Source organism: Panicum virgatum, chromosome 2N (assembly GCF_016808335.1).
Source record: "Panicum virgatum strain AP13 chromosome 2N, P.virgatum_v5, whole genome shotgun sequence".
In the NCBI taxonomy this organism is placed as follows: domain Eukaryota; kingdom Viridiplantae; phylum Streptophyta; class Magnoliopsida; order Poales; family Poaceae; genus Panicum; species Panicum virgatum.
In genome coordinates, this window is record NC_053146.1 from 11,454,456 (window position 1) to 11,675,175 (window position 220,720).

Consider the following 220,720-nt stretch of genomic DNA (forward strand, 5'->3'; position numbering starts at 1 on the left):
ATCCTTAGTAGGAACCCATCAAAATTAATGCAAGCAATAAATAAACAATGTAATTAAAATGCATGTTATATAGGTAAAGTGGGTATGCATCAAGGACACTTGCCTTCCACAGAGTTCGGAAGCTGCTCAGAGTCTTCAATGCCTTCGCCCTCAGCAAACTCCTCGAACTACGCATCACACAACGTGTATACAGGCATACAAATAATACAATAAGAAAACAGTACACCAATCAATATAAATAGTACAAAAAGACACTATAGAACTGTTGTACGTGTTACAACGATCGCGTGAGCGCAAGAATCGCTAAAAACGGTGTTAAGACGAGCAAGTTATGGCCAAAACAGTGTTCTAGGGGTTTATTTGCAAAGAAAATTAAAAGAACAGGGGCTCTGGTAAAGAAACCGAGGGTTTAAACATAAATAAATCTAATTCGCAGGGGCTAGCAAGCAAAAAGGCAAGCTATGGACGGCGGCTTCTATTTTCAAAGACTCTAGGGGGTTTTCTGCAAAATTTAGGGCTACAACAGAATTATTTTTGAATGGAAGTGGACTGCGGGTTGATTAGAGAAAACCAAAGGGGCCTAAGTGAAAAATGGCCAAGGTTGACCGAAGGTGGCTTCTGTTGACTCGGATGAGATCAATTTCAAGCCATCGGATCCCGATCCGACGGTCATGGGCGCCTAAGGGTGGCCGGGCGGCGGACAACGCTGGCGAGCGGCAAAGCTGCTTTGTTCGCGGCGGGCCTTCGCCGGAGCAACGCCGATTTGGCGTTGTATCACACCAAAAATTGTGCGGCTAAGCCTAAAAGCACGAATGAGGCGAGGGGAAGCCAATTCCGGGGTCCGGGGCGATGGTCGGGCGGACGAGCAGCTCTCCGCGAATCTCCTGGAGGCAGCGCCTTGGACAAAGGGGTCGCAACAGAGGAGATCGACGGCGGCGAGGCAGAACAAAGCAAAGCGGCGGTGCACGTGTGCGAGGACAGAGAGAAAGCAAAAGGCGGCTAGGGTTCGAGGTTACCGGAAACACGAGGGGGAAAAAGGCAACGCGGGCAGCTGGGCTAGGCCGGGTCGGCCTCGGCATGCGGGTCCACGGCCTAGATGCAGAGCAGAGTCCCGTCCGAACCCGGCGTGAGGAGGAACGAGGGGCTGACGGGTGGGGTTACCCGGTCGGTGAGAGAAACGGGAAAGAGGGAGGAAAAAGAAAAACGGGCCGACTTGGGCCGGAAGCGGAGAAGGTGGGGAAAAAGAGATGGGACGGCGGGGAAGGGAAAAAGAAAGAAGGCCGGCGCGGGAAGGAACGGGCCAGCGGCCCAGGAAGAGAAAGAAAAGCAAAAAAGAAAAAGAAAAAGAAAAAGGGTAAAAGAAATGGAAAAAGGTTTTTCCAGTGATCGGAAAACATGATAAAATCATAGAAAATAGATAGAAACCCCAGAAAATTATGGAAAAATTCTGGGAGCTTTAGAAACTCGCACACAATCATACAAAAATAGAATATGCACCAGCATGAATGCAACAAATCAAATTAGAGCCTAATGTGAGTTTTAAATATTGCTAAATTAATTCTTTTTTACTCCAAAAATCAAATAGCTACTGTGAACAGTTTCAGAAGTAAATTTAAGGGTGTTACAAACCTACCCCCTTGAGAAGAATCTCGTCCTCGAGATTCGGATGGATCAGCAAAGAGATGTGGATAATCCTCCTTCAATTCATCCTCTCTTTCCCATGTTGCCTCATCCTCTGTATGATTACTCCACTGAACCTTGCACATCTTAATTACTCGATTTCTTGTAACCCGTGCTAGAGTATCCAAGATCTTGATGGGACGTTCAGTATAAGTAAGATCCTCCTTAACATCCAATCCATCCATGGGTAACGGCTCCTTATCATGAGGTTTGAGACACTTTTTCAACTGAGAGATATGGAATACATCATGGGCATCTGAGAGCTGATTTGGCAACTCCAATCTATAAGCTACTTCTCCCACTCTTTCTGAGATCTTAAAGGGTCCAATAAAGTGAGGTGACAACTTTCCCTTAACCTTGAACCTGCGCAAGCCTCTAATCGGTGACACCTTTAGATACACATAGTCGCCTTCCTGAAAAGTTACATCTCTCCTCTTTTTATTTGCATAACTTTTCTGTCTGGATTGAGTGGTCCTCAAGTTCTCCCTTATGATCTGAACTTGTCTCTCTGCTTCTTTAATGATATCAGCTCCAAACAACTGACTCTCTCCCGTTTGACTCCAATACAAAGGAGTTCTACACTTCCTTCCATACAATGCCTCGAAAGGTGCCATCTTAAGACTAGCCTGATAGCTGTTGTTGTAAGAGAACTCAGCATATGGCAAACTCTTATCCCAACTTCTCCCATGCGAGCACAAGCTCTCAACATGTCCTCCAAAATCTGGTTGGTCCTCTCAGTCTGTCCATCTGTCTGTGGGTGATAGGCTAAGCTGAAGTTCAACTTCGTATCCATAGAGTCATGAAGCTTCTCCCAGAAACCAGATGTAAACTGACTACCTCTGTCTGACACTATCTTCTTGGGTACACCATGCAAAGACACAATCCTGTTCATGTATAGCTATGCTATTCTAGCACCAGAATAAGTAGTCTTCACAGGAATAAAATGAGCTACTTTGGTCAAACGATCCACTATTACCCATATGGAGTCATACCCAGCTTGTGTCCATGGCAATCCCACTATGAAATCCATACTAATCTCTTCCCACTTCCATTCAGGCACCTTTAATGGCTGAAGCAATCCAGCAGGCCTCTGATGTTCTGCTTTAACTCTCTGACAAGTGTCACATATAGCCACGTGTGCAGCCACATCTCTCTTCATCCCATACCACCAACATCTCTGCTTGAGATCCTGATACATCTTAGTACTGCCTGGGTGAATCGAATAAGCTGAATCATGAGCCTCTCTCAAGATAGTCTCCCTAAGATCTCCCACATCTAGCACACAAATCTTGTTCCTGAACCATATAGTTCCCTGATCATCCTCTGTGAAATCCGGAGCTTTACCCCTCTCCATAGTTTCCTTGATTTCCTCTATCTCTAGATCCTCCAACTGTACTTTGCGTATCTCTTGCTCCAAGGTAGATTCTACCTCCAAAGTAACTCCCTCAGTATGAGCAACCTCCCCCAAGTTGAGCTTCTCAAACTCCTTCATCAACTCCTCAGGCAACTGGAATCCTAATGCCATGTTGGCTTGTCCCTTCCGACTCAAAGCATCTGCAACTAGGTTCGCCTTCCCAGGATGATAGTGTGTCTCCAGATCATAATCCTTGATCAGCTCCAACCATCAACACTATCTCAGATTTAAGTCCTTCTGAGTGAAGATGTACTTCAAACTCTTATGATCCATGTAAATATGACACTTGGTCCCCATAATGTAATGCCTCCAAATCATCAAAGCATGAACCATTGCTGCCAACTCTAGATCATGTGTAGGATAATTCAGCTCATGCTTCCTCAACTGTCTCGATGCATAGGCTATAACATGTCCCTCCTGCATGAGAACACAACCAAGACCCTGTCGAGAGGCATCACAATAGATATCAACACTCTTCTGCAGATTAGGCATCACTAGCACTGGGGCTGTAGTCAACCTCTTCTTCAATTCCTCAAAGCTAGCCTGGCATGCATCAGTCCACCTAAATTCTCTATCTTTCTCCAATAGTGACGTGAGAGGCTTCGCTATCTTAAAAAATCCCTCAATGAACTGACGATAATACCCTGCAAGGCCAAGGAAACTCCTAATCTCCTTAACTGTCTGTGGCGGTTCCCACTTCAATACATCATTAACCTTTCCTGGATCAACCGAAATACCTCCATCAGTGATGACATGCCCAAGGAAAGAGACCTCCTTCAACCAAAAATTACACTTGCTGAATTTAGCATACAACTGATGCTCTCTAAGCTTCTGCAACACAAGCCTCAAGTGCTCCTCATGCTCCTCCTCATTCTTGCAGTAAATCAAGATATCATTGATGAACACCACAACAAACTTATCCAAATACTCCATAAACATCTTGTTCATCAGGTACATAAAGTAGGCAGGTGCATTAGTCAATCCAAAAGACATGAATGTATACTCATAAAGTCCATACCTAGTGGTGAATGCAGTCTTAGGAATATCTGATAGTCTAATCTTCATCTGATGATAACCAGAACGCAAATCAATCTTGGAGAACACCTTAGCGCCTCTCATCTGATCAAAAAAATCCTCAATATGGGGCAATGGGTACTTATTCTTGATAGTAACATCATTAAGCAATCTATAATCGACACACATCCTCTGAGTACCATCCTTCTTCTCCACAAAGATAACCGGTGCCCCCAAGGTGATGAACTAGGATGAATGAATCCCTTTTTCAATAAATCCTTAATTTGCTTTTTAAGCTCAAGTAATTGATCACTAGACATTCTATATGGACGCTTAGAAAAAGGAGCAGTGTCAGGTAATAGATCAATAACAAACTTAACATCTCGGTCAGGTGGCATACCTAGTAACTCATCTGGGAATACATCTGAATAATCACAAACCACCTTGATATCCTCCAAAGATTTATCATCCAACTGATGCACTGAGCCCTCTGCTGCTGATGGGAGAGTACACACCAACTCAATCTTTTCCCCACTGGAACTAGTAAGAAGAATTGTCCTCTTGGCACACTGAATGGTCGCATCATGCCTTCCCAACCATTTCATACCCAGAATAACATCAAGGTCCTTTGAATCCAAAACTATCGGTCTTGCCCAAATGTCTACTCCCATGATCTTAATATTAACACTAGGACACATGCATAAAGCCTTCATCTCCCCCCTGGTGAGTTAACTAGCATGTGTTGTTTCATGGGTTGCATGGGCATGTTGTGTTTAGCCACAAATTGAGCAGAAATAAAAGAACGAGACGCTCCAGAATCAAATAAAACTGATGTGGGGACTGAGTCGACGAGGAACATACCGAGCACTATTTGTGGGTTCTCCTGAGCGGTCTCAATGCTCACGTGGTTCACCTTGCCACGTGCATAGCTCTGTTGTCCCTTATTGCCTTGTGGAGTCTGGTTCCCATTCCTCATCTGTTGCATCTGCTGACTCTGCACTGGGGTGTTTGGAGCATTCCTCTTGGGACAGGCATTTGCATAATGCCCATTCTCTCCACACTTGAAGCAAACGGTACCTCCTGGGGTGCCAACAGGGGCTGTAGGGCGTGGAGTCTGCTGCACTAGGCGCTGAAACTGCTGGCTGGGGCGCTGGAACTCCTGAGCGGAACGCTGAAACTGCTGCTGCTGCCCAACACTCCCACTCGGGCCTCCAGGACGAAGTGGTGTCCCCTGCGGTGGAGTAAAGCGGGAGTGAGTGTTACTCCCAGACTGTCCAGGAGTGGTAGCCTTCCTCTTCAACTCTCCCAACTCTCTACGCTTATGCTCCAAACCAATGGCCTTATCTAGCAACTTCTGGAATGATGGGAAAGTGTGAGACATAAGCTGGTACTGAAGTGGTCCAACTAATCCATCCATGAATAGCTCTTGCTTCTTATCATCATCAGCAACCTCATCAGGAGCATAACGAGACAACTCAATGAACTTGTCCCTGTACTCTGTCACAGACATCCCTCCTTGCTTGAGACCAAGGAACACCTTCTTCAGCTTCATGAGACCGGCAGGTATGTGATGAGTCCTGAAGCTGGTGGTGAACTCCTGCCAAGTGATAGCATCAGGAGTAGCATGGGCAGCGACATAAGCATCCCACCAAGCTGACGCTGTCCCCTGAAGTCATCCTGAAGCATACATAACCTTCTCCCTGTCAGTGCACTGGGTGACGGTAAGCATCTTCTCTACAGCCTTCAGCCAATCCTCTGCCTCCAACGGATCTGCTGCATGGGTGAACACCGGTGGGCGATGGCTCATGAACTCCCGGTGCTTATCCCTGGGCGGCTGCTGCTGCGGTGCCTGCTGCTGGTTCTTGTTAATCTGAGCCTGCATGGCCGCCATGTTGTTGGCCATATTCTGAAGAAGCTGTGTCTGTGCCTCTAGAAACTACTGCATGGCTGGATCCATCTGTCTCTGCTGTTGGGCACTGCCTGAACTGCCACTTCTCCTCTGGCGGGGCACTGCGGGCTGATCAACTCCTGATCCGGACCTGGTGTTCACTATCTGAGTGTTAGGAACATTGATTTAGATGATTGCACCAAGAGAAAATCTTAAAAAGATAAAGCAATACAGATTTCTAGATTAAGACAGATTCTGTTGGTCTCAATAATTCAGATATAGCTCGCAGTGTGAATATCCTAAAATTATGAATTTTTTCTGAGACATTCTCTACCAAATTACAGAACTAGTACAACTGGAATCACCTCAAACGGAGTTCTACAGCTCGAGATATAAAATAAACAAGAAAACTGTGTCAGCAGAATTTACAGATTCTGATAGCTCCAAAGTTTCGTGCATATCTCCCAGAATATAAATCCTGTAGTGCTCAATTGTTTTATAGAAAATCATCCATAAAATTTCTGAGCTAACCCAACTGGATTTGCATTAATCGGAGTTCTGTAGCTCGAGATAAAAATAAAACACTACTGCTGTATCAGAGAACTGCGCGAACAAATTTTGTGCTAACAAGATTTGTAGAATAGATTGGTAGATAAACTTGGATAAAACTTAAGATTAAGCAAGATTAAAGATGGTGGAGATAGAAATAAACCCAACTAATCCACTTTATTACTAGAACCAATGTCGTTGTGGGCATCACTCCACAACACATCGCACTCATAAAAAAAACAATCCAACTCAAACATTTGTCACAAGCACAAGCATCCAAGCACCCTACTAGACTAAGCACACACCTAAACGACGCTCGAAACTAACTATTACAAAGAATTTAAATCTAAAAGCTTCTATGATGATGATAAAGCTCCAGGTGCGTCTCTATGTAGCGGTACAGGTGCAGGTGTAACAAGATAAAATAAGATAGAATAGAATAAAAAAAGGATGGGTGGAAGCAAGAATAAGCATATTAGAATAGATTTCTTTTTAAGCAAGAATTAAGTGTGTGGCTTCTAAAAAAATCCTTAGTTTCGACAATTTCTAACTAGGCTAACGTCCTATAGTCAACACGGGTCTGGTACCACTTTGTCACACCCGGTTTCAAAAATAAAACCAGATGCATATATTACATGTGCGTTAGGATCAAAGTTTACACACATGTAACGACTCAATTTATACCAAAAGACAGTGCCAAAACGTAAAGAGAGTATTATAATTATTACATGACCGAAAGTCTCAAAACTAAACAAATAAGCGAGTACTAGCAGCGGAAATAACACGGATGTCTCCACAGGCAGTCGAATGGAAGCACGCTCGCCTAGAACTCGTCGAAGTCTCCTGGAAGATCCTCAAATCTCTCATCTGAGTAGCAGTCCGGATATTGTAGATGCAGATAAATAAACACAAGCGTGAGCACATATCATAATGAGCAAGAGAAAAATAGTATAATAAACATGCAAAGCTTTATAAGTGGAAAGGCCGATGGGTTTAAGCAGTTAGTATTTTAGTTGGTCAAATTTTTATTTAGCAATTTAATTACTTGCAAGTATAAGTGTATACCATCCCACAATTAATATAAAACATCCTCAACATAATTAAATGCATAATTTAAGTCCATCTTCCATAGTTTACACTCTGCAGATGTGGCACATCTTTACCCACAAGTCTTGTCTCCCATGTCGCCCAAGGTAGCTAGCCTCTTTACCCACATCTCTCTTCATCCCATACCACCAATTTCTCTGCTTGAGATCCTAATACATCTTAGTACTGCCTGGGTGAATCGAATAAGCTGAATCATGAGCCTCTCTCAAGATAGTCTCCCTAATGAAACGAACATGGCACCATTTATGCCATTTCGAGTGATTTTGGTGATCGAATGACAACACAATCAATGGGACTAATATGATTGTTAAGATGACCATTCTCAGCCGTTTAGGTTCAAGTGATGACAAAGACAAGAGAAGATAGGCGTAGCTAGGCCCGAAGGGCCACCCCTGAGCATCGGTGCATCCGACGCTTGTCGGAAAAACCGACGCTATGATGTTTGGTGCAGGAGGGAATCGAAGCCAAGTCAGCCTATAGGCACCGGTTGAACCGACGGTCCAAGAAAGGGCATCGGTGCATTGGGTGTATTGTGTACCAGAGACGATGTCAAGTGCCCAGGAGAAGTTTCTTCAGCACCGGTTCAACCGACGGTGCATCGGAGTATTGCGTCGGTGCATTGATGTCAGCAGAAGAGAAGAAGGCTGTGAGTGACCGGTTTAACCGACGGGCAAGCATCGGTTCAACCGGTGGTCACTGTGTCAGCAGTCAGAAGTTCAATAGCTACTTCGTGTCTTAGAGTGACTGGATGAACCGACGCTACCCCTGCCAGAGGCATCGGTTCATCCGATGATACACAGATTTTCTGCTGACCGTTGGAGCAACGGCTACAAGACTTGGTGGCATATATATATGCCTCACCCCGGCCATTTGAAGCTTGTTGGAGTTGCTGAACATCCCACACACACCCAAGAACATCTCCAAGCCATACAAGAGCATCAAGATCATATCCTTAGCTTTTAGCACTAGCTTGTAAAGTGTGAGTGCTAGAATAGCTCTTAGTGAGTGAGATTGCAAGGCCTTGAGCCTTTGTGCTGTGGTTCTCTAGTGAACCAAACAAGAGCTTGGTGCGCCGCCACCTTGGAGCGTGAAGCTCGCCGGCAACGTCATCGACCCTCCGACTTGATGTGGAGTGGCGACGACATCTTTGTGTGGGGGACGTGGAGACCCCCATCCTTTGTGGAGAAGCTCCTTAGTGGAATCCGGGGCCAAGGTGACCGTGATTGTGTTCACGGAAGAGACTTGGTGGCCGAGTAGCAATACTCTTAGTGAGTGCTACAACAACGTGGATGTAGGTGTGCCTTTGTGGCTAACCGAACCACGGGATAAACACCCGCATCAAGAGTTTGCTATCTCATATCCCGCTCATTAAGCTTCCGCATTTCATACTAGCAATTTGTGTGACTTTACTTTCATAGAATAGTTTCTTGATAGGAAAGACTATAGGTTGCTAAACTCTTTTGGGATAGGGGTTTCACACTAGAACAACCTAGTTGCACATCTAGATAGCATGTTTTAGTTTAAGTTTTGTGCAAACTAGTTGGAGCCATAGGTCAAAGTTTTTATTAGAGCCTAATTCACCCCCTCCCCCTCTTAGGCTAGAGCACCCGATCCTTTCACCTAAGATCTCCCACATCTGGCACACAAATCCTGTTCCTGAACCATATAGTTCCCTGATAATCCTCTGTGAAATCCGGAGGTTTACCCCTCTCCATAGTTTCCTTGATTTCCTCTATCTCTAGATCCTCCAACTGTCCTTTGCGTATCTCTTGCTCCAAGGTAGATTTGTCACACCTTGAAATTTTTGAATTTCAGGATGTGATTAAAATTAAAAATAAAACAACATTTTTCTCATAATTCTAAATTTTTTCCAACATTTATTTTCTTCACAGGGAAATTATTATAAAAGAAAATAGATTGGTTGATTTTTCTAAATTAAATGAGGTTGTTTGTTGGTTATGCATTCATGCTGTCCTTGCATAGTTTTATTGTTTGTTGTTCAGTTTGAATTTGAATTCCTGAATTTGAATTTGAATTGAATGTGTTTGAATTATTTCAAAAATGGAAAAGCCTTTCCTTTACCCCCTTCCTCTTTTCAGCCCAGCCGACCCATCCCTCCTTTCTCCCTCTCCCTTCTTTTTTTCTTCTTTCCCCGCGGCCCAAAAGTCCCACCGCCGGCCCAGTTCCCCTTCCCCGACCCAGCTCGCGCCCCACTCTCCCCCTCCTTCTTTCTCTGCCAGCGGGCCCCGCCTGTAGGATGCTTCTTCCTCCCGTGCGCGAGTAGAACTCTAGCCAAGCCCGAGTCCGGCCCGGCTACGAGCTCCCCTGCCTTGGCCCTCATGCCGAGACGGCCGGCCGCCCCTATAAAAAGGACCGCACGGACCCTCCCTAGACCCTGAACCGAAGCCGCCGCCTCCCCGCTTGCCAAAACCCTAGTTCGAGCCGCCATTGTCAGAATCGAGCTCGGTTGCCGCCTTTGCGTCACCGCTCCATTACTCACCTCGACGCCCAAGCCGCCGCCGAAGTTTCCCAGCAAGGTAGGGCTTGACACCGACCTAGTTTCCCCTCCCTCTTGCTTCCCTTCGCGCGAGATAGCTCACCGGCGTAGTCCGAGCCGCCACTCGCCATGGAGCGCCCTTGCCTGGCCTCCAACTCGCGTACCCGACCCTCTAGATCATTTTGCCGTGTTGCGCGCATGCTCCCTGACCCGAGCCCGGTTCGAATCAAGCGCCGGAAGGCCGTTTCGACCTACGCCGGCGATGCGCCGCCGCCCTAGCTCGCCCCCGGCAGCTCTGCGCCGCCGCATCGCGTCCCCACCCTCAGATCTAGATCCGACGGCCGAGATTAGATCTAAACCTGAGTCAACAGCCTACATACCGGTCAACACCCGATAACTTTGCAAAAGAGCCCCTCAGTTTATAGGAAATCAACCCGCAGTCCTAACTAGTTCAAAAGTATTCACAAATCAGCCCGGTTTCTTCTGTTTTAAACCTTGTGCTTTTACAAATTAGAACCCGCCGTCCAGGACCCTTTATTTTGCAAGCTAGCCCTTGAAGTTTAGGTTTAATTTCATTTTAGTCCCTGTTTTCTTCAGATCTAAATCTTGGAAGTCTAAATCTTTTTCAAATAAGCCCCTAGAACCTTGTTTTAGCCATAACTTCTTCGTTTCAACTCCGTTTTCATCGATTCTTGCGCTCATGTGATCCTTGTGACGCGTGCAATAGCTTTATCACCTTGTTATCCTCTGTGACCACACTTTGTTGTGTCTCACAAATCTTTTCTGTTAGACCTTAACCTTTTAGTTAATCGCGATTAGATCCCTGAGTCACCGTTTATCTCATAGAATCGCCGTTTTAGTTCCGTTTTCCGCGTTTCTTGCGCTCTCGTAACCGTAGCAGTGAGCCCTGTCCTTTAGTACGCTCTTTTAAAAGACTTTCTTTTTTGGTGTATTGTTCTTAGATATATCTTCTTGTTTGCTTCGTATGTTTGCCCGATGATTGTTCCGAGTAGAAGGATTGCTGTTTGAAGATTGAAGATCAAGAGTTCCAAGTGAGCAAAAGCTGAAGAGCAGTGTTGACGCTCCTTAAGTATCCATTTTATCCCCTGTTTAACTTTGATAATGGTATGAATTTAATATCAAAATCACTAACCATCCTAACGACGCCAAGGAGCAGAGAAGATAGAGGGACACCTCTCGTAGAGCCGAGGGTCGTGCTAGTTGTCTAGGGTTCTCCCTAGCCGACGTGGGAACCTTGCAAGGAAGACCACGTCAGAGTTCTGGAGCTAGGATCATCAAGATCAAGGTAGGGCCCCGGTTGTGATCTTGTGATGTACTATCATCAAAATTTAATTTGGATTTAATTTTGAGCTAACCTTGTCAATGATACCTTTTGCAATTGCTCTACCCTTCTACAAGCCTAAATGATATATCATAACAAACCGTAGAGCAAGAATTATTTTCAGGTGAATTAATTCAGGATTTATCTTCTTTGGTACGAGACTAAGAAGCTGACCATTCCGTATTTTTGCGTACCTCTCTTTTGCTAGCCATTCTATCCATGCATTGTGAGTTTCTATACCGGGAACATCGCAAACCTCGCTGGATATCCACCCATAACCAAAAACATCTTTTTGTGAAACACCTCCTTGACCACAACCTATATATTGAGTATATATTTATTTCGACGGAAAAATAGTGGCATCAAGAGCAAAATTCAGTAAAACATAAGCTTGGGAAGCATCAAAGAGTTCGCAGAAGAAAAATCCGAAGAAGTGGAGGCCTACAGGCAGTAGGCCGGCCGGCTCAACACCCCTAGGCTGGCCGGCCTGCCCCTTTTCCTCCTCTATTGGCTTCAATCTTTCACGAGGAGATGCTCCCTTGAATTCCAAAGTTGAGTCCAAAGAATTGATAAAGGTTTTGTGCACTCACTCCATCAAGTTATCATCACTTCATTGCTTGAGGACAAGCAAACGTTCAAGCATGGGGGGGGGGAGGTGGAGTAAGTGCATTGTGTTGCCAATGGTTCTGAGGAGCAAAAAGAAAGAAAGAAAGAAAAAAGAGGAAGAAAGAAAGAAAAAAATGAATGATGATGAAAAGCTCCTCGGTTCCTTTAGCTTCATTAAACTCCAGGTACTTTGAAGATTATTCTATACTCAATTATTCCAACCATGTGCAATCCGATAACAAGGACTTCAGTCGTGCCTTGGGATCAACCATTGCCATTTGCACATGTCCACCATCTAAAGTGTGTGTTCCATTCTCTCCCTCTCCATAAAGAAATTATTTTCCAATGGTCTTTTTGACGAGTCTCGGTAAATCCATAAGAAGTATTTCTTGTTTTGATAATATCTTGATTATAATAGCTTTTGTTAGGACTAACCTTTCCAGAGCTCCAGATAAAGCCTCACACATACATATGAGAGAAAGAAAGGAGAGAGTTCTAGCAAGATTGAGAGACAAGATGAGCTGAGAGTTTCCATGAGCAAATTGCAATGATGTTTGAATTATTGATCTTGGTTTAGCATTACTTATGGAACTTACTTTCTTAATTCTGAGACTTGTTTAATTTTGAGAGCATGTGCTTAATAATTGTGGGGAAGCATTTAACTTGTATCTACCTTCCACATTGAAAAAGCTGGTTACAACTTGAATTATTAATTGCAAAATATTTTGGGAGCATTGTGTTTTCTCGTGTATGATCAAGTGCAGGGATTGGACACTGAAAGTCAGCGCTGATTTTTATCAAAGACTTACTAGAGGACGAGCAAGGTTTAAGCATGGGGGGAATGTTGGCGCTCCTTAAGTATCCATTTTATCCCCTGTTTAACTTTGATAATGGCATGAATTTAATATCAAAATCACTAACCATCCTAACCTCGGCCCAATTATTGGTCGTTTTCGCGTTTGCACATATATTTTGGAGGTACTTCATTTTTGCAGGTTTTTGACCAATTCTGGAGCATGAAATGGCGAGGCCCACGATCACGCGATGACACGAAGAAAGACGAAGGCCAAAGCCCGAACAAAGGATCGAAGGCCATGATGATTAGAGGCCCGTTCATGCACATCCACCCTCCAATGAGGCCCAAAAGACAAAGCCCACAAGATAAGATCGAGATACTTTGGGGCTAAGCAAAGCAAAGAGATATTTAAGGAAGGATTTTCCATCCTATCCTTCTCCTCGAAGAAATCTCGAAGATAACGACGTCTAAAGGAATTTCTATGCTAGTGGATTGTTTCTTGTCTCTTTGGTTCCGTGGATTGATAAACCTTGGGGGAATACTCTAAGGGAAAAGCTACACGAAACCGTGCGCTTGCGGTATATAAATCGGGGGCGCTAAGGAGCGTCAACAAGCTTTTCTGGCGCCGTTGCCGGGGAACCATCGATTTAAGATCCAATCTTACTTGCATTCGTAAATATTTTTTTGATTTTACTTTTTGACCTTTTTAGATCTCTTATTTTTCTGAGCTAACTAAAAAAACGGATCTATTCCATGAAAATCAATCTAATCTAGAGTTTTCTTTATTTTGCTTTATTTTTCTTTTATGTCTTAGATCTTGTATATTCATCTTTTAGATCTCGTATATATTTTTCTTTTTCACTAACCCCTAACAGGAGATGGACGGGAGCCTCTCCAACAAACCCGAAAATTTTGTGGATGATCCAAAAAAAATTTACAGGCAAAGGAGATGAGAAGCACGATCAAGGAAGTCGGAACTAGTAGATCCAAAAGTTGAAGCCGACGATTCATCGTCTTCACCTCAAGCAACTCCACCAACAAGTCCAAAGGAGGCGCCACTTCACCAAGGGATGGCGCTACCGGAGCCGGAGCATACGATCGGAGAGATATGCACTCCGGACGTTCGGGACTTGCCGATCCAAAATCTCGACAACATCAGAGTTCCGTTCGAGATCAAGACTTCAATCATAAGGATGGTGCAAAGCTCGCCCTTCACTGGAAAATAAGACGCTAATCTACATCTTCAAGTGTTCCTCCAACTATGCCGCACCTTCGACATGCAAGGGATGACTCAAGATCAAATAAGAGCGAGGCTCTTTCCGTTCTCTCTACTTGGGAGAGCGCTGCAATGGTTTCATTCTCTACCACCGCACACGGTGCATAATTGGGAGTCCTTGATGAAAGAGTTCATGACGGAGTTCTACTCGCCGGGCAAGACCCAGATTCTGCGCAACAAGATTGCAACATTCGCGCAAGCCCCGACGGAGACTATTGCGGAAGCCTATGAGCGCTTCAACGACTACATCCGCGCCGTACCTCATCACAAGTTCTCGAGGGAAGATGTGGTCCAGAAGTTCTATCAAGGCCTCACAACTATATCAAGGGGGATCATTGACGCATCGGCCGGAGGATCTATCATTGAGCTCACGCCTACTCAAGTTTTCAAGCTATTCAAGAAGGTGGCGGACAATGACGTATGGGCATCATCGGAGCGCCTACAACCACTCCAAGCCGTGGGCGCCGCGAAGAGTGTATTACAAGTGGAACGTGAAGAAGTACTAGAAGGGAAGATCGACTCGCTCATGAGAAGGTTGGAGAAGATGGAAGTGGAAAAGAGAGAAGCCCAAGCTATTGATTTGAAGGCGGCCGAAGCAAGGTCTACATGTGAAGAATGTGGAGAGTACGGCCATGTGCAAAAGAATTGCCCGGAGGAAGCCAAGATGCTCGACTTCATGAAGAAGGGAGAATGGATTCCGCCGACCAACTTCCGCTACGGGCAAGGTAGACCCCAATTTAATGCAAGCTCTTCCATTCAAAACTCGGTGCCGCTTCGTATACAATTGAAGGAGTTCATGGAGGAGCAAGGCAAGATAAACAAGGACACCGTCACCAAGTTCAAGGCTATGGACAAGATCTTGGAGAACATTGATGGCAAGGTGACGGAGGTCGGGAGCTCTAACCTTCAAGTACTCAACATGATGAAGATGCTAGAAACCAAAGTAGCCCAGCTCACCGGACGCCTATCTAGCAACGAAGGAAAATTGCCCGGGCAACCTCAAAGTCCGGAGAAGGCAAAGGCAATTCAAACTCGCTCAGGAAAGGAGACCGAAGAACCCGAACATGCAGCGGGAGCAAGGAAGCCTAAGCCAAGAGTTGAAGTGGAGACCATCATCAAGGAGAAGGCACCTACTCCTATGCCAGAGATAGTCACCGAAGAGCCGGAGTTTGAGCTAGATGATATAGACACCAAGATTCTACCGCCAAGGCCACGATATCGCAAAGGTAAACATGAAGATGAGCAATTCAACAAATTTGTTGACATGGTACGCAGGTTGAGCATCAATATGCCACTCTTGGGTGCTCTACAAGTTCCGACGTATTCTCGCTACTTCAAAGACATCATGGGAAACAAGCACGAGATATCGCCAAGCACTGTCAAGCTAACCGAGGAATGTAGCACGGCAATCGCTAATGAAGCTCCTGAAAAGAAGAGGGACCCCAGATGTCCTACCATCCCGTGTTCCATTGGATCTCTTATGTTCGAAAGAGCACTTTGTGATCTCAGTGCAAGTGTGAGCGTCATGCCCAAGAATGTGTTCGAGAAGCTACGCTTACCGGAGCCGGAGCCCACCGCCATGTGCCTAGAGTTAGCAGACAATTCCATTCGCTATCCTTTGGGAATCGCTGAAGGCGTGCCCGTGAAGATTGGAGAAAACTTAGTCCCCGTTGACTTTGTGATTCTCGATATGGGAGAAGGGAGCAAGGCGCCTCTCATACTTGGGAGGCCTTTCCTCAAGACCACAAGGGCAAACATCGACGTTGGCAAGGGGGAGATAAAGTTCGACATCAATGGCACCACAAGTGAATTCAAGTTTCATCCACGCCTCGAGGTATGCAACATGATCAATGTCAAATATGTTCCACCTCACCGCCGTGTCATAGAGGAGAAGCCAAAGAAAGAAGAGGAGCTGAACAAGAAGGAAGCGAAGAAGGAGATAGAAGTCGTCGCGTCCATCGCGACAAAGAAGATCGTTGCACCTGTCAAGAAGAAAGCTAAAAGCCCGCCTGTGAAGACCAAAAAGAAGACTAACGTAGAAGACAAACCCGCACCAAGGATTGTGCGGAAGTGGGTACCCAAGACTGCAGCACCATCACCGAGCGTTGGTCCGAAGTGAAGAATAAGAAAGTCTAGCTATAGACTATAAACGAAGTGCTTTGCGGGAGGCAACCCGTTCGTCGAGTCAAGAATATGCTGCCGGGAGGACAACCCGCGAAAAGTTTAGGTAAGTGAGTCGAGAATTTTGCTACGCAAGAACATGATATACTTTTGAACAATTGGTAGTTCGGTCAAACAATTTGATTTGGATTTTATTCGCTCGATCATTTCAATGATGTTTCATATTTTAAACCAATGACATGAGCCATCCTATGATTTATTTGCCTCTTCTTGAGAAAGCCACATCCAAAATTCCATACCTATTTTTGGCGACCGTCCTATCCATGAAGGCCGGACCAAGTTGAGATAAAACACACGAGTAGAGCCGCGCTATGTTTATATTACTTAAATTCTTGATGCGTAGGTTCACACAAACATAGAGAGAATTTTCAGTTTCATCACCATAGGACTAAAATTTTCCTAACCTTAATTATTCTCTTTTTCAAAATTCTCTCTCTCATTTTGGCAAAAATTAGAACCTAAACCCAAGACCCACGGTTGAATTCGAGATTGTTCGCTATCAATTCATGAAAGTGAACGGTTCCGGTGCAACCAAAATTAATGTAGTCGGGAAATATTTTTCGACTTACAAATGTAAAGATGTTTCAATTCCCCTCTAATTATTCATTTAAACTCATTGCATGCTTTGAGTCAATTATGAAATTTCTAAGTTAGAGGAGGATTAAACATATAAGCATGATTTGGAAAGGGTTTATATGCTTGATTAACATCCATTGATCAAAGTGAGTTCACGAGAAAGAGTTGTGCTCTCTACCTACCTCCACATGCAAATAATTCAAAGGAGGGAGCAGCCATGCATGGGAAGGACATGTGATTTTCAGCAAAGATGGCACCATGTGATGAATGATTAAGCATGGGACAAGGTGAATGACACAAAGTGGAGAAATAATGTTGCAAGTGGACATCAAAGGCAAAGAAGGAGTGGTTCACATGATTTGGGCGGTGCAAAGCATACAAGATGTACTGGACAGAAGCAAATAATTGCACCAGGAAGCCACCAGAGAAAATTGAAGTGGAGAGGAGCCAGAAATGCCTAGGCCGGCCGGCCCCAAGGCCCTAGGCCGGCCGGCCTGGCCCCTATTTATGCCCTCTGGTGCTCCCCTTTGGCAGGTATACTCCTCACTCAATTCCTTGCTTATGTTCTTCAAGTTCTTTGCCCAGAAACATCAGTTAGAGCCCTGAAAAATTCGTCCACCAAAATCTACTCCAAAAATCTCAGAAAATTCACCACAATTCCTGTTCTGTTCCACTCTTCGATATATTGTTCTCCCGCCGGCAAGAAATCCCCGGTGTGTTTGTTTTTGAGTGTGTGCAGCAAGGAGTCACCATGAGTGGCCTCATGAAGTTCATCGCCGGGAGGAGAAGGACGCGTTCATCAAGATCCGACGCATCGGCAAGTTCTTCGCGGAGGCACTCGGTCTTCGAGTCTCCGCGGAGCATGGAGGAAGACAACCCCGCACCGAGGAGCGACATGTTGCTCCTTGGTGGGATGAGAGACCCGAGAAGCTCCTCCATGAGATTCACCGAAGGTATGCCACCTCCTCCACGGCGTTCGACAAGGTCATCCGCACCACCACCATACAAGCCCAAGAATTCAGAATATGGGTTTATTATCTTGTCGAAGGAAGAAGAAGAAAGTCTCAAGTTCATGAAGGGAAGACTACGAGCAAATTATGATTTTGATGATGAAGCATTGGTGAAGCTGGGATTTCATCATGACATCTATGAGCTATTGGAGAACATCGGTTGGGAGTTATTTTCCGACGGTGTCACAGTTGATATGCAAGAAGAAGTGGCTCTTGAGATGTTCATGACATTAGAAAAATCAACGGAAGTGGTGGATGACGAAGAAGTTCCATGTCTGAAATTTCGGCTCAAGAATGAAGAATAAGTAATCACCTATGGAGAAATAGGAAGCTTGCTCGGATTCAAAAGTAATGCATATGAAATGGTGCAAGTTGAAGATGGAGAGCTTGATGAATTTTGGACAAAAATAGCAAAAGATGTCAACCGCCAAAGGAAAAATATAAGTAATGTGACCCTCCAAATATTCCACTCTTGGTTGAGCAAGAGAATTCTTGGGAGGATGAGAGAATCGAAGGTCACCGACCAAGAAGTAAATTGGATGTATGCTGCATTGGTGAAGAAGCAAGTAATTGATCCCACCAACATCACGGTTGAAAGGTGGCTTTGTGAAGCATCATCTGGCACGGGAGAAGTTGGTTCGGGATGTTATCTCACAATGATAGCCCGAGCCATGAATCCAAGGTTACGAGTGATCCAAAAATTTTATGTCCCGGGAAGAGATATTGGGATTGATCATTTGAGGCAAGGCCATTATATCGGAGGGGATGAAAAGAAGGGATTTACTATTTCTGAGATGGATATTTCTCTCCCCGATCAAAGGCTAAAATTATTTGCAAGAGGGAGGACTGATTGGTGAGTTGAAAATATTGGAAAAAAGGTGAAGAAATCAAAAAGAGGATGGTTAATTGAAGGGACATCGGCATCGGCACAACAAGAAGACTTGGAAGTAAACCTTCCACCGCCAAGTTCTGCTTATTGGAGGGATGAATTTCAAGGTGCATCAAGTGGACAGGGATACCCGCAAGGATAGACGAGTCAATGGGAAGGAGGCCAAGAACAAGCATGGGGGCACGCTGCGGCGGCACCCCCACTATTTAGCAACTACGGCTACCCACCCTCGTCATATCAAGGAGAGATGCCCGACCCGTCATTTGGAGCACAATATTTTGACCTCCCTCAACCAGAACAAGAAATGAGAATTATGGGTGCTTATGCGAGAAGAAACATGGAAGATATAGATGCCATCCGGAGGCATACAACCCAACTAGAAGATGGAACTGCGGGAATCGCATATCAAATGAGACTTCTAGGCCTGGCGCCACCGGAACAATTTAATGGAGGAGCATTTCAGCAGTATTATGATCAAGGATACAACGCAAGAGCCAATCAAGGAGATTGATCGACGGCATGACCATGAATAAAATGCTCGCACGTGTGGTTTGGATTTTCTATTTCTTTTCATTTATTTTTAGCATGTGTGCAAGCTTGTGTGTGCGTAGCAATTTTCTATTTTATTTATTTCAACATGTGTGCAATTTATTTTCTTTTGTCTTCATCACCATGATAAATAAATGCATCACCTACGCTTTAATGTTATGGTTAGTAATAATGATAGAAAGTTTGTGCCACGTTAAAATATGATGATCGTTGCCGCTTTGTCTACTTTCTTGTGCTTGGTTTATGCATGATTAAACTAATGCTCTCTCTAACATGATCTGAAAATTAATTAAATGCCGGCTAATTCAATTGTGGAGGTTATGATAAATTAAGACCCATATCTTTTATTCTTGCTCTCTTACTTAAGATTGTCAAGGAAAATTTAATTTGGATTTAATTTTGAGCTAACCTTGTCAATGATACCTTTTGCAATTGCTCTACCCTTCTACAAGCCTAAATGATATATCATAACAAACCATAGAGCAAGAATTATTTTCAGGTGAATTAATTCAGGATTTATCTTCTTTGGTACGAGACTAAGAAGCTGACCATTCCATATTTTTGCGTACCTCTCTTTTGCTAGCCATTCTATCCATGCATTGTGAGTTTCTATACCGGGAACATCGCAAACCTCGCTGGATATCCACCCATAACCAAAAACATCTTTTTGTGAAACACCTCCTTGACCACAACCTATATATTGAGTATATATTTATTTCGATGGAAAAACAGTGGCATCAAGAGCAAAATTCAGTAAAACATAAGCTTGGGAAGCATCAAAGAGTTCGCAGAAGAAAAATCCGAAGAAGTGGAGGCCTACAGGCAGTAGGCCGGCCGGTTCAACACCCCTAGGCTGGCCGGCCTGCCCCTTTTCCTCCTCTATTGGCTTCAATCTTTCACGAGGAGATGCTCCCTTGAATTCCAAAGTTGAGTCCAAAGAATTGATAAAGGTTTTGTGCACTCACTCCATCAAGTTATCATCACTTCATTGCTTGAGGACAAGCAAACGTTCAAGCATGGGGGGGAGGTGGAGTAAGTGCATTGTGTTGCCAATGGTTCTGAGGAGCAAAAAGAAAGAAAGAAAGAAAAAAGAGGAAGAAAGAAAGAAAAAAATGAATGATGATGAAAAGCTCCTCGGTTCCTTTAGCTTCATTAAACTCCAGGTACTTTGAAGATTATTCTATACTCAATTATTCCAACCATGTGCAATCCGATAACAAGGACTTCAGTCGTGCCTTGGGATCAACCATTGCCATTTGCACATGTCCACCATCTAAAGTGTGTGTTCCATTCTCTCCCTCTCCATAAAGAAATTATTTTCCAATGGTCTTTTTGACGAGTCTCGGTAAATCCATAAGAAGTATTTCTTGTTTTGATAATATCTTGATTATAATAGGTTTTGTTAGGACTAACCTTTCCAGAGCTCCAGATAAAGCCTCACACATACATATGAGAGAAAGAAAGGAGAGAGTTCTAGCAAGATTGAGAGACAAGATGAGCTGAGAGTTTCCATGAGCAAATTACAATGAGGTTTGAATTATTGATCTTGGTTTAGCATTACTTATGGAACTTACTTTCTTAATTCTGAGACTTGTTTAATTTTGAGAGCATGTGCTTAATAATTGTGGGGAAGCATTTAACTTGTATCTACCTTCCACATTGAAAAAGCTGGTTACAACTTGAATTATTAATTGCAAAATATTTTGGGAGCATTGTGTTTTCTCGTGTATGATCAAGTGCAGGGATTGGACACTGAAAGTCAGCGCTGATTTTTATCAAAGACTTACTCGAGGACGAGCAAGGTTTAAGCATGGGGGGAATGTTGGCGCTCCTTAAGTATCCATTTTATCCCCTGTTTAACTTTGATAATGGCATGAATTTAATATCAAAATCACTAACCATCCTAACCTCGGCCCAATTATTGGTCGTTTTCGCGTTTGCACATTTATTTTGGAGGTACTTCATTTTTGCAAGTTTTTGACCAATTCTATAGCATGAAATGGCGAGGCCCACGATCACGCGATGACACGAAGAAAGACGAAGGCCAAAGCCCGAACAAAGGATCGAAGGCCATGATGATTAGAGGCGCGTTCATGCACATCCACCGTCCAATGAGGCCCAAAAGACAAAGCCCACAAGATAAGATCGAGATACTTTGGGGCTAAGCAAAGCAAAGAGATATTTAAGGAAGGATTTTCCATCCTATCCTTCTCCTCGAAGAAATCTCGAAGATAACGACGTCTAAAGGGGTGCAATCGTGAAAGACATAAACTCTAGAAGATTCCAGGAGACTTGGGGAGAAAGTTGAGCACAAGCCGGCGAAGGAAAGTGCTAGGCCGGCCGGCCTAGGCTCATTGGGCTAGCCGGCCCAGACCTTTTTTAGGTCGGTTCGACCTCCCCTTTGACCGAGGGTTCCCTGAGGCTATTTAAAGACCCCTCCCCAAGGTTCACGCAGAGATCAATTCGAGAGACGACGCCAAGGAGCAGAGAAGATAGAGGGACACCTCTCGGAGAGCCGAGGGTCGTGCTAATTGTCTAGGGTTCGCCCTAGCCGACGTGGGAACCTTTCAAGGAAGACCACGTTGGAGTTCTGGAGCTAGGATCATCAAGATCAAGGTAGGGCCCCGGTTGTGATCTTGTGATGTACTATCATTCATGGTGAAGTTATTTGTGTTTCCGAATGTTTAGCGACCATGTTCTCCTCTTTCGATTTCGTTCTTTTCTTTGGGTTCGCTTCATCCTAGATCTATTATCGAGATAGATCACTTAGCATGATCTTGTAGTCATGGTGCCTAGAGGTTCATGGCGGAACTACCAAAGGGGGTTCGACTTGCTTCAGGGTATCTCGTTGAAAGGGGTGGCGTCGTGATAGGCCGTTGCCACTTAGTAGGTTGGGTATCGAGGGATCGTATTGGAGATTTTGGGTTTAAAGAGGCTTTTCATTGAGATTCACATCTACCTTACTTCACTTTATCTAGCTGGAACTACAACATATGCATGATCTAGGTGATCTAGATTGGTTATCTCTAACTTTCTCTTGCTACCTTCGGTGTTTGTCGTGTTTTCAATAGATTAGATTCGTTTTCACCATCTCACACAAAGGAATTTCTATGCTAGTAGATTGTTTCTTGTCTCTTTGGTTCTGTGGATTGATAAACCTTGGGGGAATACTCTAAGGGAAAAGCTACACGAAACCGTACGCTTGCGGTATATAAATCGGGGGCACTAAGGAGCGTCAACAAGCAGTAAGAGTACCTTTTTCGTTGGAAAAAGGCAAGTGACCCTAACCATCTTTCTGTCTATGCTTATTTACAAGAGTATTATTATGATTTAATTGGAACATGGAGAACCACCCAAGAAAACAGTACAACCACAATACTATGTGGCTCTGGTCTTGGCTAATTAATTAGAGACTCTAGCTTGTGGCAATCTTACCGAAAGGGCAAGAGGGGATGCATCGACGGGGTATAGCTCGGTCCTCTTGGGGCAATTGGTATTGTTTAATGGTCCTTTGGCAAGGTATCACCTCATTAGGACAGTGTTATGACCGCTTTGACTTGAAATCTTAGTAGATTGTCATAGGTTAGGGAATCTTTGTAAAGGCCTCGTAGCGTCCCTATGCAATCACACCTCGGAAGTGTGGTATTGTGCCTAGCTAGCACATTGCGTGGTTGGGTTCAAAGTTCTTCGGAACTTTTACGCGAATTGTGGTGAAAGTGTACAACCTCTGCAGAGTTAAAACTAACCGGTTAGCCATGCTCACGGTCAAGAGCAGCTTGGACCCTCACTTGATTAATAAACTTAAAGATGGATATAAATCACATTCTGGTTATTTCTTGTGGCCTTGCTGAGTACCAACCATAAGTGTACTCACCCTTGCTTACTGCTGCTCAGAAGGAGAAGGTGTGAGAAGTATTTTGAAGATGATGCTGAGCTCTAGGCATGCGCAACCCCTAGTCGATTGCCTATGAAGTTTGGAGCCTTCGTTTCCAGGATAAGCTGTATAACTCTGATAATCTTCTATTTGTTGTAATTCTCTTTTATGTGATACTGTTACTGATTATTCACTTATGATGTCTCTATATGTATGAAACTTGATCCAGGCATACATATAGATATGCATTCAGTTTTGTCCTTAAAATCGGGTGTGACAAGATTGTACCTCCAAAGTAATTCCCTCAGTATGAGCAACCACCCCCAAGTTGAGATTCTCAAACTCCTTCATCAGCTCCTCAGGCAACTGGAATGCTAATGCCATGTTGGCTTGTCCCTTCCGACTCAAAGCATCTGCAACTAGGTTCGCCTTCCCAGGATGATAGTGTATCTCCAGATCATAATCCTTGATCAGCTCCAACCATCAACGTTGTCTCAGATTTTAGTCCTATTGAGTGAAGATGTACTTCAAACTCTTATGATCCATGTAAATATGACACTTGGTCCCCATAATGTAATGCCTCCAAATCTTCAAAGCATGAACCACTGCTGCCAACTCTAGATCATGTGTAGGATAATTCAGCTCATGCTTCCTCAACTATCTCGATGCATAGGCTATAGCATGTCCCTCCTGCATAAGAACACAACCAAGACCTTGTCGAGAGGCATCACGATAGATATCAAAACTCTTCTGCAGATCAGGCATCACTAGCACTGGGGTTGTAGTCAACCTCTTCTTCAATTCCTCAAAGCTAGCCTGGCATGCATTAGTCCACCTGAATTCTCTATCCTTCTCCAATAGTGACGTGAGAGGCTTCGCTATCTTAGAAAATCCCTCAATAAACTGAAGATAATACCCTGCAAGGCCAAGGAAACTCCTAATCTCCTTAACTGTCTGTGGTGGTTCCCACTTCAATACATCATTAACCTTCCCCGGATCAACCGAAATACCTCCATCAGTGATGACATGCCCAAGGAAAGAGACCTCATTCCACTAAAAATTACACTTGCTGAATTTAGCATACAACTGATGCTCTCTAAGCTTCTGCAACACAAGCCTCAAGTGCTCCTCATGCTCCTCCTCATTCTTGCAATAAATCAAGATATCATCGATGAACACCACAACAAACTTATTCAAATACTCCATAAACACCTTGTTCATTAGGTACATAAAGTAGGCAGGTGCATTAGTCAATCCAAACGACATGAATGTATACTCATAAAGTCCATACCTAGTGGTGAATGCAGTCTTAGGAATATCTGATAGTCTAATCTTCATCTAATGATAACCAGAACGCAAATCAATCTTGGAGAACACCTTAGCGCCTCTCATCTGATCAAACAAATCCTCAATATGGGGCAATGGGTACTTATTCTTGATAGTAACATCATTAAGCAATCTATAATCGACACACATCCACTGAGTACCATCCTTCTTCTCCACAAAGATAACTGGTGCCCCAAGGTGATGAACTAGGATGAATGAATCACTTTTCCAATAAATCCTTAATTTGCTTTTTAAGCTCAAGTAATTGATCACTAGACATTCTATATGGACGCTTAGAAATAGGAGCAGTGCCAGGTAATAGATCAATAACAAACTCAACATCTCGGTCAGGTGGCATACCTAGTAACTCATCTGGGAATACATCTGAATAATCACAAACCACCTTGATATCCTCCAAAGATTTATCATCCAACTGATGAACTGAGCCCTCTGCTGCTGATGGGAGAGTGCACACCAACTCAATCTTTTCCCTACTGGAACTAGTAAGAAGAATTGTCCTCTTGGCACACTGAATGGTCGCATCATGCCTTCCCAACCAGTTCATACCCAGAATAACATCAAGGTCCTTTGAATCCAAAACTATCAGTCTTGCCCAAATGTCTACTCCCATGATCTTAATATTAAAACTAGGACACATGTATAAAGCCTTCATCTCCCCCCTGGTGAGTTAACTAGCATGTGTTGTTTCATGGGTTGCATGGGCATGTTGTGTTTAGCCAAAAATTGAGCAGAAATAAAAGAATGAGACGCTCCAGAATCAAATAAAACTGATGTGGGGACTGAGTCGACGAGGAACATACCGAGCACGACTTGTGGGTTCTCCTGAGCGGTCTCAATGCTCACGTGGTTCACCTTGCCACGTGCATAGCTCTGCTGTCCCTTATTGCCTTGTGGAGTTTGGTTCCCATTCCTCATCTGTTGCATCTGCTGACTCTGCACTGGGGTGTTTGGCATTCCTCTTGGGACAGGCATTTGCATAATGCCCATTCTCTCCACACTTGAAGCAAACGGTACCTCCTGGGGTGCTAGTCCTCACTGGGGTGCCAATTGGGGCTGTAGGGCGTGGAGTCTGCTGCACTAGGCACTGAAACTGCTGGCTGGGGCACTGGAACTGCTGAGCGGAACGCTGAAACTGCTGCTGCTGCCCAACACTCCCACTCGGGCCTCCAGGACGAAGTGGTGTCCCATGCGGTGGAGTAAAGCGGGAGCGAGTGTTACTCCCAGACTGTCCAGGAGTGGTGGCCTTCCTCTTCAACTCTCCCAACTCTCTGCGCTTATGCTCCAAACCAATGGCCTTATCTAGCAACTTCTGGAATGATGGGAAAGTGTGAGACATAAGCTGGTACTGAAGTGGTCCAACTAATGCATCCATGAATAGCTCTTGCTTCTTATCATCATCAGCAACCTCATCAGGAGCATAACGAGACAACTCAATGAACTTGTCCCTGTACTCTGTCACAGACATCCCTCCCTGCTTGAGACCAAGGAACTCCTTCTTCTCCAGCTTCATGAGACCGGCAGGTATGTGATGAGTCCTGAAGCTGGTGGTGAACTCCTGCCAAGTGATAGCATCAGGAGTAGCATGGACAGTGACATAAGCATCCCACCAAGATGACGCTGTCCCCTGAAGTCGTCCTGAAGCATATAGAACCTTCTCCCTGTCAGTGCACTAGGTGACGGTAAGCATCTTCTCTACAGCCTTCAGCCAATCCTCTGCCTCCAACGGATCTGCTGCATGGGTGAACACCGGTGGGCGATGGCTCATGAACTCCTGGTGCTTATCCCTGGGCGGCTGCTGCTGCGGTGCCTGCTGCTGGTTCTTGTTAATCTGAGTCTGCATGGCCGCCATGTTTTGGCCATATTCTAAAGAAGATGTGTCTGTGCCTCTAGAAATTGCTGCATGGCTGGATCCATCTGTCTCTGCTGTTGGGCGCTGTCTGAACTGCCGCTTCTCCTCTGGCGGGGCACTGCGGGCTGATCAACTCCTGATCCGGACCTGGTGTTCACTATCTGAGTGTTAGGAACATTGATTTAGATGATTGCACCAAGAGAAAATCTTAAAAAGATAAAGCAATACAGATTTCTAGATTAAGACAGATTCTGTTGGTCTCAATAATTCAGATATAGCTTGCAGTGTGAATATCCGAAAATTATGAAATTTTTCTGAGACATTCTGTACCAAATTACAGAACTAGTCCAACTGGAATCACCTCAAACGGAGTTCAACAGCTCGAGATATAAAATAAACAAGGCAACTGTGTCAGCAGAATTTACTGATTCTGATAGCTCCAAAGTTTCGTGCATATCTCCCAGAATATAAATCCTATGGTGCTGAATTTTTAATAGAAAATCATCCATAAAATTTCTGAACAACCCAACTGGATTTGCATTAATCGGAGTTCTGTAGCTCGAGATAAAAATAAAACACTACTGCTGTATCAGAGAACTGCGCGAATAGATTTTGTGCTAACAAGATTTGTAGAATAGATAGGTAGATAAACTTGGATAAAACTTAAGATTAAGCAAGATTAAAGATAGTGGAGATAGAAATAAACCCAACTAATCCACTTTACTACTAGAACCAATGTCGTTGTGGGCATCACTCCACAACACATCGCACTCATAAAAAAAACAATCCAACTCAAACATTTGTCACAAGCACAAGCATCCAAGCACCCTACTAGACTAAGCACACACCTAAACGACACTCGAAACTAACTATTACAAAGAATTTAAACCTAAAAGCTCCTATGATGATGATAAAGCTCCAGGTGCGTCTCCATGTACCGGTGCAGGTGCGGTGTAATAAGATAAAATAAGATAGAATAGAATAAAACAAGGATGGGTGGAAGCAAGAATAAGCATATTAGAATAGATTTCTTTTTAAGCAAGAATTAAGTGTGTAGCTTCTAAAAAAATCCTTAGTTTCGATAATTTCTAACTAGGCTAACGTCCTACAGTCAACATGGCTCTGGTACCACTTTGTCACACCTGGTTTCAAAAGCAAAACCAGATGCATATATTATATGTGCGTCAGGATCAAAGTTTACACACATGTAACGACTCAGTGTAAACCAAAAGACAGTGCCAAAACGTAAAGAGAGTATTATAATTATTACATGACCGAAAGTCTCATAACTAAACAAATATGCGAGTACTAGCAGCGGAAATAACACGGATGTCTCCACAGGCAGTCGACTGGAAGCACGCTCGCCTAGAACTCGTCGAAGTCTCCAGGAAGATCCTCAAATCTCTCATCTGAGTAGCAGTCCGGATAGTGTAGATGCAGATAAATAAACACAAGTGTGAGCACATGTCATACTCCGCAAGAGAAGAATAATATAATAAACATGGAAAGCTTTATAAGTGGAAAGGCCGATGGGTTTAAGCAGTTAGTATTTTAGTTGGTCAAATTTTTATTTAGCAATTTAATTACTTGCAAGTATAAGTGTATACCATCCCACAATTAATATAAAACATCCCCAACATAATTAAATGCACAATTTAAGTCCGTCTTCCATAGTTTAATCATGTGAGGGTCCAGACCGCTCTTGACCATGAGCACGGCTAACTGGTTAGTTTTACACTCTGCAGAGGTGGCACATCTTTACCCACAAGTCGTGTCTCCCATGTCGCCCGAGGTAGCTAGCCTCTTAAACACTTCCTTTGGTGAGTGGCTAGGGATTCACTACGAGGTCTTTACAAAGATTCCCTAGTGCGGACTGCTCGCTAGGTTACATGAACAGCGCAGTGTATAAAGCTCCCTTAAGAGTAACATGTCTTAGCTAAGCAAACAACCCAAACGAGCAGGTCTATACACCAACTACCGACACCCCCAGCCCTTTTCAGGTAAAGCATATCACACACTAAGGTTTCTAATTAATTGACCAAGTCAGAGCCATACAGCCTTGTGGTTGCACTGTTGTCCTGGGTGGTCGCTCCATGTTCTGATTAATATTTATAGTCTTGTAATTGAGTCATCACAGTTGAACATAGAGCATAAATAAGTATTCATATTGTTTAATACCATCCCAGTTAAGCAAACTAAGCAGCATCTGCCATCAAAATTAATTAAGTAACCCGGTTACAAGGCAAGGGTAAAAGAATCTAGTCATTCTTAGTAGGAACCCATCAAAATTAATGCAAGCAATAAATAAACAATGTAATTAAAATGCATGTTATATAGGTAAAGCGGGTATGCACCAAGGAAACTTGCCTTCCACAAAGTTCGGAAGCTGCTCAGAGTCTTCAAAGCCTTCACCTTCAGCAAACTCCTCGAACTGCTCGTTGTCTACGCATCACACAACGGTACATACAAGCATACAAAGAATAAAATAAGAAAACTGTAAACAAATCAATATAAATAGTTCAAAGAGACACTACAGAACTGTTGTACGCATTACAATGATCGCGTGAACGCAAGAATTACTAAAAACGGAGTTAAAACGAGAAAGTTATGGCCAAAACAGTGTTCTAGGGGTTTATTTGCAAAGAAAATTAAAAGAACAGGGGCTATGGTAAAGAAACCGAGGGTTTAAACATAAATAAATCTAATTCACAGGGGCTAGCAAGTGAAAAGTCAAGCTATGGACGGCGGCTTCTATTTTCAAAGACTCCAGGGGGTTTTCTACAAAATTCAGGGCTACAACAGAATTATTTTTGAACGGAATTGGACTGCGGGTTGATTAGAGAAAACCAAAGGGGCCTAAGTGAAAAATGGCCAAGGTTGACCAGAGGTGGCTTCTGTTGACTCGGATGAGATCGATTTCGAGCCATCGGATCCCGATCCGATGGTCATGGGCGCCTAAGGGTGGCCGGGCGGCGGACAACGCCGGCGAACGGCGGAGCTGCTAAGCCTAAAAGCACGAACGAGGCGAGGGGAGGCCGATTCTGGGGTCCGGAGCGACGGTCGGGCAGCGACTGCGGCCAACGGCAAAGCAAGGCGGCGGCGGGGGTCCTGCGAAGCGGCGCGGGGGCTCTGGCGTGCGGTGAGACGCCAAGAGGGAGGGGGATCGGACGAGAAGCTCACCGCGAATATCCTGGAGGCAGCGGCTCGGACAAAGGGGTCACGGCGGAGGAGATCGACGGCGGCGAGAAGGAACAGAGCAAAGCGGTGGCGCACGTGTGCGAGGACAGAGCGAAAGCAAAAAGCGGCTAGGGTTCGGGGTGGCCAGAAACACGAGGGGGAAAAAGGCAACGCGGGCAGCTGGGCTAGGCCGGGTCGGCCTCGGCATGCGGGTCCACGGCCCAGGCGCAGAGCAGAGTCCCGTCCGAACCCGGCGGGAGGAGGAAGGAGGGGCTGACGGGTGGTGTTACCCGGTCAGTGAGAGAAACGGGAAAGAGGGAGGAAAAAGAAAAACAGGCCGACTTGGGCTGGAAACGGAGAAGGAGGGGAAAAAGAGATGGGCCGGCGGGGAAGGGAAAAAGAAAGAAGGCCGGCGCAGGAAGGAACGGGCCGGCGGCCCAGGAAGAGAAAGAAAAGCAAAAAAGAAAAAGAAAAAGGGTAAAAGAAATGGAAAAAGTTTTTTCCAGTGACCAGAAAACAAGATAAAATCATATAAAATAGATACAAACCCCAGAAAATTATGGAAAAATTCCGGGAGCTTTATAAACTCTCAAACAATCATACAAAAATATAATATGCACCAGCATGAATGCAACAAATCAAATTAGAGTCTAATGTGAGTTTTAAATATTGCTAAATTAATTCCTTTTGGCTCCAAAAATTAAATAGCTACTGTGAACAGTTTCAGAAGTAAATTTTCTTTTAGTAAACATATAACACTTGTTTGACCATATAAGTACCTAGCCTGAAACTCTAGGAGAAGTTCCTCCGTAGTCAACTTCACGGTGATTTTGTCACCGACATATGGACCCCGGCGCCATCAAACCCACATGTCAGTGGCAAATTCACGGCCTCCGTGACTGTAGAGGATCTCAAACCGAAAATCAAATCTCCAAGTACCTATTCAAATTAGTTAATATCTACTCAAACTAGTTAATGTATATAACCATCTTCAGGGATTCCCAAAATATACAGTTCCTTGAAAATTTCCTAATAGCCAACGTTAATAGTAACACAAACATATACCAGTAGGTTCCAAATATATGCTTATGGTTACAGGCAAGAGGCAAGACAAAAATATTTGTAAATCTCAGCAACCAAACTTGCGAATAAATTGCGAAGAGCATATATATAGCTTTCATAGAGAAAGGTCAAAGCACCCCCCCCCCCTTTATGTCGGTCTCTGCTCTGTTTTTTCCTTTTCATTAACAAAAGCCATCCTTTTCATTAACAAAAGCCAACATCAGCATACTCACAAGATCATTTTTCCAAGTGAATGTAAAAACATCTTTTGCAGAAAGTCAATTTGACATTAAAATTCAACTTAATAATTTCTACTTTCTTGTGCATTTTGGATATAAGTAGATCTTTGAAAAACACAAATATGTACTATTAATTTTCTATAATGTACATATATAGACGCACACAACACAAGACAGCAATCATGCAGGCCCAATGATTCGTACTCCAAACAACCAAACACTGTAAGATGTCTATGCAAAGCTGAGCAAAGGAAAAAGGAAAAGAGTCCAACCTAAAAATTTAAAAATCCAACACGTACGAACACCAACCAGATCCTGGCACTGTAATATCTAACAGAACTCCATTAACACCTCACATAGGACAACTGGACAAGACAGCTAAATCACCAATCAATTGAGACCAGCTCAGAAGCACAAGGTAGAACGCCATGACCGCCGCTCGTCGCCGGCGCCATGGTCCCGGGCAAGCCAACGTTGCTGGTGATCTGTTGGCGATGACGGTGGTGACCGCCTCCTGATGTTCAGGATCAGCCAGCTGATCCAACCTCCGGCAGGCCAAGAAGCTGACCTCCTCCTGCAATTTCTGGCCTTGGATTGAGACATGGATTGGTACGACGGTGGCGGTGAGATCGGCGGCATGGCGGTGGCGGCCGAGGCCGGTGTGACGGAGCTCTTGGGCGTGCCGGGCTTGGACTCCCACGAGAAGGGCACGGTCCCGGCGCCGAGGCTGTAGTACACCCTGAAGGACGCGTTGGCCACGCTTGCACGATCCCTTGAGAGGATCCTCGAGCTGAACAGCTTGGGCCCTTCTTGCTTACCGGTGCTCATCTTCTCATATGAACGCGCGCGCGCGCGAGAGAGAGAGAGAGATGCTTGCTCTCTGCGAAGATGCTTACAAGTTGCAGCGAGCAAAGGATCCGTACACATTCAATTGGTTGAGAATTGGGATTCCTCATGCGTGGGAGGGTTTATTTATATAAGGGTCCGTTGTTTCGATTGGGATGGCTTTTTTGGTTGGCTTGATGCTGAAGACAGTACGTACTGGGACAAAAAGTTATTTGTTGTGGTGCCTAGCAAAAGGAAAATGTGTTGAGGCAGGGGTCGCAATTATTAGGTGATAATAATGACCATGATTAATGGTGCATTATTGTTAGGCCAAAAATGGTGTATAGTTTTTATGGGTGTCTAATGAATATGGTGGACAAAGTACCATGTTGGGTCCAAAAGGAAATTAGGGGGAGATTAAAAGTTGAAGAGGTGACCTCACGATGTGCAAAAGAAAAACCCTTCACAAGTGCGCTACCTTGTCTATTGAGACACATCTTATTCACAAAGAATTGGTTGAGCTGATGCTGTAATCGTTATTATTATTTACTTGACATACCAGAGTGCATGCCAACTTCTAAAAATTGTTTGATACCATTAGCATATATATATATAATTGTTTTTGTTTTCCACATGGAAAATGGTAATAGTACATTTGCCATTGAAAAGTGGTATTTAAATACTATGCTGACATATAATTAGGAATGTAATTTAAGATCATATGGTGAAACTCCTTCAGGACTCCAAACCGACCCGCGAAAAAGAAAAACAGAGTAAGTATGAGGGAGCAATAAAAGGACTGTACTTACATCAACTATCCTAACCAATCCCTACATGATGGTGTCATATTACCTATCTATTCTGCAAATTAGCGCACTAAAGCATCAAAAAACTGGAGGGTTAGTGACAGATGTCCACCTAAAGGTCCAATGTTCATATAAACTTATTCGCCCGATGTTTCCCCGCGAAGAAAAGAATTTTGGAATAATCTTTCAAAGATCAGAAAAGGTACATACGCGAATTGAGCCTGCAACTACTTACCCTCTCAACATGCACCCATTGAGTACTAGGACTGGGTACTTCAATTTTTGTTCTTAAAGACCTTTTACAAAAGCAGGTCTTTTGCAGCAGGATTACAATACCTTTGTTTTGCTTTATTGCTTTGTTGTCTGATTCCATGGTTTTTGCTTCTGCTTCACCAGAAACAGGAGTGGAGATAGAGTAGTTAAACCAAGTGGCTTCTAGCGGCTTGTCCATATATAACCGGGAGACTTTGAACTAATGGTTGTCAAAGATTGTGAACCGGTGATATGCAATGACGTAAGGTGCTATGGTCGGTACAAGTTCAACTTCTTCCTTTTTGATCTCTCTTCTAGCGGATTGAAATCTTCTACAAAAATTGGAAAAAGGTTACACATATTTAAGCATCATTGAAACCGGCGAATCAGAAGAGTGTAAAAATCAATAAATAGGTTGAGATCTGTAGATCATCACGATGGAAGATGTAACATCCCGTAATTTTTACGGAATGTTATATTCTCCAAAAATATGAATTTTCAAAAACTTTTTGTGTGCAAGTGTAAATAGGTAGAAATAATGTAAGGATTTAATTCTCTCCTATCTCAAATCCTAGTAAATTAAAACAAATCAAAGATAAGGATGATATTTTTGCTAGTGTGAATTATTTGGAGTTTGGAGTTTATTGAATCTACCTTGTTTCAAGAATTCTTTGAAATTTTTTTGTTTGAAATTGGTTGGGAATTAATTTGAAATGAGCCATTCAAATTAATTCCAAAAGCTAACAAAACCCTAACTCTCTAACAGGCCGAAACCCCGGACCGACCCAACCCACCTGACCCTTTCGGCCCAACCCACGAGTGCCGACCCCAGCCTGCTCCCGCGCGCGTGCCTCGCCTGCGCATGGCCCAACACCGGCCCACGACCACCGCCGCACCTTCCCCCTTCCCAGCCAAGCTCGCCCCGCCCGTTCGCCGCCGAGACCCACTGACATGCGGGTCCCGTATGTCAGCCCCTCCACTGTTTCCCTTTCTTCCACACGAAGCCTTCCACGCCGATGCCACATCTGCTCCGCAACAAAGGACCGCGGCTGCCGCCGCGTTCAGCGCTGCCCCGCTGATGCTAGCCTGCCCCGCTGTCGGTCACCACCCGCTCGCGCGACCCCGAACCTGGGGCAGAGAGGATTCGGATGCGTGCCACGTGCACCCGCGCCGCTCCCATGCCATCCGCGCCGCCCCTCGACGTCTGGGCCCAGCCGGAGCCGGAGCCTCGTCGCCTATAAAACCCCTAGCCGCCGCTCCTAAACCCTAGAGCCAGGGGAATTTCTCCTTCCACCGCCGCCAATCGAACCCATAGCAGAGGAAGAAGAGAAGAGAAGGGGAGAAGGAGGAGCCGCCGCTGGAGCCCTTCACCGAGCCGGCGACCCGTACAATGACCTCGGCATAAAGGTTCTGCCTGCACCGCACCACCTCACCACGGCATCAACTCGCCTCTGCTTCGCCCCCTTCTTCTCCAAGCCATGCCGGTAGGACCTCGCCGCCGTTCCTTGCCTCCCACTCTCCTACTGCCGGCGTCGCCTCTAGCAGCTGATGAGACCACCGTAACGCAGCCCTAGGACCCCTGTCCCTCTTGTGTGCGCGTTGCAGGAGCCCGTTGCCCACGACGCCGCCGTTCACCACACAGCCCGCTATAGCCCCTATCCTCGCCGCCGTGTCGTGCCGCGAACCCGGGATGCCGGTGCACCGCGCACGGCACGACCACGCCATGGGCCTGGCAGACCAGCGCCCGCGCGCTTGCGTCCCTCGCCCTCACGCGGCTCCGCCATCCCACAACCACACCTGCACCTCGCCAGTGCCACGCCGTGCCGCCGCTCGGTGAGCTCACGCACGCGCACCAGGACAAGGCCGAGCCTTTTGGCTCACGCTCACGCAGACCGCCACACCCACCGACCGCTACCATCATGGCGTCGCCGCCACGAACCTGTTTGCTCGCTGCCTCGCCGCACCGTGGCCACGCCACAATGCGCGCATGTGCTCGCGCAGGCCAAGGCCCGTCTTTCTGGCTGGCCGCACGCGCATGGCCTCGCCCACGCTCTGCTCTGCCTCGTCGTGGTCGCGTCGCGTCGTGGCCGCGTCGCGTCGCGCCACGGGCGCACGTACACGTCACACCCGGATGCCACACACGCACACACACACACACACACCCTAGTGCACACGCCGGATCGGAGCCTTGCCACACTATATCCGCTGTCCCACTAACGGGCGGGCCCCGCTTGTTAGTGGTGGAAGAGAAAACCTGCCGCAGGACCATACGTCAGAGAGAGAGATGAGAGAGGGAGGGAGCCGAGTGGTCCGTCGCCCATCCCTTTTTCGGCTCGGCAAGCCGAAGGCCCTTGGGCCGAGCCAAGATCCCAAGCCGACCCGACGAGTCGTGGCTCGAACCGAGCCTACCAAGCTAAGTCGCCCCGTCTGTGTTCCAGCCCGTTAAGCCGAGTTGTTCCCCTTCCCGAGCCGGCCCTTTTTCCTTGAGCCGGCTTGTGAGCCGATCGCTGAACCGAGTCCAAGCCAGGCCTGTATAGCCGAGCCGCCCGTGTTGGGTTCGGCCGAGCCGACCTCGTCGCTTCCGGCCCAGTACCCTTTAAAGCCTTTTTCGTTTCCTTTTTCTTTTTAACCCAAGCTGACACGTGAGCCCCGCTTGTCAGTGTCACTGTTTCACTGACACGTGGACTCAGCTGATCCGCTGACATGTGGACCCTGTTGATCCGTTGACTTGGTCAATGTTGACCAAGTCAACACTGATGTCCTGATGACATCAGCAGAGGCTGACCTAGTGCTGACGTCATGCTGACATCAGCATGACACGTGGCATGCCCATAGGCTGCCACGTGTCACGCTGGGTATTTTTCTTTTTCCAAAAATGATTTATTAATTTTAGAAATAGATTTAAGCTTTAAAAATTCATAATAAATCAACCGGAGCTCCAAAAATTATGAAACCAGTTTCATAATTCTTCTAAAATCATGATCTACACGTTAGAGTAGGTTTTTTGTATGTTTAGACCTTATTTGAGCAATTTTATACACTTTTACACTTTGGTCCCTATAGTTATACGTATTCACGATTAGGTCTCTGCGAGAAGAAGCTGACCAACGCCCCGGACGATCAGAGGATCCATAAGGATGTACCCGGAGGCCAGAAGCCCCAGGAGACTCAGGAGTACTACGAAGAGATACCTGGTTCACGCCCATCTACGACTTGAAATCCTATTAGACATTGCTTGCTAGAATCGCTATTGCTTTGTGTGTGCTAGATGAACCTGCATGGCCTATTTATTTACCGTATTCCTTGCATACCTATGTTACCTTGATTGATTCTTGAATGCTTTGGCTACCATGAGAATGAATGGGTATGGGAATCCGTGGTATGATAGTCCTGGCATGTATGAAGATCCACCATGTGAGGAGCCGGAGAATAGTGCTTTTTAGCGGGGGCAAGCGACTGGCCGGGGATGTGTAGTAGGCACATCCTAAGGAGCACCTGTGGCGGGTGCGGGACGAGGAGGGGCATACCTGCTATGGTTGCCCAAGGAGAGGCGATACCTGTTATGGATGCCTTTGGCGGACCACTGTGGAGGACTGCGTGAGAAGATGCTTGCCCCGGCTCTTATAGATATATGCGGTAACTATGATTTGTGGGACTTTATCGTACGTACCACTTATCCCCGAATGGGCGGGGGTTTCAGCCATTCCTAGCTGTGCGGTACTAGGACTATAGGAGCTGTGTGTCAGGAGAGGGTAGGCCACGCACACCCATGGGAATTCGGGGTGCATTGGGCCCGGTCAGGTTCTCCGACCCTAGTCTCCGAGACTCTCGAAGCCAGTTGGCCAGGTTAGAGATTCATAGTCCCGAGACATTCGTTGCGGCGAATGTGTCCCACCCCGAGAAAGCAGGATGGTACCATCATAGCTAGGGAGTCATGGTTGTGGGTTGTGTCTCAGTCGGTTAGCTCCCGGCTTGCAGCCCGAGTGGGTACAGGTGTACAACCCCTGCAGGGTGAAAACTATACGTATAACTGCGTACTTGGTCATGTACATTCCTACTCTTCTGTTACTTCATCTAGTTTAGTGTTCTTTGATATTTCTATCTCCCTCTAGTCCACTTTCCCCTGTGGAGTCAGATGAGGTGCAGGGAGAGGGAGTTCCTGCACCGACCTGGGAAGGGTGTGTGTGTGTTTGTGCTTTAATAGAAAACCCCAGCCTATCCATTGGCTACTTTTATATCTTATTGCATTCACTTAAAGCTTGCATACGGATGGTGACATGAACCTATCCCGTCCTTGGGGATAGACTGGTAGATGCATGATTCGACTCGCGGATCAAGCCCAAAGACGAAAGATGAAGCTAAGGATAGTTCGTGCTACGCTCGAGTGCTGCCTTGGAGATGAGACATCAAGACGAAGGATGCCCAGAAGACTAGCTACCGCTTCTGATTTCTGTTTGCTTTCCTTTAGCCCAAGGGGCTTGTACTCTGATTCTCGTACTACAATCCTCTGGATTATATATTAATTAAATCCATGTAATGATTTTAAATGTTGTATGTCTGTGATATCTAATTGAAATGAGTTATGTATATGATAGCTACTGATCCAGTGACTATCACGACGATACAGGGATTCGGGTTCTCCTTTCGAAAACCCGGGTCGTTTCAGAAGAGTTGCGGCTAGGTCAAGAATCTAGCCACTTTTTTGTCCGCTGTCTGTCAATGATTATCTCCCTGTGGTACAGAGGTCTACGGACAGTCGTAGGATTTCAAAGTTATTCCCCCACTCTAATTAACCCATCGCATTATTTAGTCGAATAGGAGACTCCATTTAAAAAAAAAAGAATCATTGATATTTTATCTATGAGTTCATCAGTTGTCCTCGTACACACATCAAATTGCAATGATGAATTTCAGATATTATATAGTATATGCTGACGCTGGTGTCAGTCGGAACTAATAAGTGAAAGGGAAAACAATATTGATTTTCAGTAATTCACTACGGTGCATGATTCCTCTACATCTAAGAAGAAATTTATTGTGTGTTACTAATTATTATATATTTTTGTTACATTTATTTGGTTAATAACAAATTCTCTTGCAACTTTAATCGCTACTTCAACTAATATATAATGATAATTTTCTAAAGAGTATTATATTATGGAAGACCAAGTTTGTGGGAGGTCGGTAGACGCCCACATGCTGTTCTAATCAAGCTAGTGGAATAGTGCCGAAAGCTGCCTAGAACAATAATAATAGTGGCGAAAAACACTCCCTACCAGAACCGTGGAAAGACTGTTTTCACGAAAGGGATAAGCTGCAACTCCAAGCGAATTCATATACAGTTTACGGTTTCAAATGACCAGCTTTTCATAAGTCTGCTGGGTCACACCACACCAAATCTATCAAGAAATCTGAGCGTACAAAACCAACAAGATCAAACTAGTCCAAATGTATGGTTCACTTCTACGAGCAGGTCCGTTCATAAAGGCGATAGATGCTAGCTTGCATTGACAGGCCTATGTACGCTGCAAGTGCAGTGTCATGCATTTCGTCAGACTCTTTCAGACAGTGAGGTCATTGATTAGCTTTAATTTGTCCAGATCAACCTACTATCAAGAATACACGTAACACGTTAACGACTAGCATGTATGGTTTGTCTCTACGTGCTGTGGCAGCATTGCACACTTAGCTCTGATCTTCTACAAGATCTTACCAAGGGATCGGAAGAGACAGTGTCGTCGTTGCACAAAAGATGACGAGAGCACTGTAAGCATTTGATTGACCAGATCATGTTGTCAGTCAACAGGCCCGAAATTGTCGTGGATTAGTTCAGCTAACTTTACAGCTTGTTGCTTCCAAGTTGCTGGCCTTGGATAAGCTTAGTGCAAGTTAACTACTGCAGTTGGTATGGCCCTCCTTCCACCATGCTAAATCCTTTCCTATCTCAATGCAGCTTCTGTTAGAATGTCCCTGGAACTCTTTCCGTAACTTGTTTTTTTTTTGGCGAAACTTAGCTTCCAAACTTCAACACTGCAAGATTTTGTAGAGATTTGGCTGAATTTTTTTTCTTCTTTTGTTCAGTTTCGCTCCAGCTCATCAACTCTGATGATCTACACTCACCGCGTGTAAACCTCAAATCGACCAGCAGTGTGTTCACGGAAAGGAAAACCAGTTGAGCCAGCAAATTGGCGATTCTCTTACAGAGACGATAGCGCAAGACTCAATCAAGTGTGTGTGGGTTGTTAGCGCGTCGGCGTCGTGGCTGTCGTCGCGGGGAACAAACGTGATGCCAACAGGCAACGGGCCGCAGCTGCAGAAAGCAGGGGCGGCCGCCACCACCGGCGGCGTCGCTGTGCCGTAGAACACGTACGCGGTGCTGGACGCGACGCATGACATGCCTTCCGGTTCAATTCTGAAGACGTGGATATGCGTAGCAACGCATGTAGCTTGACACATGTAGCGTGTAGTAGACACATGCATACATGAGTGGACCGAGTGGTGTCGTCGGTGTGTGTTAAGACCTTTGCATCTCCAAAATGTTCTGGTAAAAAGTCTTGTTTATAGTTTCTCCGTTTCTAGTCTAATGAAAACAGTGAGCTTGCCCAAAACAATTAAAAAAGGGGGCCTTCAAAAGTTTCATGTCAACGGCAAACATAACTTATGTAGAGTTTCAATTTTAAGCCATCTAAGAAAATAAATCTTCAGACGACTCATTTTTTTTTTTGGAACGTTCAGACAACTGAAAATTGGGGAAGAAGCAGGCATTTTTTTCCTTTTCTATTTCACTGTTGGGGGGTACTGATCGTCAGCGTCTCCAGCATCGTCCAACTATTATAGTTTTGGTGGGGGAAAGCGCCGTTTGCCTCCATTCCTCTGGGCAAACCGTGGTAGGTAGGTTGGATCCGATCTCGTCGTTCGCCATGCCAAGTCACTCGCTGCTTTAACTTGTTGCCGGAATCTAGATTGTTGTGCAGCTGTTGGAAATGCAGATAGATATGGACAGATGGTACGTCGTCCATGCAAGAAGCAATCGGTTGCAATGGGCACCAGGAGAACCGGCTCAACGTTGAGACCTTTTTACGTGCGAATATTGGTCGACTGTCTTCATCCTTCGTCTCAAATAAACGATAAATAACGGCCTAGAATAGAGTTCATCTGTCAGATACTTTTTAAATATATAACACCCTACATCCAAAATTATAAGTAATATTTTTTTGTTTTTCTAGGTAGTTTTGCTATGCACCTAAATATGTTATACGGGTATAAAAAACGACCTATAGTTTGAAACAAAAGGAGTCAATCACTCATCAGCATCTTTCAATTCGACTACTAATATATAAGTAACTATATATATTGGCAATATAAGATAGGTACCAACACATCCTCAGGAGAAAAGTACACGTAGCCGACACGTGTTGGCTCAGAGACTCGGATGGATGCGTCCCAACAACTAACGTAACAGTGTGCGACACGTGCATGAAGCATCTCTGTCAGTCGTTTGCTAGCTCGATCAACCCCTGGCATGAGCCGTCAATTATCGATGATCCTAGCTAGAGCTAGCCTAGAGGAAAAGCTAGCTAGCCGTTGCCGAGTGGTCTGCATCGGAATCTAGCTTGCTACCTAGAATGGGCGGCAGGTGCTTCATCAGATCGGGGTGGCGCCACTATGGCATTGGCAAGGACCAAGCAGGAGCAAGGAGAGATCGAGCGCACCAACGGACTCGTGCTAGCTCGTCGATCCATGCAGGCTGGATCTCCTGCAGGCGAGATTATGCATCGCTTGGGTTCCTGCAGTAATTTTTATTATGCGAATATTAGTTTTGGCCGATCCCTGTATTATTTAACTGCTGTGTATGTTGACAATTAAATAGGAGATAGTCTATGTATTCATGCATAAGTAGATAAAAATAATAATCTCTCCCACATACATATAAATCCAAAACTAAAAAACTATAATTATTAAGCTGACCATCTAGATTAAATTTGAATTGCACCATTATCTTTTTTAGAACAAGATATATATTTAAAACAAGATCAGGTTTGTCTATGTTTGCACGATATTTTTTAATACTAAATAATTAGTTTTGGATCCTTGGATAAATATTTTAAGAACACGAACAAATAACTATTTTCTATGAACAAAAACTTAAACATAACAAACAAATAATAATGTGCAATGAATAAAATATTAAACATCGCAAACATTTAATTGTATAGAATAAATAATAATAATAAAATAAATATTGCGGACAAATGGATCAACATCATAAAACAATTTAATCTACAAAGTTAACAAATAATATAGCATTGCAAAAAAAGGTTAGTTACATGCAGATAAATAATTTTACATAAAGATAAATACTCATGCTAAATAAATTAGCATATAAAAGGAAATAAGTCATTTCACACACCAATTTATGAATCTATAATACAAATAAATTAGTATACATTGAGTACAACTCGCTCTTAAATGTGAATAAAAGAGTATGTAGCCTTATTTATACAATGAAATAAATTTGTATCTGCAGGCTTAGAATAAAAAACAGAAAAAAGAAGAAGAATGAAGAAAAGAAGAAAAGAAATAAAAAGAATAAGAGAAAGAAAAACACATTGTACACATAAAAGGAAAAAGAATATCATCATGAGGTTACTAAAAAATAAAGATAGAGAATCACATAGAATCACATGGAAGAGTGGAAAAATAAAAATTATGAGGAAAAAATATAAAACAAGAGAAAGAAACAGGAGAAAGAAAAGTAAAAAATACTATGCCAACGAGTAGCGCGATCATCGGACAGAAAGAACAAAATAAAATGTAAATTGTAAGAAAAAATAGAATTAAATAGAAGAAGAAATAAAAATCATAGAAAAGAGAAGACAATAAATAAAATAAAATAAAATACAATGAAATAAAGAGGAAAAAGAAAAGTTATAATTACAAAAATAAATAAAATATAAAATAATTAAAAGGAAATAAATAAGAACAAAATAATTAAAAATACAAATCAAATACTCAAAAAAAGTATCTACAAGCGGACTATAAATAAAAATAAGAAAAATAGTAACAGAATGAATAGAAAAGATAATTAAATAAAAGAGAATAATAAAAAATATGGCCTACTCCTCCCTTAACTTGCGCGACCAGCAGCCCAGCACCTAACGCGGCAGGAAGCTTCTGTTGGACCAATAGGCTTTCACGCTTCTTTGGCTGAAATCATCCCCACGATCTGCTTAATTTATTTTAGATAACGAATCTATATTTTTGCAGCATATGGGTACATAGTCCTGCTCCCTTGTCGTCGTCGCCCGTCCTACCCAATCCAGACTAGCTAGCACCAAACAATTATTTAAGTTTAGCTAGACGACGACAAAACAAATAGAAAAAAGAAGAAGCAAAAGACGATGAAGCTAGGTACTGGGCCGATTTCTTGCTGGGCAACCCCGCTCCGTGTTTCCGTTGAACCTTTCTTGTTTCCTCCCCCTTTGGCAAAACTAGTTTGGTTGGCGCATATAGCGCGCTTATTTAAAAAAAGACTTAGCTAACGTACGGCCGGCCGTAATTTTGTTCGGTCGTACGGCCGCCCTTAAGTAGAAAAGTTAGTCAGTATGACCGGCACACTTTCCTATCATAGTAAATTTGTTTTGTTTTATATTTTTTCTTCCCTGCAGCGAGCCGCGTCCTTTCTCCAATGCTATCAGCAGCCAAGACAAAAAGAACATCATTTAATTCACTGACTAGCAAATTCGTTCTTTCTCCCAAGCAGTTCAGAAAATCATTAGGTACATGGTTTAGACAAATAATAAGCAGCAACATCAAGGATCATAGAAAAACAAATATCAGGCGACAGACAGATTGTCGGGCACTTCATCAGCTCCTCATGGAAATAAAAGAATGTATAAATGTCATGCAACATCATACATCTCAGAACATAAGTTCCAGACCTACAAAGTTACATATGTGAATCAAAATTGCAAAATGTACTCAATATGTGCTCCCAACTACTAAATGTATTTGCTTATAATTACTCAAAATGCCTACCGATTTGCATTCTTGTTCAATACTTTGGTGACCTGCAAAATATAATGGAACAAAACAAGAAAATCAGAGAGGATATGCAACTATGTAATAGAGGTCAAAAAGACATTTCCAAATTAGTAGGCTGCAAAATGATTGCTGGTAGTTGTATGTTAACTATTTCCCGAAGGCAATCGATAAAAAATGAATTGTGACATACTCAAATAAAATTTCTTAATGAAATGTACTCTTATACCTAAACAGAGTAATATTATTGCTTATTGGGAACAATGGAACTAGCAAAAAAACTATTGCTACAGGACAGATATTAGCACCTGCAGCGAACACCAGCATGAATGCTATATTGCTTTGATGCATATATATTGCTGCTATCTAGAAAATAAGATTTGTTGTGGTGCAGTTTGAAAAGATAGAAAAAGAAGCAAAAAGCAAGATAGAATGGATCTAAACGAGCTACCACCAGAATTTGATTATGATTTCCTAGATGATCAAGATGCAAATCCTTCATATTGCGCTCAGGCAGTTGTTGGCGAATAGGGGCTAGTACATGGCATTGTACCTATTAATACCTTATATTTTGCCTAATGAAATATATAAATTTGCCAAATTAAAACCATGTTATTGCCTAGGGAGATTTTAGTACTAAGTGGGAGCCAAGAGTGCTTAAAAAGCATGAATGCAGTGCTTATAGCCTTATATAACTATTTTATTTACATACTCATACAATTAAAAAGAGTGAAGAAAAAAGAACACATATATAGTGTACTTAACGATAGATTGGTGCTTAAAGATGAGGTGCTTGTTATGCTACAGATTTGCTGAAGAAAAAAACACTGCATAGAGAATGTGCCCCCTCCCCCATCACAGCTTGAAAAAATCGTACTACCCACTAATTCCGAACTAGCATAGAGCTACCGTAAGTAAAACTACTATCAGTCATTTCTTTTCGAGCTATGAATAAAAAATACTAACAGTAAACTAGTGGAGCAGAGCTAGAATCAGTCATCAGTTATAACCTTCTAAGGCTAGTTCTACCAATCAGTAAATTGCAAAAATTCATGAAAAGCAGGACTATTTCCTTATTTACAACAGTCAGACACAGCACGAGCTAGATTAAAAAATAATGGATATGTTTGACTCACCTTTCTACTGCATTTAGAAAATCCAAATCCTCAACTTGGGGTCGCCCATCTTTAAAATCTGTCAACTTGGGCTACGCGTGAGGCATGAACTCGCCTGGGTCTCCTCCGCTCTCAAGCCCATCTCCCCTACATACTGAAAATTAAGAAGCACATAATGAATGTTGTTGTCTCCATATGACATTTAAAATTACATGATCAATAACATTGTCCAGTGAAGTAAACTATATTACCTTTTTACTGCCATATTATTGCCTAATTAAGAACCACATAAATACCTAAATTAGCCTATATTATAGCCTAATGAATTTTGAATATGCACTCTCAAGATGACTGTGCACGTATCACTTACTCCTGTGCGGTCAGATCAGGCTAAAGAACTAGGTTATGTGTTCAATACCAGAGCTGATAGTTATATATTATCTGGTACTTTTGGCTTCCAATGAAAAATAAATTATAAAAATTCTAATGAAACATTGCCTAATCAAGTAAACTATTTTGCATGGTTTAGAACCATATTATTGCCTAATCAGAACCATGTAATTTCCTAATGAAGTATATTATTTTAGATAATACAGAACCATTTTTAATTGTTTCCTAAACTACCGACTCAATTCTATTGCCAACGTGAATACGAAACAGACTGAGGCAGGCACTTCCTGCACATGCAAAAAATTCTACAAACATCACGGATCAATTTTACAGATTTAACTGTGCAGAGATATTTGTCCTCAATTGAAGATATGTGACTGAGCGTTTGGTGCTCTAAGCAATTTCAAGGATTAATCACGCTCATGGACAAACATCAGGACCAAAGGTCGTATGTGTAGACAAAGACATCAAATATGTTTTAGCCACTACAATAATATGATCATAACATGCTGGTGTATTCAAGCTACTAAACACTAATGGACAGGGAGTTGAGCAAATGAGCACACACAAAGGTCAACAATGCGTATACAAGTTTGAAATGTTAGGGAGCAAAGGTTAGTATTTACCGACAATATTTGCAACCCAGTTCATCATCTTGTTGTTTTCTGCCATCAAAAACACACATTATTAACTAATGCAGTCATTACTACAAGATGTGAAGAGAAGGATATCATACCATCATGTGACTCGTTAGAGCGGCTTGGAAAATGCAGCCTGCAAAATAGATAAGGAGAACATGTTTATGTGAATGTAATAGGAGTCAAATAGAAGAAACACTCTGTAACATCCCAAAATTCACTAAATTAAATCGTACGCTAAATATTTTCAAAATCATTTTTCATCGTTGAGCTCAATTAACCCTAAACCCTAATCCCCTCAAAGTTTTTCCGCTGTCCTGTCATCCGGTTTCAAACGCCAACCGAACCCTCCCTCTTTTTCCTCGCCGACGTCGCATCCCGCGCCGCTCGGCGCCCTATCGCCACGCGCGACCGCTCGCCGCGATCGGCGCCGGCAATCTCCCTACCTTTTTCTCCCTCTCTTTCCCTTTTTCTTTTTCCTTTCTCCATTTCTTTTTCCTTTTCCCTTTTCCTTCTTCCTTTTTCTCTTTTCTTTTCTCTCTTTTCTTTTTCCCTCCTTCTCCCTTCCCTCTCCTTCTCCCTCCTCCTGCTCTGTCCTGCACGCGCGACACCGCCGTCTCCCCTGCCCGCCCATGCGCCAAGCGCGCTCGACCCGGCCGCTCAGCCGCGCGCACGCCGCCCGGCCCGGCCCCCGACCTCGACCCCACGCTGCAGAGCAGCGTGCCGCCGACCCCACGCGCGCACACGCGGGCGGTACGCGCCCGCCGGGGCCCGAATGCCACTCGGCCACCGCTTGCCCCCGCGCGCCTCCCCAGGCCGTGCACCCCGACCCGCCTCGCACGCCCCCGCGTGCGCACGCACGTGCACGCCACGCCGCGGCGCCCCGAGCCGTGCGCGCGCCCACGCCACGGCCGCCTGGCCACGCTCGCGCGCGCCCGCACCGGCCGCACCACGCCGCTCGGCCCCGCTCGCCCTGCGCCGCTCGCTGCTGCCCGCTGAGCCGACGACGCGTCACATCGCCTGGCCGCGTCGCCGCGCCACCCGCCGAGCCGCACGCACGCTGCACGCCGCCGGTGCCCCTGATTCCCCCTTCCCTGCTCTGTTCGGGAGAAAGGAGGAAGAGGAAGGGCTATTATGCCCAAAACCCCGTAGCCTTCCCTGTTTTTGTGAAAGAAACCAAGAAACCCCCACCCTTTTAACCTTTTTCCCAAGAAGCCCTTGCTGATTTCTTATTTTGCAAACAAGCCCTCCAACTTATTAACCCAATAATAAATAAACCCCTACACCTTCCTAATAGGCCCAAATATTTCTAGAAATTACAAACCAAGCCCCTGCCTTCTCAAATATATTTACAAACAAGTCCCTGGACCCATATTTAACCCCTAAACCTTTATATAACGTATCATTTCATGCACCAAACAACCTCGGATCTACCTAAAACTTTACCACGCTTCTCATGACATAGTTTTGTCCATACCATTAGGAAACCGCCCGAAAATGTTACTTCAAACTCCGTATCTTAATTATTTCCGATTCGAGCTCAACGATAAAACTTTTATTTCTTTTTCTTGATTGTGTGTTTGTTTGTTTGCATCGTAGACCACGGTGTGAACGAAGGAGAGCCCGTTGATGAGCAGTACTGCGAGCTAGTGAACGAGGACCAGTTCCGCGACCCCGAGCCCGAAGGACAGTGCTTCGACCAGGACCTCCCCGAAGGCTTTGAAGACGGCAAGTTCAATCCCATCCTTTGATGCATGCTTTTGTCCTAGTTTTTATAAACACAACCTATTGGCCTGTTTTACAAAATTGCATATGTTTTGCTTGCTGAAAACACGGTTGGATAGCCACCCCTTGATTTGTTATGATCATTCCTTGACCACCTAGATTAATGTCTGAATGTGTTGTTTGGACGTTAATCATTGCTAGAACGCTGCGCTTAGGACCTCATACTCAATACAACTTGTTTTATAAAGAAAATGTGTGTGTGTGTGGGAAGGGATAAAAGTGGAAATTTTCGAAAGATGAGTCTAGACGGGATGGATGGCATTTATGTGTGATTTGCCGTTTGGTGTGCTTGTGCCTGTGTGGCAGAGCAAGGAAGGGAGATATCCATCTTGTCACCCCTAAGGACCGAGTTGGTTTGTCATCTCACCTAACTCCACTATCGTGCAAACCACTCGATCGTTGTATGGGCAACGGCTTAGCATAAACCCCACTAGTTAGTCTGATAGCCATCAGGAGAGCTGAGAGCAACGGGTGATCAAGGAGAAGGGATTAGCTCTGTATGACTTATACACCGGTTAGAACCTCTATGATAGGTCGATAACCCCTTGGTGCATCCCGTGATGGCTAGTCAGGTCTAGCTAAGGTGGGTAATGGCTTTGTTGGGATCTGCACCGACACTAAGGTGATCGTGTTGCGGTACCCCGCTTGTGGGTAAAATTGCACACCTCTGCAGAGTTAAGAATCTATTCGAATAGCCGTGCCCACGGTACTGGGTGAGTTACGGTGTGGTCACATAACTAGAGTTTACTATGGTATGGGTTGGCGTGAGTTGTTTTGGAAATGTGTCCAGCAGTTGTACCGTGTGCTACGGCGGATGAGGAGTCCGGTAGCAGTTTAAAACTTGGATCCTGTGTGGATCAACCCTTCGTGTTACTTGGTACAAGAAAACTGGTTTCGGAAAATGCTTTCTTTCAAATGAACCCCTGCATAAAATAATGCTTTCCGCAAAACAAACCCTAGCCTTATCCTTGAATTACCCTGTGCATTATACTCTGTTTATTTCCCCTCCGTGGGTGTGGTTGGACTTGCTGAGTACGTTTGTACTCACCCCATTCTTTATTTTTACAGAGGAAGACCCAGACTTTGTACCTGATGACGTTGAGTAGGGGTACCGTCCTGCACCCAACCTTGCCTGTGGATTAGGGTCACCCGTAAGAGATACCGCATGACGCAAGACTCTGATGGCTTTCTTTTTGTATTTAATATTGTTGCGTGTGTGTGGATTGTAATCCTCGCGATAGTGGTGCTCCTCTGCTCACTACCGCGTAGAGTTGTACGGTAATGAACTATCTGATGTAATAAATGTGTCATCAGCCTCCTGGGACTGATGTTTGTAACACATTTAAGTCTTCTCTCATGAGGGGACGCTTCAGGTGGTATCAAAGCCATAGGTTGGCAGTAGGACGTGACCCTAGGAGCGAGACCCCTTTTTCCAAGCCTTTCCCATTAGGTCCAACCCTGTTTAACCTCACAGACCGTTTTTATGCAAAACAGATTCACCTAATCTTTGTTTTTCAGATGGCTGAGGAAGGATGGACCCAGGGCAATTGCCAAGCTGCACCTGGCTTCCCCATCCTGTTGATCCACGCCCAGGAAAGCCTTGGCATTACGGAACGCCCAAGGTACTACAGCAGAGAGTACAAGCACCATGGTACCCTCCACTGCAGGGTGATCCTGGTCATCGCCAGGAGTGATCGCTACCCCGATATCCAGCCGTGGCGAGTGATCGCTACGGGGTTTAGGCACCAAGACACCTACCCCTTGGCCATTAGAAAGGCGCTCCGTTACCTGTGCCAGATTTTCGAAGAACACCTAGCCCCCACGCCAATGAGGTTCTTCCCACCGGCCATCAGAACCCCAGTTTGGGAAGCACGCATGAGAAGTCTGGAACGGCGCCGCCATGAAGAGGACCCTCGGTACCAAGTGGCTACCTACCTAGCCGCCTTAGATCAGCTCTTTGACGAGCAAGCCAACATTCTAAGGGAGCAGACCCATCGAGCCGAGCAAGCAGAGCTCGCGGTGAGACTGCAACAGGTACGAGCTGCCCAAGCCGAAGCAAGAGCCGCAGCCGCGGTCAGCAGTGAAGCAGTTGCTCAGGAGAGCCTCAAGCAAGCCCGAGACCGGCGTATGCAAGAATGGACCAGAAGTGGAACCCTAGTCCCGGCAATTGGGGAAGACCATGTTCTACTCGGGACACCCGTCATAGGATGGGGACCACTTGTGATAACCCCACAAGCCCTATCCGAGAACCCTGAAAGGTCTACTGCCACCGATGAAGGAGAAACTGCTACGCAACCCTTGGCAAATGGAAACCTAGAGGACAGTGGACAAGGACTACTCGCACACTCTGACCCGGAAGAAGGCTCGCCCCGCGAGTAGAATGCTCGACGCCATCCTAAGTGTTGTACCCTCCCAGTTTCCCTGGCTTAAGTTGTACCCTTAAGTATGAACCTGTACCCGGTCGTGTAGTACGTGTTTTAGTCTTGTCGTCGTGTTGTACCCTCCCTTGCAGTAATGAAGTTGTTTGTGCTTGTTGTTTGCCATGTTTGTGTGCTTGTTAGTTGTGTGCTTATCGGCAGAAGTTAGATTCTGCCTTTTCAAAATTTCGAAATAACTTAAACATCACTTAATCCCAATCTCACAAAAACTCTACCCAATTTACAGATGGCCTCCCGAAGTGCTACGAGGGCCTCTCGCATTCGGAACCCTGCAGTCACTGGCACGGGAGTGCAGCCTAATGGACAGAACCCTCCCCAGGATGAACAGGAAGTGAGTCAGAACCGAGGAGAGAATAAAGGAGAAGTGCCACTGCCACCACTTCCACCCCTTGGAGATCTGGCCCAAATAATCCACAACCAGACCCTCATACTGGAAACACTGGCCAATGCTCTCGTAAACAAGCGGCCCCGAGAGCAAACCATGAATGACAAGCTGACGGCTTTTCTGAGGACCAAGCCACCCACCTTTGCCAGATCCAGCAGCCCCTTGGATGCAGACGACTGGCTTCGCGTGATCCAGAGGAAACTCGAGCCATTTGAAAGCCAAGATCGGGACAAAGTTCTTCTGGCAGCACACCAACTCACCGGGACTGCCTTAGCCTGGTTGGAGAATTACTGTGCCGCCGCCGAAGATGCCTCCACCATCACCTGGAAGGAATTTGTGAAGGAATTCCGCCGATATCATATCCCCTCGGCCACCATGAAGCATAAGGCGGATGAGTTTCGTGCATTACAGCAAGGAAGCATGTCGGTGGAAGAGTACACCCATCAGTTCATGGAGCTAGCCCGATATGCACCGGAGGAGGTGAATGACGATCAGAAGAAGCAGGATATGTTCAAGAAAGGATTAAACCCAGAACCCCGGACCTTGCTTACTCCACAGATCTACCCGGATTTCAACACCCTAATGAACAAGGCTATTCTTACAGGGAGGGCCAAAATTGATGAAAGGAAAGATAACAAGCGCAAATTTCTGGAAAGCAAGTCCCGCCAGCAGGATTGCTTCCAGAAACCAAGAAGCTTCAACTATACTGCACCAAGGTATCTGGCTCCAATGCAGTATAGGACTCAATCTCAAGTGACAGGCCCACAAGCCTCTAACACGCAGTTCCGGAGCCATAACACCATGAAGGCCCCGCAGAGCAATGCCAGTCAAGTCACCACCAACAACAGAATGCTAGGGTCTGTTTCAACTGCCGTGAGACAGGACACTTCATTGCTAACTGCCCCTATGCCAAGAATAAGCCTGCCACATCAGCCTTCTCCAACACGGTGAATGGACCAAGGCCAGTTCTGTCAGGTGCCAACCGAGTGCCCATCCGCAACAACAGCAATGCCAACAACAACAGTCAGCAGATGAGGCAGCTCCAGAGTCATTTGGACGAGCCCGCGTCAACCATATCAACGCACTGGAGCCTCAAGGAGCTCAGGGCATAGTGCTCGGTGAATACCTAGTCAGCTCAGCTCTTGCAACAGTGTTATTTGATTCTGGAGCATCACACTCATTCATATCCTCGAGTTTTGTGGAAAAGCACAAAATACCTACAGTACTACTAAAAACACCCCTAATAACCCGGACGCTTGGAGGTGACATCAAGTGTCAACTAGGTTCTCTACGGGTAAGGATCAATTTAAGTGGGGTAGAATTTTTAGCAGACTTAGTAGTACTAAAGTCCAAGGGAATAGACGTGATCCTTGGAATAGACTGGTTAAGCCGACACAATGGCCTCATAGGTTGTACGGACAAGGTGGTACACCTGACAAACCCGGAAGGAGTACGAGTAACCTGCCATACCCGGGTAAGAGGATCAGAAATGATGGTGTTTAGCATGGAAGCCAAGTCCTTAGAAGAAGTCCCAGTGGTAAATGAGTACCCAGATGTTTTCCCGGAAGAACTCCCTTGGATGCCACCAGATAGGGATATAGAGTTTGTCATCGACCTTGTCCCTGGAACCGCCCCTATAGCTAAGAGACCCTATAGGATGGCAGCCTCCGAATTAGCAGAACTAAAGAAGCAGTTAGAAGAATTACAACGAATTGGCTTCCTCAGACAAAGCTCATCGCCTTGGGGAGCCCCAGTCCTATTTGTCAAGAAGAAAGACGGGAGTATGAGGTTGTGTGTAGATTATCGGGCGCTGAACGAAGTAACCATCTAGAATAAATATCCCCTCCCCAAGATCGATGACCTTTTTGATCAGTTAAAAGGGGCCAAGTACTTCTCCAAGATCGATCTGAGGTCATGATATTTTCAGCTCAAGATCAGAGAGAGTGACATCCCAAAGACAGACTTTGTCACCCGATACGGGCAATTTGAGTTCACTGTGATGTCCATTGGACTCACAAATGCCCCTGCCTATTTCATGAACCTCATGAACAAGATATTTATGGATGAGTTAGATAAGTTTGTCGTAGTCTTCATCGACGACATACTTATTTACTCGAAGAGTGTCAAGGAGCACGAGCAACACCTGAGATTAGTTCTGGAAAAATTAAGAGTACACAGGCTATATGCCATATTCAGCAAATGTGAATTCTGGCTGGAGAAAGTAGCTTTCCTTGGTTATATTCTGACCGCGGAAGAAGTAGCAGTGGACCCCGAGAAGGTCGAAGCAGTCTCCAACTGGCAGCAAACGACCAACGTCAGTGAGATCAGAAGTTTTCTCGGATTAGCTGGGTATTATCGGAGATTCATTGAAGGATTTTCCAAGACAGCCCGGCCCATGACAGAGCTGCTCAAGAAGGAAAAGAAATTCACATGGACGGAGTCATGTGAGAGGAGTTTTCAAGAATTGAAGAATAGGTTGACAACCGCCCCAGTGCTGACCCTACCGGACATTCATCGGGATTTTGTCATCTATTGTGATGCATCCCGACAAGGATTGGGTTGTGTACTCATGCAAGACGGGAGAGTCGTTGCATATGCTTCCCGCCAGCTCAGGCCTCATGAGCAGAATTATCCAACCCATGATCTGGAACTTGCAGCCGTAGTGCATGCACTTAAAATTTGGAGGCATTATTTGATTGGAAATAAGTGAGAGATTTATACTGACCATAAGAGCCTGAAGTATGTCTTCACCCAGCCGGATTTGAACTTAAGGCAAAGAAGATGGCTGGAATTGGTTAAGGATTATAATTTGGAAATCCATTACCACCCCGGAAAAGCAAACGTGGTAGCTGATGCCCTCAGCCGGAAATCCTATGGGCCCAAGAATGATCATCTGCGAGAGGAAATGGCATGATTGAATGTGCACATTGTTCCTCAAGGTTCCAGCCAAGTGCTGAACGTCCAATCCACACTAGAGGATATAATCAGAAAGGCACAGAGTTCGGACAAGGGGCTGAAGGAAATCCAGAGGCAGACTGGAGAAAATAAGACACCAGATTTTAGGGTGGATAATAGGGGAACCTTATGGTATAAAGATAGAATTTGTGTGCCCCAGAAAGGAGACTTCAGGCAAATAATCATGGATGAAGCTCACAACTCGGCATATTCCATTCACCCAAGATCCACCAAATTGTATATGGACTTAAAACAAAAATATTGGTGGAACGGGATGAAGGCGGACATTGCACGGTTTGTCGCCCATTCTGATACTTGTCAAAGGATCAAGGCCGAACATCAGAAGCCAGCAGGGCTGTTGCAACCCCTACCCATCCCAGTTTGGAAATGGGATGAGATAGGAATGGATTTTGTAGTAGGTTTGCCCAGAACCCAAAAAGGACATGACTCCAAATGGGTAATAGTGGGCCAACTCACTAAATCGGCTCATTTCATACCCGTACGGATAAATTACGGTGGAGAAAAGCTAGCCAAGCTCTATGTGGAAAATATAGTAAAGTTACATGGTGTGCCTAGCAGAATTGTTTCAGATAGAGGAACTTAGTTCACCTCTAGGTTTTGGAAGAGTTTGCATAAAGCCATGGGCACAAAATTGGATTTCAGTTCCGCTTATCACCCACAGATGGATGGCCAGACAGAAAGGGTGAATCAGATCATGGAGGATATGTTGAGAGCATATGTCCTTACCTATGACAAGGATTGGGAATAGAGTTTGCCCTATGCGGAGTTTTCATACAACAACAGTTACCAAGCAAGATTGGGCATGTCACCGTTCGAAGCTCTTTACGGGAGAAAGTGCAGAACTCCCCTAATATGGTCAGAAGTTGGAGAACGGGCCCTAGTCGGACCCGCACACATAAAGGAAGCAGAATAAAGAGTTGCCGAGATTAGAGAAAAGCTGAAAGCGGCCCAGTCTCGACAGAAGAGCTACGCGGACAAGAAAAGACGGAAAATAAGCTTCAACCCAGGAGATTTCACGTATCTCAAGGTTTCACCAATTCGAGGAACCCGAAGGTTTCAGGTACAAGGAAAGCTGGCCCCTCGATACATTGGACCATACCAAGTTCTGAAGAAAGTTGGAGCAGTAGCATACCGTCTGGAGCTACCAGAGGAGATGTCGGATATACACCCAGTATTCCATGTCTCGCAATTAAGAAGGTGTTTGAGGGTACCTGAGGCCGAGCACGTGCCAGTAGAAATGTTAGATCTACAGCCAGACTTGTGATACCAAGAGGTACCGGTCAAGATTCTAGACACTGTCACCAGGAAGACCAGAAACTCCGAAGTGCGGATCTGCAGAGTCCAGTGGAACAGACACGGAGTAGAAGAAGCGACGTGGGAACGCGAAGACGCTCTGAAGAAGGAGTTTCCCCACCTGTTTAGAAACTAGCCGAATCTCGAGGACGAGATTCATTTTAAGTGGGGTAGGTTTTGTAACATCCCAAAATTCACTAAATTAAATCGTACGCTAAATATTTTCAAAATCGTTTTTCATCGTCGAGCTCAATTAACCCTAAACCCTAATCCCCTCCCAGTTTTTCCGCTGTCCTGTCATCCGGTTTCAAACGCCGACCGAACACTCCCTCTTTTTCCTCGCCGACGTCGCATCCCACGCCGCTCAGCGGCCTGTCGCCACGCGCGACCGCTCGCCGCGATCGGCGCCGGCAATCTCCCTACCTTTTTCTCCCTCTCTTTCCCTTTTTCTTTTTCCTTTCTCCATTTCTTTTTCCTTTTGCCTTTTTCCTTCTTCCTTTTTCTCTTTTCTTTTCTCTCTTTTCTTTTTCCCTCCTTGTCCCTTCCTTCTCCTTCTCCCTCCTCCTGCTCTGTCCCGCACGCACGACACCGCCGTCTCCCCTACCCGACCACGCGCCAAGCGCGCTCGACCCGGCCGCTTGGCCGCGCGCACGCCGCCCGGCCCGGCCCCCGACCTCGCCCCCACGCGCGCTCACGCGCCCGGTACGCGCCCGCCGGCCCCCGAACGCTGCTCGGCCACCGCTTGCCCCTGCGCGCCTCCCCTGGCCGTGCACCCCGACCTGCCTCGCACGCCCACACGTGCGCATGCACGCGCACGCCGCGCCGCGGCGCCCCGAGCCGTGCGCGCGCCCACACCACGCCACGGCCGCCTGGCCACGCTCGCGCGCGCCTGCGCCAGCCGCACCATGCCGCCCAGTCCAGCTCGCCCTGTGCCCCACGTGCATCGCCGCGCCGCTCGCCGCTGCCGGCTGAGCCGACGATGCGTCACGTCGCCTGGCCGCATCACCGCGCCACCCGCTGAGCCGCACGCATGCCGCACGCCACCGTCCGCGCACAGCGAGCTCGCCCTGTGCCGCGGCCTCGCCGCTCGCACCACTCCGCGATGCGCGAGACCGGCAGAGCACCATTAATGGCCGCCTGCAGACCTCGCTAAGCCGGCCACCTACCCCCGCACCGCTCCACCGACCTACTCGGGCTATAAAAGGCCCCCCCACGTCACCCTTTGCCACCACGAGTGACCACGCCGCCATAGCCCTTCTCTGCTCCCCGAGTGCCGCCACCGGAGCCGCATGCTCCTGCTGCCCCGCTTCATCACCGCGCCCCAGGCCAAGTTGAGTGGGGGAATTGAATCCCCGCACCCCGCTAACCCTTTCCCCCTCCACTCCGGCCGCCGTTGCGCCCCCAGGCCGCGGGCCAATGGCCGCCGGCACCCCTGATTCCCCCTCCCCTGCTCTGTTCGGGAGAAAGGAGGAAGAGGAAGGGCTATTATGCCCAAAATCCCGTAGCCTTCCCTGTTTTTGTGAAAGAAACCCCCACCCTTTTAACCTTTTTCCCAAGAAGCCCTTCCTGTTTTCTTATTTTGCAAACAAGCCCTCCAACTTATAAACCCAATAATAAATAAACCCCTACACCCTTCTAATAGGCCCAAATATTTCTAGAAATTACAAACCAAGCCCCTGCCTTCTCAAATATATTTACAAACAAGTCCCTAGACCCATATTTAACCCCTAAACCTTTATATAACGTATCATTTCATGCACCAAACGACCTCGGATCTACCTAAAAATTTACCACGCTTCTCAAGACATAGTTTTGTCCATACCATTAGGAAACCGCCTGAAAATGTTACTCCAAACTCCGTATCTTAATTATTTCCGATTCGAGCTCAACGATAAAACTTTTATTTCTTTTTTTTGATTGTGTGTTTGTTTGTTTGTGTCGTAGACCACGGTGTGAACGAAGGAGAGCCTGTTGACGAGCAGTACTGCGAGCCAGCGAACGAGGACTAGTTCTGCGTCCCCGAGCCCGAAGGACAGTGCTTCGACCAGGACCTCCCCGAAGGCTTTGAAGACGGCAAGTTCAATCCTTTGATGCATGCTTTTGTCCTAGTTTTTATAAACACAACCTATTGGCCTGTTTTACAAAATTGCATATGTTTTGCTTGCTGAAAACACGGTTGGATAACCACTCCTTGATTTGTTATGATCATTCCTTGACCACCTAGATTAATGTCTGAATGTGTTGTTTGGACGTTAATCATTGCTAGAACGCTGCGCTTAGGACCTCATACTCAATACAACTTGTTTTATAAAGAAAATGTGTGTGTGTGGGAAGGGATAAAAGTGGAAATTTTTGAAAGATGAGTCTAGACGGGTTGGATGGCATTTCTGTGTGATTTGTCGTTTGGTGTGCTTGTGCCTGTGTGGCAGAGCAAGGAAGGGAGATATCCGTCTTGTCACTCCTAAGGACCAAGTTGGTGTGTCATCTCACCTAACTCCACTATCGTGCAAACCACTCGACCGTTGTATGGGCAACGGCTTAGCATAAACCCCACTAGTTAGTCTGATAGCCATCAGGAGAGCTGAGAGCAACGGGTGATCAAGGAGAAGGGATTAGCTCTGTGTGACTTATGCCCCGGTTAGAACCTCTGTGATAGGTCGATAACCCCTTGGTGCATCCCGTGATGGCTAGTCAGGTCTAGCTAAGGTGGGTAATGGCTTTGTTGGGATCTGCACCGACACTAAGGTGATCGAGTTGCGGTACCCCACTTGTGGGTAAAGTTGCACACCTCGGCAGAGTTAAGAATCTATTCGAATAGCCGTGCCCACGGTACTGGGTGAGTTACGGTGTGTTCACATAACTAGAGTTTACTATGGGATGGGTTGGCGTGAGTTGTTTTGGAAATGTGTCCGGCAGTTGTGCCGTGTGCTACGGCGGATGAGGAGTCCGGTAGCAGTTTAAAAATTGGATCCTGTGTGGATCAACCCCTCATGTTACTTGGTACAAGAAAACTGGTTTTGGAAAATGCTTTCTTTCAAATGAACCCCTGCATAAAATAATGCTTTCCGCAAAACAAGCCCTAGCCTTATCCTTGAATTACCCTGTGCATTATACTCTATTTATTTCCCCTCCGTGGGTGTGATTGGACTTGCTGAGTACGTTTGTACTCACCCCATTCTTTATTTTTACAGAGGAAGACCCAGACTTTGTACCTGACGACGTTGAGTAGGGGTACCGTCCTGCACCCAGCCTTGCCTGTGGATTAGGGTCACCCGCAGGAGATACCACATGGCACAAGACTCTGATGGCTTTCTTTTTGTATTTAATATCGTTGCGTGTGTGTGGATTGTAATCCTTGCGATAGTGGTGCTCCTCTGCTCACTACCGCGTAGAGTTGTACGGTAATGAACCATCTGATGTAATAAATGTGTTATCAGCCTCCTGGGACTGATGTTTGTAACACATTTAAGTCTTCTCTCATGAGGGGACGCTTCAGACTCGGAATAAGAAAAACACATTGTATAGTACCTCCCCTTTTTCAGAACACATAGCGATCGAGTAAAACAGATGCTTCTGTTTGGCGGCAACACTGCTGCTGCTTCTAGTGAGACCTCTGGCCAGTACTGTGACAAGTCACTAACAAATAAGTGGAGCATCACTCAAAGACAAGCTAACGGAAAGAAAACACAGTGAACAATTATTTTTCCATCCAGTTTATCATACCAGGAGTGGATCGGAAGTACATTGTGCGGCTTCAATGAGCCGGACAGTATTATCACTGTGCATTTCAGCTGTGGGGTCATGTGAACCAATTTATCGATGATCTTGGCGGCTGCTTGCCAAACAAATTCCCAATTCAAGGAGACCCTATTGCAAGTGGTATTTGTTAAGATTCAGGGAAAGGGGTCACATAAATACTTTGATCCAAGGAACAAGAATATGAAATGCATACTGAAATTGCAAACATGTGACAGGCGAACAGATCAAATGAGATACTATGTACGCACCTGAGTTGCTGCTTTGTGTGGAGTGTGGTGAGCATGATGTAGCGAATCCTGAGGGAGCCGCAGCTGATGGTTGCAGAAGTAGGCCGCAAGCGTGGATGAAACAACCCGGGTTTTCGAAAGAAGAACCTGAATCCCTGTATCGTCGTGATAGTCCCTGGATCAGTAGCTATCACATACAGAACTCATTTCAGGTAGTAAATCAGTTCATACTCACTTAAAATAGGTTCAAACATGGATTTAATTATTACAAGATCTGTAGGATCTGCAGTACGAATTTATTACAAGCCCATTGGGCTAAATGGAACAAACAGAAAATGGAAACGGTAGCTGGTCTTCAGGCCATCCTTCATCTCGAACTTCAACTCCACAGGCAGCACTTGAGCGTAGCACGGACTTCTAAGCTTCAATCGTACCATCCGTCGGTGTTGGCGTCGAACTCCTGATCGGTTCTTGCATCTTGCCAAACTATCCCCAAGGACGGGATAGGTTCACATCACCATCCGTATGCAAGCTTTAAGTGGATGCAAAGGTATGAAAAGTAGCCAAGGATAGGATGAGGTTTCCTATGCAAGCACAAGTATTTATATATCTACACATATCCATAAACATGTCTCTCACCCATTCCAGGTCGGTGCAGGAACTCCCTCTCCCTGCACCTCAGCTGACTCCACAGGGGAAAGTGGACTAGAGAGAGGTAGAAAGCTGGGTTTACTACTCTAAATGAAGTAACAGAAGTGTAGGAGAATGTACATGTCCGAGTGCGCGGCTATACGTATAGATTTCACCCTGTAGGGGTTGTACACCTGTACCCACTCGCCCCGAATCCAGCCGGCAAGCTACTCCAACTGTCTCCGAAGCACCGAAACAAGACTAACCGCTACGGCACCAATCCTGTCCCCCCAGGTTGGGATGCAACCCCTTCATGGTAGGGGCACCCTAGAGTTGTGTGGCTCTCCCCCTGCCATCTGAAGTTCCACCAAGTGCCCATGCTCCCCCAGCATCGGGCCTCCCCCGCACTACCCTACTCCTGATAGGTCTGGTGACGCGCATAGCTAGCTCAAACCGGATCCACCATCACAGTGGGTAAGTGGAGTGTACGAAAAGTCCTACAAATCTCAGATACCACATATGTCCATAAGAAGCCGGGGCAAGCACATCTCGCAGTTCTCCGCAGTGGTCCGCCAAAGGCACCCATAACAGGTCTAGCCTCTCCTTGGGCACCCATAACAGGTATCGTCCCTCCTTCTCTTCCCACACCCACCACAGGTGCTCCCTAGAATGTGCCCAATACACATTCCCAGCCAGTAGCTTGCCCCCGCTAAAAGCCCTATCTCTGGCTCCTCACAAAGTGGGTCCTCAAGCATGCAAGACTATCATATCATGGCATTCCCATACCCAATCTCTCACATAGTAGCCAAAGCATTCAAGAATCCATCAAGGAGTCACAGGGTACAAGGAATAGGATAAGTAAGTAGGACGTCCAGGCTTATATCACATACACACAAGTAGAGCACTAGCATTTCTAGCAAGCAATGCCTAAATAGGAATTCAAATCATAGATGAACGTGAACCTGAGTGCTCCTCGTAGAACTCCTGGGCCTCCTGGTAGTCCTGGTCGTCGGTCTTCTCTTCAGCAGCAGGACCTAATCGTAATTACGAATACTATAGGGCCAAAGTGCAAAAATGCACAAAACTACTCAAATAAGATCCAACTCACAACAAAACCTACTCTAACACGTAGATCATGATTTTAGAATAATTATGAAACTGGTTTCATAATTTTCGAAGCTCCGGTTGATTTATTATAAATTTCTAAAGCTTAAAACAATTTCTAAAATTATTAAAGGTTTTTCGGAAAAAGAAAAACACACAGCGTGACACGTGGCAGCACCAGAGATTGCCACGTATCCTGCTGACGTCAGCACGGGGTCAGGCTCTGCTGACGTCATCATGACGTCAGTGTTGACTTGGTCAACATTGACTAAGTCAACGGTCAATGGGTCCACGTCCAGGTTAGCGGGGTCCGCGGTCAGTGGGTCCCGCCGGTCAGTCTCACAGGAGACACTAACATGTCGGGCCCGCGTGTCAGGTCCGGTAAAAGGAAAAAGAAAAGAGAAGCTGAAGCGGTACTGGGCTCAAAGAGAAGAGGGCCGGCTCGGTTTAGCCCAAGAAACGGCAGCTCGGCTTGGCGGGCTGGTAGGTCGGCTCGGGCCGCGGCTTCGTGGGTCTGCTCGGCTCAGCTTAAGGAAATGGCCACGACTTGGGAGGGCGGCTCGCGGACTGGGCTGGCTCGGGTTTGCAGCTTAACGGGCTGGTTTACTGGCAGCCCAGAAACTCAGCTCGGCGACTTGGGCTATCCCGACGACGGGAGCAGGCGAGACTCCAGGCGGCAACGGCGCGGAGCGAAACCAGGTCTGGGCGTCTTTGGTTCGGGAGATGGTGGGGCTCTAGCGGTCAAGAAGCATGCAGCGGCGGCTCGACGGCGGGGCTCGGCGGCGCAGGCAACACAAGCTTGGCCTTTCCCCGCCTCGGGCAAAGCTAGGCCATGGCAGGGCTGGGTTGTGCGCGTGCGTGTACAGGTGCAGGGCGTGTGCACGTGTGTGGACAAAGCGCCCATGGCGTGGCATGTGCGTGCGCACGCGGCGCAACGCGACGCAGCCACAGCGAGGCGGCAAGGCTGGGCATAGTCAAGCGTGCGGGACTCCAGTGTTCTGGGCCCGTGGTGGCGACGGCGAGACGTCACACGGGAGCGTGGGCGACCGTGGCGGAGCAAGGCGTGGCCAGGCCGCGCGGCGGCGAGCTAACGGTGGCGAGGTCGACGTGGTGCATGGACGAGGCAAGGCCACGGAACGCGGGTGCGCGTGTACGGCCGAGGCGACGTCGTGCGATGTGCGCGTGAATGAGGCCGCGGCGGCGGCAATGGGCAACAGCAGCAGGACTGGCAAAGGGCTCCTGCAGACGAGGCACACAAAAGGGGTAGGAGGGCCCTATGGCGGCTATGGCTCATCGGTGGCGAGGTGGAAGACGGACGGTGGCCTACCGACGGGTCGGGGAAGAACAGGGCGAGGCGACGTCGTGCGATGTGCGCGCAGCCATGGCGAAGTGTGGCGCGTGGCCAAGGCCGGTGGAACGGCGGCCAGGCAGGCTGGGCAGGCTCCAGTGCTAAAGAGGGGCGAAGGCATGAGCAAGGCTCGGCCTTGCCCTGGGCTCGTGGGGGTGCGCACACGCGCACGGGTCCTTGGCCTTCTGAGGCCGCGCGCGGCTGTGCGACCAAGTGGCCACGGTGGCGCTGGGTAAAGGAGGCGGCGGTTTACGTGGTTCCTTGGCGGCGTGTCGACGGGCTCCTGCACAAGACGGGCATGGGTGGTCCTAGGGGGTTTGCTACGAGGTTCCTCGATGGCAGAGGCACAACGGGAACACACAAGGGGATGGCGAAGAGCGGCGGACTTTGGCCTACCTCTCGGATTGGGGAAGAACACGGCGACGCAGAGGTGAGGTGAGGCCGTGGCGATTCGAGGCTGTGCAGGGAGCGCGGCAACGTCGATGTCGTCGATCGGGGGTGCTAGCATGGTGAAGAGCTCCGGCAGCGTCGGCTTCTCCTTCCTTCCTTCCTCCTTCTTCTCTCCTTCCTCTTCTGCTTTCCTTCTTCTTGGCGGCAGCGGCTGGGAAGGGGAAAATTCCCCAAGCTAGGGTTCCCGTGGCGGCCAAGGCTGGCTTTATAGGCGGTGCGGCTAGGGTGGAGAGCTCGCGGTGGGCCCGGATGCCGAGGAGAGGCACGGATGGAACGGGCTCGGTGTGGGCGACGTGGAGCGCATCCAGGCGGTCCGCGATGGGGCTTGGTGCACAAGCAAAAAGGGGACAGGGCAGCGCGATTCGCGGCGAGCGTCGCGGGTGGTTGCGGAGCTTTGTCGCGAGGCGAGGACAGGCGCGCGCCCGGGTGCGGGAGCAGGTGAGTCCGCGGCGGCGTCTGCGCGGGGTGAGGCGAGGCGGAGGGGAAAGGGGAACAGGGAGGCAGCTGGTGCGTGGGGCCAAGGTGGCAGCGGCACGGGGGCTGTGCAGGCCGCGCGCGCCGAGCACGTGGGTTAGCACGGGCACGGGTTGGGCCACGGTTCGGGCCATCGGGATGGCGAAGCAGGCCGTACCGGCGGATTGGGCCGGCGGGATGTTAAGTGGGTTTGGGCTGATGTTGACGCTCTTTAGCGCCCCAATTTATATACCGCAAGCGCACGGGATCGTGTAGCTTTTCCCTTAGAGTATTCCCCCAAGGCTTATCAATCCACGGAACCAAAGATACAAGAAACAATCTACTAACATAGAGAATCCTTTGTGTTAAGGTGGTGTAAAACAAATCTAATCTACTAAAAACAGCAAACACCGAAGGTAGCAAGAGAAAGTTAGAGATAACCAATCTAGATCACCTAGATCATGCATATGTTTTAGTTCAAGCCAGATGTAGTGAAGCATCTTTAAGCCCAAAATCTCCAATCCGATCCTTCGATACCCCCATCTACTAAAGCAACGCCCTATCACGATGCCCCCTTTTGGACAAAAGTACCCTGAAGCAAGTCGAACTCCCTTTGGTAATTCCGCCTTGAACCTCTAACACCATGACTACAAGATCATGCTAAGCGATCTATCTCGATAATAGATCTAGGATAAAGCAAACCCAAAGAAAAGAATGAAATCGAAAGAGAGAACATGGCCGCTAAAAATTCGGAATCACAAGTAACTTCACCATGAATGATTGTACATCACAAGAACACAACCGGGGCCCTACCTTGATCTTGATGATTCTAGCTCCAGAACTCCGACGTGGTCTTCCTTGCAAGGTTCCCACGTCGGCTAGGGAAGCCCCTAGACAACTAGCACGACCCTCAGCTCTCCGAGAGGTGTCCCTCTATCTTCTCTTCTCCTTGGCGTCGTCTCCCGAATGATCCTCCCCGTGAGCCTGGGGGAGGGGTCTTTAAATAGCCTCAGGAAACCCTAGGTCGAAGGGAAGGGCGAGACTCCCCGAAAAGGGCCTGGGCCGGCCGGCTCAATGGACCCAGGCCGGCCGGCCTGGCCCATTTTCTTGCCGCCTCGCGTCCTCCTTTCTCCCCAAGTCTTCTGGAGTCTTCTGGAGTTTATACCTTTCACGATTGCACCCCGTTGGACGTCGTTATCTTCGAGATTTCTTTGAGGGAAAGGAAAGGACGGAGAATCCTTCCTTACATCTCTATTTGCTTTGCTTAGCCCCGAAGTATCTCGATCTCATCTTGTGGGCTTTGTCCTTTGGGCTTCATTGGAGGGTGGATGTGCATGAACGGGCTTCTAGTCGTCATGGCCTTTGGTCCTTTGTTTGGGCTTTGGCCTTCATCTTTCTTCGTGTTATTGTGTGATCATGGGCCTTGTCATTTCATTATCCGAAATTGGCCAAAAACCTGCAAAAACTTAGTTCCTCCAAAATATATGTGCACATGCGAAAACGACCAATAATCGGGCCGAGGTTAGGATGGTTAGTGATTCTGATATTAAATTCATGCCATTATCAAAGTTAAACAGGGGATAAAATGGATACTTAAGGAGCGCCAACAGCTGTGATCAAAGGTTAGGCCTGGTCAGGAGATAGGTTGGGCTGGTTTGAGGTTAGGGTGGTTAGTGGGTTTAGAAGTTAGTTGGGTACTGGCCCAAGTTAGTTGTTAGCATTTGGATTTCATTTGAATGGCCTAATTCAAATGAAATCCCACACAATTTCAAACAAGAGAAAATAAACTTACTTGAATTCAAATAAACATGGTAGATCCAAAAACTCCAAACAAAATCCAAAGAAATCACACTAGCATTAGAGTCCTTATAATTTGTTTTTAATTTACTAGGAATTTAGATGGAATTTAGAAGGCAACCTTATATTATCCTAACTATTTTCACATTCACACAATTTTTTTTGAAAACTCGCATTTTTGGGAATTACATTCCGTAAAAATTATGGGATGTTACTGTGGCCAGGTCCATGAGGACGACGAGGAAGCGGTGCAGACCTTGGCCTCGACGCTCATTAGGTGCCCCTCGTTGTCGGGAGGCAGGAAGCACGATAGGTAGCGATGGCGTCGTGCCACTAGCCTAGGGCGACTAGGTCCCTCAGGCGCACCACGGAGGTGGAGGCGCCCGTCTCGCCGGCCATCCTGCAATCACCGGATCGGCGATCGATAAGGAACCTATTAGCAGATTTGGCTGTGAGTGAAAGAACGAAGGATATCTAGAGCACATAAGTATGATTCGAAGGTGGGGTCGAGGCCTTGGATCCAGAGGATGCGCCCGTGCTAGATCTGCCGTAGGGGGGTGCTCCACCACGCTGGCGAGGTCGTCGCCGCCGCGACGCATGACGGAATGGGGATTTAGTGTGTACGCGGCGAGAGGAGAGGGGAGAGGATGCTCAACTTGACTTGATCTGCAATTCCTAGATAGGGGATCCCTCTCCACCCCCACAGCTCATCGGTGCATCGATGAGAAATCCAGCAAAAGTAGACCGCATCAGAATAAAATCGCTGGGGTGAACACGACGGATGGAGTTTGGGGATTTGGGTGTTGAGAAATCACTCACCTCGTCGGGGGTATACCGTAGGTGATGACTGGATTTAGCTGGGCGCCATGCACGGATGATGCTGACAGGTGCAGTGGACGGCGGTGAAGGGCAGTCGGGACCGGAGCTCAGGCCGGGCGGCAGCTGTGGCGTCCACTCCTGGATCGAAGGCGCAAGCGGCGACGGAAGGCGGGTTTCTTGGTTTGCGCCACAAAACCAAGCAGGCGGACGGCGGTTGAAGACGCCAAGTTGTGGAGGCACGGGCGTCAGTCTCGGGACTGATGGAGGCGAAGGGCGTCGACGGCATCTAGGGCTTCGCTACGGGCGAGGAGGTGACGGGCGTCGGGCGGCGTCTAGGGCCGTCAGAAGGCCGAGGCGGGAACGGCGTCTAGGGCCACGACGTGGAGGCGGGAATCTTCCCGCGCACGGAGTTTTGACAGTTTTCTCAAAACCGGCCATCTACCCGGGTTTCACGGGCCTTCCAAAACCGTGGACCAGATCTTCATCAAGATGGCGGCATCGCGGAGAAGACTTCGTTTCGAAGAAAGAACCTCAGCCGTCAGATGAGATCGTGTATAGGGGATGCCGCAGACCAACCGGTCTGACCGGTCCCTGGCACTGGTCTGATCGGTCCATGGAACTGGTCTGACCGGTCTCCGCGAGTATAAATACCCCTTCACTTGTATTAGGTTTCGTGTGGCTTTTGTATTCCGTCCGTGGATTGTTTTGCTCCTCCCAGGCTGCTGCCCCTGTGTCTCTCCCCCCGTTCTTCTCTTTAGAGTAGGATTTGATTATGGATTTGTGAGACTTTGTATTGGATTTGATTGGGAAAGGAGGCCCCATCCTCCTTGTGCCCTCTGGGCTTTTGAATCAATCCAATCCTGTCCCTCTTGTGCTCTTTTGTGATGGATTTTTGTTTTGTTTTTTATGCACATGATCGCGACGGTTCGTAGAGCTCTCTGTAGTGTTTCCCGTGCCCCTAGCCTCGTGCCAAACCCTCTGGATTCACGAGTTCCTATGAATTGAAGTTTTTGAGTTCTTGAGAAAACCCCAATCCTTCTTGATCTTCCCTCAAATTCTCAAGTTTCATTGATCTTTTGGGAAAGATCTCTTGGGGATATGTTCGCAGGTTAGTTGCGGAGGTGTCCTCCAATTTTCGCTGGATTTGGACTTCGTTTTCTCGAGATTCTTCTTTTGAAGTCTTGTTCACGGGTTTTTCTGGGTGGCACTGGTCAGACCGGACGGCAAGACCGGTCAGACCGGTCAAGACCTGTTCAGGCCACGACCGGTCAGACCGGTCTGTTGCACCGGTCAGACCGGTCCAGGCAGACAGTTCTACGATTTGTCTCGTTTTGCTTCCGCGAAGTTTCCTAGGCTGTGCTGCTGTGAGATAGCTAGTCCATAGCTATTCTCACATACCTTAGGTTGAGGTCTTGCGGTGATTTTTGGGATTTAGGCCAATGGATCGATTTCGGAAGAAATTTTGATCGCCTCCCATTCACCCCCCTCTGGTCGCCGGCTTCGGTCCCTCAATTGGTATCAGAGCTTGGTTGAGGTTTTTAGTACCTTAACCGGTTCGAAAACCACTTGGCGACCATGGCGAGTATTGGGAAGATCCCGGTGTTTTCCGGCGAGGACTATGCCTACGGGAAGGTTCGCATGAGAGCCTTCTTGCAGAGCATGGGAGCCGAGGTTTGGGATATTACTAGGAACCAGGCTTACGAGGTGCTTGCCGTTCGGACCACACCTCTTCAGGTGTCCGAGCACGAGGCTAATGCCAAGGCTGTCAATGCCTTATTCGCTGGCATTTCTCGTGCGGAGTTCTCACGCGTGTGGACGTGCCTTGAGAACTACCACGAGGGTACACCTCAGGTGAAGGCCAGACTGTTCGAGACTCATCGGTGTGAATACGAGAACTTCACACAGGGGCCGAGTGAGAGCATTGGCGATATATTCAGTCGGTTTCAATCGATTGTGAACAAAGTCACTGCGAACAGATATGTTGATGCCCTTGAGTACACAGAGTATGATAAGGCCCTCAAGCTGCCCTACGCACTTGACTGCTCTGTGTGGGATCTCAAGGTGAACACGATCATTGAGTCTGCTGGCTATGAGACTCTGACCGTGAACGAGCTTTTCAGCAAGCTCAAGGCCACGGAGGTGGATAACCAGACACGAGCCAAGCTCAATGGTGCCCCTCCTTCCAAGAGCATCGCTCTTGTGACTGGCCCAGGTGGATCGAGCTCTAATGCTAACTCTGCTCTTGGCTTTTCTCTTGCCTCTTTGCCTTCTGTTACAGATGAGCAGCTGGAGACGCTGGGCGACGACGACTTGTGCCTCCTTATCAGCAAGTTCCAGTGCATCTACCACAACAGGCAGAGGAAGAAGAACCCCAGGTGCTACAACTGCGGCGATTTGAACCACTTCATCGCCGATTGCCCCAAGAAGTCCGGCGGTGGCCAGAACAACCACTTTGACTACTACCGCCACTGCGACCACGACGAGGGAGGCTCCAACAAGGAGCGTCGGCGCCACAAGCACCGCAGTCGTGACCAGAGAGGACGCTTCGACAATGAGTCGCTCAAGAAGCGCTTCCAGTACAATGCTAAGAAGCGGGAGAAGGCCTTCCTGGTGCAACTCAGCGACCTCGACAAGAGCTCCGACACCGACCGCTCTTCTTCACCGACCTCCGACGACGACGACAAGAAGAAGACGTGGGACAAGAAAGCCACCGGCTTCATCGGCCTGTGCTTGGCGGCCGGTCGGCGCAAGGGTTTCTGCACCATGGCGGGCGAAGCTGATGGTGCTCGTGCGTCTTCGGGTGGACATGCTACACCGACGCACGTCGACTCTTCTCCTGGATCCGAGAGCGATTCAGAGATAAACTCCACAATCGACCTACTTGATACGGAGGTTAGGGAGTTGTACGCCGCTCTCGACAACCAGAAGAGGCTGCTTAAGGAAGCAGCTAGAGAGCGTAGAAAGCTTAGGGCTGAGCTGGCTTGTGCTAGGGAGAAATCTGGTGAGGATGAGTGCGCTGGCTGCATATCTCACATGAACGATCTTGTTGCTCTTCGTGCCAGGCATGATGAGAACGTTGTGAACTTAAATGTTGCTAAGACTTCGCTGGCTGACGTGTCTCGTGAGCTCGCTAAGGCCTAGCATGAACTTGAACTGGTTAAGGATGCTCCCATTGTTAGTGGTGTGCTTGAATGTGATGAGTGTCCTATCTTTAAGACTGATCTAGCTTCTTTACAGTCAAAGTTTGCTACTGTTGTGTGTGAACTAGAGGAGCTTAGGTCTAGGCCTGTTCTACTTGGTGCTTGTAAGCTTTGTCCCATGCTAAGGTCGGAGCTAGATGAGAAGAACGCCTTGGTTAAGTCTTTAGGGAAGACTAAGGTCATGGAATCTAGCCCGCCTATTGACTGCTGTTGGCGCTCCTTAAGTACCCACTTTATCCCTTGTTTATCCTTTGATAATGGCATGAATTTAATATCAAAATCACTAACCGTCCTAACCCCGGCCTAATTATTGGTCATTTTCACACTTGCACATATATTTTGGAGGAACTTCGTTTTTGCAGGTTTTTGGCCTATTTTGGAGCATGAAATGACGAGGCCCGTGATCGAGCGCTAACATGGAGAAAGACGAAGGCCAAAGCCCAAAGGAAGGACCAAAGCCCATGTTGATTCGAAGCCCATTCAAGCACATCCATCCTCCAAGAGAGCCCAAAGGACCAAGCCCGCGAAGATGAGATCAAGATACTTCGGGATTAAGCAAAGCAAACGAAGATTTAAGGAAGGATTCCCTATCCTATCCTTTCCTCGAAGATATCTCCAAGATAACGACGTCCAAAGGGGTGCAATCGTGAAGGACATAAACTCTAGAAGATGCGAGGAGTCTACACGCAAAAGATGAGATCGAGGCGAGCCCGAAACAGGGTAGGCCGGCCGGCCTAGCCCATTTATGAGGCGGTTCGGCCTCCCCTTCGACCGGTGGCTTCCTCGGCTTATAAATAGCTCGCACCTTATTCAACTCGGGACATCCATCCACCCAGAACTCGACGAAAACCTAGGGTCAAGACTGGAGGGAGACGACGGCCGCCACAAGTCTTCGAAGTTGTCTAGGAGATGGCTTAGGCCGCCTCTAGCCGCCATGGCCTCCCTGCGTGGTTGTGCAATGGTGGAGTTCATGAGCTAGTTGGAGTCGTCAATGGTATGTACTCGGTGGTGACGATCCAAATGAATCTATTATGTGAGTAATGATAATCATGTCTTCCGAATCTATTAGCGATCATGTTCTCTCTTTCGATTTCGTTCTTTTCTTTGGGTTTGCTTCATCTTAGATCTATTATCGAGATAGATCTCTTAGCGTGATTTTGTAGTCATGGTGGCTAGAGGTTCATGGCGGAACTACCAAAGGGGGTTCGACTTGCTTCAGGGTATTTCATTCAAAGGGGGGGGGCATCGTGATAGGCCGTTCCCACTGAGTAGGCGGAGTATAGAGGGATCGGATTGGAGATTTTGAGTTTAAAGATGCTTTTGATTGAGATGCATGATTTATTTGCTCGTTAGTTTGAACTACAACTAGATGACGATAGGCCTAGTCATGTCTTTGGTTTTGCTATGATTAAGCCTATGTTCATGGATGAGATCAACCTTTATACATCACTCATATCTGTCAAAGGTTTACCCTTTATATGCAATCAATGCTTCATGTTAGGATAGATCCGTTAGATTAGATGGAAAACCTTAGGTAGTTCTTTGTCGATCCACAGATTGATAGACCTTGGGGGAATACTCTAAGGGAAAAGCTACACGAACCATGCGCTTGCGGTATACAAATCGGGGCGCTAAGGAGCGTCAACAAGCTTTTCTAGCGCCGTTGCCGGGGATCGGCAACACAAACCCTAGGGCGATCTATCTAGTTTTTGGACTAACCCTAATTTTATTATTGCATATATCCTGTGTTTCTTGTTTGTGTCCATGAATGCAGGTAAAACCCTAGACACAAAGCGATTGAGAAGTTCTCAACGTCCGTACTTTGACAAGTCCGATCTCACTCAAGCATGTTAATGGCTACGTGAAGACCCGCTCTTTAGTGGTAGGTGCTAACTTTTGTTAGTGGCCCAGCATCCGCTATCGAGTCCCCACTCCCCAAAGCAAAAGATGATAAATAAGGTACGCTGCTGTGTCAATTGATTTTAAAGACTAATGTTTTTGGGAAAATTGTTTGTTCAAGCAATAGGTATGAAGCATGCCCGCGAAGAAAATCGTGCGATCGGATCATCATCATCTCCAAAGTGTTACTGTTGTAATGAGTTTTTCAGCCAAGATCAGAGAAGTACCATGAGCAAATAATAGATTATTTTGAATCTCCATCAAGTCTACTTTCCAACGCATCAAGAATCATAAATTTTGGAGATCGGTGTGATGAGTTATGGTAAAATCTTTCAACACTGCGCGTTCTGAAATGTCTCGGGACAGAGCGTAGTGCCGGAGTAAAACGACCATAACTTCTTCATACGGAGCCCGTTTGGGATCAACGACCACTCGTTGAAAAGGTAATTTCATAAGGCTTTCCATGGAGTAGAATTTTGGTACATGTTCTGTGCATGATGATCAAGGAATTCAACGAAGAAAAGGCAGCAACAAACAATGGAGAAAGTGATGACGATGTCGCAAGATGTTTGGAGAACCTTGTGTACAAAAGTTGATGATTTGAAGTTGACCAATGCTAGAGGAAACAAGATTAGAGGAACCATGATTCCACCCATCTTCTTCATGGGATGCTCAAGAAGCTTCTAGTCGAGTGCAATCAAAGAAAGAGACCGCTCTGATCATCGACACAAAGCACGGGAGCCTCCTTCGATCCCGACACCTTAGGCAAAGCAAGAACCATGAAGACAGACCATTGGAGCCATGCTACTTGCTGGTGAATCAATGGTGATGACCTTGAAGCCAAGAATGCACAACAAGACGCTCCGAAGACCACAAGATCAAGATCATCGACATCTTCGGATCGATTCGTAAGAAGTCATTGTTATCATCAATATTCTGCTCAACCTCAGAAGCATATAGCAGCATATTTTTGGATATTCAAAAGCTCCATGAAGTTCCCGTCCCAACAAATTAAGAACCAAGTCAATCGGAGATTCCTACAAGCGGGTATGGCCAAAACATTGAAGGTTGTGCACTCTGAAAATTTCTGGATAGCACGCAGCGCCAAAAGTGAAATGGGCATAACTCCCTCGTTTGGACTCCGTTTAAAGCGAATGACCACTCGTTGGAAAGGTAATTTCATAAACAGTTCAATAGATCTATATTTTGGTATATGTTCTGTTGAGTATACAGGAGAGATTCCACGAAGAAGAGGCAGGAGCAACGCGATGAGAACAAGATAGAAAAGATGACGATGACAACAATGAAGAGGAGCTTGGGCAATGTTTTCATCAAGCGTACATGATAAAATTCAGAGGCTTGGAGCAGAGGAAGAACCCCAATGACATTGGCAAATGAAGGCACAAGCGGTCGACCTTCGACAAACGAGGATGTTGCAAACAAACCACGATGGATTACAAGAGCGCAACATTCAACACATGGAGACGTGAGAAGCAAATCATGACGGACCACGAGGAGTGCATCAAGATGACATCTCGCACAAAGCACCACGACTCCAATGAGTATGAAAAAGCTCCGAGGCTAAGGTATACAGTGAATTCTCAAGCTTCTATTGGTTTTGTTGATAATTGTTAAAAATCTCATGCTCGAACCGATAGTTGGAATGAAAGTTTAAATTCTATGCCTTGTTCTTTTCATGATGATAGGCTAGAGTTTCTTGAGAATGCTGATTTCATGCTTAAAGAACCTTTGCCTAATAATGAGCTCCGCGCTATGCAAGAAACACATGCTGCATTTAATTACACCATGCCTTGTTGATGAAATTTAATTGAGGATGTGATTACGTTGCATATGTTTACAAATAATTGCAAATCTCGATCTTGCTTTGCGCTTGGTCAAGCTCATGACCCTAAAAGAGCACATGCGGGAGAAGCCCCGAATTTCACTAACCATGCAGGACATGAAACTCAAATGATGAGGAGGGAAACTGTGCCCAAAATTTTAAACAACATCATCAACATCTTCAAGTTTCAAGAACGGCCGTCGCTAAGCCTCATCAATTTTGTGCACAAGTCCAGAGATTTACAATGCAAGAAAGTTGAATATTCAGGATCTCCATCAAGTTCTCGGTTCAACGCATCCATGATCGATACAATTGAAGACCCACGGGAGGAGCTATGTCTCAAACATCGGAGATGCACGTGCTGAAATCAGCACGGGACAGATTGCAGTGACGGGAAAAAAGGGCATAACTCCCTCAATTGGAATGCGTTTTGGGAAAATGAAGACTTGTTGGAAAGAAGATTTCGTGCACCTTGCATTGGATCAATTGTTTGGCACAATTCCCAATCTATACAGAGAGAAAAATCCATGAAAAGAAAGGTAGCGACGAAAGACAACAAAGAAGGAGGTGACCATGATGTGAGAGACGATTGGGCAAGTTTTCCATTAAGCGTGATTGATCATGTCCAACATGGGAAGTGGAATAAGAGCTGCATGGAACACCTTCACCTCTTGCATGAAGGACCATGGCTTCGCATCAATGAGAAGGTATGTAAGAAAGTCGAGCTCTATGACTCTAAATGAAGCGCTTTGCGGGAGGCAACCCGTTCATTTTATTTATATATATTAATATGACCATCTACATTGCACTCTTTAATCGGAATATCAAGTAACATTGTACCATTGCTCTAACAAAAACCACAACTTCATGTTGTTCATTCTTAATGTTATTGAGGGAGCACTTTGTTATTTGATATTGGGAAACTTGTAGACCTTTTTGTGTGCCTATTAGCGTTTTGAGTCTTTTTCTTTGTGTCTTTTTAGAGAGATTTATGAAGCATTGCACCACCCTTTGATTCTAAACTTGTGGCTAGTTAACTTAGGCTAACTTTTTGTTTTGTTTTAGACCACCTCATCATGTCATATCATTTTGTTCACCCACCCCGTGTTGCATTGCATACCATGTTGTTCGTCTCACCCTTGCATTGCATTGCATGTTGCATTTAAAAAACCTTTTCTAAAAACATTGACTAGCCTCGCTTTTGAGATCCTAAAACCCTTAGAAAAACCACTCATAGAGCAATCCTAAAAACCATAGGTTATGTTTTTCTTTCAAAAAAAATCTAACTTTTGTTTCTCTCTAGTTTTTTTTTTAAAAAAAAACCACCTTAGATAGAATTTCTATACAAAACACTATCTCTTGAAAATTTTAGTTTTAAGCCAAAAAATATAGAAAACCCATAAACCTACTTCTAAAACCTTGTTAGCTCGGTTGTTTGGTCCTTTTCGATAAATAACCTTTTCATTGACAAAAGCCTCACTTCTTATGAAGTGTCGCGAATGCTTTTTGTCACTCTTAGCAATTGTTTTTGGATAAGCTAGTTGCGGAACAACATCGAAAGGTCCTTTCAACCTTGCTAACACTTGTTTTTGCTAACTTTGCATTTGCACTTTGCATCCATTCCATTGTTCATGCACTCATTTTGCTAGCTTGGTCTCAACTTTATTGATGAAAGCTTTCATATCCATGTTAATGCTTCACGTGGGCATTTTCCTTTTTACAATCTTGTGTAAACATGGTGTTTAGACATGATTGAAGACCATCATCATTTAGTTACCAAGCTATGAGGTTGCATTTGGTTGGTTTATAAGCTTTGCAATGCGCTTTATTTTTTCTTGTGCTATTAAGGCCTATTGATCTTGGGATAGACATGGTGTTTTGACCTTGGTTAAATAAGTCTTTTTGGCTATGGAGAAGTTTGGCAACATAGTTGTAAACACGGTGTTTAGAACTAGGTGTAAACATTGTCTTTGTTTATATAGTTTCCTCTCATTTGCATTTACACTAGCACACACGTACCCTCACTAGTTTCGCCAAGCTAACTTTGCCACAAATTAAGATCTTAGGAATGGTAGGTTCGTTGGCATTTGTTTCTACTCCCGACCGTCACCCCGGGGTTAGTGTGTGTTTAAAATATTTTGCAGGCATGAAGAAGCGTTCCCATGAATTCGTGATCAAAGAAGAAATCAAATTCGTCAACATCTCCAAAGTTCGAAAGCAAGCCCCGCTATTTTCATCAAATTTTGCACATGGACAGAGATGTACAAGGAAGAAAAGTTGATATTCAGAAGCTCCATGAAATTCCCGTTCCAACGCATCCAAGATCAATGAATTTGAAGACCCGTACAAGGAGATATGGCAAGAACATTGGACGTTGCGCGTTCTGAAATTCGGAGCAGATTGCAGCGCTGGGATAAAATGGACATAACTCTCTTGTTCGGAATCAGTTTTGGGAGAATGAGGACTCGTTGGAAAGGAAATTTCGTGCACTTCGCAATGGAGCAATGTTTCAGTACAGGTTCAGTTTTGGAAATTGAAAAAAAAATTCGTGAAGATGAGGCAGCAATGGGACAACGAGAAATTGAAGGAGGCGACGACGATGAGAAGCAAGGATTGGGACCATGACTTAGTACAAGAAGAAGTTGAAAGAAATTGAGGCAACAAAGGTGAAGACACATTGAAGATGATATTCATACACATGAGGGAAGTACTTCAAGAATTGCAAGATGATCCATCTTCTCCTTCTACGCCTAGCATCATGCTAAGCATGGGGGAGGATTTCATGGACAAGGAAGAAAGATCTCATGGAGTAAGATAATCACGGTTGCCACAAGATGCTCATGATTCTTCTTCCATGCTTAGCACAATGCTTAAGTATGGGGGAGGCCATGCTACACTTCATTACGAGCATCGAGAAGGACTGTAATTCTTTCTTAACTCTCTCTTTTTCTAAATGCTTGTACATATATGCCTTCAACCATAGATGCAACCTTTGTATATACCTCTCGACCTATCACATGACTTCTAGGAGGACAACCTAGTTTTGTTTTTGTTTTCAATAAGTGTAGGATCACCATCACTTTGTGCTCACCACATTGATACATTTTGGCAATGCCTTATGCTTATGGAAAAATGATGAAAGTTGCTGCTTTGTTTTACCTACGCTATGTTGTATATGACTTGACCATTTGCTCTCAATTAAATGGAATTAAAATGATTAAATACCGGCTCTTTTATTTGTGGAGGTTAAATGACTAAATTCTAAACCCACATATTCTATGTTGCTCTTTGATTTAAGTCTACCGATGACCTTACACCTTGTGATTGTTTAATTTAAAAACTTAATTCCTATGCTATCTACATTTGTGAATCTCTTGCAAAGTTCTACCTACCAAAGCCTATACATACATATTCTTTCATGATGAAACCTTTAGATTGCAAACTTATATTTTGATGAGTTGGATTAAGATTGATTTCTTTGGTATGAGACTAAGAAGCTGGTCATTCCGTTTTTTTTCTTATGTGTAACCTTCTTTTTGCTAGCCTATTTATCCATGCATTGTGAGTTTCTACTTCGGGAATTTTGCAAACCTCGCTGGATATCCACCCTAAACCAAAAATATCTTTTTGTGATTACCTCCTTGACCACAACCCAATTTGAGTATGGATTATCATTTCGACGGAATTAAAAGAATCAAGGGCACCATATAAAGAAAAGTTTTGGGAGACAAGGCTCCCCGGAGATTCAAGCGGTTCTACGAAGAAGAAGGTGAATTTGAGATACTTACCCTAGCTAGTTGGTTCTCCCACTATTCATACTCGAGGACGAGCATTCGTTCAAGCATGGGGGGATGGGCTGGGTAAGTATTCTATGTTATCAAAAGTTCTAAGGAGCGAAAAGAAAAAAAGAAAGAGAAAAATAGAAAAATGAAAAAAAGGAGAAAAGAAAAGAAAAATGAAAGAAAAAAAGAGAAGAATAAAATGCTCCTTAGCTCTTTTTGGCTTCATTAATTTTCCAAGTTACTTTGAAGAATTATTCCATACTCAAATCTTCCAACCATGTGCAATCCGATAACGAGAACTTCATTTGTGTCTCGGGATCATCCATTTGCCACTTGCACATGTCCACCTATCTAAATGTGTGTGTTTCATCTTTCTCCCTCTCCAACATTATTTTCCAATGGCCTTTTTGATTAGTCTCAGTAAATCCAATAGATCTCTCTCTTAGTTTGACAATATTTCAGATATAATGTTTTGCTAGGATTATTTTTACCTACCAAGCTCCACATAAGCCTTCCACTTTTATATATGAGTAGAATAGGTTGAAGACAATCTAATGTAGGCTTGAGAGACTTGATGAGATGAGTATTTCCATGATCTTTTGCAAGAGAACCTCACTTATGTTTGATATGCATTCTTTTGAAAACTCTTCACGATGAAACAAGGTAAAGGTTTGAAGTTCGCTTAAGTTTGAGAGCATTGCATTTATTTATTATTGTGGCTTGTTCTTTAATTGCTAGTCTATCTTCCATAATGAAAAAGTAGCCGATCACAACATGAACTTAAATGCTAAATACTTGAGAGAGCAATATATCTTGTTATGTATGACTAAGTGCAGAGAGGACATTGAGGGGCAACGCTGATTTCTTTATAACCAAAGCTCTTGGACTTACTCAAGGACGAGCAAGGTTTAAGCATGGGGGGAATGTTGGCGCTCCTTAAGTACCCACTTTATCCCTTGTTTATCCTTGATAATGGCATGAATTTAATATCAAAATCACTAACCGTCCTAACCCCGGCCTAATTATTGGTCATTTTCACACTTGCACATATATTTTGGAGGAACTTCGTTTTTGCAGGTTTTTTGCCTATTTTGGAGCATGAAATGACGAGGCCCGTGATCGAGCGCTAACACGGAGAAAGACGAAGGCCAAAGCCCAAAGGAAGGACCAAAGCCCATGTTGATTCGAAGCCCATTCAAGCACATCCATCCTCCAAGAGAGCCCAAAGGACCAAGCCCGCGAAGATGAGATCAAGATACTTCGGGATTAAGCAAAGCAAACGAAGATTTAAGGAAGGATTCCCTATCCTATCCTTTCCTCGAAGATATCTCCAAGATAACTACGTCCAAAGGGGTGCAATCGTGAAGGACATAAACTCTAAAAGATGCGAGGAGTCTGCACGCAAAAGATGAGATCGAGGCGAGCCCGAAACAAGGTAGGCCGGCCAGCCTAGGCCCATGGGGCCGGCCGACCTAGCCCGTTTCTGAGGCGGTTCGGCCTCCCCTTCGACCGGTGGCTTCCTCGGCTTATAAATAGCTCACACCTTATTCAACTCGGGGCATCCATCCACCCAGAACTCGACAAAAACCTAGGGTCAAGACCGGAGGGAGACGACGGCCGCTGCAAGTCTTCAAAGTTGTCTAGGAGATGGCTTAGGCCGCCCCTAGCCGCCATGGCCTCCCTGCGTGGTTGTGCAATGGTGGAGTTCATGAGCTAGTTGGAGTCGTCAATGGTATGTACTCGGTGGTGATGATCCAAACGAATCTATTATGTGAGTAATGATAATCATGTCTTCCGAATCTATTAGCGATCATGTTCTCTGTTTCAATTTCGTTCTTTTCTTTGGGTTTGCTTCATGTTAGATCTATTATCGAGATAGATCTCTTAGCGTGATCTTGTAGTCATGGTGGCTAGAGGTTCATGGCGGAACTACCAAAGGGGGTTCGACTTGCTTCAGGGTTTTTCGTTCAAAGGGGGGTGTCGTGACAGGCCGTTCCCACTGAGTAGGCGGAGTATCGAGGGATCGGATTGGAGATTTTGAGTTTAAAGATGCTTTTGATTGAGATGCATGATTTATTTGCTCGTTAGCTTGAACTACAACTAGATGACGATAGGCCTAGTCATGTCTTTGGTTTTGCTATGATTAAGCCTATGTTCATGGATGAGATCAACCTTTACACATCACTCATATCTGTCAAAGGTTTACCCTTTATATGCAATCAATGCTTCATGTTAGGATAGATCCGTTAGATTAGATGGAAAACCTTAGGTAGTTCTTTGTCGATCCATGGATTGATAAACCTTGGGGGAATACTCTAAGGGAAAAGCTACACGAACCGTGCGCTTGCGGTATACAAATCGGGGCGCTAAGGAGTGTCAACAACTGCTCTGTTTGCCCTGGTTTGATCTCTGATTTGGATAATCTTGCGGTAGAGAAAGCCAACTTGGAGAATGAGAATACTTATCTTAGGGTGATTCTTAGTTGGGTTTCTGCTAGTGAGCCGCAGTTGGGCAAGATGATCAAGCAATTCAAGCGTGGTGATGGGTTTGGGGTCGGTTACACATACACGAAGTCAGACTTTGACAAGTTGTATGGTAAGATCGGCAAGGCTGCTGGAGCTCCAAGTGCTCTGAACACTGCTAGCACGAGCACACAGCCTTCGCTTGTTGACCATGTGGATGGTGTGCTTAAAGAACCATCGAAAGCACCTCCACAGAAGTAGGTTTGGGTTCCAAAGCCCAATGGGCTGAGGAATCTCCTCGATACGCTCCCTGCTGCCACAGCCCAGGTTACCCAGAAGAAGGGGGCTGCTCCTCCCCGTCCGCAGACTAGGCCTCCACCTCTCAAGAGAGAGGTGAGGTACCACTGCGAGTACTGTGACAAAGAGGGTCACCTGGAGGAGTTTTGCTTCAGGAGGAAGCGGGCCGTGAGGCGTGAGCAGGAGGGACTCAACTCGGACATGTACTCTGCTCGGGTGCATGGTCTTCCTCGGCGTGGTGGTAGACAAGATGCTAGAGCGCGCCGTGTAGGTGGAGGTCAGGGAGACGGTGGTGCCGGTCGTGCTCCTAGTCGTCCGCAGTACGGCTATGGACCACGGGACCGAGGCTTTGGAGGAGGTTTCGAGGCACCACGCTTTCCTCGCGGTGGTGTTCGTCAGTCACGCGGTAGACGGGACGGGGGATACACTTTGCCTGGTTTTGCTAACCCTTCTGTAGAGCAAATTGCTCGACACTGGTTTGCTTCTCACTTTGCTAACCCCAGTGTTGAGACATTTGCTCACCCTTTGTCTCACTACTGATGTGCAGGTTGGAGGCTTGGAGAATAGGTGGATCATGGACTCCGGTTGTTCGTGCCACATGACTGGAAATGACAAATGGTTCTCTAGCCTCACCCCGATGCGCTCAAAGGAGTACATTGTGTTCGGGGATAATGGAAGAGGAAAGGTACGTGGACTTGGCGCTATACGAGTTTCTGATCGCTTTACCCTGAGAGAAGTTGCTTTAGTTTCGAACCTTGGGTTCAATTTGCTTTCTGTTTCGCAACTTATCGATGAGGGATTTGAGGTTCGCTTCAAGGAGGGCTGTTCGCGTGTTTTGGATTCCAGAGGAGATTTGGTTTGCCGGATTACACATCGCGATCGGGTTTTCTTGGTTGACTTTTCTGGAACTCCTCTTGGCCCTTCTCGTTGCTTGTTGGCTGGTCCTTCTTCTGATCTGTGGAAGTGGCATAGGAGACTTGGACATTTGAGCTTTGATCTGTTGTCGAGACTGAGCTCATTTGGCCTGATCCGAGGATTGCCCAAATTGAAGTTTGAAAAGGATCTTGTTTGCCATCTGTGTTGCCACGGGAAGATGATTGCCGCTTCTCATCCACCTATTAATCAGGTGATGACCGCTCACCCTGGAGAGTTGCTACACATGGACACAGTAGGTCCTTCTCGGGTGATGTCAGTTGGTGGGAAGTGGTACATTCTTGTGATCGTGGACCATTTTTCTCGCTATTCTTGGGTCTTTTTCATGAGAACCAAGGATGAGGCTTTCGAGTTTGTTCGAGACTTGATCTTGAGGTTGAAAAATGAGCTACCCTAGGCCATGCGAGCGATTCGTAGTGATAATGGCACATAATTCAAAAACACTCGTTTTGACGCCTTTTGCAATGATCAAGGGCTTGAACACCAGTATTCTTCTCCCTACACTCCACAACAGAATGGAGTTGTAGAGCGGAAGAATCGGACGTTGGTTGAGATGGCGAGGACGATGCTCGATGAGCATAGGACTCCTCGCAAATACTGGGCTGAGGCGGTTAACACCGCTTGTTATGTGTCCAACCGTATTTTCTTGCATGCTCTCATGCACAGGACTTCTTATGAGTTGCGATTTGGACGCCAGCCCCGTGTTGACCATCTCAGAGTTTTCAGTTGCCGGTGTTTTGTACTGAAAGAAGGAAATCCTGATAAGTTTGAGTCTCGCTCGTCTGACGGCATTTTTCTCAGTTATGCTTCTCACTCTAGAGCTTACCATGTGCTGATTATTGATACTAACATCGTCAGAGAGACTTGTGAAGTCACTTTCGACGAGACTGCACCGTGCAATTCTTCTGTCTTTGAAGTTGCAGGAGATGATGAGCTCGGCACCTCCATCTTTGAAGATGATGAGGAAGAAGCTATGGAGGGCGACGCTGAGGCTACCACGCGTGCTGTGGACCCAGCCGTCTCTGTCACGAGCTCGGACGATGACGACGGCCCCGACCCGACTACGTCTACTTCCCGGGGGCTGATCGAGCAGGTGACTCAGGCTTCACCAGTTGCACATGAGGAGACACAAGATTTGGTTGAGGAGGAGGTGACTTCGATGCGGGAAGCACCTCGACACATTCAGCGTCGTCATCCACCTCAACAGATGCTAGGTGATCTCAACGAGCGAGTCACCAGGTCCAAGGTAACAAGTATCGCTGGCTTTGCTCATTCAGCATTTTTTGCCTCTTTTGAGCCCAAGGATATTGGACACGCTCTTTCTGATTCTAATTGGGTCAATGCCATGCATGAGGAACTTGAAAATTTTGAAAGAAACCAAGTTTGGGTTTTAGTCGAGCCTCCACCTGCTTGTAATCCCATCGGAACGAAGTGGGTTTTCAAAAACAAGTAGGGTGAGGATGGGTTGGTTGTTCGAAACAAGGCTCGCCTTGTTGTCCAGGGGTTTTGCCAAAAAGAGGGTATTGATTTTGAGGAGACTTTTGCTCCTGTTGCTCGTTTGGAAGCTATTCGAATCTTTCTTGCATTTGCTGCTTCCAATGGTTTTAAAGTTTTCCAAATGGATGTGAAATCTGCTTCTTAAATGGTTTTATTGAAGAAGAGGTTTATATGAAACAACCCCCTGGTTTCGAAAATCCCAAGTTTCCAAACCGTGTTTATAAACTTCAGAAAGCACTTTATGATTTGAAACAGACACCTAGAGCTTGGTATGATAGACTGAAAACATTTTTGCTGACTCAGGGTTTAAAAATGGGATGTGTGGATAAAACTTTGTTCCTCATGCGGTCTGGCACTGATTTTCTATTAGTTCAGATATACGTGGATGATATTATCTTTGGTGACTCTTCTCACGCTCTTGTCTCCAAGTTTTCTGAGCAGATGTCCAGGGAGTTTGAGATGAGCATGATGGGTGAGCTGCAGTTCTTCCTCGGGCTGCAGATCAAGCAAACTTCCCAGGGCACGTTCGTCCATCAAGCCAAGTACACCAGGGACTTGCTGCTGAAGTTCGACATGAGTGACTTGTCTCCTCAGCCGACTCCGATCAGCACATCGACGGCGCTTGATGAGGACTTGGACGGCGAGGCGGTGGACCAGAAGGAGTACAGGAGCATGATCGGCTCTCTCCTGTACCTGACGGCGACACGGCCGGACATTCAGTTCAGCGTCTGCCGCTGTGCGCGGTATCAGGCTTCTCCGCGCACCTCCCACAGGCAGGTGCTGAAACGCATCTTCAGATATCTGAAATTCACCCCTGAATTTGGTCTTTGGTACTCTGCGGATTCTTCTCTGGTTTTGGTGGGCTTTTCTGATGCCGATTTTGGTAGGTGTCGGTTGGATCGCAAGTCGACATCCGGCACTTGTCAATTTCTCAGTACATCTTTGGTGTCTTGGTCCTCTCGCAAGCAGGCTAGCGTAGCGCTTTCTTCCATAGAAGCTGAGTATGTTGCCGCTGCTAGCTACTGCTCCCAGATACTTTGGATGAAACAAACCTTGCAGGATTATGGTTTGAGTTTCGGTAGGGTTCCCATCTTTGTAGACAACATGTCAGCCATTAGCATTGCAAAGAACCCTATCCTACACTCCAGAACCAAACACATAGATATCAGATTCCATTTCCTGCGAGATAACCATGAGAGAGGACACATAGACTTGATCCATGTCCCTTCAGAGAGGCAAACCGCAGATATCCTCACCAAACCGCTAGAGCAGGACACCTTTGCTCGCCTGCGAGGGGAGCTTGGGGTTTGTTACCCCTTTTGATAGCTGACTTTTCTTTGGTTAGCTTTGTAGGTTTTATTTGCTTCTCTTTGTTTTCTAGGTTTGGTAGTTGCATTGTGCATATGCATTGTACATGTTTGCATTTTGCATTGCCTCACTTGCACTAGCATTCTTGTATACATTGCTATGATCTTCTAGTGCCTGCTAGTGTGAGTTGACAAATTTGATCATGTATAGCTTGCTCCACTGTGTATATGACATCATCTGAGTTAAGCTATTTTGATTTGAAAATATGAAAACATGATCACCCTGTCTTGGCTACTATCATGTTAGGGTGTGTTGATATGCTTTGCTATCTTATTCATGCTAGTATAGCCTTTCGTTCAGCAATTCATACTTGAAATGATCTAAATTTGATAAAATTGCTTGAACTGTTCTTGAAATGGATTGAAAAGATCCAGGTGGGATTGCTTGTGCCCTCTGGGCTTTTGAATCAATCCAATCCCATCCCTCTTGTGCTCTTTTGTGATGGATTTTCGTTTTGTTTTTTATGCACATGATCGCGACGGTTCGTAGAGCTCTCTGTAGTGTTTCCCGTGCCCCTAGCCTCGTGCCAAACCCTCTGGATTCACGAGTTCCTACGAATTGAAGTTTTTGAGTTCTCGAGAAAACCCTAATCCTTCTTGATCTTCCCTCAAATTTTCAAGTTTCATTGATCTTTTGGGAAAGATCTCTTGGGGATATGTTCGCAGGTTAGTTGCGGAGGTGTCCTCCAAGTTTCGCTGGATTTGGACTTCGTTTTCTCGAGATTCTTCTTTTGAAGTCTTGTTCACGGGTTTTCTGGGTGGCACCGGTCAGCCCGGACGGCAAGACCGGTCAAGACCTGTTCAGGCCATGACCGGTCAGACCGGTCCGTTGCACCGGTCCAGGCAGACAGTTCTGCGATTTGTCTCGTTTTGCTTCCGCGAAGTTTCCCAGGGTGTGCTGCTGTGAGATAGCTAGTCCATAGCTATTCTCGCATACCTTAGGTTGAGGGCTTGCGGTGATTTTTGGGATTTAGGCCAACGGATCGATTTCGGAAGAAATTTTGATCGGCTCCCATTCACCCCCCCCTCTGGTCGCCGGCTTCGGTCCCTCAAAAGCTGATTTCAACGGTGGTTAAATTGATCAGGAAAGTCAATTAATGAACGCTAAAAATAAATCTAAAAATGCAACTACTCTGGATGAATGGCATCATTTATTCTTTTCTTTTCTTTGCTCTCAAATTTCAATTTATCTCACCTCTTTATGCAGTTTGTGGAACAAGAAGAAACTACAAAAGTATGCCATATCAAAGCAGCCGGTGAGCAAGCACAATTGGTTAGGCAGATTTTCATTCTGTACTTCTCTTTTACCATATTAATTTCTGTTTTTCTTTTGCTGTGAAAAGCTAAATAGCTAGACTATTTTTTATGTTTACTGCAGTGCAGTCACTCAATTGTGTGTTACAATTTTTGATATAGTCATGTCCATGCTGAAACTGTTTCCTCCAACTTGAGAGGTGGTAAATCATTCTCTCATTAGAAACAGCTGTAGAACTTGTAATCTAAATTTAATACCTTTGGAAAGTTATTTGGTGATGTGCATCTTTCTGGTATGCTCTAGCATAAACACAAGTGTTATTTAGGTGTTTGTTGATGCGGAGCAACAATTATGATTTGTGTTATCCCAAATCTTAGACATGTTTTTTTTTCAGCCACACTGCATCATGGATATGCCAACATGTTTTTTAATCCGCTGGTAACATGCTTCTCACAATTCTGAGATCCTTAATTTACAGATAGTTCTTAGCATTATATTGCTTTTTACTGATGTGATGTATACACGAAATTAATGCTCTATATTGATTTATGATGTATACATTTACAGATGTGTTGTATATTGCTCTATACACGAAATTATTTTATACACCTGCATCAATTATCTGATGATTATGGTCAAATAGGATGTGTGTACGGCTGAATTTAATTTGCCTCCCTTTTTTTTGGATTTGATGAATCAGATACCTCTGGACTCTGGTGGTGATACATCTATACTTGCATCACTTCATTTAGGATCAGCTTGTGAGAAAGCCACCTCGGGATGCCTTCCTTGATGATAAGTCTTGGAGAAGCTCTAGATAGGGTCACTGTCGAGCGTTTTGGGAAGAAAGTGACAGATTTAATCGAAAAATTCATTGTAGTTCTTTTTTGGTGCCCGTCTTTGATAGGTTTTTTGGGTGGTCATTTGCTGGCTCAATATTGGAATTCAGGTTTTGTTGATATCACTATGGTCATGCTGTTCTTGGAAGTTTATTTGGGCAACTACCATAACATGTCTTTTTTTTTCTTGGATTGATTGGTATGGATCATGTGTTTTTTTAAATATCTCAAATTTATTCGTGGCGTTAGCACGGGCATGCTTACTAGTAGGTATAGTTGGTGGATTGGTTTACATTGATTGTTAGTTTTGGTAGAGAAAAAAAATAAGATTAGCGATGAATGAATATTTCCATTATATTTTTTGAGCTTATGAAGTGAAAGCAAAGTTCAAAAAATAGTAGGGCTACCGCATGCGAACGTAGTATACAAAGTCTAACAATTATGTTTATATATAGGGAGTAATTAAATATATTTTGTATTTTCAAATAATCGAAGAAACATATTTTTTTTAATAAAGGGGCCCACGGTACCATTCTAGTTCATTCATCCAGAGAGAATACAATCTCTTGTTACAACCATATAATTTTACCCAACATTTAACTGGACAGTACCATCAAGTTGCATAGAATTATAGCTTGATCCATGGACCAAGTGACTAAGAAAGTAAGAAATGGATACGAAGAGGATGGTAGTTCAAGTCACTCATCACATTAGGAAATAGACCATCTTCTTTTCTACCAGCCAAGACAAGTCCTAGCCAAAAAGAAAAAGAAAAGGAAATTCTGTACAAGCTGCTACTGGACCAACAGAACAGAATGCCACTTACGATTCGCAACAAGTCTGAATCATCGATCTGGCTCTGCATTCTAAGCTGGCTACCACCAAGGAATACCTACAGTACAAAATGCAATGCCCTTCCCTAACTCTAGTACTCTACCACAACCAATCCCCAAATCCATCCACCCCGTTCCCTCCGACTCTCAATTCGCTGTGCTCTCATCAGGAGTTAGGACTGAAACCTCGCAGACAGTCCTGACTCTCTTCGATCACTGCTTATCTCGAACTCGCTTGAGCTTGCCTTGGACTCACTGTCTGCGTTGCTGCTGTGGCCCCTCCGGCTCCAACGGTCCTTCACAGAATGAAAACACAAGATTCAGACTTATTGCACAAAAGTGGTTGTATCAGGAGGGTCAAAGGAGAAGTACAACCTCCCGTGAAGGGACACCTGCCTCAAGCATCCGGACAACCTGACCCATAGTGGGTCTTTTCTCAGCATCTGGGTCAACACACCGCAATGCAACTAGAAGAGCACGCTTCAGAGCACGAGTGGCTGGTTTCAACTCCATGTCAGGATCCACTACTTCCTCAGCTCTTCTTCTGCCAACCATCATTTTGAGCCACTCCACCAGATGCACCTGCCATCCATGTTATAGCTGATTAAGATTCAGAGGTGACAAGACTTTGTTGCTTAAGAAATAAAAAAATAAACTAGCCATAGAAGGGCTACTAGGCATAAATGCAATATATCAGTACACCTGAACAAACGGTTACTAGTATGGGCAGCTTTACCACGCATGATATGATAGTAGATGCTCACCTCATTAGCAGGCCGACCATAGTCAACTGGATCCCTCCCAGTCACTGCTTCCAGTAGTAGCACCCCGAAACTATAGACATCGCTCCTCTCATTTAACAGACCTGTGTTGGCATATTCAGGGGCCACATACCTGAAACAGTTAATTATAAAATAGAAGATGAGTAGTTGTTGCCATGTCAAGCTCCACAAACCTAATTGCTCCTAACACATGAAAAATAAAGTTCTCAACAAGTCAACACGTAAAATTTCCTACTGAAAAAGAGAATACCATATGTTCCAGATCATAAAGCAAAGTACTACAAAATGAAAGAAAAACAACATACCCGAAAGTTCCCATAACTCGAGTTGTGATATGGCTCTTCCCTGCACCCAGGAGCTTGGCCAGTCCAAAATCAGAAAGCTTGCCATTGAATTCTTCATCAATTAGGATATTACTTGATTTGATATCACGGTGCACAACCTTTGGTTCTATGGCTTCATGTAAATAAGCAAGCCTGCATATCGTTAATTATAAAAAAAATGTCATACATAACTAAGCATATGCATCAAAGAAGAAGCAAAATGATAAGTCATTCATTTCTTACGCCTTAGCAATTCCAAGAACAACTTTCATCCGGGCTTCCCAAGTAAGAACACCATGTTGACGCATGGCACCATGAAGCCACTGTTCTAAGTTCCCATTATTCACACACTCATACACAAGCATCCTGGAACAAGAGGATACAAAACCAGAAATGATGTACGAAACAGATAGATTTGGTTCTAGGATCATTCTGTTAGTTTGTTGGCTACCCTTTGTTAGCAGGTTGCTCAAATTGATTTGTTAGGACTGGCTTTATAAGAGGAATCTAGTAGATCATTTGGATTAAGCAGGAATTGATCAAAGAAAGGAACTCAGAGTCACAGAGCCTCCTGCATGAGGGTGAGTTAGCTGATCTATCCTGCTATCCAACCAAATACATATCAGCTATTCAGCTAGCGAAGCTAAACTAAAATAGTAAAAATGTTGCCAAATAAGGATTTCTTTAAAAGAACAAAAATCAGGATAACATAAGTTTAGTTATAAAAAATCCATGTAGCATGTGGCATCAAGTAGTACTGTACAATGCAGAAATACGTATGATTAACTGGGCAGCCTGGGTCGTGTGGATTTGACACTACCAATACGCCTAACCCCTATCACCCACACAAGGCAGAGTTCAGCTCATCTATCCAATGCCTTCAATTGTGTAACACCAACAGTGGCCGGCGAACAAAATCGTCAGTGCTGGATGCATCAATGAAGCAGATGATCCATGTCCTATTAATTGGCTGGCTTGTGTAGATAGTGCCTAGAACAGCAGTACAGACAAGATGTTGTGGGTTACCATCTTACATCTGAAATGACTGACAGCAAGTTATATATGGCATCACTCCACCTCTCCTTTAGATTTTCTACTTTTCTTATGTACCATATTAGATTCCTTGGAGCAAGTTCTCATGGATTTGCTTTTAGGTTCATCGAGTTTTGTGTCCAAGAGCAGATTACTATAAAAAGCATATGTGGTTCAATTTAAACTTCTATTTCAAAATATTTGGATAGCACAAAAGCATCAGCAGGCACGAACAATTCAGTCAAGGATACAGCTGTTGGTACTTTGTATGTCTGTGCATGCTTTTCTATGGTGTAATTAGAGCTAATCTTCTGAACGAAGCCCTGTCATACTTAGAGCCGGTACGATTAATGATGGGAAATGAACAGAGTGTACGAAGAAGGCACATAACACGACAGTATTACAAGCACTGAGTTGTTGACAGGGAGGTATGACAGAGCAAAAGGGGGAGAGTAGGCAGTGCTAAACTATTAATCAGGACCCCCATAGTCGTATATTTGCAAACAGTTTGCCAGTAGTGCTATAGAGGCAATATTATTTACCTAATGATTATGATCTGATGGATAAAAGTCTCAAGAGTTGAACGAATTTACTAGAGCACATGCAGTCTCAAAATTGATGAAGTGTTAGATTTTCTAAAGGTTTAAAAAGATTTTACCATGAACATAATGTGCAGTTATATATGTACCGGCAGTCATCCTATTCAAGTACATCTATATAGTAACTGAGACGAAAGTTAGCCATAAGTCAGTGCAACTAATCAGAAATTAGTTTCACCTGTGAATTCCCTCAACGCAATATCCTAGAAGGCGGACAAGATTCTTATGCCTGACATGTCCAATTGCCTCAACTTCAACCCTGAATTCCTTTTCTGCTTGACCTCTGCAGTGACACATCAATATGAATAGGCTGAGCCCATGAAAAGAGGGCAGAGCAATATTTCAAGTTCTATATGGAAGGTGTCCTTTTTAGGCAAAAATAAGATTCAGAGGTCCTTACATGTTATTAAGAAGCTTTTTTATTGCAACGTCAGTTCCATTTATGAGTCGGCCACGGTAAACTACTCCATATCCACCTTCTCCGATGACATTCTCCTTAGAAAACCGATTGGTCGCATGCTCCAAATCCCTCAAAGTAAACCAATGACCCCAACCCAGATGTGAAAACTCCGGGAGGCCAACCAGCGGAGATGCAGTGACAGTTGCATACTGAGAGTACTGCCTCCTAGCATTGCCTGAGGTAGCCTCGTCGCCAGAATACGAACTACCAGCTCTTTCGCACTGGTACGCGGAGCTGCATTGGCTCAGATTATCAGCATCGCTCGACTTGCTCCTAACCAAGTGCGCCAACGTTTTCCCCGAATCCTTTTCATAGTGCTTCTCCTGCACGGCCAGCGCTTGGCTTTCTTGCACTTGGAAGTTTTGAACAACAGCATGCTCGGCTTCCTCCGGTATACGGCCCAGAAGCACATGAGGCCTAGGATAAACAAGATTACCACCCAGATACAGATGCCAATCACAATCCATAGCCTCAGGCCGAAAGGCGGCGTCCTGGAAGATAGCTCTGCCCTCAGGACTTCGCCAGTGGACATCTTTATTCCTCAGCAACCTGCACGCCAGCATCAGTAACAGCGAGGACCCAGCATAGGACATGGGTGTACACATGTACACCCGATAATTTTTGCATACGAAATCGAAGTTAGTAGGCAATATATCGTAACTGGATTCGAATACGAATACAGACAGTTTTGTTAGGGTTTGGGGTGCTCCGTCTCACACAGCAGAAGGGAAGAGAAGGGGAGGGCATACCTGGAGGATGCTCGTCGCCGGCAAAGGGCTTGGCGAAGATGTGACAAATGGCGCCGCCGTTCGCCCAGTCGTCGGCGCCGCCAGGGAAGGAAGAGCAAGGGAGAGTGAGAGTCCGACAGAAGGGAGAAACAGAGGGAGATGTGAACCTGAGGTCCTGAGCCGAGCTCGAGCGAGCCTGCCACCTCAAGCTGCGAGTGAGCTGAGCTCGAGTGAGCCTGCCACCTCAAACCGGAGCATCCCGAGCGGAGGTCGATTGACCCTGAGATGTTCTCAACTTTTTTTTTCTCCGACTCCATCGCAGCATCATTGGATGAGGCGATGCACATTTGGATAGATTTTAATATGATAAACACGTACTCCCTCCGTTTCCAAATTAAGATTGTTTGATTTTTTCATCTAATTTGACAACTCATCATATTAAAAAAAATGTGTGCAAATATAGTTAAATTTAAATTATTTTGAAGAACTTGTATTGATAAATAAGTCGCAACAAAATAGTGATATTTTACACAAATTTTAAATAAGATGAATGGTCAAATTTGAGATAAAAAAAATCAAACGATCTATAATTTAGAACGGATAGAGTAGAAAGGAAGCACATCAATTTTTTATTATTTTGTTTCTATTTTAACTTGTACGATAGAGTTTGCTGGCTAACGGAAGCTCCAGCTTCCAATTATAATATTTTAAGTTCGTGTGACTGGAAATTTAATAAAGAAAAAAAATTCTTTTTGTCTTTCTTAACATTGGGTCGAATCTGCTTTTCCTCCCTGGACAATGAGACCGTCTGTCCAGCCTACTCAGACTAATGAAACCATTCACATAACCTCCTTGTGCGGTTTGAGTCTGAGGTGGTAGCGGTTTTTCTCCTTATCTTTTATGTTTATTATGACTGAATCTTTGAAAAATCATAGTAAATTGCAAAGTTATAAAATAAAAAATTCAATTTTATTGGACTCCACATCTGCCCAATGAACATATTATATAGTACATTTGATACAATTTTTTTGCTATAGTTTTAGATATATGCTTTTCTGTATTTAATTTATAACTACAGTTTATGTTGTCTAATTATTGTGAAATTTTTATATGTGAGCTAATCATTACATGATTGAGCTATATTAAAAATTTTATAATTATTGAATCATGTTTGACTGAGCTATAGATTTATCTATATAAACCTAGATAAATCTAGACGAAACTATAAACAAATCAATAAATCAGTCATACATGATCTAATAATCATAAAATTTTTTGTTACATATCAATTATATAATGATTGGCCTACCGTAAAAATATCATCATAATTGGACGATGGAGACTATAGATATAAATTGATTACAGTATAGAAAATATATATCTAAAGTTACGGAAAAACATTTGTATTAAAATATATAATATTATATGTTCACTACGTAAATCTACTTATATTGAGTTCAACATAATTTAGTTTTCATTTTATGATTTTTTTGTTATTTAATGTGATTTTTTGAAAATCTAGTCAAAATAAAAATAAAAAAATCGCTACCATCTTAACTTCAAACCGCTCAGAAAGGTTATGTGAACGGTTTGTTGAGTCTGAAGAAGCTGGACAGACGATTTTATTATCCAAGTAGGGAAAACAGATTCGGCTAAATATTGAGAAAAAAAAGACTTTTTCCAATGAGAAATCGTGAAAGCCTGGCCCAATAACACCAACAGTCCTAATTGTCAAGGAAAAAGTATGTTTTACCTCTTACAACTATCACGAAAGTATGGTTTTCCTCCTGCAACTACGAAACCGGGTACTTCACCTCCCTCAACTTTTCAAACTGTGCATTTTACCTCCCTCGAGTGGTTTTGAAGACTGTTCGCTACAGTAACTGCGGTTTTGCAACAGTAACCATAGTTTTGTCTTTTTTCTTTTTTAAAAAAATTTTTGTTGAATCTTTGAAAAATTATTGTAAATCATAGAAAAATCATAAAATGAAAAATTCAATTTTGTTGGACTCCACATTAGAATATCTACACATTGAACATATAATATGATATGCTTTAGTATAAAGTTTTTTCTTGGAAGGTTTTGTCTTTGTCTTTTTTATTTATTTGGCTGAATCTATGAAAAATCATTGTAAATCATAGAAAAATCATAAAATAGAAAATCTAATTTTCTTAGACTCTACATGAAATTTAATTTACAAAATTTAAATTTTTTAGTTTTAATTTCATGTGGAATCTAATTTTGTAAATCATTGTAAATTCAATTTCATGTGGAGTCCAACAAAATTAGATTTCTATTTTATAATTTTTCTATAAACTTTATACTAAATCATATCATATTATATATTCAATGTGTAGATTTTTTTCATGTGGAGTCTAACAAAATTAAGTTTTTCATTTTATGATTTTTTTATGATTTATAATAATTTTTCAAAGATTCAATAGAAAATTTTGAAAAAAGGGAAAAACAAAACTATGGTTACTGCAACAAAACAGTCTTCAAAACCACTCGAGGGAAGTAAAATGCACGATTTGAAAAATTGAGGGATTTGAGGTACCCAGTTTCGTAATTACGAGAAAAAAACCAAACTTTCGTAATAATTGAAGGAGGTAAAACGGATTTTTTCCAATTTTCAAAACTAGGGAGCCTTCGGCCCACCCAGAAGGGCCCACGCGAAGCCCGCATGTGCGTCTTCGTTAAAACCGGAACACGTGTCCCCCCACTCCCCTCCGCAACGTCTCTTTCTCTCTCTTCCGCAGACACTCCAACGGTCAAATCATCCCCCACAAATCTCCCCCTTTCTCTCTCTAAAAAAATCCGCGGAGTCACCGGCGCCGGAGGCCCAGGCAGGAGAGGAGAGAGGAGCCATGGCTAGGAGGGGGGGAGCGTGGAGGCCGAGGAGGCGGAAAGCCCCGCCCCCGCCTCCGGCGGCGGAAGGTGGCCGCGACGGAGACGCCGGCGGCGCGGCGGAAGGCGGGCGCCCGCCGCCGAAGAGGCAGGGCCCCGCCGCGTCGGTCGCCGGCGGCGGGTTCTTCTGCTGCTACCTGCTCCGGTCCCTGTGCCCGCGAAGCAAGAGCCGCACCTACATCGGCTTCACGGTGAACCCGCGGCGGCGGATCCGCCAGCACAACGGCGAGATCGCCAGCGGCGCGTGGCGGACCCGCCGCGGCCGGCCGTGGGAGATGGTGCTCTGCATCTACGGCTTCCCCTCCAACGTCGCCGCGCTCCAGGTACTACGCGACAGCGCCCCGCCTTGTTCCGATCCCTGCTTGCAATTCCTCGAGTTCTTTCATAGCAGTACTCCGCCGATTGAGATTTGAGATCTCGAAAGATTTATATTTTTTTTATGAGGTCGCTCTGTTCTTGCTGATCTGACCGAAATTGATGTTTTTCAATTGTGCAGTTTGAGTGGGCGTGGCAGCACCCCATAGAGTCCCTCGCCGTGCGCAAGGCCGCCGCCGAGTTCAAGTCGCTCGGCGGCATCGGCAACAAGGTCAAGCTCGCCTACACCATGCTCAACCTCCCCTCATGGCAGAAGTAAGAAAAGACACTTCCTTTATTTCCCCACTCCTTGAACAATGAACATCCGTCTTGTCTATACATTTCCTGCTTGTTCTAGTCTGATGTGGAGTGCGATGTTTCTGTGTCATCAGCTTAAACCTGACGGTGAATTTCTTCTCCTCGAAGAACATCAAGTTCACTGCTGGCTGCCCGTCGCTGCCGAGCCAGATGAAGACAGTCGTCTGCGCGATGGAGGATCTGCAGTGCAACACTGATGGCCCCTCGTCTGAGGAGGACAACTTCAGCCCTGAGCCTCAAGAAAGGCAAGAGGAGGACAGCTTCATCCATTCGCCTCAAGACCGGCAAAAACTGTCTGATTCGCCTCAAGACCGGCAAGAACTGTCTGATTCGCCTCAAGACCGGCAAGAACTGTCTGATTCGTCTCTCCAAGACGAACGCTCTGAACATTATTGGCAGCAAATGACCACTGATCAAGATGAACACACTGCATACTGTTGGCAGCAACCATTCCCTGATCTAGATGAACACTCTGGACATTGTTGGCAGCAACTGCCCTCTGATCAAGATGAACACTCTGGACACTATTGGCAGGAACCATCCTTTGATCAAGCACAGCCAATGGGTGCGCAAGCGGGGATTGCAGGACATGATGCTGAAGACTCCATTGATGAGTTTGCTCCGATGGAATGGAGCGAAATCCCTGACACAAGAAGAGAATTTGATGGACCAAGAACATCGCCTCGATGTTCCTTGAGCCTGAGCGATGATGATCGCAAAACAGCCATGGAAGATGAGCCAGGAGACTTGTCCCCATTGTTTATGTCCAATGCTGCTGGTTCAGATGATAGCGATGGCCATATCATAGATGGAAGTGATGTGATAGACCTGGTTACCCCAACCCCTGTAGGCAGGCTGCGGAGAAGGGGTTGCATCGACAGCATTTGCCCAAAGATCATTGATCTGACATCATCGCCTGTTGTCATTCAGTTGTAGCGCCGTGCTGCATTCCATTCTGCCTGATGTCATTCAGTTGTAGCGCTGTGCTGCATTCCATTGTTCTGAATCTATCGTGTAATAGTTACTCTTGTATCATCATGTGATGAAATAAGTTAAGAGTGTACGATACATAAACATAGGAGAAAGGACATTCTTTTATGAGACTCTTACAAAAGAATGTTTTACTCAGCTAGATATATAAATGGAAGTATATGGCAGATGTATAATTTTCTTGAAAGAATTGGACCTAATAAACCCACTTGAATAGATTAGGGACCTCCAAGTGCTTGTATGTGTTATGGGGACTTGGATGAGAATCATCTAATAATTTAAGGACCAGTCACAAAATTTACCCTTTTCATTTTTTTAATCATGTTCTCATACATGATTGTTGTTTCACAGAATTGCAACAAAAGGTCACTACTCACAGCGGAGGACCTTCTCAAAACAATCCCTAATCAAATTGGAGTTACATGAAAGAATAGGACTTAAACCAGGTCTCCCCAACCTGAAATTGAAGGCAGTATGGTCAGCTGGTATGAAATAAATAATACATTACATGATGAGATCCAAAAATCTTTATTCTTCTGAAAGTTCCTTTTTCTTTCTTCTTTGTGCAACATTCCTCCCAAGTAGAACATTTTGTTCTATAACAATTTTTTCATTTAACATGATTTAGGCTTGGAGAACCTCCACTCTCTCCGACATAGTGCCATTGGATGCTACAACTTTGGGCCTATGTACCATCAGGAAGCAAAAAAGGCTGCTGTCAAGGAGCCACTTAAGGATAATCCTAATCTTCAGTATATTGTTCAGAACAAATCCAGTGTGACCGTGCTTGTGCTTTTCATTAGTGATTATTTTTATTCTATATATTTGGATTATCTAACTGGTTAAAGTTGCATATGTGGCTCCATGTTGGAAAAAAATATCAGAATGGTTCTAAACACAAGTGTGGGTGGGTTGTTTTTCTTTTGCAACGAAACTAAGTGGTGGATGAGAATTATTTGTAGTGCAACATCTTATGAGTAGAATCTCAAAATCAAGTGGCATATTAAGCAGTTTTAATAAAAATATGGCAAAACAATGACTGGATCTTGTCCTGTCTAGTGTCTAGAACCGTAAATGTACAGGCTTTGAAATATGGCATGATAACAAAGACTGGGAAGTCTCCTTTTTTTACTTACCCAGTGGTTGCTTGGCCACAGCGTGCTCTACTGCTCTAGGATCCTGTCATCCGCAAAAGACCCATCCTTTCCTCAACAATTGTTTATCGCTCATCCCTGCCCTCTTGACTTGCATTGAGATCTTCGTCAACGTCAACCGCAGCGCCTTATCTAGACGCTCTCCACCGCTCCTCCGGTCCAGGGGAAAGAACACTGCGAGGAGGCAGCAAAAGCAAGGCCAGGCATCAGATCCAACGCACGCCACCGGCATCTGGTCGCAACACGGCCAGCGATCCACCGGCGAGATGGCTCCACAGGACGGCAGCTACAGTTAGACCTCAAAGTTCAAAGTAGAAGGTGCTGACATGGCGACAGGTATGCTCGACGAGAAATTCAGTGTTTGCTCACCCTCCCTGTTCAGTATTTTGACATTCTGTGTGCTTTCTTTTAAAGATTAAGACCTTGTTTAGTTGGTTCGTGTAAAATTTTTGAAAGAGAATATTTTCACATTTGAAGTATTAAACATAGATCAATCACAAAACTAATTACAAAACTCGTTTGTAAACTACGAGACAAATTTATTAAGACTAATTAATTTTTCAGTAGCACATGGTTACTGTAGCTCCACTGTAGCAATTTGGTGTCTAACAAGGAAAAATTTCTCGGCGAGAATTTTCCGAGAAAACCGAAAATCCTGTTTCTCGGCGGGGTCCGGTTTTTTTACTTATCGCCCGAAATTTTCGGCCCTTTTAAATATCCGCCCAAACCAAATTGGTGCAGTCAAATATCAGGCCACCCCGCTGCCTCCTAACACTAAATCTTATTCATATTCCATTCCCCATCTCTCTCGGTCCCTCCACGACTTCATAGGAAGCCATGGCGATAGCGATAGCCATATTAAACAGACTGTTTGTTGTGGCAAGAAAGTCATATTTATATGCATTGTTGTATCTTGTTTATACTATTAGATTGTTTGGAAATAATCTAGGTTACTTCTTGCATAAATTGAGATTTTTTTTCTAAATTTCATCCGAAATCAAAATGGCAAATCCGATAATTTTCCGAGAAATCCGATAAACACGTTTCTCGCTGACCTCCGGTTTTTTTCCCTTACCGGTAAGGAAAACCCTGGTGTCTAATCATAGCATAATTAGGCTTATTAGATTCGCCTCGTAATTTACAAGCAAACTATGCAATTAGTTTTCCATTTCATGTAGATTTAATATTCAATGCATGTGTCACACATGTTCGATGTGATAGTTTTGTAATTTTGAATTTTACATCTAAACAAGACTATGTTTCCTCGTTCAGGTCTCTTGTGACTGCGTTGGGTATTGTTCGGGTGGATACTTAATTGGATGGTCGACCATTCTTGGCTGTCTGCTTAAGCAGAACCGATACCTGCTGCAAAACACACACAAGCAAGTGCTGCCTCCAAGGTCAGCTAAGATGGACATCGCCACTGGGGCGATGAACACCGTCCTCCCTAAGCTTGCTGAGCTGGTGGTGGGCGAATACAAGCTGCAGAAGGGTGCCAAGGGAGAGATACAGGAACTTCTCAGAAGGAGCTGAGAAGCATGACCGCAGCCCTCCGCAAGGTGGCTGAGGTGCCGGCGGACCAGCTCGACGAGCTGGTCAAGATCTGAGCCCGTGATGTGAGGGAACTATCCTATGACATTGAAGATGCCGTCGACACCATCATGTTGCAGGGAACCAAGCATGAACCTACCATGCCGTTCAGCCTCAGGGGATTCATTGATAGGACCATCAATTTGTTCAAGATGGCGGTGACCAACCATCAGATCCACAATGTTGTCGAAGACATCATGGAGCAGGTCAAGATGGTCAATGAGCGTCGTAAGAGGTACAAGGTTGATGAGGTGTCTAATAGTCCAGTTGTGGAGACTATTGATCCAAAGAATGAGCTGCCTAAGCGACTGTTGGAACAAGAGAGCTTATCGAGAAAGCAATCAAATATAATTCCTATAGTTGGGTTGGGAGGCTTGGGAAAGACAACCCTTGCCAATTCATTGCTGCAGGACTTTAAGGCACAATTTGATTGCCACTTTTTTGTCTCCGTATCCTTTAGTCCTGATATAAAGAAGATTTTTAAGAATATTCTTGTCCAACTTGATGAGAATAAGTATGGCCACATAGATGAATCATGGGAAATAAAGTTACTCATTGACAAAATTATAGAATTCCTCAAGAATAGAAGGTACAATTCTATGCTATACTGACTATTGATTGTCACAAGTAAACTCTTTTTTCCTTTTGATTGAGTGACAAATTATGCAACAACAGTCTTTTCAACTTTAATGTAGTTAACTCTAGCCTACAGTAATACTTCCGTCTTTCCAAACTACGGGTCATTTTTGTATTTATAGATACATAGATTTTGCTATGTATTTAGCTATACAATTTATTTATGTAGATACATAGTAAAGATTAATACATCTAGAAATGAGGGACCGAAGCCGGCGACCAGAAGGGGGTGAATGGGAGCCGATCAAAATTTCTTCGAAATTCGAACCATCGGCCTAAGTCCCGAAAATCACCCAAGCCCTCAAGCGTTCTGATCAGAGTTTGGAATAGCTATGGAAAAACTAAACCAACACAAAAGGCCTCGAACGAGCGAGCAAAACCACGAAGCAGATCGGAAGCGAATCGGGAAAACTGCAGAATTGATCTGTCAGGACCGGTCTGACCGGTCGCGGCTGTTCAAAAACTAGCAGACCGGTCTGACCGGTCTTGCCTACCGGTCTGACCGGTGGCACCTAGAAAACCCTCCGAAAACTTGGATTCAAACGATGAATCTCAACCAAACGACCACGAAAATCGATGAAACTTGGGGGATAGCTTCGCCTCTACCCCGTGAACATATCCCTAAGAGATCTCGTCCTAAAGATCAACAAATCTTGAGAATTCGAGGAGAGATCAAGAAGGATTGGGGTTTTCTCAAAAACTCAATTAATCCAATTCAAAAGAGCTCGTGATTCCAGAGGGTTTGGGATAGGATTAGAAGCACGAGAATCACAACAAAGAGCTCGTGGAATCCTCGCAATCATGTGCACCAAAAACGAAATCGAAATCCATCACTCAAGGGCACAAAACTAGGGGATTGGATTGATTCAAAAATCCCAGAGGGCACAAGGAGGATGGGGCCTCCTTTCCCAATCAAATCCAATACAAAGTCTCACAATTCCATAACAAATCTACTCTAAAGAGAAGAACAGAGGGAGGGAGACGCAGGGGCGGCGGCCTGGAGAATTAATGAGTCCACGAACAGAATACAAAAGCCGCAATTAACCTAACACAAGTGAAGGGGTATTTATACCCGCGGGACCGGTCAGACCGGTACGCTGGACCGGTCAGACCGGTTGGTTAGACCGGTCAGACCGGTGCCAGGGACCGGTCAGACCGGTTTGCCTGCAGCACCCCCTGAACACGATCTCATCCGACGGCCGAGGTTCTTTCTTCGGAACGAAGTCTTCTCCACGATGCCGCCGTCTTGATGAAGATCCAGTCCGCGGTTTTGGAGGGTCCGCGAAACCCGGGTAGGTGGCCGGTTTTGAGAAAACCGCCAAAACCTCACGCACGGGAAAATTCCCGCCTCCACGCCGTGGCCCTAGACGCCGTTCCCGCCTCGGCCTTCTGACGGCCCTAGATGCCGCCCGACGCCCGTCACCTCCTCGCCCGTAGCGAGGCCCTAGACGACGTCGACGCCCGTCGCCTCCGTCAGTCCCGAGACCGACGCCCGTGCCTCCACGACTTGGCGTCTTCAACCGCCGTCCGCCTCCTTGGTTTTGTGGCGCAAACCAAGAAACCCGCCTTCCATCGCCGCTTGCGCCCTCGATCCAGGAGTGGACGCCACAGCTGCCGCCCGGTCCGAGCTCCGGTCCCGGCTGCCCTTCACCGCCGTCCACCGCACGGTCCATCGGCCACAGCACCTCCACGGCAGCTCCCCGTCGACACTCGACGCCCGTGTACCTGCAATCCAAAGACCAAGCGCACGATCACACCGCACGGTTGACAATTCACTCATTATAGCCAGGATAGAGTACTCACATTCCTCAATCTCTCCCTTGATGAGTGCATTGTCAACACACCACAAACGAACCAAGAGAAGTGAAACCAGAAAAGAACAAAGAAGCACAAGCAAGTGACGAAAAGCTTAGAAGGGCAAGAACAGTCACTTACTCAAGCAAAATCGATCCCCTAAGACAAGGGCAAAGGCTCGACGCAATCGATCAAAAGCCAAAACATGACTCCTCAAAGACAGAGGTAACGCTCGACGCAGTCATGCAAGAAGTAGAAAGAAAATGAGAAAAACCAGGAGCCAAAACCAAAACAGAAACTCCCCAAGCAAAGTTTTTCCCTCTCACAAGTGCAACTCTCCCAAAATGATGCACTCTCAAAGCCTTGTGCACAACAAGTTTTTCAAAAATCAAACAAATCTCCCCCTTGTTTGATCACTTCTCTCAAAATTCTCCCCCTTGTTGGCACATGCACACATCAAGCCTAAAAAGATCTAAAGCTCCCCCTGAAGCTGAGACTCCCCCCGAACAGATGCTATGCAAAGAATGCAATGCAGGAGGTGTAAGTGAAAGCATTCAGGAATATAAGGATATGAGCAACATCTAGTCACAAGCATGTGTGCATCCATAAACAAGACCTGCATCTAGCTCAACAGGGTATATCAAATCAGTCTAGAGCTAGGCAAGTTCAGTTTAGGAGAAATAAAAGCATCACCCATGATCTAGCACTAACAAGTAGGGAATAGAAAGCAGTGCTACTCAAACTCATACAGGTGAGCCAAACCAGCCAAAACAAGTTGCCAACATTTATTTTTTAGCAATCAAATTTTTAGCAATCAATTCTTAATGCCAGGGGTTGAAAGCTTGTCATGCTTTACTTAGCAAAAGGCCAAGCCTATGCCAGAAGACAATCAGAAGCTTAAAGCACTCGTTTCAGTCATGCACAGCCTTGCCTGGGTTCTCACAAGTGCAAAGTGAGCCGTCCCGAAAGGTCGATCAGTGCGACAAGCAATCCCACCTGGATCTTTTCAATCCATTTCAAGAACAGTTCAAGCAATTTTATCAGATTTAGATCATTTCAAGTATGAATTGCTGAACAAAAAGTCACACTAGCTTGAATAAGATAGCAAAGCATATCAACACGCCCTAACATACTAGTAGCCAAGACAGGGTGATCATGTTTTCAGATTTTCAAATCAAAATAGCTTAACTCAGATGATGTCATATACACAGTGGAACAAGCTATACATGATCAAGTTTATCAACTCACACTAGAAGGCACTAGAAGATCATAGCAATGTATACAAGAATGCTAGTGCAAGTGAGACAATGCAAAATGCAGACATGTACAATGCTTATGCACAAATGCAACTACCAAACCTAGAAAACAAAAGGAAGAGCAAACAAGACCTACAAAGCTAACCAAAGAAAAGTCAGCGATTAAAAGGGGTAACAAACCCCAAGCGAGCAAAGGTGTCCTGCTCTAGCGGGTTGGTTAGGATATCTACAGTTTGCCTCTCTGAAGGGACATGGATCAAGTCTATGTGTCTTCTCTCATGGTTATCTCGCAGGAAATAGAATTGGATATCTATGTGTTTGGTTCTGGAGTGTAGGACAGGGTTCTTTGCAATGCTAATAGCGGACATGTTGTCTACAAAGATGGGAACCCTACCAAAACTCAATCCATAATCCTGCAAGGTTTGTTTCATCCAAAGTATCTGGGAGCAGCAGCTAGCAGCGGCAACATACTCAGCTTCTGTGGAAGAAAGTGCTACGCTAGCCTGCTTGCGAGAGGACCAAGACACCAAAGATGTACCGAGAAATTGACAAGTGCCGGATGTCGACTTGCGATCCAACCGACACCCACCGAAATCAGCATGAGAGAAGCCCACCAAAACCAGAGAAGAATTCGCAGAATACCAAAGACCAAATTCAGGGGTGAATTTCAGATACCTGAAGATGCGTTTCACCACCTGCCTGTGGGAAGTGCGCGGCGAAGCCTGATACCGCGCGTAGAGGCAGACGCCGAACTGGATGTCCGGTCGCGTCGCCGTCAGGTACAGGAGAGAGCCGATCATGCTCCTGTACTCCTTCTGGTCCACCGCCTCGCCGTCCAAGTCCTCATCAAGCGTCATAGATGTGCTGATCGGAGTCGGCTGAGGAGACAAGTCACTCATGTCGAACTTCCGCAACAAGTCTCTAGTGTACTTGGCTTGATGGACAAAAGTGCCCTGAGGAGTTTGCTTGATCTGCAGCCCGAGGAAAAACTGCAACTCACCCATCATGCTCATCTCGAACTCCCTGGACATCTGCTCAGAAAACTTGGAGACAAGAGCGTGAGAAGAGCCACCAAAGATAATATCAGCCACGTATATCTGAACTAAAAGAAAATCAGTGCCAGATCGCATGAGGAACAAAGTTTTATCAACACATCCCATTTTGAAACCCTGAGCCAGCAAAAATATTTTAAATCTATCATACCAAGCTCTAGGTGCCTGTTTCAAACCGTAAAGAGCTTTCGGAAGTTTATAAACACGGTTTGGAAACTTGGGATTTTCGAAACCAGGGGGTTGCTTCACATAAACCTCTTCTTCAATAAAACTATTCAAGAAGGCAGATTTAACATCCATTTGGAAAACCTTAAATCCCTTGGAAGCAGCAAATGCAAGAAAGATTCGAATAGCTTCCAAACGAGCAACAGGGGCAAAAGTTTCCTCAAAATCAATACCCTCTTTTTGGCAAAACCCCTGGGCAACAAGACGAGCCTTGTTCCGAACAACCAAACCATCCTCACCCTGCTTGTTTTTGAAAACCCACTTCGTTCCGATGGGATTACAAGCAGGTGGAGGCTCGACTAAAACCCAAACTTGGTTTCTTTCAAAATTTTCAAGTTTCTCATGCATGGCATTGACCCAATTAGAATCAGAAAGAGCGTGCCCAATATCCTTGGGCTCAAAAGAGGCAACAAATGCTGAATGAGCAAAGCCAGCGATACTTGTTACCTTGGACCTGGTGACTCGCTCGTTGAGATCACCTAGCATCTGTTGAGGTGGATGGCGACGCTGAATGTGTCGCGGTGCTTCCCGTGTCGAAGTGGCCTCCTCCTCGACCAAAGCTGGTGTCTCCTCAGGTGCAGCTGGTGAAGCCTGAGTCACCTACTCGAACAGCCCCCGGGAAGTAGACGTAGTCAGGTCGGGGCCGTCGTCATCGTCCGAGCTTGTGGCAGAGATAGCTGGGTCCACTGCACGCGTGGTAGCCTCAGCGTCGCCATCTGCAGCTTCTTCCTCCTCATCTTCAAAGATGGCGGTGCCGAGCTCATCATCTCCTGCAACTTCAAAGACAGAAGAATTGCACGGTGCAGTCTCGTCGAAAGTGACTTCACAAGTCTCTCTGACGATGTTAGTATCAATAATCAGCACACGGTACGCTCTAGAGTGAGAAGCATAACCGAGAAAAATACCGTCAGACGAGCGAGACTCAAACTTATCAAGATTTCCATCTTTCAGCACAAAGCACCGGCAACCGAAAACTCTGAGATAGTCAACACGGGGCTGGCGTCCAAACCGCAACTCATAAGAAGTCCTGTGCATGAAAGCACGCAAGAAAATGCGGTTGGACACGTAACCAGCGGTGTTAACTGCCTCAGCCCAGTATTTGCGAGGTGTCCTATGCTCATCGAGCATCGTCCTCGCCATCTCAACTAGCATCCGATTCTTCCGCTCTATAACTCCATTCTGCTGTGGAGTGTAGGGAGAAGAATACTGGTGTTCAAGCCCTTGATCACTGCAAAAGGCGTCAAAACGAGCGTTTTTGAATTATGTGCCATTGTCACTGCGGATCGCTCTCATGGCCTGGGGTAACTCATTTTTCAACCTCAAGATCAAGTCTCGAACAAACTCGAAAGCCTCTTCCTTGGTTCTCATGAAAAGACCCAAGAATAGCGAGAAAAGTCGTCCACAATCACAAGAACGTACCACTTCCCACCAACAGACATCACCCGAAAAGGACCGACAGTGTCCATGTGTAGCAACTCTCCAGGGTGAGAGGTCATCACCTGATTAACAGGCGGATGTGAAGTGGCAATCATCTTCCCGTGGCGACACGGATGGCAAACAAGGTCCTTTTCAAACTTCAATTTGGGTAATCCTCGGATCAGGCCAAGTGAGCTCAGTCTCGACAACAAGTCAAAGCTCAAATGTGCAAGTCTCCTATGCCACTTCCACATATCAAAAGAAGGACCAGCCAACAAGCAACGAGAAGTGCCAAGAGGAGTTCCAGAGAAGTCAACCAAGAAAACCCGATCGCGAGGTGTAATCCGACAAACCAAATCTCCTCTGGAATCAAGAACACGCGAACAACCCTCCTTGAAGCGAATCTCAAACCCCTCATCAGGAAGTTGCGAAACAGAGAGCAAATTAAAGCCAAGATTCAAAACCAAAGCAACTTCTATCAGGGTAAAGCGATCAGAAACTCGAACAGCGCCAAGTCCACGTACCTTTCCTCTTCCATTATCCCCGAACACAATGTACTCCTTTGAGCGCATCGGGGTGAGGCTGGAGAACCATTTGTTATTTTTGGTCATGTGGCACGAACAACCGGAGTCCATGATCCACCTGTTCTCCAAGCCTCCGACCTGCACATCAGTAGTGAGACAAAGGGTGAGCAAATGTCTCAACACTGGGGTTAGCAAAGTGAGAAGCAAACCAGTGTCGAGCCATTTGCTCTACAGAAGGGTTAGCAAAACCAGACAAAGCGTATCCCCCGTCCCGTCTACCGCGTGACTGACGAACACCACCATGAGGAAAGCGTGGAGCCTCAAAACCTCCTCCAAAGCCTTGGTCCCGTGGTCCATAGCCGTACTGAAAATGACTAGGAGCACGGCCGGCAAAGCGACCACCCGCTGGAGCACGGTAACCACCACCGTCTCCCTGACCTCCACCTACACGGCGCGCCCTAGCATCTCGCGTATCACCTCGCCGAGGAGGACCATGCACCCGAGCAGAGTACATGTCCGCGTTCCGTCTCTCCTGCTCTCGCCTCACAGTCCGCTTCCTCCTGAAGCAAAACTCCTCCAGGTGACCTTTCCTGTCACAGAACTCGCAGTGGTACCTCACCTCACGCTTGGGAGGTGGAGGCCTTGCCTGCGGACGGGGAGGAGCAGCCCTCTTCTTCTGGGCAACCTGGGCTGTGGCAGCAGGGAGCGTGTCGAGGGGATTCCTCAGCGCATTGGGCTTTGGAAGCCAAACCTGCTTCTGCGGAGGTGCTTTCGGTGGTTCTTTAAGCACACCATCCGCGGGATCAACAAGGGAAGGCTGCGTGCTCGTGCTAGCAGTGTTTCCAGCAGCCTTGCCAGTCTTACCATACAACCTGTCAAAGTCTAACTTCGTGTATGTGTAACCGACCCCAAACCCATCACCACGCTTGAACTGCTTAATCATCATTCCCAACTGCGGCTCACTGCTAGAAACCCAACTTAGAATCGCCCTAAGGTATGTGTTCTCATTCTCCAAGTTGGCTTTCTCTACCGCAAGATTATCCAAATCAGAGATCAAACCAGGGCAAACAGAGCAGTCAATAGGTGGGCTAGACTCTACGACCTTAGTCTTTCCAAAAGACTTGATCAAAGCATTCTTCTCCTCTAGCTCCAACCTAAGCGTGGGACAAAGCTTACAAGCGCCAAACAAAGCAGGTCTAGATCTAAGCTCCTCTAGTTCACAAACAACAGTAGCAAACTTGGACTACAAAGAAGCTAGATCAGACTTGAAGATAGGACACTCATCGCATTCAAGCACATCACTAATAATGGGAGCGTCCTTGACAAGTTCAAGCTCATGTTTGGCCTTGGCTAGCTCGTGAGACACATAAGAAAGCGAAGTCTTAGCAACATCTAAGTTTGCGACATTCTCATCATGCTTGGCATGGAGAGCAACAAGATCATTCATGTGAGATATGCAGCCAGCGCACTCATCCTCACTAGATTTCTCCCTAGCACAAGCTAGCTCAGCCCTAAGCTTTCTACGCTCTCTAGCTGCTTCCTTAAGCAGCCTCTTCTGGTTGTCGAGAGCGGCGTACAACTCCCTAACCTCTGTATCAAGCAGGTCGATTGTGGAGTTTACCTCTGAATCGCTCTCAGATCCAGGAGAAGAGCCGGAGTGCATCGGTGTAGCATGTCCACCCGAAGACGCACGAGCACCATCGACTTCGCCCGCCATGGTGCAGAAGCTCTTGCGCCGACCTGCCGCCAAGCAAAGGCCGATGAAGCCGGTGGCTTCCTTGTCCCGCTTCTTCTTCTTCTTATCGTCGTCGTCAGAGGTTGGTGAAGAAGAGCGGTCGGTGTCGGAGCTCTTGTCGAGGTCGCTGAGCTGCGCCAGGAAGGCCTTCTCCCACTTCTTGGCCTTGTACTGGAAGCGCTTCTTGAGCGACTCATTGTCGAAGCATCCTCCCCGGTCATGACTGCGGTGCTTGTGGCGCCAACGCTCCTTGTTGGAGCCTCCCTCGTCGCGGTCGTGGTGGCGGTAGTAGTCGAAAGAGTTGTTCTGGCCACCGCCGGACTTCTTGGGGCAATCGGCGATGAAGTGGTTCAGATCGCCGCAGTTGTAGCACCCGGCGTTCTTCTTCCTCTGCCTGTTGTGGTAGACGCGCTGGAACTTGCTGATGAGGAGGCACAAGTCGTCGTCACCTAGCGTTTCCAGCTGCTCATCTGAAACAGAAGGCAAAGAGGTAAGAGAAAAGCCAAGAGCAGAGCTAGCGTTAGAGCTCGATCCACCTGGGCCAGTCACAAGAGTGACGCTCTTGGAAGGAGGGGCACCATTGAGCTTGGCTCGTGTCTGGTTATCCACCTCTGTGGCCTTGAGCTTACTGAAAAGCTCGTTCACCGTCAGAGTCTCATAGCCAGCAGACTCAATGATGGTGTTCACCTTGAGATCCCACACAGAGCGATCAAGTGCGTAAAGCAACTTGAGGGCCTTCTCGTGCTCTGTGTACTCAAGGGCACCAGCAGATCTGTTCGCATTGACTTTGTTTATAATCGACTGAAAACGACTGAACATCAAGTCAATGCTCTCACCCGGCTCCTGTGTGAAGTTCTCGTACTCACGCCGGTGAGTCTCGAACAGTCTGGCCTTCACCTGAGGTGTACCCTCGTGGTAGTTCTCAAGGCACGTCCAAATTTTGTGGGCTTCCTGAAAACCCTGGACGCGTGAGAACTCCGCACAAGAAACGCCAGCGAACAAGGCATTGACGGCCTTGGCGTTAGCCTCGTGCTGGGTCACCTGGAGAGGTGTGGTCTGAACAGCAAGCACCTCGTAAAGCTGGTTTGTGGAGGCATAGTCCTCGCCGGAAAACATCAGGATCTTACCAAGACTCGCCATGGTCGCCGAGTGGTTTTCGAACCGGTTAAGGTACTGAAAACCTCAACCGAGCTCTGATACCAATTGAGGGACCGAAGCCGGCGACCAAAGGGGGGGTGAATGGGAGCCGATCAAAATTTCTTCGAAATTCGAACCGTCGGCCTAAGTCCCGAAAATAACCCAAACCCTCAAGCGTTCTGACCAGAGTTTGGAATAGCTATGGAAAAGCTAAACCAACACAAAAGGCCTCGAACGAGCGAGCAAAACCACGAAGCAGATCGGAAGCGAATCGGGAAAACTGCAGAATTGATCTGTCAGGACCGGTCTGACCGGTGCACTGGACTGGTCTGACCGGTCGCGGCTGTTCAAAAACTAGCAGACCGGTCTGACCGGTCTTGCCTACCGGTCTGACCGGTGGCACCCAGAAAACCCCCCGAAAACATGGATTCAAACGATGAATCTCAACCAAACGACCACAAAAATCGATGAAACTTGGGGGATAGCTTCGCCTCTACCTCGTGAACATATCCCTAAGAGATCTCGTCCTAAAGATCAACAAATCTTGAGAATTCGAGGAGAGATCAAGAAGGATTGGGGTTTTCTCAAAAACTCAATAAATCCAATTCAAAAGAGCTCATGATTCCAGAGGGTTTGGGACAGGATTAGAAGTACGAGAATCACAACAAAGAGCTCGTGGAATCCTCGCAATCATGTGCACCAAAAACGAAATCGAAATCCATCACTCAAGGGCACAAAACGAGGGGATTGGATTGATTCAAAAAGCCCATAGGGCACAAGGAGGATGGGGCCTCCTTTCCCAATCAAATCCAATACAAAGTCTCACAATTCCATAACAAATCTACTCTAAAGAGAAGAACAGAGGGAGAGAGACGCAGGGGCGGCGGCCTGGAGAATTAATGAGTCCACGAACAGAATACAAAAGCCGCAATTAACCTAACACAAGTGAAGGAGTATTTATACCCGCGGGACCGGTCAGACCGGTATGCTGGACCGGTCAGACCGGTTGGTTAGACCGGTCAGACCGGTGCTAGGGACCGGTCAGACCGGTTTGCCTGCAGCACCCCCTGAACACGATCTCATCCGACGGCCGAGGTTCTTTCTTCGGAACGAAGTCTTCTCCACGATGCCGCCGTCTTGATGAAGATCCAGTCCGCGGTTTTGGAGGGTCCGCGAAACCCGAGTAGGTGGTCGGTTTTGAGAAAACCGCCAAAACCTCAAGCGCGGGAAGATTCCCGCCTCCACGCCGTGGCCCTAGACGCCGTTCCCGCCTCGGCCTTCTAACGGCCCTAGACGCCGCCCGACGCCGGTCACCTCATCGCCCGCAGCGAGGCCCTAGACGCCGTCGACGCCTGTCGCCTCCGTCAGTCCCGAGACCGACGCCCGTGCCTCCACGACTTGGCGTCTTCAACCGCTGTCTGCCTCCTTGGTTTTGTGGCGCAAACCAAGAAACCCGCCTTCCGTCGCCGCTTGCGCCCTCGATCCAGGAGTGGACGCCACAGCTGCCGCCCGGTCCGAGCTCCGGTCCCGGCTGCCCTTCACCGCCGTCCACCGCACGGTCCATCGGCCACATCACCTCCACGGCAGCTCCCCGTCGACACTCGACGCCCGTGTATCTGCAATCCAAAGACCAAGCGCACGATCACACCGCACGGCTGACAATTCACTCATCACAGCCAGGATAGAGTACTCACATTCCTCAAGAAACATTGAAGTGATTTATAATTTGGACCGGATGGAGTGCGTGCTTATATTTCTTTATAAGAAAGTAAACCACAACTATTTGAAACTGTTCGAACGGTGGGAGCTCGCCCCTGCGCCCCATGCCAGCAGCCACAGGGCGGTCGACACCGTGGCCGAGCTCTTACTCAGGCAGGTCGATCGCGTCGCACTCCTCGCATCTAGCTACATCGCCGCTCGTCCCACCACGGCTTGCCCGACGCCGGCAGCTGATGCTTACTCGTCCTGCATAGCACGCGCGGTAACGGTGCCGAGGATGAGCTCTGCCCATCCGGCCCAGCTTCGTAATTGAATCGATGGGACCTGCGCGTGGTATGCAGATATAGGGTAACTCCAATATAATCTTGGCTAAGGTGCAAACATGTGACACCTCATGAGGTGCTTTGCTAGAAAAAAGTCTGCTATGTATAAATTTCTTAGCACACACTAAGTTGGACCCCACACCATATAAAAATTGTATGAATGGATGGACATCCAGTGTATGGGTTGTCAGAGAAGGAGAGGGGTGAGTGGATGAGAGAGAAGACAAAATGTTTTATATTGCTGGTATCAGGATAACTAGATAAGCAACAGGTACAAGGTGGTGCTAGGTTAGCACCTCCTCTCAAATGTATTGCACCTCTTTTATTTTCTTCTCTCTCCTCTTAGCTTTGCACCGGTTTAGAGCATACATTTCAGCTCCCCCATGAAAGTGGACCCGTTAGTTGTGCGCCTCGGAACTAGAGTATCTCCTAGCGGTGCCTTCAACCAAAACGATCTCATTTTGCATGTCCTGCAGCAAATTTACATTATATTTTTAAAATCCTATATAACTTCCTTCAATTTAGGTGCTGGCAACTTTTAAAATGCCCAACTTAATGCAATAACTTGGCAAATAGGTGCATTCGCAGACCAAACATTACACGGCAATGTAACTAACATAAAGTCTCAATAAAGAGTATATTCATGTTATGACAAATTATTAAGTATTATTTGACCATTGATTTTTGTGTAGCACCTGCGTGGCAATGTATTTGGCCAGGATAAAACTCTCACTGTTTAGAAATTAATGTTATGTCTTTACATTATTGTATAGTGATTTAATTTTAATTAAAACTATTTAATTTGATATTCAATATTGAAAAATTCACCCTCACTGTTTCTGATATGTTTGATTATATGCACGGCTAAACTATAAAGACCAATACGTTTATACAAACTATTGATACCTTTTAGGAGCTTGGTACATATATTTTTAAAGCCATGCGTTAGAAAGGAATAATGAGCTAAATAAACAGAGACAAACATGAGCATTGTTGAATACATGAGCAGAAGCACTGAAGAAACCTAAGGTTTCAGGGTCTCTCTTATCGACTTCAGTGTTTGAGTGATGCTAATGGTGTAATTCTAAAATTTATTTGCATTTGAACTAATAAAAAATTGACATAGTTGAAAAGTAACAACCGGATCACCATCAATAATTTCCATTTATAAAATTTAAGAATTATTGACGTTCATCTACTTTGATTAATATGTTACTATTGTAATGGTGGTTAAATAATATATTATATTTAATAAAACCATAATTAATTTATTCTGAGAATAAAATTATTGGTGTCCATTGCGACACAAAAATCTACGCTCAAATAATACGTTTCAACATGAATATACTCTTTATTGTGACTTGACGTTAGTAAATATATTGTCTTTTAATGTTTGGACTTTGAATGCATTAATTTACCAAGTTATTGTACTAAATTAAGCATTTTCTAAGTTGTTGGATCAATCTGCACTCAGCTATCAAGTTATTGTACTAAATTGAGCACTTTACTAATTGTTGGATCAATTTGCACCCCACCTACCAAGTTGTTATATGATTGGTGCAATTTACTCATTCTCTAATGAGAGGAGGACCTGGTTTGTGGTTTGGGCTAGGTATATTCACTACGTTCGCTTGTTTTGTAGTAAATATCAAATCTTCCACCCTTCCGAGTCTGAGGATTTATTCATGCATCTTGCAGCCCCCTGCTTATTCCATCACAAGTTTTTCAATACTTTACGTGTAAGATTTATTTTGTCAATATTTTTCAGTTTAGGCTTTGACATAATTACATCTTGGTTTACTAACATGCTCGTGCATGCTATTACTTTAGCAGGTGCTTGTGCGTGATTGATGATTTATGGAAAGAATTGCCATGTGATACAATCAAACTTGCTTTGCAGGATGGTAATCATGGAAGCAAGATAATCATAACCACTCGCAATAAAGCTGTCGCGGAACATGTTGGTGGTGGTATTTATGAAATAAAGCCTCTTTCCAATGATAACTCCAGAGAGCTGTTCTACAAACGAATATTTGAATCTGCAGATGATTGTCCTCCTGATTTGAGCAAAGTCACTGGAAAAATCTTAAAGAAATGTGGTGGTGTACCATTAGCCATTATTACTACAGCAAGCTTACTAGCTACTAAACCAAGATGTTCAGTGGAATGGGAGAAGGTGAATAATTCAATTGGTTCGGGATCTGAAAATAGCCCCCATGTGGATAAGATGAACACAATATTAAGCCTCAGTTACAATGATCTGCCTTTCCATTTGAAGACTTGTTTGTTGTATCTGAACAAATATCCCGAGGACCAGGTGATTAGAAAGGATGTTTTGGTATGGAGCTGGATTGCAGAGGGTTTCATTACACGTGCAGGGTCAAGCTTGCAGGAGACAGGGGATGGTTACTTCAATTAGCTTATTAATAGAAGCTTAATACATCCCGTCAACAGTAAGGATCCATTTTACGCACTTGGAGGGACGGAGGTGTATTATTGCCAATTACATGACATGGTGCTTGAGCTTATTATCAAGTTGTCAGCTGAAGAAGGCTTTGTTACCGCTTCGTTGTCAGATGGTGAACAAGCAGTGCATCTTCATTGCATCAGAGGGAGATCATCCGACGGCTATCCCTCCACAACAGTAGCAACACCAATGCCTCAATAAATGAAAGAAAAGAACTGTTCAAAGTGAGGTCACTTGATGTCTTTGGCCGTGCTGATTTAATGATGCCATCCCTATCAAGATTTCATGTTCTACGTGTATTGCAGCTAGCGAACTGTTCTGGACTGGATAACAATCATTTTAAGGATATATGCAAGTTGTACCTCCTTAAGTTTCTACGGCTACAGGGTTTGAAAGTCACTAAGCTCCCCGAGAGTATTGGCAAGCTGGAGTCTCTGGAAACATTGGAAATCAGAAGCGTCGATGATGAGTCAGTGATAATGTTACCACTGTCTTTTGGTAAACTCGGAAAACTGGTCTGGTTTCATGCTGAAAGAGTGGAGCTACCAGAAGGTGTGAGTCTGGAGAATATGAAATCTCTACGAGAGCTTGTAGGCATACGCCCTACCTTGCACGCTGTGACAGAGATTGGTAAACTGGGAGAGCTAAAGGCTCTTGAAATTGCCATCAAGGAAGAACCAGAGAGCAGAACTGGCAATTGGAAGGAATTGCTTCACACGTGCCTTCAAATGTGCTCCAGTACGTTACAAGTTTTGGTGCTGAGAATTCCACTACATAGTTTGTATTCCCTGAATTTTATGGCACATGTTCCTTCTGGTCTGTGGACCTACATGTGTAGTGGCTACTTTGATGAACTCCCAAGGTGGATGGATCCGTCGCTCTCCTGTCTCACGGTCTTGTCCATCAGGCTGCTCAATGTGCATGTACAGCCTGAGCATCTTGACAAGCTTGCTGAGCTGCCATCTCTTCGCTTTCTCAGGATACAAGTACTAGGTTTACCACTGCAGCAGGAAAAGCTCGTTATTCACAGCAGTCCATCTGCATTCCCGTGTCTAACAGATCTTCAGATTTTGTGCCAGTTGATGTTCCTTAAGTTTCAACCTGGGGCTATGCCAAAGCTTGGAAGACTCTACCTTTGCTTTGACGCTAGAAGGACCAATGAGCATTTTCGGACTAATAACTTCAATTATGGATACGAGAACCTCCCTTCTCTCCGACATGTCGTTATTGTGTTAAACATCATTGCATTAAATTGGGCGGAGCACACCGAAGCCCAAAATGCTATTAGGAAGACAATTAACGATCATCCCAACCATCCTTCGCTCAATTTTTCCTACTAGTAAGAATTAAAGGTAAGAGTTAACTCATCAGCATTTAAGATAGTGTAGTCTTATGTGGCCTGTCTATCAATCCGGTGCGAAATGGTTGTTTTGCCACTTCTATTTTGCGCTAAGAAAACATCCTGTCGAGCCAACTGCCAATCTTTTCTTTTGTGCTACCCTTGTTTAACATAGTGGAAGTTTGAAACTATTACTACATTATTAAGGCTTCATTCTGATTCTTGTTTCTTTATTTGTAGGATGGAAGCAGCTCATGAGATTTGTTGCTCGTAATGTTCTTGTTATGGGGTTAGAGACTAAGTATGTTACATTTTCCATGAAATCTATTGTCACATTCATGTCAAACTCAAATACTTTTATGACTATTCATGACGTGTTTCCAATAATTACATCATGTACGTTTTTTTTGTAATTGATGATGGATTATGGGTGTGACATATTTTGAACATTTCATCCATATACTGTATCTTAAGTTATCAAGTTTGGAGGATGGAGTCTGAGTCAATCTTTTTTTTTGTAAGGAATTAATGTTCGATACATAACTACCGAGTGAACCAATATATGTTTTTTTAGCAAAAGTGATCGAATACACGTGCCCAACGCGTTTTAACTTGAGGTAGTAGCTCGGATAATGCAAGGAACAAAATTTATCCTAGTTTCCGTTTCCTAGATTCCACGACTTGGGCTGCGAGGGGTGGGCCTTTTGCTGATATGATGGGCCACGCCCACACCTAGGGCCAGTCCAATGAAAACACTCACGGCGCCCCTAGCGCGTCTTTTTTATTTTTATATTTTTCAAAAATATTTTTTACGGAAATATATTTTCAATTTCACAATTTACAGTTAGAAATATATTTTCAATTTCACAATTTACAGTTTTATACCCCTACCGCCCGGCAGGGTGACGGCAAGGGACCTGCCGCCCGGCAGGGGGCGGCAGGGACTGATATGTAAATAAAAAAAATTATTTGCGCGGAGGCCCTTGGCAGGAGCCTGCCGCCCCCCTGCCGCCTGCCACCCGGCAGGGGGGCGGCAGGCTCCCCCTCCCCGCAAAATGGGCCATTAGATGTGGTTTTAGATATTTTGCATACAAATAAAAAACATTAGTAAAGTATATGAATATGAAAAGTATAAGTTAGCAATTCATACACATACGCAAATGAGAACGAAATAGGTGATGCATGAGAACGAAATAAGTATAACATGACGACATGTCCATAACAAAAATACGGAAACAGCTAGAAGCACCTCCTAACCACCCGGCCACCCCGGCCATGTCGATCTCTTTTACGCTGAGCGTGGACGTGGTCTGTAGAGTAGGTGTGCCGCTCTGGAGGCCCTACGTCTCTACCTGGACGTCCGGTGGCCATAGGTGTCTAGAAGGTAGGATCGGCCTGCTGGTTAGGTGTAGAAAATAACCGACTCCAATCTTCGAAGTTCGCCTCAAAGGTATCATGTGTGGGCCCTATACAGTAGCAATTAAGATATCTTAATTATCGTCTTATAAGTCATATATTTGGGTACATATTCATCATACGTACCTGGTGGTGGTGGATACGAAGAATGACCCATATCAGGAAGCTGGTGGTGCGATCCTGTAAACCGTTCAAATTATTTAAAATATTCATAGAAATAAGAAGCACATGATAAATTCGGGCTACAGATTAGGTATTTACCTTGCGTTCCTTCTGCTGTCGCCGTAGGGTAATACGAAGAAGGTCTAGCATCATATAATTGTTGTGATCCTATATGTAAATACAAAAGGAATTAGACTTCATACCACAATTAATTGAAATTAAGATATTGACTATATGTCTACCGAAAGGTTGTGGTGGTGCCTGTGTTGGTTGAAATGACATCCCTGCAGCTGGTGCCATGGTACTAAACTGAGTCCCTCCGTGAGGTTGATAAGGTGGGTGTGCATCACCTGTATGGACTGAGAATTAATTGTTGGCTTCAAAATAGGAAGTTAGTAAGTATCCTCACGTACCTGGATAATGCTGCTGAGACCAATAAGGTGCTTGGGAAGACTGCTGCTGTGTGGGACCACAAGGAAATGATGTCGAGGCTTGAGACGAACCGTACGAGTCATCGTACGATGTCCGGCTACCAAAGGCTTCAAGCATGGAATGGGCTCGTTGTGAAACTCGATCTAGGCCGACTCTTGTTCATTCCTATCCATCATAGATCCCGCTCGAATCCTCATCAAATTCGCCCTGGCATCTACGTCCATCAACCTGCACATTTCATACTGCAAGCAAAAAAAAAGAAAGCATTAACACTATAATCCAAAGTATTTGAAAAGCGATGATAACTTTGACTCACCGCCCCAGCTAATGCCTCATCCCTATGTCGTGCGTAGCCATCCTGTGATGTCGCAACATGCGGCTGTGGTTGCATGTCGGCATATATCAAGCGACAACAAGTCTGAGGCTGGTACCAGCTCAGGTACGCCCTGTACGAAGCCTCCGTGTGTGCAGGGGTCGCAAGCGCCACGTTCTCCTCTGCCTGGTCCCAGCCATCGACCCAAGGTTGCACCCTTGTCACCCACATGTTGGAGAAGGGTTGCCCAGTCCTCGATAAACTAAATATTGAAAACAATTTAGTCAAATATGATTAGTTAACTATACAATGCATAGTCACTGAAATAGTATATGAATTGTTACCTGTGGTCATGGCGTTCGACCCGATCCAATGCTGACGGCACAGGATACAACTGCCTTTGACCGAACTGTCTCCTGACTCTGTCCGGGCAGTGAGCCTCAATGTAAACGTCGTACACCAACGCTGTAGTTGTCATCCAAAAGGCCTGGTCCTGAAAGCAAACCGAAGATATCCCGATCGGTGCACGAGTGTTTATAGCCAACTCGGAGTAGGGCTCCCACACGACGTCTTCAGGTGTCAACCGATCAAACTCAGCCACAAATTCAGGATAGGCCCGACGAGACTGTACGTGGGCCCAATTCTTCTGCACAAAATTAATAATAATATGTACAAATAAGAAATACAAAGAGGGTGAAATAAAGCAACAGAATTGCCAACAGAATAGTACGAGTAGCAGTCATTTCCGTACCTGACGAGCGTACCAGAGAGTCCCCATGGTGGGCCTATCGTCCTCGGTGTCACCGTACATATCCAGCTCATACGGTGAGTGGTCGACAAGTGGGCGACCAATTGCTATCCTCACGTACGACCAAAGCTGTAGCAGAATCGGACATCCTGTAAGAATTGCATTGTGCTTATTTTGCACCGATGCCTTGCAGAGGCCACGGTACGTGGCTGCAAGTACCGCTGAACCCCAACTGTATTGAGGCATTTCCTCCACAGCTGTCTCTACGATCTCCTGTGCGTAAGGCACAAGCACCCTATCCACATAGTCCCCGTGAGTTGTTGAACATTATGTATCCAAACAACCACAACAGGTATGCCTCAAGGGATCGAGTGACGCTATCCTCATCAGCATCATATGCCAAATTGTCGGGCTGCATAGAAAAGATGAACATTTATGAGTACGAGATCAATTATAAAATAAAACCATAACTGCACTAGTCAAAAGCATAACTCTAACATTAATCATAACAAAACAAGGTATGTACCTGGAACTGCAGGATGCATGCCTTGGCAGGCCCTGTTGCTTTTTGGTGTTCTTCTACATCAATCGCGATGTCAATATTTGCAAAACGCTCTTCTAGATCGTCCAACCACGTAGGCGGGACGACACGAGGCCCTACGGCATCCCCACTAATAGAAAGACCCAGCAGCATCGCAACGTCCTGTAGGGTCGGTGTCATCTCCCCACAAGGGAGGTGGAAGGTGTTTGTCTTAGGCCTCTATCTATCAACCAGAGCCGTCAGTAGGGACCTGTCCAGCTTTACTGAACCACTCTCAGCAAGATGACCTATAGTAAGAAGACCAGCCTCACTCAACCTGAAAAATAGAATGATCAAAGGTAAGTACATTATGTACGAAACGTATATGAAACAAACGTATTCTTAGAAACATAATCCGACGACATATCACCTGGGCACCCATCGTGGGTCAACAGGAATAAACTCCGCTGGTGGACGTGGACGCAGCACGTTAAGTTTCACGCGCTGAACCACTGCAAGGAAGGACCGGTGCGACGAGTCTATGACTCCGTCAAGTAGAGCTGGCGTATTTTCGGCCATACCTAACACAAAAAATATAAGTTTTCTGCATTTTCTACAATTTTTCTACATTTTTCTACAATTTATCTTAAATTTTCATAAACTTTTCTAACATTTCTTGCATTTCCTACAATTTTTGTACAATATATTTTTATAAATATATTTTTCTAATATTTTCTAAATTTTTCTAATATTTTCTACAATTTATCTTAAATTTTCATAAACTTTTCTAACATTTTCTTGCATTTCCTACAATTTTTACAATATATTTTTATAAATATATTTTTCTAATATTTTCTAATTTTTTTTGCATTTTCTACAATTTATCTGAATGTTCATATACTTTTCTAACATTTTCTACAATTTCTGACTATTCCTCGAATTTTTTTCTCGTATTAAACAACTAATTAATACCACAAAATTGGTTGGTAAACCTAATTGGTTTTTCTAAAAACTAATCTTAATTCTACCTAAATTATATTAAAAACATTACCTAAATCGCTAAAATATCATTACTGCTGCATACACTAATTATAGAATTAAACATAAAAAAATTTAGATCGAGAAAGTTGAGAAATATTTATTACCTGCGGTTAGGATCCAAAATCCGGCAGGGCTTCGCCGTTACAACTCCCTCCCTCACCCCTCCTCTCTCCCTCCCGCTCTCTGGATGTCGTGGGAAGCAAATGAGGGGGGAGGGGGGAGAGAAGCCTTTTTATACAGTGTGGGGGAGCCTGCCGCCCCCCTGCCGGGCGGCAGGCCCCTGCCGCCCAGTGGAGTGGCGGCATTTTATACAGTGTGGGGGAGCCAGCCGCCCCCCTGCCGCCCAGCGGAGTGGCGGTAGGGGGCCTGCCGCCCGGCAGGGGGCGGCAGGCTCCCGCCAAGGACCTCCGCGCAAATAAATTTTTTTTATTTACATATCAGTCCATGCCGCCCTCCTGCCGGGCGGTAGGGGTATAAAACTGTAAATTGTGAAATTGAAAATATATTTCTGTAAAAAATGTTTTTAAAAAATATAAAAATAAAAAAGACGCCGCCCCTAGCTGCTGTGCAGCTTGTGATGAAGAAGTCGAAGTGCTCGTGACGGGGCTGCGAAGGGTTTTCGTGCTCTTGGCTCTGCGGCCAGTCACCTCCGCGGTGGCGCTGCTGCGAGTCGTCTGCTATACAGTCGCCATCCGCAGTGCCCCTTGCCCTTGGTCACTGGCTTTTCCTCCGTGAACACCGCACCGCTCTAGCTAGTTCGCCTCTCGCCGGCCCGGCGCCCCAGCCCGCATCGCTGCCCCCCTCCGAAGACTCCCGACTTGCTAAAATGTAAAGTAGTGTCGATATGAAAAATATAACACCCTCCAATATTATAGGGATGTAACAGTTAAGTAGGAAAAATATGTAGTTGCATTCGACGTTGGTTTCCCTTTCTTCACTACTAAATACTAATCCATTTGCTCTTAGGTTCGACCTATTTTACCTATCTAAAATTATACGATGCGAGCTGATATCAATGATAAGACTTAGAGCAATTCGAAGAGAATAGCTATCTTCCTAGCTAAACTTAAAAGTTGGAATCCAAGTCTTAAAAAAAGCCTTCTAAATGGTAGGGAAACCAACAGACTATCCATTTCCATTCTCCAAATCCCAACTGCACCTTCAATTGTCCCCTTCCACACACACTGACTTGTGGGTCCCACGCGTCATCTCCTTCCTTCCCTTTCCCTTCCGCTGCCATGCTCGCACCTCGTACAATCGGACGGTGAGGGTGCACCCTGGCACTGCGGCGAGGTCGTCGAGGTCACCACCGTGCTACTGCTGCCGGTGGTGTGGGAGACGGACGATGTCGCCACCATGGAGTCTGCACCCAGGCGGACCAAGATGGACGTGGACCTCAGCATCATCAAGGTGGACAAGGCGTGGCCACGGTGGGCGTGGTCGAGCTGGCAGACAGGTGCAGGCTGCTGTGGCGGACGATGGAGGAGGAGCTAGAGTGGGGGCGCGAGGCTGGGCCGGCAGGAGGAGGCGGAGAGGGCAAGGTCGCGGGGCCGGCAGCAGTGGGAGGAGGCGGGGCAGGGGAGCGGGGCGGGCGAGAGGACGGCGGGAGGGCGGAAAGGGCAGGGATGGCGAGTGGTGCAGCTCGGGATAAATGCCGAGCGCGGGGTTCGGGATGGCAAGCGGGATAGCGAGGGAGGCAACATAGAGAGTCTGTTGGATGTTGATTTTAAGGAAGTTTAGCTATTTTTAGCTATTCTATCTAATTTACAGAGTCTAAAGTCCACAACCAATCAAACAATGTGTCTTGAGCCAAACTCCATCTACTAGACTAGAATTGATGGATGAGAGTTGTCTCCACCTTAACTTACATCATCTCCAGCAGCATTCCCTAACTCAACTGTCACATTGCAATAATTTGTGTAAATATATTGCTCCATACTATAGATCTCTTTTATTTTAGCTTTTTCTAATAATTACGGGGACAAACCAATAAGATAAAATTGACTACCGGACACCGTTCGAAGGTGATTTTTGCTCTAGACCATAAAAAAACATAGCTTTGCCAAAGAACATAGCTTTGCCGAAGGTGATAGGAGGGGTCATCACCGCCGGTTTCAAAACCAGCGGTGATGAGAGGGGTCATCACCGCCGGTTCATAAACTGTTGGTGATGAGTGCACCCACCGTTGGTGATGAGTGCTCACCACCGCCGGTTTGTGGATGGAACCGGCGGTGAATGCCATTTTTCCATAAAAAAATATTCATATAATAATATTACACCGTTTGTACAACATATATAATATATCATTATAGCAGCAGAATTCAATCACATGAGCTCATACATCGAGATTAAACGAAAGGGTTCATACATCAAGATTAAAACAAAGAGTTCATACATCAAGCCTAGTTTTTGAGCCTCTCTCTGTAGCAAACTTAACAAGCTGCCCATTACTCTCTGGCTGGGCACTTGATATGATCCTAGATATTAACAATGTGACTTATTACATGGAAATTGGACAGAACATACATGACTTCAAAATTCAGAAGATCATGCAAAATGTCAACAAGACATGAGACAATCAGATTTGTAAAAAGATGAAAATACATGCACAACATCCTTAGCCGAAGAATAAAATGCAAGTCTGAGAGAACTGCAACTATTTTACCGTGAAGGGATCATGTTGGAGGATTTCCAGAGCCACATCATCCCTGTTAATTGTAACTGAAACACCATTAGCATGATACCGTTTATAACATAAGTAGAAGAATTCACATCATGTGCTATCTGTCAGGTTGTGAAACCAAATCAAAACAATGCCAGATTGTTAAATTAGCTGAGAAATGTGCAGATAAACTTATGGAAGAAAGGTAGATGGGGCAAGAAAATAGAAAACAAGTTTTTAGGTTATAATAGTACTCAAAATTACTGACCATAGAAAAAAAATTGTTTTAAAAATCAACAGGTCATGTCTTGCAAACAAGGGATCATTAAAAAGAATGACTCTAACATACACAAAGACAACTTAAAAAAAAGACAGCAGTACAACCCAATAAATTTCAAAAAAGATAACTAGAACAAATAGTCTTTATTATTACATTACTCCAAGGTTCTTCAAATTGGCCACCACATAATAGAATGTAACACTTTATTGGTCAAGCATAATAGAATGTAACAGTTTAATTAAAAATAGATTTGGCCTAACTTTACTAATAAATCAAACTAGATGAAGGAATGATGGCATGAGAAAGGAAAGTACCTGAAGCTAAGGAGATGGGATTCCGTAGTAAGTGTATTCCTGTGGAATATCTTGATTTCTTGCTAGCCTCTCCAGTATTAATTCTTACACATTCTGGAAGGCAATTCCAATATGCTTCCGCATTGTTGGATACTAATGAAACAAAAAGGGTCATGAGTCATGACAGATGTCAGCACACCTAGGTAGCGCTCATCTAGAAGTTGTGCCATTCGATCAGCCCTGATATGCAGAATCCAATTAGCATATTATATTTGGTAGAGTATTATGTAGTACTTCTATATTCTATAATATTACTACCAGACATCAATATTCACAACATCAGGATTCTTCCTATAAAGCTGCAGAAGGCATAGAGCAGCCTTCTTTCTGACAACAGGACGGCCACTACTTGAAATCTGTGACAACATAAGATGTTTCATTAATAGAATCATTCACAAAACAATGAAAGGGAAACATAAGCAATAGAACATTCACTCACAAGAAGTTTCTGGACATCTGGGGCTAGTGACTCAGAAAATTCTTTCCCACCAATGTTACCTACCTGAAAAATATTTTAGTAAAAGATATAACACATAATGGACACTAAATGGTGCTAATTGTGCAGGAAAGTAAAGTAAAAGCCTTGAAAGCTGCGGCAGTCTGCATGAGCTGATGAGATTGATACCCCTAAATCATTCAAAATGGTAGGTCTCATTGGCAGACTGTTGCAATCAGTCACAGTTGAGACAATAGACAGCAATGCCCACGCGACCAAAAGATGTAGCTGGACAAAGTATAATTCTATCAAACGTCGAACAGTCTGAAACTAGGACGGCTCAAAACTACACCGCGGAACTATCCTCCCGAACTGACTAGTGACTACCAATCAGCAATTCAGCACCACGCAGCTCCTCAATTATCGTTCAGCGGGGCATTTCGAGCAAAATACCCAACGCCCAACCAATCAATTACACAAATGCATTTGCAGCTAGCAACCTGCAGCATCAAACAAAAAACTCTAAGAGAAGGGAGGGGAACAAGCTAGCGTGACATTCTCATTTTTGAACCGCGTGCAGCGCCACCACTCCGTGCAGCGCCGCGCCTGGCCGGCCGCTACTCCCCGCCGCCGCCGCACTAGCTGCGCAGCGCCGCCGCGTCCGCACCCCCACGCAGCACGGGAGGAGAGTCATGGAGGGGAGGGGATCCGTGCGCCGCGCGGCACTGGAGGAGACGCGGGGAGAGGAGGGGCCCCGTGGAGGAAGAGGGGAGTGGAGGGGAGGGGAAGGAAGACAGGAGACGGGAGAGGGAGGGAGATGGAAGATGTGGAAGGGGGAGACATACAGGAGACGGAGAGAAACCAGATATGAAAAAAAATTGGCATCACCGCCGGGTCGTAATATGATCCGGCGGTGATGTCTAACTATCACCGCCGGTTCGTATTACGACCCGGTGATGATGTTTGAAAACTTATTACCGCCGGTTTGTAATACGACCCGTTGGTGATGAGTGACTATCACCATCGGGTTAATTTAGAACTGGCGGTGATATACTATCACCGTCGGGTTGTTTCAAACCGGCGGTGATGAGCCGTTTGCAATGATCATATCTGTAGTAGTGTCCCTCCACTCAAACATCAAAATGGAACAAAATTTTAAGATTAGAGCAAAGTTGTTTATAGTTTTGTACACAAGTTTCTTCGGGCACAACAAGTGCTCAGTGTTCACACTTGATCTAGCACTATTAGATACGTCTGACGGCATTAAAAGATGAACCCACTTTGCTAACCCCACGGTGTTCCCAAAGGACGGGTGAACAAATTCAATTATATATTTTCTTTACGATGACCAGCAAGTTGTACTAGTTACACATGGTGACAAACTCAATTATTGTATATCTAGTTTTATATTAGGGCGCACTTGTACTACTAGTCGACACAAGCTAATAATTAAGGCGTAACCAAGTCGATCTTATCTTCATCTCGCGCATGTTGGATCCAGTTGGTCTTCTTCGGTGCTGGTGAAGTTCGCTGGAGCTAGTGTTACGCTGCGCGTGGTGATGTAGGGCTCGACAGCAATTGGCGCTTGCTTGGATCGATCCGGTGAGATAGTAGTAGCACTCGATGAGATTTCTATCATTTACTTCAGTCTAGTTTTTGCTTGGATATTGGATGGTAAACCATTCTTGGATTGTCGCATCATTATTCCGATCCAGATACATTGAATATAAGGTCTGATTTAGCGCATCTGTAAGTCTACTCATGCAGATCTACAACCCCTGCAGATCTCCAAGCTGCACAGCATACACAAGCAAGCTCTGTCACTAGATGAATACCCTCCTCCCCAAGCTTGCGGAGCTGGTGGTGGGTTAATACAACTTGCAGAAGGGTGTAAAGGGAGAGATCAAGGAACTCGAGAAAGAACTGACCTACATAAGTGCAGCCCTCCGCAAGGTATCTGAGGTGCCGGTAGACCAACTTGATGAGCAGGCAAAGATCTGGGCTAGCGACGCAAGGGAGCTATCTTATGACATCGAAGATGCTGTTGACACCTTCATGTTGCGTGGCAAGGGCCGCGAGCAAGAAGGCCAAGACACATTCAGCCTCAAGGGGCTCTTTGCTAAGGCCACCAATTTGTGCAAGAAGGCCAACAATAATCATAAGATCCACAATGTTATTGAAACGAACATGGCACCATTTATGCCATTTCGAGTGATTTTGGTGATCGAATGACAACACAACACTTGGACTAATATGATTGTTAAGATGACCATTCTCAGGCTTTTAGGTTCAAGTGATGACAAAGAGAAAGAGAAGATACGCGTAGCAAGGCCCGAAGGGCCGCCCCTACGGGGGTTCCGCATCCTGTGTCAGCCTATAGGCACCGGTTGAACCGACGGTCCAAGAAAGGGCATCGGTAGATTGGTCGTACTGTGTACCAGAGACGATGTCAAGTGCCCAGGAGAAGTTTCTTCAGCACCGGTTCAACCGACGGTGCATTGACGTCAGCAGAAGAGAAGAAGGTTGTGAGTGACCAGTTTAACCGACGGGCAAGTATCGGTTCAACCGGTGGTCACTGTGTCAGCAGTAAGAAGTTCAACGGCTACTTCATGTCTTAGAGTGACCGGATGAACCGACGCTACCCCTGCCAGAGGCATCGGTTCATCCGATGATACGCAGATTTTCTGCTGACCATTGGAACAACGGCTACAAGACTTGGTGGCCTATATATATGCCTCACCCCGGCCATTTGAAGATTGCTGGAGTTGCTGGACATCCCACACACACCCAAGACCATCTCCAAGCCATACAAAAGCATCAAGATCATATCCTTAGCCCTTAGCACACTTTGAGAGTGTTGTGTAAAGGATTAGCTCTTAGTGAGTGAGATTGCAAGGCTTCGAGCCTTTGTGCTGTGGTTCATTAGCGAACCAAAACAAGAGCATGGTGCGCCGGCACCTTGGAGCGTGAAGTTCGCCGGCAACGTCATCGACCCTCCGACTTGGTGTGGAGTGGCGACGACATCTTTGTGCGGGGGACGTGGAGACACCCATCCTTTGTGGAGAAGCTCCTTAGTGGAACCCGGGGCCAATGTGACCGTGATTGTGTTCACGGAAGAGACTTGGTGGCCGAGTAGCAATACTCTTAGTGAGTGCTACAACAATATGGATGTAGGTGTGCCTTTGTGGCTAACCGAACCACGGGATAAACACCCGCGTCAAGAATTTGCTATCTCCTATCCCGCTCATTAAGCTTCCGCATTTCATACAGGGGAGGGTTACTTCAATGAGCTTATTAATAGAAGCTTGATACAACCCGTGGGAGACAATAAAAGTCCCTTTGTTGTGTTTGGAGAGATGGAGGTGTATGCTTGCCAAGTACATGATATGGTGCTTGAGCTTATTATCAAGTTGTCAGCTGAAGAAGGCTTTATTGCTATCACTTCATTGTCAGATGGTGGACAAGCAGGTGTATCTTCGTTGCATCAGAGGGAGATTATCAGGCGGCTATCCCTCCACAACAGCAGCGACACCAATTCCTCAATAAATGAAAGAAAACTTCTGTCGAAAATGAGGTCACTTGATGTCTTTGGCCGTGCTGATTTAATGATGCCATCCCTGTCAAGATTTCCTATTCTACATGTACTGCAACTAGAGAATTGTTCTGGACTGGATAACAATCGTCTTAAGGATATCTGCAAGTTGTACCTCCTTAAGTTTCTACGGCTACAGGGTTTGAAAGTCTTTGATCTCCCCGAGAGTATTGGCAAGCTGGAGTCTCTGGAAACATTGGACATTATGTTGGAGTAATGGGCTTGGCCCATTTATTCTAAAGCATTAAAAAAATTTAAAGCCCACTATTAATGCTAGGGAATCAATGTTTAATTCCGTACCGGGAATTGAGGAGGATCTCAACCGACTTAAAAGGTGGACTTCTTGTACACCACTTGTGAAGCCGGTAAGAGGAGGACGGTGAACCACACGCGCGCGCTCGCTCGCCTCGCCGGGCCGGGCCGGGCCGGGCCGTGGCCGTTGCCATTCCCCTCATCCATCCTGCACCAGAGCACTGAGGCAACTCGGCTCCTCTCTTCTCCCTCTCCAGTTGCAACAACTGAGTTCCCCAACGCTAATTTCTGCGCGCACGTGCAGGATAGGCGGGCAATCAGGTTTTTGGGTAACGCTTTAGCGTGACTGCTCAAAAATACTAAGGCTTTGCCCGATTGTACGACTACTTCCTGGTGGACGAGCCGAACGACTACGTCGACTACATTCTGGTGTGACCGTTCGTGGGACTGCACTGCGAACTTCTTCCTGCACCGATTTAGTTCGACTACTTCGACTGAGGCCAACCGAGTAGATGTCTACTCCAGTTGGTAACAGCGCAGCCAATGCCTCCGGCAACGGCCCCGCTTTAGGGTACTCCCTGAAACTTTGGTTATTTATATTGTTTATGCTTATATGTGTGATAAGTATAAACATGTTCACATGTTTTATTTTACTCCTTAAAGTCATAGAAATATTGTTAGTTTATACATTTAATTTTGGAATTAAAATATACCGAAAATTGCCTAGATTTCTAACACATTAGAGGCGCCGATCATGAATTAGCGATAATGTTACCACTGTCTTTTGGTAAACTAGGAAAACTTGTCCGGCTTCACGCTGAAAGAGTGGAGCTGCCAGATGGTGTGAGTCTGGAGAATATGAAATCGCTACAAGAGCTGACTGGCATATGCGCTACCTTGCACGCCGTGACAGAGATTGGTAAACTGGGAGCACTAAAGGCCCTTGATATTAGCATCGAGGAAACTTGCAATTCAAAGGAATTGGTTCACACGTGCCTCCAAATGTGCCAGAGTTCATTACAAGTATTGGTGCTAAAAGCTCCATTAATTTCTTTTTCGCTGGATATGTCAAAGCTTCCTCCTGGTCTCCAGACCTTCATGTGCAATAGCTACTTTAGGGCATTCCCCAGGTGTATTGATCCGTCGCTCTCCTGTCTCACTGTAATGTCCATCGGGCTGTGGCGTGCGCGTGTACAGCCTGAGCACCTTGACAAGCTTGCTGAGCTGCCATCTCTTCGCTTCCTCAGGATAACCTCACCACTTCCAGCGGATGAGCAGGAAAAGCTCGTTATTTACAGCAGCCCATCTATATTCCCGTGTCTAACGGATCTTCGGATTTCGTGTCCCTTGTTGTTCCTTGAGTTTCAACCTGGGGCTATGCGAAAGCTTCAAAAACTTTGCCTTGGATTTGACGCCAGAAAGACCGCTGAGCATTTTCAGACTAATGACTTCGATTATGGATTAGAGAACCTCCCTTCTGTCCAACATGTCGTCATTGAGTTACGGGGGCGCGACCACCCCGAAGCCCAGGATGCTATTAGGAGGACAATTAACGATCATCCCAACCATCCGTCGCTTGATTTTTCCTATATGTAAGAGTTAAAGGTAAGAGCTGACATCTCTGCATCGAGATAGTTCAGTTTTATGTGCATGGCTTGTCTGCTATCCCCGTGCAGTATTTCATTTGTCATTCAAACTGTTGTTTTGTCACTTTTTTTTTACATTAAGAACATATGCTGTCAAACCAACTGCAAATCTTTTCTTTGTGTTACCCTTGTTTAAAACATAGTGGAGTACATTATTAAGGTTTCATTCTAATTCTGTTGGTTCTTTTGTAGGACAGAAGCAGCTTACGAGATTTATTGCTCGTCATGTACTCAGACATTGGTACGGGATTAGAGGCTAAGTGTGTTATATTTTCCATGATGAAGTCTATTGATATGATGTTTATGTCAAATTCAAATGTTTTTTACCATCCGTCATTTGTTTTGAATAATTATTCTTATCATGTACTTTATTGTAATAACTATAGATGCATTATCATTGTGTTCTATTTTGGATATCCCATCCACATACTGTATCAAGTTATTCAATTCGGTGGATTGAGTCTGAGTTAATGTTTTTTTAAAAGGAATTAATGTTTGATACATACTCCCTCCATACTTAAAAAAGAATGTCGTTTTGGACAGCGACACGGTCTCCAAAGCTTAACTTTGACTTCTTATTTTTATAAAAATATTTATCGCAAAGTTATATGTTTATACTTTTAGGAAAGTATTTTCCAAGACAAATCTATTCATATGATTTTTGTATTTTGAAACTCAACAATTTAAAAGTTATTCATAATTTATGTTTCCAATGTTTGACCCAAACTTTGTCCAAAACGACATTCTTTTCGGGTATGGAGGGAGTAGCTACCGATTGTGACCCAATACGTCTTTATCACTGGGCTGTGTGTCCTGAAGTTTCTTAAATAATGGAAGGGAACAAAATTTGCTCCAGTTTGCTATTCCAGAGACCCAGACCACGCGGTGCCTGGGTGAGGTAGCCTAGTCTACGGTCCCCTGTTAGTTGGCGTCCATATGATCGATTCTCAGACAACGTTATATATTTTCTTTTTTAGTATGTTTTTTGTTGTTTTCTGCTAAATATTTTTCAGAGAAAGGGAAAAAAATTTGATAAAAAATTTGACAGGAAAGTTTTGAGATAAAAATTTGAAGAAAATTTTTATCATCCAAAACTAAAACACTCAGGATAAAAAAAACTTTTGCAGAGAAGTTTTGAGATAAAAATTTGAAGAAAAATTTTCATCCAAAACAGAAAAAACTCAGGGTAAAAAAAACTTTTGCATCCACAAAAACCAAAAAAACTCGGGTAAAAAATTTTTGAATAAAAAAAGAGAAAATCAGATGGAAAAAAATTGTAAAAAATTTTTGAAAAAAGAGAAAAAATTCCACTGACCTGGATGGCGCGCCGCCGCGCCGGGCCTCCCCCGCCGGCGGCGCGCCTCCCCGCCGCGCTGCTCCCTGTGGGCACGGAGCCCGCCGCCACGCCTTCTTGCTGCACCACTCCCCTCCGTCTGCTCCACCGCCGCTGCTAGCGGAGCCCGCCGCCACGCCGCTCCCCTCTGTCCGCTCCGCCGCCACCGCTCGCCTTGGGTTGGGGGGGGGGGTGCAAAGCTCCCAAGAGAGTCAGATCCAGAGAGAGAATGAAGAAAGAGAAAAGAAGGGAGGGGCGCGTGCATGGAATGGGTGGGGCCGCAAGCGTGGAGTGGGTGAAAAATCGACCATCACGGGCGACTGCAATTTCAGCATTGGGTGCCTGGGTGGATACACCAACGAATCTGCTGCCTAGTGACACTAAGGCCAAGGCCCATTCCAGGTGGAATGATGTGGCCCGTATCGAAGCCAGGTCAGCCTGGAACGCATCCTGTCATCCCACCCTACGGATCAAATCCTGCCCGACGCGAGCGAGGGTGAGAGGATACGGCGCAGCGGCGCGGCATGGCACCAACGGCGACCACCCTCTCCACTGCCTTCATTCTCACTGGTAACACGTGAACCTCCACTTCCTTCCTTCTTCTCCCCCTCGCGCCTGCTCCCTAGGGTTTTTGTTCTTAAGGTCATGAGTTCTTATTCTTCGTGGGTGGCCGGCGGCGTACCGAGGGAGGCCGGCCGCGGAGCCCAGAGATCTCATTCCCTGCCTTGGGAAATTTGACGCTGCAGCTATCAGGCAAGCAGAGGAATCGCAAACCGGGATTCAAGCGGGGGCATACCAGAGGTAAGTGGGTGCTGCCTGTTCTATATATGCTTGTCCCTTTAGTGTTGATTCATCAGATTGTAGAGAGAACTAAACGAGGTTCACATCAGGGGCGAAGCCAGAACCTGGAACCACCGGGGTCGGCCCTGTTAAATACCGGGGTCAAACACGTGTATGAACAGTGCTGAACAGTATTTTTTTCCTTTGAGTTGACGGATTTCGTCGGGGTCCGGCGACCCCAACAGCAAAGCGCAGCTTCGCCCCTGGTTCACATGTACTCATCAATGCTCAAAAACTTTTGTTTTCTTTAGATCCATAGGTCGCTGGACAATACGCCATTGCTTTTGAGATGTGGCATGTAGTGTCAAATTGTTGTTAAGGAAAGGGAAATATGATTCTTTTTCTTTTTATATTCTGATGGTGTCTTTTTTGATGTGTGGTTCAATCTCTTGGAGGGCCACACAATTAGTGAACAGCTTGACAAATCATGTTGAAATTTGCTACTGTAACATAGAGTACATGAGTATACAGACAGAGTACATGAGCATACTAGAATCTGGTCTGTTAAAGTTTTACAGCTGCTTCTACAAGCCCTCTTGTCTGTGTTCTTTTTCTCAATCTAATTTACATGTATGGATGATGTAAAACACGAGTTGTTGGGCTTGAGGCCCTCTGATCTACTTGTATTTTGTCAAATTCTGAGCTCAGCTCATTATAGAATCCTCCCAGATACATGAAACACTTTAAAATAAGTTGTTGACTGGTTTTCTAGTAACACCAATAACATCGGATGTTATTTAAGCAGCAAAATATACACATTGTTGAAACTAAAAGTTACAGTTCTTCTAGCTATATCTGTATATGGTTATTCTAGGTAGTCAAATTTTTAGTGGGTACTTTTCTAGCTACTGTTAGTTTCAGGAACCATGATGGTGTTTTTTTCGATGTGTGGTTCAATCACTTGGAGTGCTACAGAATTAGTGAACACCTTGACAAATCATGTTGAAATTGGACATTGTAACATCTGGACAGGAATACCTGGCGGATTTGGCTCCAATCAAGGTTTAGGGGTTTTACAAAATTGTTCCTCCAATCAAGGTTTAGGGGTTTTACAAAATTGTTCCAATATATGATTAGAGTCATTCCAATCTCAGCAAAAGTAACAACACTACAAAGATCTGGAAAGCATAAATTTACTTTCCTATGTTCTCGTGAATGTTGGGGGAGCCACCTTCGGAGGACGAGCGAAGGCATGGCGCCTGAAGACCCGAAGCCCGAGGACGATGATCGCGTGGCGCCGAGGTGCGAAGGTCGGGGAGCGAAGCATTGTCAGCGAAGGTCCTCGAGCGAAGCCCTGAGTTTTCGAAGGCTGACCCTCGGGGGGTCGCGGTGCGGGACGAATCGGACAAAGTCCAGGCGGTGAAGGCCCGCGGGCGAAGGCCCGCAGTCGAAGGCGCACGTACAAAGGAGGAACGGATAACTCGGACGGCGGAGGCCGAGCCCGAAGGTCCGTCGGGAAACGTTACAGCGAAGGTCTCAGAGCTACGGGGAGCTCCACTTGCCAGTCCAGCTGTAATCCACTGTCGTGACCATTGTTGTAATGTTACCTTAATGCCCACATAATATTCCCAGATCGTAGCAGTTAGAGGACATTACGGCAATTTCACACCGGCGGGTAGTTGAGCCGCCGGCTATAAATACCCATGTAACCACCCGTGATGGGACATTGAATACAAAGATTTATTGCCCGTGCTTTGATTTTCATGCCATTAGGCTAAGTGTCGTTTCACCCTCGAGGCTTCGCTCTCAACGAATAGGGCTGTTGTGATATCCCTTCGCCCTGAAGGATATCTTACACCAACAGTTTTGGTACCCACCCGCAGTTCGTTCTGACGCGACCACATGGCGGCGAAGAAAAAAACCAACACCGGCGCTTCGACAGAGGCGAAGGCTTCGACGGAGGCTCGGCCTTCGGCAAACGACGCCTTCGTCACGACCAACAACTGCGAAGACAACAGCGAAGACACTTCCGTCGACGACCTCGCTGACGGAGAGCCCTCGTCCTCTCCTTGAGGGACTTCGCACAGCATTGGAACTCCAACCTTCCAAACAGCCACATTCGCGCCTGGGACAAGCTCCACACAGAGTTGTCTGCTGCGTTTCGAACGCCGAAGCCAGACAAAGTCAACTCGTGTGACTTCCATAACTTGAAGCAAGAAGGCTCCACCTTGCAAGAGTACCTTCACCGCCTCGTCAGGCTTCGCATGAGGGCTCCAGACATGGCAGAGAAGATCATCATCGACACCACGGTTGCGGGTTTAAGCCTCGGCCCGTGCGCATAGTTCCTCGAACGCCGCAAGCAAAAGACCCTCAACAGGTTCTTCAAGATAATGCAAGAATATTGCATCTCAAACAAGGGCAAACAGCGAAGACTAGAAGGGATAAACGCGCAGAGGGCGCACAACCACGACCGATCGAGGCCGCACCAAGCTGAGCAAGCGAAGACCTCGAAGGTCGTGAACACGGTCTCCGGCGATGAAGCGTGTGACTCCCGTCCTCAAAACAACAGAGGAGGGAGGAGCGATCAAAGCAACCCCAACTGCGGCCGCGGAGACAACACCGGCCGAAGGCAGAAAGTCCCCTACTGCTGCATTCACGACAGGGACAAGGGGCATTGGACGAGCAATTGCCCCCTCGTCAAGGAGAAGAAAGAAGAATTCGACCGAAGCACTAACACCCAGCCGCCGAAGCCTGTCAACTACACCACCCACAACAACCAGCCGCGAGGTCTGCCCCCAACTACCTAGTGGCAGCCCCCGCGACAACCCCACTGGACTTCGGCGTATCCAACACTCTCACCATCCTTCCCCACTTCCATTACAACCCCGCATACACACCTCCAGCCCTCCCAGCCCCTTCGGCACCCCAGATCCCACAAGCACCCACCCCTTCGGCGCCACAGTAAGCGTGGCAGCAACCACCCACACCAGAAGCCCCCACCTACCTTCCACCACCACCAAAGCTAGAACCCGGCACAGTCCCAGAAAGAGCCAACGATCCCGTTAGAGGCATGGTAAATGTTATCAATGTCATCTCTGGCGGATCAAACGAGCCTGTACATGAGACAAAGAGGCAGAGGAAAGAATACCTCCGCACGGTCTCGCATATATGCGAAGGCAAACACTTCCGCACACCTTGGTCCCATGTTCCAATCACCTTCTCCGAAGCCGACCTCAGGCTTCAACATTACCCCCATAATGATATCCTCGTCATTCGTGCCAACATCGGCAAGAACTCCGTGCACTTTGTCGGAAATGATGTCGGCCGGATTCTCATCGACAATGGCAGCTCCGCAGACATTCATCAAAATGGGGCTAACAGAGCAAAGCCTGCACAAATCTTAGTACCCTCTCATTGGCTTCGGAGGGAAGAAAATCGAGGCCCTCAGAAAAATTGAACTCAATGTGACCTTTGGCGGAGGGAACACACAGAGAACAGAGCTTATAACCTTCGATGTTGTAGACATCACTTACCCATACAATGCCATCTTCGGCCGCAACACCATCATCAAGTTCGCGGCAGTCATCAATCAGGCATACCTCTGCATGAAGATGCCAACGGCCGGAGGAGTCATCACAATCCTCGGCAACCAGGAGGAGGCGAGGAGGTGCGAAGACAATGCGGCATGTGCGACGAAAAACATGCACGCAATCGAAGCCGCAGACACCGAAGAAGAGGAGGAGTCGAAGCCCTCCAAATTCGAGCAAGCGCATAAGGCAGAGGGGGTCAAGCCGGGCGAATACACGAAGAAGGTACCACTCTGCGAAGATGTCCCTGATCGCGTAGTAACAATCAGGAAGGGCCTCAAAGAAGCTGAGGAGGCAAGATTAATCCAATTTCTGAGGAACAATCAGGATTTCTTCGCATGGTCATCTTTGGACCTGCGAGGGGTCAGCAGAGAAAACATGGAACACTCTCTGAGGGTGGACCCGAAGGTCAAACCACGATGCGGGAGTCATTTGTGAAGTCCGGAAGACCGGAAGAAAGCAGTCCAAGGCGAAGTCCAAAAAGTGCTCGATGCGGGAGTCATTCGCGAAGTGCAATACCCAGAGTGGCTAGCCAATGTGGTCATGGTCCCGAAGAAGAATGGCAGCTGGAGAATGCAGAAAGCGTAGGGTTCTAATCCCCCCCCCGCAGGCTTATATAGTGCAGGCCGCTCCACTCAGGCGCCCCGAGAAGCGCATCACGTCTAGGTGCAAAGTCAGTTGTGCTCCTGCCCATGCGTGAAGAAAGTCAAAGCGACTCAGGGGCATCACCATCTTTTCGCCAAGAAGCCCAACCACCTCGTCGATTAAATTGTTGTTTTTTGTTTTTTAAAAAAATTTCCCGAGAAAAGTATCAATTCTCGAAGTATAACCGTGCCCACGCCAAGCCTGGGACGTTTCTTCTTCTTTTATCTTTTTTTTTTGGCACTGCAGGAATTTCGGTCGCCCTCGCACGCTCGCCCGCCCGAAGGGTGGCGCTTGAGGTGGCATTCCACGCGCCAGATTGTCGAAGCTCCGGGTCCTCCAAGGAGCACTCGCAGCCTCGAGGGGCTATTGTTGGGGGAGCCACCTTCGGAGGACGAGCGAAGGCGTGGCGCCAGAAGACACAAAGCCGAGGACGATGATCGCGCGGCGCCGAGGTGCGAAGGTCGGGGAGTGAAGCATCGTCAGCGAAGGTCCTCGAGCGAAGCCCTGAGTTTTCAAAGGCTGACCCTCCGGGGGTCGTGGTGTGGGACGAATCGGACGAAGTCTAGGCGGCGAAGGCCTGCGGGTGAAGGCCCGCAGTCGAAGGCGCACGTCCAAAGGAGGAACGGATAAATCGGACGGCAGAGGCCGGGTCCGAAGGTCCGGCGGGAAACGTTACAGTGAAGGTCTCAGAGCTACGGGGAGGTCCACTTGCCAGTCCAGATATAATCCACTGCAGTGACCATTGTTGTAATGTTACCTTAATGCCCACAGAATATTCCCAGATCGTAGCAATTAGAGGACATTACGGGGATTTCACACTGGCAGGTAGTTGAGCCGCCGGCTATAAATACCCGTGTAACTGCCCGTGATGGGACATTGAATACAAAGATTTATTGCCTGTGCTTTGATTTTCGTGCCATTGGGCTAAGTGTCGTTCACCCTCGAGGCTTCGCCCTCGACGAACCGGGTTGTTGTGATATCTCTTCGCCCGGAAGGATATCTTGCACCAACAGTGAAACTCTACCATTTTCTTTAAAGTTTAGATTATGTTCTAACCCAGATTGTCAAATTCTGTACTTGAATTAATCTTTGTTTCTATGCTTTAGTGTGCCTTATATCAGCCGTATCGCCGTGCAGTATTTTGTTTGTGATTCAAACCGTTGTTTTGTCACTTCATTTATTTTTTGCGCCAAGAAAACATGTTGTCAAGCCTGCTGCAAATCTTTTCTTTGTGTTACAGTTGTTTAACATAGTGGAAGTATGAAACAATTACATTACATTAAGGCTTTATTCTAATTCTTGTTGTTTCTTTGTATAGGATGGAAGCAGCTTATTGGATTTGTCGCTCGTCATATGCTTGTTACAGGGTTAGAGACTAAGTGTGTTCCATTTTCCATGAAAGCTATTGCTACATTCATGTCAAACTCAAATACTTTTATGACTATTCATTACGTCTTTCAAATAATTACATCATGTACGTTTTTGTTTTGTAATTGAGGATGGATTATGGGTGTGATCTATTTTGAACATTTCATCACATACCGTACCTTAAGTTATTTGTAGGATTGAGTGAGAGTCTGAGTCAATCATTTTTTGTAAGGAATTAATGTTAGATACATAACTACAGGTTGTCACCCAACAAGTATCAGTGCATCTTGATTCTTGAGGATGCTTAAATAATAAAAGGGGATAAATTTGCTCTGGATTGATATCCCAGAGACCCAGACCGCGCACTGGGTCTGGATGGATGCATGAACAAAACAGAATTAATGATCACAGCGTCGATGATGCCGTAAGTTTCCCATGGAAATCTTTGTAGCAGCCCGTTTCTTAAATCTTGGTTTCACGAATGGTCGAAGTTATACTCCTGATTGCTTCGGTGCTAGATCATTGTAAATGTTTTGCCCTAAACTGTTGCCGGTCTTCTGCGATGTATACCTGCTCTGAGTTTCATATGATTGTAGTAGCTCGATACACTACTACAAAAATAATCTGCAGCAACGCTCCGATTTTTTAGAGGTGGATCAATTTTGCACCCGTTCCTACAAATGAAAATGGCGCACTGTAGCAACGGAGCCGATCCTAAAATCAATATCTACCCCCCTCCCCCCCCCCCCCCCCCGAGCCCACGAGCCCTTGAAAATGCGTCCATTTGTAGGGGGTAGGCCGGCCCTACAAATCAACTTTGTAGGCGCGGTCAACCCACCTGCCCGCCCGTACAAATATTTTTTCAATTTATTCTGGCTGATTTGTAGGGGCGGTCAATCCACCCATCCACTCCTACAAATATTTTTCCAATTTATTCTGAAAAATTGTTTACTTTCAAATAAATTAAACTATTTTAAATTAAACAATTTACCCGCCCTTACAAACCACGAAAAGAACTACCAACTGACCGTCCGCTATACATGGGTGGACCGACCGCCGTTTAAGATGTTCGGACATCCAAATGCCCGCACGGACAACTTCGTGCAGGCATTAGGATGTCTGAAAGTCTTAAAGGGCAGACGGTCCGCTAACATTCACAATTAATATTGAAATGAAAAAAAGAACTACAGTTTCACATTCAAATCCACTCATTTTCATTTCCATATTTTTTCTAAATAGTAAATAATATTCACATATTTTCATATCCATACACACACACACCCCACTTTAAAAAAAATATTCTACTCCATATAGTCATTTTGACCACCTAATACAAGTAAATCACATCTAAGTATGCAAACCTTAAGTAAATTTGAGCTCAAATGGTGTGTAAATAAAAAAAACCACCAATATTTTCCCAATCCCCTCAAATTTCTCTATTTCTAAACCGTGAAATGAGCTACAGTAACAATGTAAGATGAGAGGATAAAGTTTCTAACATTTAGAACTATTGGATGGACGGGGAATCAAAAGCCTTCACAAATTATGGGAAAAATGAGCATGAACTTCCCCAACCCGAGTCAAGAACAGCAAGAACAAAGGAGTTGAATGGCTCGGGCAGGGGAGGAGGAAAGGGATAAGGGGTCACGGACTTTTCGTCCCAGTTGGAGCCACCAACCGAGGCTAAAGGATCCTCATTTGTTCTGGTTGGTAGCTTCAACTGGAACCAATGGACTAAGGAGCCTTTAGTCTCTATTGGAGCCACCCACCGGGACAAAAGAGTGTCTTTAGGTCCTCATTGGTGACTACAATGGGGACTAAAGGCCTCTGCCCCCCCCCTACGGACCCGCCTAGTTGTTGGACTCGGAAGTAATGCTCTCATTGGTCCCGGGTCCAATGGCAGCCGGGACTATTATGTACTAATGTACATGTCAAGTTTTCATTTGCATCCGAAGAAATTAGTAGTAGAGTATACATGATACAGATGGGAAGTCCCTTGCACAAAGGAGTTGAATGGCTCGGGCAGGGGAGGAGGAAAGGGATAAGGGGTCACAGACCTTTCGTCCCAGTTGGAGCCACCAACCGAGGCTAAAGGATCCTCATTTGTTCTGGTTGGTAGCTTCAACTAGAACCAATGGACTAAGTAGCCTTTAGTCTCTGTTGGAGCCACCAACCAAGATAAAAGAGTGTCTTTAGGTCCTCATTGGTGACTGCAATGGGGACTAAAGGCCTCTGCCCCCCTCCCCCCCTACGGACCCGCCTAGTTGGACTCGGAAGTAATGCTCTCATTGGTCCCGGGTCCAATGGGAGTCGGGACTATTATGTACTAATGTACATGTCAAGTTTTCATTTGCATCCGAAGAAATTAGTAGTAGAGTATACATGATACAGATGGGAAGTCCCTTGCAATATGTATCTATACTATAAAAGTTGAAACAATTGAAACTCTTTCTCACCAAGATTAGGCCCACCGTACCCCTCACGGAGGTCCCACTTGTCAGCCCAAAGGTTTGACGAAAGAGGGTGTAGACCCATGAAATTGATAGAAGGAAAATGTTTCCACCAAAATCCTAATATTTTTTACACCAAACACTTTTACCTACCCACCTTTGTACCCACTTATTACTTTCCATTATTTGTATACCAGGCGACAATAATATTTTGGTAAGACTTATTACTTTCCATTGTTTGTATACCAGGCGACAATGATATTTTGGTAAAACTTGTTCGACATCCTAAAATCTTTCTATTTCTTTCCTTTTGGTTGTGAGGTGATTATCCTTCCTTTTATGTTTGACATCCTTTCAATATTTGCCTCATCAATTAAGGAAATATACTAGCAAGGGATTGGCCGGCTATGTAGGGATAAGAGGTCGGATTTGTGTTAACCTTCCAATATTTGTCCCATCAATTAAGGAACAGATTAGCCAACCATGTTTTCTATCCTAATACTTGCCATTGATGCGGGTGGCTCCCTGTGCATATATATATATACAGGTAATAGCATTCATGTGTCACACATAGTGCAGGCTCATTCCTTTTAACTCCAAAAATTCTTGGTGGTAGTAGTAGTAGAACATGGTTGATGCCCTTGAGATGCCACATGGTTCACGAGTCGGCTTGATCGTGGTTGTTGCTTCTATCGGCCCTGCGATCCCGAGGTGTTCGTTTGATCCGTTCTTCACAAGGGAGATATATCTTATGGATTTCTAAGTTTGAATTTTAAATTTTTCTATGAATTATTATTGATTTGGGTATTAGGTATGTAAATTGTATTTTTTTTTAAAGTCGTATTAGATTCCTACGCATTGTAACGGATTTTGACCAAACAATAGGTGCCAAACTCATTGATGGTGAACTCCGCAATAACTTCATGATGGTCATCGGAGTACTTGCCAATCGTGATAGAGGTGAATCAAAACATCAAATTGCTGGCATTCAGTTCGTGTAATTTATATTTTATGAACTTTCCTTTAGCACACATATACTTTTCTTTACACATAAATTGACCCATAATTCACGATATTTTTTCTTTTAGAAAGATAATAATTGTCATCATTGTTTATGGAAGGAAAAGAAAGACGTGTATTATTTTTAGAAGAAAGCTTGATGGTTTTGGAAGGATATTAATTGACATCATTGTTTTATAGAAGGAAAAAAGATGTGTATTATTTTTTAAAAGAAAATAAATAATATCATTGCTTGATGGAAGAAAAATTAAATACGTGCCACAGGCACGTACATCTTTCCTAGTCCTGGGAAACAAGAAAAAAGTTGAGAAGAAAAACAACAAAATATTTTTAGTGAACTAAAGCTACCCAACAAGCATCAGGCCCGCTAGGACCAGAAAGCTCAGCGAAACATCTCACCACGGGAAAACTATTTCCACAACAAACTGTCAAGATAAACTATCTTAAATGATACCTTTTCTTTTCCCATTGTCCGTCTTCCCGGAATACAGAGACCATTGAAAAGAGGTCACACGTCCACACTGTAGCAGCCTTCTCTTTTTCATAAAGCAGCACCCACTAAGCAAAGGCGCAGCTCGCGCTTGCACTAGTTTAAACAAATGCTGTTACCCCTTCACTTCCCATTTTACGCGTAAAGTAGCACCAGCACCCACTAAGCCGTAGTTAAAACCAGGCACACCTCACACTTGGTGACCAGATTGACCTCAAATCATCTGGTCTCTCAACATGCCAGTGCGCTGAGGCAGAGGTCACCAGCTGCTAGCTAGCTGCAGAGCGCCGGAGCAGGCGTTCACAGCTGCGCGCGGTGGCGTCCGCGCGCCTCCATCACAACCGCATGCTTGTTGTTGGATCGATTTGGTGAGAACGTAAGATTGATCTGGCATGTTACATACTTTGATTATCTGACATGCTTGTTCTAGCTTGATTTATCCATTTATTGCATATGGCGTTCAAAATTTTCCGTATTCATCAGATTTCTCACCATGCTAGCTAGTGCCTACTGGGTTAACTGAGTGCTCCTTTGTGTTCTTGATTCATAACACAAGCGCTAATTAACGGCAGCTTTTTACCTGCGTAGGCGCCAGCACAATCCAACCGCAGAATATATGTAAGAAAAGTGTGCCGTCACAGAAAGATCTGGTAAGATGGACATCGCCACAGGGGCAATGAACACCCTGCTCCCCAAGCTTGGTGAGCTGGTGGTGGGTGAATACAACCTGCAGAAGGGTGTCAAGGGAGAAATCAAGGAACTTGAGAAAGAGCTCACAAGCATGACTGCAGCCCTTCGCAAGGTATCTGAGGTGCCGCCTGACAAACTTGATGTGCAGGTCAAAATCTGGGCCAGCGATGTCAGGGAGCTATCCTATGACATTGAAGATGCCGTCGACACCTTCATGTTGCAGGGAATCGGGCATGAACCTACCATGGCATTCAGCATCAAGGGATTCATTGATAGGACCATCAATTTGTTCAAGAAGGCCGTGACCAACCATCAGATCCACAACGTTATCAAAGATATCATGCATCAGGTCAAGATGGTCAATGAGCGGCGTAAAAGGTACAAGGTTGATGAGGTATCTAATAGGCCAATTGTGGAGACTATTGATCCTCGCCTAGAAGGTATGTACAGAAAGGCAACAGAGCTAGTTGGCATTGGCAGGCCAAAGAATGAGCTAGTCGAGTGGCTTATGAATGAGGCCAGTTCGTCGTTGCAGCAACCAAAGATAATTTCTATTGTTGGATTCGGAGGATTGGGGAAGACAACTCTTGCAAATGCATTGCTTCAGGACCTTAAAGCAAAATTTGATTGCCACTTTTTTGTCTCCGTGTCCTTTAGTCCTGATATAAAGAAGATTTTCAAGAATATTCTTGCCCAACTTGATGAGAATAAGTATGGCCACATAGATGAATCATGGGAAATAAAGTTGCTTATTGACAAAATTATAGAATTCCTCAAGAATGGAAGGTACATTTCTATGCGATACTGACTTTTGATTGTCACAAGTAAACTCTTTTTTCCTTTTGATTGAGTGAGAAATTATGCACCAACTGTCTTTTCAAATTTCATGTAGTTTTCTGTAGCCTACCGTAATACTCCCTCCATTCCAAATTACATGTATTTTTAACATTTCTAGATACATAAATTTTGTTATGTATCTAGTATACAATTTATCTACATACATAGTAAAAATTATGTGTGTAGAAACATCAAAACGATTTGTAATTTGAAAATGAAGGGAGTATGTGCTTATATTTCTTTATAAGAAGTAAGGTAAAATTGTCCGAAAATGTTTGAGTGGAGGAAGCTCGCCCCTGCGCCCCACGCTAGCAGCCGTGCTCCTCCTCGCATCCACCCGCATTGGCAGCTTGTCCCGCCTCACCTTGCCCCATGCCGGTGGCCGTGGCACACTCATCCTTCCCAGCACGTGGTGACGGTGCCGAGGATTAGCTCTGCCCATCCGGCCCAGCTTGGTACTGGAACTGATGGAACTTGTGTGGCATGGATCTGCATACTAGTGAGCCCCGATCAACCCATTAGTTGTGCGCCTCGAAACTAAGTACTCTCCTTCCGCTCCAAAATATAGGTCAATTTGGCTATTCTAGGTTCATATATTTTACTATGAATCTAAATACACATTATATCTAAGTATGTATCAAATACTATATAAATCTAGAAAAGCTAAAACGATCTATATTTTGAAATGGAGGGAATATCTCCTAGTATAGTACGGGACCAACGGTGTCTTCCAGCAAAACGATCTCATTTTACATGCCCTATAGCAAATTTACATTGCATTTTTAGTATCTATCAGAATTTCTTTAAATTTGGGTAGTAGGACTGAAACCGTGGTCTTTGGCCAAAAACTATGAGTGTTGTGCCGTCTAGGCTAATGATCATTAGAAAACAGTAGTCATATTTATTTAATTTAAGAAAACACGGAAAGTAAACGAAAATGCTCATTCTCTTATGAGAAGGGGCATACCTGGTTTGTGGTTTCGGCTAGCTATATATATTCAGTATATTTGCTTGATTACCAAATAAACATGTACTTTCTCCCATTCATTTTTGTAGTAAATATTAAATCTTCCACCCTTCTGAGCCTGAGGATGTATTCATGCATCTTGCAGTCCCCTTGCTATTTATTCCATCGCATGCTTTTCAATACTTGACGTGTAAGATTTCATTTTCCAAAAATTTTCAGTCTTGGCTTTCACATAATTACAACTTGGTTTACTAACATGCATGTGCATGCTGTTACTTTAACAGGTGCTTGTGCGTGATTGATGATTTATGGAAAAAATTGCCGTGGGATACTATCAAACTTGCTTTGCAGGATAGTAATTGTGGAAGCAAGATAATCATAACCACTCGCAATAAGGCTGTTGCAGAACATGTTGGTGGTGCTATTTATGAACTAAAACCTCTTTCTAATGATGACTCCAGGGAGTTGTTGTACAAGCGAATATTTGAGTCTGCAGATGATTGCCCTTCTGATTTCAGCAGTGTCACCAAAAAGATCTTAAAGAAATGTTGTGGTGTACCATTAGCCATTATTACCACAGCAAGCTTACTAGCTACTAAACCAAGGTGCTCAGTGGAATGGGAGAAGGTGAATAATTCCATTGGTTCTGGACTTGAAAATAGCCCCCATGTGGACACGATGAACACGATATTAAGCCTCAGTTACAATGATCTGCCTTTCCATTTGAAGACTTGCTTGTTGTCTTTGAGCAAATATCCCGAGGACCAGGTGATTAGAAAGGATGTTTTGGTATGGAGCTGGATAGCAGAAGGTTTCATTGCACCTGCAGGGTCAAGCTTGCAGGAGATAGGGGAGGGTTACTTTAACGAGCTTATTAATAGAAGCTTGATACAGCCCATAGAAGCCTATACCTTTGACGAGCTTGGAGAGATGGATGTGACTGCTTGCCGAATACATGACATGGTGCTAGACCTCATTGTCAAGTTGTCAGCAGAAGAAGGCTTTGTCACCACTTCGTTGTCAGATGATGGTGAACAAGCAGGTGCATCTTCGTTGCATCGCAGGGAGATTATCCGGCGGCTATCCCTCGACAACAGCAGCAACGCCGATGCCTCAATAAATGAAAGAAATGTGCTGTCCAAAGTGAGGTCACTTGATGTCTTTGGCCGTGCACATTTGATAATACCGGCCCTATCAAGATTTCGTGTTCTACGTGTACTGCAGCTAGATGACTGTTCTAGTCTGGATAACGATCACCTAGAGGATCTCTGCAAGTTGGACCTACTGAGGTTTCTACGGCTACAGGGTTTGAGAATTAGCAAGCTCCCCGAGAGCATTGGCAAGCTGGGGTCTCTGGAGACATTGGACATCAGAGGTGCCGAGTCAGTAATACTATTGCCAATGTCTTTCGCTAAACTAGGAAAACTGGTCCGGCTACTTGCTGAAGAAGTAGAACTACCAGATGATATGACTCTAGAGAATATGAAATCTCTGCAAGAGCTAGTAGGCATATGCCCTACTTTGCACGCCATGACAAAGATTGCTAAACTGAGAGAGCTAAAGGTCCTCAAGCTTGTCATCGAGGATGAATCTGATACAGGCAATTTAGACAAATTGGGTCCCACGAGCCTCCCCAATTTATTACAAGTATTGGTGCTAAGAACTCCATTATTCTACTCCCTGGATTCCATGGCACAAGTTCCTTCTGGTCTCCGGATTTTCATGTGCAGTACCCACTTTACAGTATTCCCAAGGTGGATTGACCCATCGCTCTCCCATCTCACTGTCTTGTCCATTTGTCTATGGCGTGTGCGTGTACAGCCTGAGCACCTTGACAAGCTTGCTGAGCTGCCATCTCTTCGCTTTCTCAGGATACATGCACTGCTCCCACCGCGTGAGCAGGAAAAGCTCGTTATTCACAGCAGTCCATCTGCATTCCCATGTCTAACAGAACTTCGGATTTGGTGTCCCCTGATGTTCCTTAAGTTTCAACCTGGGGCTATGAGAAAGCTTGAAAGACTTTGCCTTGGCTTTGATGCCAGATCGACCATTGAGCATTTTCGGACCAGTAACTTCAATTATGGATTTGAAAACCTCCCTTCTCTCCGACATGTCATCATTGAGTTACGCGGGCGGGAAGCCCACGATGATATTAGGAAGACTATTAGTAATCATCCAAACCATCCATCGCTCAACCTTTCGTAAAAACAACTAAAGGTATGAGCTGACTGACATACTCCTCCGCATCGAGGTACAATGTAATTAACTTATCTGGCATTCCTCTGTTCCAAATTATAATTCGTCTAATTATTCTACCCCAAGTTTGACTATTTATCTTGTTCAAAAAAATTGTGCAAATATAGTGAAATTAAGTTATTTTTGAAGAGCTTTAATTAATAAAGCAAGCCATAGCAAAAGAAGTGATACTTTACACAAATTTTTGAAAAAGACGAGTGGTCAAACTTGGGCTTAAACAAGTCAAATGAATTGTAATTTGGAATGGAGGGGGAGTACTACGCTCACGATTCAAACAGTTGTTTTGTCACTTTCCTTGTGTTAACAAATCATGTGGTCAAGGCCGTCAAGCCGACTGCAAATGTTTTCTTTGTTATCATTTTTTCACTTTTATCTGGGACTGGGTAAAAAGTTCTACATTACCGTTGAATTACTGCTTCTTGCAGTGCGTGTACAATGATATATGTGACTGTTTAACATAGGTGAAGAATGAAAATATTACATTTGTTAGTATATTCCATATGACTTCATTCTCATACTTGTTGTTTCTTTTGTAGGATGGAAGGGAAGCAGCTTCTGATTTTTCGCTCATCATACAGTCATACCTTGTTACGGGGTTTGGGGCTAAGTGTGTTACGTTTTTTATGAAACATATTGATGTGTTCGACGACCAACTCAACTTCATTACTATTCATGTGTTTTGAATAATTACTTCCACCATCATGTATGTTTTTTATTGTAGCTGAGGATGGATTATCAGTGTGACCTATTTTGGACATTTCATCCACATAATAATGATCTTAAGTTATTTGATTGGATTAATATTTTTGGAATAAGGAATTAATGCTTGTTGCATAACTACTGAATGCGATCCAATATATGCGGCTATGTTATATTAGGTGAGATCACCCGTAACTATTTTTACTTAACGAGTTTGGTTTGAATATCAAATGAGTTTAGGCATCCAGTAAAGTGAAACTTCAGGGTCATGGTCTTGGATAGATAAACCAGAGTAAATTTCGTTCTCGTGGATTATTTAATCTACCTCAAGACACATAGCCACATATATTGGATCACATTCAGTAGTTATGCATCAAGCATTAATTCCTTATATTATTCAAAAATATTAATCCAATCAAATTACTTAAGATGATAACTTGCAGTTGTATATTCATCTAAAGAACGTATAATTACATGTATTAGTGTTAAGATGAGGCATCGAGCTGCTTATTTATTCAGAAAATATTTTTTTGCAGTACAAAATATATATACATAAGACATTGACAGATTTGTAGTGTATTTTTGGGAATACCTAGGAATATAGCTGGCTCCGCCCCTGGATTGCGGAGTTTAAATGCCATTCGGATGACGTAATGTTTCATCTTTGGCAATTCTTAAAATAGGAAGCCTCCCTTAAAGACCCTAAAAAATTAAAGTGCTAGGATGCTAGCTCAGAATTTGTATTAGTTTATTTCCCATTTGCTACAAGAAACTATATGCTTGTATAAGTAGTATTAATTGAATGAAAACTTAAATCTAAAAAATGAATGATGAAGTGAACTAAGCCCAGAGAAACATTAGGCCCACAAAGCCCGAGAATGGCCCGCCTCATCGAGCCCATAAACTCCACACCTTCTCCTCCCCACCCGAAAACCCTAGCGGCTCCCTCCTCTCCCAGGTGACAGCGCTCTCCTGTCACTGCTTCTTCCTCCCATGTCTCTTGCTAATCGCTTCTGACATTTTGCTTGCCTGCTCCAGATCTCCCTTCGCAGCCGCCGGGTCCCCTTCACACCCGCGGAAGATGGCGTAAGTTCCGAACGAAATCTTTGTAGCTGCCTGTTTCTTAAATCTTGGTTTAGCGAACGGTTAAAGTCATAGCTCCTGATTGCTTCGGTGCTAGATCGTTGTAAATGCTTTGCTCTGAACTGTTACCGGTCTTCTGCGATGTACCTGCTTCGAGTTTCGTTTCGTTGTAGTAGCTCGGTAGATTAGTTGCAGTCTATGCCAACTGTACTGATTGGAGGAAAAGAGGTTCTCTGTTCAAACCGTGAATGATTGAATTTGTGCACAATCATCGCATTGGTAGAACTGTGTAATCGCATTGATGTTACTTGCAAGACTATTCACAATTCATGATTGGATATTTGGTGATAAGTACTTAGCTTGCTGTAGTTTGTACTAAGAATAATTATAAATCACTTCACTATTCAATTCAAAGCTTCCAGTTGCTGGCACTAAAGAAATGAGCGGTTTTGACTACCGGCTGATTGCATGGTTGATTAGTTGGAGGTGAGTGTGTTATCTTGTTGTTTTGAGAAAATGAGATTAGTAACCCGCTACCGCTACAAAGAATTGTAGGAATGACTTAAACCTTATATTTAAGTTCTTGCTGCCTTTTGCCTTGTTCCCTGTTCCTTGTTGATTAGAACCTAAGCATCCTAAGTAACAGGTACTAGCTGTTTGGGTCGTGGCTTAGCAGGTCCTTTCGTGGATATCAACTCACCAAAATTTTCTGATTTGGCAGGGATCAGGAGGCTCCAGCTGCAGTTGAGGCATCTACCCCAGTTCTTGGGGATCCAATGGACTTGATGACTGCTCTGCAGCTTGTGATGAAGAAGTCAAGTGCTCATGATGGGCTTGTGAAGGGTCTTCGTGAGGCTGCCAAGGCCATTGAGAAGCATGCCGCTCAGCTTTGCGTGCTTGCTGATGACTGCGACCAACGTGATTATGTCAAGCTGGTGAAGGCACTGTGTGGCGGGCACAATGTTCACCTGGTCACTGTGCCTAGCGCTAAAACTCTTGGCGAGTGGGCTGGGGTAAGTTAGAAATTCCTTCCGTAGAACATTTGCTTCTTTTATTGTTGCTGCCTAGATGATATTACTGGATTGTTCATTCCAGCATTCATTTTATGGATTACAGCTCCCACCTACCGTTGACAGGGGAAAGTTTACTAATGTTTGTGAATGTCATGGTTTTGCAATTTATTTTTATTTCATTCAGTTGAGCTTCATTTTTCTCTAGCATGCCATTCTCCATCATGCTTTGTAATGGCTTTTCGACTACATTCTGTCGTGTGGAGTGAGTCTTTGATTGTAACAAGCTTCACCTATGGTGCTTTGCAGCTTTGCAAGATTGACTCTCAGGGGAAGGCAAGGAAGGTTGTAGGATGCTCCTGTGTCGTTGTCAAGGTATCGTATCGACACCTACTTGTCTTTTGCATGTAACTATTTTGGTTTACATATATGCAAGAAAATGACGTTTTGCTGCTTTGTTTTGATTAGCAGGACTATGGTGAAGAATCTGAGGGCCTTAACATAGTGCAGGAGTACGTCAAATCGCACTAGATACAGCATGGTTCTGGGGCTTGCTAGGAGATTAGAACAATTTGCTAAGTGAGCCAAGAGGATACAAGCAATTTGGACATCTTTTTTTTTTGTTTATGGTGCTGCCATGCGGTTTTAATGAAAATCGTCAAGAGCTGAGGCTGTCTTTGGATGTTTCCATCGATGTCGATGTCTGCCGGTTATACTCTGGGGTTGTGCACTTGCAGTTACTGGTCCTGTTTGGTTTAGTAGCGCTAGGTACTGTAGCAAACTTTGACCATCAATTAGTGGTATTAAATAAAGATAATTTACAAAACTAACTCCACAACCTCTGTGCTACTTCGCGAGATGAATCTAATGAGATCTTTAACCGTATAATTACAGGATGGTTACTGTAGTATTACTGTAGCAAATCATAGATTAATTAGACTCATTATATTCGTCGCGCAAAGTTGCATCCATCTGTGAAAATGTTTTGCAAATAATTTTCATTTAATACTTCATCATGCAAGATTCTCGTTTAGTGCTAGGTGTGCTAGGGTGAACCAAACAAGACACTGGTTTGGTTGTGCTGCATTTAACTTGATGAATCTGTATGTGGTATGCTCCGTATGGAGTGTAGTTTCTAGTTTCCTGGTATGCTTTGGGTAATGATGGCATAATATGTGGTTTTGGGAATTAGATTGTAGTTCACCATAAACCACATTGCAAAAGCCGCTATGAATATTGTTTTGTGCTGCGTAGCAGGTTAAAGTTTGAACTGTTGCTTCCGGAAACTGGAGCTTGGAAACAGCAGAGGAAAACAGATAACGTTGTAAAAAGATTTATCAGTAGCAGATCCAATTCAGGTGATCTGATGAAGTGGTTACTATCCGCAGGGCCAAGAAAAGTGATTCTCCGTCTAACAAAATTGGTACATATCAAATGTTTCCTTTCTGGATTCAAACCGCTTCAACATGTATTAGTTTGTGTCCACCGCTGTCACATTCTGTGTAGCATGCTCGGACAGCCCGTTCAAGAAAAAGCATGCTCCGACAGCCTAGCAGAATCAAATCAGACTTAAGGATAAAAAAAATTTATGTGTACTGAAGGAAGCTTGCAAACCTTCAGTAAGCCTTGTTAGTTGAATAGATTAGTTCGGTTGTAACAGTCTGTTGTTATCCGGTAGTTGTACACGGCGTTGATCTCCTTTAGAGATAGATTCAGGTTGTTGTAAACAATAGCTTGGAGATCAAGTCGATGACAACTACCTGCCCTGTAATCTTGGAACGATTGTTCCCTATAAGTATCAACATGTAACCGAGAGCTAGCCAAGATAGGCAGCCTCGTTCCTTCCACTTTTACATGGTATAATCATAGCCATCTTCCACAACACATCTAATCCATCCATCCATGGCGTCATCCTCCTTCCCTACGGGTGCGCCTCCACCTCTCGGTGCTCCTGTGTCCGAGAAGCTAACCCGTGAAAACTACATCCTCTGGAAGGCTCAAGTCATGCCGGCCATCAGAGGATCCAATCTTGTGGCGATCCTAGATGGAACGCTGCAAGCACCGCGTGCCACCATGGAGGTCGTCAAGGACGACAAGACCAAGGAAGTCGTCCCCAACCCTGAGCATGCGAAGTGGATGGCGCAGGATCAGCAACTCCTGTTGTACATCATCAACTCGCTCACTTCCGACGTCCTCGCCCAAGTCGCGACCCTCACTACTTCTGCGTCCGTCTGGGCAGTGTTGAAGACGATGTTCTCGGCACAATCTCGTGCCCGGATCACCAATCTCCTCATGCAGCTTGCAAACTGCAAGAAAGGCAGTATGACTGCCGCTGCATACTTCTCCAAGATGAAGAAGCTCGGTGACGAACTTGCAGCTGCTGGCAAGGTCATCGAGGACAACGAGATGGTGACTCTGATCCTCGCCGGATTGGACTTCGACTACAATCCGCTTGTTCAATCTGTCGTGAGCAGGCCCACTCCAATCTCGGTGAGCGAACTCTATTCTCAGATGCTTGCCTATGACTCTAGACTTGAGTTACTCCAGGAGAATCACAACAACGGCTACCAATCGTCCGCCAATTCTGCTTCATGCGATCGTGGGAGTTCCCGTGGCCGTGGTGGTCGTGGTGGTCGTGGTGGTCGTGGTGGCCGTGGCGACTGTGGCCCTGCCAATGGTGGGGGTCGCGGCAATGGAGGACCCAAGCAGCAGCAAGGAAGCACCAGCACCACCAAGCCCCTTTGCCAGATCTGCGGCAAACCCAATCATGAAGTCGTGCAATGCTGGCACCACTATGATGAGTCCTACCAAGGACAACAGATCTCCAAGACGGCGGGTTCGGCTACTACCGGATATGGAGTAGATACGAACTGGTACGTCGACAGTGGCGCCACCGACCACGTTACAGGAGAGCTTGAGAAACTCATGGTCCGTGACAAGTATCATGGACATGAGCAGGTGCACACCGCCAGCGGTTCAGGTATGAGAATTAGTAGCATTGGTCATACAGTTCTACATACCCCTCATAAAAATCTTCATCTGCAAAATATTCTACATGTTCCTCATGCTAACAAGAGTCTTGCATCTGTCCATCGTTTGACATCTGATAACAATGCTCTTATCGAGTTTCATCCTGATCTTTTCTTGATTAAGGATCTGGACACGAGGAAAATCATCCATCAAGGCAAATGTAGGGGTGGCCTTTACCCTCTAGCGTTGCAATCATCAAGAGTAGAGTCACGGAAGCAAGTCTTTGGAGCAATAAAGCCATCTACTTCAAGATGTCATAGTCGTTTAGGTCATCCTTCTTTTTCTATTGTTGATCGTGTCATTAAGAACAATAAGCTTCCATGTAATAATGATGAGAACCTTAATTCCGTGTGTGATTCTTGTCTAAGAGCCAAGAGCCATCAGCTTCCGTATCCTAAATCTACAAGCGTATCAAGTGCCCCTCTCGAGCTTATCTTTTCTGATGTTTGGGGGCCTGTGCCTATTTCAGTAGGGAGACATGCTTATTATGTTAGCTTCATAGATGATTATAGCAAGTACACCTGGATATATCTGCTCAAACATAAGTCCCAAGTCTTTCAAGTTTTTCATAATTTCCAGAGTCTTGTAGAAAGGAAATTCGGTAGAAAAATTCTCTCAGTTCAAAGTGATTGGGGAGGGGAATATGGAAAATTAAATTCCTTCTTCCAACTCATTGGTATATCGCATCATGTGTCTTGTCCCCACGCTCATCAGCAAAATGGATCAGCAGAAAGAAAGCACCGACACATAGTAGAGGTTGGTGTTGCTCTTCTTGCCAACACCTCCATGCCTTTGAAATTTTGGGATGAGGCCTTTCTTACTGCTACTTACCTCATCAATTTGCTCCCTAGCAAAGTTATAAACTTTGATACTCCTGTGCAGCGCCTTCTCAAGGAAACTCCCAACTATGACTCCCTTCGTACTTTTGATTGTGCCTGTTGGCCCAACTTGAGACTGTATAACACACGGAAACTATCCTTTAGATCCACCCGTTGTGTCTTTCTTGGGTATAGTTCCCTCCACAAAGGTTTCAAGTGCCTAGAACCTAGCACCGGGAGAGTCTACATCTCTAGGAATGTAGTGTTTGATGAGTCGGTTTATCCCTTTGAAAGTCTACATCCAAATGCTGGTGCAAGAATTCGCAATGATGTTCTCCTCCTTCCTGAGGATCTTCTTAACCCAAGTAATGAGGGAGTAGGCTGTACTGACTCATATGCTACTAATGATCACTATCTTCTCTCTGAAAGTGATGTGCAGAATTTTTCCGGTGATAGTTTACAGCAGAGTTCAGCAGAGCCACATGCGCATGATCCCGCACCGGATCCCAGGAAGATCTGTCCAGGGGCTCCAGCTCGCGATCCCAGGCAGATACGCCTGCTCTCTCCAATGATGAGGGAGCCAGCCCCAGCTCGCCGCGTGGGGGGGCAGACGCAGTCATGCGCAGCGCGTCCTCTCCTACAGCGACACCTGGCCCGACAGAGGCTACAGCAGATCCCCCTGGTCACGCCTCTTCGCCAGGATCTTCTGTGACTAGTCCTGGATCCGGTGTGGATGCAGCTCCAGCACCAACAGCGCCTGGACCAAGGACTCACATGCAGAGAGGTATTGTGAAACCCAAAGTTTATACTGATGGTCATGTTCGTTGGTGCAACAGCTGTATTACTAGTGAGCCAGAAAACTTGAAGGAAGCGTTTGGTTATCCACGGTGGAAACAAGCAATGCAAGAAGAATATGATGCCTTGATACGGAACAAGACTTGGCATCTAGTACCCCCAAATGAAGGGAGAAACTTAATGGACTGCAAATGGGTGTACAATATTAAAAAGAAGTCTGATGGAGCTGTGGATAGATTCAAAGCAAGGTTAGTGGCCAAAGGTTTTAAACAACGTTATGGCATTGATTATGAAGACACATTTAGTCCTGTGGTCAAAATTGCTACTATCAGAACAATTCTATCTATTGATGTCTCAAGAAGGTGGTGCTTAAGGCAATTAGATGTGCAGAATGCGTTTTTGCATGGTGTTCTGGAAGAAGAAGTATACATGCGACAACCACCTGGGTTTGACAATGAAGTTGCCCCTCATCTTGTGTGCAAACTTGATAAAGCTATCTATGGCTTAAAACAGGCTCCAAGGGCCTGGTATTCAAGGTTAAGTTCTAAGCTTGTTAAGCTTGGTTTTCATGCTTCCAAGTCAGACACTTCTCTGTTTATTTATTCCAAGCAAGAAGTCACATTGTTTATGCTTATTTATGTTGATGATATAATTGTCACTGGTAATTCTGAAAAAGCAGTAGCAGCTCTACTCGGTGATCTCAAACAAGACTTTGCTCTCAAGGATCTTGGTGATTTACATTATTTCTTGGGCATAGAAGTGAAACAAGAGAAGGGAGGCATATTGCTGTCTCAAGAGAAATATGCCTGGGATATCCTGAACCGAGTAGGTATGCGAAATTGTAAGACCTCCTCAACTCCTTTATTTGTCTCGGAAAAATTATCTAAACATGAGGGTGAATTGTTGAATGCTGAAGATAGTACCAAGTACAGAAGTGTTGTAGGAGCTTTGCTGTATCTTACACTTACCAGGCCTGATTTGGCTTACTCAGAAAATAAAGTCTGTCAGTTTCTACATTCTCCTACAACAGTACATTGGTCTGCAGTAAAAAGGATTCTTAGATATGTCAGATATTCAGCTAGTGTTGGACTAAGAATAAAGAAATCTGAGTCAATGCTAGTTAGTGCCTTTTCTGATGCTGACTGGGCAGGGAGTGTTGATGATAGAAGATCAACATGAGGTTTTGCTGTTTTCCTTGGTGATAATCTAGTTTCTTGGAGTGCCAGAAAACAAGCAACCGTCTCTAGGTCAAGCACAGAAGCAGAGTACAAGTCCATAGCCAATGCAACGGTGGAATTGATCTGGCTGGAGTCCTTACTTGCTGAACTTGGAGTCAGGTTAAGTCAGCCGCCATGCTTGTGGTGTGATAATCTTGGTGCAACGTATCTCTCTGCAAATCCGGTGTTTCATGCAAGAGCAAAACATATAGAGATAGATTTTCACTTTGTAAGAGAACGGGTCACCAAGAAGCGACTACAAATCCGGCTGATTGCTTCTCAGGACCAGCTTGCAGATGGTTTCACCAAGGCATTACCAGTACAAAAGTTTGAGGACTTCAAGCGCAATCTTAATCTCTTGAACAAAGATGAGCTTAGATTGAGGGAGGCTGTTAGTTGAATAGATTAGTTCGGTTGTAACAGTTTGTTGTTATCCGGTAGTTGTACACGGCGTTGATCTCCTTTAGAGATAGATTCAGGTTGTTGTAAACAATAGCTTGGAGATCAAGTCGATGACAACTACCTGCCCTGTAATCTTGGAATGATTGTTCCCTATAAGTATCAACATGTAACCGAGAGCTAGCCAAGATAGGCAGCCTCGTTCCTTCCACTTTTACAAGCCTGAGAAGCAAACCCAAGATCCCAATAAACTTGAACACTAGCTCCTGTTTGGGAAACTTGAATACTAGTTCCTATTTGGGAGCACTCCACTCTAACTTTTTGAGCTCCACTCCAAAAAAAGAAGAAGGTCCAAACAGATCTAGCTGCTCCACTCCAAAAAAATATATTAGCTTCACTTCACCTTTTTTTTAAGAGCACCTCAAGAAGTATTCCACCAATTCTTGGAGCTGGTGAAGTTAGATAAAATTACCCATTACAAAAAAAATATTTTGTTGCTTCTATCCCATCGCGGTCAACTATAGGTCTGAGCAAATATAACCGAGAATCGAGAACCGAACCGAAAAACCGAGAACCGGAACCGGACCGAAACCGAGAATTTCGGTTCCTGGTTCTCAGGAATCGAAGTACTCGGTTCAGTTCTGGTTCCTAAGTCAATTAACTGAGGAACCGGCCCATTGTACATTCAGCCCATCAACCTTTTAGTTTGTAGTTTGTTGTGAGTGTGAATCATGAATTGTTTGTGATTGTTGCTTGTTTTCCTTTAAATTTAAGAGAACCATAGTAATTATGTCTTGTGCTGTTGTTTTATGCTGAATTGTCACGATGGATTGCATGAAAAATAAAGGAGAAATGTTGTCAAAATTTGCTATTGAATGAGCTATTTTTTCGCGCATCTTGGAAGTTCGATTCCATCGATTATAACCGGAACCGAACCGAAAGGAACCGAAACCGAAGTTCCTCGGTTCCTAATCCTGAAAAGAACCGAACGGTTCCTGTTTTTCAGGAACCGAACTTCTCCAAGAACCAAGAAACCGAACCGACCGGTTCGGTTTTAACTGAATGCCCATGCTTAGTCAACTCTAGTCTTACCCTATGGCCACGCCACCCTCTAATGGATCCCGCGCGCCCATGCCCCCCTCCCCACCGAACTCGTGTTGCGTCGCTATTTGTCGTCCTTGAGTTGTGCCACCGCCGCCACTGTCGCCGCTCATCACAGGATCCCGTTGCCTCCCCGCCGCCCATGGCCCTGCTGCACCACAGTTTAGATTCAGCCTCTGCCGCCGCCCTCGGGTCGCGCCATGCAGCCATCGGTGGCGGTGGGGGGATGGCGGTTGGCGTCGCCGTGCTGGGGATTGGGGTTGGATTGGTTGTTCGCCTCGGCAGGGGTAGAGGCAGACGGGAACGGTGAGACGAGCACCATCGACGCTAGTCTACCTTTTCGGCTTTTTGTGGGCTGAATTCGCTGGATCACATAGCTCCACAAGGGTTGGTGGAGTGAAGTGGAGCCAAACAGGATGAGGAAAATTGATGGAGTGGAACAATTAGAAAAAACAACCTATCCGGAAAAGGCCCCTTGACCCCCCGTGTCGTCCTCCTTGTGGCGACTCGGGGGGTGACACAGCCTCCCCTCCCCCCCCACCCCACCCCAGGCCACCATCGGTGGCCGTCGCTATCGTCGGCGACCGAGCCAAAGTCGGATCGGTTTGCCTCCTTTCTCCCTCCCTCCCTTCCTTCCCCCCTCCCCCCCGACCTCGCGAGCCTCTACCCTTCTTGCGCCGCCACCGCCGCCGGCCGCCGGAGGCCGGATCCGGCATCCCATTTGCTGGATCTGGGCTCCTCCCGGCTGGACGTGGGCTTCTTCGCTGGGGTTGGCCGGGGGCCGGCCCTCCGCTCGCTGTGCTCCTCTGTGGCCGGTGGCCGACCCGCGCTCACTCTTCGAGGTTCGCGGTCGCCGGTGGCTAGCCCTCCCTGGCCGGGCGCGGCCCTTCCTCGTCGAGGCTCGCGGCCTCCGGCAGCCGGGGCTCCCTCGCTGGGCGCGGCTGCCGTGACACCTTAGGTGTCTGCACAGTAGAATTGCATTCATTTTATGCACCATATGCTTATTTTACTTGATTAAGGACCTGATTGTAAAATTATAAGGTCAAATGTGTAATTATGATTTAATGTAAGGTCTTTTCTATAACTTAATTTGAATAGGGAGAGCAAATATTGCTTTTGTGGAGGGTTTATTTGCAAAATTTAGTGCAATCATTGCTTGGCAGAAGATTTTACTTTTAAGTCTTGATATAAGGTGAATTTACCTTGGAAAAGACAAAATTCCTTTGAATTCAAAATCCTTCTTATGTTTTCAAAGTAACTCTTTAACCTTTGGTCAAATTAATTTTTGCACAATATTAAAGTTGTAGATCTTGAAAAATTGAACAACTTTCATGTTGGGCACTTTTTCATTTGAGCCCTAGTTTAGAAGTTATTTTAGTTTTACAGTAAGATCCCTGGAATTTTCTGAAATTACAAAGAAGTCCAGTCGTCTTCCACCTCCTGCTTGCTTCTCTGCTTTCCCTGTCGCCGCCGCTGTTCAGCGCCGCCGCCGCTCGGGGCCGGCCGGAAGGCCACCTCTTGCTTGCGCTGGCCGCCCATGTGTCGCGCCCGACCTTCTCAACCGCCCTTGCCTTAGCGCTGGAGCTCTCCTCTCCTTGCCACGCGATCCAGAGACCACTGCCGGCCGCCACATCTTCGTCGCCGTGGCAAGCTCGGATAGAGTCCCAGCTGCCCTTTCTTTCGCGCGCATCAAAACCAGGAGGATCTCCTCGACCTATTCCCCTCACTATCGCGCCATTTTCTCGACCCCAGACCCCGGAACACCTCCGCCGCTCACCCGAACGCCGGTGAGCCTCAAGCTCACCGTCGACCCACTCCTCCAAGGCCGCTCCGCCTGCGCCGACCTCACCATTAGCTCCGGCTCACTCTCGTGCAGCTAATCGGCCACCCCTCGTCGACCATCCACCACCGGAGCACCCTTGCCGACGAGCCCCTTCACCGCCGCAACCTTGTCCGCCGTGGACCGCCCTCCTCCGACCATCTCCCGTCGCGCCACGAGCACCAGAGTGTGCGGCTCGATCTCTTCTTCGTTTCCCCAACCTCTCCCTCACCGCCGGCGAGCCTAGATGCCGGAAAAGGCCGGCCACCGTCCTTCCCTGTTCCCCATCCGGCCAGGGACCTCTCTGCTGGAATTTAAAGAAACCCAGGGGGGTTATCTGCTTAGACCTAGACTCAAGTGAATAGTGACACTAGGGACCTTTTTGTTATTTTGGCTATAAACTTTGAAATTCCATAGAAATTCGTAGAAAAAACAGAAAAAGGCAAATCTAGATGTTTTGGAATCCTTGAGAGTAGTTCTATGCATTAGAATCATAATATGTTGGGTGTTAGTTGAGAGTTTTTGCTGTAAAAATAGATTTGTGTTACTAGTGCTTAAATGCTAGTTGTTTTTATCTTTTCCATAACTGATGTTTGAAGCAATTTTATGCTGTGAAATTTTTATGGTAGAGTAATCATGTGATGCCAGGGTTACTATAAATATTTCGTGGTCAGTTCTCATGTGTAGCTATAGCTATGATTTAATTCTTATTAAGTGAACTTTAATTGTGATAAATAGTTTCCTTGCTTAGAAAATCCTGATAATATTTGTGGAGCCTTATTTTGATCATATGTTCATGCCGGTGAAATTTGAGCACTAGTTCGTGTTTAAACAGGAATTAAAATTGAATCTTGATTTGTTTCTGTCTGTTTTGTTTATTTTCTCAGAATTAATTCTTTGCAGATAAAATCATGAAAATTTTATGGTAGCTAATTTAGCTCTGTGGAGACCTCCTTTTAAATTTCTAGCTTCTATTTTTCTCTTGTCTAACCTGTATAATTAAATCTTGTTCTAGGTGTTGTCTGAATAATTGAATTGTTCTGAATAAATGGCTGCATGATTTGGTACGAAATTTGCCGAATAGATTACTCTGTTTACCTTCTGTTTGATGTAATTTTTTCTGATTTTACTACTAAATGTGTGCTGATTTGTTTATTTATTAGGAAACCATGACTTGCATGCTATAGGAACCACTACAACTTGTTTTATGAAGTAGTGAGATTCTTTTGTACTGTTGATCATGATGCCTTGTGTAGTTAGAAATGTTAGTATCTACTCTATAAACGCTTGCCCATGTGAATGTATGTTTGCTATTTGTTAGACTACAACTTTATCATGAAAAGAGTGTGATTGTAATTTCATCTCTTGCATCACATATAGATACGACTGTTCTAGCGGACGGGACATACGAGTTGATCTCGGAGCTCGAAGAAGGTGATCCCGAAGCCCAGGTGAACGCCGCTATATTGACTGAAGCCCCAGACCAAAGTCCGGAAGAGCCCAAGGCTAACCTAGCTAGCGACTACCGAGAAGGCAAGCCCCGGACATAACCCATATTTCAAATTATTATAATTTATCGTTATTATTTACTTGTGCATTTATAGTTCTTAGGAATTGAATTGAAACCCTAGATGCATGATCCTAGGAACCTATGTACTGAACACTAGACCTGAGTTCGAATAATTGCTAAGCTTATAGGACCGGTAAAAGTCGAGTGATTGCCTGTCACTCGCGAGCTCTATAGGAATTGCTTGTTTACTTTCTGCTATCAATATAAGGACGACGGACGGGGACGTGTTCGATATCATGACCTTGTGTGAGACCCCGTCTGTGTTGATGAACTTGCTAAGGTCGCGGTGTGTGGTAGTGCTAGTTAAGTTTTTGAACGTACTAGCCACATGCCGTAAATATGGTACGCTGTAAGCCTAGTAGCCAATTGGACCGGGGAGTGGATATACCTTTCACTCTCTCTTAGGGATAGGTTTTATTTATGTTTATGTTGCACAACACCGCGGCTGCAGGGACGAGATTGGTGCCCTGTAGTCGGGGAGAGTGACCCTATCCACAAGCCGGAAAGAAAGGTAAACGGTTGTTTGGGAACGACCCGACGGTGTTCCAAATGTGTGTGTTAGGTCTGTCTGGCCAGGCAAACAAATTCGATTCGAATCGTCTGCTTCTCACGGTTTGGGACTGCTTGATCTCTTTGCCACACAGAGTAATAAGAGCAATATTATTATGATCAATCTTGATATTTGCTTAAAGTTCTACCATGGTTGAATAGGATTAGTGCTTACATAGAATGGTTAATCAACTAGAATATGGAAAGCTAAAATGTGAAGTAAGGACCTACTCTTTATTGCTTTTCAGCAAAAGGAAAACCAGAGCCTCACAGAACCCTGCATAGTCTAGTTAGGTGGGCTAAGTATACCCGTTGACGGTTAAGTCTTGCTGAGTATTAGAATACTCAGCCTTACTGTTGAAACTTTTTTCAGGTATGAGTTTTGAGGACCAGATCGCTAGTCTATCCTGGCCCTGCTCTTTGCCTCCTGGTTGGTCCATAGAGTAGGATCCGTCTTCGGCCGGCAATGACCCTGACGAGTGATACCTTGCTTGGGCTAGCTTGGTATACTTTTGCGACGTGTTGTAGCCGTCGTGTTTTCTTTCCGCTGCTTTTCAACTCTGAACATAAAGTTATGTCTTGTATAACTGTTTTACTAAGTTTGGGTCTGTAATAATGCTTTGAACTGGTTTGTAACAACTATTATGCTTGTGTTGTAAAATATGTGGTTGTAATATCTCTGGACTCGCCATCATGCGGGGTATGCTTGTTCGATCCGAGAACCGGTGGTTGTATCGGGACGTTACCCGTCAGACCAAGAATTGTTCCGTTTGAAGTGCATTTGAGTCGGTGTTGTCTTTATGGTGATGGCCAGCGCACTTGAGCCGGGATAATTCAGGTGGTTCTGCCACAGCTGCGCGCGGTCGGCGCTCCATCCCGGCCGCGCGCTAGTGGTCACGCTCCTTCGCCGGTTGTAGCCAGCCCTCACCCGACGCTCCCTTGCCAGCGGCGTGTTAGTGTTGTGGCCCCAAGTAGCGGTGGCTGGCCCGTCGGTGTCCCCGTCTGCGCTGTGGCGGTCGTCGGCTCTGGGTTGGAAAGGGCTGGTGGTGAAAGCCTTGGATCCGCTTGCAGACCGATGACGACGATGCCCTCGGGCGCCGCTTACCTTGTTGAAGGGTCATCCTTCCACCCTTTCCCTTTCTCTCCAGCTTGCCTTCCGAGTGAAAATTTAGACCATGTTGGTCAGACGACGACAGCGCCTGTGGCGTTGTTTCCTTCCTGGAGGCGTTGTCTTGGAAGCTTTGCTAGTGGCGGCCATCTACTCTCCTCGGAGAGTTTCTGCTTCTGCGCCTGCCTCTGCTTCATTTCATCTGCATCGTCCGGATCACGCTTGGTCGTTGGATTCTCTTCGCTGGCGAATGCTTTGCCGCCATTCCAGCCTGGCGGATGCTTTGCCACCGTCGTCGTGTTGGTTGCGGTTTGCTCTGGGCGGATGCTTTGCCGCTGTGGTTGATTGCTCGGGTGGATGCTTGGCCATCTTTGTTTGGTCGTAGACGTTTGCATTCTGGACGTTGCTGAATCTGCTTGCAGCTTCAGTTGTAGGGTTTTGGCTAGTGGTGTGGGTCGTGCCCTTTTTCTTCTCCGTGTTGCTTTGCTGCTGTTCGTATTGTCGCTGTGTTCCCTCATTAGTGTGTGTGTTTTTTTTTAGTTTTTCTCTATTTTATTCATTTGTGTTCTTGTGTTGATCCAGCTCTGCTTGGTCTCATCAAGTTTGTGTCTGTAACAATTTTCCTCTCAATGATAAACGTGTCGTGAAAAAAATAATGGAGTGGAGTGGAGGGTGGAGTGAATTTTATGGAGTGGATCATCTTTTTATGGAGCGGAGTGCTCCCAGACAGACTTTAAGTCTAATAATAATCTTTGTAGCACCTTATGACTCGTGAGGTTGAAAATACTCGTGCAATTTTTTGCAAAAGAAAACAAGAAAATGCTCCTGTAAGGAAAAAAAGGTATTTTTAATTAAAAATAAAAAGGGAGAAAAAAAACAGAGAAGCGAAGTTGCAGAAGGCGGGAACGCCGGAACGTATAAGATAGCAAACAAGGCCCCGCAAAATCGCCCTCCGTTCTCCAATGGCCGCCGCCGCCGCCACCACCACCACCTTCCTCCCTCCAGTCCCGACTCCACGCCCCCGCCTCGCCGCTACCGTCCGCCGCCCACCTCCCATCTTCACGGGCGCCGCCAATGACGTGCCCCCGCCGGAGGACGAGGACTCTAGCGACGACTACGACGGCGACGCCGCCGCGCCGCGCAGGAGCGCCCGCAAGGACCGTCGCCGCGCGGTGCGCATCGCGTGGGAGAAGCTGGTCCGCTGGTCCCGCTCCTGGCGCCGCCGCAACCGCAGCGACGTCCTCGAGACCACGCGCAAGGTAGAACGGGACGCCTCGCTAGCTTCCTTGCGGTTGCAGGATCTGATTGGGGGCGGCTGCGCGGGTGGGCTTCGCAGGTGGTGGTTCTCGGGGGAGGGTCGTTCGGGACGGCCATGGCGGCGCACGTGGCGGCTAAGAAGTCCGACCTCGAGGTGTCCATGCTGCTCAGGGATGACCTCGTCTGCCGGTCCATCAACAACAGCCATATCAATTGGTTCGTCACTATTGTTGCTTCCTTTTCCTAAAAAAAGAATCTATTGCTGCCGCCTTTGAACCTTTCCTGATCAGTGCAGGGAAGCAGCTTGCTACATTCTTGTTTTATTCTCGGAGCATCTGTTAGGAAGATCACTTTTTGTCCATCAAAATTTAGATTCTTGGTCAGCACCCATGGCACAACAAGCATTTAGGATCAATTTCGACTGCGCATTCCCATCAATATTGCTCCTGAAAGTTGAGTAGTCCTAGGTAAAATATCTGATGGACATTGTTGCCGAGGGAGGAGAATGTGCAAAGGCACCACATTTGATCTAAACTGACTTGAATTCAAGAGTACATATAACTGCGTGTCAACTTATTTGTAAATTTGTCATAAGTGTCCATTTTTCCTGCAACATGGTCAATCTAGATGTGAATTTTGCTTTATCAAGAATATGCTACATTGCAATTTCATGTTGATGTACTATTTATCATCACACGGAAGAGAACAAGACAAAATATTTTGCTCGTGTCTCTAGATACCTGTTTTCGTTTCAATGGGGAAATATTACGAGTCATCTGCATTACAATTTGTCCTTTTACTGCAGCAAATACTTACCAGAACACAGATTGCCAGAAAATATTGTTGCAACAACAAGTGCTGCTGATGCTTTAGCAGGAGCTGATTTCTGCTTCCATGCTGTTCCAGTCCAGGTATTCACATTTCTTTTTGAAACATTGCGCGTTCTGCAGGGATTTCATCCTTTTTGACTCTGATATTTTTTGCGGCAGTTCAGTTCATCCTTTCTTGAAGGCATTTCAACACATGTTGATCCAAAGTTGCCATTCATATCACTTAGCAAAGGGCTGGAACTCAATACCCTTCGGACAATGTCTAAAATCATCCCATGAGCATTGGGAAATCAACGCCAACCATTTATTGTTTTATTAGGACCTTCTTTTGCAGTAGAACTAATGAACAAATTGCCTACAGGTTTGCTGATATTATTTTTCATATTGTTAACCTATTATATCTTCTTCATGCCCTATTTTGATTGATGCTAAACTATTTCTACATGAATTCTTTTTAAATTTTCTTTTCACATATCTGTATGTAAAAATAAATTCAGTGGAATCCAAGGGACCATAATAATGCTAAGAATTATAAATTATGGGGTGCGCTGACTACTTACTATGTCACATCAGTTGTACTGTAGATATAGTAAATGCAACTGCACCAGTGTACCTCTACTACAGTGTTTTTACCAAATAACAAAAAGCTAGTACATCATAGGTGTCAGAGTTGTATAAGACAACTTTAGTTTGAAATATGGCCACACAATTAAACAAGCTATCCTGCTAGTATTTAATAATATATGGGTGACTAGCCTTTTGGATTTCTTCCTTTCATAAGCACTTTGAATCTGCTAATTTGGATTGAAGATCACGGTTATTTAACTTTAAAATTGAAGCAATGGTGGTGGCATCTAAAGATAAAAAGTTGGCAAGTTCTATTCAGCAGCTATTAGCTTCTCCAAATTTGAGGATAAGCACATCAAGGTAAAAATGCCTAATCCCAAGGGTTCATCACCAATGATATGACAACCAACTTTATAACATGGGAAATTGCGTACCATAAAAAAGGTGGATGAATGAAGTAACAAAAAGGGTTTGCTTCAAACCACTTGAAGTTCCAGAGGTTTTCCTACAATGTTGAGTTCTCAAATTAGTTCCCCCATTTACGTGGCTGTCCCTTTTCTTTTACAAAAAATTGTATTGTTTTTACAAAAAATGGTATAGAAGATGAGATGGAAGAGGTGAGCATGACTGAAATAGGCAATTTTTTCTCCTCTGTTTATAGTACTCTTTGATTATTTATATTCAGAAAAACATAGAAAATGGCCCATATGCTAAATTCAGAGAAAAATAAACAATATATACATCTGTTCAAAAATGTTTTCCCTAAGAGGGTACTTGCTGAGTTCCAGAATATCATTCAATAGTAAAAAGAAAAAGCTCAAGACTTTTCCTCAGTTTTCATCTGAAATTAAACTAGTAGTCTAAAATTTATGACTAGTATATTCCATGCACAAGAGTTATATTAGTAGAGATATTACATTGTAACATTAGAAGAAGAAGAATATTTGAATGTGACCTATGATACTTCAGTGATGTTACAGGAGTGGAAATTGCAGGTGCGCTGAAGAATGTTCTTGCAATAGCAGCAGGTATAGTAGAAGGCATGAATCTTGGGAATAATTGTATGGCTGCCCTTGTTGCTCAAGGTTGTTCAGAAATACGATGGTTGGCAACAAAGGTCTGCAATATTAATCATCTGCATTTCCATTGTTTATGAAGTCTGAAAACTTGCTACATTCACTGACATCAACTTCTTAAATTGAAGATGGGAGCGAAGCCAACAACTCTTTCTGGTTTGTCTGGGTCGGGTGACATCATGCTTACATGTTTTGTCAATCTTTCACGGAATAGAAGTGTGGGACTGCGTCTTGGTTCAGGCGAAAAACTTGATGAAATTATGAGTTCTATGAATCAGGTGTGCAGCATTCTTTCTATGACATCAATTTATGCACAATACATGACCGTATGATACAATTCAATAAATTCTTCTGTTTTTAGGTTGCTGAAGGTGTATCAACTGCTGGGGCTGTGATTGCATTAGCTCAGAAGTACAATGTCAAAATGCCAGTCCTGACTGCAGTAGCGCGGATAATTGATAATGACTTGACTCCGCAGAGGGCGGTTATGGAATTGATAAATCTTCCTCAGGTAAACCATTTGATAGTATACCTGATGTACTTTATTCACAGACAACCTTTGAATTCTTGCCGTATTTCAAATTGTTCTGCAAACTTGTCCTAAGGACTTCACAATTTTTAAGTTAAGTACATTGCAAATGGGCAAACATTGTTTTTTCCATTTGGCAAAGTGGTGGTTTGTGCTTGGCTAACAAACCTGAAACAATGGTTTACTAATTTGTCTAACCAACCAAGTTGTCTAAAAAACAAGCAAACAAACCAAGTTCCCCTTGCAGTCTTCATTTGTCGGTCAGTGTCTTTTGTAGTGTTCCGTCGACTTAGTTTGATCATGAGAATAGGTGGTTCCTTTGACTAAACAAACCTGCTGTGCATTCCAATTTGATTATTTTAGTTGCAAGGATAATTTACCTGAAACACTGATGAATTTTTTTCAGTAATTATGCTGGCAGAAAGGTTCCTGACATGCTATCTGTGTATTTTAGCAGCTCTGCCTCTTGTCTTGTTCGCTTAAATAAAACGTCTATTTTACAGGTTGAGGAAGTCTGACAAGGATAGCAATGGAGTTATGCTCCGTTTATCTGGACTGGAAGTGTAGTTTTATGTATGATATCTGCTGTGCAAGTTCCAAGTTTTTGTAGTTTTTTATTTTTTTCATTATTCTTTACACGGGTAAAATCTTGGCCATGACATTTTTTCAAAGAAAAAAAAAATCGATTGGAGGCAATGGCTTAACTGAAGATGGGTGCTATCCTGGCACTCGCTGGAGATGAACTCATTGAGTTGCATTTTACTTGCAATGATGCTGCAACTGACCATTGCTGTGATCAGGATTTTTTTTTCTCGAACGCGCAATATGGTCAGGGACCCCACTTGCCAACGTGAGTATTTAACCTCAAATCCTCGATCACCAAGCATTACCTTCCGTTAAACAGCACTGTTTCTGTGCGAGGGCCTTGAACGCGGTAAAAATCCGTGGCCGGTTTCGTGCCACAGAAGATGGTCGCGGTCGCTGTTATTCTTGAGTTCTTGTTCTGCAATTCCCGCGGAGAGATTTGTCTTCTTCACAAACTCGAAACAGGATGCTTCCAAGACGTGTAATTTCGCCTTCGCAAAGATATGGAATCTGGTAGTAATTTTGATTACTGACCAAAATTTCTGGTAGTAATTTCGAGTTCGCGAGGATTTTCGGTAGTAATTCCTGACCAAATATCACGCGACGCCGTTGCCGGCGCAGAACGGGACAGTGGCGAGGCCGCTATCTGGCACACGTGTCGCCTCCCCCGCCGTTACAGCCCCGTGAAGTCCAAACCCCAAGCCCACACGGCCACACCCTTTCACACTTCCAACACCGCTGCCGCAGCCGTCGCCGGCGAGACCCGTACCACCCACCGACCCTCTCACCGATGGCGGCGGCCGCGAGGGCCGCTTCGGCGGCGCGCTCCCCGCTCCTCGTCCACCACCACCGCCGCCGCCTCCCCCAGGTACGCCCGCCTCTCCCGACCCCCTTCTCGCATCTCGCCATTTTCCGTGAGAAACTAGTTCAAAGTCGCGTTCGGCTGCTCCGGGTTCTCTCGGCACTGGGGCAAGGTCGCCTCCGATTCGATTGCGCGGCGGGGGTGGCGGATTTGACTGGGGTGGGGTCTGTTGCAGGTGCCGTCCGGCGGGGGAGGCTCGCTCCGGGTGGGCGGGGCCGGACGCGGGCGGGATGAGGGGCGGAGGCGGGCCAGGGCCGGGGTTAGGGTCTTCGCGCGCTACTCCCCGGCCCAGGACTTCTCCACGCGCTTCCAAGGTAATCAACTGATTTATGTCACCTGGCAAGCGTATGTCATCCTCAGCAAAACCGATTCTGCAATTTCTCTTCTGTATCCATGGCATCTGCTAGTTAGCTAGGAGGGAGAATGTCAGGATGATGTGAAATGAAGATGTTTAGTACCATATGTATGTGGCAGTTTCAGAATCTGTGGTGCTGTAGATATTTTAAATGCTGATCTATTGGTTGGATGAATGGTTTTAACGCTATTTAACGGTCGATGAATGTGTGCTTTCTAGTTTGTTTCTTCATTGTGAACTGATCATCTGGTTCTTCACTTATTCTTTTAATTTGTACGCAGATAGAGTTGGTGAGTTGCCTAAATTGGTGGAGGACCTTCTCCAGACGTCGATTAGCACAGGGCCCCGAGGTGCTTTCAGGATGGCGCAAGGGATCCAAGCTGTGCTTGGGGTTGGTGGGGAGTGGCTGAATGACCTCTCAAAGGTTCGGCTTCTCCTGTTTTAAACTTTAATTTTGTCTTTGCGTATCTGGTGCGATTGAAAATTCTAGTTTTCTTGGTAGTTGTAGCCCTCCAAAAAGAGAGGTCATGCTTAAATGAAAGGTCTCTTGTGAAATAGTGAGAGTGCTTACTCTAGAAAATCACAATGCATTCATTAGTGGTGCACATTTGTGCAATCACACCCATGCGCCACACTTCCATTGGATACATGCTTGTATGCTGAAGGCTCAAAGAGTCATAGCTGATCATGGAAGGATCAGCATAAAACTATTGGCATACTGATTGCTTGAGTTGGGTAAGCTTTTAAGGGACATTAGTCTGTTCAACATGGAAGGGAGGTTCCATTGTTGCAAGTTAGCCTGTGGCTGAGTTTTGAATAATTGACGCTTAACTGAGATAGTATTTATCAGTGATTTGAATTTTTGTTTCAGCAGGAACATAATTTCATTTCATGCTCTTATCTATTGCAGACTGCTAACACATCAGCAGGAATTCCAGCTCAGATGCAGCTTGGTTTGCTTTCTCCTCTTTACCTTAGGAGGCTTTTTGAGCGCATGGGTGCAACTTATATCAAGCTAGGCCAGGTAAGAACATCTTCAAACGTTGTACTATGATTGATGGTAATCCGCAATATATTAGATTACCAATATAAATCTTTTAATTTCTTAATGTTTAGTGATCAATGGTTTAAGTTGAAGTCATGACATTCTTAGTTGTAGTACTTATGTGTACATGGTAAATGAAAGAGGCTCCTAATGAACAAATCGATTATGCAAAAAGCATCCTTAGCTGATCACTATAACTGGGTTGAGCCAACATATTTCCTTTTCTTGGATGGTCTTTTGAGGTGGGTGTGGGGGTTGAATCTGAATAACTTTCTGATTCCATGATTACGTACCATTTCTTCTCCATTGAAGAAACCATGTACTATTTCTTATTATCTGGGTATTGATAGTCAACTGACTTTGCAATGGTGCAGTTCGTAGCATCTGCACCAACTTTGTTTCCTGCAGAATATGTTGAGGAATTCCAGAACTGCTTTGACCGAGCACCAGCTGTACCTTATGATGTGATTCAGTCAATATTGCGTGAGGAGTTGCAGCGACCATTGGATAGTATATATGAATACATCGACCCGGTGCCAATAGCTTCTGCCTCAATAGCACAGGTTTCTCTTGGGAACTTTGAATCACATTATGCAGTCTGATGCTGAAGCATTGAGATATTTCATTGTCATTCAGGTTCATGGGGCTAGGTTGAAGAGCTCTCAGAAGGATGTGGTGATTAAAGTTCTAAAGCCTGGCATTGAAGATACTTTGGTTGCTGATCTGAATTTTATCTATGTCGTTGCACGAGTTTTGGAATTCTTGAACCCTGAGCTACAGAGGACATCACTGGTAAATGCTATCCTAATGACGAAGTTCATGTCTGACGAGATACTTGACTGTTTCATGACATGATAATTATTCTTTAAATCACATAGTCTTCCTTCAATTTTCTTTCTTTAATTATAGCAGAAAAAAATCATTATCAGCATTGAACCATATTTTATCATACCAACCAATATCTGGACGAAATGGTTCTTGGAGCATGTGGGGATTTATATTCTGAAAAGCAGTGTAGCAAGTTTATCATCTGGTCATCATACTAAAATTGGTGCATCTAAGTGCATTGCAATACACGGGAACTTAACAGATCTTGAGTATAATCATTGAGTAGAATTGTTTAAATAGATATGTTATGTTACATAATGATAGTAATAGATATTGAGGCTTTATCAAGACAAAGCTAATGGGATTCTGAAGAAAGTTGAGGAATGGCTAAACAACTTCAGGCCTTGACCTCTGACGTGGTGGGAATTTAGTCTGGCAGGTAATAGGATAGTTTGCTTGGTTCATTCTTTTGTGTGGCTTCATAGTGTAACTGATGTCCCCAGCAGTTAGTGAATTTTCGTAGACCTGTTATTGCTTTCTGTAAAAAGCAAAGTGATTTTGTTACCAAAAAAGTTAGATATTGAGGCTGTGTCGAGGCAGAAATCTATGATGTGATAACTTGCACAATGTGTGCAACATAATCAGAAATCCAAGAGCAATTAGTTCATGCGTATTGAAGTGGGGACAGTGAGCATTATGAAATTTTCTTTTATACTTTGCTAAGGTTTTTAAGAAAAAAATTTCAGCCTTTGTATTGTCATTCAATGAGTTAGACAAACTGCAAAGCATATAATTAATTGATGTAATCTTGACTAAGATTTTTTTTTAGGTAGGCATTGTCAAGGATATAAAGGAATCAATGCTTGAAGAAGTTGATTTTAGAAAAGAGGCTGCAAATATTCAGGCTTTTCAGGGATACATAGATGCTATGGGATTTGACAGGCAGGCAAAAGCCCCATTTGTGTATCAGCACTGTAGCACAAAACGTGTGTTGACTATGGAAAGGTTGTATGGAGTTCCGCTTACTGATCTTGATTCTATAAGATCTCTTGTTCCGGATCCTGAGTTGACTTTAGTCACTGCCCTTAATGTCTGGTAAGATATACAGCTGCTTTACTTTTTCTGGTGATATCATACACCATCGATTTTGAGACTTTTGTTTTCCCTTCATAAACTTTGTAGTGCCTTGGCCTAAGCTTCTGAAAAATGCAAAAATATTGCAGGTTTGGAAGCTTGATTTCATGTGAATCCTTCCATGCCGATGTGCATGCTGGGAACTTATGGTTGCTCCGTGATGGGCGAATTGGTTTCATTGATTTCGGTACGCTGTAGCATTTTCTCCCAGTAGTCCTTTTTTTTATAGTGGCTCATAATCTACATTGTAAATATAATGGAGCATGAACCATATCACACAATTGAGGGTGGACTTTTACCTCGCAATACGCTAAAACTCCTAGTACTCTAGGTTGATTGTTGTATCATTCTACTTTAGGATTGCAACTTTCTTCATTAATTGTATAATTATATTAATCAATACTTTTCAGGTATTGTTGGTCGCATATCCCCAAGGACTTGGGCTGCTATGGAGGTCTTTTTGGCTTCTTTTGCAACTGAGGACTATGATGCTATGGCCTCTGCCCTTTCTGAAATGGGTGCTACAGGGAATGATATAAATATTGATGAATTTGCAAAGGACCTGCGAAAGATATTCTCATCAATACAGGTAATATTTCCGAACGATAGTAGGCTATTTGATATCCTGAAAACTTGATCAACCTTTTGAGATGATAAGGGCTTGATAAAATGATGAACTATCTTTTGAGTGACCTAAATCAACTGTTACTCTGTTAGTGTCTTAGTGATGTGCTGTTTTGGAGAAACATCTTGCTAAAACTGTATTAACTTAATTCCATAGCAAACATGATCTTATGGTTGTAGCAGTTACAGCGCAGATTCTCAATTAAGATACAAATCATAAGCAACCAATGCGCATCAATTTATGTGACTAGTTTTGTATTTAAGTAGAGGTACTTACCTTCTTTAATTTCTGCTGTACGTGAGATCCCATTCTTAAGTTTATTTTGGCACAGAAAAATGCACTAATGTTCTTCATTTGTTAAGCAGGACTTGGATACTGAAATCATAGTCGCAACAGCAAGAGGTCCTGATGCTACAGCAGTATCTGCTAATGTTGTCCTTGATGAGAGACAGATGAATGCTCTATTTCTTGATCTGGTGAGTTACTCTCTTTTGTGATTCGGTCTAGAGCAGAAGAATGGTACTGCTAGTCTGCTACAAGCAAAAGATAACATGGGGTAATAAGCTGTAAAAATGTTATTCCTCCTACAGTTAGTATTTTTTTTAGTACAGAAGTCCATTTTTTTGTTTTACCTTCACTAGTTGGCTGATTATGTGGACACACTAAAATTTCTAAAGTTGATTTCAGAAGTCTAGAGTTTATTGGCCTGGTGACAACTGTCACTTGGCTGTCATGGAGTAGATGATTAGCTGAAATGCTGTTTATGATTTTTCATGTTTGCAATAGTTGTCTTCATGTGCTGCATGTTGCTATCTGAAGTTGAAAGGCACCGTTTTGATTTTAATTTATTGACCAAGCATTAATCCGAGCTATGCATGATGTTTTTCAGAAATGAAGGAATAGAAAAATGAAAGCTGACATATTTGTTACCGCATCTCCCAGGTGAGGGTCAGTGAGTCCTATGGGCTGAAATTTCCTCGGGAATTTGCTCTTCTCATGAAGCAGCTACTGTATTTTGATCGCTACACAAGGTTGTTGGCTCCCAGCATGAACATGCTTCGAGATGAGAGAATCAACATCTCGACCAACCGACAACCCAGACGAACAGATCGGTTTCAATGAGGCCCCTTCATTAATAATTAGCAATATAGTTGAAGGGTGATAATAGCAAGCTTATGTGACCAAACACTGTATCTGTATATAGTTGTATATAGTAGTGCCAGACCAGCATAGAAATCTTGTACACTAGGGTGTAAGGATCGATGGACCAAGAGGGGGTGAATTGGGCCTTTTTCAAATTTCTAAAGCAATTAAAGCAATCTTAACCTATGCAATACTAGTAAGGTTCAATTCACCAACCGGCTAACTAAGCAAACTATATAAGCTATTAAAGATACAACTAAATATGAAACCAAGCAAGGTAGAGTTAAGTTATGATCTCTAAGGTTAAGCACATGAATAATTGCATGAAAGTAAGTGATTGAAATGAAAAAGTGGCCAAGAGACAATCAGATTTTTTCCTGTGGTGTCGATGTGTTGGCACACACCCCTAATCCACGTTGTGACACTCACTAAGAGTCTTGTCACCTCCCATGTCACCGAGACTTGGGCGCTCACTAAGAGTCTCTGTTCACCATCCCGGCGTGGTGGAGCTCAAGCCACGTACAAACTTCGAGCTCCAACAATCCTTGGCAAGCTCCGGAAGAAACACTTTCAATCACCAAGATCGTCTAGGTGCTGCCAATCACCAAGAGTAACAAGCTAGGGCCTTCACTTGAGCAAGATCCGATCACCAAGAATGGATGCACACAAGCTTCTCTCTACTTAAGTCCTTAGTCTTGCTTCTTGAATGATTGAATGAACAAATGTGTGTAAGATGAAGCTCAATGTGGCTCTCAACAATAGTATGGTGTATGAATGTTGCCGGGTGTCAAGAGAGTGCAAAATGACCCATTGGAGGGGTATATATAGGCAGCGCACACGAATAGAGCCGTTGGAGAAAAGCTACCAGAAAACTACTTAGCGCCGGTTAATCCGACGAACCTCCAATAGCCAGCGTCGGTTTAACCGATGAATGTAAACTGCCCATTTGGAAAACTAGCCGTTACAACTTGGGCAGATTAACCGACGTATCATCGGTTTAACCGGTGAGTGTAGTTGTCCACTAATCAACTGAAAAACCAACCCTTTGGACAACTGCACCGACGTTAACTCAAATCCATCGTCGATTTAACCGGTGAGTACAACTTCTGAAATCCCTGGAAAAACCATCTCACTGGTCAATTGCACCGACGTTTAATTTCAAACATCATCGGTTTAACCGGTGTATAGAACCTTAAAACACCCTGGAAAAACCATCTCTAGACTAATGCACCGACGTTAATTTCAAACATCGTCGGTTTAACCGGTGTATAGAACTTGTCCAGACTCTGATAACTGCGTTTAACCGACGTATAGAAAAGTTGAGTCGTCGGTTAAACCGGTGTATAGACTTTTTCTGATTTTGCCTTTTCTGATTTGAGTCTTAAATGAAATTCAAATATTCTTGAGATATAAGTTGAAAACCACTTATTTGAACTTCTAGGAACCTGAGTGATCATAGTGTGCATCCATTTTTAATTGACCATATCCATGCTCAAGTTACTTGGCCTTAACCCCTCTTAATAGTGCGACCTCTACAAAACTATGAAACCTATACTAATCTAAGTGTCCTTCTCAACCTTGCGACACTTAGGACTAGAAAGATTCTTAGTCTTGTTATATATTTGAGTTGAATACCAAGATCGTCTTTTTGAATAATGAAATTGAGGGGGCTCTTTGACATATGACCAAATGAGTTATAATGATTCATTAAGCTGCACAAACTCATTAGTCACAATAATGGTTGTCATTAATCACCGAAACATACCTAGAGGGCCTAGATGCTTACAATCTCCCCCTTTTTGGTGATTGATGACAACACAAACAAATAACTTAAACGAGAAAGCGAGAAAAGTAAACAGGATAAACCCAAGCAAACTCGAAAAAGAACCAAAGAGCTCAACGGCTCAAACGGAATCCATAGATATGTCTCAACACACAACATACTCAAGAGTCAAATGTACATATCCATGAACTAACATCAAATGAGATATAAAACATCAAAATCCTGTAACTACGAGCTCTCTCTAACTCTAACCTCCCCCTGACTCCAACTCCCCCTAACTCTCTCCCCCTTTGGCATCAAAGCACCAAAAAGGCGAACTACTGGTCCGGCTGTCGCGGTATGGCGAGGAAGCGGTCCGGGTCGTCATCGTCGTCGTCGTCGGACGGTGAATCCTCGGTGACGGATGGGAGCTGCCGGTCTGAGCTGACTGGGGGTGTAGCTGTCGTGGAGGCTCTCGTGCTAGCACTGCCTGGAAGAGGGTCCGTAGAAGTGGTAACCGGGTCAGCAGAAGAAGTATCAATATCTGAAGTCGTGACTGCTGAACCTGCCGGCTGTGTCGACTGCTGAAGTATAGACTCCTCTCCTCCTCCCCTGAAGGTAGTGTCTGAGGTATGACGGGGAGGGCGACTGACTGAACTGCCGACGGTGAGTCCTGAAAGAGTGTAGTCGCTGGCAGTGGTGAGAAGAGCAGACGACCGGCAGACCCAAGGAGTGCGGACATCGAGAACGTGGTCTTCGGTGTCGCCGTAGTAGCTGGAGCTGCAGTAGGGGCTGGAGCTGGAGTGACTGCAAGCTGAGGTGCTCCAACACCCTGAAGGCCTGGCTGCTGCGGGGCGAGTCCGGTGTGAGTGTAAAGCTGTGTGATTATCCCGAACATCGCCATCATGCCCTGCTGCATCTGCTGGAACTGAGCATCTGTCCTCTGTGAAACTCGGTCGATAAGCCCGACAAAACGCTCCTCGGCTGCAGCACGCTCTCGGGCAGCCTCTCTCTGAATGGCTGCTAGCTGAGCCTCATGGGCTCTCCTGGCCTCCTCTTGTGCAATCCGATCCTCTCTCTGCTGAGTAACAAGCTGCTGAAGGAGAGAGGTAAGCTTGGACGGCCGAGTCACCTAGGACTCTGTGACTGTAGCAGCTGCTGGTGACTCTGGAGCCGGCTCTCTGGAACCTCCTGCCTCGTGGTCGTGAGTAGCTGGGGCTGCAGGAAAGTACTCGTCGTCCTCGGAGGAGTCTGACTCAAGCTCAGACCAGTGTATCTCATCATCTCCTCCGGGAAGCTGTGCCTCGGCAGCTAGCAGTGCCTCGTCCTCCTGTGCCACTCGGGCCTGCACCTTAGGTGACAGTCGTGCCATAGCAGCTCTCTCGGCCTGTCTGCCCCTCCTCCGGTCCTGGGGAGCTGTCGGACGGTAAACTGGGAACCGGGGAGCCTCATCCTGACGGTATACTGCACTGACGGGTGACTCAGCTGGCACAATCATAGAGCATATGTAGCTGATCCAGTGAACATAAGGAAACTGGTGTACTACACCCATCCCATCAGTGATCACATCCTCGATCTCAGCTATAATAAAGTCAACTATATCAAATGGCTCGTGAGTGAGGATGTGAAGTAGTAGCAGCTGCTGCAGGCCAGTGAACCCCTCTGGGTAGCCACTCCTCGGTAACAGAGTCCTCCGGAGGGCCATGTGAACTGCGTATGCCTCTGGGGTCAGCAAGCTGGGCACTCGCGCATATGACGCTGGAAACGGCTGGCGGAAGCACTGAGAGATAGCCTCGTGAGAAGGTGCCATCTCGCCAATCATCGCTCTGCGCAGTGGATCTGCGTCTCCGTATACCATCTCGTGCAGGGAGACATCGACCAAATCGACTCCGACAATCCCTGCAATCGTCGCCCTGGACAAACCAAAGACCTGACCTCCAAATACGAAGTGTACGGCTCTGCGCTCGGGAGCAATTCAGGCTGTGGCATAGAATACTCTGACCCAGTCCTCGATATATCTGTTCTGCTCCATCTGAAATAGCCTGGGCAGGCCTCTGAAGTGAGCAAAATGCTCTCTGACATCTGCTCCCCCTGCAGCTGTCCTCAGTGAGACCCAGTCGAGCACCCTGTGTGGGAAGATCCTATGGCCCCGCCTCTGGTAGGTCTCGTAGAAACTGGCCTGAAGAAGTGTCCAGAACCTACGGTCGACCCTGCTGTCACGGGGAACCAGTCCTCCTCTGCTACACTCCACCTGAGCCTCTTGACCTTCGCCGCATTGGCCTTGGTCAAGTTCTGGAGCAGCACACCTGGCTCCAGACGCACAACAGTGTTCATACGGAACACTGCGCGCTCGGTCTCTAGGGCCTCGGCTCTGCGAGCTGCTGCTGCAGCAGCTATTGACCTGCGAGGCTCCTGTGGCTGGTGACCTCCTCGCGTCCTCGGTCCAGTGCGACGCTCGGTCGCTGGTGAAGACTCTCCTGATGGGGACGTCTGCCGAGTGCGGCCAGAACGTCGTGGAGTCGGTGACCCCTGAGTACTCTGCCCCTGAGTCTGCTCTGACTGCGCTGCATCTGAATCTGCATCTGAAACTGAGTGATCTGATGAAAGGCCATTGTTTGGTTTTGGTAATTGAGTGACAACTTAGGTGGACTAATAAGTGTTTATGTTGAGATACACAGGAAATTAGTCTACACAAAGACACTAGTATGAGCAACATGTGCCATGGAGGATAAATGGCTAAGGGTTGATGCTATGCTCATATAGTGTGACCAAGGAGCTCATTGCATATGAGACATGACATGGAGTCATGTGACCAAAGTGGAGAAGATCAAGACAAGGCTTGGCTTGATGGACCGGTTGCAATGGAGAAGGGCAAGTCAAGGCTTTGAAGCAAGGGACCGCGAGGCGGTGAAGCTTGGGCAAGATTTGGCGCCGATGGACCGAGGCAACGGTGAAGAGCGAGCAAGGTCAAGATCGATGGACCAAAGAGGTCATGTGATGATATGGAGTGGATCATATCATTCAAGGAAGATCAAGCCAAGTGTTGACTCATGAAGATGATCAAAAGGCTTGATGGAGTTTGGTACTTGTGTGGCATCAACATTTGGAAAGATGAAATGGAATGCGCAAGGCAAAGGTATGACTTGTAGGGCATTTCATTTCACCGGTCAAAGGTTGTGTAGAGAAGTGCATGACCGGATTTAGGATAGATGGCCGTACTATCAAGAGGGGCAAACTTGTTTGCATATCGGTCATCTAGTGCCACTTGAGCGATCTAACATTGCGATGTTGCTAGGATCGAGTGGCGTGGCGAGATCAAGTGAAAATCCTTTGAAAATGATTGTGAAATGCTAACACACATGCACATGGTGTTGTTCACGTGGTGGTGTTGGCATATTTGCAAAGGAGAAAGAGTTGGAGTTGATGTTGATCAACTTTGGGAAGCAAGAAAGGCTTTTCGGTTTTCTTCGGAGATTAGGTTGGCTCTTGGAGTGAAATACTGCTTTGATCCATTGTGTTTTGGATCAAATATTCAGTTGGGTTGTGTAGCCCTCTGAATAAGCTTTCCATAGAGTCCAAGATCACCTAGTTTGGACATCGGAGCTAGGAGTTATGGCCGTTTTACCGAGGTACATTTCTGCTGGAAATATACCTGCGGACGGTCCGCCGTTATCTCGGATGAGCTCGAACAGAACCGTTTTGGCTCTGTTGGTGGTCCAAAATGAACTGCGGACCGTCCGGTCCATGGGGGCGGACGGTCCGCCTTTAAAAGCTGAAACGGGCGCAGAAACTTGGTAGTTCTGTCTTGGGTGCCCAAAATGAACTGCGGACGGTCCGACCCTTGGGGCGGACGTTCCGCCTCCTACTGAAAATTCTGGGACAGAAACACTGCGGTTTCTGTGTGTGCTGACCTTTTGAACTGCGGACAGTCCGCCCCTGGGGAGCGGACAGTCCGCTGGTCACTTCCAGTTTTAGTCAGAGACGTTTGCAAATCGGTTGGTTCGAAGTTTTGAACCGCGGACGGTCTGCCCCAGGGGTGCGGACAGTCCGCCCGGGGCTCTAACGGTCGACTCTGGCACATAATCATTGCAGTTCTAGCCGTTGGTTTTGAATGGCGGACGGTCCAGTTTCTGTGAGGCGGACAGTCCGCGAAAACTCTGTTTTCACGAGTTTTGAGTGTAACGGCTAGTTTGGGGCCTCCCTCTATAAATAGAGGGTGTGGCCGGCCATTTGAAGTGCTGAGCACCATGTGGACTTGGTGTCCATGTGTGAGAGTGCTTGAGAGCCCTCTACTCACTCTAACTTGATAGTAATCATCTGATCGAGTGAGAGAGCGATTCTAGTGCGATTGCTTTGAGAGATTGCATCGAGTGGCACTAGGTGATCATGTTGCAAGCCGGTGTGCTTGTTACTCTTGGAGGTTGCCACCTCCTAGACGGCTTGGTGGCAAGAGACTCCGTTGAAGCCCGCAAGAAGATTGTGCGGTGCTCCGGAGAAGAGATTGTGAGGGGTATTGTGCTCACCCCGCGGGAGCCGCGAAGAGCAACTCTAGTTGAGCGAGACGTGAAGAACAACAAGTGGTTCGGCCGGATCATGTGCTAGAGCTCGGTATGAGCACTCCACGTGGGAGAGTGTGGCTTGAGAGTCACCACTAGCAAGAGGATCGGCGGCAACCTTGGAGCTTGTCTCAACGGGGATTAGCTTGGTGGCAACCAAGTGAACCTCGGGATAAAAATCACCGTGTCAATCTTGTCTACTCTTCTCGGTGGTTTGCATTCTCCAAATCATAAGCCTTGTATTTATATTCATCTATATCTTGTGCTTATGTAGTTGCTCTCTAGTGATTAGTTAGCTTGTGTAGCTTGCTAATCATCTTCTTGCTTGTGTAGCTAGAAATAGAGATCCTAGTGTAACTAGTTAGCTTGTGTAGCTTAATTAGTTGCTCGTGCTTAGATTGTGTAGCTAAGCAAGTTGATCTCTTGGATTTGGATTGTTTATCCTTGTCCTTAAGCATCTAGTGAGCTTAGGTTTGGTTTTGTGCTTTTGCTCATTAGAATTGTGTAGGAGCTCCCCCGGTTTGTGAAGTACTAGTGCTTAGGCTTGTGTGACTTGGCATTAAAATTGTTAGGAGAGCTCTTAATAGCTTGGCTCTCCATTTGCTTTGTGTAGGATCTTTTTGGAGGTGCCTTAGAGTCATAGTTAGAGGGGTGAAGTCTTGGCTAAGCGAATAGTTTCAATTCCGCATAAGTTTCGGTTAGCCGGCGCAATTAGTTTTAGAAAGAACTATTCACCCCCCTCTAGTCCGCCATATCGACCCTACAAGTGGTATCAGAGCCGAGGTCTCTCATTTGTGGTCCTTACCGACCCGAGAGGATGGCGACTTATGAGCTAGATGTTGAGTGTCCACATATTTTTGATGGCACACACTTTGCACGGTGGAAAAATTGGATGACATGCAATTTTAAATTTATTTGCCCTCAAATGTGGTGGATGGTGGATGTAGATTTTTCTCATGTGTTAGATGAAGGAAATCTAACTCCAACACAAGAGAAATGCCTAGATCTAGACATCCAAGCTACTAACATCTTGTTTAGATCTTTGCATAATTGCATTCTTGGTGAGATCATGGACAAGGAAACCGCCCATGAGATTTGGAGTTATCTAAATGAGAAATATGGGGCGGCCTCCGATGATCATGATGATTATAAGACCAAGGAGGAAGTGCATGAGGATGATGAGCACATCCATGACATGGTGGTTGTGGAAGATTGCTCCACCTCATGGTCAAGTGATGATGATGATAATCAATCTACAACAAGTTCACTTGACAAGATTGATGATCAAGTTGGCTCATGCACGGATGATATTGCTATGTCAAGCTCATCTCCATCTCCACATTGCTTCATGTCACAAGGTGACACAAAGGTATCAAATTGCAATGTGATTGATCTTAATTCATATGATGAGATCTTGAGTAGATATGCTAGCTTGACCAAATTATTTGAGGAAGTGTTAACCAAAACAATCAAATTTGAAAAAGAAAACCCTTTTCTCAAAGACACATGTGAACAACAAAAGCATCTACTTTATGTCATAAATTGTTCACATAAGGAGCTAAAATTGACTCATGTGGAGCTTAGTGTTGCTCATGAGAATTTGGTACTAGACCATGCCTTACTCACTAGCAAGCTTTCTAGTAAAGTAATTAAAACTAGTGAGAGCTCATCACATGGGTTAAAAGATCAATTGCAAAATGTTGCTAACCCTTGTGATGTAGGAAAGAAACATGTATCCACCTCATGTGATGATTTTCCTTAACGCCGATTAAACATGCGTAGGTTTGGAACGCCGGTTGATTGCATCGGTTCAGTTCACCCGAGACTGCAGCAGAAACTCATCTGAACGCCGGTTGATCCGACGATATGCATTTTGAACTCGCCGGTTGAACGCTGCTATCACCGGTTGATTGATAGGTCAGATCAGTGTTATGTTCACCGGTTGATCCGATGTTCTGATATTTGCATACGCCGGTTGAACGCCTGGTTTGACTGAGCTAAGGTAGAAACTTAGTAACTCCGCTTAAACCGATGGGTATAGATCCATTAAGCGTCGGTTTAACCGATGAACCCGAAAAACCTTCTCTCAGCTCACTCTTCTATGCTAAGTCCAATGAACTTATAAAATCCAACTAAACTCAAGTTAATGGACTTGCATAGGCGACTTTACCCCTCAAAATAATTAGGATAGCATAGAGCTTAGTAGTTTTTCTTTTCAAACACAAGGAAAAGCCGCAAATCGAGACAAAGCGCCAAATAAAATGTATGAGCCATGTCATAGGAATATTGAAGATAGAAAGCTTCAAACTCATCATGACATGACTCACTAGGTAATAACGCATCTAACACTTTGCTCTTTTCACTTTTCATGAATTAAGATTTTGCATATGAAACAAGTCCCATTTTCATCAAGTGATCTCCTTTGTGACCCTTACCCATGCAATGATGGTGCAAGCTAAAACCACATGCGAAAGAAGAGTAAACATGAAGTGCACATCTATATGACAAGGAATGCATAACAAGAAATTAAGTTCTACTTGTCAAGTTTGAACCCATGGGAAGCTTCTTCATGATGAGCCTTTCTTCAAGCCTAGAGGAAAACAAATGGACCACCACCTCTAGCAAAACCCATGCTCATCACTATCTTACCATGGTTAGACAAGTGTCATATATGTATGCATTTTTCTATATGACAAGGCAACTTACATGACGTTTGCCGCATCTAATACATTAAGCTCATTCCTTAGCCTAACAAATGTACTCTCGTCTAATGGTTTTGTGAAAATATTTGCCAATTGCTCCTCGGATCTCACACCTTGAAGAGATATGTCTCCTTTAGCTTCGTGATCACGCAAGAAGTGATGGCGAATATCAATGTGCTTTGTGCGAGAGTGCCGGATTTTTGGCAATTTTTACGGCACTTTCATTGTCATAAAGGAGTGGTATCCTATCTAGTTTCACACCAAAGTCCAAAAGGGTTTGCTTCATATATAGGATTTGGGCACAACATGCACCGGCCGCTATATATTCCGCTTCCGCGGTGGACAAAGCCACGGAATTTTGCTTCTTACTTGATCAAGAAACTAGAGAACGCCCAAGCAAGTGGCAACCCCCGGAGGTACTCTTGCGATCCACACGGCTTCCGGCAAAGTCCGAATCCGAGTATCCCAAGAGATCTAAGCTAGCGCCTTTGGGGTACCACAAGCCTATGCTTGGGGTGTGCTTGAGATACCGAAGGATCCTATTCACAGCCGAGAGGTGTGATTCCTTTGGGTTAGCTTGAAAGTGGGCACACAAGCACACACTAAACATTATATTGGGTCTAGATGCGGTAAGGTAAAGCAAAGACCCTATCATAGAACGATAGAGGGATTGATCAACCGGTTTACCGTCCACATCCAAGTCGAGATGCCCATTGGTTGCCATGGGTGTCTTGATCGGCTTGCATTCATCCATCTTGAACTTCTTCAAGATATCTTTAGTGTATTTCTCTTGATGAATGAATGTCCCTTCCTTCAATTGTTTGACTTGAAAACCAAGGAAGAAGGTCAATTCGCCGATCATGGACATCTCGAATTCCCTAGACATCATGGTAGCAAACTCATGGCTTAGTGAATCATTAGTTGAGCCAAAGATGATATCGTCAACATAAATTTGACAAATGAAAAGATCCCTGTTGACGTCTTTTGTGGACAATGTGGTGTCCACCCTCCCGATCTTGAAGTCTTGCATGATTAGAAAGTCACGAAGCATCTCATACCAAGCCCTTGGAGCTTGTTTGAGCCCATAGAGTGCCTTGTGCAACCTATAAACATGGTTAGGATTCCTTAGATCTTCAAACCCGGGTGGTTGCTGAACATAAACAAGTTCATTAATAACGCCATTTAAAAATGTACTTTTCACATCCATTTGATATAACTTGATATTATGATGTGAAGAATAAGAAAGAAGGATGCGGATAGCTTCAAGTCTTGCGACCGGAGCAAAAGATTCACCAAAATCCAAACCTTCGACTTGAGAAAACCCTTTTGCCACAAGTCTTGCTTTATTGCGTATCACCACCCCATGTTCATCTTGCTTGTTTCGGAAGACCCACTTGGTGCCGATGATGTTCTTGTTTTTTGGAGGAGGTTCGAGGACCCAAACTTCATTGCGGGTGAAGTTGTTCAATTCTTCTTGCATGGACATCACCCAATCCGAGTCCTCAAGTGCTTCCTCTATACTAGTGGGTTCAATACAAGAAACAAACGAGTAATGTTCGCAAAAATAAGCATGCTTAGATCGAGTTCTTACTCCCTTGGAAGGACTACCAATGATTTAATCAATTGGATGATCCTTGGAGATACGACCATGCTTCATTAGCGGTTCATGCGTGGATGTTTGTTGGGGTGGATCATGGGTGACTTGTGCTTGTGGTGGAACAATTTGCTCTTCTTGTTCTTGGATTTGGGGTGTTGGCGTTGGCACATTTTCTTGAGATTGTGGATCATCTTTTTCTTGATCTTCATCCACTTGGGGTGCCATGGAGGTGCTTGGTGTAGACGAGGAAGGTCTTCCCCCTTGATCATTGCCTTCATGCACCTCTTCCGGCTTGATATCCCCAATGGACATTTTCTTCAATGCTTCATCAATCTTCTCATCACCTACATTGTCATAGCCAACAACCTCCTCTTGGGAGCCATTAGATTCATCAAACTCCACATCACATGTTTCTTCAACTAACCCGGAGGTTTGATTGAATACTCTATATGCTTTGGAGTTTGATGCATAACCAAGAAAAAAAACCTTCATCACATCTACTCTCAAACTTACCGAGCATTTTCTTCTTATAAATGAAGCATTTGCAACCAAAGACTCGAAAGTAGGATATATTTGGTTTCTTCCCGGTGATGAGCTCATATGGAGTTTTCTTGAGGAGTCGGTGGGGATACACTCGGTTGGATGCATGACACGCCGTATTGATTGCTTCCGCCCAAAACTTCTCGGGCGTGCCATAATTATCCAACATTACTCTTGCTAGAGTGATTAGTGTCTTGTTCTTTCTTTCCACCACTCCATTTTGTTGAGGCGTGTAGGTGGCGGAGAACTCATGCTTGATGCCTTCTTCATCGCACCATTCTTCAATCTTCATATTCTTGAACTCGGTGCCGTTGTCACTCCGGATCTTCACAATAGGGGAGTTGTACTCCCTTTGAGCTCTTCTTGCAAATGTCTTGAAGACTTCCGGAGTTTCACCCTTATCGCTTAGAAACATGATCCAAGTATAGCGTGAAAATCATCAACGATTACTAGGCAATAGAGATTACCACCAATGCTCTTGTATGTAGTTGGACCAAAAAGATCCATGTGTAATAGCTCGAACGGCTTGGAGGTAGACAACATCGTCTTGATGTGATGATGTGTTGCAACTTGCTTTCCGGCTTGACATGCTTTGCATAGTTTATTCTTATCAAATGTAACATCCTTCAAGCCGGTGATCATCCCTCTCTTGTGGGCTTTCTTGAGGTTGCTCATGCCAATATGAGCAATTCTTCTATGCCAAAGCCACCCAAGAGACGACTTGGTGAAGAGGCATGTCATGGAGCTTGTTTGCTTTGAAGAGAAATCCACCAAGTAAATGTTGTCATGCCTAAACCCCGTGAATACCAATGACTTGTCTTCTTCAAGAGTTACTACAACACCATTCTTGTCAAAGGTACACGTTAGTCCAAGATCACATAATTGAGCAATTGAAATAAGATTAAAACTTAGTGCTTCTACAAACAAGACATTAGAAATAGATAAATCTTTTGAAATTGCTATTCTACCCAAATCTAAGACTTTCCCCCTTGAGTTATCACCATAGGTGACATGTTCATGATCGCCGGGGTCATCAAGAGAGGTGAACATGCTATCATTGCCGGTCATGTGTTGAGAGCAACCGCTATTAAGTACCCAATATTTTCCACCGGCTTTGTAGTTCACCTACACACATGAGAATTCACTTTTGAGTTTTTGGAACACAAACAAGCTTTGAGCCTTGCACATGTGTGACAAGAGCTTTTGGGACCCAAAGTTGCTTGGGGAGCTTCTTCTTTGACTCCTTAGCGATTTTGCCAATGAATTTGGCCTTCACCTTGCCCTTCACTTTACTCAAAAGAAAATGGTTATTTTGAAACATTAATGAGTAATTCTTTGGTAAAGTGGGAAGAGGGTGTGATGGTAAGGTGCACTCCCTAGTGTGGTGCCCGGTGACTTGGCAATGTTGGCAATATGAACCAACTTCCTTGACGAAGCTAGTCTTAATCTCCGGAGAAGGAGTAGTGCCTTGATTTGGCTCCGGAAATGAACCAAGACCTCTCTTGCCATAGTCACGAGCATTGTTGAAGAGAATTTTCTTGCGGACGTATTCTTCTCTTGAGAGCTTCTCCACACTACTCTTGAGGCTTGCCACTTGATCCATCAATTCCTTTTCCCTAGAAGGAGCAAGCTCGGGCACAATATTAGTGGCATTTGCATCAATGAGTAGGTCATCACATGAAGTAGAAGCATTGACCTTTTCAATGGTTTCATTGACAAAATTCTCAAGACTTGGGTCAATTGCTTCATAGGCAAATTCAAGTTCTTGATATTTGTGAGCCAACTCCCTATGCTCTTGTTTAAGATTTTTGTGGCTCTCTTCAACTTGCTTAGCAAGTACAATTGACTCATTGTTCTTTTTGAGCAAGTCATTGTACTTGCCGAGCAAATCGGAGTGGGCAAGCTCTAACTTGGCATGAGTGCTCTCAAGAATCTTGATTTTGTCCTTTTCCCTCTTGATAACGGATGTATACTCATTAATGAGGTTAGTAAACTTATAAGGGTCAAGCTCTTCATCACTATCATTGTCACTATCTACCTCACATACCTTTGTGTTACCTTTTGCCATGAGACACATGAGAGGTGGAAGTAGCGGTGGTTCTTCATTGGTGAGAGCGATGGTGACGATGTCTTTTTCATCACTTGAATCTTCGCTTGATGAGACATCGGTCACCCATTCTTGTTTTTCCACCAAGAAGCTTCTCTTGGTGTGCCCATTCTTCTTTGGGAAGAGCTTGGTCTTCTTGTCATGGCTCTTCTTCTTCCCAAGCTTCTTGTTCTTGTTCTTCTTTTCATCTTCATCATCATCGCTTGAGTCATGGCGATATTTGCTCTTGTCGTCCTTCTTTCTCTTGTCCGGATTGGGGCAATCGGGAGAGATGTGCTCTTTTTCTCCACAATTGTAGCATGTTTTGTACTTGACATCTTCATTTGGCCGGAACATTCTTTTTTTAGGGTCAAAGTTGTAACCCTTCTTGTTTATCTTGTCGCTCAAGCGTGTGAAATTTCTCATCATGAGAGCAAGTTCTCCATCTTCTTCATCATCGGATGAGCTTTCATGATGATCTTCTTCTTCATTGTTTGAGCTTGATTCTTGCTTGATCATCTTGAGCTTGCGGGGCTTGTTTGCCTTGGTTTTGAGAGCGATTGACTTGCTTATAGTTGGCTCTTCGTACATACCAAGAATACCCATTTCATGAGCGCGAATTTCGCCCACAAGCTCTCCCACTTCCATCGTATCAAAATTCTCCTTTTGAAGCATAGCATTGATGATGTTATACTTTGGCTTCGGAAGGAGCATGAGAATCTTGCGGTTGATGGAGCCACTGTCAATTTTAGAAACTTCAATAGCATTAATGTCCTTGACAATGACATTCAAGCGAGAATACATATCATTGCAATTTTCATGAGCTAGCATCTTAAAGGAATCATACTTAGCTCTAAACAAGTGATATTTTTGTTCACGGACTTTTGTGGAGCCTTCATGAATTTCAATTAGCTATTTCCGAATATCACTTGCTAAGTCCATGCCATTTACTCTAGCAAAGACTTCCTCACTAATGGCTTCGAAAATTGCATTTCTAGCATTTGCATTCCACTTGAGTTGTTCCGATGTGGGAGTTCTGGTGAACCCGGTTTTTGTTGCCAACCACACTTCGGGGGCAATCGCATCAAGATATGCGGCCATGCGAACATTCCAATAAGCAAAATTTTTGCCCTCGAAGTGAAGTGGCGAGCCACCCATCTTGGCCATAGCTCTAGGCGGTGAAGCCTAATGATCCAAATGAGCAACGAGGCTCTGATACCAATTGTAAGAATCGATGGACCAAGAGGGGGAGTGAATTGGGCCTTTTTCAAATTTCTAAACAAATTAAAGCAACCTTAACCTATGCAATACTAGTAAGGCTCAATTCACCAACCGGCTAACTAAGCAAACTACACAAGCTATTAAAGATACAACTAAATATGAAACTAAGCAAGGTAGAGCTAAGTTATGATCTCTAAGGTCAAGCACATGAATAATTGCATGAAAGTAAGTGCTTGAAATGAAAGAGTGGGCAAGAGACAACCGGATTTTTTCCCGTGGTGTCGATGTGTTGGCACACACCCCTAATCCACGTTGTGACACTCACTAAGAGTCTTGTCACCTCCCATGTCACCGAGACTTAGGCGCTCACTAAGAGTCTCCGTTCACCATCCCGGCATGGTGGAGCTCAAGCCACGTACAAACTTCTTCGGGCTCCCACAATCCTTGGCAAGCTCCGGAAGAAACACCTTCAATCACCAAGATCGCCTAGGTGCTGCCAATCACCAAGAGTAACAAGCTAGGGCCCTCACTTGAGCAAGATCCGATCACCAAGAACGGATGCGCACAAGCTTCTCTCTACTCAAGTCCTTAGTCTTGCTTCTTGAATGATTGAATGAACAAATGTGTGTAAGATGAAGCTCAAGGTGGCTCTCAACAATAGTATGGTGTATGAATGTTGCCTGGTGTCAAGAGAGTGCAAAATGACCCATTTGAGGGGTATATATAGGCAGCTCACACGAATAGAGCCGTTGGAGAAAAGCTGCCAGAAAACTGCTTAGCGCCGGTTAATCCGACGAACCTCCAATAGCCAGCGTCGGTTTAACCGATGAATGTAAACTGCCCATTTGGAAAACTAGCCGTTACAACTTGGGCAGATTAACCGACGTATCATCGGTTTAACCGGTGAGTGTAGTTGTCCACTAATCAACTGAAAAACTAACTCTCTGGACAACTGCACCGACGTTAACTCAAATCCATCGTCGGTTTAACCGGTGAGTTCAACTTCTGAAATCCCTGGAAAAACCATCTCACTGGTCAATTGCACCGACGTTTAATTTCAAACATCATCGGTTTAACCGGTGTATAGAACCTTAAAACACCCTGGAGAAACCATCTCTGGACTAATACACCGACGTTAATTTCAAACATCGTCGGTTTAACCGGTGTATAGAACTTGTCCAGACTCTGATAACTGCATTTAACCGAGTATAGAAAAGTTGAGTCGTCGGTTAAACCGGTGTATAGACTTTTTCTGATTTTGCCTTTTCTGATTTGAGTCTTGAATGAAATCCAAATATTCTTGAGATATAAGTTGAAAACCACTTATTTGAACTTCTAGGAACCTGAGTGACCATAGTGTGCATCCATTTTTAATTGACCATGTCCATGCTCAAGTTATTTAGTCTTAACCCCTCTTAATAGTGTGACCTCTACAAAACTATGAAACCTATACTAATCTAAGTGTCCTTCTCAACCTTGCGACACTTAGGACTAGAAAGATCCTTAGTCTTGTTATATATTTGAGTTGAATACCGAGATCGTCTTTTTGAATAATGAAATTGAGGGGGCTCTTTGACATATGACCAAATAAGCGATAATGATTCATTAAGCTGCACAAACTCATTAGTCACAATAATGATTGTCATTAATCATCGAAACATACCAAGAGGGCTAGATGCTTACATAAGGTTATGCCATAGTGACTAGGTAACATGTAAAATATGTTTGTTACGTCCCAGTAGACTTTAACTGCCTTGTTCCTGGTCGAGCGGAGTCAGGTTATGATGTGGCTGTACTGTACTGCAACTGTCAACCGAGGAAGTGATGATGTATATGTTTGTAAAAGCCCAACGGTGCAGGTGTATCATGTGCTAAAGGGCACCGTGTTTTGTTGCATTTTCTCAGGGTCACAACGATCTTTGGGGATTCAACTAGGATTGTACCGCGTAAGGTGACTTTCTGGCCCCTTTACTGCTGTGGCCTGCGAAACAGGGTTCAGTGACATTGACTCGGAAAATATCAGCTCAGGTTCGAGCTTCGAATAAGTACCAGAATTCACATTTTACATTCGTGTGGTTGCGTTTCTCAGTTTTAGATTTTAAGAACAAACCTGTCATTTTCGTTGTGCTTTCAGCAGAACTCGCATGATGACTTGCTTTACAGTGACTGTTGGATATCTGAATGCAGGTGTGTCAATATGAAAATTGTCTGACATCTTCATAAGAAAATAGTATAATCCCAATCCTAGAGGCAGTGCCAAGGTTGGAAGAGACTCCGGGTTTTGTTAGGTCCTACCGTCCTAGACAAATAAAACGGTGGTTGAAGCCTAGGCATTGTTGGCAGATTGGTCACTGTGAGTCCTTTTTTTCCAAATAATATTTTAATACTCGAGGTGTAGTGATCATCAAACTAATAATTAGAATCCATACATCCTACAGACTTGAATATCAATGAGAAACAAGGTAGCTTTATTTGTCTCTGTCTTTGTTTTTAAGGAAGGTAATAAGGATGTGGTCACCTACTTAATTTGAGAACCGATGCGTATACTACCCTTTTTAATAAAAAAAAGGACATGCAGATTAATAACATTCCAGTATGAACATTTGTTAGTTTTCACGCAACAATGCTTTTTCGCATGTAAGCATGTACATTCCGATTTTGCCCTCAGGAAATATATCCCAAGTTGAGGGGTCCATGTCCACAAATCATGTGAACATCTCCTTTGCTCCTTTATTTGAAGGGCATTTCGGCCATCTCAAATACAAGTATGTTACATGCAGTGCCAACCCTACATCGTTAAACTATCGAATCACATATAATCATGTCACGGGGGTTCACATTATTTTTTTTTTGTTCTCTTGCCGGTTCTTCTTGAAACGCAAGTTGAAACTGCCGGGGCCGAGCTTGTCCGAGCCCAGCTCACTTTTAGCAGCCTCTAGGAACGGTCCTCCGTCCGAACTCTCCCCCAGCCGGTTTCACCCTCGTTTGAATTTCCGAATATTCGCGATCCGACCCGAGGGGCACCCCCGTCATTCCGCCCTCCCCCGCCTCCCCTCCCCGTCCACCGCAGCGAATATGCCCCGCACGGCGAGCGCCCCGCCACGTGGGCTCCCCCCGCCCTGAGGCGGAGATTCCTTGCAAGGCACCGCCTCCGCGGAATTACCGAAACGCCCCTGACCCCCCTGCCCCTGTTCGGCTAAAAACGAGACTCTTCCCCTTCCGCCTCGCCTCGAGCCCGTCCCCAATTTCCCCTTCGCTTTCTCCCTTCCCGCTCGCTCCCCACCGAAACCCGCCGATTCGTCGCTCGCCGGAACCCTAGCCCTAGCCGAGGAGCCGCCCATGGCCGCCGCGATCGTGGGCTGAGGCTGTGATGCTCCTCTATGGGGTGAGGAGACGGCGCGGAGGCGTGGGGATGGACCTTACTAGCCTTAAGGAGGAGATGAGGGTGGTGGAGGAGGGGGAGGTGAGGGAGATAGCGAGGGCGGCGGCGATGGCGATGGCGGCGCCGAGGTGCCGGGTGGTGCGGATCATCGTGCACGACGAGGACGCCACCGACTCGTCCTCCAGCGAGGACGAGGATGAGGAGGGGGAGGCGGATGCGGGGAGGAGCGTGAAGCGCAGCCGCGTGCTGCTCCAGACCGGCGGCGGCGGAGGGCAGGAGGAGGCGGAGGACGACGCCGCGGAGGGGGTGCGGTTCCGGGGCGTGCGGCGGCGGCCGTGGGGCCGGTTCGCGGCGGAGATCCGCGACCCGCAGCGCGGCCGCCGCCTGTGGCTCGGCACCTTCGACACCGCCGAGGAGGCCGCCGCGGCGTACGACGCCGCGCGCCTCCGCATCCGCGGGCCGGGCGCCTCCACCAACCCGCCGCCCGCCACCGACAGCGACCCGCTCCCTCCGCCCGCCGCGGCTCCCCTGCCCCCGCGCCCCCCTCCGCCCGCCGCGCCGCTGCCCCCTCGCCCACCGCCTCCGCCACGCCCGCTTCAGCGGGAGGAGCAGCCGAAGCTCCCGCCGCCGCCGCTGCTCCCGCCGAAGAAGCAGTACCTGCCGCCGCCGCCTCTGCTCCCGCCGAAGAAGCGGCTGCCCTCCCCGCCGCCGCTGCCGGAGACCGGGAAGCAGCGCGGCGCGGCCTCCTCAGCCTCCCCGCCCGCGCCGCCGCCGTTCACGCCGCTGCCAGTGTGGGCGATTCTGTCCGGGAAGCGCAAGAAGCGGTCGGGCTGCGGCGGGCGCGTCCCCGCCCTCCGCACCCCCGCCGCCGAGGAGGCCAGCCGCGCCTGAGACGCCGCCCACCTGCCCGGTCATCCCCCGCCGCCCTCTTCCTCTTCGGTACCAATCTGAATCTCTTACTAGTACCAGCTCCTCCTCGCGTCGTGATTGCAATCGATGCTGATGTCTACAACCTCTGTAACTCCTCTGATTCATGAACTGATGATGATGGTGTACATATGCTGCTCTGCTCTGCTGCTGCTGATGCTAGAAGTTGCAGCGGACGATGAACTGATCTGATCTGTAAAATCTGATGAACCCTTTGTTGTGTGATAAATAATATGCGTTGACATTTTTTCCCCGATCCGCCCGCCCCAAGGTTCTTCGCCGTGGAGATTGCAAAATTGCTGCTGCTGATGTTGCAGTCGTTGCGGCCATTTCGTTGGATCCTCCTGCAGTTTTTGCGGCAGTGAAAGTTACGAGTTCCTTTGTTTTAAAAGAAGACTTGCTTCTGTACATGTGATCCTTCTTGCGGGGTGTTTAATTGGTGAAAAAGTTTGGATTTGGTTACTGTAGCACCTTTCGTTGTTATTTGATAATTAATATTTAATTATAGATTAATTGATGTCGTTAGATTTATCTCGTAAAAATCAATCAACTGTGTAATTAATTATTTCTTTTAATATTTTATATATGTATCTAAAAATTTGATGTAACAGATACTGTAGAAAAAAATCTGTAAACTAAACGGGGCGAGCGGTGAACCTGCGCACGTGCAGGCTTGCGCTTTCTGTCAGCGCACGCTCCTGACACCAGGATCTAACCGTCCGTTGCGTCACTGCGTGCCAACGGTCAAAACAGTTACCAGTTGATGATGTAACTGGCCTTGTTTAGATCCTGTTTTGACAAAAAAAAATTGTTTGCAAATAAAAACGCTCACTTTCCCACGAGTTTGCCATGACCAAACCCATCTTCGCCGTTTTTGGGGCGTGGGATATCACTCGTTAGGCTGACCACAGCGGAGGGAGCAAGAGCAAATTTGCTCCCTTCTCGTTTCCCACGTCCTTTCTGTCTACAGTGCCAAACAGTACATCTACAGTGTCAAATAGTGTATTTGCTTCTTCATTTACTTCCTCCACCGTGGACGGTCTTACTCCCGTATATCCTGCTGGGACACGGCCGTATATGATCCGCAGCTAGCTAGGCGAGGAGTGGCCTTCTCCCATCTCCGGCTCTCCCTGCCCGCAGCATCACCCGTCGGACATCCCGTGGGCCAACTTGGACGCGTTTATCCACGATCATGCCTGGGCCTGGCACGAAATATCAAAGAGAGAGGCCAACTTGGACGGAAACCCACGGCTGGTTGCAACAGCTTTCCGTGCACCCCCTCTCTAAAAAAAGAAAACGGCTTTCCGTGCAACCTGCCAAAGCGTCCCTACCGCAGTAAAGCCCCGACACGCCGACGGCCGCCGCCGTCGCCGGCCGCGGGCATAGCTTAGGTAGTAGGCCCTACCTACCGATAACCTTTTCCGGAGGGTGCTGCTGCTGCGGGCATGGCTGCTGGCTGCTGCTGCCACCACGCATTCGACGCATGTATGAAGTACAAGATGAAGTTTATTTATAAAATTTTTTGTATGAATGGGCTGTAAATCGCGAGACGAATCTAATGAGCTTACACAATCCATGATTTGAAAACAGTGATGCTACAGTAACCATCCACTAATTATTAATTAATCATGAATTAATTAACATTATTAGATTCGTCTCGCGATTTACAACTATCTATGCAAAAAATTTTGTAAATAGATTTCATTTAGTACTTCAAATTAGTAAGATTCCATCGCAAAATTTTTTTGCAAAACATCTAAACACACGGGCTCTCCTGAGGTTACCTCGTCAGGCGACGTCACTAGGTCATCTGTGTACCCATGCTGCCATGCATGGTAGGATGATGATCACGGCGGCCCAATTTACAAACGAATGCGGAATGCGGAAATCAGAGCATTTTGAGATGAAGTAGTTAGCATTTTGAAGGGAGCCGGAACTCACGACTAACTTGGTCATCAATGTTTTCATGAGGTAATTGGTCATCAACGTTTGTTGAGCGACTTCGCGGGTGCCTTCTTACCATGATTCAGAACTACCCGACCAGTTTTTACTTGTTTTTTTTTTACCGAGACACATGACCCACGTCTAAAATACTTGTTCTGCGCAAAACAAATTTTATTTCAATATAAAAAGTTATATTTTTCCTTCATTCAATATAATTTTGCTATTTTTGTAAACATATGACAACAAGAGAACATGTTAATCAAAGTTGTGTTTTGCAAACCATATCAATGATCCAATCATCATTTGTTTATTTATTATTATTTCTCAAATACATAGAAGAGCCTCACATCAAATCAATAAAGAAAAAGGTCGAGTAAAGAGAAAGAAATCCAGAAAAACACGTCATTTATTTATTTGTGACCGAGGGGTGCACCAAATGGGCAAGTAAAGATGTACACTAACTTTTTCTGGTCAAAAGATGTATGTCAACTCTAATAACTCAATTTGTAGAATCAGACCTAGCCATTTGTTTGTTCTAAAATCCCACATTAATTGAATTCCCATGGATCCCCTTTGTACTGTAAAACAAAAATATGGGAATCCACATCGAGTATACTGCACTTTGATCACACATTGTTCATTCAAAGCTGCCATCATCAAACTATCATAGAGTGGAGTGGACCATGATCTTCTGTTTCTTTTTGCAACTCCATAATGTAACAGGGGACTAATACAAGCTAATTAAACACCTAAACGAATAGATCACATTATCAGGCTTACCTAGTCTTTCCCCTGAAACCACCTATCCTCAGCATCACAAGCTACTTAGGGTTAAACAGTCAATAATGAATAAAATGAATGTCCATGACCTTACAACAACACGCCTGGATCCACACAAGATCTAGACGGTTCAACAGCCATTGATTTCTCCTTATCCGAAGGAGAAAATGCGCTTGATACCAGACTAACCATCCAGCAAACGCATAACTTTTCTTACACAAGCACCCACGATATAAGCAGCACAGGCTTAAGACTCGAAGCCCATGGTTGATGCTGCACCTTGAAGGACTGAAGGGTGGAGAAGCAGCTTCCCTAGCTACTGACTCGGTTTCGCCCTTTTCATGCCACCATTACTGAAAGGAGAGACACTTCCAGGATGAGGACTATCTTCTCTCAGAGTTGAGTTTAGCATGGCCAGTTCCCTAAGTTGTTGCCTTTTGTAGAAATCTTGTGACTCGTCCTACATAAAAGGAAAACAAGTATTTACTTCAAAGAACTTTCGGATTTTCAAAAGAACTTAACAGGAAAGTATAAGGAAAATACAATATATGCACATAAGGTGCATGGTAGGTGAAAACCAATTTACAGAAACATTGAGCGAAAGGGCAATAATTGCTCTTAAAGAACAAACCACATGTAGCTCACAATTAGCCTAACCTAGCTTATAAAATGATAAAAGTCAACAAAATCAGATTTTTAGCATGCCATTTCTTCCTTGGCTCTCTCTAGTGAATAGCCATGTGTTCTCTACTGAATCTATTAATAACCCACAAGCCACAAATAGTTAAGAGATACATGACATGGCCTCTGCACCTTTGACACCATAATACCATAGTATCCTCTGAGGGAGATTTACACATATCAAATAAAGTTATATATAGATAAAGTGTAAAAAGATTGTACACATACCCCCTAACATGCCACTCATTTTTATTTCAGGGAATATTATTATTTACATGCAGTTGAAACTTTTTCTGGCAAAAGTATGAATGTTTTGTATTTTGAGAAAGTTTCCACTGTATTTATGCACTATAACACCTTCAAGTTTTGGGACATAAATTTCTTTTCATTGTAAAACAATGCTTCATTTTAGCTGCAACTAGTCACTGGATACAAAGTGAGGCAAAGTTTGACACCACTAGCCTTTACCAGCAATTTACCAACTAAAGGAAGTTTGACAAGTATTTGAAGTGACAAATATCCAAATTTCAAAATAAAGTGATGCACGGATCATGTATTCTTGCACGACTTCAAATAAGAGTACCCCTACAAAATTCTATCTATCGCAGAAGAGGACCCCGCACGCAGAATTTTATTATATACTAAAAGAACTGACCACTGGCTTTAGCAGTTCTTCCATGACCTCTTGTGCCTGTCTCAGTCTTGTATCAATGATATTCGCTGGTAACTCAGCCTCAATCAATATATGCAGTGGCTCATTTAAATGTTCATACCCAGGTTTTCCTTTAAGCTTCTCCTCCTAAAGCAATCAAAACAAAAATGCCTAACTGTATATTCTTGGGGAATAAAGAAGAAGAGAGAAAATGGAGCAGTAGGACCATATGAGTTGTAAATATGAAGTAATAAAGATTAATGCTGGGAATGATAAAAGCTGACTTCTTGATTATCATAATAATGGTGTAGTGATAATAATAAGTTAAGGAGGTAATACTTCCTTCCCAAAGGTAACCACGAGCCACTGCAAGCAGAAAACACAGAAATCTAAACAGACTAATATATGATATCCAGATATATGTGATAACATTCAGCAGTGATATATCATGAGTTCCTAAACTAAATATAACATTGCACTAATCCAACACATTTGACCATAATACATAACTAAATGCTACTATTTTACAAGGCACCGAATTTCTAAGACATGGGAAAGTGAGGGAAAATAACAGAAAATGGATCTGATTCTTCAAGGCTTCTTGAAAAGAGGGCTCTAGTAAGGTTAATGGATATTTATAATACAGGTGGATCTAGGATGGAAAAGGATGTATACACCCAAAACTAATGATGCTTCAATGGTATGATGGAAAAACAAATAGCAGATGGAGAATAGGGTATTCTTTAGTGGAAAAAAAAGTAATTCCCCAGATACACCCTTAGTCATCGTAGTGATGATCTTTCTCAGAATGCCATGCGAGGATTGGATCTTGAACAGGATATTCTGTCACTCAGTCCCAAGCCAATACCGAGGTCTATGAGCAAGGCAGCATGCATATGCGATCTGCTTTGAACAGTACCAAAGTGTTAACCCAAAACAAAGTTGTGCCTGTCCTTATATGTTTTAGTTTTGCTGGTCAAGTCAGGCAAGAATTTGAAGATCATGAATACCAAAGTTTAACCCATTGCAGTGATGGCAAAGGTCAGAGGAAAGCAAGACTAGTCAAACAACATTAGGGTTACAAGTCAGGAAAAAAAACTGAAGTGGCATGTAGTTTGTAGAGTTCCATGACCATACATTACATTAAATATGTTAGAGAAGATCCTTGATCCAACAGGCTATAATACCTTTCTAAACTTAAGATACCAGAAATTACACAAGCACATAGGTGGGATATGATTATGAAATATAACATTTTGGTTACCTTTTCTGTATCTTTAATGGAACCCTTCCCTCTAATAAAAACACGGCAGCCAGTTGATGCTTCCACCCGCTTTAGAGAATTACCTCTTGGACCTAGAATGCGCCCCACAAAATTGAACTGGAGAAATTTCAAAGTGGAACATATTAGAACTGAAACATTATTCAGTGCTGAAGGATAAACTGCACATGTTGTGGGAGGCAATACATTTGGGTAGGAGTCGACGGGAACTTCCAAGCGTATAATCTTCTTCACAATATAAGAGCCAGGACTTGGTGGTGCTCCTTGCCAGTCCATACTTGTTCCAGGAGGAGGAAATACCAATCTCTGTTATATTGAAACCAATTATTATTTATGAAATAGACAAATCCTAGGCTGAAGTATGTTCACTACAGAACATGATACCATTTGATAGATAATCATAGCCTACATGATTGTAAAGCTGTCACCAGAACGTAACAAGAGTTGAAAATCCAAAAAAACACACATAAAAAAGATGGTTATCGAAGAGGCCAAAACATGTCAAAATAGGAATTTTATTACATTGATTAACATATTATGTGTACCTCTTGGGGTATCCCATTCCAAGGACCAAATCCATTGCCATGTAGATTAGGCCGGACAATTGGTGAAGACATAGGACTGGGACTTCTAAACCGACGCCTGTCAAAATCGCTGAATCCATGGTCGTGAACCATGCTTGATACACGCATGATTTCTATGTAACACAAATGATGAATCATAGTCCACTAGTCAGAATTGGGAAGGCTTCGATAATTTGCCGCAAAATGTTACTCTTTACTATAATCAAAATCATAGTGCAGTATGGAACACATATACAGGAAAGAGTGGAAGCTGAAAAACATCTCCAATGTTACATAATGCGAAACCGGTTCCTTGTGAGCAGTAGATCCAGAGTTTCATATACATTTCTATGGTCAACTATAAATTTTATACTTCAATCCGGTCTGTGCCTTCAACTTTCCTTTTTGATAGATAGTCTGATGAGTTTTGTCAAAAATCCATATATGCAACAGGAAGAGGAAAATACCAATCTAAAATAAGATATGATATTCATTTTTTAAGACCAAAGACAAAAGGAGAAAACCCTTTTTTTCAGAATTAGCAGTGCATGAATAGCAGCTCAATCTTTTTGAGGGGAGCCCAAGGGTTCAGTTTCTGTAAGAGGTGTCTAGTCCTTCCGCCTAAATGCAGAAATCTTAAGGTAAACTACAGTTCCCTTTGTATTTTTTAATCAGCATCCTTAAAAAGCGAGTTTGGCCTCGTATAAAGGCCTTTTAAAGGAAAAAAGGTCACTTCCTGTTTTGAATATTGAAAAAGGTCAAAGTAGCTACGTGGTTAATCAGAAAAGGACTTTCTACACATACGACTAGGATGTATAACCCACATGTGACCAACGGACCAAGTCACAGCCCACCGCTCAGTGCACAAACAGTAACAGCACCGGTGCTAGTCGTATGCAGGGGTTGTGTGATCCAGCCGTATGCACAGCATTTTCCAACAGAAAATTAGTGGTTATTCAGTCCATTTACTTAGGTAAAACTGTAGGCCACACTTGAAAAATAGAAAAGGAGATAAAGCCTCATGCATGATATAAAAAATGGATGTTTTCAACATTTATGGATAAGTATGCAAGCTCCAGCCTACATAAATAGAGAGAAGATGCATTATGTGCTGTGAACAGCACCACAAAAAGGAAAAAAAAAGGAAACATATCAAATACCACTTCATTGAGTGCATAGTATTTATCCTCGACATGATTTCCCCAAATGAAAATAATGAATTATATTTTCTAAAAAAGATGATCAAAACCAAATGTAGTGCAATACATACAACCAACCTAATAACTCTGCACAATGCAAGCGATGAAGAAGCAACCAACAATGGATGTCCATCCCCAAAAAGAACCTTCCACATTCAACGGGCTCATTGCTAGTTACATCTCCATATGCTCTATGAACTAGTACCAAGCATCAACCAAGAAAATATAACAAAAGTTGCTAGCAAATTAAAACAATTCGCTACATACTTAAAGGCCAATCCATCGGCAATAGGCAGGTTTTCATTAGGTCAATAAGACTAACAAGATTGTTCAGTGCTAGATACGAAATATCAAGATGGCAGCGTGCCACCTATCCAATCACCGCCCAAACCATCCCCCCAAAACATAAGCTGCAGAAAAGATCAGCAGCCATCCGAGCATTGGGTTCAGGCGATTCCCAAATCCCGATTGCAGAGAAACCCTCTCCGATAGTCCAGTACTCATCCGCAAAAGGATTTCTCACCAATCTGCAAGCAACAGTAAGCGAGGGATCAAAAAGATCTCACCTTGGTTGAGCAGCCGGCTGCATATCGGCAGCACCTGCATGAAGGGCCCCAGCTTCTGATGCTCGGCAAGAAGCTCGGCCAAGTACTGGCTGCAAAGAAGCCAAGCAAGAATCGCACCACCAATCAATCACAAGGGTAAGGGGGAAAGAAGGAGCCGGAGGAGCAATCTTTGGATCAAGAATCAGTAAGGAGCAATCGGATAAGAAATCAGTAGTACCTGTCAGCATCGGGGTTGCTCCTAATCTGGGGGGAGAGGGTTCTTGCAGGGGAGAAGCCCTGGCTGTAGAGGCCTGACACGGTGGCGGCCGGGACGGAGAGAGAGCGAGAGCTGGGAAGAGGTTTTTTCCTTCCAGGGGAAGGAGAGTGATGATAGAGAGAAGAGGTTTTTTCTACTTGAGAGCAAGGTTAACCTAACCGGTGGGAACCGGTCCGGTTTGACCTCCGGTCCGGTTCCGGTTCCGGCCGGTACCCAACCGGCCAAAATTCAAATTTTAAATTTGAATTCAAAAAATAAAAAATTCCCAAAAAAATTCCTAAAAATACTTCAAGGTGTGATGAATCTAATGGTGTCAAATTTTCTCAAAAATTCATTCATTTAGTATAGTTTGTGGGAATTTAAAGTTAAATCAAAAAAGAAAAAGAAAAAAAATGGGCCGGCTCATGAAGGCCCACCGATCAAACCGGTCAAACCGGCCGGTAAACCGGTCAAACCGGTCGGTAAACCGGTAAAACCGGCCGGTAAACCGGTTGCACGGGAGCGTTTGAATTTCAAACCGGTCAAACCGACCGGTAAACCGGTAAAACCGGCCGGTAAACCGGTCAAACCGGCCGGTAAACCGGTCGGAACTGGTTGCACGGGAAAATTTGAATTTATTTGAATTTGGATTTGAATTCAACCGGTTTCCACCGGTTACCGGCCTAACCGGTCCGGTAAACCGATACCGGAGGGCGGCGGTAACCGGTTTCCGGTTGGGAAATAAAACCCTGCTTGAGAGAGGACCCAGCCCAGAAGAGGAAAACAAATAATAAAGAGATGATGGTGTGAGGTGGTAGAAAGGTGTTGCTGCTTTAGGTTGTAGCCTGCAGTGTTGCTGCATAAAGTGAAGCTGCTCCGATGTAAAAGAGGAGAGGTTTTTTTTTGAAGGAAAAAGAGGAGAGGTTGTTGCTCAAGTAGAAAAAGGCCAGCCCAGTGAATACACTGGCCCAGTTTAGATACTCTAACTTGGTTAGAAGTTAGAGTTAGTTTCTAACTCTAAACTAACTCTGAACTAACTCTAACTAAAGTAGTGTTTGGATGTAAGGGTTAGAGTTGGCTTAAAGACATTTTTCCAATCATTTGGTCATTTAAATGCTCTTTCTAGCTGGATCTCTTGTGGCCATCTCTTGTGTGGCCTCCTGCCACTCATAAATGTTACAAACAAATCATCTCCACAAACAAAGTAAAAAAAACATGATAAAAATTATATTATCCATACAAATGAGATGTCTCACTCAAACATACAAGTCCTCAGTTATGGCAAAAAAAATTACACTCCATAAAACAAAGCATGAGCTAACTCATCACGGAACTCGTTCATGTTTGTATCTTCAACAAGAGGTTCATCTTCTGGCCAATCGGAATCAGAAGAGCTAGGCATTGGCATATAATTTTCATCCGCATCACAGGCACCAAATTCTCTATCTGGATTTCTTCCCAACCCTGTGTGCACTTGCAAGTACCGCCAGAAAGAATGGATGTTTTTGAGTATCACTAGTTGGTTCTTCACCTGTTGGCGGCTATACACCAACCCCCTCCTAGAAAGTAATCCATCGACAACGGCTCGGTACCCATCACCATTCATTTGTGCACCATTATACCTTCCTGCTCTACGTTGCTCAATGCACAATTCTAACATGGAAGCATTATTTGAATCATTCCATTGGGCTCGAGTGACTTGGCTCACCGGGAGACCGCCGGAGCTCGCTAACTCCTCCACATCATTATCGTCAACATTGTCGAAGGGAGCGCCGGAGCCGAATTCTTGCCCACGGCCAGCACTCCTCGGTGCAGGGGGACGCCGTCCACGCAGGCCGCTGCCGCTTGACCCTGACGCCGGTGCGCGGGTGCCTCGACGACGGCGGTTGGGTGCCACGGTAGCCGAGTTCGCGCGCTGCCTCAGGCCACCGCCGTTTCCTCCTTCGCGACCGGCTCCCGCAGAGGAGCTACCGCCAAAGAGGTTCTGCCGTGTGGAGGGTGCCGTCGGAGTCGTCCATCCATCTCCTGCTCCGGCACGGGGTGCATGATAAGGAGGGAGTCCGGAGCTCCTACCGCGGCCAGGGGGGAGCTCGACGTCGTCGCCCTGGAGGAAGGCTCCGTATTGTCGAAGACTCGGGAACTCTGCTGCGGCCGCTTGCGAGTTGAGGTCGAAGCCGCCGCGGGCAGGGGACCGCGACCAGGGCCGCTCGCCGACGGCTGCTGGCTCCAGGCGTTGGCGCCGGCGAAGGAGTCCTGCGAGGCCCAGTCGTTGCCGTTGTCGTCGAAGCCATCCCCGTCGAAGCCATCCCCGTCCATTGTGGAGCTTGGAGACAGGGGGTCCTGGACATGCGTTGGCGCTGGTCGGGGGACGCTTGGCCAGGGAAGACGCGCCGGGAACCGATCGGAGAAGGGCCGCGTCGAGGAGTCGCTCGGAGGGAGGCCGCACCGGGGAGCTGCTTGGAGGGAGGCCGCGCCGGGGAGCGCAGGGATGCCGCGCCAGGGAGAAGCTTGGAGGGGGGGCCGCGCAGCGGAGCAGGGACCAGCTCGAGCTCGGAGGGGAGCAGCGCCGGGGAGGGCGAGCGCAGGGCGGAGGGCGAGCGGCGGCGCCGGATCCGCCGCCAGGCGCCCTGATCGCCAGGGGGTCGAACGGAAGGGAGTGCACTGGCTCGGGAGGGGAACGGGTCGCCACAGCCAGATCCGGATTGGAAAAAAATGTGGGCCCCACAACTCTAACCCAAATAAGCACCCCTTGGGGGGATTGTTTTTTGGGGTGGGTTAGATACATTTAACCCACTCTAACCCACCCTGTTTGGCTATTTTTGGGTTAGATGGCTCTAATCTAACTCTAACCCATGGATCCAAACAGGGCCACTGCCTTAGTTTGCTCCTATGTGCTCTCTCAACAGGATTTGTCCTCTCTGTGTAGACACATATCTATTAATCATTATTCTTATTCGCGATATATCGAGTTTATTGTCAATCACATTTTACGTGTTCTTTTATTTCTAACTCATGGGCAAATGATTTTTTCACATGCATCATCAACTCTATTTGCGTTATTGTATCATCACCTCTTTGACCGTCCTTAACCTTTCCACCATGCCTCCTTGCCCCACAGTTGTTGCATTATTGTCTGTTGATGGAGAGGAGTTGTGAACTCTAACCTTTCTTTGAATGATGTGAGTCCTCTAGCAAGGGATTGTATCTCTGTCACACCCGGTTTATGAAGGCAAACCGAATGCATCTCATATATGCGCCAGGATCAGTTTACATACATATGATTGACCATAAAGTGAATATCACAACCAGTGCAAGCGTAAAGAGAGTATTAAGTAACTTTATTACAAAACCAAATGTCTTAAGCGAATGAATAAACGTCTATAAAGTAGCAGCGGAATCTTCTTCAGCACAGGCAGATGACTGGGAGACATACGCCTAGAAATCCTCGAAGTCTTATGGAAACTCCGGACAGTTGTTATTATGGTCTGAGCAGCAAGTATGCAAGGGTGAGTACACTTATGGTTGGTACTCAACAAGTGGTAGGTAAACAACTATAATATATATGCAAGGCTAATTCAAGGAATAGCTGACATGGTTTAACTGCACTCAGCAATTTTAGTTGATCATATTTTATTAGCAAGCATTATCTAGATATAAGTATATATCATTAAACCCACAAGATAAGCATATATATACAGATAAACAACAATTAACCATAAATAAAAGCGTCGATTTAGATCAACTTCAAGTTCAATTATCATGTGAGGGTCCAAGCCGCTCTTGACCATGAGCACGGCTAACCGGTTAATTTTACACTCTGCAGAGGTTGTACACTTTACCCACAATTCGTGTTTCCCATGTCGCCCGGGTTTGCAAAGCCCTTAAACACTTCTTTTGGTGAGTGGCTAGGGATTCACTACGAGGTTTTTCCAAAGAATCACTATATGTACGCACTAGTCCCTTTTTCTGTGGTGACTCAGAAGACGAAGCTTCCTTCACCCGCTCCTCAAAGCACGATAACCCAAAAAATCCACCAATCAAATGCCCCAGCACGATATATAGATCATCTAGTTACTTAGCCAAGACCAGAGCCATATAGTATTGTGGTTGCACTGTTTTCCTGGGTGGTTCTCCATGTTCCAATTCACACATATGATCTTGATTAACAACATTAAACCATCATGAACATGAAGTAAACAAGTATAGCATTGGTATTAACATTATCCACCCATAACCAAGGTTAAGCAACTAGCATAGCTACCCAACATGAAAATAAACCCAAGTTGGTCAAGGAATAAGGTAAACAATATTAGGCATGTCCTTAACTCGGTTCCCATCATGATTTGGTGATTTCATGGGTCAAAAACATGATCAAGGGTCCACTTGCCTTCCTCAAACTGCTGCTGGTCCGGCCCTCCGAAGCCTTGATCTTGCTGCTGCTCCTTGAACTGCGGATCGTCTATCGCATCGCACACGCACATACAAACAAACAAGTACAAACAATAAGAAACAGTACACCAGACAACATAAACCGTACAAGAAGAGGTTACTAAACTATACTACTCGTTGCAACGATCGCGTGAGCGCAAGAATCATAAAAAACGGATCTAAAACGGAAAAGTTATGGATAAAACAAGTTTTTAGGTTTAGAACGCAATTAAACCTTATACTCAGGGGCTAGATCATAAAAATAGGGGCTGTTTTGTAAATACTTTTCAACAGCAGTGGACGGTGGGTTAATTTTGGAAAAACAGAGGGGCTTATGTGCAAAACCAACACAGTTGACCGGTTTCTGACTTAGTTGACTGAGATGGGATCTAATCTGGTTTGTCCGATCTGGATCTAACGGCTGCAAGCGGTCGGGGCGACTGGCGGCGCTAGCGGCGGCGTAGAGCTCCCGGCGGCGGCGCATCGCCGGCATGGGCCGAAAACGGCCGTCCGACTTGGATTTCGAGCGGGGTTTGCACTGGGAGCACGAGCGCGACGCGGGCAACTCATCTAGGGCAGCGGCGCAGGCTAGCACGGGCAGAGCGGAGCTCGCGGCGGCGCATGGCAGAGCGGCAGCACCGGCGAGCTAAAGCGGCCGAAACAGAGCGAGAGAGAGGGAGAGAAGAGGTTGGCGAGGTTCCTCTCACCACAGCGAAGCTCCAGAGCAGCGATGTCGTCGAGGAAGCAGAGCGGAACGGCGGCGAGCTCCGAACTCAACGAAGGCATCGGCTTTGGGAGCTAGGGTTAGCGAGGGCTAAGGCGGCGGCTGCAGGTTTGGCGAGGTCTAGGGGGGGTCTCGGGTTCCTTTTATAGGGGCGACCTGGCGCCTGGGCGTGCGGGCCCAAGGGGGGGCGCGGCGGCGCGCGCGGCCGGGTCGGACTCGAGCTTGAGTCCGGCTCGGTCGGGGGAGGGAGACGGTCCCGATGGGTGGGGCCCGCCTGGAGGTGAGACAGGGAGGGGAGGGGGGCGCTAGACCGGACTGGGCCGGGAGGCAGGGAACGGGCCGGCGGCGCTGGTTTCTGGGCCGCGGGAAAAGAAAAAGGGAAAGGGAGAGGGATGGGCTGGGCTGGGCTGGAAAGGGTTTAGGGGAAAGGGAAGAGTTTTCCATTTTCAGAAAAGGGGTTCAAGCACTCTCAATTCAAATTCAAACACAAGGATTCGAATTAAATTGAACACCAAACAAATAAAAGATGCAAAACAGCATGAGATGCACAAACATATTTTTCTTACATTTATTTTATGGCTAAATATTTTATTTAAGCTTGCGATAAATGCTCTAAATTCGAGATAAAATAAATAAACCTTATCGAACCTATAGAAAACCTGATTAAATTTATTTAGGTATCTAATTTGAAAATACGGGTGTTACAATCTCCACCATCACAGTGATTCTTAACACCATTACTCCACTAATATGTTAGACGTTCTAGAAATAAAAAATGACAAAGGCTGACCTAATAAAGTTTTCATCCATACATTTGAACTTTTTTTTTGAAAGTTACCTCTGAACTTTTTTATCACAAACAATTACTATAAAAATAGGGATGCTTAGCACCTCAGCCAAGGGCAAACTAAGAGCATGTTCGGCTGATAGAATGAATAGTACTCGGCTGGTAGATTGAATAGTATTGTATGAGAGGAAATAAGTCGTAATAAGCCAAGCCAAGTCTAGACCAGTCGAACAGGCTCTAAGCTTGAGGCCTCTTAACCTAGAAAACATTTGAAGGGTCAGAACCTTACTTTTGTGCTTTTGGCCCATCTAGTCTACATGTGCCCGTACAGCCCATACAAGCACCACATGGACACACTGTCAACACTCAGGGTTCATGTTTATATTCACTCTTCCCAAAACAAAAAAAACACAAAAAAGGAAGAAAAGGAAAAAATCAGATCTGAGAATGAATATTTTTGAGAATGAATATTGGTCTCAAAGGAATTGAACTCCTTACTCTTTGCCAAAGGCAAGTTCACCCGGAGGGTGTTGGACAGTTGGAGAATGATCAGAAAGAAAAATTTTCTGAAGAAAATCAAAATCAAGTTCCCCGATGCGAGTTCACCGAGAGATGGCGAGAGATGGCGGGGTTCATCATTAGAAATGAAATACAAACGGTGAAATCCTGGAAGCAATTTAAAAACCACAAAGCTATAACAAAGCCCAGGGGTACCCTGAATTTTGAAGCTGAATCACCCTCTTCAACCTAGCCCAAACGTCCAGAGTAAGCCACGTCTTGTGCTTGATCCTCCACTTTCTGTGTTTGCTGTAGATCCAGAAGCAGAAATTTGGTAGTAGCTCTATAGGCGGACCCAGCGGCGGATGCACAGGGGGCTCGGGGCTCCAGCCCCCCTAAAGCAACTAATCACACTTAAAATACTGTAGCAAAAACATTAAATCACCATTAAATCTTCATACAAATTAACAACTCCATTGATTCAGCCCCCCTTGTCCCCCATCCTACCTCCGCCACTGGGTGGACCACGATACAGCTGAGTGGCATAGCTTCCTCAGTAGCGGGTAAGCGCCGCTTAATAGCAAGAGCCGGCACCGGCGCCAGCACTGGCGAAACTCTTGGAGGATGCTGCTCGACAAGAAGATCTTCACGCGCCGTAGGATAACGTCTTGGGCATGAGCTCCTGATGCCTCCTTTTCCTACTAGCAAGCTGATAAACCTTACAGAAATAAAAAAGGGATCTTTTGCATGCATGCTCTTTGTTTGAATAGAGGCAACAAGCTCTGTGTGAAACTAGCTAAGAAATCAGCTTGGTGGTTGGGTTACATATAGATGCAAGTAGAACATACACAGTGCTCCTGAGTTCTGAAAACAAGTATGGCCAGAGACCTGCTAGTTGGTGTCTGATATATAGCAGGTAGACTGCAGTAATGAGTATGTTTATTTAAATGGTTGGAATAAAGTGTCTGCCTAACTGAGGTGCGTCTGAGGACAACATGTGGTTTCTTTTGCTATGGAAACATTGTTTGTCATAAACATCTTGAAGGCTTGACAGTAGACAAGTCACATTATTAAACCATGGAGAATCACCAATATGCATTAAACAGTACGTACTTGAGAATCATGCTTCGAGCCACATGTAAAGATCTGCTTCCTTGATACTGTAGGTGTAGGAAGTATTTCTGCTAGCTCAAAGACGAGAGTAACCAAAATAATTTGGGCCTTAATTTTGGGCTTGTTTTGCTTCACATATTGGCCTTAATTTAGTCTCTCCACCCCTACTCGTTAACTAGCAGCCCACTTCACGGAGCATTTAATTAGCAGCATGCATATATACTCCCTCCATCCAAGAATATAGCTATGCTTAGACTTTTTGAAAGTTAAATATTTTCAGTTTTTATTACAAATAGCAAAATAATTATAGAGGCTAATAATATAAAAATTATGTTAGTAGATTTATCATGAAACCAACTATTATAAATGTAACTTTTCTATTTAAAATAATTTATTTTTAGAGATATTGTTGGTCAAAGTTGAAAAAAATGACTTTGAAAAACCTAAATGTAACTGGATTGCATTATATTCTAGGACGGAGGGAGTACATTTCTAATATGCTTTCTAACATGCTGGTGTAACGCTGCAATGCAAATGAACAAAAGCCTAACATAACGTGCTAGTAACCCATGCATGCATGCCACTAGATTCGGTTGAACTGGCCACGCTGGAGAGAGGGTTGTGGGCTTGCATGTGGCAATTCCCGAATTCCGTAGTGCCAACTGCCAGCCGTACCTCCGAAACTTTGGTCAATACAGAATCACTCTCAGCTACCCTTTCTTCTTATTCTTATCGCGTATATCATGCAAGGCATGCGTATCTTAAGCCCAAACATGTCCTTGAGAACTTGGGCATAAGGTTTCTGATGCCTCCTCTTCCTACATGATTCTACAACCAAATAGATCGTGGCATTTCTTGTTCATATTCTCCAGCCTCTAGTTTCCTGGCTATTGCTCAAAGTGATAAATGATTGAGTAATTGAGACCGTAATGCAACACAGAAAAATATGGCTTGGAACTTGTCCTATCTAATGATGTCTATATAAATGTTAGATGCATGCATGATTAAGTACTGTTCTATTTTTCTGCATCTGCCATTTGTGTCCCACGTGAAAATTTGGGATCCATCGAGGGGTTTTTTTTTTGCATAACGAGAGCTTCTATTCATTCAAAGATAGCAGGACACAGTCTTGAGTTGCTGCCTCTCCATCAACCAAGGAGGGAAACAACTCCGCCACACATGCTTTGGCGACTATCCATCGAGCTTTGTGTCCCTTGGAATGAGTTGCTGGTGCCTCCTTTTCCTACTAGTAAGATAAATGTCACAGAGAAAAAGGATCATGCATTATTTCTTCATCAATATGTATGCTCTATGTTCCATAAAAATCTTGGTGGTAGGCCAATATATTTCCAGAGGCCTTCAGTTATATATGATCTAAATGTATAGGTACGGTACTAATAAGTCGTAGCAATGTATACATTGAATGGCTCGCCATATAATTGATCGCCAAATTAACCTTACGTGGGCCCGGCATTGAAAATTTTAATGGAGTTTTGCTACATACCTAGTGATATGTGCTAAGGACAACATTTGGATGCCCTCTTTCGCTATATATAGAACCATTGGTTGTCGTAAATATTCTAAAGGATCAGTAATAGCGTAGATACTATCCCCATCCAAAAATGTAAAACATTTTTGATCGGAGGGAGTCAAAAATTTGCAAACTTCGACCAATGTAACATTAAATTATATGTACATTTAGTGCATAAATTTTGCATCAATACATTTGTATAAAAAAGTGATTTTAGGATTATATTAAGCCTTTAGCTATTGATACCATATTGTATAAGAGAAATCATAGGTGAAAATATACTATAGAAGCCTTTTCCCGGTCAAAATTCGGAGGTGTGAGATGTCATCAATGAACATTCATCTGGGTTTGAATTTCATGCTGCTGATAGCGACATGTCAAAGGATATGACTGGTCTGCTTCCTTGATGCATTTTTGTTGAAGTCATATTTGGATTGATTTACTTGCATAATCAATAATCTACAAGTGTTTATGCATCTAGCTTGTCAACACCAGCCTAGCTAATTGAAGTGAAAAATGGTGCTTACAGAGAAACATGAAAAGTTGTTGTGGTGACCATATGTTAGGCCAAAATATGAAAAAAATGAGTAATAAAAATGATTTGAACTTCTGTGTGCTTGTTTTGCTTTACGCCTCAGGCTTGGATTCTACACTTTTCTATTTCAATTTTCCTGTTCAGTGAACAATTGAAGCTCAAGTACTTCTATCATTGTTTGGGTCTAGGTTTCTGATGCCTCCTTATCCAACCTAATTCTACAACAACCAAAATTGATCATGGCATTTGTTGTTCACATTCCCTATTTCGTTTTCACTTTCTCTAGCTAGCACTATATGGATCGGAAACAAATCAACTTGGTGGATGAGACCGGCTGGATACAACATATATACACACCCCGGCTAGAGACGTCGTCATATATATATATATATACAAATGCTATGCTTGCAAAGATCTGACTCATGGAATTGCTTGTCCACCAACCAGCATATAGATGTCACTGCCCTGTAGTAAAGTCATCGTTAAGTGATTCCCAATGTTAATATCTATAGAAGGACGAAGATTCAAAGTTCCTTTGCTACATTATTAGCTGGATACTCTCTAAATGATGACATACACATGACATGGTAGGGGACAGTCTCCACCATCATCACAACGCCGTGAAAGGCCTGGGTTAGTTGCAACAATGATGGCGATACGAATGGAGGTGGCCTTTCACATCGACTGACATCGTTTGGCATTCTCATTAACCACTCATTGATGCAACATGATTGGCATGGCGGGCTGGGCTCTGATCATCCCGGCAACCTTAAGCGTGATGGGCATGTTGCCGTAATGTATTAAGACAAAGATACACCGTTCTCCTGCATGTTTGAGAAAAAATTAACGCTTCTGCGAAAGTAGATGTCCTGCACCACGGCGACATCACCCAAACAAGTTTCGATGAACTTGATCTTGTCCATGATCTCACTTCCACAGTTTGTTCATGGGTCCTGTCTTACTGGGCATATATATGAAACAAAAATCCAAAACTTATCTACTGTATATATCGAGTTCTGCATAATTGACTCTTGTTGACTGAATTTCGTCTCATGTATAATGAGAACATATCCCAAGGTTTATAAGCGTGTGTACATAGAAATAGAATAAAGTTGTCAGAGCAATTATATTCTTTGCCAAAGATAAGTTCACATGGAAGTATTGGAGAATGATCAAAAAAGAATTTTTCCTGAAGAAAATCAAGTTGCCAAATGCGAGTTCACCAGGATGATGGGCTTATCATTAGAATTACAAAGTGGTGAAGTCCGGGGAGAAAATTTAAAACGTGGAAGCTAGAACAAATGTCGTGGGTGTCCTAAATTTTGAAGTCGAAGCAGCATGCATGCTCTTCAATTTGAACTGGGAATTGGGAGAATAATCGAACTGAAAACAGGTATGGTGGGCACCTGTATAAGCACGTGTCTGTGCCTCATGAAACTGCAATGCATGACGAAGTACCACAGAAACAATGAAGAAGAAGAAGTTGTACTGATGGGCTGAATTCACGAGCTAGACAAGAGCATCCATACACTACTGGAAACCATGATTTCTCTGTGTGAATACCCGACTCGAAGAGTCTTCTGCAGTTGTGCTAGCTACATATCCCATGCTCTCTGCGTATATTACAGATCAGGAAGAAATCTATGACAGTAGCTCTAGAGACTGGTCCATGATGTAGCACAGACTGCATAGCTGCCCTAGGAGCAGATAAGCGCCGCTCAATTTCAAGCGCCGGCACCAGCACTGCCGCTGGCAAAGCATCAATGTAGATTCTGCTCGACCAAACAAAATCGGGCACTGTATCCTTCGGGAACTGCTTGGACATGAGCTCCTGATGCCTCTTTTTCCTACTAGCAAGATAAACTTTATAAAAAGAGGATCTTGTGTGCTCTATGGTCGAATACAAGCAAGCTCCACTACTGTGTGAAGCTAGCTAACAAATCAATTTAATGGTTAAGCTACATACAAGTACAACACAGGTGCTTCTGAATACGACCAAGGCCAGAGAGAGACCTTGTTGGTTTCTAATATATAGAATGTAGACTATAGTACGAGTATGTTTAAAAGTGTCTTAAAATATTTAATTTTTTCACTACTAGAAAAGAGGCCATCAGTCCACCTCAAATGTACCAGGACCAAGATGACCCGGTACTGATTCTAGCATTAGTACCGGTTCAGCTTTGTTCCGGTACTTTTGATGTGCATGGGAATGTCCAGAGATCCTTTAGTATCGGGTGGTAACACCACACGGTACACACGGTACTAAAGGCTAGACAGGTGAAAACATCACCTGGTACCTATGTCTAGCCTTTGGTATCGGGTGGTGTTTACCACCCGGTACTAAAAGTGCTTCACAGGTTACTTCAAAAGGAAAATATCTTCTCCTCAGTCACAACTGCTTCGTAGATGAGATGGTAAAGGAGATACACATGAGACAAGAGGTCACGGGTTCGAATTCTAGCCACTGCAATGTGCCCCAATTTTTTTTGACGCAGTGCAAAGGTACCGGGTCATTCACCCGATATTAATGCCTAGAGCCTTTGGTCCTGGATGCCTAGTGCCGGTTGTAAGAACCGGTACCAAAGGCCATCCCCAACCGGTGCCAAAGGCACTTTTTCTAGTAGTGTTTCCATAGTTTTTTATTTTTTTCCCAACATTATATTAATTGTCATAGTATTTAATTAGTATAGGAAAAATAATTATTTTCTAACTATAAACTTATATGCTTTAGGCTGATGTGTTAACATATATGTTGCACTCATGATAAATTGCATCGGGTATTCCATGAGGAAGAATCGTAAGATCCATTCATGAGAAGAATCATAAGATTCCAAATAACATCATAAGGGCATCTCCAGTGTTTAGCACTTGTGCTAAGCTAAGATTGGGCCCACCTAAGAAAAGTTAGGTTGGCAAAAGTTGCCCCAATGCTTAGCAATGGTGTAGCACCATCAAACCAAATAATAAATTGAATATTTTCTCTCTCCACAGACCCAAAAGTGAGAGAAGCTGGGAGCTTCTGCTGGTGGACAAGGCAAAAGATTTTTTTATCCTTAGCACCGAGTGCAAACTAGAGCTCCAGGCGCTAGTGTTTTTTCCTTAGCACTACCTACTCCAGTGTATCGCACCCCTCTCTTCTTTTCTCTCCTGCTAGCACCCTCAAATATGCAACATTGGAGCTGCCCTAATATGATCATAAAATGTTATCTTGAGGCTAACTCCTAAAGCCTTAGAGATCTCGCGCGCGCGCACGCACGCACACACACACAAGATCTCGCGCGCGCACGCGCGCACACACACACAAGTACAAGCTCAATTCATGACATGACAACACTACCCGGAATGTGATGTCGGCTTCACATGGAATGGACTCATGACTACACTACTATATTTCATCACTGAATTTATTCATGCTTATCATCCTGATGGCTCAATGCAACGCCTGACCTCCGTGGTGCGTGCCCTCTTGTAGGTGATAACACTCTTGTCCTCCTTTGGGTATTCGGGTGGAAATATCTTGTCAATCATGACTAGGGCTGGTGTCAGCCTCCTCTTGTCTCCACGGGAGTAACCATGTCCTTATGGGAACTGGTGTAGCTGGAGCTAGGTGGGGATAACCTCGAAGTCCTCATTTCTGTCTGCGTGCTACAAGTTAAGTGGCAACTCACTGCACGCCTCCATGATCTCCACACGCATGGCATTGGTCTCTATCCAAGTCTTGATCACCCGGTCTGCCTTGTCCTTCAAGGACACTGTGGTGCAAGTGAGGTTGGCAATGTTCGCGATGTTGAGGGCCTTCTACGCCTCTAGCTCAACCACCTCATCTTCATTGTGTCCCGGCCCCGAACTAAGTACCATGTACTCCTCCTGATGAGTGATCGACCTTCTCTTCTAACTCCCTGTTGACCTTCTTGATCTTGCCGTCTCCTTCTCTTGGTGGGTCAGGATCTTGACCTACCCAGCCCGCAAGGACAAAGATAAATTCTGCTCGGCCAAAAAATTTGGGTGTCGTATCCTTGGAAACATCTTGGACATGATCTCTTGATGCCTCTTTTTCCTGCTAGCAAGGTAAACCTTATAAAAAGATGATCTTGCGTGCTCTATGGTTGAATAGAAGCAAGCTCCATTGTGTGAAGCTAACAAATCAACTTGGTGGTTGGGCTACATACAAGTACAACACAGGTGCTAGCTCCTGAAAATGACCATGGCCAGAGACCTTGTTGGTATATAATAATATATAGCATGCATAAAGTAGTAATTAGTATGCTTAAAAGGTATTTGGCACACGACATAACTGATGGACTGATGACCTAATGAGTAATGAGCTAGGGTGCTTCCTTGGAATAAAGTGTTTTCCTAACTGGTGTTGTGTGGCCGAGAACAGACTCTGGATTCTTTCTTTTATCATAAGCATCCTAACAAAGGTTCAGCAATAGGCACAAGACATTATTATTAAATCATGGAGAATCAAGCAACGGAATCACCAATATACACTCAACTGGACTGGAACCTCATGCTTCTATCACCAATATGTGGTGTTTTAAATAGCAAGTATAGTGGTTTCACGGAGCTGCCGCTATGGTCACTGCAGTACAAAATAGCGCGCTATAGCGGACTATAGTGGCGCTAATAGCGTTTTGAAGACCCTGCCAGTAAATCCTATAGCCCGCTATTTAAAACATTGCCAATATGCAATAGGACTAGATATCCTCTTGGAACTTCGTAATTTCTATTTTGTTCATCAGAAATTACTAAACTAATCAACAACCATTACTTTATTTGTTCATAAAAGAGGGAGGAATCAGTTATATTTATGAGACTCAATATTGAAGTAAATATGGATACAGATACATAAAAAACACTTAAGCATAAAACTACAAGCAAAAGCAGCTACAACAACATGAAGTTACAATGAGAGTACCACATGAAGCTTACGTCGGTAGGATGGCACTTCTACTGGCCAATGGGATCTAATCCCTACCACTGAATCCTTTTTCCATGATCACTTGTGTTCAACTACCCATCTTCAAGTGTTTTTGGATTGGATGTGGATCTTAAGCTCAAACAATCCCTTGAGAACTTGGGCATAAGTTTCCGATGCCTCATTTTTCTATGTGATTCTACAACCCAAATTTGGGTTGTTCATGTTCTCTATTTTTCTGGCTATCAGTATAGGAGACAAATCGATTTAATGGTCGAGATTTGGATGCAACACAAAAGACCACGGCTTAGGATTTGATCCTATCTAATGTCTATATAAATGGTAGAATCATGATGATGTATGATTGTAAGGTCGGTATGACTCGTTGTATTATTGCCACCAACCATATGTCCATATAAGGTCACTGCCCTGCACTATATATATTCTTGTTAACTCATAATGTAAGTGGTAACATCTACAGAAATTACAAAACTAACCACCAAACCGTTATATTTTTGTTCGTAAAAGATGAAGCAATCAGCTATATTTATGTGACTGAAGATGTAAATTAAAAATACATATACATAAAAAACACACAAGCATGCAACAACAAAAGCGAAAACATCTACAACAATGTGAAGTTACTATGAGAGTACTGCATTTTGTTTTTATATTTCATAGTTGACTGTGAACTATTTAGCACATCATATTCATTTCCAAGGGACAAGATTATCGTTTAGATGACAATTGTGCTACAAAAAGTGATGGATGCCTATAGGTCTATAGCTGTCTACTCGCTCACTGGGTATTCGTCACGTGTATTTATGCAAGTGGATAGTGATTTCATCATTGACACAAAGGATAGATAATTCGTGCTTAACCTAATGGCATCTTAACTGCTTTGTGGTCATCATCAAGTCATAATTTTGGACTGCATCATCGTTCCATCGAATGTACTGGATCCTATCATTTTGAACTATATTATTGTGGGGCGGCGGTGGATCGCGTCCTTATCAGAGTGGTTTACATACGACTTGTGGGAGTTAGGACCACAATCCAACCAAGGTCATCAGACACTACCGAAACAATGCGCCGAGTATACAGAAACTTTTATGACCGAAGACTGAGTCCATTTCTCACATCTCAATTGCATCAAGCGTCAGGGTATTGTAAGAGAGGAGGATTGACAGCCAAACATGGCCAGCAATCCAACGTGGTTATACAATCGTCACTTAGATTGGTTCAATTAGTTGCCCGACATAATCTTTTACGAGTTCCAAATGCGTATGGATCACCAGGCCGAGCTCTTTGGAGGTAGATGGCATGGTGTTCCTAAATTACAATATGCGCCCCACTTGAAAATCTCAGCACAATATGCCTTGCTGTCATTTGGGCATCAATTCCTAATGCCTCCTTTTCCTACTGGCAAGATAAATGTCATAAAAAAGGACCATGCATTATAATAGGAAGATACCTTCTTGATTTCTATATGTATATGTGAAACGAACATGGCACCATTTATGCCATTTCGAGTGATTTTGGTGATCGAATGACAACGTAATCAATGGGACTAATATGATTGTTAAGATGATCATTCTCAGGTTTTTAGGTTCAAATGATGACAAAGAGAAAGAGAAGATAGGCATAACTCTAAGGTCAGTAGCACCGGAAGAACCGACGCATGAGCATCAGTGCATCCGATGGTTGTCGGAAGAACCGACGCCATGGTACTTTGGTGTAGAAGGGAATCGAAGCCAAGTCAGCTTATAGGCACCGGATGAACCGATGGTTCAAAAAAGGACATCGGTGCATTGGGCGTACTGTGTTCCAGAGACGATGCAAGTCGCGCAAGAGTCAAGTCTTCAGCACCGGTTGAATCGGTGATGCATCGGTGCATACCATCGGTGTAATGACGTCAGCAGAAGGGTTGAGTGCTGTGAGTGACCGGTTTAACCGACGGCTAAGCATCGGATGAACCGGTGGTCACTGTGTCAGCTGACAGAAGCTCAACGGCTACTTCAGGTCTGAGAGTGACCGGATGAACCGACGCTACCCCAGGCAGAGGCATCGGTTCATCCGATGATACGCAGATTCTCTGCTGACCGTTGGAGCAACGGCTACAAGACTTGGTGACCTATATATATGCCTCACCCCGGCCATTTGAAGTTGCTGGACATCCCACACACACCCAAGAACATCTCCAAGCCATACAAAAGCATCAAGATCATATCCTTAGCCCTTAGCACACTTTGAAAGTGTTGTGTAAAGGATTAGCTCTTAGTGAGTGAGATTGCAAGGCTTCGAGCCTTTGTGCTGTGGTTCATTAGCGAGCCAAAACAAGAGCTTGGTGCGCCGGCACCTTGGAGCGTGTAGCTCGTCGGCAACGTCATCGACCGTCCGACTTGGTGTGGAGCGGCGACGACATCTTTGTGCAGGGGACGTGGAGACCCCCATCCTTTGTGGAGAAGCTCCTTAGTGGAACCCGGGGCCAAGGTGACCGTGATTGTGTTCACGGAAAAGACTTGGTGGCTGAGTAGCAATACTCTTAGTGAGTGCTACAACAACGTGGATGTAGGTGTGCCCTTGTGGCTAACAGAACCATGGGATAAACACCCGCGTCAAGAGTTTGCTATCTCCTATCCCGCTCTTTAAGCTTCCGCATTTAATACGTGCAACCTTTGTGCCTTTACTTTCATAGAATAGTTTCTTGTTAGGAAAGGCTATAGGGTGCATAACTCTTTTGGGATAGGGGTTTCACACTAGAACTACCTAGTTGCACATCTAGATAGCATGTTTTAGTTTAAGTTTTGTGCAAACTAGTTGGAGCCATAGGTCTTAGTTTTTATTAGTGCCTAATTCACCCCCTCCCCCTCTTAGGCTAGAGCACCCGATCACTTTCAATATGTAGGTAAATTGATTCACCAGCCTTACACGAGCCCTACCTTGGAAATTGGAATCAAGTTTTTCTTACCTAATGATATGTGGCATAGGACACCATTTGGATGCTTTATTTTATTTGCTAATGGAGATAAAAGATCATATTTTGGAAGAGGAAAATTTGTAGTTCAAAATGGACAGTAGGCATGGTTTTGGGAGGACTGGTGGATCGAGCAGAAAAAGCACCAATCTGTGGCTAATGTTCTTGGTTCAAGACCTTTGAATGTTTCTTTTAGGAGAGCTCTGGTTGGTGAAAATATGAGGTTGTGGATGGAGTTAGTGTCCAAGATGATGAACACATCGCTGACAGATAGTAACGATACTTTGAATGTGGTAGGACCAAAAACTTGAGCTTCACTGTCAAGTCAATGTACAATGATGTAATGCAGGCTGATAGAGTATCTGTCAATCAGCGGCGGAGCCAGGATCCAGAGCTAGGGGGGCTCTCCTTTCCTTCTTCCTCCTCCCTCCTCTCCTTCCTTCTTCTTCCTCCTCAAAATTTTCTCCTTCTTTCTTCTTTCTCCACAAAATTTGTAGGGGGGGGGAAGCCAAGGTGGTAGGGGGGGCTTGAGCACCCCCTGCACCCCTGGCTCCGCCGCTGCTGTCAATTGTATTATATGGAAATTGAAGATACCACTGAAGATAAAAACTTCTTATGGTATCTGAAAAGAGGGGTGATTTTAACAAAAGATAATTTAATAAAAAGGAATTTGAAAGGGGGGAGAAAATGCCGCTTCTGAGATAAAGAAGAAAACATACAACATTTGTTTATTGATTGCCATGTGGCAAAGTTCACTTGGAATGCTGTTTTCATTACATTTGGAATTCCTCCACCTCTACCAGTGTCTCACATATGTTAGGTTCTTGGCTGGGAGGGTCAGCCCTGAAGCTTAGAAAGCTACTGTTGGTAGGAGCCGCAGCTATTTGCTGGGCTTTATGGTTGAATCGAAATGATGCGTCTCGGGTCCCCGTCACTGGTCGGGTGCCGCCGGCCGCCCGGCCCTTGCCGTGCGCGTGATCGTGGGGGATGCCAATGATTGGCCACAGCTTTTACTCAGGGTTGGTCCCGCCGGTGCGCTCTCCGTCGCCCGACACTCACATCCGCGGCCAAGTACTGGGCGGCGCGAGCTGGCCTTCGCCCGGGCGCACGTAGTAATCCTTGCAAGGCCGATTAAATGGCCAGCTACGTGTCCGTCTTCGTCAGCAACAACCCGCCTGCTCATCATCAACGCCTTGAGTCCTCCTGTCAAAACTATCTCCAGTTTGCCTTGCGTTCATTGCTCAAAACTATTATTCACTGTTAGATTGGATTGATCAGGAAAGATACAAAATAGTTTCTCCAATATGCACTTCTCTCTGAAGAACCTAAAAGACATTAATCGAACAGGCCAGTAGCTATTCTGAAAGGTTTGCTCATGTGAAGTAGTTTGGTATCAAGGATTCCTTCAGCTGTACAAAATTTAATAAATAAAAAACGACCTGCCTTGGGCAAAGTTATACAGTAATTCTTGAAATGGATGTGATCCTTTTATTAATTGCAGGGTAAGCCTTGAAGAATATAACATCTAGAATCCTACTAGTTCACACAAGATGAAATTACCAACCTGACCAAGTAAAATGATTGCTTGTATAAGGAATATCAGTCCCTGAGTAAGAAGTACAATTACTTGGAAGATGAGAATGGTACTGTACTTGAAAAATGTGATGCTTGAGCACTTGTGTTTGTTCTTTATGGGACATAATAATGAGATAGCATTTGCATTGGTTTTTCTTACCGATTAGATGGCTACGGGTAATCTCGATCTTGAAGTTACTGCTGTTAGAGTATATATATATGTGTCAAGGGTAGTTTAGTCACTTCACATATTCTAGGATTTGGGGTCTCCTCTTGTATATATAGCCCTTTGGGCATATCTCAATACAACTGATAGTTCAGTCTCTCCTTCCCCTCTTCCATTCTTAACATGGTAACAGAGCTCCAGTGAGATCCGTCCGCCACCCTTCATCCTCGTCGCTGCGCTGCCCCTGGGAGCTTCGTCTTGCTCCTGGGGGCGGCATCTCCATCCCCAAACCCATTTTCCCTTTCTCAGTTTGAGTCCCAGCAGCAAAGAGCAGCGTACCCATTTTTTCCCCCCCGTCGGGCGCCGTCGTCCGCCCCAGTTCCTCTCCGTCCCCGCCATCCCGCTGCCCTCCAGCCTCGTCGATCCGGCCGTCCCCGTCCATGCGCCGCCCGTTGCGGCGCCCGTCCTCGCCGGTCTTCATCCGCGCCGCCCATCGACGTCCGCCTCCAGGCGCGCTGCTGCGGGTCCGTCCGCGCCGGATCCGCCCGCCATCGCGTCCGCCCGTCGCGGATCCGGCGCCCCCGCGGCCTTCGTCGGCTCAGATCCGCCCGTCGCGGATCCGTCGCCGCTCCGTCCGCCGGTCGCCGTCACGGCTGACGCCGCTCGTCGTCGCGGCCGTCTTCTTCCTCGACAGCGCCAGATCTGCAGCAGGAGTGGCCCGCCGCCGCCCGTCGTCGTCGATTCGCGGCAGACCATGGGCCCGTCGCTGCCGCCGTCGATTTGTCGCCGCCCCCGCCTCCCTCGTCCGTCGCGGCCACCTCCTGGCTGCCTGTCGTGGCCGCCATCACGCGGCCCTCATCCGCGCCCATCGCGTGATGCCCGTCCGCGCCGCCTGCGCTGTCTGCGCCCCTCGCGCGGCGCCTGTCCGTGTCGTCCCTGCCTGTCTGTGTCATGTTGGGCCTCATTTTGGGCTGCTGGACGCCCGTTTGAGCTATTTTGCTCCATTTTGTTGCTGCTATCCGTCTGCTGCTGCTGCCTTTGAGTCATTTTCTTCAGTGTCCAGTCATGCCATGTTTTCTCAGCGTCAGTCTCAATCCAAGTCCAAATACATGTCTCGAGTTCATCAAAGCCGTGCGTGTCCACAAATTCATTGTCAAATCAGCCAATATCCTTCTTTTTATGGTTAGCCAGGTCCCGTCGATTTGGCTAATCTTGTCATCGTCATTGTGGTGCGGCAATGCCCTCTTGGTCCCTTTCGGAGCCGTCTTGCTCCACGTCATGATCAGTGGCCATCCATTTGTCGTCATCACCTTCCTGTCTCGCCACTTGCCGTCTTGCAGTGGTGATTTCTATCTTTGACTGGTTTGACACATTTCACTATTCTTGTCGAGTTTAAAGTCTCCAACGTAAGGTTCAAGTTCGAGGAGTCGACGTACTGGTTTGTGAAGACTCGTGGTATTTGCTGACGTACTGGTTTGTGAAGGCAATACCCTCTTGTGGAGGAGCATTTTCTACGTCGACAAGTTCAAGAGTTGCATGCTTTGATGTCGTCTTTGATTTTGGACTTTGGATGTATCATTTTCATGTTTATGTTTAGTCTAGTGCTTAGTATCAACTCTCCAAATGCAACGACATTGTATTCACGTTGCATTTGAGAGGGGGTGTTAGAGTATATATATGTGTCAAGGGTAGTTTAGTCACTTCACATATTCTAGGGTTTGGGGTCTCCTCTTGTATATATAGCCCTTTGGGCATATCTCAATACAACTGATAGTTCAGTCTCTCCTTCCCCTCTTCCATTCTTAACAACTGCTATAAAGGTTGGTGTTGGAACAGGTGATTTTCTTGATATGTCCCTAACTCAGCAATGTTTCTCAGGATTGGTAGTGTTTTGGCACTAGCTCGAGTTGCTAAAAGGATTTGTGTTAAAGGTTTTGCATGTCTCTTATCACCTTGTGTTTATTTTGTTTTTGGTACAGAATTGTAATTGATATATAGTACAAAAAAGAAGACTCACAGGGCCTGTAGATGTGGCTTGCTTCTCGATATTGCTTGGCGGCTCAAAATTTCGTTTGCTGTGGGCAGAATCTACATGCTGAAACTACCATACTGTAATGTTAGAAACAAGCAAAATAAGAAATTCAAATTCATGATTGTATGTAAAAGTTGACTTACAGGGGTTGTTGATGCGCTTTGAGTATTTGTTTGGCCGGGCGGATCTGAATTATCTTCCATTGATATGAATGTTGCTGATCTTTGTTCAATTGTTGGGTCAGCGTCTGTGAATCGGATTTTATTGTTGATCGGCAGTCTGTTTTTGTATATCCTTCTTTATTGCGATATCAAAGAGGAAAAAAACATGGAACTCTGATGTTTCTGCATCTGTTTATGTATCCTTCTTTGTTGTGATATCAAAGAGGAAAAAAGAACTTGGAACTCTGATGTTACTGTATCCTTCTTTGTTGTTGGCTCGGCTTTGACTGATACGCTGAATGTTTCTGTATTCTGTATCCTGGCCGTACGTAACACAAACTCTAACACAAAACACATGTATTGAACATGGACTCTGATCTAGGTGCCAATACTCGAACCGGATGCAAAATCTATGGTTGTTACTTCCACTGGACAACGATAGGCAACAAGATGCTTGCTGAGAATAAGTAGATGAAGTGAGATATTTTCAGATCTGGGCGAGGCCCCCGCGTCGTCTACAGCTCGGGCGGCGACCCAGTCCCCAACGGCGCTCCCACCACCTCCCGCTCCTCTCCTCCTCGCCGTCGCCGGAGGGAGCTGCCGGAAGTACGCGCGGCTCCCTAGGAGGGCGTCGGCAGGGACTCTCCGAACCGCACACGCGGATCTGGCGGGGGACCGCGGCCGCGGTGGAGGTGCCCTGTGGGGCAGCGGCGTCTGCGTTCGGCGAGCTGCAGCGGCGTCCGCGCCCGGCGGAGGTGCCTAGCATGAAGGAGGCAGAAGGCGGCGACAGCGCATTTGGTGTCCAGAGGGGCTGCGCGGCGGGGGCGCTCGCCGGTGCGGGCGGCGGCCGGTGGCTGCGGGGCCTTTGGCGCTAGATCCGGCACGGCGCCTGCCGGATCTGGCCGCCAAGCGGCAATGGCGCGCGAGGCGCCCAGCGACGGTGTGGGGCTGCCCGCGGGATTTGATGGAGGCGCGTCAGCGGTGGCTTGCGCGCAGGGCCGCGTGGCCATGCCCACCGCATTTGTCGGCTGGCCAGCGTCCGCGGAGGGTGGATTTGCCACGATGACGTCGGTCACCGTCGTGCCCAGGATCTACGGCGACGACGCGGGCGGTGCCGTGCAGCAGAAGTGCGCCATTGTGCGTGGATGCTACGCAGTGAGGCATCAGGCTGTATGCGGGGCGACGGGCGGTGCCACTTCGCGGCGCGGGCTGCCATGGACCGCCTTCACCGACGCATGTGAAGACAACGGTGGTCGGCGAGGGCCTCAGAAACTCGCGTGCGGCAGCGGCGGAAGGAAGGCGGTCTGCGCGAGGTGCGAGGATGCACGTCCGTTGGCGTCGCCCCCAGAAGGCCTTCCACGGTACGGTCGTGGTCCTGGGAGTGTCAGGCGGGGTATGTGCTGTGGTGTGGATGGGATGCTTTGGGCGAAAATCTTTGCCTGTATTGCTGACAGCGATGACGGCGGCATCTTAGGGTGTCGTTTTCCCTATTGGGGCCGTCATCTTGGATCTCCATCCCTGCGGCACGGGTTCTCTGGGTGAAAACCCTATCCAGTTCTCTGGACGAGCGACGGCGACGTCACTAGCGTCGTCCCCTCCTTGGAGGCGTCGTCGCTTGAGACCCAAGTCTCCTTTGGCATTGTCGGTGATGACGGCTCATGGAAGGCCCCTTTGGGTGGTGGTGTCGAGTGGTCTTGTGCAGGTTGGCGAGCTTCATGGGGGTTGCAAAGCTCGCACGGTGGCGTTCGCACCCCTGGTGGCGGTCAGGGGTTATCTCACTTTGTCGGTGTGGCTGCTGGTAGCGGACCGTGGCGGCTGGCGTTGCTAGGCAACTGTCAGTGTGATGTGGGACAGCGTCAGGCGACGGCACTTGCGGCATCGACATCGTGCGATGACTTGGCTTGCAGCGGATTGCGGTGGGTGGCTTAGCTTGGCTGGACTACTTCGGTGTGATACATCGTCGGAAGACGGCGCAAGCGACTACCTTGGCTTGCTGGCATGACGGCGGGAGCCTTTTGCGAGGGTGGAGCAACAAGGTGATGTCGGTCTTCTATTGGGGCATGGTTGTTCTTTGGAGGCTCTAGGAAGCGGGGCAACTCTGCCTCTATCCTGATGGCAACTTCTGAAACGGATCTGTGACATGGAGTGCTGTGGCAGATGTGGCAAGGCCCCGTGTGCGGTGTTTCTTCGAGGCGACAAGAGTGAGGTGGATTCCAATGGTGGATGTGGCGAGGCCCCTGCGCGTTTGTGCCTTTGCGAGACTACGAGGCAGCCTGCGAGAGGTCCGGATCTGGTGTTATCATTCTGTCAGGTGGAGTGTGGTTCTGCAGCGGTACTTCGGTGATGGGTCTCGCATGACGGTGGCCTTTTGATGCGATGCGGTCTTCTTCTCTAGGTTCTCCGTTGACGCGAGGTCACGGCGGGAGTTCAGCGACTGCTTTTTAAGAGTGTATGTTGGTGGACGTCACGTGCCTTAATGTTGTCCTTCCTTCTGGCTGTGTTCTTTGTTTTTCCTATATGTAGTCTTCCATGACTACCTACTTGTATTCATTCCTTCTTTATCAATGAAATGGGCACCATCTTGTGCCGGTTCATTCAAAAAAAAAAAACAGGATGCTCGCTGGATACATGAGACAAATTTCTGTTCTCCATCTCCAAGCTCGTCGCCACCGGCCACCACACAACATGGCAACTTGCGCTAGGCGCCTAGGCCCGTGGACACCAGCTCCAGCACGTGCAGAGCTTCACCGCGCTCTTTGAGCCGACCAGTGCGTGTAAGGGTGGTAAAAGGTCTTAATTTTTAGCCTAGAGAATCTAAGAGCCCAGCTCTAATCTTATATAATTTTAAGCTAAAAATATTAAGGGCCAAGTTTGATTGTGAAGAGAGCATAGGGGCCATGATCAATTACCACCTCTAGGTGCGCGACAATGACGACAGCAATCACCAGGAGTGTCCTACCGCTCTGCACTCCATCACTCTATCAACATCTCATGATCAATCTACACCACTAGAATTCATCAGACGGTGAACAACCTTGGTGGGCACATGCCTGCGTGCGCAAAAAAAACGTACTTGATCAGAGAAATTCTCCTTGAGGAGCGATACTTGAAATAGATAAATGAAACGGGAATTTTAAATCAGAGCCCTTGATGTAACGACCCAAGCGTAGTATCATGTTAAGTATTGCATCATGAGCATTCTTGTTAGCATTTATAAAAAAATTTGTAATTCATTTGAATGCATTTTGAACTCATGCTTTATGAAGCAACTTGCATTTTCATTATATGATTTATGTTGGGAGTTATTTTGATAAAATACTACTTTAATAAACTTGAATTTAAGTGATTTTTCCTGGATTTTAGGAAACCATCTTGAAGCCAAACAGCTTAGCCGAAAACCCAAAAATAACATTCCGGGAAGAATTTTTGTTTCAAATCTACAATAGATTTTCTACCAATTCTAGGTAAAATGGATTGCTCTTGATTTCTAGTATCAACACAAAAATTAGTGTAATTTTGAAGACCTAAAAGATCAGTATTGGAGATTGGAGAAAAGAAAGAAGTTTTTTTTGTACAGAACCAGATGTTACGTTACTTGTTACTTTGTTCTTTCAGAATATCCGGGCCTACACCCGGAGTATCCGGGTCTGTCAAGATGTGTGCGTGTCGCCTGCACAGAGATATTGTGCCACGTGTCCCCGTCAGACCCTACCCGAGCTCCACCTCACCCAGAGCCCCCTCCCCTCCCTGTTGCCTCTCTTCACAACAGAACACTCTTCCCTCTCCCTTCCTCTCTTCTCCAACAAACCATGGAGGAAGAACCACCTCCCCTCACAAATCCACCACATCCTCACCGGACTTCTATGGAGGGGCAGCAAAGGACGTCGGCGACGAGCTCCTCCACCACCTCGGCCACCTCTTCTTCACCGGAGACCAAGGAGAAGGCAAACCCTAAGCTTCTCCTACATCTTCCCCAAGCGCTCAAGGATGAACTCGATCCGATCTACACTAACACCGCTCTACTCCAACAAGTGGCCCCTTGCTCGTGCTCTACTCGTCACCAGTGAGCTCCCCTCGCCATTCACCTTCCTTCTTGTGCCCTCATTCAAGAACCCTAGCCTATCCATGGCCTTTCACCATTGATGACCTAGAGTTTTGAAACTCCAATGCATGTCGGTTCTAGCTACCAAAATAGACTCCCCACATCCCCAGGAACCTCTAGGAACAAACCACATCCCAAACCGTGGTCGGAATCACCGGCGGCAAGCTCACTATTCACCATCCGGAGTTTCTGAGCCTAAACCCAGAGTTTCCGGGTCATTTCCGGAGTTTCCGGATGTTTTTTCGGAGTGTCCGAGCAACTAGTACTATAAGTCTGCATTATCTTGTAAAATTCATATAAAATTGAATAGAACTCCGATTGATGTGAAACAAATTTTGTTGGTTTCGTCTTGATGTTGTCTACCTGTTAAAAATATGTTTGCTCCCAAAATAATTATATTATTTTCAAGTTTAATTAAATATATATTTATCTTGTTAGTTGCATAATTAATTCTCTGGTAGTCCAAAAATTATGAAACCAATTTTGCTACCTTCCTTATGATGTGTACTATCCATTGGACATTTTATTTTATGTGAATTGTTTGTAGATTAGTATAGTTTAATCTATGTTTGCTTAACACTAGTTAAATAGTATATTGCACAATAAATACACATGTACCTCTAAAATTGTGAATCCAGTTTTATTTACTTTTCTCAACCTTTAT

The 220,720-nt window shown here is 45.2% G+C and overlaps 11 protein-coding genes, 3 long non-coding RNA genes, 1 other non-coding gene and 2 pseudogenes across 23 annotated transcripts; 13 read left to right on the forward strand and 4 right to left on the reverse strand.

Annotated features, from left to right (window-relative positions):
• Positions 1-31,327: 31,327 nt before the first annotated feature.
• LOC120662391 lies at positions 31,328-31,750 on the reverse strand. Its single transcript, XM_039941546.1, has one exon. The coding sequence runs from the start codon at positions 31,748-31,750 to the stop codon at positions 31,328-31,330; it is 423 nt and encodes a 140-aa protein (XP_039797480.1).
• Positions 31,751-83,012: 51,262 nt separating this feature from the next.
• On the forward strand, positions 83,013-84,050 carry LOC120658718. The gene is made up of 2 exons (XR_005668819.1): positions 83,013-83,426; positions 83,689-84,050. It is a non-coding gene; the product is annotated as an uncharacterized LOC120658718 (long non-coding RNA).
• A 405-nt stretch (positions 84,051-84,455) lies between these two features.
• Positions 84,456-88,803, reverse strand: LOC120659735 (annotated as a pseudogene). Its single transcript, XR_005669156.1, has 8 exons — positions 88,606-88,803; positions 87,797-88,405; positions 87,575-87,679; positions 86,009-86,131; positions 85,748-85,918; positions 85,425-85,554; positions 85,036-85,242; positions 84,456-84,956 (listed from the first exon to the last, which is right to left on the reverse strand). The product of XR_005669156.1 is annotated as a probable receptor-like protein kinase At2g42960 (transcript).
• Positions 88,804-91,368: 2,565 nt separating this feature from the next.
• On the forward strand, positions 91,369-93,370 carry LOC120659737. The gene is made up of 3 exons (XM_039937962.1): positions 91,369-91,815; positions 91,989-92,122; positions 92,239-93,370. The coding sequence occupies exons 1-3, from the start codon at positions 91,453-91,455 to the stop codon at positions 93,098-93,100; spliced, it is 1,359 nt and encodes a 452-aa protein (XP_039793896.1). The 5' UTR covers positions 91,369-91,452; the 3' UTR covers positions 93,101-93,370.
• A 2,629-nt stretch (positions 93,371-95,999) lies between these two features.
• LOC120662392 (disease resistance protein RGA5-like) lies at positions 96,000-96,509 on the forward strand. Its single transcript, XM_039941547.1, has one exon. It carries the CDS (start codon positions 96,000-96,002, stop codon positions 96,507-96,509), a length of 510 nt encoding a protein of 169 aa, XP_039797481.1.
• On the forward strand, positions 96,353-112,027 carry LOC120659739 (disease resistance protein RGA5-like). Of its 3 annotated transcripts, none has more exons than XM_039937966.1 (4): positions 96,353-96,487; positions 109,358-109,454; positions 109,546-111,534; positions 111,762-112,027. In XM_039937966.1, exon 3 carries the CDS (start codon positions 110,443-110,445, stop codon positions 111,520-111,522), a length of 1,080 nt encoding a protein of 359 aa, XP_039793900.1. In that variant the 5' UTR covers positions 96,353-96,487; positions 109,358-109,454; positions 109,546-110,442; the 3' UTR covers positions 111,523-111,534; positions 111,762-112,027. The 3 variants fall into 3 exon arrangements, with proteins under 3 accessions (XP_039793900.1, XP_039793899.1, XP_039793898.1); XM_039937965.1 differs by having other exon boundaries at positions 109,549-111,534; XM_039937964.1 differs by lacking the exon at positions 109,358-109,454 and having other exon boundaries at positions 96,356-96,487.
• Positions 112,028-118,434: 6,407 nt separating this feature from the next.
• On the reverse strand, positions 118,435-120,024 carry LOC120659743. The gene is made up of 3 exons (XR_005669158.1): positions 119,888-120,024; positions 119,410-119,804; positions 118,435-118,861 (listed from the first exon to the last, which is right to left on the reverse strand). It is a non-coding gene; the product is annotated as an uncharacterized LOC120659743 (long non-coding RNA).
• Positions 120,025-121,272: 1,248 nt separating this feature from the next.
• LOC120659744 lies at positions 121,273-122,097 on the forward strand. The gene is made up of 2 exons (XR_005669159.1): positions 121,273-121,486; positions 121,669-122,097. It is a non-coding gene; the product is annotated as an uncharacterized LOC120659744 (long non-coding RNA).
• A 1,059-nt stretch (positions 122,098-123,156) lies between these two features.
• LOC120659738 (disease resistance protein PIK6-NP-like) lies at positions 123,157-125,816 on the forward strand. Its single transcript, XM_039937963.1, has 3 exons — positions 123,157-123,683; positions 124,472-125,333; positions 125,567-125,816. The coding sequence occupies exons 1-2, from the start codon at positions 123,241-123,243 to the stop codon at positions 125,322-125,324; spliced, it is 1,296 nt and encodes a 431-aa protein (XP_039793897.1). The 5' UTR covers positions 123,157-123,240; the 3' UTR covers positions 125,325-125,333; positions 125,567-125,816.
• Positions 125,817-126,908: 1,092 nt separating this feature from the next.
• On the forward strand, positions 126,909-133,253 carry LOC120659741. 2 transcript variants are annotated; one of them, XM_039937970.1, is made up of 4 exons: positions 126,909-127,277; positions 127,454-127,508; positions 128,520-128,549; positions 128,586-128,922. In XM_039937970.1, exons 1-4 carry the CDS (start codon positions 126,937-126,939, stop codon positions 128,589-128,591), a joined length of 432 nt encoding a protein of 143 aa, XP_039793904.1. In that variant the 5' UTR covers positions 126,909-126,936; the 3' UTR covers positions 128,592-128,922. The 2 variants fall into 2 exon arrangements, with proteins under 2 accessions (XP_039793904.1, XP_039793903.1); XM_039937969.1 differs by lacking the exons at positions 128,520-128,549; positions 128,586-128,922 and adding an exon at positions 133,038-133,253.
• Positions 133,254-137,208: 3,955 nt separating this feature from the next.
• On the forward strand, positions 137,209-142,598 carry LOC120659736 (disease resistance protein PIK6-NP-like). 2 transcript variants are annotated; one of them, XM_039937961.1, is made up of 4 exons: positions 137,209-137,423; positions 137,636-138,523; positions 139,826-141,758; positions 142,334-142,598. In XM_039937961.1, exons 2-3 carry the CDS (start codon positions 137,703-137,705, stop codon positions 141,744-141,746), a joined length of 2,742 nt encoding a protein of 913 aa, XP_039793895.1. In that variant the 5' UTR covers positions 137,209-137,423; positions 137,636-137,702; the 3' UTR covers positions 141,747-141,758; positions 142,334-142,598. The 2 variants fall into 2 exon arrangements, with proteins under 2 accessions (XP_039793895.1, XP_039793894.1); XM_039937960.1 differs by having other exon boundaries at positions 137,209-137,415.
• Positions 142,599-143,349: 751 nt separating this feature from the next.
• On the forward strand, positions 143,350-145,424 carry LOC120659740 (40S ribosomal protein S12-like). 2 transcript variants are annotated; one of them, XM_039937967.1, is made up of 5 exons: positions 143,350-143,454; positions 143,535-143,582; positions 144,301-144,592; positions 144,899-144,964; positions 145,058-145,424. In XM_039937967.1, the coding sequence occupies exons 1-5, from the start codon at positions 143,375-143,377 to the stop codon at positions 145,118-145,120; spliced, it is 549 nt and encodes a 182-aa protein (XP_039793901.1). In that variant the 5' UTR covers positions 143,350-143,374; the 3' UTR covers positions 145,121-145,424. The 2 variants fall into 2 exon arrangements, with proteins under 2 accessions (XP_039793901.1, XP_039793902.1); XM_039937968.1 differs by having other exon boundaries at positions 143,351-143,454; positions 145,061-145,424.
• A 1,553-nt stretch (positions 145,425-146,977) lies between these two features.
• LOC120663177 lies at positions 146,978-147,116 on the forward strand. Its single transcript, XR_005670396.1, has one exon. It is a non-coding gene; the product is annotated as a small nucleolar RNA Z247 (small nucleolar RNA).
• A 10,796-nt stretch (positions 147,117-157,912) lies between these two features.
• Positions 157,913-161,963, forward strand: LOC120659746 (annotated as a pseudogene).
• A 579-nt stretch (positions 161,964-162,542) lies between these two features.
• On the forward strand, positions 162,543-184,360 carry LOC120659745 (uncharacterized aarF domain-containing protein kinase At5g05200, chloroplastic-like). 2 transcript variants are annotated; one of them, XR_005669160.1, is made up of 12 exons: positions 162,543-162,707; positions 162,877-163,015; positions 163,338-163,480; positions 163,967-164,080; positions 164,476-164,664; positions 164,738-164,893; positions 165,759-166,024; positions 166,153-166,250; positions 166,474-166,652; positions 167,054-167,164; positions 167,631-167,938; positions 183,984-184,360. XR_005669160.1 is itself a non-coding variant. In XM_039937971.1 (11 exons), exons 1-11 carry the CDS (start codon positions 162,630-162,632, stop codon positions 167,808-167,810), a joined length of 1,653 nt encoding a protein of 550 aa, XP_039793905.1. In that variant the 5' UTR covers positions 162,543-162,629; the 3' UTR covers positions 167,811-168,003. The 2 variants fall into 2 exon arrangements, 1 of the variants encoding a protein (XP_039793905.1); XM_039937971.1 differs by lacking the exon at positions 183,984-184,360 and having other exon boundaries at positions 167,631-168,003.
• Positions 184,361-185,498: 1,138 nt separating this feature from the next.
• LOC120659747 (WW domain-binding protein 11-like) lies at positions 185,499-186,860 on the forward strand. The gene has a single exon (XM_039937973.1). It carries the CDS (start codon positions 185,666-185,668, stop codon positions 186,566-186,568), a length of 903 nt encoding a protein of 300 aa, XP_039793907.1. The 5' UTR covers positions 185,499-185,665; the 3' UTR covers positions 186,569-186,860.
• A 2,301-nt stretch (positions 186,861-189,161) lies between these two features.
• LOC120659748 (KH domain-containing protein SPIN1-like) lies at positions 189,162-195,386 on the reverse strand. Of its 2 annotated transcripts, XM_039937975.1 has the most exons (8): positions 195,267-195,386; positions 194,489-194,671; positions 194,272-194,360; positions 192,489-192,640; positions 192,130-192,249; positions 191,926-192,042; positions 190,665-190,808; positions 189,182-189,788 (listed from the first exon to the last, which is right to left on the reverse strand). In XM_039937975.1, exons 3-8 carry the CDS (start codon positions 194,309-194,311, stop codon positions 189,645-189,647), a joined length of 717 nt encoding a protein of 238 aa, XP_039793909.1. In that variant the 5' UTR covers positions 194,312-194,360; positions 194,489-194,671; positions 195,267-195,386; the 3' UTR covers positions 189,182-189,644. The 2 variants fall into 2 exon arrangements, with proteins under 2 accessions (XP_039793908.1, XP_039793909.1); XM_039937974.1 differs by lacking the exon at positions 195,267-195,386 and having other exon boundaries at positions 189,162-189,788; positions 194,489-194,656.
• Positions 195,387-220,720: the final 25,334 nt, after the last annotated feature.

Coding starts and splice junctions, on each gene's coding strand:
- LOC120662391 (XM_039941546.1), bottom strand. CDS start 31,750: ATGAGCACCGGTAAGCAAGAAGGGCCCAAGCTGTTCAGCTCGAGGATC.
- LOC120659737 (XM_039937962.1), top strand. CDS start 91,453: ATGGCTAGGAGGGGGGGAGCGTGGAGGCCGAGGAGGCGGAAAGCCCCG. Junction 91,816..91,988: donor CCAACGTCGCCGCGCTCCAG/GTACTACGCGAC, acceptor TCAATTGTGCAG/TTTGAGTGGGCGTGGCAGCA. Junction 92,123..92,238: donor AACCTCCCCTCATGGCAGAA/GTAAGAAAAGAC, acceptor CTGTGTCATCAG/CTTAAACCTGACGGTGAATT.
- LOC120662392 (XM_039941547.1), top strand. CDS start 96,000: ATGCCGTTCAGCCTCAGGGGATTCATTGATAGGACCATCAATTTGTTC.
- LOC120659739 (XM_039937966.1), top strand. CDS start 110,443: ATGATGCCATCCCTATCAAGATTTCATGTTCTACGTGTATTGCAGCTA.
- LOC120659738 (XM_039937963.1), top strand. CDS start 123,241: ATGGAGGTGTATGCTTGCCAAGTACATGATATGGTGCTTGAGCTTATT. Junction 123,684..124,471: donor CTGGAAACATTGGACATTAT/GTTGGAGTAATG, acceptor CTAACACATTAG/AGGCGCCGATCATGAATTAG.
- LOC120659741 (XM_039937969.1), top strand. CDS start 126,937: ATGAAGAAAGAGAAAAGAAGGGAGGGGCGCGTGCATGGAATGGGTGGG. Junction 127,278..127,453: donor CACTGCCTTCATTCTCACTG/GTAACACGTGAA, acceptor TTGACGCTGCAG/CTATCAGGCAAGCAGAGGAA. Junction 127,509..133,037: donor CAAGCGGGGGCATACCAGAG/GTAAGTGGGTGC, acceptor TTCTTTGTATAG/GATGGAAGCAGCTTATTGGA.
- LOC120659736 (XM_039937961.1), top strand. CDS start 137,703: ATGGACATCGCCACAGGGGCAATGAACACCCTGCTCCCCAAGCTTGGT. Junction 138,524..139,825: donor GAATTCCTCAAGAATGGAAG/GTACATTTCTAT, acceptor TTACTTTAACAG/GTGCTTGTGCGTGATTGATG.
- LOC120659740 (XM_039937967.1), top strand. CDS start 143,375: ATGGCCCGCCTCATCGAGCCCATAAACTCCACACCTTCTCCTCCCCAC. Junction 143,455..143,534: donor GCGGCTCCCTCCTCTCCCAG/GTGACAGCGCTC, acceptor TGCCTGCTCCAG/ATCTCCCTTCGCAGCCGCCG. Junction 144,965..145,057: donor GCTCCTGTGTCGTTGTCAAG/GTATCGTATCGA, acceptor TGTTTTGATTAG/CAGGACTATGGTGAAGAATC.
- LOC120659745 (XM_039937971.1), top strand. CDS start 162,630: ATGGCGGCGGCCGCGAGGGCCGCTTCGGCGGCGCGCTCCCCGCTCCTC. Junction 163,016..163,337: donor CTTCTCCACGCGCTTCCAAG/GTAATCAACTGA, acceptor ATTTGTACGCAG/ATAGAGTTGGTGAGTTGCCT. Junction 164,081..164,475: donor CTTATATCAAGCTAGGCCAG/GTAAGAACATCT, acceptor GCAATGGTGCAG/TTCGTAGCATCTGCACCAAC.
- LOC120659747 (XM_039937973.1), top strand. CDS start 185,666: ATGCTCCTCTATGGGGTGAGGAGACGGCGCGGAGGCGTGGGGATGGAC.
- LOC120659748 (XM_039937974.1), bottom strand. CDS start 194,311: ATGCAGGTGCTGCCGATATGCAGCCGGCTGCTCAACCAAG. Junction 192,043..192,129: donor CCGTCGACTCCTACCCAAAT/GTATTGCCTCCC, acceptor AAATTTCTCCAG/TTCAATTTTGTGGGGCGCAT. Junction 189,789..190,664: donor AAGAACTGCTAAAGCCAGTG/GTCAGTTCTTTT, acceptor CCTTTTATGTAG/GACGAGTCACAAGATTTCTA.